Genomic DNA, 288,358 nt, shown 5'->3' on the forward strand with positions numbered 1-288,358 from the left:
TTCGTCGTGCCCAGACACCACGTGATGATCGGGTGTGATAAGCTCAACGTCCATCTACAACGGGTGCAAGCCAGTTTTGCACATGCAGAATACTCAGGTTAAACTTGACGAGCCTAGCATATGCAGATATGGCCTCGGAACACTGAGACCGAAAGGTCGAGCGTGAATCATATAGTAGATATGATCAACATAGTGATGTTCACCATTGAAAACTACTCCATCTCACGTGATGATCGGACATGGTTTAGTTGATTTGGATCACGTGATCACTTAGATGATTAGAGGGATGTCTATCTAAGTGGGGGTACTTAAGTAATATGATTAATTGAACTTTAATTTATCATGAACTTAGTCCTGATAGTATTTGCATAACTATGTTGTAGATCAATAGCTCGCGTTGTTGCTCCCTGTTTATATTTTGATATGTTCCTAGAGAAAACTAAGTTGAAAAATGTTAGTAGCAATGATGCGGACTTGGTCCGTGATCTGAGGATTAACCTCATTGCTGCACAGAAGTATCATGTCCTTGATGCACCGCTAGGAAACAGAACTATTGCATGAGCAAATGCAGACATTATGAACGTTTGGCAAAGCTCGGTATGATGACTACTTGATAGTTTAAGTGCACCATGTTTTATGGCTTAGAACCGGGACTTCAAAAATGTTTTGAACACCACGGAGCATATAAGATGTTCCAAGAGTTGAAATTGGTATTTCATACTCATGCCCGTGTCGAGAGGTATGAGACCTCTGACAGTACTTGCCTACAATATGGAGGAGAATAGCTCAACCAGTGAGCATGTGCTCAGATTGTCTGGGTACTACAATTGCTTGAATCAAGTGGGAGTTAATCTTCCAGATAAGATAGTAATTGACAGAATTCTCTAGTCACTATCACCAAGTTACTAGAACTTCGTGATGAACTATAATATGCAAGGGATGACAAAAGTAATTCCCGAGCTCTTCGCGATGCTGAAATCGATGAAGGTAGAAATCAAGAAAGAGCATCAAGTGTTGATGGTTAACAAGAACACTAGTTTCAAGTAAAGGGACAAAGGGAAGAAAAGGGAACTTCAAGAAGAACGACAAGCAAGTTGCTGCTCAAGTGAAAAAGCCCAAGTCTGGACCTAAGTTTGAAACTGAGTGCTTCTACTGCAAAGGGACTGGTCACTGGAAGCAGAACTACCCCAAGTATTTGGTGGATAAGAAGGATGGCAAAGTGAACAAAGCTATATTTGATATACATGTTATTGATGTGTACTTTACTAGTGTTTATAGCAACCCCTCAGTATTTGATCCTAGTTCAGTTGCTAAAAGTAGTAACTTGAAACGGGAGTTGCAGAATGAACAGAAACTAGTTAAGGGTGAAGTGACGATGTGTGTTGGAAATAGTTCCAAGATTGATATGATCATCATCGCACACTCCCTATACTTTCGAGATTAGTGTTGAACCTAAATAAGTGTTATTTGGTGTTTGCATTGAGCATGAATATGATTTGATCATGTTTATTGCAATACGATTATTCATTTAAAGTCAGAGAATAATTGGTGTTCTGTTTACATGAATAAAACCTTCAATGGTCATACACCCAATGAAAATAGTTTGTTGGATCTCGATCGTAGTGATACACGTATTCATAATATTGAAGCCAAAAGATGCAAAGTTAATAATGATAGTGCAACTTATTTGTGGCACTGCCGTTTAGGTCATATTGGTGTAAAGCGCATGAAGAAACTCCATGCTGATGGGCTTTTGGAATCACTTGATTATGAATCACTTGATGCTTGCGAACCATGCCTCATGGGCAAGATGACTAAGACTCCGTTCTTCGGAACAATGGAGCGAGCAACTGACTTATTGGAAATAATACATATTGATGTATGCCATCCGATGAGTGTTGAAGTTCACGGCGGGTATCGTTATTTTCTCACTTTCACAGATGATTTGAGCAGATATGGGTATATCTACTTGATGAAACATAAGTCTGAAACATTTGAAAATTTCAAAGAATTTCAGAGTGAAGTACAGAGTCATCGTAACAAGAAAAATATAATTTGTACAATCTGATCGCAGAGACAAATATTTGAGTTACAAGTTTGGCCTTCAATTAAAACAATGTGGAATAGTTTCACAAACTCATGCCACCTGGAACACCACAGCATAATGGTGTGTCCGAATGTCATAACCGTACTTTATTGGATATAGTGCAATCTATGATGTTTCTTACCGATTTACCACTATCGTTTTGGGGTTATGCATTAGAGACAGCTGCATTCACGTTAAAAAGGGCACCATCTAAATCCGTTGAGATGACACCATATGAACTGTGGTTTGGCAAGAAACCAAAGTTGTCATTTCTTAAAGTTTGGGGTTGCAATGCTTATGTGAAAAAGTTTCATCCTGATAAGCTCAAACCCAAATCGGAGAAATGTGTCTTCATAGGATACCCAAAGGAGACAGTTGGGTACACCTTCTATCACAGATCCGAAGGCAAGATATTCGTTGCTAAGAATGGATCCTTTCTAGAGAAGGAGTTTCTCTTAAAAGAAGTGAGTGGGGGAAAGTAGAACTTGATGAGGTAACTGTACCTGCTCCCTTATTGGAAAGTAGTTCATCACAGAAATCTGTTCCTGTGACTCCTACACCAATTAGTGAGGAAGCTAATGATGATGATCATGTAACTTCAGATCAAGTTACTGCTGAACCTCGTAGGTCAACCAGAGTGAGATCCGCACCAGAGTGGTACGGTAATCCTGTTCTGGAGGTCATGTTACTTGACCATGACGAACCTACGAACTATGAGGAAGCGATGATGAGCCCAGATTCTGCGAAATGGCTTGAGGCCATGAAATCTGAGATGGGATCCATGTATGAGAACAAAGTGTGGGCTTTGGTTGACTTGCCCGATGATCGGCAAGCTATAGAAAATAAATGGATCTTCAAGAGGAAGACAGACGCTGATAATAGTGTACTATCTACAAAGCTAGACTTGTCGAAAAAGGTTTTTGACAAAGTTCAAGGTGTTGACTATGATGAGATTTTCTCACTCGTAGCGATGCTTAAGTCTGTCCGAATCATGTTAGCAAATTGCCACATTTTATGAAATCTGGCAAATGGATGTCAAAACTACATTCCTTAATGGATTTCTTAAAGAAGAGTTGTATATGATGCAACCAGAAGGTTTTGTCGATCCTAAAGGTGCTAACAAAATGTGCAAGCTCCAACGATCCATCTATGGACTGGTGCAAGCATCTCGGAGTTGGGATATACGCTTTGATGAGTTGATCAAAGCATATAGTTTTATACAAACTTGTGGTGAAGCCTGTATTTACAAGAAAGTGAGTGGGAGCACTACAGCCTTTCTGATAAGTAATGTGAATGACATATTGCCGATCGGAAATGATGTCGAATTTTCTGGAAAGCATAAAGGAGTATTTGAAAGGAGTTCTTGAAAGAAAGACCTCGGTGAAGCTGCTTACATATTGAGCATCAAGATCTATAGAGATAGATCAAGACGCTTGATAAGATTTTCAATGAGTATGTACCTTAACAAGATTTTTAATTAGTTCAAGATAGAACAGTCAAAGAAGGAGTTCCTGCCTGTGTTGCAAAGGTGTGAAGTTGAGTAAAAACTCAAAACCCCACCACAACAGAAAATTGAAAGAGAATGAAAAGTCATTCCCTATGCCTCAGTCATAGGTTCTATAAAGTATGCTATTCTGTGTACCAGACCTATTGTGTACCTCACCAAGAGTTTGGCAAGAGGGTACAATAGTGATCTAGGAGTAGATCACTGGACAGCGGTCAAAATTATCCTTAGTGGAATAAGGAAATATTTCTCGGTTATGGAGGTGATAAAGAGTTCGTCGTAAAGAGTTACGTCGATACAAGCTTTGACACCAATCTGGATGACTCTAAGTCTCGATCTAGATACATATTGAAAGTGGGAGCTATTAGCTAGAGTAGCTCCGTGCAGAGCATTGTAGACATAGAAATTTGCAAAATACTTACGGATCTGAATGTGGCAGACCCGTTGACTAAACTTCTCTCACAAGCAAAACATGATCACACCTTAGTACTCTTTCGGTGTTAATCACATAGCGATGTGAACTAGATTATTGACTCTAGTAAACCCTTTGGGTGTTGGTCACATGACGATGTGAACTATGGGTGTTAATCACATGGTGACGTGAATTATTGGTGTTAAATCACATGGTGATGTGAACTAGATCATTGACTCCAGTGCAAGTGGGAGACTGAAGGAAATATGCCCTAGAGGCAATAATAAAGTTATTATTTATTTCCTTATTTCATGATAAATGTTTATTATTCATGCTAGAACTGTATTAACCGGAAACATAATACATGTGTGAATACATAGACAAACATAGTGTCACTAGTATGCCTCTACTTGACTAGCTCGTTGATCAAAGATGGTTGAGTTTCCTAGCCATAGACATGAGTTGTCATTTGATTAACGGGATCACATCATTAGGAGAATGATGTGATTGACTTCCAAATAATCGATTACTAGTATGCCGGATATTGCCAGGAGGCCCTTCCCCCCCATTCTGTTAGCTTAGCACTTGATCGTTTAGTATTCTGCTATTGCTTTCTTCATGACTTATACATGTTCCTATGACTATGAGATTATGCAACTCCCGTTTACCAGAGGAACACTTTGTGTGTACCAAACGTCACAACGTAACTGGGTGATTATAAAGGTGCTCTACAGGTGTCTCCGAAGGTACTTGTTGGGTTGGCGTATTTCGAGATTAGGATTTGTCACTCCGATTGTTGGAGAGGTATCTCTGGGCCCACTCGGTAATGCACATCACTGTAAGCCTTGAAAGCATTGTAACTAATGAGTTAGTTGTGGGATGATGTATTACGGAACGAGTAAAGAGACTTGCCGGCAACGAGATTGAACTAGGTATTGATATACCGACGATCAAATCTCGGGCAAGTAACATACCGATGACAAAGGGAACAACGTATGTTGTTATACGGTCTGACCGATAAAGATCTTCGTAGAATATGTAGGAGCCAATATGGGCATCCAGGTTCCGCTATTGGTTATTGACCAGAGAGGTGTCTCGGTCATGTCTACATAGTTCTCAAACCCATAGGGTCCGCAAGCTTAACGTTCGTTGACGATATAGTACTATGAGTTATGTTTGTTGGTGACCGAATGTTGTTCGGAGTTTCGTATGAGATCAAAGATATGACGAAGAACTCCGGAATGGTCCGGAAGTAAAGATTGATATGTGGATAGTAGTGTTTGATCGCTGGAAGGGTTCCGGAATCCATCGGAAGGGGTTCCGGATGTTTCCCGAAATGTTTGGGCACGAGAACACTTTATCCGGGCCAAAGGGGAAAGCCCACAAGGTTTTTGGAAAGCGCAAAAGGAAGTTTTGCGGAGTCCAGGGGCCAGACGCCAGGGTCCCTGGCGTCTGGGTCCAGAAGCCGGGAACCCTGGCGTCTGGCCCTGGAGTCCGAGAAGGACTCTTGCCTTTCGGGTGAAACCGACTTTGTGGAGGCTTTAACTCCAAGTTTCGACCCCAAGGCTCAACATATAAATGGAGGGGTAGGGCTAGCACCCAAGACACATCAAGAAACACCAAGCCGTGTGTGTGCAACCCCGTCCCCTCTAGTTTATCCTCCATCATAGTTTTCGTAGTGCTTAGGCGAAGCCCTGCGGAGATTGTTCTTCACCAACACCGTCACCACGCCATCGTGCTGCCGGAACTCATCTACTACTTCGCCTGTCTTGCTGGATCAAGAAGGCGAGGACGTCATCGAGCTGAACATGTGCAGAACTTGGAGGTGCCGTGCGTTCGGTACTTGGATCGATCGGATCATGAAGACGTACGACTACGTCAACCGCGTTGATAAACGCTTCCGCTTACGATCTACGAGGGTACGTAGACTACACTCTCCCCTCTCGTTGCTATGCATCACCATGATCTTGCGTGTGCGTAGGATTTTTTTTGAAATTACTACGTTCCCCAACAACTAAGTGGGTGTGCATCCAAGTTGATTGCTCACGAAGACCTAGGGCATTTGAGGAAGCCCATTGTTGGAATATACAAGCCAAGTTCTATAATGAAAAAATCCCACTAGTATATGAAAGTGACAAAACAAGAGACTCTCCCTCATAAAGATAATGGTGCTACTTTGAAGCACAAGTGTGGAAAAAGGATAGTAGCATTGTTCCTTTTTATTTCTCTTATTTTTCTTTTTCTTTTTTTGGGCCTTTATTTTTTATTTTTCCTTTCTCTTTTTTTATTTGGGACAATGCTCTATTAATGATGATCATCACACTTCTATTTATTTACAACTCGATGATTACAACTCGATACTAGAACAAAATATGACTCTATATGAATGCCTCCGGCGGTGTCCCGGGATGGGCAATGAATCAAGAGTGACATGTATGAAATAATAAGCATGGTGGCTTTGCCACAAATACGATGTCAACTACATGATCATGCAAGGCAGTATGACAATGATGAAGCACGTCATAATAAACAGAACGGTGGAAAGTTGCATGGCAATATATCTCGGAATGGCTATGGAAATGCCATAATAGGTAGGTATGGTGGCTGTTTTGAGGAGGATATATGGAGGTTTATGTGTGAAAGAGCGTATCATATCACGGGGTTTGGATGCACCGACGAAGTTTGCACCAACTCTCAAGGTGAGAAAGGGCAATGCACGGTACCGAAGAGGCTAGCAATGATGGAAGGTTGAGAGTGCGTATAATCCATGGACTCAACATTAGTCATAAAGAACTCACATACTTATTGCAAAAATCTACAAGTCATCAAAAACCAAGCACTACGCGCATGCTCCTAGGGGGATAGATTGGTAGGAAAAGACCATCGCTCGTCCCCGACCGCCACTCATAAGGATGACAATCGAAGAACACCTCATGTTTTAAATTTGTTACACAACGTTTACCATACGTGCATGCTACGGGACTTGCAAACTTCAACACAAGTATTTATCAAATTCACAACTACTCAACTAGCACAACTTTAATATCACTATCTCCATATCTCAAAACAATCATCAAGTATCAAACTTCTCTTAGTATTCAACGCACTTATATGAAAGTTTTTATTATATCCATCTTGGATGCCTATCATATTAGGACTAATTTTATAGCCAAAGCAAATGACCAGGCTGTTCTAAAAGACTTCTCAAAATAATATAAGTGAAGCATGAGAGATCAATAATTTCTATAAAATAAAACCACCACCGTGCTCTAAAAGATATAAGTGAAGTACTAGAGCAAAATTGTTTAGCTCAAAAGATATAAGTGAAGCACAAAGAGTATTCTAATAAATTTTGAATAATGTGTGTCTCTCCCAAAAGGTGTGTACAGCAAGGATGATTGTGATGAACTAAAAAGCAAAGACTCAAATCATACAAGATGCTCCAAGCAAAACACATATCATGTGGTGAATAAAAATATAGCTCCAACTAAAGTTACCGATGGACGAAGACAAAAGAGGGGATGCCTTCCGGGGCATCCCCAAGCTTAGGATTTTTGGTTGTCCTTGGATTTTACCTTGGGGTGCCTTGGGCACCCCAATCTTAGGCTCTTGCTACTCCTTGTTACATAATCCATCATATCTTTACCCAAAACTTGAAAACTTCACAACACAAAACTCAACAGAAAATCTCATGAGCTCCGTTAGTGAAAGAAAACAAAACACCACTTCAAGGTACTGTAATGAACTCATTCTTTATTTATATTGGTGTTAAACCTACTATATTCCAACTTCTCTATGGTTCATAACCTCCGATACTAGCCATAGATTCATCAAAATAAGCAAACAACACACGAAAAATAGAATTTGTCAAAAACAGAACAGTCTGTAGTAATCTGTATCTAACGCAAACTTCTGTAACTCAGAAAAATCTACAAAAATTGGATGACCTAGATAATTTGTTTATTGATCTACTGCAGTTGGAATCATTATTTTATCACGTGACAAACACATCTAAATCTAACATACTTCCTATGCATAGGCATTTTATAAGCAAACAAATTATCAAGTCAAGCAAAAACTACCATACGCAAGGAAGAAGAAAGAAACAATAGCAATCTCAACATAACGAGAGGTAATTTTGTAACATGAAAATTTTCCTCTCTCATAATAATTACATGTAGGATCATAATCAAATTCAACAATATAGCTATCATATAAAATATTTTCAGCACGATCCACATGCATGCGAAGTTGACACTCTTCCAAAATAGTGGGATTAACATTAACTAAAGTCATGACCTCTCCAAACCCACTTTTATCAAAAATTCATAAGATTGAACATTCTCCAAATATGTGGAATCTAAAGTTGACACTCTTCCAAAACCACTTTCAATATTGTTACAAACATTATTATCAATCTCATATTCATCATGGGGCTTAAAGAAATTTTCAAGATCATAAGAAGAATCACCCCAATCATGATCATTGCAACAAGTGGTAGACATAGCAAAACTAGCATCCCCAAGCTTAGGGTTTTGCGTATTATTAGCACAATTGACATCAAGAGAATTTATAGTAACATCATTTCAATCATGCTTGTCATCGAAGGAACTATCATTTATGGGTGCAATAGCAACGATCTCATGTTTAACATAAGGAACTATAGCAAATTCATCTTCATAAATATTAGCATCATGGCCACAAGAATAGCAAGCATCATGTTCATCAAGGGATATTTCAATCAAATCATCGGAATCATAATTATCTATAGATTCATGCATATCATTATTTTCTTCAGTAGCAACGGTCATTCTTTCAATAAATTCTTTGACATAGACATTATGAGCATAGTTTTCATAGCAATATTTAAGTATGTCAAAATTTTCAGATTCGTAGAGAGTAGTATCATACTTTTCAATCAAAGAAGCAACTTCATAAGCACCCTTAAAAGCAACAAATTTTTCAATTTGTTCACTATCGTAGTAACTATAAACACCCTTTGCATAAGAAGATAAGATTTCATTATTATTAAACTCACATAGGTAGGGGAGATGTTGTTTAGGGTTCTTAGAGCAACAAGTGAAATCATAAATTTCACAAAGATTCCAAGCATAACACAACAATCTGTTTATTTGATCCCATAAGAGTCTCCCTTTTTCAGGAAAACGGTGACGCACAAAATGAGCATGCTCTAAAGATTTCCCATCAACTAGGCTAGTTGGGGTTTTAACACGAGCGCATAAGGATCGAAGATGATCCAAGTAGAACACTTTAAGTGGATCCATATCAATAGATTTTTAGCAAGCAAATAGAAGGCACATGGAAACACAAAAAAAAAGACATACGGGAAGAAGGCAAAGAAAAGGCAAAGGTGAAGTGGGGGAGAGGAAAACGAGAGGCAAATGGCAAATAATGTAATGCGAGGGATAAGAGTTTGTGATGGGTACTTGGTATGTCTTGACTTGTACGTAGACTCCCCGGCAACGGCGCCAGAAATCCTTCTTGCTACCTCTTGAGCATGCGTTGGTTTTCCCTTGAAGAGGAAAGGGTGATGCAGCAAAGTAGCGTAAGTATTTCCCTCAGTTTTTGAGAACCAACGTATCAATCCAGTAGGAGGCCACACGCAAGTCCCTCGTACCTACACAAACAAATAAGAACCTTGCAACCAACGCAATAAAGGGGTTGTCAATCCCTTCACGGCCACTTGCAAAAGTGAGATCTGATAGAGATGATAAGATAATATTTTTGGCATTTTTATGATAAAGATTAAAATTAAAGATTGCAAAATAAACGGCGACAGAAATAGCTAGTTGACGGAAGATTAATATGATGGAAAATAGACCCGGGGGTCATAGGTTTCACTAGTGGCTTCTCTCAAGATAGCATAAGTATGATGGGTGAACAAATTATTGTCGAGCAATTGATAGAAAAGTGCATAATTATGAGAATATCTAGGCATGATCATGTATATAGGCATCACGTCCGCGACAAGTAGACCGACTCCTGCCTGCATCTACTACTATTACTCCACACATCGACCGCTATCCAGCATGCATCTAGAGTATTAAGTTCATAAGAACAGAGTAACAAATTAGGCAAGATGACATGATGTAGAGGGATAAAATCAAGCAATATGATATAAACCCCATCTTTTTATCCTCGATGGCAACAATACAATACGTGTCGTTTCCCCTGCTGTCACTGGGATCGAGCAACGCAAGATTGAACCCAAAGCTAAGCACTTCTCCCATTGCAAGAACGATCAATCTAGTAGGCCAAACCAAACTGATAATTCGAAGAGACTTGCAAAGGTAACCAATCATACATAAAAGAATTCAGAGAAGATTCAAATATTGTTCATAGATAATCTTGATCATAAACCCACAATTCATCGGATCTCGACAAACACACCGCAAAAAGAGTTACATCGAATAGATCTCCAAGAAGATCGAGGAGAACTTTGTATTGAGATCCAAAGATAGAGAAGAAGCCATCTAGCTAATAACTATGGACCCGAAGGTCTGTGGTAAACTACTCACACATCATCGGAGAGGCTATGGTGTTGATGTAGAGCCCTCCGTGATCGATTCCCCCTCCGGCGGAGCGCCGGAAAAGGCCCCAAGATGGGATCTCACGGGTACAGAAGGTTGGGGTGGTGGAAATAGGGTTTCGTGGTGCTCCTAGATGGTTTCGGGGTACATGGGTATATATAGGAGGAAGAAGTAGGTCGGTGGAGCCACGAGGGGCCCACGAGGGTGGGGGGCATGCCCAGGGGGGCAGGCGCACCTCCTTCCATTTGGACTCCGTTTGGTATTCCTTTTCTGCGAAACACTGAAATAGGCAAAAAAACAGCAATTTGCACTGGGCCTTGGGTTAGTAGGTTAGTCCCAAAAATAATATAGAAGTGTATAATAAAGCCCATTAAACATCCAAAACAGAATATATAATAGCATGGAGCAATCAAAAATTATAGATACGTTGGAGACGTAACATGGCGTAACTGAGTGCCGAAGCTATCTGATGTAATTCGATTATGAAATCTTGTTTGCTTTGATACAGATATGTAATATCTGGCGTGTTTTATAAGAAATATCAGTTTGATTAGTACATGGATTATCAATAATAGGCTAATTACCGTGCTTATTGGGGTTTTCTATTGCAAACGGTTACTCAGACAGCACCGTGGGCGATGAACTCAAACAACCCGCATGTGCTCTAGAAAGTAGGAGTGTCCGATCAACTAACAATCACACACGGCTTCCGGCAGCGAACTGTTTGCGTTAGGCCACCTTGCACAAATGTTTCCGCACAAAGAACTGTGTGTGATATACATACCTACGGAAATGTTTTTCTAGGATCCACCGTGTGGGATGTACATACCTACGGAAGTGATTTTCTGGGATTCACCATCTGGGATGTACATACCTATGGAAATGATTTTCTGGGATTCACCGTGTGGGATGTACAGACACACGGAAATGATTTTCTCGGATTACCGTGTGGGATGTACATACCTACGGAAATGATTGGGTTTCGATGCATCGCCCGATCACACACGGCCCAGCCTGGGTCCCAGGAGGGCCTATCCCCGACGATTTCTGGGTCGTGTGGGAAGGACTCCCATGTCGCCCACACTCACTTGCCGACGGTTCCAAATGCCGTCGCGGAAAGGGGTTACAAACCGTTTGTTAGCACATCGCTGTACCACTGTGAGTAAGATTCACTACTGCAGGATGCTGTTGACGCGACACTATGATCAGAGACCCTTCAAGAAACTGTTTGCGATGCCATAATCACAAACGGTGATGTATGAAAACCGTCAGAAATGTGTAAAGCATTTGCGATGACGGATGCATCAAACACGGTTCAGGTTTAAGTTGCGTGTGCGATGAAGGGCATACGGTTCAGTTCAATGAACTGTTTGCGATGAGGCAACACAAAAGAAACGGGCAGCCAGATGGAGGTGTGTGCGATACACAGCATACGGTTCACTCAGATGAACTGTTTGTGATTAGGCGACACAAAAGAAACGGACAGCCTGATCAAGGTGTGTGCGATGTACAGCATACGGTTCACTCGGATGAACTGTTTGTGATTAGGCAAGAGAACAGAAATGGTTCAATATAACAAGATGTGTGTGATACGCGGCAAACATGTCTATAATCAGAAATGTGTGCGAAGACTGATAATAACGCAGACGATTGCTTCTAATAAGACGTATGTGATATGCTCTGTCTACACAACATCTATTGGCCACTGTGGGACGGGTGGTCATCCGGATACGCCATAAGGATGCGAAGAGGCATTCCTATCAGCAAGGACTAGCTGTTCCACCAGTAGCTCATGTAAGGAAATTATCAAGTTAAGTGTGCTCAGGCTAGAGCAGCCATCGGATGGGTGACTGGATGGGAAGTTGTGTCGATGTTAAATTAGGTGATGGGATGGGTCATTTCGGTCAAATGACCGAAATGCCCCATTCTGTCAGCTAATTTAACCTCGAGGTCCTTGTTTTTATTTTATTTTTATGTTTTAACACATGTTAAAGAAGGTCTACCGCATTACTTTTTGACAATGTGCGATACGTGGCATACAGTTGATCCATCCGACCTATTTGTGATGGAATAGGCCGTGTGTGTTGTGGGCAAATGCTTGCTAGTATTCAACCATTTGGGAATGATGAATTCATCACCGACGGGTTCCCTAGTGTGGTCCGTGTTCATCTGGTTATCATCTACTTCTTGTGCTAGCTCGATGCTAAGTTTCCATTAATTGATGGTGTTTTATGAACACGCCACAATTTCCCGCCATTTCCTCACCTGTTTCCCGCCACCCTGCTATATTGTGCATAGGGGGCGCACGACGCACGAAGGCGGCAAGCGCAGCCTGTAGCACATCCACCTTTTCCAAGGATGCCAACCCACCAAAGCGCCGCCTCTGCCATTAACCTCGTCGACGAGGAGAACGAGCAGGCGCCACGGCCCGTCGAGCCGAGGCGCTCCCCGGCAACGCGATGGACGACGCTGTAATGCGCGTCATCGCCAGGGTTGAGCAGACCTTTGGCGCATGGCGCTTGAGCGCCGTGGATCAAGATAGGCATGTCAGCGCCGACAGGCTGCAGCTCGCCGCACAACATGATCGATGGCGCACCGCAGAGCAAGCTAGGCGCGTCTGCACCGATAGGCTGCGGCTCGCCGCACGGCGAGACCGTTGGAGCGCCGTAGAGCGAGAGCCGCGGCGCACCGCATAGCAAGAGCGGATCCATCGGCGCTTGCCTACTATCGACACATCGTCGCAGCTGGGTACATGTCCCGTCAGTACCCCCATTCTTCGCCAGGAGTGGGCTGAGGCCCTCAGCGCCGTACTTGCACCAGATGCCGGCCACGCCGTACTTGCACCGGACGCCCGCCGTGCAGTTCGCATGGGTGCCGCCATTCGCCTTGTCCGCGGCCCGCTGGATGCCAATGCGCTGGTCCGTAGGCTGGACCGCCTCCTTGGCCCAGGTGTCCATCTAGGCGCAGTAGAGGAATATGGCCGTCGCATCCTCGAGCTGGTGATCTCCGATGAAATAGCCAACTTGGAGCTCGAGATCACGCTCCAGATGTACCGCGAGCGTGTCGACCGCTTGGACGAACGCCTGCACGAGTTCAGGCAGAGCCAAGAGCTACCCTAGGCAAGGGCTGCTGGTCATGGTCTCATGGACGCGTTTTATTTTGAAAAGTTGTTTCGACGTGGATAGCTTTGTATTCACAACAATCATAGTATTGCTCTGTTTATTGCTCTGTTTCAATGTGTGTAGTCTGTTTTCCATTCTTATATGTTCTGTTTCAATGTGTGCATATACGCTTTCCATTCTGTATATGTGGATGATAACAACTAGATTCAAATTAGTTTACAAAAACAGATAGAAAATGGAATTCATAATATATATATATATTAATTGTTCATTAGATCATCACAGAATATATATATATATATATATATATATATATATATATAATATCATCACATATACGTGATGATACTTAACTACTAGGTACAATGCATAAAATTGAAAACGAACAATACTAAAACTAATAATCCCTCCTGGGGCCAGTATTCCGGCAGCCCCTCGCCAGCAGCTCCCTGGTGCGCGGCGTCTTCCCAGTGCGGAGGCAGTACTCCGACTCCTCCGCCTCGCAGCGCTTGACGTACCGATCTGCCTATTGCTGGCGGACGCGTGGTCGATCTTGCCATTTAGTTGGGCGCCCATCGGAGCTCCTCGTCGGTGGCACGCTAGTGCTTATCGGCCCACCTCCACGCAGCGATGAGGCGCCCATCGCCTATGACCTTCCTCGCGAAGTACCCGTCTTCGTACACCTCCTCGGCACGACGACGCGCCTGCCCCCAAAGCTCCACCGCCTCCTTTGTCCATGCGGCATCACGGGCTTCACAGGCCGCCTGGTACCTGGCTTCCTCCTCCGCCATCTCCTTCTTGAACGCCATTTGCCTTGCTTTCTCAGCTGGCGGCAGCAACTTCCACAGACAAAGATTGTACTGGCCCCAAAACCAATCCAAAGTTGGGGGCTCCAGCGCAACCTCGTCGGGCGGCGCGTAGGGGTCCTCGTCGCTGCTAATCGAGTGAGCGTCCTCGGGGGGCGGCGACTCCTCGTCGGCGCGTGGGCAGACCAGCGGCGCCATGGCAGAGATTTGAGAGAGAGAGAGGGCGAGCGAGGGAAGGATGTGCATGAGAATGCAGGCGGGATGATGTGAGCAAGGTAGTATTTATTGGCGGCCGGAATCTAGATCGACGGGGACAGTACGCACGCCGGTCGCCGGAATTTACGAGTACTGTAGTTTGAATTACACACAATTCCCGAAGCAAATCCGTGTGTGAACATAATAGCTGACGGTTTCCAATACAAAACCATGTCTGATTAATGACCCCCGCCAATCACCTACCAAACCTCGAGCCGCGAGATAGAGTGCCAATCGTGTGGGGGCCGGTTGATCTTCACATTTTCTTTTTTGAACACGAGATATTTACATCGTATGATGATTTTTTAACTCGCACACAAGTACACAAAAATATAATTTTTCAAACCGTTTTGGTTAGACGTTGCATGTAGATGTAGTTCAAATTTGAATTACGGTCATTAAATGGTTAGAAAATCTCTTAAATGTCTTTAAAAGGTCAAATGACCCCTGAAAATTTCCAAATTTTCACATGATAGTTGTATTAGTGCACGTTAAACGTAGCTAAAAATTTGAAGGCCGTAAGAGGAAGCTATCTCCCGTTCATCAGCAAATATGCATTGTTCCCTCTCGGAACCACGAACCTTCTAGTGAGTTGCTCCGGTTTGTGAGGGGTGTGTGTCCAAACTTTTGTCAAACAGGCCAATTTTTTCACCACATCATCTTGGTGGCATGACATTAAATCAAGCAAGGTTTCATGTTTTTCTGATTATTTTTTAATTTTCTGGAATTAAAATGGCATGGCATGCACTCGATGCATGTGCCCATGCCTTGACACCAATATGTTTGAAAATTCATTCGAATTTACTGCACATGGAATTAACTCGCACACAAGTACACAAAAATATGATTTTTCAAACCATTTTGGTTAGGCATTGCATGTAGATGTAGTTCAAATTTGAATTACGGTCATTAGATGGTTAGAAAATCACTTAAATATATTTAGAAGGTCAAATGACCCGTGAAATTTACCAAATTTTCACATGAGAGTTGTATTGGTGCACGTTAAACGTAGGAAAAAATTTAAAGGCCGTAAGAGGAAGCTATCTCCCATTCGTCATCAAACATGCATTGTTCCCTCTCGGAACCACGAACCTTCTAGCGAGTTGCTCCGGTTTCTGAGGGGCATGTGTCCAAACGTTCACCAAACATGCCAATTTCTTTACCACATCATCTTGGTGGCATGACATTACATCAACCAAGGTTTCATGTGTTGATCATTTTTCTATTTTTTTAATTAAAATGCCATGTCACTCCATGCATACGTATGCATGTGTCCATGTCGTGAGACCAATATGTTTGAAAATTCCTTCTAATTTACTGCAGATGGAATTAACTCGCACACAAGTACACATATATGATTTTTCAAACCGTTTTGGTTAGGCGTTGCATGTAGATGTAGTTCAAATTTAAATTACGGTCATTAAATGGTTAGAAAATCACTTAAATGTGTTTGAAAGGTCAAATGACCCCTAGAATTTTCCAAAATTTCACATTACAGTTGTAGTAGTGCACGTTAGTCATTGAAAAAAGTTCAAGGCCGTAAGAGGAAGCTATCTCCCGTTCGTCATCAAACATGCATTGTTCCCTCTCGGAACCACGAACCTTCTAGCGAGTTGCTTTGGTTTGTGAGGGGTGTGTGCCCCAACTTTCGTCAAATATGCCAATTTCTTTACCACATCATCTTGGTGGCATGACATTAAATCAAGCAAGGTTTCATGTTTTTCTGATCATTTTTTAATTTTTTGGGATTAAAATGCCATGGCATGCACTCCATGCATGTGCCCATGCCTTGACACCAATATGTTTGAAAATTCCTTCGAATTTATTGCACATGGAATTAACTCGCACACAAGTACACAAAAATATGATTTTTCAAACCGTTATGGTTAGGCATTGCATGTAGATGTAGTTCAAATTTGAATTATGGTCATTAAATGGTTAGAAAATCACTTAAATGTCTTTAAAAGGTCAAATGACACCTGAAATTTACCAATTTTTCACATGACAGTTGTATTAGTGCACGTTAAACGTAGATAAAAATTTGAAGGGCGTAAGAGGAAGCTATCTCCCGTTCATCATCAAACATGGATTGTTCCCTCTCGGAACCACGAACCTTCTAGCGAGTTGCTCCGGTTTGTGAGGGGTGCGTGTCCAAACGTTTGTCAAACATGCCAATTTCTTTACCACATCATCTTGGTGGCATGACATTACATCAACCAAGGTTTCATGTGTTTCTCATCATTTTTCTATTTTTTGAATTAAAATGCCATGTCACTCCATGCATACGTATGCATGTGTCCATGTCGTGAGACCAATATGTTTGAAAATTCCTTCTAATTTACTGCACATGGAATTAACTCACACACAAGTACACATATATGATCTTTCAAAACGTTTTGGTTAGGCGTTGCATGTAGATGTAGTTCAAATTTGAATTACGGTCATTAAATGATTAGAAAATCACTTAAATGTCTTTAAAAGGTCAAATGACCCCTAGAATTTTCCAAAATTTCACATTACAGTCGTAGTAGTGCACGTTAGACGTAGAAACAATTTGAAGGCCGTAAGAGGAAGCTATCTCCCGTTCGTCATCTAACATGCATTGTTCCCTCTCGGAACCACGAACCTTCTAGCGAGTTGCTCTGGTTTGTGAGGGGTGTGTGTCCAAACTTTCGTCAAACATGCCAATTTCTTTACCACATCATCTTGGTGGCATGACATTACATCAACCAAGGTTTCATGTGTTTCTGATTTTTTTGGAATTAAAATGCCATGCCACTCCATGCATACGTATTCATGCATATGTGTCCATGTCGTGATACAAATATGTTTGAAAATTCCTTCTAGTTTACTGCACATGGAATTAACTCGCACACAAGTACACAAATATGATTTTTCAAATCGTTTCGGTTACGCGTTGCATGTAGATGTAGTTCAAATTTGAATTATGGTCATTAAATGGCTAGAAAATCACTTAAATGTCTTTAAAAGGTCAAATGACCCCTAGAATTTTCAAAAATTTCACATTACAGTTGTGGTAGTGCATGTTAGACGTAGAAAAAAATTGAAGGCCGTAAGAGGACGCTATCTCCCGTTCGTCATCAAACATGCATTGTTCCCTCTCGGAACCACGAGCCTTCTAGTGAGTTGCTCCGGTTTGTGAGGTGTGTGTGTCCAAACTTTGGTCAAACATGCCAATTTTTTTACCACATCATCTTGGTGGCATGACATTACATCAACCAAGGTTTCATGTGTTTCTATTTTTTTTTTAATTTTTTGGAATTAAAATGCCATGTCACTCCATGCTTAATTGTGTCATAGCCGTTAGACCAATATGTTTGAAAATTCCTTCCAATTTACTGCACATGGAATTAAATCGCACACAAGTACACAAAATATGAGTTTTCAAACCGTTTTGGTTAGATGTTGCATGTACATGTAGTTCAAATTTCAATTACAGTCATTAAATGGCTAGAAAAGCACTTAAATGTCTTAGAAGGTCAAATGACCCCTGAAATTTTCCAAAATTTGACATGAAAGTTGTATTAGTACTACAAAATTTCTGGTTCATTTAAATCACCATCCGTTGGCACTTTATTCAAAATCCGTCTTTCATAGCTAATAAAAAATATCTACAACATCACACACAATTGTTTTCTAGGAACCGTTTGCGATGAAAATATATGGGTCTATTTAAGTCTCCCTCCTTAAGCTTTGCCGAATCCACGAATCCCGATCCCCATTCTCGCACCCCCTTCTTGCAAAGATGACACCGTGGAAACGCTTCGTGAAGGCCCGTACGATGGCCGCGTCCCCCCGAGCGCCGCCGCCTGCGCCGAGAGCGCGGCCGCCTACGCCGAGAGTGCCACCGCATCCGCATTGAGCGCGGCCGCTTCTGCCGAGAGGGCATCTGCGGCAGCCGACAGGGCAGCTGCAGCAGCCGAGACGGCTGCAACTGCTGCTGCGACGACGGCTAAACGCCGAGAGCGCTCGAGCTGCCCTCCGTGCCGCTGATGTCGCCCTGGCCCGGGTCAAGGCCATCCATGCCAAGATCTAGGATGCACACGCCAAGATATTCCAGGCCACCTCGGACTCCAGCATGCAACCCACGTCTGAAAAGGCGGCGGTAGCCATGGAGCACCTGCTTCCTCATGAGGTCGCCGAGCGGGAGCTGGAGATGCAGGAGGCAGCGGAGATCGAGGAGCGCCGGGAGGAGGAGTTACTGAGGGAGTCCTGGATTAGGGGGTCCTCGCACAGCCGGACTATATCCTTTGGCCGGACTGTTGGACTATGAAGATACAAGATTGAAGACTTCGACCCGTGTCCGGATGGGACTCTCCTTGGCGTGGAAGGCAAGCTTGGCAATACGGATATGTAGATCTCCTCCCTTGTAACCGACTCTGTGTAACCCTAGCCCCCTCCGGTGTCTATATAAACCGGAGGGTTTAGTCCATAGGACAACAACAATCATACCATAGGCTAGCTTCTAGGGTTTAGCCTCTACGATCTCGTGGTAGATCAACTCTTGTAATACTCATATCATGAAGATCAATCAAGCAGGAAATAGGGTATTACCTCCATCGAGAGGGCCCGAACCTAGGTAAACATCGTGTCCCCCGCCTCCTGTTACCATCCGCCTTAGACGCACAGTTCGGGACCCCGTACCCGAGATCCGCCGGTTTTGACACCGACATTGGTGCTTTCATTGAGAGTTCCACTGTGCCGTCACCGCAAGGCTAGATGGCTCCTTCGATCATCGACAACGATGCGATCCAAGGTGAGGTTTTCCTCCCCGGACAGATCCTCGTATTTGGCGGCTTCGTACTGCGGGCCAACTCGCTTGGCCATCTGGAACAGATCGAGAGCTACACCCCTGGCCATCAGGTCAGGTTTGGAAACTTGAACTATACTGCCGACATCCGCAGAGACTTGATCTTTGACGGATTCGAGCCCATGTCAGGTGCGCCGCACAATCACAACGAGCATGACTTAGCTCTGCCGCCGGACAGTGTTCGGGAGATCACACCTGCAACTACTCCGACCCTCAATCCGGAACAAATTGCGCCATCTGAGGACGGGTGGATGGACCCCGCCACGGAGGCCGCACACTTAGTGGCGATAGAGCCGAATACTGACTTCACCTCCTATGAGACCCGTGTTGCCGAACCGTTGGATTCGTCCTCGGCCATGGGCTCCGAGCCGCCTGCGTCCATGCCTATCAAATCCGATTGGGCATCGATCATGGAGTTTACCTCCGCGGATATCTTTCAGCACTCGCCCTTTGGCAACGTGCTAAACTCATTGAGGTCTCTCTCCCTGACAGGAGACCCTTGGCCGAACTATGTCTGGCTAGAATGGGATGCGGACGACGAAGAAATTCTCTCCCCACCCACCACCCACTTAGTAGCCACTGTCGATGATTTAACCGACATGCTCGACTTCGGCTCCGAAGACATCAACGGTATGGACGACGATGCAGGAGACGAACAAGAACCGCCGCCCACAAGGCGCTGGACTGCCACCTCATCGTATGACATATACATGGTGGACACCCCCAAAGAAGGCGATGGCGATAAGACAACGGAGGATAATCCCTCCAAGAAGCAATCCAAGCACCGACGTCAGCGGCGCCGCTCTAAGTCCCGCCATAGCAAAAGTAGCGATACCGGCACAAGAGACAATAATGCTCCGGATAGTGCCGAAGACGACGACAATCCCCTCCAGCCAGACCTCGAGCGGGAGGATGAACAAGCTAGCCCTCCGGAACAGGCAGCAAACGGAGAATCAGAGGATGACAATTACATGCCTCTCTCCGAAAACGAGGTGAGCCTCGGCGACGAAGAATTTATCGTGCCCGAGGATCCCGTCGAGCAGGAGCGCTTCAAGCGTCGGCTTATAGCCACAGCAAACAGCCTGAAGAAAAAGCAACAACAGCTTCGAGCTGATCAAGATCCGCTAGCGGATAGATGGACTGAAGTCCTGGCTGCCGAGGAATACGAACTCGAGCGACCAACCAAGAGTTACCCAAAGCGCAGGTTGCTACCCCAACTCGAGGAGGAAGCATTGAAACCTACATCACCAGCGTATGATGTGGCTGATCGGCCACCTCGTGGCTGAGACAGAGAGGCATATCAGCCCGAAGTCCAGCCCGCACCCCGCCGCCATTCAAACAAAAATACCAAGGCCTGGGGCAACACGCGGGACCTGCAAGACGTATTGGAAAACAAAGCAAAACATGCAAGATCGATCTACGGATCACGGGGGCGCACCCCAACGCGGGACGATGACCGTCACGCCGGATATACTAAAAGAAAATTCGGCCGGGCCGAATACAGCAGACAAGACTCGTATGAACTGCGTCGTGATATAGCCCGGCACAGAGGCGCCGCACACCCCCTATGCTTCACTGATGAAGTAATGGATCACAAATTCCCAGAGGGTTTCAAACCCGTAAACATTGAATCATATGATGGTACAACAGACCCCGCGGTATGGATCGAGGATTTCCTCCTCCACATCCACATGGCTCGCGGTGATGATGTACATGCCATCAAGTACCTCCCACTAAAACTCAAAGGACCAGCTCGGCATTGGCTGAATATCTTGCCAGCAGACTCCATTGGCAGTTGGGAGGATTTGGAAGATGCATTCCTTGACAACTTCCAGGGCACTTATGTGCGACCACCGGATGCTGATGACTTGAGCCATATAACTCAGCAGCCAGGGGAATCGGCCAGGAAATTCTGGACCCGGTTCCTAACTAAGAAAAACCAAATTGTCGACTATCCGGATGCAGAGGCCTTAGCGTCATTTAAGCATAACATCCGTGACGAGTGGCTCGCCCGGCACCTCGGCCAGGAGAAGCCGAAGTCTATGGCAGCCCTCACGACACTCATGACCCGCTTTTGCACGGGCGAGGATAGCTGGCTGGCTTGCAGCAACAACACATCAAGAAGTCATGGCAATTGAGATGCAAAAGATGGTAACGGCAGACCACGTCGCAACAGACACAAGCGCCGCAACAACAGTGACAACGCCGAAGACACGACAGTCAATGCCGGATTCAGTGGCTCTAAATCCGGTCAGCGGAAGAAGCCGTTCAAAAGAAGCAACCCGGGGCCGTCCAGTTTGGACCGCATACTCGATCGCTCGTGTCAAATTCGCGGCACCCCCGATAAGCCAGCCAATCACACCAATAGAGAATTCTGGGTGTTCAAGCAGGCCGACAAGTTGAATACCGAAAACAAGGACAAGGGGCTGCATAGCGACGATGAGGAGTCCCGGCCGCCGAACACAGGAGGACAGAAGAAATTTCCTCCCCAAGTGAAAACGGTGAACATGATATACGCAACCCATATTCCCAAGAGGGAACGGAAGCGTGCACTAAGGGACGTCTATGCGATGGAGCCAGTCGCCCCAAAGTTCAACCCATGGTCTTCTTGTCCAATCACTTTCGATCGTAGGGACCACCCCACTAGTATCCGTCATGGCGGTTCTGCCGCATTGGTCCTTGATCCCATCATTGATGGATTTCACCTCACCCAAGTCCTTATGGGCGGCGGCAACAGCCTGAACCTGCTTTATCAGGATACAGTGCGCAAAATGGGTATAGACCCCTTGAGGATCAAACCCACTAAAACCACCTTTAAAGGTGTCATCCAAGGTGTAGAGGCCCGTTGCACGGGCTCAATCACACTGGAAGTGGTCTTCGGATCTCCGGACAACTTCCGAAGCAAGGAGTTAATCTTCGATATCGTTCCGTTCCGCAGTGGCTATCACGCACTGCTCGGACGAACCGCATTTGCCAGATTCAATGCGGTGCCGCATTATGCATACCTCAAGCTCAAAATGCCAGGACCTCGTGGGGTTATAACAGTCAATGGAAACACAGAACGCTCGCTCCGCACGGAGGAGCACACTGCGGCCCTCGCAGCAGAAGCACAAAGCAACCTTTTAAGGGAAACCGCCAATTCGGCGATAAAGCCCCCGGACACCTTCAAGCGAGTCCGGAGTAACCTGCAACAGGATCGCCTGGCACGTTCAGAGCTCGCCTAGCAATTCGGCCTCCATCCTAGTCCCAGTCAAGCGACGAAATCTGTGCCGCGCGTACATAATTACGCACTAAAAATACCATGGACATAGGCGGGGGCACGGCCAGGACACGTCCCACAATGCGGCTCAACCGCCCCAGGGGCTGTATACCTTTATCATTTTCTCTCTTTCAGGACCTTACTCTCTGGAAGCCCTTTTCGGCAGTCTCATTGCTGGACGCATTACAGGAAGGAAATACCAAGGAGGCAAGAAGCTAAGACGTACAAGGGAATCCCCAGGTGGTCTCTGATAACGATCGAAATACCTGTTTTAAATACCCATACGCAGCTTGCCCTTGGATAGGACATGTCAAATAGTCTTATTTTTTGCTTATTGCACTACTTGTATCTGTACGCTTCAACGTATTATTTAATAACAATGCATAGCATTAGTCTATTATTGCATTACCTCTTTTTTTCCTTGTCTGCTTATTTATGACAAATCACACCCGTACATTCTGGTACGACCAGTACGCCAGGGGCTTTAGTATACCTCATAAATACGGCGTGAGAAGTCCGAACACTTTCGACAGTGCGACACCCCGAACTTATAGCACTATGTGCATCAGCTCCAAATCATGTCTTGGGTCAATAGTTGGGTTTGCCCAGCTCCCATGTTTTGGTACCTTACATTCCGCAATATCGGCTAAGGTAGCACTGGGAGAACTACTGCGATTGTGTCCCGGTTCTTTCGGACGAGCACCTCAGTAGAGAAAGCCGAAAACTGACTATCATGATAAGGAGAGAGCTGGTCGCTGTTCGAGAGGTCTCAAGTCCTTAAAGACTTTTTCTGCTTCGGGTAAGGAGTCAGTCTTGCCCAACTTAGGCGTATATAGCGCCCCAAATTCGGCCTTCCGAATACTAGGGGCTTCGCCAAAATTTAAAATTGTAGACTTCTATGGCTAAGTGAGAGTGATAAAGCCTTATAGTCCGATTGCCTGGTTCGTTGTGCTGAACACCTCCTTCGAAGGACCCAAAATTGGGATAAAGAGTGCTCAGGTTTATCCCGAACACCTCAGTACTAGTTACATGGGGGCATAAGCCGATGACTGGCCAACTCTCAGTTTTTATAAACGGCCGCACATAAGGTAATATTTTAAATTCACAAGCGTTGCATAGCGCAAATGAACTCGTTTCACATTACAGGATCACATGAGTACATTTATTCAAATATTACATCCTTAGCACATTCCTCTGCCACAAGGCGAGCACCTTCAGGACACTTTCATAATACTTTTCGGGGTGGCGATGCTCCTTGGCCTCCGGCGGCCCCTCCTTCACCAGCTTTTCGGCGTCCAGCTTCGCCCGGGCAAAAGCCCTGCGCGCACCCTCGATGCAGACGGACCGCTTTATGACTTCAAACCGTGGGCAGGCATTCGCAAGCCGCCTCACCAGACCGAAGTAGCTACTAGGCAGGGGCTCGCCAGGCCACATCCGGACTATAAGACCCCTCATGGCCTGTTCGGCCGCCTTGTGAAGCTCGACCAGTTGCTTCAACTGGTCGCTCAAGGGCATTGGGTGTTCGGTCCTAGTATGCTGAGACCAGAACAACTTCTCCGTCGAGCTCCCCTCCTCGGCCCGGTAGAACTCCACGGCATCTGACACACTGCGGGTAGATCTGCGAACGCTCCTGGAGAGCTCCAAACTCGGGTAAGTAAAAAGAAAGTTTCCTTCACATGCTTGCTTTGCATAATGAATGCCTTACCCGCCGCTATCTTCTTAACCGCCTCAATTTCCTAGAGGGCCTTTTGGGCTTCGGCCTTGGCATGTTGTGCGCTTTCGAGGGCCTTCGCAAGCTCGGACCCTTGCGTCTTAGAGTCACGCTCCAAGGACTCGTGCTTCTTGACGAGAGCCTGGAGCTCTTGCTGCACCTCGCCTACTCGGGCCTCTTGTTTCTCTCGCTCGATGAGCTCCTTGGCCGCTTTGTCTTCGGCCTCGGATAGCGCCTTCTGTAGGGCCGCCACTTCGGTCGTGGCCCCTATCAAAATTCATGACGATCCTATTATTCCAAAACCAAGTTTTTCTTTATTAATATACAGACGGGGTATCACTTACCTTTGTTCTCTTCGAGCTGCCTCTTGGTAAGGCCGAGGTCTTCCTTGGACCGCTCAAGGTCCCGCTTCAGTGTGGCGACCTCCGGAGTACGTGCGGCAGCGGCCAGCAGTGAAGCCTGCATATGCACATAGACATATTCCGATAGACTCCTGCGGTTATTATTTGATCCTCTATTCGGACTTCTTCGCGAACGCCAAATAGAGCATCAGGGGCTACTGTCAATGCGGTAACATTCTCTTATAATCTGGTTACTTACCTCAAAGCTTGTTAGGAGGCTGGCACAGGCTTCAGTCAGTCCGCTCTTGGCGGACTGAACCTTCTTGACCACCGCACTCATAATGGTGCGGTGCTCTTCGTCAATGGAAGCGCCGCGAAGCACTTCCAGCAAGTTGTCTGATGCCTCTGGATGAACAGAGGCCATCGGCATAGACGGCTTGCCCCCTTAGCGAGGGGTTGCCTGACAGAATCCGGAACCACTGGAGGTTCCGGCGCCGTATTCGGCTTGGGGCTAGACTTGCTGCCCCCGGCGTTAGGGCCCAGAGGAGTCTTGCCCCTCGTGCGCCCAGCGCCTGGAATGTCGCCTTGAAGCGCCTCTGGAACTGTCTCCCCTTGGTTTAGTCCCCTTTGAGACAACACCTCGGCGTTGTCCGTAGGGCGGGGGGAGGAGGCGGCCGGGAGTGAATCGCTGTTCATATCCGACGGGCCCAAAGAATCATCCGACGAAGATACATCGATGTGGGCTCGGGATGGGCTGCATAATCATGTGCGGCATGATAAGAAGCAATACAATAAGATGTACCAAGAATTATTATGGTATCCGGATACTCACGACTTCGCCAGGGGCTTGTCCCTGGGTAACCACTCCTCATCGCTGAAAGTGGCCGTCGTGGAGCAGTCCGGGAGGAGGGACCTTCCCTTCTTGGACCCTTCGCCCCCCCTGATGGGGCGGCCTTCCTTTTCTTGTCCCCCTGGCTGGGGGGGAGAACTTTCCTCTTCTTCCTCCTCGTTTTCGTGGGAGGAGTGCGCCTCGGTGTTTTCGGACGATGATTCCGATATAACCTTGCGCCGGAGACCCTTCCTGGTCCCCGTGGCCTTCTTCTTGGCCTTCTTCGCCGGCACCTCAAAAGGCGCCGGAACCAGCATCTCCGTTAGGAGAGCATCTGCTGGATCTTCGGGCAGGGGGGCTGGACAATCGATCTGCTCCTCTGTCGTGACCCTGTCCTGTTAAATGGCGTGGAGGCTTAGATCCTACGCATGGTTAAACTGGGGAAAATGAACATCTTATGAGATATAAAAGACTTACCAGATTGGCAGGGCGCTTCGCGTTGAGTCCGCGGTCCTCGGTAAGGGGAGGAGGTACCTCGGTGCCCTTGAACAGCACCTTCCAGACGTCCTTGTGCATCATGTCGAAGAGCTCTCGCAGCGTCTGGTGCTCGGCCGAGTCGAACTCCCACAAATTGAATGCCCGTCTTTGACACGGGAGGATCCGGCGGAAGAGCATGACTTGGACCACGTTGACGAGCTTGATTTTCTTGCTCATCATGTTTTGACGCAGGTCTGTAGTCCGGTCAGCTCTACCGAGGAACCCCAGGATAGGCCCTTCTCTTTCCAGGAGGTGAGCCGCATGGGGATTTCGGATCGAAATTCGGGGGCCGCCAACCAGTTGGTGTCGCGGCTCGGTGATGTAGAACCACCCCGATTGCCATCCCTTTATGGTCTCCACATAGGAGCCTTCGAGCCAGGTGACGTTGGGCATTTTTCCCACCATGGCGCCTCCGCACTCCGCTTGTTGGCCGACCACCACCTTCGATTTAACGTTGAAGGTCTTCAGCCACAGGCCGAAGTGGGGCTTGATGCGGAGGAAGGCCTCGCACACGACGATAAACGCCGAGATGTTGAGGATGAAATTGGGGGCCAGATTGTGAAAATCTAGCCCGTAGTAGAACATGAGCCCGCGGACAGACGGGTGGAGGGGAAATCCCAGTCCGCGGATGAAGTGGGTAGGAAAAACCACCCTCTCATGGGGCGCTGGAGTAGGGACGATCTGCCCCGCATCTGGCAACCGGTGTGCGATATCCGCGGCCAGATATCCGGCTCCCCGTAGCTTTGTGATGTCCTCCTCCGTAACGGAGGAGACCATCCACTTGCCTCCCGCTCCGGACATGCTTGGAGTGGTTTGAGGAGAAAATGCGAACTTGGGTGCTGGAGCTCGAGTGCGCAAGAATGGATGAGCAAGGAGGAAGAGGGCATGGGTGAAAAAGAGGAATCCTTGTCCCTTTATAAGGGCGGAAGAAACTATACGCCTCCCCACCTCCCTGGTAAACTCGCTTATTCCCCAAGCACCGTAATTGATGGCGCGGTTGGGTTACCCACACCCGTATTGGTGAGAATCCCGTGATAAGGAGACACGATCTCTGCTTCGACAAGACGTGCCAAGAAAACCGCCTCGCAATATGTGCAGTGGCTGGTTGAGAAAAACGGTTCGAATAATGACCGGGCCGTAGTATGATGTCATGCTGCAGAATGTGTCAGCATATTAGATTTGTGGAAATATTATTCTCTCTACGGTGGTATTGGAATTTGTTTTGCAGAGCCGGACACTATCCTTGTGTTCAAAATCTTCTATGAAGTATTCGGAGGAGGAACCCGCCTTGCAATGCCGAAGACAATCTGCGCGCCGGACTCATCGTCATTGAAGCCTGGTTCAGGGGCTGCTGAGGGAGTCCTGGATTAGGGGGTCCTCGGACAGATGGACTATATCCTTTGGCCGGACTATTGGACTATGAATATACAAGATTGAAGACTTCGACCCATGTCTGGATGGGACTCTCCTTGGCGTGGAAGGCAAGCTTGGCAATACGGATATGTAGATCTCCTCCCTTGTAACCGACTCTATGTAACCCAAGCCCCCTCCGGTGTCTATATAAACCGGAGGGTTTAGTCCGTAGGACAACAACAATCATACCATAGGCTAGCTTCTAGGGTTTAGCCTCTACGATCTCGTGGTAGATCAACTCTTGTAATACTCATATCATCAAGATCAATCAAGGAAGAAGTAGGGTATTACCTCCATCGAGAGGGCCCAAACCTGGGTAAACATCGTGTCCCCCGCCTCCTGTTACCATCCGCCTTAGACGCACAGTTCGGGACCCCCTACCCGAGATCCGCCGGTTTTGACACCGACAGTTGTGCATGGCCGAGGTCGAGGTAGGGAAGAGTCTGTCCGTCGAGGAATCGGCGGTGGAGTACCAACGCGAGCTCTGGCACAACCACTACTACGAGTACTACAACCTTGAGGGCGGCGCTGAGGACGAGGACGAGGACGCGGTCGACTTCAGCAAGGGGGACGCGGAGTCCACCAACGGCGGCATGTCGCCAGGACAAGTCATCGACGTCTCATCTCATACCAGCGATGCATAGGCCGGCGCGGCGTGGATTTTTATTATGCGTACTTAGGCTTTGTTTTTAATGCTGGTCTTTTGTTAGAGCAATGTTTAGGTCAACTGGCTCTGTGTAATTACTAAAATTGCTCGATTCAGTAAGTGTGGTCTGTCTGCTGTACGCTCTTTTGTGTGCCCAAATTAGCAAGCGATGTTAAATTATGCAATGACGTACCCAGGGAAATTTCCACCAAAATTTGAATTATCAAACTCATCCCATGCGCGTAAAGCAGAAGAATTGTTTGCGATGCACACAATCGTTCAAAGTGAATGGTCCGGCGGCACCGCGCGCGTTCAAAGTGAATGTGCCCATGCCTTGAGACCAAAATTTGAATTATCAAACTCATCCCATGCGCGTAAAGAAGAAGAATCGTTTGCGATGCACACAATCGTTCAAAGTGAATGTCCGGCGGCACCGCGCGCAAAGTTTCCCTCCACATTTCCAAAATTTTGGCCTACCGCCAAAATATCTACCCCCGCCCCCCTTCCCCCCTTCCTCACCCCCTTTTCTCCCCGACCACAAGTCACATTTCCCCTGTTTCCTCCTTCCTTCCTTCCTTGCTAAGCTATAGCCGCTTCCTCGCTCTCGCCGTCTCGCATCCTACCGCCGGGGTCGCCATGGTCTTCTTCAAAGACATCTCCAGCGGTTCCTCCTCCGGCGACTACTCCTTCACCACCCAGGTATGCCTCTCTTCTCTCTCTCGGGCTATGACTTGGAATGAAGGATTTTTACCCGGAGGTCGATTTGAGTCATTTCTTCCTCTTGTAGCTCCCTAAGACCATCAGTGGCAACGAATGGAGCGGGGTGGCTGAAGATCTATCTGCTCGTTGTCACCATCAATCTCCATGCGTGAAGCTACTTGCGTTTGATTCTGTGGACACCGGGAGGAAGTTTCTGGCATGAGCAGAGAAGGTTAGACCCTCTTCCGTTGTTACAAATCATTAGTTAGATGTGGTTCAGACACTGTCACGGTCCCAACCAATTCATACCACACCTTCAACCAAACGCATCCTAAGACAGTGTCACAGTTTGTACCTAGTATCTTAAATTGTTGCCATCTCATCAGCGGTGCCATTAGAAAATTATTTGGCACTGCTTTAGCAGTTTGTGCAGCCAACTTTGGTCCACACATCCGAGCAGCCAAGCAGTAAAATACTAAATCTTTATGGCACGAAGGAACTGGGCATCGGAGCAACTACGTGTTCCGGAGTCTGGGTCCCTGGTTTTTTTTCCGCTGCATCGGCTCGCCAGTTCAGGGCACCGGTGCGAGATGTAGCAACAGTTGTCTTTACACCAGTTTTGTGGCATACATAGTGGACGGCCTTAGTGATATTAGTTCTATGTTACTAAATTTGTGCATGTACACACGTGTTAGTATCAATTTGCTGTCATCCAAACACCGTCGCTATGCTGTTGCAGTTATATTTACCTTCCTCATAAAATGTTCAATTTGTTATTTATTGTACATGAGTAAGAACTTGTAGCGTCGTTGTAGTTAATTATAGCTTCTGATGTTCCAGAATTTGGTTGTTGTCTCAGTACCAATTATTTCATTTGCACATTGATCTTTTTGAGAAGATATGTCATAATTAACATGTTTCTTCAGTTTTTCAAAATAAGCATTGGTGATTTTCCATGTTGCTATAAACCCATTTCCCCTGCAATTGTTACTGATCTAGTTTTAAATATTATAGGATGAACGGAAGTGTTCTTACTTGGAGTGGGTTGATCAAGAAGTCCCACAGCCTTTGAAGATGTGCCTAACGAAGCTCTGCAGCATGTATGAGGAAGTGAACACAGCCAGGCTTAGAGAAAGTTGAAGGTGGAGAATGAGTCTCACAGCCCTAGAATTTGGTTGCAGATAGTTGCATAAGCATTCATGACATCATGTTAATTTCAAATGAATTTGAAATGGGGGATGTTCAAACCCTAGCATCAAATGAAATTCAAATAGGTTCAACCTAAAAATATTTTCAATGATCCCAAAATACCCTTAAAAAATGTTCATGATTTAGGGGAAAAGGTGTAAACCTTATCCTGTGATGATGCATATTTTCATTGGAATTTTAGGTCTTTGAATTTACTGACTACTTATTTGAATTGGAGTTGTAAAATTCTATAAGTAATATTATAGCTCCAATAATTCTGGAAAAGATGGTGGGTCTCTGTAATAATCCATTTTGCATACTCAAAGTTTTTCCATAATTTATAAGAAATGATTTGGTGTTAAACTAAATCAAAACAGAGGCAAACAATTAGAAAACAGAACAAAAGTAGAAACTAGAGAGAGAGAAACTCACCTGGGCCTTACCTGGCGGCCCAGCAAGTCGGCCCAGCCGACTGGACCCTGCCAGTCGTCCCCTCCTCTCGCCAGGAGGACAGGAGCACGCACCCGACGCACGTCGGCACAAGCCGCGGCCACCTGCTCCTTGCCTGCCTGCCTGGCTCCTCCTCGACACGTCTGGACGACGCCACGCGACCCCAGAGCCATCCGGCTCTCCCTCTCTCTCCCCTGAACGCTCTCCCCGTCCTCTGTTCTCCTCACCGAACGCGCCCGCCGCCGCCGACGAGCACCACCGGGGCCATCGCCTCTCCCTCATCCCCTCGAGCAGCCCAGAAGCACCACCGCGTCTTCCTCGTCCTCTCCATCGAGTCACGCGGCGCCAGAAGCTCTGCTTCATCTCCAACACCGCCGTTTTCCTCCTCGGTCGTCCGAGATCGCCGCCGCCCGTACGTCGCCATCCGGCCTTCCCCGAGCCCGGTTTGACGCCTGCTGCAACCGCTGTGAGCTGCTCCTCCTCCTCCCCTCTCCGTTCTCGCCCTCGCACACCGCAGCCGCATCCCCGCTCGCACCCGAACTCCGGCCGCCGCCTTTGAGCTCGCCGCCGTCGATTTAGGTTGCCCCCGGCGAAGCTGATTGCACCACTAGCTGCACGCAGACGCCAGCTCGCCGTAGCTCCAAACCGTGCCGCAAAACACCGCCTGTAGTGCCGTCCCGAGCAACTCCGGCGTGCCACCGCCATGCTTTTGGTCGCCGGCGTCAACTGCTGACGTGGCGCCGGATTAGTTAGCACTAATGACCCCGCTAAATGGTACCTCTTGAGCACGGCGTTGGTTTTCCCTTGAAGAGGAAAGGGTGATGCAGCAAAGTAGCGTAAGTATTACCCTCAGTTTTTGAGAACCAAGGTATAAATTCAGTAGGAGGCCACGCACGAGTCCCTCGCACCTACACAAACAAATAAATCCTCGCAACCAACGCAATAAAGGGGTTGTCAATCCCTTCACAGTCACTTACGAGAGTGAGATCTGATAGATATGATAAGATAATATTTTTGGTATTTTTATGATAAAGATGCAAAGTAAAGAAAGCAAAATAAAGATGACGCTAGAAATAACTTGTTGACGGGAGATTAATATGATGGAAAATAGACCCGGGGGCCATAGGTTTCACTAGTGGCTTCTCTCAAGAGCATAAGTATTACGGTGGGTGAACAAATTACTGTTGAGCAATTGACAGAATTGAGCATAGTTATGAGAATATCTAGGTATGATCATGTATATAGGCATCACGTCCGAGACAAGTAGACCGACTCCTGCCTGCATCTACTACTAGTACTCCACACATCGACCGCTATCCAGCATGCATCTAGAGTATTAAGTTCATAAGAACAGAGTAACGCTTTAAGTAAGATGACATGATGTAGAAGGATAAACTCATGCAATATGATATAAACCCCATATTGTTATCCTCGATGGCAATAATACAATACGTGCCTTGCTGCCCCTACTTTCACTGGGAAAGGACACCGCAAGATTGAACCCAAAGCTAAGCACTTCTCCCATTGCAAGAAAGATCAATCTAGTAGGCCAAACCAAACTGATAATTCGAAGAGACTTGCAAAGATAACCAATCATACATAAAAGAATTCAGAGAAGATTCAAATATTGTTCATAGATAAACTTGATCATAAACCCACAATTCATCGGTCTCAACAAACACACCGCAAAAGAAGAATACATCGAATAGACCTCCACAAGAGAGGGGGAGAACATTTTATTGAGATCCAAAAAGAGAGAAGAAGCCATCTAGCTAATAACTATGGACCCGAAGGTCTGAGGCAAACTACTCATACATCATCGGAGAGGCTATGGTGTTGATGTAGAAGCCCTCCGTGATCGATGCCCCCTCCGGCGGAGCTCCGGAAAAGGCCCCAAGATGGGCTCACGAGTACAGAAGGTTGCGGTGGTGGAATTAGGTTTTTGGCTCCGTATCTGGTAGTTTGGGGTACGTAGGTATATATAGGAGGAAGAAGCACGTCGGTGGAGCAACGTGGGACCCACGAGGGTGGAGGGCGTTCCCAGGGGGTAGGCGCCCCCCCTACCTCGTGCCCTCCTGGTTGATGTCTTGACGTAGGGTCCAAGTCCTCTGGATCACGTTCGTTCCGAAAATCACGTTCCCGAAGGTTTCATTCCGTTTGGACTCCGTTTGATTTTCTTTTTCTGCGAAACTCTGAAATAGGCAAAAAACAGCAATTCTGGGCTGGGCCTCCGGTTAATAGGTTAGTCCCGAAAATAATATAAAAGTCTATAATAAAGCCCATTAATGTCCAAAACAGAATATAATATAGCATGGAACAATCAAAAATTATAGATACGTTGGAGACGTATCAAGCATCCCCAAGCTTAATTCCTGCTCATCCTCGAGTAGGTAAATGATAAAAACAGAATTTTTGATGTGGAATGCTACTTGGCATAATTTCGATGTAATTCTCCTAATTGTGGTATGAATATTTAGATCCGAAAGATTCCAGATAAAGGTTTAATATTGACATAAAAGTAATAATACTTCAAGCATGCTAACTAAGCAATTATGTCCTCTCAAAATAACATGGCCACAGAAAGTTCATCCCTACAAAATCATATAGTTTAGTCATGCTCAATTTTCGTCACACAAGAATGCTCTCATCATGCACACTCCCGATGACAAGCCAAGCAGTTGTTTCATACTTTAGTAATCTCAAACTTTTTTCAACCTTCACGCAATACATGAGTGTGAGCCATGGATATAGCACTATGGGTGGAATAGAATATAATGATGGGGGTTATGTGGAGAAGACAAAAAAGGAGAAAGTCTCACATCAAGGCGGCTAATCAATGAGCTATGGAGGTGCCCATCGATTGATGTTAATGCAAGGAGTAGGGATTGCCATGCAACGGATGCACAAGAGCTATAAATGCATGAAAGCTCAACAAAAGAAACTAAGTGGGTGTGCATCCAACTTGCTTGCTCACGAAGACCTAGGGCATTTGAGGAAGCCCATTGTTGGAATATACAAGCCAAGTTCTATAACAAAAAATTCCCACTAGTATATGAAAGTGACAAAACAAGAGACTCTCTATCATGAAGATCATGGTGCTACTTTGAAGCACAAGTGTGGAAAAAAGGATAGTAGCATTGTCCCTTTTTATTCTCTTTTTTGGGCCTTTTTTATTTGGCCTTTCTCTTTTTTTATTGGGACAATGCTCAATGAATGATGATCATCACACCTCTATTTATTTACAACTCAATGATTACAACTCGATACTAGAACAAAGTATGACTCTATATGAATGCCTCCGGCGGTATACCGGGATAGCAATGAATCAAGAGTGACATGTATGAAAAATTATGAACGGTGGCTTTGCCACAAATACGATGTCAACTACATGATCATGCAAAGCAATATGACAATGATGAGCGTGTCATAATAAACGGAACGGTGGAAAGTTGCATGGCAATATATCTCGGAATGGCTATGGAAATGCCATAATAGGTAGGTATGGTGGCTGTTTTGAGGAGGATATAAGGAGGTTTATGTGTGAAAGAGCGTATCATATCAAGAGGTTTGGATGCACGCGCGAAGTTTGCACCAACTCTCAATGTGAGAAAGGGCAATGCACGGTACCGAAGAGGCTAGCAATGATGGAAGGGTAAGAGTGCGTATAATCCATGGACTCAACATTAGTCATAAAGACTCACATACTTATTGCAAAAATCTACAAGTCATCAAAAACCAAGCACTACGCGCATGCTCCTAGGGGGATAGATTGGTAGGAAAAGACCATCGCTCGTCCCCGACCGCCACTCATAAGGAGGACCATCAAAGAACACCTCATGTTTCAAATTTGTTACATAACGTTTACCATACGTGCATGCTACGGGACTTGCAAACTTCAACACAAGTATTTCTCAAATTCACAACTACTCAACTAGCACAACTTTAATATCACTACCTCCATATCTCAAAACTATCATCAAGCATCAAACTTCTCTTAGCATTCAGCAAACTCATAAGAAAGTTTTTTACTAGTCTTGAATTCCTAACATATTAGGATTAATTTCCCAATTTAAGCAAATTACCATGCTGTTTAAGACTCTCAAAATAATATAAGTGAAGCATGAGAGAATAATAGTTTCTATAAAACAAAACCACTGCCGTGCTCTAAAAGGTATAAGTGAAACACTAGAGCAAAAACTATATAGCTCAAAAGATATAAGTGAAGCACATAGAGTATTCTAATAAATTCCGAATCATGTGTGTCTCTCTCAAAAGGTGTGTACAGCAAAGATGATTGTGGTAAAATAAAAAGCAAAGACTCAAATCATACAAGACGCTCCAAGCAAAACACATATCATGTGGTGAATAAAAATATAGCTTCAAGTAAAGTTACCGATGGAAGTAGACGAAAGAGGGGATGCCTTCCGGGGCATCCCCAAGCTTTGGATTTTTGGTGTACTTAGATTATCTTGGGGTGCCATGGGCATCCCCAAGCTTAGGCTCTTGCCACTCCTTGTTCCATAATCCATCAAATCTTTTACCCAAAACTTGAAAACTTCACAACACAAAATTTAACAGAAAATCGCATGAGCTCCGTTAGCGAAAGAAAACAAAACACCACTTCAAGGTACTGTAATGAACTCATTCTTTATTTATATTGGTGTTAAACCTAATGTATTCCAACTTCTCTATGGTTTATAAACTATTTTACTAGCCATGGATTCATCAAAATAAGCAAACAACACACGAAAAACAGAATCTGTCAAAAACAGAACAGTCTGAAGTAATCTGTAACTAACGAAAACTTCTGGAACTCTAAAAATTCAGCCAAAATAGGACGACTTAGACAATTTGTTTATTGATCAGCAGAAATTGGAATAAATATTTTATCACGTTCTGATGATTTTTAACAATTAGTTTCGTGAACAGAAAGTTTCTGAAATTTTCAGCAAGATCAAATAACTATCATCCAAGAAGATCCTATAGGTTAAACTTGGCACAAACACTAATTAAAACATAAAAACAAATCTAACCAGAGGATATATCAAATATTTCTTCCTAAACAGAAGCAAAAAGTAAAAAACTAAAAATAAAATTGGGTTGCCTCCCAACAAGCATTATCGTTTAACGCCCCTAGCTAGGCATAATAGCAAGGATATATCTAGGTATTGTCATCTTTGGCTTTCAATTTTTTAGCGGAATCAAGCTCGAATCCGGGAGGTTCTTTACGTTTCCCTTCATATTCGGAAATTTTTAGATCTAAAGAATCCAACCGCTTATTGCAAAGGGAAATCAACATATTCATGCGGTGAATATTTCCGCTAATGCTCTTAAGAGGTTCAAGAGACTTTTGTAAGATCTTAGTTACTTCGCAATTTTTTTCAAAAACTTGTGTCTCTTCCTGGGTATGTTGTGGCCCCTTTTTTGTTGAGGTAGTTTTCCCACTACACCCTCTATGATTTCATGCACAACACTGGGATCAATTTCAATAAAATTTCCTTTGGCAACACAATCCAAGAGTTGTCTATGGGACATATTTAGTCCAACGTAAAAACTGCGAAGCAAAATTCTAAAACTCACCTCTAAGGTGCAATTACGATAAGATTCCATCATCCTATGCCAAGCATCTCTGAAATTTTCTCCTTGTCTTTGTTTAAAGTGAAGAACTTCAAATTCAGGGGACAGAGGAGCAGAAAGGGGACTAGCCATAATGACAAGCAAACGAAAAAAGAGGCAAACGAAAAAGAGAGGGCGAATAAAACGGCAAGGGTGAACTGGGGGAGAGGAAAATGAGAGGCAAATGGCAAATAATGTAATGCGGGAGATAAGGGTTTGTGATGGGTACTTGGTATGTTGACTTTTGCATAGACTCCCCGGCAACGGCGCCAGAAATCCTTCTTGCCACCTCTTGAGCACTGCATTGGTTTTCCCTTGAAGAGGAAAGGGTGATGCAGCAAAGTAGCATAAGTATTTCCCTCAGTTCTAGAGAACCAAGGTATCAGTCCAGTAGGAGGCCATGCACGAGTCCCTCGCACCTACACAAACAAATAAATCCTCGCAACCGACGCAATAAAGGGGTTGTCAACCCCTTCACGGTCACTTACGAGAGTGAGATCTGATAGATATGATAAGATATTATTTTTGGTATTTTTATGATAAAGATGAAAAGTAAAGAAAGAAAAATAAAGACGACGCTAGAAATAACTTGTTGACGGGAGATTAATATGATGGAAAATAGACCCGGGGGCCATAGGTTTCACTAGTGGCTTCTCTCAAGAGCATAAGTATTACGGTGGGTGAACAAATTACTGTTGAGCAATTGACAGAATTGAGCATAGTTAGGAGAATATCTAGGTATGATCACGTATATAGGCATCACGTCCGAGACAAGTAGACCGACTCCTGCCTGCATCTACTACTATTACTCCACACATCGACCGCTATCCAGCATGCATCTAGAGTATTAAGTTCATAAGAACAGAGTAACGCTTTAAGTAAGATGACATGATGTAGAGGGATAAACTCATGCAATATGATATAAACCCCATCTTGTTATCCTCGATGGCAACAATACAATACGTGCCTTGCTGCCCCTACTGTCACTGGGAAAGGACACCGCAAGATTGAACCCAAAGCTAAGCACTTCTCCCATTGCAAGAAAGATCAATCTAGTACGCCAAACCAAACTGATAATTCGAAGAGACTTGCAAAGATAACCAATCATACATAAAAGAATTCAGAGAAGATTCAAATATTGTTCATAGATAAACTTGATCATAAACCCACAATTCATCGGTCTCAACAAACACACCGCAAAAGAAGATTACATCGAATAGATCTCCACAAGAGAGGGGGAGAACATTGTATTGAGATCCAAAAAGAGAGAAGAAGCCATCTAGCTAATAACTATGGACCCGAAGGTCTGAGGTAAACTACTCACACATCATCGGAGAGGCTATGGTGTTGATGTAGAAGCCCTCCGTGATCGATGCCCCCTCCGATGGAGCTCCGAAAAAGGCCCCAAGATGGGATCTCACGGTACAGAAGGTTGCGGCGGTGGAATTAGGTTTTTGGCTCCGTATCTGGTAGTTTGAGGATACGTAGGTATATATAGGAGGAAGAAGTACGTTGGTGGAGCAACATGGGGCCCACGAGGGTGGAGGGCACGCCCAGGGGGGTAGGCGCGCCCCCTACCTCATGCCCTCCTGGTTGATGTCTTGACGTAGGGTCCAAGTCCTCTGGATCACGTTCATTCCGAAAATCACATTACCGAAGGTTTCATTCCGTTTGGACTCCGTTTGAAATTCTTTTTCTGCGAAACTCTGAAATAGGCAAAAACAGCAATTCTGGGCTGGGCCTACGGTTAATAGGTTAGTCCCAAAAATAATATAAAAGTGTATAATAAAGCCCATTAATGTCCAAAACAGAATATAATATAGCATGGAACAATAAAAAATTATGATACGTTGGAGACGTATCAATGCCCACAACCATTTTGCACGCAGTATAACATGGAGCTCAGTAGCATGCGGCCGCACGCGCGAACAAGGTCACTATGGTTGCCATGCGTGTCGACCGCCAGATCTTGGAGGAGCACCTCGTCTTCGAGGCCACCGTCGACACCGCCACACGGTTGTCTACTTTAAAATACAGTTCGTGATGTTTTCTCGAGGCCACCGCCAGTGCCTTCTAGTGATTTGTCCTCTGTAATGTTAATATGTAATCTGATGTTCAGTTAACAGTTTGGTCCTCTGAAATGTAATGTTCAGTTAACACTTCGGTCCAACAATTGCTACATTTCGTAGTACTGTTCTCAAGCATTCTTTGTTTTTTTAACTGTCTTATCTTCTAGTACATGTTTCTATTCTGCAATGTCGTGCTCATTTAACTGTTTTGGTTCATTTGGTCTACTGTCCATTTAACTGTTTGATTCAGTTCTGCAATTTGATTTTCATTTGCTGTGGGTACAATTTTGTATTGTCATGCATGTGACACCAATCGAATTTGGCTGTACTCAATACATATTCTACTGATAGTATGGCAACTCTCAGTTAACCTGATCAAGATCTTCCTTATGTGTGTTGCAGGGAAACAATGGGAGACACTACGGTTTACCATCGAGGTTTGTTCAAGCAGGGTCCTTTGGCTAATACCACATTATTGTGCAGTTGCAGGAATCATTCTAATATTTAGGTTTCTTACAATTTGGTCTTGCACATGTAGGTCCTGCTGTCAGAGGCTTAGACCCACTGTTTGACCCATTTTGCATATGGGGAAATGAGATGTCCATGAATATCAGTCAAGTCAAGAAACTCAGAAAGATTGTTAGGATGAAGAAACTTGCGATGAATAACAGCAAGATCTTTGTTTACACAATGAAGAAGACATCAGTCAACTATAGGATGGTACCAACTCTTTTACCTTGTTTTTACCCCTTGCGCCATTTCAAAATTTACAACAACAATTTATGCATAGCTTTGTTTTCAGTACTTTTCAAAGCAGTTCACCGATGATTACCTCTCAAACCACCTGCATGGTCAAGAGGCGAGGAAGGTATTCATTCAACACCCACGTTAATATTGAAGTCTTGCTGAAGAGGACGAACGTTGGGTGGGCAATTATCCATCGCCACTGGCCTAAAGTTGCAAGGACATTCAACATCAGTGAAGGCTTAATATATGCCTTCCGCTTCTGCAATTTCCCAGATGAGATTCATCTGTCTATTTACCGTGTATGATGCTACTTACCAAAGGTTCTTGATGCTGCATGTGAAACTTGGTGCTGTTGTGTAATGGCGTGCTACCTCTTGAGCAAGCATTGGTTTTCCCTTGAAGAGGAAAGGGTGATGCAGCAAAGTAGTCTAATTATTTCCCTCAGTTTTTGAGAACCAAGGTATCAATCCAGTAGGAGGCCACACGCAAGTCCCTCGTACCTACACGAACCAAAAAGAACCTTGCAACCAACGCGATAAAGGGGTTGTCAATCCCTTCACGGCCACTTGCAAAAGTGAGATCTGATAGAGATGATAAGATAATATTTTTGGTATTTTTATGATAAAGATTAAAAGTAAAGATTGCAAAATAAACGGTGACAAAAATAGCTTGTTGACGGAAGATTAATATGATGGAAAATAGACCCGGGGGCCATAGGTTTCACTAGTGGCTTCTCTCAAGATAGCATAAGCATTATGGTGGGTGAACAAATTACTGTCGAGCAATTGATAGAAAAGGGCATAATTATGAGAATATCTAGGCATGATCATGTATATAGGCATCACGTCCATGACAAGTAGACCGACTCTTGTGCTTCCATGAGCCATAGTAGTCCGCTACAGCCCGGTTCACCGGAGTCCTGCTAGCCCAACACTACTGCTCCGGAACACTTGACTGGCCGGCATGTGATTCACTTCGTTCCTGTGTCTGTCCCTTCGGGGAAATGTCACGCGGTGACATCCGGAGTCCTGCCTAGCCTGCTACAGCCCGATTCACCGGAGTCCTGTTAGCCCAGTGCTACAGCCTGGATTCGCACGCTGCTGACCGACATGCTCGATGTTGACTCATGTATGCCTGTCCCCGTAAGTTAGTGCCACTTTGGGTTCACGACTAGTCATGTCGGCCCGGGTTCTCTGTCATATGGATGCTAGCGACACCATCATATACATGAGCCAAAAGGCGCAAACGGCCCCGAGCCACGGTAAGGCAACACCCATGGGAATACCGTGCGTGAGGCCGCAAAGTGATATGAGGTGTTACCGGCTAGATCGATGTGACTTGGAATCGGGGTCCTGACAATGAGCTCAGATTAAAAAAAGACTTTGCTAAGATGGTGTTGGCGAAGGAGGAGGCACTTTCCCAGTTGCCCTGTGCAAAACGGGTTCTTACTGAACTAAAAGCAGAGGTGGATAAGACGAGTCTGGATGATCTTGATTAGGAAAATGAATATATTGTTCTTATGAAGTTGAACTAGCTATATGTTGTATTGTGCTGTTTTCATGTAGCTACCGTACTGTGATGTTATAATATATTTATGTGCCTGATATGAAATTGGCAAACAGCTGTTCGATATGAAATGTGAATTTGCGTAATACTGGAATTATTAATTGTAAACTAATAAACCTACTAAATGTGTCATGGACCTTTGCAAATGGTTCTAGCAGTAAAAGCGGTTGCGATGGATAGCCCAATGCCACACAGCTTTCTTCATCAAATCGTGTGTGATATAGTTGATAAAAGCAAACAGTTAACCAAGAACAGAGTAATGCATTTGGAAAGATGACATGATGTAGAGGGATAAACTCAAGCAATATGATATAAAAACCATCTTTTTATCCTTGATGGCAACAATACAACACGTATCGTTTCCCTTGCTGTCACTGGGATCGAGCAACACAAGATTGAACCCAAAGCTAAGCACTTCTCCCATTGCAAGAAAGATCAATCTAGTAGGCCAAACCAAACTGATAATTGGAAGAGACTTGCAAATATAACCAATCATACATAAAAGAATTCAGAGAAGATTCAAATATTGTTCATAGATAATCTTGATCATAAACCCACAATTCATCGGATCTCGACAAACACAACGCAAAAAGAGTTACATCGAATAGATCTCCAAGAAGATCGAGGAGAACTTTGTATTGAGATCCAAAAAGAGAGAAGAAGCCATCTAGCTAATAACTATGGACCCGAAGGTCTGTGGTAAACTACTCACACATCATCGGAGAGGCTAAGGTGTTGATGTAGAGCCCTCCGTGATCGATTCCCCCTCCGGCGAAGCGCCAAAAAAGGCCCCAAGATGGGATCTCATGGGTACAGAAGGTTGCGGCGGTGGAAATAGGGTTTCGTGGTGCTCCTCGATGGTTTCGGGGTACATGAGTATATATAGGAGGAAGAAGTAGGTCGGTGGAGCCACGAGGGGCCCATGAGGGTGGGGGCCATGCCCAGGGGGGTAGGCGCGCCTCCCTGCCTCGTGGCCTCCTCGTTGATTTCTTGACGTCCACTCCAAGTCCTCTGGATCACGTCTGTTCCAAAAATCATGCTCCCGAAGGTTTCATTCCGTTTGGACTCCGGTTGGTATTCCTTTTCTGCGAAACACTGAAATAGGCAAAAAAACAACAATTTGCACTGGGCCTTGGGTTAGTAGGTTAGTCCCAAAAATAATATAAAAGTGTATAATAAAGCCCATTAAACATCCAAAATAGAATATATAAAAGCATGGAGCAATAAAAAATTATAGATACGTTGGAGACGTATCAAGCATCCCCAAGCTTAATTCCTACTCGTCCTCGAGTAGGTAAATGATAAAAACAGAATTTTTGATGTGGAATGCTACTTAGCATATTCTTCAATGTAATTTTCTTTATTGTGGCATGAATGTTCAGATCCGAAAGATTCAAGATAAAAGTTTAATATTGACATAAAAATAATAATACTTCAAGCATACTAACTAAGCAATCATGTCTTCTCAAAATAACATGGCCATAGAAAGTTCATCCCTACAAAATCATATAGTTTGGTCATGCTCCATTTTCGTCACACAAGATGCTCTCATCTTGCACAACCCCGATGACAAGCCAAGCAATTGTTTCATACTTTAGTAATCTCAAACTTTTTTCAACTTTCACGCAATACATGAGCGTGAGCCATGGATATAGCACTATGGGTGGAATAGAATATAATGATGGGGGTTGTGTGGAGAAGACAAAAAAAGGAGAAAGTCTCACATTGACGCGGCTAATCAATGGGCCAGGGAGATGCCCATCAATTGATGTCAATGCAATGAGTAGGATTGCCATGCAACGGATGCACTAGAGCTATAAATGTATGAAAGCTCAACAAAAGAAACTAAGTGGGTGCATCCAACTTGCTTGCTCACGAAGACCTAGGGCATTTGAGGAAGCCCATTGTTGGAATATACAAGCCAAGTTCTATAATGAAAAATTCCCACTAGTATATGAAAGTGATATCATAGGAGACTCTCCCTCATAAAGATCATGGTGCTACTTTGAAGCACAAGTGTGGAAAAAGGATAGTAGCATTGTCCCTTTTTTTCTTTCTTTTTTTCTTTTTTGGGCCTTTCTTTTTTTATTTTGCCTTTCTATTTTTTTATTTGGGACAATGCTCTATTAATGATGATCATCACACTTCTATTTATTTACAACTCGATACTAGAACAAAATATGACTCTATATGAATGCCTCCGGCGGTGTACTGGGATGGGCAATGAATCAAGAGTGACATGTATGAAATAATAAGCATGGTGGCTTTGCCACAAATACGATGTCAACTACATGATCATGCAAGGCAGTATGACAATGATGAAGCGCGTCATAATAAACGGAACGGTGGAAAGTTGGATGGCAATATATCTCGGAATGGCTATGGAAATGCTATAATAGGTAGGTATGGTGGCTGTTTTGAGGAAAATATAAGGAGGTTTATGTGTGATAGAGCGTATCGTATCACGGGGTTTGGATGCACACGCGAAGTTTGCACCAACTCTCAAGGTGAGAAAGGGCAATGCACGGTACCGAAGAGGCTAGCAATGATGGAAGGTTGAGAGTGCGTATAATCCATGGACTCAACATTAGTCATAAAGAACTCACATACTTATTGCAAAAATCTACAAGCCATCAAAAACCAAGCACTACGCGCATGCTCCTAGGGGGATAGATTGGTAGGAAAAGACCATCGCTCGTCCCCGACCGCCACTCATAAGGATGACAATCAAAGAACACCTCATGTTTTAAATTTGTTACACAACGTTTACCATACGTGCATGCTACGGGACTTGCAAACTTCAACACAAGTATTTATCAAATTCACAACTACTCAACTAGCACAACTTTAATATCACTATCTCCATATCTCAAAACAATCATCAAGTATCAAACTTCTCTTAGTATTCAACGCACTTATATGAAAGTTTTTATTATATCCATCTTGGATGCCCATCATATTAGGACTAATTTTATAGCCAAAGCAAATGACTAGGCTGTTCTAAAAGACTTCTCAAAATAATATAAGTGAAGCATGAGAGATCAATAATTTCTATAAAATAAAACCACCACCGTGCTCTAAAAGATATAAGTTAAGTACTAGAGCAAAATTGTTTAGCTCAAAAGATATAAGTGAAGCACAAAGAGTATTCTAATAAATTTTGAATAATGTGTGTCTCTCCCAAAAGGTGTGTACAGCAAGGATGATTGTGATGAACTAAAAAGCAAAGACTCAAATCATACAAGACGCTCCAAGCAAAACACATATCATGTGGTGAATAAAAATATAGCTCCAAGTAAAGTTACCGATGGACGAAGACAAAAGAGGGGATGCCTTACGGGGCATCCCCAATCTTAGGCATTTTGGTTGTCCTTGGATTTTACCTTGGGGTGGCTTGGGAATCCCCAATCTTAGGCTCTTGCTACTCCTTGTTCGATAATCCATCAAATCTTTACCCAAAACTTGAAAACTTCACAACACAAAACTCAACAGAAAATCTCATGAGCTCCGTTAGCGAAACAAAACAAAACACCACTTCAAGGTACTGTAATGAACTCATTCTTTATTTATATTGGTGTTGAACCTAATGTATTCCAACTTCTATATGGTTCATAACCTCCGATACTAGCCATAGATTCATCAAAATAAGCAAACAACACACGAAAAACAGAATCTGTCAAAAACAGAATAGTCTGTAGTAATATGTATCTAACGCAAACTTCTGTAACTCAGAAAAATCTACCAAAATAGGACGGCCTAGATAATTTGTTTATTGATCTACTTCAATTGGAATCATTATTTTATCACGTTCTGGTTATTTTTAACAATTGTTTCGTGAGCAGAAAGTTTCTGACTTTTTCAGCAAGATCAAATAACTATCATCCAAGAAGATCCTATAGGTTTTACTTGGCACAAACACTAATTAAAACATAAAAACACATCTAACCATAGGCTAGATCAAATATTTATTGAATAACAGCAAGTAAAAATATTGGGTTGTCTCCCAACAAGCGCTTTTCTTTAAAGCCTTTTAGCTAGGCATTGATAATTTTAATGATGCTCACATGAAAGACAAGAATTGAAGCGCAAAGAGATCATCATAAAATACGTGACAAACACATCTAAGTCTAACATACTTCCTATGCATATGCATTTTATAAGCAAACAAATTATCAAGGCAAGCAAAAACTACCATACGCAAGGAAGAAGAAAGAAACAATATCAATCTCAACATAACGAGAGGTAATTTTGTAACATGAAAATTTCTACAACCATATTTTCCTCTCTCATTATAATTACATGTAGGATCATAATAAAATTCAACAATATAGCTATCATATAAAATATTTTCAGCATGATCCACATGCATGCGAAGTTGACACTCTTCCAAAATAGTGGGATTAACATTAACTAAAGTCATGACCTCTCCAAACCCACTTTTATAAAAAATTTCATAAGATTGAACATTCTCCAAATATGTGGGATCTAAAGTTGAGACTCTTCCAAACCCACTTTCAATATTGTTCAAACATTATTATCAATCTCATATTCAGCATGGGGCTTAAAGAAATTTTCAAGATCATAAGAAGAATCACCCCAATCATGATCATTGCAACAAGTGGTAGACATACCGAAACTAGCATCCCCAAGCTTAGGGTTTTGCGTATTATTAGCACAATTGACATCAAGAGAATTTATAGTAACATCATTGCAATCATGCTTGTCATTGAAGGAACTATCATGTATGGGTGCAATAGCAACGATCTCATGTTTAACATAAGGAACTATAGCAAATTCATCTTCATAAATATTGGCATCATGGCCACAAGAATAGCAAGCATCATGTTCATCAAGGGATATTTCAATCAAATCATCGGAATCATAATTATCTATAGGTTCATGCATATCATTATTTTCTTCAGAAGCAACGGTCATTCTTTCAATAAATTCTTTGACATAGACATTATGAGCATAGTTTTCATAGCAATATTTAAGTATGTCAAAATTTTCAGATTCGTAGAGAGTAGTATCATACTTTTCAATCAAGGAAGCAACTTCATAAGCACCCTTAAAAGCAACAAATTCTTCAATTTGTTCACTATCGTAGTAACTATAAACACCCTTTGCATAAGAAGATAAGATTTCATTATCATTAAACTCACATAGGTAGGGGAGATGTTTTTTAGGGTTCTTAGAGCAACAAGTAAAATCATAAATTTCACAAAGATTCCAAGCATAATACAGCAATCTGTTTATTTGATCCCATAATAGTCTCCCTTTTCCAGGAAAACGGTGACGCACAAAATGAGCATGCTCTAAAGATTTCCCATCAACTAGGCTACTTGGGGTTTTAGCAGGAGCGCATAAGGATCAAAGATGATCCAAGTAGAACACTTTAAGTGGATCCATATCAATAGATTTTTAGCAAGCAAAGATGCAAGAAAATAGAAGGCACATGGAAACACAAACAAAAAGACATACAAGAAGAAGGCAAAGAAAAGGCAAAGGTGAAGTGGGGGAGAGGAAAACGAGAGGCAAATGGCAAATAATGTAATGCGAGGGATAAGAGTCTGTGATGGGTACTTGGTATGTCTTGACTTGTGCGTAGACTCCCCGGCAACGGCGCCAGAAATCCTTCTTGCTACCTCTTAAGCATGCGTTGGTTTTCCCTTGAAGAGGAAAGGGTGATGCAGCAAAGTAGCGTAAGTATTTCCCTCAGTTTTTGAGAACCAAGGTATCAATCCAGTAGGAGGCCACACGCAAGTCCCTCGTAACTACACAAACAAAAAAGAACCTTGCAACCAACGCGATAAAGGGGTTGTTAATCCCTTCACGGCCACTTGCAAAAGTGAGATCTGATAGAGATGATAAGATAATATTTTTGGTATTTTTATGATAAAGATTAAAAGTAAAGATTGCAAACTAAACGGCAACAGAAATAGCTAGTTGACGGAAGATTAATATGATGGAAAATAGACCCGGGGCTCATAGGTTTCACTAGTGGCTTCTCTCAAGATAGCATAAGCATTATGGTGGGTGAACAAATTACTGTCGAGCAATTGATAGAAAAGTGCATAATTATGAGAATATCTAGGCATGATCATGTATATAGGCATCACGTCCGTGACAAGTAGACCGACTCCTGCCTCCATCTACTACTATTACTCCACCCATCGACCGCTATCCAGCATGCATCTAGAGTATTAAGTTCATAAGAACAGAGTAACGCATTAGGCAAGATGACATGATGTAGAGGGATAAACTCAAGCAATATGATATAAACCCCATCTTTTTATCCTCGATGGCAATAATACAATACGTGTTGTTGCCCCTGCTGTCACTGGGATCGAGCAACGCAAGATTGAACCCAAAGCTAAGCACTTCTCCCATTGCAAGAAAGATCAATCTAGTAGGCCAAACCAAACTGATAATTTGAAGAGACTTGCAAAGATAACCAATCATACATAAAAGAATTCAAAGAATATTCAAATATTGTTCATAGATAATCTTGATCATAAACCCACAATTCATCGGATCTCGACAAACACACCGCAAAAAGAGTTACATCGAATAGATCTCCAAGAAGATAGAGGAGAACTTTGTATTGAGATGCAAAGAGAGAGAAGAAGCCATCTAGCTAATAACTATGGACCCGAAGGTTTGTGGTAAACTACTCACACATCATCGAAGAGACTATGGTGTTGATGTAGAGCCCTTCGTGATCGATTCCCCCTCCGGCGGAGCGCCGGAAAATGCCCCAAGATGGGATCTCACGGGTAGAAGGTTGCGGTGGTGGAAATAGGGTTTCGTGGTGCTCCTCAATGGTTTCGGGGTACATGGGTATATATAGGAGGAAGAAGTAGGTCGGTGGAGCCACGAGGGGCCCACGAGGGTGGGGGCGTGCCCGGGGGGGAAGGCGCACCTCCCTGCCTCGTGGCCTCCTCATTGATTTCTTGACGTCCACTCCAAGTCCTCTGGATTACGTTTGTTCCAAAAATCACGCTCCCGAAGGTTTCATTCCGTTTGGACTCCGTTTGGTATTCCTTTTCTGCGAAACACCGAATAGGAAAAAAACAGCAATTTGCACTGGGCCTTGGGTTAGTAGGTTAGTCCCAAAAATAATATAAAAGTGTATAATAAAGCCCATTAAACATCCAAAACAGAATATATAATAGCATGGAGCAATCAAAAATTATAGATACGTTGGAGACATATCATGGCGTAACTGAGTGCCGAAGCTATTTGATGTAATTCGATTATGAAATCCTGGTTGCTTTTATACGGATATGAAATATCTGGCGTGTTTTATAAGAAATATCAGTTTGATTAGTACATGGATTATCAATAATAGGCTAATTACCCTGCTTATTGGGGTTTTCTATTGCAAACGGTTACTCAGACAGCACCGTGGGCGATGAACTCAAACAACCCGCATGTGCTCTAGAAAGTAGGAGTGTTCGATCAACTAACAATCACACACGACTTCCGGTAGCGAACTGTTTGCGTTAGGCCACCTTGCACAAATGTTTCCGCACAAAGAACTTTGTGTGATATACATACCTACGGAAATGTTTTTCTAGGATCCACCGTGTGGGATGTACATACCTACGGAAATGATTTTTTGGGATTCACCGTCTAGGATGTACATACCTATGGAAATGATTTTCTGGGATTCACCGTGTGGGATGTACAGACACACGGAAATGATTTTCTCGGATTACCGTGTGGGATGTACATACCTACGGAAATGATTGGGTTTCGATGCATCGCCCGATCACACACGACCCAGCCTGGGTCCCAGGAGGGCCTTTCCCCGACGATTTCTGGGTCGTGTGGGAAGGACTCCCATGTCGCCCACACTCACTTGCCGACGGTTCCAAATGCCGTCGCGGAAAGGGGTTACAAACCGTTTGTTTAGCACATCGCTGTACCACTGTGAGTAAGATTCACTACTGCAGGATGCTGTTGACGCGACACTACGATCAGAGACCCTTCGAGAAACTGTGTGCGATGCCATAATCACAAACGGTGCTATATGAAAACCGTCAGAAATGTGTAAAGCGTTTGCGATGACGGATGCATCAAACACGGTTCAGGTTTAAGTTGCGTGTGCGATGAAGGGCATACGGTTCAGTTCAATGAACTGTTTGCGATGAGGCAACACAAAAGAAACGGGCAGCCAGATGGAGGCGTGTGCGATACACAGCATACGGTTCACTTGGATGAACTGTTTGTGATTAGGCGACACAAAAGAAAGGGACAACCTGATCAAGGTGTGTGCGATGTACAACATACGGTTCACTCGGATGAACTGTTTGTGATTAGGCACGAGAACAGAAACGGTTCAATATAACAAGATGTGTGTGATACGCGGCAAACATGTCTGTAATCAGAAATGTGTGCGAAGACTGAAAATAACGCACACGATTGCTTCTAATAAGACATATGTGATATGCTCTGTCTACACAACATCTATTGGCCATTGTGGGACGGGCGGTCATCCGGATACGCCATAAGGATGCGAAGAGGCATTCCTATCATCAAGGACTAGCTGTTCCACCAGTAGCTCATGTAAGAAAATTATCAAGTTAAGTGTGCTCAGGCTGGAGCAGCCATCGGATGGGTGACTGGATGGGAAGTTGTGTCGATGTTAAATTAGGTGATGGGATGGGTCATTTCAGTCAAATGACCGAAATGCCCCATTCCGTCAACTAATTTAACCTCGAGGTCCTTGTTTTTTATTTTTTTATTTTTTAACACATGTTAAAGAAGGTCTACCGCATTACTTTTTGACAATGTGCGATACGTGGCATACAGTTGATCCATCCGACCTATTTGTGATGGAATAGGCCGTGTGTGTTGTGGGCAGACGCTTGCTAGTATTCAACCGTTTGGGATTGATGAATTCATCACCGACGGGTTCCCTAGTATGGTCCGTGTTCATCTAATTATCATCTACTTCTTGTGCTAGCTTGATGCTAAGTTTCCATTAATTGATTGCGTTTTATGAACACGCCACAATTTCCCGCCATTTCCTCACCCGTTTCTCGCCACCCTGCTATATTGCGCATAGGGGGTGCACGACGCATGGAGGCGACAAGCGCAGCCTATAGCACATCCACCTTTTCCAAGCATGCCAACCCACCAAAGCGCCGCCTCTGCCATCAACCTCGTCGACAAGGAAAACAAGCAGGCGCCACGGCCCGTCGAGGCCGAGGCGCTCCCCGGCAATGCGATGGACGACGCTGTAATGCGCGTCATCGCCAGGGTGGAGCAGACCTTTGGCGCATGGCGCTTGAGCGCCGTGGATCAAGATAGGCATGTCAGCGCCGACAAGCTGCAGCTCGCCGCACAACATGATCGATGGCGACCGCAGAGCAAGCTAGGCGCGTCCGTGCCGATAGGCTGTGGCTCGCCGCACGGCGAGACCGTTGGAGCGCCGCACAGCAAGAGCGGATCCATCGGCGCTTGCTTGCTGTTGACACAGCGTCGCAGCTGGGTACACGTCCGGTCAGTACCCCGATTCCTTGCCAGGAGTGGGTAGAGGCCCTTAGTGCCGTACTGGTCCGTAGGCTTGACCGCCTCCTTGGCCCAGGTGTCCACCTAGGCGCAGTAGAGGAATATGGCCGTCGCATCCTCGAGCTGGTGATCTCCGATGAAACAGCCAACTTGGAGCTCGAGATCACGCTCCAGATGTACCGCGAGCGTGTCGACCGCTTGGACGAACGCCTGCACGAGTTCAGGCAGAGCCAAGAGCTACCCTAGGCAAGGGCTGCTGGTCATGGTCTCATGGACGCGTTTTATTTTGAAAAGTTGTTTCGACGTGGATAGCTTTGTATTCACAACAATCATAGTATTACTCTGTTATTGCTCTGTTTCAATGTGTGTACTCTGTTTTCCATTCTTATATGTTCTGTTTCAATGTGTGTATATACGATTTCCATTCTGTATATGTGGATGATAACAGCTAGATTCAAATTAGTATACAAAAATAGATAGAAAATGGAATTCATAATATATATATATATATTAATTGTTCATTAGATCATCACAGAATATCTATATATATATATAAAATATCATCACATATACGTGATGATACTTAACTACTAGGTACAATGCATAAAACTGAAAACGAACAATACTAAAACTAATAATCCCTCCTGGGACCAGTATTCCGGCAGCCCCTCGCCAGCAGCTCCCTGGTGCGCGGCATCTTCCCAGTGCGGAGGCAGTACTCCGACTCCTCCGTCTCGTAGTGCTTGACGTACCGATCTGCCTCTTGCTGGCGGATGCGCGGCAGATCTTGCCATTTCGTTGGGCGCCCATCGGAGCTCCTCGTCGGTGGCACGCTGGAGCTTATCGGCCCACCTCCACGCAGCGATGAGGCGCCCAATGCCTATGACCTTCCTCGCGAAGTACCCGTCTTCGTACACGTCCTCGGCACGACGACGCGCCCGCCCCCAAAGCTCCGCCGCCTCCTTTTTCCAGGCGGCATCACGGGCTTCACAGGCCACCTGGTACCTTGCTTCCTCCTCTGCCATCTCCTTCTTGAACGCCATTTGACTTGCTTTCTCAGACGGCCGCAGCAACTTCCACAGACAAAGATTGTACTGGCCCCAAAACCAATCCAAAGTTGGGGGCTCCAGCGCAACCTCGTCAGGCGGCGTGTAGGGGTCCTCGTCGCTGCTAATCGAGTGAGCGTCCTCGGGGGGCGGCGACTCCTCGTCGGCGCGTGGGCAGACCGGCGGCACCATGGCAGAGATTTGAGAGAGAGAGAGGGCGAGCGAGGGGAGGATGTGGATGAGAATGCAGGCGGGACGATGTGAGCAAGGTAGTATTTATTGGCGGCCGGAATCTAGATCGACGGGGACAGTACACACGCCGGTCGCCGGAATTTACGAGTACTGTAGTTTGAATTACACACAATTCCTAAAGCAAATCTGTGTGTGAACATAATAGCTGACGGTTTCCAATACAGAACCGTGTCTGATTAATGACCCCCGCCAATCACCTACCAAACCTCGAGCCACGAGATAGAGTGCCAATCGTGTGGGGGCTGGTTGTCTTGCCAGATCTTTACATTTTCTTTTTTGAACACCAGATATTTACATCGTCTGATGATTTTTTAGCTCGCACACAAGTACCCAAAAATATAATTTTTCAAACCGTTTTGGTTAGTCGTTGCATGTAGATGTAGTTCAAATTTGAATCACGGTCATTAAATGGTTAGAAAATCACTTAAATGTTTTTGAAAGGTCAAATGACCCCTGAAAATTTCCTAATTTTCACATGATAGTTGTATTAGTGCACATTAAACGTAGGAAATTTTTTGAAGGCCGTAAGAGGAAGCTATCTCCCGTCCGTCAGCAAACATGCATTGTTCCCTCTCGGAACCACGAACCTTCTAGTGAGTTGCTCCGGTTTGTGAGGGGTGTGTGTCCAAACTTTCGTCAAACAGGCCAACTTTTTCACCACATCATCTTGGTGGCATGACATTAAATCAAGCAACGTTTCATGTGTTTCTGATCATTTTTTAATTTTTTGGAATTAAAATGCCATGGCATGCACTCCATGCATGTGCCCATGCCTTGACACCAATATGTTTAAAAATTCATTCGAATTTACTGCACATGGAATTAACTCGCACACAAGTACACGAAAATATGATTTTTCAAACCGTTTTGGTTAGGCGTTGCATGTAGATGTAGTTCAAATTTGAATTACGGTCATTAAATGGTTAGAAAATTACTTAAATGTCTTTAGAAGGTCAAATGACCCCTGAAATTTACCAAATTTTCACATGAGAGTTGTATTAGTGCACGTTAAACGTAGGAAAAAATTTGAAGGCCGTAAGAGGAAGCTATCTCCCGTTCGTCATCAAACATGCATTGTTCCCTCTCAGAACCACGAACCTTCTAGCGAGTTGCTCCGGTTTCTGAGGGGCGTGTGTCCAAACTTTTGCCAAACATGCCAATTTCTTTACCACATCATCTTGGTGGCATGACATTACATCAACCAAGGTTTCATGTGTTGATCATTTTTCTATTTTTTTTGAATTAAAATGCCATGTCACTCCATGCATACGTATGCATGTGTCCATGTCGTGAGACCAATATGTTTGAAAATTCCTTCTAATTTATTGCACATGGAATTAACTCGCACACAAGTACACATATATGATTTTTCAAAACGTTTTGGTTAGGCGTTGCATGTAGATGTAGTTCAAATTTGAATTACGGTCATAAAATGATTAGAAAATCACTTAAATGTCTTTAAAAGGTCAAATGACCCCTAGAATTTTCCAAAGTTTCACAGTACAGTTGTAGTAGTGCATGTTAGACGTAGAAAAAATTTGAAGGCCGTAAGAGGAAGCTATCTCACGTTCGTCATCAAACATGCATTGTTCTCTCTCGGAAACATGAACCTTCTAGCGAGTTGCTCCGGTTTGTGAGGGGTGTGTGTCCAAACTTTCGTCAAACATGCCAATTTCTTTACCACATCATCTTGGTGGCATGACATTACATCAACCAAGGTTTCATGTGTTTCTGATTTTTTTTGGAATTAAAATGCCATGCCACTCCATGCATACGTATTCATGCATATGTGTCCATGTCGCGATACAAATATGTTTGAAAATTCCTTCTAGTTTACTGCACATGGAATTAACTCGCACACAAGTACACAAATATGATTTTTCAAACCGTTTCGGTTACGCGTTGCATGTAGATGTAGTTCAAATTTGAATTACGGTCATTAAATGGCTAGAAAATCACTTAAATGTCTTTAAAAGGTCAAATGACCCCTATAATTTTCAAAAAATTCACATTACAGTTGTGGTAGTGCATGTTAGACGTAGAAAAAAATTTGAAGGCCGTAAGAGGACGCTATCTCCCGTTCGTCATCAAACATGCATTGTTCCGTCTCGGAACCACGAGCCTTCTAGTGAGTTGCTCCGGTTTGTGAGGGGTGTGTGTCCAAACTTTGGTCAAACATGCCAATTTTTTTGCCACATCATCTTGGTGGCATGACATTACATCAACCAAGTTTTCATGTGTTTCTAATTTTTTTTTAATTTTTTGGAATTAAAATGCCATGTCACTCCATGCTTAATTGTGTCATACCGTTAGACCAATATGTTTGAAAATTCCTTCCAATTTACTGCACATGGAATTAAATCGCACACAAGTACACGAAATATGAGTTTTCAAACCGTTATGGTTAGATGTTGCATGTACATGTAGTTCAAATTTCAACTACGGTCATTAAATGGCTAGAAAATCACTTAAATGTCTTAGAAGGTCAAATGACCCCTGAAATTTTCCAAAAATTGACATGAAAGTTGTATTAGTACTACAAAATTTCTCGTACATTTAAAACACCATCCGTTGGCACTTTATTCCAAATTCGTCTTTCATAGCTAATAAAAAATATCTACAACACCACACACAATTGTTTTCTAGGAACCGTTTGCGATGAAAATATCTGAGTCTATTTAAGTCTACCTCCTTAAGCTTCGCCGAATCCACGAATCCCGATCCCCATTTCCGCACCCCCTTCTTGCAAAGATGACGCCGTGGAAACACTTTGTGAAGGCCCATACGATGGCCACGTCCCCCCCCCGAGCGCTGCCGCCTGCGCCGAGGGCGCAGCCGTCTACGCCGAGAGTGCCGCCGCATCCGCATTGAGCGCGGCCGCTTCCGCCGAGAGGGCGTCTGCGGCAGCCGACAGGGCAGCTGCAGCAGCCGAGACGGCTGCAACTGCTGCCGCGACGGCGGCTGCCAACGCCGAGAGCGCTCGAGCTGCCGTCCGTGCCGCTGATATCGCCCTGGCCCGGGTCGAGGCCATCCACGCCAAGATCGAGGATGCACACGCCAAGATATTCCAGGCCACCTCGGACTCCAGCATGCAACCCACGTTTGAAAAGGCGGTGGTGGCCATGGAGCACCTGCTTCCTCATGAGGTCGCCGAGCGGGAGCTGGAGATGCAGGAGACAACGGAGATCGAGGAGCGCCGGGAGGAGGAGTTGCGCATGGCCGAGGTCGAGGTAGAGAAGAGTCTGTCCGTCGAGGAATTGGCGGTGGAGTACCAACGCGAGCTCTAGCACATCCACTACTACGAGTACTACAACCTTGAGGGCGGCGCCGAGGACGAGGACGAGGACGCGGTCGACTTCAGCAAGGGGGACGCGGAGTCCACCAACGGCGCCATGTCGCCAGGACAAGTCATCGACGTCTCATCTCACACCGGCGATGCATAGGCCAGCACGGCGGCGGATTTTTAATTATGTGTACTTAGGCTTTGTTTTTAATGCTGGTCTTTTGTTAGAGCAATGTTTAGGTCAACTGGCTCTGTGTAATTACTAAAATTGCTCGATTCAGTAAGTGTGGTCTGTCTGCTGTACGCTCTTTTGTGTGCCCAAATTAGCAAGCGATGTTAAATTATGCAATGACGTACCCGGGGAAATTTCCACCAAAATTTGAATTATCAAACTCATCCCATGCGCGTAAAGCAGAAGAATTGTTTGCGATGCACACAATCGTTCAAAGTGAATGGTCCGGCGGCACCGCGCGCGTTCAAAGTGAATGTGCCCATGCCTTGAGACCAAAATTTGAATTATCAATGAGACCAAAATTTGAATTATCAAACTCATCCCATGCGCGTAAAGAAGAAGAATCGTTTGCGATGCACACAATCGTTCAAAGTGAATGGTCCGGCGGCACCGCGCGCAAAGTTTCCCTCCACATTTCCAAAATTTTGGCCTACCGCCAAAATATCTACCCCCGCCCCCCTTCCCCCCTTCCTCACCCCCTTTTCTCCCCGACCACAAGTCACATTTCCCCTGTTTCCTCCTTCCTTCCTTCCTTGCTAAGCTATAGCCGCTTCCTCGCTCTCGCCGTCTCGCATCCTACCGCCGGGGTCGCCATGGTCTTCTTCAAAGACATCTCCAGTGGTTCCTCCTCCGGCGACTACTCCTTCACCACCCAGGTATGCCTCTCTTCTCTCTCTCGGGCTATGACTTGGAATGAAGGATTTTTACCCGGAGGTCGATTTGAGTCATTTCTTCCTCTTGTAGCTCCCTAAGACCATCAGTGGCAACGAATGGAGCGGGGTGGCTGAAGATCTATCTGCTCGTTGTCACCATCAATCTCCATGCGTGAAGCTACTTGCGTTTGATTCTGTGGACACCGGGAGGAAGTTTCTGGCATGAGCAGAGAAGGTTAGACCCTCTTCCGTTGTTACGAATCATTAGTTAGATGTGGTTCAGACACTGTCACGGTCCCAACCAATTCATACCACACCTTCAACCAAACGCATCCTAAGACAGTGTCACAATTTGTACCTAGTATCTTAAATTGTTGCCATCTCATCAGCGGTGCCATTAGAAAATTATTTGGCACTGCTTTAGCAGTTTGTGCAGCCAACTTTGGTCCACACATCCGAGCAGCCAAGCAGTAAAATACTAAATCTTTATGGCACGAAGGAACTGGGCATCGGAGCAACTACGTGTTCCGGAGTCTGGGTCCCTGGTTTTTTTTCCGCTGCATCGGCTCGCCAGTTCAGGGCACCGGTGCGAGATGTAGCAACAGTTGTCTTTACACCAGTTTTGTGGCATACATAGTGGACGGCCTTAGTGATATTAGTTCTATGTTACTAAATTTGTGCATGTACACACGTGTTAGTATCAATTTGCTGTCATCCAAACACCGTCGCTATGCTGTTGCAGTTATATTTACCTTCCTCATAAAATGTTCAATTTGTTATTTATTGTACATGAGTAAGAACTTGTAGCGTCGTTGTAGTTAATTATAGCTTCTGATGTTCCAGAATTTGGTTGTTGTCTCAGTACCAATTATTTCATTTGCACATTGATCTTTTTGAGAAGATATGTCATAATTAACATGTTTCTTCAGTTTTTCAAAATAAGCATTGGTGATTTTCCATGTTGCTATAAACCCATTTCCCCTGCAATTGTTACTGATCTAGTTTTAAATATTATAGGATGAACGGAAGTGTTCTTACTTGGAGTGGGTTGATCAAGAAGTCCCACAGCCTTTGAAGATGTGCCTAACGAAGCTCTGCAGCATGTATGAGGAAGTGAACACAGCCAGGCTTAGAGAAAGTTGAAGGTGGAGAATGAGTCTCACAGCCCTAGAATTTGGTTGCAGATAGTTGCATAAGCATTCATGACATCATGTTAATTTCAAATGAATTTGAAATGGGGGATGTTCAAACCCTAGCATCAAATGAAATTCAAATAGGTTCAACCTAAAAATATTTTCAATGATCCCAAAATGCCCTTAAAAATGTTCATGATTTAGGGAAAAAGGTGTAAACCTTATCCTGTGATGATGCATATTTTCATTGGCATTTTAGGTCTTTGAATTAACTGACTACTTATTTGAATTGGAGTTGTAAAATTCTATAAGTAATATTATAGCTCCAATAATTCTGGAAAAGATGGTGGGTCTCTGTAATAATCCATTTTGCATACTCAAAGTTTTTCCAGAATTTAGAAGAAATGGTTTGCTGTTGAACTAAATCAAAACAGAGGCAAACAATTAGAAAACAGAACAAAGGTAGAAATTAGAGAGAGAGAGAGAGAAACTCACCTGTGCCTTACCTGGTGGCCCAGCCCAGCCGACTGGCCCCTGCCAGTTGTCCCCCTCCTCTCGCCAGGAGGACAGGGGCACGCGCCCGACGCACGCCGGCACACGCCGTGGCCACCTCCTCCCTCCCTGCCTGCCTGGCTCCTCCTCGACGCGTGTCGACGATGCCACGCGACCCCCAGAGCCGTCCGGCTCTCCCTCTCTCTCCCCCGAACGCTCTCCCCCTCCTCTGTTCTCCTCACAGAACGCGCCTGCCACCGCCGATGAGCACCACCGCAGCCATCGCCTCTCCCTCGTCCCCTCGAGCAGCCCAGAAGCACCGCCGCGTCTTCCTCGTCCTCTCCATCGAGTCGCGCGGCGCCAAAAGCTCTGCTTCATCTCCAACGCCGTCGTTTTCCTCCTCGGTCGTCCGAGATTGCCGCCGCCCGTACGTCACCGTCCGGCCTTCCCCGAGCCCGGTTCGATGCCTGCTGCAACCGCTGTGAGCTGGTGCTCCTCCTCCCCCTCTCCGTTCTTGACCTCGCACACCGCTGCCGCATCCCCGCTCGCACCCGAACTTCGGCCGCCGCCTTTGAGCTCGCCGCTGTCGATTTAGGTCGCCCCCGGCGAAGCTGATTGCACCACTAGCTGCGCGCAGACGCCAGCTCGCCGTAGCTCCAAACCGCGCCGCAAAACACTGCCTGTAGTGCCGTCCCGAGCAACTCCGGCGTGCCAACGCCGTGCTTTTGGTCGCCGGCGTCAACTGCTGACGTGGCGCCGAATTAGTTAGCACTAATGACCCAGCTAAATGCTACCTCTTGTGCACTGCGTTGGTTTTCCCTTAAAGTGGAAAGGGTGATGCAGCAAAGTAGCGTAAGTATTTCCTCCAGTTTTTGAGAACCAAGGTATCAATCCAGTAGGAGGCCAGGCACGAGTCCCTCGCACCTACACAAACAAATAAATCCTCACAACCAACGCAATAAAGGGGTTGTCAATCCCTTCATGGTCACTTACGAGAGTCAGATCTGATAGATATGGTAAGATAATATTTTTGGTATTTTTATGATAAAGATGCAAAGTAAAGAAAGCAAAATAAAGACGACGCTAGAAATAACTTGTTGATGGGAGATTAATATGATGGAAAATAGACCCCGGGGGCATAGGTTTCACTAATGGCTTCTCTCAAGAGCATAAGTATTACGGTGGGTGAACAAATTACTGTTGAGCAATTGACAGAATTGAGCATAGTTATGAGAATATGTAGGTATGATCGTGTATATAGGCATCACGTCCGAGACAAGTAGACCGACTCCTGCCTGCATCTACTGCTATTACTCCACACATCGACCGCTATCCAGCATGCATCTGGAGTATTAAGTTCATAAGAACAGAGTAACGCTTTAAGTAAGATGGCATGATGTAGAGGGATAAACTCATGCAATATGATATAAACCCCATCTTGTTATCCTCGATGGCAACAATACAATACGTGCCTTGCTGCCCCTACTGTCACTGGGAAAGGACACCGCAAGATTGAACCCAAAGCTAAGCAGTTCTCCCATTGCAAGAAAGATCAATCAGTAGGCCAAACCAAACTGATAATTCGAAGAGACTTGCAAAGCTAACCAATCATACATAAAAGAATTCAGAGAAGATTCAAATATTGTTCATAGATAAACTTGATCATAAACCCACAATTCATCGGTCTCAACAAACACACCGCAACAGAAGATTACATCGAATAGAGCTCCACAAGAGAGGGGGAGAACATTGTATTGAGATCCAGAAAGAGAGAAGAAGCCATCTAGCTAATAACTATGGACCCGAAGGTCTAAGGTAAACTACTCACACATCATCGGAGAGGCTATGGTGTTGATGTAGAAGCCCTCCGTGATCGATGCCCCCTCCGGCGGAGCTCCGGAAAGGGCCCCAAGATGGGACCTCACGAGTACAGAAGGTTGCGCGGTGGAATTATGTTTTTGGCTCCGTATCTGGTAGTTTGGGGGTACGTAGGTATATATAGGAGGAAGAAGTACGTTGGTGGAGCAACATGGGGCCCATGAGGGTGGAGGGCGCGCCCAGGGGGGTAGGCGCGCCCCCCTACCTCGTGCCCTCCTTGTTGATGTCCTGACGTAGGGTCCAAGTCCTCTGGATCACGTTCGTTCCGAAAATCATGTTCCCGAAGGTATCATTCCGTTTGGACTCCGTTTGATATTCTTTTTCTGTGAAACTCTGAAATAGGCAAAAAAAACAGCAATTCTGGGCTGGGCCTCCGGTTAATAGGTTAGTCCCAAAAATAATATAAAAGTGTATAATAAAGCCCATTAATGTCCAAAACAGAATATAATATAGCATGGAACAATCAAAAATTATAGATACGTTGGAGACGTATCAAGCATCCCCAAGCTTAATTCCTGCTCGTCCTCGAGTAGGTTAATGATAAAAACAGAATTTTTGATGTGGAATGCTACTTGGCATAATTTCAATGTAATTCTCCTAATTGTGGTATGAATATTCAGATCCGTAAGATTCAAGATAAAGGTTTAATATTGACATAAAAGTAATAATACTTCAAGCATGCTAACTAAGCAATTATGTCCTCTCAAAATAACATGGCCACAGAAAGTTCATCCCTACAAAATCATATAGTTTATTCATGCTCCATTTTCGTCACACAAGAATTCTCTCATCATGCACAACCCCTATGACAAGCCAAGCAATTGTTTCATACTTTAGTAATCTCAAACTTTTTTCAACCTTCACGCAATACATGAGCGTGAGCCATGGATATAGCACTATGGGTCGAATAGAATATAATGATGGGGGTTATGTGGAGAAGACAAAAAAGGAGAAAGTCTCACATAAACACGGCTAATCAATGAGCTATGGAGATGCCCATCGATTGATGTTAATGCAAGGTGTAGGGACTGCCATGCAACGGATGCACTAGAGCTATAAATGCATGAAAGCTCAACAAAAGAAACTAAGTGGATGTGCATTCAACTTGCTTGCTCATGAAGACCTAGGGCATTTGAGGAAGCCCATTGTTGAATATACAAGCCAAGTTCTATAACGAAAAATTCACACTAGTATATGAAAGTGACAAAACAAGAGACTCTCTATCATGAAGATCATGGTGCTACTTTGAAGCACAAGTGTGGAAAAAAGGATAGTAGCATTGTCCCTTTTTATTCTCTTTTTTTGGGCCTTCTTTTTTTATTTGGCCTTTCTCTTTTTTTTATTGGGACAATGCTCTATGAATGATGATCATCACATCTCTATTTATTTACAACTCAATGATTACATCTCGATACTAGAACAAAGTATGACTCTATATGAATGCCTCCGGCGGTATACCGGGATAGCAATGAATCAAGAGTGACATGTATGCAAAATTATGAATGGTGGCTTTGCCACAAATACGATGTCAACTACATGATCATGCAAAGCAATATGACAATGCTGAGCGTGTCATAATAAACGGAACGGTGGAAAGTTGCATGGCAATATATCTCGGAATGGCTATGGAAATGCCATAATAGGTAGGTATGGTGGCTGTTTTGAGGAGGATATAAGGAGGTTTATGTGTGAAAGAGCGTATCATATCACGGGGTTTGGATGCACCGGCGAAGTTTGCACCAACTCTCAATGTGACAAAGGGCAATGCACGGTACCGAAGAGGCTAGCAATGATGGAAGGGTAAGAGTGCGTATAATCCATGGCCTCAACATTAGTCATAAAGAACTCACATACTTATTGCAAAAATCTACAAGTCATCAAAAACCAAGCACTACACGCATGCTCCTAGGGGGATAGATTGGTAGGAAAAGACCATCGCTCGTCCCCGACCGCCACTCATAAGGAGGACAATCAAAGAACACCTCATGTTTCAAATTTGTTACATAACGTTTACCATACGTGCATTCTATGGAACTTGCAAACTTCAACACAAGTATTTCTCAAATTCACAACTACTCAACTAGCACAACTTTAATATCACTACCTCCATATCTCAAAACAACCATCAAGCATAAAACTTCTCTTAGCATTCAGCACACTCATAAGAAAGTTTTTTTTACTAGTCTTGAATACCTAACATATTAGGATTAATTTCCCAATTTAAGCAAATTACCATGCTGTTTAAGACTCTCAAAATAATATAAGTGAAGCATGAGAGAATAATATTTTCTATAAAACAAAACCACCGCCGTGCTCTAAAAGATATAAGTGAAGCACTAGAGCAAAAACTATATAGCTCAAAATATATAAGTGAAGCGCATAGAGTATTCTAATAAATTCCGAATCATGTGTGTCTCTCTCAAAAGGCGTGTACAGCAAAGATGATTGTGGTAAACTAAAAAGAAAAGACTCAAATCATACAAGACGCTCCAAGCAAAACACATATCATGTGGTGAATAAAAATATAGCTCCAAGTAAAGTTACTGATGGAAGTAGACGAAAGAGGGGATTCCTTCCGGGGCATCTCCAAGCTTTGGATTTTTGGTGTCCTTAGAATTTCTTGGGGTGCCATGGGCATCCCCAAGCTTATGTGCTTTCCACTCCTTGTTCCATAATCCATCAAATCTTTTACCCAAAACTTGAAAACTTCACAAGACAAAACTTAACAGAAAATCTCATGAGCTCCGTTAGCGAAAGAAAACAAAACACCACTTCAAGGTACTGTAATGAACCCATTCTTTATTTATATTGGTGTTATATCTACTGTATTCCAACTTCTCTATGGTTTATAAACTATTTTACTAGCCATAGATTCATCAAAATAAGCAAACAACACACGAAAAACAGAATCTGTCAAAAACTGAACAGTCTGAAGTAATCTGTAACTAACGAAAACTTCTGGAACTCCAAAAATTCAGCAAAAATAGGACGACCTAGAAAATTTGTTTATTGATCAGAAGCAATTGGAATCAATATTTTATCACGTTCGGATGATTTTTAACAATTATTTTTGTGAACAGAAAGTTTCTGAAATTTTCAGCAAGATCAAATAACTATCATCCAAGAAGATCCTGTAGGTTAAACTTGGCACAAACACTAATTAAAACATAAAAACAAATCTAACCAGAGGCTAGATCAAATATTTAGTCCAAAACAGAAGCAAAAAGCAAAAAACTAAAAATAAAATTGGGGTGCCTCCCAACAAGCGCTATGGTTTAACGCCCCTAGCTAGGCATAATAGCAAGGATAGATCTAGGTATTGTCATCTTTGGCTTTCAATTTTTTAGCGGAATCAAGCTCGAATCCGGGAGGTTCTTTACATTTCCCTTCATATTCGGAAATTTTTAGATCTAAAGAATCCAACCGCTTATTGCAATGGGAAATGAACATATTCATGCGGTGAATATTTCCGCTAATGCTCTTAAGAGGTTCAAGAGACTTTTGTAAGATCTTAGTTACGTCGCAAATTTTTTCAAAAACTTGTGTCTCTTCCTGGGTATGTTGTGGCCCTTTTTTTTGTTGAGGTTGTGTTCCCACTACCCCCTCTATGATTTCATGCGCAACACTGGAATCAATTTCAATAAAATTTCCTTTGGCAACACAATCCAAGAGTTGTCTATGGGACATATTTAGTCCAACGTAAAAACTGCGAAGCAAAATTCTAAAACTCACCTCTAAGGTGCAATTACGGTAAGATTCCATCATCCTATGCCAAGCATCTTTTAAATTTTCTCCTTGTCTTTGTTTAAAGTGAAGAACTTCAAACTCAGGGGACAAAGGAGCAGAAAGGGGACTAGCCATAACGACAAGCAAACGAAAAAAGAGGCAAACGAAAAAGAGAGGGCGAATAAAACGGCAAAGGGTGAAGTGGGGGAGAGGAAAACAAGAGGCAAATGGCAAATAATGTAATGCGGGAGATAAGGGTTTGTGATGGGTACTTGGTATGTTGACTGTTGCGTAGACTCCCCGGCAACGGCGCCAGAAATCCTTCTTGCTACCTCTTGAGCACTGCGTTGGTTTTCCCTTGAAGAGGAAAGGCTGATGCAGCAAAGTAGCGTAAGTATTTCCCTCAGTTTTTGAGAACCAAGGTATCAATCCAGTAGGAGGTCACGCACGAGTCCCTCGCACCTACACAAACAAATAAATCCTTGCAACCAACACAATAAAGGGGTTGTCAATCCCTTCACGGTCACTTACGAGAGTGAGATCTGATGGATATGATAAGATAATATTTTTGGTATTTTTATGATAAAGATGAAAAGTAAAGAAAGCAAAATAAAGACGACGCTAGAAATAACGTGTTGACGGGAGATTAATATGATGGAAAATAGACCCGGGGGCCATAGGTTTCACTAGTGGCTTCTCTCAAGAGCATAAGTATTACGGTGGGTGAACAAATTACTGTTGAGCAATTGACAGAATTGAGCATAGTTATGAGAATATCTAGGTATGATCATGTATATAGGCATGACGTCCGAGACAAGTAGTCCGACTCCTGCCTGCATCTACTACTATTACTCCACACATCGACCACTATCCAGCATGCATCTAGAGTATTAAGTTCATAAGAAAAGAGTAACGCTTTAATTATGATGACATGATGTAGAGGGATAAACTCATGCAATATGATATAAACTCCATCTTGTTATCCTCGATGGCAACAATACAATACGTGCCTTGCTGCCCCTACTGTCACTGGGAAAGGACACCGCAAGATTGAACCCAAAGCTAAGCACTTCTCCCATTGCAAGAAAGATCAATTTAGTAGGACAAACCGAACTGATAATTCGAAGAGACATGCAAAGATAACCAATCATACATAAAAGAATTCAGAGAAGATTCAAATATTGTTCATAGATAAACTTGATCATAAACCCACAATTCATCGGTCTCAACAAACACACCGCAAAAGAAGATTACATCGAATAGATCTCCACAAGAGAGGGGGAGAACATTGTATTGAGATCCAAAAAGAGAGAAGAAGCCATCTAGCTAATAACTATGGACCCGAAGGTCTGAGGTAAACTACTCACACATCATCGGAGAGGCTATGGCGTTGATGTAGAAGCCCTCCATGATCGATGCCCCCTCCGGCGGAGCTCCGGAAAAGGCCCCAAGATGGGATCTCACGGGTACAGAAGGTTGCGGCGGTGGAATTAGGTTTTTGGCTCCGTATCTGGTAGTTTGGGGGTACGTAGGTATATATAGGTGGAAGAAGTACGTCGGTGGAGCAACATGGGGCCCACGAGGGTGGAGGGCGCGCCCAGGGGGTAGGCGTGCCCCCCTACCTTGTGCCCTCCTGGTTGATGTCTTGACGTAGGGTCCAAGTCCTCTGGATCACGTTCGTTCCGAAAATCACGTTCCCGAAGGTTTCATTCCGTTTGGACTCCTTTTGATATTCTCTTTCTGCGAAACTCTGAAATTGGCAAAAAAACAGCACTTCTGGGCTGGGCCTCCGGTTAATAGGTTAGTCCCAAAAATAATATAAAAGTGTATAATAAAGCCCATTAATGTCCAAAACAGAATATAATATAGCATGGAACAATAAAAAATTATAGATACGTTGGAGACGTATCACTAAACACCCCTAGTGCCACTGACATGTGGGCCCTGTGCCTGTTTAGCTTAATTTAATTTTCTGTTTAGGTTAGTTCTTAACCCGGTGGGACCCACGTGTCACCTTTGACCTTGCTGACGTGGCCGTTGACATGGTCCCACGTGTCAGCCTCTGTAACTGGCACTGGGTCACCGACCAGTGGACCCCACTGGTCAGGTTTGACCTGGACGACGCCTATTGACCTGCTGAGGTCAGGATGACGCAATGCTGACGCAGTAATAGGTTTTCCTGGAATTATTCTTATTCAGGAAATTCAGAAAAATGCCCAAAACTTCTAAAAATCATAGAAATTCAACCGTAACTCCAAATGAAATAATTTATATATGAAAAATTATCAGAAAAATGCAATCTATCCATATGTATCATTTTCATGCATGTCAAACTGAGTTATACCTGCTGTATAGGTGAAAACATGATAATGGCATTTTAAATGCTAAATATGGAGTTTGCATATGAACCCTTAGCTCATATGGACTTCATTTAAACTGTTGCTAGATGCATTAGTGTAAATCTTAACATTCTTGACATGTCATGATCATGCATCATATTGTTGCATTGCATTGATTGTGTTCCCTCTTGTTTGCCGGTGTTTGTCCCCTCTCGATAGACGTGCTTCTGACGATGAGTTCGATAACACCGATGAAGAGCTATAATATCTTCAGAAGTGCCAGGCAAGCAAAACCCCCTTGTTCATTCCGATACAATCCCACTCTCTCGCTCCTGCTCTCTTTTACTGCATTAGGACAACAACGATTCATCTGTTACTTGCTGCGGTAGTTGAACCCCTTTTCCTGTGCATGACCTGTCATTGCCACATTAAATAGATGAAACCCACTAGCATGAGTAGGAGTTGTTTGAGCCCTGATGTGCCTACTCATTCATGTTTGTTTGTCATGCCTGCTACTTCTTAGAGTTGAGTCAGGTCCGATTCATCGGGGATGAATTGGAATATGGTGAACATGTCCTACTGTTGAGAGCTAAGTGTGTGAACATGATTTGGTAAAGGTAGCGGTGAGAGGCCATGTAGGAGTACATGGTGGGTTGTCTCATTGAAACCGTCCTCAGGAACTGAGTTCTGTGTTTGTGATCCATGAACAGCTACTACCACACACTGGGATCCTTAATTGACTCTCTCGACTTCTTAACCACCCTTGTCCTCTGTCCAGGAGTTGCAAGTAGTTTCTAGTGTTTGTAGTATGCTGGAGGCCGTGCGCAGCACTGACCCGAGGGGTGGGCTGTGATGCGGTAGGCACGTGGCCGGGTATGCCGGGCGCCCGTTTGGTGTCGCAGAACCCTGTACACATCGTTCGGGGCCGTATGTGGAAAGCTCGGCCGGACGCCCTGCGGATGAAACCTGAATAGGCGATAAACCTGGACTAGATACTTGAGTGTTTAGGTAGGCCGTGGCCGACACCCTCGCCAGGCTTCCGCTTGAAGGTTGCCGAGATACATGACATGTACATGGCGGTAAGTGGTGAGAGCGTGTGTGAAGAAGTACACCCCTGCAGGGTTAACATCATCTATTCGAATAGCCGTGTCCGCGGTAAAGGACTTCTGGGTTGCCTGTACAGTTCATAGACAAGTGAAAGTGGATACTCTAAAACTCGCAAGATAAGCGTGAGTGCTATGGATGGCCTTCTCGTGGCGAGATGGGAGCGGATCCATAGCGGTGTATTGATATGGTGAATATGTGGACTCATGTGCGCCACCTCAAAAGAGTTACTTGCAGTCATAGTTTAGGATAGCCACTGAGTCAAAGCTGGCTTGCTGCAGTCAAACTCCACCACCCCCTTTGTTGATACTGATGCATATGTAGCTAGTTCTGATGTAAGTCTTGCTGGGTACATTTGTACTCACGTTTGCCTATTTTATGTTTTGCAGAGAGACTCAGTCTCGCTAGTAGTTCCGTGTGGACTTCGACGTTTAGCTTGATACCTCAGCTATGATCTTGTTCCCTCGGCAGGATCTGGTAGATAGTCAGGCTTCTCCGCTTTTTCATTTGTAGTTGTCTGTACCTAGACACGTTAAGCTTCCGCATGTGCTTGTTGCTTGTATGCTCTGTATGTTGGGTCATGAGACCAATGTTTGTAATACTTGGCTCCTCAGAGCCTAATGAATAAATACTTTGAGTCGTAGAGTTTTGTTGTGATGCCATGTTGTATTTACACATATCGAGCATATTGTGTGTATGATTGAAATGCTTGGTATGTGTGGGATCCGACAACCTAGTTGTTTATCCTTGGTAGCCTCTCTTATGGGGAAATGTAGTCTTGTGCTTCCATGAGCCATAGTAGTCCGCTACAGCCCGGTTCACCGGATTCCTGCTAGCCCAACACTACTGCTCCGGAACACTTGACTGGCCGGCATGTGATTCACTTCGTTCCTGTGTCTGTCCCTTCGGGGAAATGTCACGCGGTGACATCCGGAGTCCTGCCTAGCCTGCTACAGCCCGATTCATCGGAGTCCTGTTAGCCCAGTGCTACAGCCTGGATTCGCACGCTGCTGACCGACATGCTCGATGTTGACTCATGTATGCCTGTCCCCGTAAGTTAGTGCCACTTTGGGTTCACGACTAGTCATGTCGGCCCGGGTTCTCTGTCATATGGATGCTAGCGACACCATCATATACATGAGCCAAAAGGCGCAAACGGTCCCGAGCCACGGTAAGGCAACACCCATGGGAATACCGTGCGTGAGGCCGCAAAGTGATATGAGGTGTTACCGGCTAGATCGATGTGACTTGGAATCGGGGTCCTGACAATGAGCTCAGATTAAAAAAAAAGACTTTGCTAAGATGGTGTTGGCGAAGGAGGAGGCAGTTTCCCAGTTGCCCTGTGCAAAACGGGTTCTTACTGAACTAAAAGCAGAGGTGGATAAGACGAGTCTGGATGATCTTGATTAGGAAAATGAATATATTGTTCTTATGAAGTTGAACTAGCTATATGTTGTATTGTGCTGTTTTCATGTAGCTACCGTACTGTGATGTTATAATATATTTATGTGCCTGATATGAAATTGGCAAACAGCTGTTCGATATGAAATGTGAATTTGCGTAATACTGGAATTATTAATTGTAAACTAATAAACCTGCTAAATGTGTCATGGACCTTTGCAAACGGTTCTAGCAGTAAAAGCGGTTGCGATGGATAGCCCAATGCCACACAGCTTTCTTCATCAAATCGTGTGTGATATAGTTGATAAAAGCAAACAGTTAACCAAGGAAGACCGTGTGTGATAGTTACACCTTTCACACACGAGCCTACACATAAAACTATGTGGGATTTATGTTCGAACGGAAACGTTTTCCCTGGATTGACTGTGTGGGATGTACATAAGAACGAAAATGTATTCCTTGGATTGACTGTGTGTGATATACATACGAACGGAAATGTTTTCTGGGATTCACCGTGTGGGATGTACATACCTACGGAAATGATTTTCTCGGATTACCGTGTGTGATGTACATACCTATGGAAATGATTTCTAGGATTCACTGTGTGGGATGTACATACCTACGGAAATGATTTCTGGGATTCACCGTGTGGGATGTACATACCTACGGAAATGATTGGGTTTCGATGCCTCGCCCGATCGCACACGGCCCCAGCCTGGGTCCTAGGAGGGCCTATCCCCGACGATTTCTGGGTCGTGTGGGAAGGACACCCTATCGCACACACTCACTTGGTGACGGTTCCAAATGCCGTCGCGGAAAGGGGTAAAAAACCGTTTGTTTAGGACCGACGCGCACCAGTGATTGATGATTTGTCTAGAAGTGTTGATAGAATTTCTCATGATGTGGAAAATCTCAAGATGAAAATTTTTGTGCCTAAGGTTGATGAATCAATTAAAGCTCTTTATGTTTTTATGGATGAAAGTAAGAAAAGAACCGCTATGCTTAGAGCTAAAAGAGAACTTTTAGAAAAAGCGTTTTCTAGTGATTACTTTCACAAAAGTGATGAAGATCTTAAAATGATTGGTGTTTCTTCTATTGATTCCTTGTTTAGTAAATTTAACATTGATGAAAAAGGGACTGGAGAAGAGTCAACTTTAGCTAGAAGGCGTCCCGATAATTCGGAGGGTGGAAATCTTGTTGAGAAAATTGATAAAAGTGGGTTTGAAGAGGTCAAAACTTTAGCTAGTGATGTGCCCACTCTTTTGGATTACAAAGAATTTAATTATGATAGTTGCTCTTTGATTGATTGTATTTCTTTGTTGCAATCCATGATAAATTCACCCCATTCTTATGAACAAAATAAATCTTTTACTAAACATATTGTTGATGCTACGATGAAAGCTTTTGAAGAAAAATTGGAATTAGAAGTGTCAATTCCTAGAAAATTGCATGACGAGTGGGAACCTACTATCAAAGTCAAGATTAAAAATTATGAATGTTTTGCTTTGTGTGACTTGGGCGCTAGTGTTTCTACAATTCCTAAATCTTTATGTGATGTGCTTATCCTTACCGATCTTGAAGAATGTTCTTTAAATTTGCACTTGGCGGATTCTACTATTAAAAGGCCTATGTGAAGAATTAATGATTTTCTTATTCTTGCAAATAGGAATTATGTGCCCATAGATTTTATTGTTCTTGATACTGATTGCCATCCGTCTTGTCCAATTATTCTTGGTAGACCGTTTTTACGCACTATCGGTGCCGTGATTGATATGAAAGAAGGCAATATTAAGTTCCCATTTCCTTTGAGTAAGGGTATGGAACACTTTCCTAGAACAAGAATTAGGCCACCATATGAATCAATCATGAGGGCATCTTATGGATCTCGAATCAAAGATGACAAAACTTAGATCCTTGCTTTAAGCCTAGGTAAGGGCGTAAAACTATAGCGCTTGTTGGGAGGCAACCCAATGAATAAAATTTATTTTTGCTTTTTGCTTTCTATTCATGAGTGTTAGCACAATTATGCTACTGTTATGATTGTGTTTTTTGTGTTTTTATTAGTGTTTGTGCCAAGTAGAACCGATAGGATCTTCTTGGGTGATAGTTGTTTGATCTTGCTGAAAAACAAAAACTTTTGCACTCACGAAAAAAATTATCATTTTTACCAGAGCGTGATAAAATGCCAATTATTTTTGCAGAACATTAATATACAAATTACCCAGGTTGTCCTAGTTTTTGAGAATTTTTGGAGTTCCAAAAGTTTTCAAAATAGTCAGATTGCAACAGACTGTTCTGTTTTGACAAATTCTGTTTTCTTTGCGTTGTGTGCTTATTTTGATGGCTCTATGGTTTTCTTTGATGATTTTTTGCCATAGAAAAGTTGTAATACAGTAGATATAATGCAAAAAAAAAGGAATTGGTTTGGTACACTACTTATAGTAGTGATTTGCTTTCTTTTACTAACGGATCTCACGAAGGTTTTGTTGAGTTTTGTGTGATTGAAGTTTTCAAGTTTTGGGTTATCTTACGATGGATGAAGGAATAAGGAGTAGAAGAGCCTAAGCTTGGGGATGCCCCGGTATCCCGAGATATTATCCAAAAATGAGCAACCAACTAAGCTTGGGGATGCCCCCGAGTGGCATCCCCTCTTTCTTCTAATGACCATCGGTATTTTACTCGAAGCTATATTTTTATTCGTCACATACTATGTGTTTTGCTTGTAGCATCTTGTATGATATGAGTCTTTGCTTGTTTTATTTTTTGTTTTAAGTCTTGATCTGGACACACCTTTTTGAGAGAGCCAAAATTATGTCATGACTTGTTATAATTGCTCTCTATTCTTCACTTAAATTTTTTATGAGCTATGGACTTGCTCTAGTGCTTCACTTATATCTTTTTGAGTATGATGTGATTTAGTGTTTTTGAAGAAATGCTCTCTTGATTCACTTAGATTTATTTGAGGGTTAGTAAAATTTTCAAGAAATTCTCTCTTGCTTCACTTAAATTATTTTGAGAGAAAGAAAGAAAAAATATGCTCATGATCTTCACTTATATTTGTTTGAGTTTATGAAAAACAACACATGAAAATTAGTTCCAAAGTGATAAATATCCAAGAAGGATATAATAAAAACTTCCATGAAGATCATTGGACAAAATAAACTTGATTTTAGTAATAGTTTTGAGATATGATGATGTGATATGTAAGTTATGTTGATGAGTAATTATGCTTTAGTAGGAATATTGGTGTTAAGGTTTGTGATTCCCAATGCAAGCACGAAAGTCAATAGTCATGCAATGAAATTATATCCTACTTGTGGTGTATTATTCGTTGTTATTTATGCTTAATGCTTGCTTATGAGATTATCCGTTTCTTGGTTGGTCACTTCTCAATCTTTTGCTAGCCTTCATTTTGCACGAAGTATGATCTCTACTTGTGCATCCAAAAACCTTTGTACCCACATGAGTCCACCATATCTACCTATATGCGGTATTCTTTTGCCGTTCTAAGCAAATTTGCATGTGCCATATCTAATTTTCAAAATAAACTTCTCTTTTGTGTGTTTGTTTCGCTCGCGGAGCGGTAAGGGCTGGCTAATATTTTCCAAGCTAGCACTACAAAAAAAATACACTTCCGTGATGATACGTGTTTGTCACAGTAGGTCACGTTTTCTGTCATGCATGTACATCAATGACGATTTTATGACAGAATCAAGATAGTCATACATGTGCTGTCGTAGAAGTGTTCCATGACATTACCAAAATTATCATAACGGAAGTGTCCACTTCCATGACGATAAATCGCGCGTCACAGAAGTGCTTTCGTCAAGGGTGATCGACACGTGGCATCCACCGTAACGGGTCGCCATTAAGCTATCCGGTCCGGTTTTGGATCTGATAACCCGTTAACAGCCCGGACCAATTGGAAATTTCCACGTGTAAAATTCTGATTGGCCGGAGGAAACACGTGTCTGCTCGTCAGTGGGTCAGATAGGCGCCTATGATATGTCGACACGTGCGATGGCCCACCACTAGCCCATTTAGCTTACAAAGGCCGACCCGTTTGACTTGGTCGAAAGTTAGCGGGCTAGCCCATGAAAAGCTTGTTAAGGGTCTCTTTGCAAATAGCCCATTTTACGGCCCGGTAACTCATAGCCCGTTAGGGCCTACCCAAAATCGGCCCAACAACATCATGTGGGCCGTCGAATATAACACCAACCCATTTCACTTTCGACCCATGTATGGCCCACGACGTCTTTCGGCCCATATGAGGCCTCGTATCTTTAGGCCCTTTAGAGGCCCACGGTGACTCTAGCCCATAATGAACAATAAATTTCATTGTACCCGTTAACGGCCCATGATTCACATGGGCCGTTTCCAGCCTGTGTTAGCTTTCGGCCTACTGACGGCCCATACGTTCTTGGGCTCCTTTCCGGCCCTCGATTACTTCCGACCCGTTACTAGCCTGGTCCCCTAATGGGCCAAATTCGGCCCGTGGCAAGAGTCGGCTCATTTCTGGCCTGTTAACCCGTTGCATCGTTTCCAGACCGTCCTATATTCTGGCCCATTAACGACCCGTTATGCCTGTGACAGATTTAAGCCTTTGTTGTCCTCTGGCCTGTTAACGGCCCGTTACCGTGCTGAGCCGATACCAATTACGCCCGTTTAAGGCCCATGTAGACCCATTTATCCGACGGCCCGAGGCCCACCAATTCTACTGCCCTGTTGGAGGCCCATTTATCAACGGCCCGTAGGAGGCCCATGGATCCTATGGCCCGTAGCAGGGTCAAGGTTACCATGGTCCGTATATGGCCCATGGTTGTTGCGGCCACTAGCAAACCAGGGAAAAAGAAGACTAGGAAATAAATAAGCCCGAAACTAGCGCTAGGCTATTAAGGCGGTTGCACAGATCACATCCACTGGGCATTAAAGATCGCCACCAGTGCAAATATAGGGACACCCTACACTATACACAAATGGCTTGCTGTTTTCTTCAGCCGGTGGCTGCACGTTAAGAACAAATGTTTTATCGCAACAAAAAAAATTACAACTATAAAACAAAAGGAAGGTTGGCATAAAAGTTAACAGTCAGGCAGATAAATGCACCATCAGAAGTTCAGAAGCTTAGTTCAGTTGACCTAACTGTTATGTTTTTCATGCTGTATTGTCCGATGGAGCACCATAACCTTCGCCTTCATTTCTCCTAGACTCCTGAACAACATAGCAAATGTCTAATAGCCTGGTTTCAAAACCATGCATATCTTGACGACATCGAACAATGTTTGTCCTTGTTTCACAAAGGGTCTCTGTTAGGGAATGGACTGGTGTCTGGAGCGCAGATATAACATTGTTTTGAGCTTGCATATCTTGATCATGAGGCAGTTTGGATGAGATTGCCTTAACAACCAACCCAGTATTATGCAGGAATGTGCTTTTGGCACTGTTAGTGGACAAGTACTGACCCACTGCAACAAGAGCTGACATTGCGGTTATAGTTGCCTCGCCACCTTCAAAAGGTGGCGGTTCCACCATTTTTTCCATAGCTTGGTGAAAAGTTGAGTTTTTACATTAGTAGTACCAGAACAGAAGATATTAAGGAGGCAGCAAAACCAAACAAAATAGCTTTGGTCTATATACAGAACTTATTCTGGTGAACCTATGTAAAATTTAATTGTATTTTACTGCAAAGTACATAATAAAACTAGGTTCCAAACATATGACCATGTACCATGGCTAATGTATTGTCTATTTCTTCACATTGTATTGATAGCTAAGGATAAGGAGACAAAGTTTATAATACGGTAAGCATAGTATGACATCATTCATATCACAAAAAGATCGAGAACAGACAAATAGGTAATTTTAACGTTGTGTGGGCAAGTCCAGCACGGAACTAGATTACAGGTCAAGATCAAAGGAACATCACTCCTCTCTTTTAAACCTTGTAAGGTGTAATGATATGCTAAGACAATTGTGTATAAAATGGAAAAGAGTAATAGAGATTGGCTGCAAACCATGCATTTCAAGGCACAAGTCAGAGTAAGTAGTAGTTAAAAGGCATGAGGATTAAGGACTTACAACAGCGGCTTTGACTGGTGTAGTCATGCCCTTCGTCTTGCTGGTGTGACAGTCCTTGAAGATTTCCACAGCATTATGTTCAGGTACTTTTTGGTCCTTGCGGGCTTTCCTCTCCATTTGGAACAAGTCAATATAGATCTGATAATATGGCACAACGAAAGAGTGAAACAATAGCTAATTACAAGAGCCTCGCAGTGTGCAATATAGCTACGAGATCCTGTCGTCTGTTGGAATTTCACTTTCGTAGGGTTGGCCTTGTTCTTTGAACAGTTCACCTACAATAAGATAGATTTGTGTGGCACATGTGTAAATAGGACTTCAACATGTGATCTGATCACATATATATATATAATGTACCTGATACTTCGGATCAGACTAGTGTTTAACGAGGCCTCTCCAGTCTTCATCCGATATATTTTCCACTGGAGATGTTTCGGCAAGTTCACTATTAGCCTTGCCTTCAAAGTGAGTTTTCCTCAAGTTATACTGATACTGTCGCAGAGCAGACTTGAAAACATGGGTGCAAGCTTGTCTAGTTGCATCATCTTGGCTATCCAACTTGAACCTCATCTGTTGAAAATTATGGGAGTCTCATTATCAGCAACCTAGAAAGTATGGGACAGAGCAAGACGATATTACTAGTTTCCATACTAACCATACTTACAGATAAATGGTCGAGGAAGGTGTTGAACTAGGTTTCGTCTTTGTCATTCCTGTACTAAATCCATGTTGGGAGGATACGTACATGACACCTAACGGCAACCGCTGCCTCTGAACTAACTTGGCTGACTCTGTAGCATCACGTGGCCTTTTTAAACCTGCCTCAAAACGGATCTCCATTCTTCCTCCTCTAGATTTAGTTAACCTGTCGAGCATTATCCCTGATGTTTGTTTCCTCTTTCACCTAGGTGCTAGTCCAACAACAAACATAGGAAGTGTTAGTGTACATCAAACTGCGAGACTACATATAAAGAAGCATGCAACTGTAACTTGACTTCAGCAACTACCTTCTTGTTGTTGAAGCTCACAAAGTTCATCTGATCTTGCCAACTCATCTTGTGTCAAGAGTGCTTCAGAAGTAGTGTCAGGTGGCAAGGGAGCTTGGGAACATGCTGCTAGCTGAGTTGACCAACGAGTAAATTGTGCAGCTGGTGGTACTGTGGAAGGTGTTGCAAAACTAGGGTTGTCTCCGCTTGTTTGGTGGTAGCTATTTGTTTCGGTTTGGCTTGTTCTGTAGCTCGTGTAGCACGGGATACCCTATTTGTACAATTTTCCACTGGACTTTGACCTTCTATTGCACCATCAGTATCGGCAGAATCTGTAGGATTCTTCTGCTTCCCTTTCCCTGTCATTCTGTGTTGCTTCCTCTTTCTCTCTGCCATGTTAAGTCAAACCGACAAGAAAAATGAATAACAATTTAGTTCTTCAGAATAAATTGATGCGTGATACAGACGAACTGAACTTTGATGTTAGACAACCACATGATAGGAGGATGTAATATGTACGAAAAACAGGACGACATGAGATAACCAGAACTATGATGTGTAAACTAAGCATAAGACATTTCACTAAATTAGAAGCAATGCAATGGAAGGTAGACACCATATGAAAGATGCTACAAATATCGCTCTGCCAAGTTAACAGTGTCTCATCATAAATGGCGTTTAAACAAATGTGAAGCAGTACAAGAAATAAATCATATGCAAGATGCAAACAACATCACACTACCAAGTTAAAGGTCTCTCGTCATTAGTGCCATTGCATATTCACAGCTTTGCATATTCACAACTTATGATGTGTAAACTAAGGAGAAGGCATTTCAACAAATTAGAAGCAATGAAAGCTAGACACCATATGAAAGATGCAACGAATATCACTCTACCAAGTTAAAACTGTCTCGTCATGAGTGCCATTTCAACAGATTAGAAGTAGTACAAGCTAGAAAAGAATGCGAGATGTAACCTATATCACACTCCCAAGTCAAACGTGTCTTATGATAAGTGATTGTTGCAGGTTAGACAACATTAGTACTTTGATGTAAGAACGTGGTGTGATAGACAGATATTGTATGTTCCAGAAACAGGAACACGTGTCTTATTCACAAGTATAATGTGTAAAGGAAGCAGATGGAATTCAACAAAATTAGAAGCAATACAAGCTAGACATCATACATGACATGCAACCACATATAACAGTGCCAAGTTAGAGGGAGCACATGTGATGGTGAACTAGGGGAGACGTGCTCATCATCAACACAACTATGTTGAGTGTCTATGCATGTGTTGTCTGGCAAATCATCTTGGGGGGATGGAGGAGTAGAATCTGTAGAGGCCCTTAGTTTGGAAGGAGCACCTTTATCCGCTGCCTTGCTAACTTCCTTCCGCTTTATTGATTTTGAATTGTCAAGTAAAACCGACAAGAAAAAGCAATAAAATTCACTCTTCAAAACTCATTCGTGCATGATACTGACAATCACTACTTTGATGTAAGGCAAACACATGATACCAGGATGGAATAATACGAAAAACAGGACGACATGGCATATTCACAACTATTTGCGTAAACTAAGCAGAAACCATTTCAACAAATAAGAAGCAATGCAAGCTAGACACCACATGAAAGATGCAACCAATATGACTCTGCCAAGTTAAAAGCGTCCCATCATAAATGGCATTTCAACAAATTAGAAGCAGTGCATGCTATAAATCATATGAATGATGCAACTAATATCACACTGCATATACTAAAGGTGTCTCATCATATTGATTGATGCGGGATACAAAAAAAACAATAGTTTTATGTAAGGACATGCTTAATAGACAGATGTACTATGTACTAAAAACAAGAAGGCATGTCACATTAACAGGCATAATGTATAAACTAAGCAGAATAGCACATGCAATTTAATCAGATTGGAAGAATTACAATCTAGACACCATATGCAACATGCAAGCACATATCATGCTGCCAAGTTAGAGCAAGCACCTGCGATGCTAGTGTAGGGGAAATGCGGTAATCAACTATAGAGCTACATCCACTATCTTCATCTAGCCTTGCTGTTTCTTGAGAATCATGTGGGGAGGCTGACGCTGCATTCTTTAAATGAGGATCTTTTCTCACAGTAGTCCACTGGCCTGACTACCTCATCATAAGTGATTGATGAGGGATACACAAGAACATTAGTTTGATGTAAGAACATGGTTAATAGATAGATGTACTAGTATGTACCTAAAACAGGAAGGCATGTCATATTCAAAGGTATAGTGTGTAAGCTAAGCAGATGCAATTTAACCAAATTGGAAGAGATACAAGCTAGACATCCGGCTGGAGTGGTGAGCATGATTATCTAGTACCTGAGAGCCTGGTGGGAGGTGGGCTGATTCGCCACCATCGTGGCTTTTTAGTTGGCTTCCAGGTGATGCCTGTCTGTGCTGGGCTTGTCACTGGCTCGGCTAGTGCCCTGACTAGCTATTTGACTTCTGGTTCTCCCGGGATGGTGGTTCATGTAAAAAATATCTTCCTTATATTAATAAAGACCGACTTCGGCCTTTCGAATACAAGCTAGACACCATATGCAACATGCAACCACATATGACACCGCGAAGTTAAAGCAAGCACCTGGGATGGTGGTTCATTGCGAGTGAGGTCATCAACTCCAGAGCTACGTTTACCGTCTCCATCTGCTGACACTGCACCCTTTATAAGGCTGAAACGTGTCTAGCCTAGCCGCATACCACGCTAGAGCAACTTCTCTCTTTTCTTTTCTGCTTCTGTGAAGGCAGCAGAGTCTGAAATACCCTTGCATAAGAACACAATAGTGAGAGTATGGGTGAAGTGTGTGCAGAACTAGTGCACTGTAAAAGTAGAAGATAGCAGGTGGCTGAAAAATAAATGACAGGAGACTTATGATAGCTCTACAAAATTGCATGGCAAACAAAATTAGATTCTGCTCCGTATGATTTTGTAATATATGAGCACAGGGATGGCTAGGAAATGCAGGTACTCCTCCAGCACACCACCGCATGTGGTCCTATCAAGATAACAGTCGACTGAAAATAAATAGGTCAGTCGATTTTTTATGAACCGTCCGATCTATAAGGAACGGGTAGATGGCCTTCGTCTACCTCCCGCCAGTCACTGTTGACGATCTTTCTCGAACCGCCAGCAACCACCGGCCCAGACCCCTGCCTCCGCCGCCCCGCCCTCCCCTCGACCTCACACCACCGTCGTGCTTGGCAGTGCCCCTAGGCCATCCCTTTAATACCGGCCGACCTCCAGATTGGGCGCCAACAGCTCTAGGCCCCACACGCCCCTAAGATAAACACCGAGGCGCTGCTTCCCTGGCGTAATAGGCGGACTAGCGCCTGTTACGCTGGGGGATGCTTCCGTTAATTGGGAATCAACTGACCAGGAATTGAAATCCAGGGGGGCGACGGACCTCTAGCTAAGGTGAAATAGTATATGAGGAGAAACCTTATGCATCGCGAGTTACTAGGAACATCTAGTATCATGAAGAAGCGGTCAACTAGTGTCTTCTGTGGGATGAATACCGTGCAAGCAGACACGTAAGATTTGCACGAAAAAGGGAAGAGGAGTACCATTTCCGGTTGCTAGTATGGTCTCCTCCATATGTCGCGGCGATCTTCTTCTTTTTGCCGAGGGAACTGATGTTTTGGAGGAGGGTGCAGCCTTGGACGAACCCATGGACAAATTGTTGACTGTGTTGCCGTGGCCGTATGTCGGCGGAGGGGAAGCAAATCCAAGGTGGCGAAGGACGGCATAGCAGGAACAACTCTGGCGCGGTGGACGGTGGCGAAGTTGGAGCGGCAGCGGTGAGGCGCAGACGGTGTGGTTGACCTGGCTCGGGTACGGACGGCTCGGCCTCGGCTTCAACTACTAGCCGTGGAGGGCGTTGCGGTTGAGGTTGCGGTGGACGACGATTTCGGGGTATTGACGACCCACAAGTGTAGGGGATCTATCGTAGTCCTTTCGATAAGTAAGAGTGTCGAACCCAATGAGGAGCAGAAGGAAATGACAAGCAGTTTTTGGTAAGGTATTTTCTGCAAGCACTGAAATTATCCGTAACAGATAGTTTTGTGATAAGGTAATTTGTAACGGGTAACAAGTAATAAAAGTAAATAACGTGCAGCAAGATGGCCCAATCCTTTTTGTAGCAAAGGACAAGCCTGGACAAACTCTTATATGAAGGAAAACGCTCCCGAGGACACATGGGAATTATTGTCAAGCTAGTTTTCATCACGCTCATATGATTCGCGTTCGTTACTATGATAATTTGATATGTGGGTGGACCGATGCTTGGGTGCTGCCCTTCCTTGGACAAGCATCCCCCTTATGATTAACCCCTATTGCAAGCATCCGCAACTACAAAAGAAGTATTAAGGTAAACCTAACCATAGCATGAAACATATGGATCGAAATCAGCCCCTTACGAAGCAACGCATAAACTAGGGTTTAAGCTTCTGTCACTCTAGCAACCCATCATCTACTTATTACTTCCCAATGCCTTCCTCTAGGCCCAAACAATGGTGAAGTGTCATGTAGTCGACGTTCACATAACACCACTAGAGGAAAGACAACATACATCTCATCAAAATATCGAACGAATACCAAATTCACATGACTACTTATAGCAAGACTTCTCCCATGTCCTCAAGAACAAACATAACTACTCACAAATCATATTCATGTTCATAATCAGAGGGATATTAATATACATAAAGGATCTTAGCATATAATCTCCCACCGAATAAACCAACTAGCATCAACTACAAGGAGTAATCAACACTACTAGCAACCCACAGGTACCAATCTGAGGTTTTTGGACAAAGATTGGATACAAGAGATGAACTAGGGTTTTAGATGAGTTGGTGCTGGTGAAGATGTTGATGGAGATTGATCCCCTCCCGCTGAGAGGATCGACGGTGATGATTTCCCCCTCCCGGAGGGATGTTTCCCCGGCAGAAAAGCTCCGTCGGAGCCCTAGATTGGTTCCGCCAAGGTTCCGCCTCATGGCGGCGGTGTTTCATCCCGAAAGCTTCCTCCTGATTTTTTTCCAGGGTGAAAGACTTCATATAGCAGAAGATGGGCACCGGAGGCCTGCCAGGGGGCCCACGAGGCAGGGGGGCGCGCCCAGGGGGGTAGGGCGCGCCCCCCACCCTCGTGGATGGTGGGTGGCCCCCTCTGGTTGATTCTTTCGCCATTATTTTTTATTAATTCCAAAAACTGCCTCCATGAAGTTTCAGGACTTTTGGAGCTATGCAGAATAGGTCTATAATATTTGCTCCTTTTCCAGCCCAGAATTCCAGCTGCCGACATTCTCCCTCTTCATGTAAACCTTGTAAAATAAGAGAGAATAGGCATAAGTATTGTGACATAACGTGTAATAACAGCCCATAATGCAATAAATATCGATATAAAAGCATGATGCAAAATGGACGTATCAACTCCCCCAAGCTGAGACCTCGCTTGTCCTCAAGCAGAAGCCGATAACGAAAAATATGTCCACATGTTTAGAGATAGAGGTGTCGATAAAATAAAATACGGACATGAGGGCATCATGATCATTCTTATAAAAGCAACATATATATATATATATATATTGTCATATGATTTCTTATGCTAAAGTAACAATTTATTCATAATGTCAAGTATGAATCAGAAACTTCATTGAAAGCTAACAAACTATGATCTCGGTCATTGAAGCAATTGCAATTTATCATAACATCGGAAAGAGTCAATATAAGAGCTTTTCAGCAAGTCCACATACTCAACTATCATTTAGTCTTTCACAATTGCTAACACTCACGCAATACTTATGGGTATGGAGTTTTAGTCGGAGACAGAGAAACATAGGGGCTTATAGTGTTGCCTCCCAACCTTTTACCTCAAGGGTAATGTCAACAATAATAGTTCATGATAACTTACATCTAATTGGGTATATATATCAGGATCTTTCCAACACACTGTGCTTGCCAAAGGATAAAGTGTAAAAAGGAAAGGTGAAGATCACCATGACTCTTGTATAAGGTAAAAGACAAGAATAAAAGATAGGCCCTTCGCAGAGGGAAGCAGAGGTTGTCATGTGCTTTTATGGTTTGATGCACAAAATCTTAATGCGAAAGAACGTCACTTTATATTGCCACTTGTGATATGGACCTTTATCATGCAGTCCGTTGCTTTTATTTCTTCCACATCACAAGATCATCTAAAGCTTATTTTCTCCACATTAATAAATCATACATATTTAGGGAGCAATTTTTATTGCATGCAACAATGACAATTACTTGAAGGATGTTGCTCAATCCATAGGTAGGTATGGTGGACACTCATGGCAAAACTGGGTTTAAGGATATTCGGAAGCACAAGTAGTATCTCTACTTGGTGCAGAGAATTTGACTAGCATGAGGGGGAAAGGCAAGCTCAACATGTTGGATGATCCATGACAATATACTTTATTTCAGATACAAGAAAACATAACCCATTACGTTGTCTTCCTTGTCCAACATCAACTCTTTAGCATGTCATATGTTAATGAGTGCTCACAATCATAAAAGATGTCCAAGATAGTATATTTATATGTGAAAACCTCTCTTTCTTTATTACTTCCTATTAATTGCAACGATGACCAAAACTATATTTGTCAACTCTCAACAACTTTTATTCATCATACTATTTATATGTGAAGTCATTACTCTCCATAAGATCAATATGATCTCTTTATTTATTTTTATTCTTTCTCTTTTCTTTTATTTTTATTCTCTCAAGATCATAGGAAGATAACCAAGCCCTTGACTCAAAACTAATCTTTATTATATATAGCTCACGGACTCGATTACATAGAAGGATCATAAAGCAAAAATCAAAACTAAATCATACTAAAACTTTATTCTACTAGATTAGGATATTACTAAAAGGATCGAACTAAGAAAGACGGTAAAGATAGGAGTGTGATGGTGATACGAAACCGAGGCACCTCCCCCAAGCTTGGCAGTTGCCGAGGGGAGTGCCCATACCCATGTAATTATGTCTCCTTCTTCGGAGGTGGTGATGATGGAGTTGTTGACGATGACAATTGTGCCTTCAGCTTCTTCATACTGTAATTGAGAAGAGCAATTTCCTCCTTTAAATCATCGACCTCCGATTCCAGCTTCAAGATATTGTCACATAAATCTCCTTTGCTTTCTGCCGAAAACGAGAAGGAATAGATCGGTTGTTAGACAGTTTAGCCCTCTTAGGAAGACTAGACTTCTTGAACTTCATGTGCATATCCCTAGGTTTAGGTAGAGGGACATCCTCCTCCTCCGAACTTGAATCATTGATCCTCATCAAATGAGCATCCTCCTCATCATCCGTAGTTCAACCACAAGGAGATAGATCCCCATAGGTGTTTGGGTCAGCAATGAGATGTGAGACATAGCTCTCTTCGTCGGAATCCTGAGATGACATCTTGCTCCAAACTTGCTACAGAAACAACTCGAAACAAAAACAGAGGATATTTGTGTGGTACGGTGGTCAAAACCTTCGGGAGATTATATAATGAATGTTTACCGACCAAAAGAAGTATCGTGCAAGAAAACGGAGTCCGGAGGGCACACGAGGTGCCCACGAGGCAGGGGCGCGCCCAGGGGGTAGGGCGCGCCCTCCACCCTCGTGGACGCCTCGTGTCCTTCCCGGACTACTTCTTAAATATTCCAAAACGGAGAAAAATTGCCATTAGAACTGTTTTGGGGTCGGTTTACTTACCGTACCATATACATATTCCTTTTCGGAGTCTGAAACGTGGAAGGTGTCCTTTATGTATTCCTCCGAGGTTACGGTTTCAATAACATTAGTTTCAACATTTATAGGATTACCTGAGATATAATGTTTGATTCTTTGACCGTTCACCACTTTCAGATTTGTGCCTTCGAAGTTGTTGATTTTTATGGCACCAGAACGATAGACCTCCTCGATAACGTAAGGCCCTTCCCACTTAGAGAGAAGTTTACCTGCAAAAAATCTTAAACGAGAGTTGAATAGCAACACCATAGTCACCTACATTAAACTCACACTTTTGTATCCTTTTGTCATGCCATCTTTTAACTTTTTCTTTAAACAGTTTGGCATTTTCATAGGCTTGAGTTCTCCATTCATCAAGCGAGCTAATGTCAAATAGCCTCTTCTCACCGGCAAGTTTGAAATCATAATTGAGCTCTTTAATGGCCCAATATGCCTTATGTTCTAGTTCGAGAGGTAAGTGACATGCTTTTTCATAAACTATTTTATACGGAGACATACCCATAGGACTTTTATATGCAGTTCTATAGGCCGATAAAGCATCATCAAGTTTCTTGGACCAATTCTTTCTAGATCTATTAACAGTCTTTTGCAAAATTAATTTGAGCTCTCTATTACTCAGTTCTACTTGACCACTAGACTGTGGGTGATATGGAGATGCAATTCTATGATTAACATCATACTTAGAAAGCATATTACGAAAAGCACCATGAATAAAATGTGAACCACCATCAGTCATTAAGTATCTAGGGACTCCAAACCTCGGAAAAATAACTTCTTTAAGCATCGTAATAGAGGTGTTATGATTAGCTCCAAAGGTCGGGCAGCGTGAGGAAGAAGACGAGGTGAAGAGATACGGGGGGAAATGGAAAGACCCCCTGGCCCTATTTATAAAGGCAAAGGATAAAAGGCAGGCGCGAGAATCGAGGAGCCCGAAAAATGGGGTGTGTGACAGCTTTGTTGCCTCGATCGTCGGAGGCCCATTAATGAAGGTGGGTTATACACAGTTTTAAATAACAGATGATGTCAAGGCGGTTTACCATGGTCCTAGAAGATGATGTCACGGTGGTTTACAAGATTACGTGAAGATGTTGAAGAAGAAATTTTCTTAAGTATCGAGGATTGACATGAACCAGTTCAAATCAATCTGGGGCCTAATGTTGGGGATATTACCACTGGGCGTAAACCGGCCAGGAGAGGCCGGGTTAACCCCATGGTAGTTCACTATATCTGAAGCTCATGAAGACAGATGGTGACGCTTTATGAAGGCCCAGGGCCCAAAGCCGGTTTAAGGCCTGTAGACATAGGCCAACATTGATATGTAAACTTGTGTTGTAAGATAGAAAGAAGCGGAGACCGAGCCGGACACGTGTATGAGCCGGCCTCGGGATTCTGTAAACCGACAGGCATCAACCCATGTATATAAGGGGACGACCCGACGGCGGTTCAAGGACAAACAGACAACAACTCGAGACTCAGGCAAAGCGTATTCGCTCCCTGGTCATCGAAACCCCAGCAATTCCATCACAACTAGACGTAGGCTTTTACCTTCATCGTAAGGGGCCGAACTAGTATAAAACTCTTTTGCGTCCCTTGTCCGCTTTAACCCCTTTAAGTTAACCCGTAGCGATGGCTCCACGACTAAGTCCTTTCTCTAGGACATCTACCGTGACAAAACCACGACACTGTGGGTGATATGGAGATGCAATTCTATGATTAACGTCATACTTAGCAAGCATATTACGAAAAGCACCATGCATAAAATGTGAACCACCATCAGTCATTAAGTATCTAGGGACTCCAAACCTCGAAAAATAACTTCTTTAAGCATCGTAATAGAGGTGTTATGATTAGCACTACTAGTTGGAATAGCTTCTACCCACTTAGTAACGTAATCCACATCAACTAAGATATGTGTATACCCATTAGAGGAAGGAAACGGTCCCATATAATCAAAGCCCCAAACATCAAATGGTTGAATAACAAGTGAATAGTTCATAGGCATTTCTTGACGTCTACTAATATTACCAATTCTTTGACATTCATCACAAGACAAGACAAACTTACGGGCATCTTTGAAGAGAGTAGGCCAATAAAAACCGGATTGCAATACCTTATGTGCAGTTCTATCTCAAGCGTGGTGTCCTCAAAAAGCCTCGGAGTGACACTTGCGTAGGATCTGTTCCTATTCATGCTCAGGTACACAACGTCTAATAACACCATCTACTCCTTCTTTATAAAGGTGTGGGTCATCCCAAAAGTAATGTCTTAAATCATAGAAAAACTTTTTCTTTTGCTGATATGTGAAACTAGGTGGTATAAATTTAGCAACAATGTAATTAGCATAATCAGCATACCATGGAGCAGCACGAGAAGCATTTATGACAGCTAATTGTTCATCAGGGAAGCTATCATCAATAGGTAGTGGGTCATCAAGAACATTCTCTAACCTAGACAAATTGTCTGCAACGGGGTTCTCAGCTCCCTTTCTATCAATAATATGCTAATCAAATTCTTGCAGCAAGAGAACCCATCTAATAAGTCTAGGTTTAGCATCTTTCTTTTCCATAAGATATTTAATAGCAGCATGATCAGTGTGAACAATTACTTTAGAATAAACAACATAGGGTCTGAACTTATCACAAGCAAATACAACTGCTAAAAATTCTTTTTCAGCAGTAGCATAATTTCTCTGGGCATTGTCTAGAGTTTTACTGGCATATTGAATAACATTTAATTTCTTATCAACTCTTTGTCCTAGAACAGCACCTACAGCATAATCACTAGCATCACACATAATTTCAAAGGGTAAATTCCAGTCAGGTGGCTGAACAATAGGTGCAGAAATCAAGGCTTTCTTAAGTATTTCAAATGCTTCTATACAATCATCATCAAAGATAAAAGGAACATCTTTTTGTAAGAGATTAGTCAGAGGCCTAGAAATTTTTGAGAAGTCTTTAATGAACCTCCTATAAAAACCGGCATGACCAAGGAAACTTCTTATACCTTAAATGTCCTTAGGACAGACATCTTTTCAATAACATCAACTTTAGCTTTATCAACTTCAATACCTCTTTCAGAAATTTTATGCCCCAAGACAATACCTTCATTAACCATAAAGTGGCACTTTTCCCAATTCAAGACAAGATTAGTTTCTTCCAATCTCTGCAAAAATCAATCAAGGTTGCTCAAGCAATCATCAAAAGAATTTCCATATATGGAGAAATCATCCATGAAAACCTCAACAATATTTTCACAAAAATCAGAGAATATAGCCATCATGCATCTTAGAAAGGTAGCAAGTGCATTGCATAAACCAAAAGGCATACGTCTATAAGCATAGGTACCGAAAGGGAAAGTAAAAGTGGTCTTTTCTTGATCCTCTTTTGACACAGGTATTTGAGAGAAACCAGAGTAACCATCTAGAAAGCAAAAATGTTTGTGTTTGGATAATCTTTCTAACATTTGATCAATAAAAGGTAAAGGGTAATGATCCTTTTTAGTAGCTTTATTTAGTTTGCGGAAATCAATTACCATTCTATAACCTGTAATGACTCTTTGTGGGATCAATTCATCTTTATCATTAGGGACAACAGTAATGCCTCCCTTCTTAGGGACACAATGGACAGGACTTACCCACTGACTACCAGCAACGGGGTAAATTATACCTGCCTCTAGAAGCTTTAGTATTTCTTTTCTTACCACTTCTTTCATCTTAGGATTTAACCGTCGTTGATGATCAACAACCGGTTTAGCGTCTTTCTCCAATTTTATTTTATGCTGGCATAGAGTGGGACTAATGCCCTTAAGATCATCAAGAGTATATCCAATAGCAGCACGGTGCTTCTTCAGAGTTTTCAATAATCTCTTTTCTTCATGCTCTGAAAGGTTAGCACTATTAATAATAGGATATATCTTTTCTCATCAAGATAAGCATATTTAAGAGTATCAGGTAATGGTTTAAGCTCAAACACAGGATCACCCTTGGGTGGAGGAGGATCCCCTAGGATTTCATCAGGCAAGTTGTGTTTCAAAATAGGTCCCTGTTTAAAGTATACTTCATCTATTTCCCTTCTTTCATTCATAAACATATCATTTTCATGGTCGAGCAAATATTGTTCTAAAGGATCATTAGGAGGCATGGCAATAGAAGCAAGACCAATAATTTCATCTTTACTAGGCAATTCTTTATCATGGGGTTGTCTACGAAATTTAGAAAAATTAAACTCATGAGACATATCCCCCAAACCAATAGTAACAACATCCTTTTTGCAGTCTATCCTAGCATTAACAGTATTCAAGAAGGGTCTACCAAATATAATGGGACAAAAGTTATCTTGTGGGGAACCAAGAACAAGAAAATCAGCAGGATATTTAACTTTCCCACATAAGACTTCAACATCTCTAACAATCCCAACTGGTGAAATAGTATCTCTATTGGCAAGTTTAATTGTAACATCAATCTCTTCTATCTCAGCAGGTGCAATATCATGCATAATTTCTTTGTGTAAGGAATGAGGTATTGCACTTGCACTAGCACCCATATCACACAAGACATGATAGCAATGATCTCCTATTTTAACATAAACAACAAGCATGCCTACAACAGGTCTATGTTTATTTTTAGTATCAGGTCTAGAGATTCTAGCAGCTTCATCACAGAAGTAAATAACATGTCCATCAATATTATCGGCCAAGAGATCTTTAACCATAGCAATACAAGGTTCAACTTTAATTTGCTTAGGGGGTGTAGGTGTTCTAGTGTTACTCTTACGAACCACAATTGAAGCTTTAGCATGATCCTTTATTCTAACAGGGAAAGGTGGTTTCTCAATATAAGCAGTAGGACAACATGATCAACATTATAAGTGATAGTCTTTTCTTCAACTTTAATAGGTGCAACTACTTTTACTTCAATGGGAGGATTATATTTAAACCACTTCTCTTTAGGGAGATCAACATGAGTAGCAAAGGATTCACAGAAAGAAGCTACTATCTCAGAGTCAAGTCCATATTTAGTGCTAAATTCACGGAAAACATAGGTATCCATAAAAGATTTAACACAATCAAACATAGGTGTTATACCTAACTCCTTACCTTCGTCGAGATCCCAATCTTCAGAGTTGCGTTTAATTCTTTCCAATAAATCCCATTTGAATTCAATAGTCTTCATCATAAAAGAGCTACTGAAAGAACATGCGGTGCCCCCATGTTTGGTTTTGGTAATTGATGACAATCTCTATGGACTAATGGTTGCCTTGAGTTATATTTGAAGGATTTGTCCATAGGCTTTTCTTGAAGTCCATGTGTTGGTTTCAAGGAGTTTATGTGGTGACCAAGGTGTTATTAAGGAATTATCCAAAGATTGGTCATTTGAGAGTAGAGCTTATTGCAAGCATGTCTTGAAGAAGAAGATTGTGTGATCATTCATGTTTACCTTCAAGACATCATCCAAATGAAGAGAGTTGGAAAGAGTCAAGGTTGATCAAGACTAAATCAAGAGTGAATCAAGTTGATCAACACACAAAGCGCACAAGATGTACCGAGAGGGATCAAGCGATCCCATGGTGTGGTAAGCATTGTCAATTACGCTTTGTGTACTAACCCATGATCTCCGTGAGAGTTCTTTGTGGGGTTAGGTTGCGGTGTGCAAGTTCAAGTGAAGCATCATGAAGAGATCAAATGCTTGAAGCTTGCCGTCCATTGTGGCGACAATGGACTTGTGAAGATGTTGCGGTGTGCAAGTTCAAGTGAAGCATCATGACGAGATCAAATGCTTGAAGCTTGCCGTCCAATGTGGCGACAATGGACTGGTGAAGATGTGCGGAAGAGTGGCTCACCCATAGTGGAGTATGGGGGAGCAATCAACTAGTCTTCATCGAACCAACACAACCAAGAAAGGTGGTCCAACTTGAGGGAGTCAAGATCGTCATCATCTAGCTCAAGTGGACCATGTGCAAGGCAAAGGTTTGCTCTTGATAGGTTTTCTATTTTACCGGTCTCATGATGGTAGTTGGGAGACCGGGTTATAGGATCGATTGCCGTACTATCAAGGGGGGCTCTCGATGAGTAGCTTGATCGTATCGTTCATAGAGAGCTCAAACCATTGCATCCTTGCATCATCTTTGTTGGTTCTTGTTTGGTTCTTCTCTTTGTGAGTTTTGGAGCTTATGGTCATCTTGATGACAAGCTCGAGTTCATCGAAAACGGAGTTCACTCGCATCTTCTATGATGTTTTCGATGTTGGAGGTTATGCCGGTTCTTCTCGGTTGGAGGTTTCACTCCTCTATTTTTTGGCATACCTCCCCTGCCTCTTCTTACTATAACATGTCGCTGTTTTGATGCTACTCGTCTTTCTCAATCCAACAAGCTTGAGTTTGCTCAATTCGGAGCTCATATGCAGAAGTTATGGCAGTTTTGGTTTCCTAACGGTAGTACCGCGGCCAGAGCGGCAGTACCGCTTAACACCCCAAGCGGTAGTACCGCTGTCCAAAGCGGTAGTACCGCCTATGGCCATAAGCGGTAGTACGGCTATGGTTCCGCGCTGGTACCGCCTCGATTTTGGGTCTTGCATTTTTCGTGTCGAGTTTTGCAGTAGTTGCACGGCAGTAAGGCACGGCAGTTCCGCCTATAAGCGGTAGTACCGCCCCGATGGGCGGTAGTACCGCCTGTAAGCGGTAGTACCGCTCCGGTCGGGCGGTAGTACCGCTACTACATTTTTGGTCCCGTGTTCTGCTCCTCCAGCGGTAGTACCGCTGGGGTGCGCGGTAGTACCGCTTATAAGCGGTACTACCGCCCCAAGGTTCATGTTTGGTTGCTCCTTTTCCCTGCTTCTTCCGCCAGAGCGGTAGTACCGCTCTTGGAGCGGTAGTACCGCTCATGGAGCGGTAGTACCGCTCGTGTGCGGGCTGAGCACATAACGGTTGGATTTTTCCCCTTCTATAAAAGGGGGTCTTCTTCCTCAATGAACCTTATCTCTTGAGCTCGTGTTCTTCCCCCATTGTTGACCTTCTTCGAGCTTGCTAACTCTCAATCCCTCCATGGATTCTTGCTAGTTTTTGAGGGAAAAGAGTGAGGAGATCTAGATCCACATTTCCACCAATCACTTTCTCCTCTATGTGAGGGGAACCCCTTGGATCTAGATCTTGGAGTTCTTGGTGTTCTCCTTCTTGTTCTTCCTCTCATTTTCCTCCCTAGCATTAGTTGCTTCGGTGGGATTTGAGAGAGAAGGACTTGGGCACTCCGTGTGCCCTTGCCATTGCATTTGGTGCATCGGTTTGAGTTCTCCACGGTGATACATGGAAGTTACAAGTTGAGAAGCTTATTACTCTTGGGTGCTTGGTGCCCTTGAGCTTGTTCCTCTTGGGTGCTTGGGCGCCCTAGACGGTTGGTGGTGTTCGGAGCTCAATCATTGTGGTGTAAAGCTCCGGGCAAGCGTCGGGGTCTCCAATTAGGTTGTGGAGATCGCCCCGAGCAATTTGACGGGTACCGGTGACCGCCCCCAAGGGTTGCCAAAGTGTACGGGTTCGGTGACCGCCCCCAAGGGTTGCCATTTGTACGGGTTCGGTGACCGCCCTCAAGGGTCCCTTAGTGGAATCACGGCATCTTGCATTGTGCGAGGGCGTGAGGAGATTACGGTGGCCCTAGTGGCTTCTTGGGCAGCATTGTGCCTCCACACCGCTCCAAACGGAGATTAGCATCCGCAAGGGTGTGAACTTCGGGATACATCGTCGTCTCCGCGTGTCTCGGTTATCTCTTACCCGAACCCTTTACTTATGCACTTTACTTTGTGATAGCCATATTGTTTCTTGTCATATATCTTGCTATCACTTAGTTGTTTATCTTGCTTAGCATAAGTCGTTGGTGCACATAGGTGAGCCTAGTTGTTGTAGGTTTTGTGCTTGTCAAATTAACCGCTAGGTTTATTCCGCATTTGTTCAAGCCTAAACCGTAATTATTTTAAAACGCCTATTCACACCCCCCTCTAGGCGACATCCACGATCTTTCAGCTACTACAAGAAGTATCGAGCATGGAGCGATTATTGAGAGAAAGCCGAGCATAAAAATTTTGAATAATAATTTCTCTTGAGAGCTTATGATTGGGGCATGAATATAACATTGACTTAAGCCTCCCCCAAGCTTGAGTGATGCTTTCTCCTTCGTGAGGCCAAAAATTATATATATAATTACGATCACGATGAACAAGATGCATAGGATAAAACTTCTGATGAAATTCCAATTTCAATCGGTTGTAGTTCCATGATCCCATATCATCACATAGCCTATACCATGTCAATGCCTTTCCCTTCAAAGATAAAGGGAAGACCTTCTTCTTGATAACATCCTCGGGCATACCTGCAAGCTTAAATAATCCACAAACTTCATCCACATAGATTAGGTGCAAATTAGGATGTAATGTTCCATCACCTGTGAAAGGATTAGCTAGCAGTTTCTCTATCATACCCGAAGGAATTTCAAAGTAAACATTTTCAGTAGGTTCAGTAGGTTGAGGAGCAACTCTTTTCTGTACTGGTCGGGGTGAAGATACCCCGAACAAGCCCCTCAAAGGATTACTTTCCATAGTAACAAGTGACAATAAATTTCAGCACACTATATAATTTTTTCCTTACCAAATTCCACTTACCAAAGGCGCTTCACTCCCCGGCAACAGCGCCAGAAAAGAGTCTTGATGACCCACAAGTGTAGGGGATCTATCGTAGTCCTTTTGATAAGTAAGAGTGTCGAACCCAACAAGGAGCAGAAGGAAATGACAAGCAGTTTTCAGTAAGGTCTTTTCTGCAAGCACTGAAAATATCGGTAACAGATAGTTTTGTGATAAGGTAATTTGTAACGGGTAACAAGTAATAAAAGTAAATAAGGTCCAGCAAGATGGCCCAATCCTTTTTGTAGCAAAGGACAATCTTGGAAAAACTCTTATATGAAGGAAAACGCTCCCGAGGACACATGGGAATTATCGCCAAGCTAGTTTTCATCACGCTCATATGATTCGCGTTCGTTACTTTGATAATTTGATATGTGGGTGGACCGGTGCTTGGGTGCTGCCCTTCCTTGGACAAGCATCCCACTTATGATTAACCCCTATTGCAAGCATCCGCAACTACAAACGAAGTATTAAGGTAAACCTAACCATAGCATGAAACATATGGATCCAAGTCAGCCCCTTACGAAGCAACGCATAAACTAGGGTTTAAGCTTCTGTCACTCTAGCAACCCATCATCTACTTATTACTTCCCAATGCCTTCCTCTAGGCCCAAACAATGGTGAAGTGTCATGTAGTCGACGTTCACATAACACCACTAGAGGAAAGACAACATACATCTCATCAAAATATCGAACGAATAACAAATTCACATGACTACTTATAGCAAGACTTCTCCCATGTCCTCAGGAACAAACATAACTACTCACAAATCATATTCATGTTCATAATCAGAGGGATATTAATATGCATAAAGGATCTGAACATATAATATTACACCGAATAAACCAACTAGCATCAACTACAAGGAGTAATCAACACTACTAGCAACACACAGGTACCAATCTGAGGTTTTGGGAAAAAGATTGGATACAAGAGATGAACTAGGGTTTTAGATGAGATGGTGCTGGTGAAGATGTTGATGGAGATTGATACCCTCCCGCTGAGAGGATCGATGGCGATGATTTCCCCCTCCCGAAGGGATGTTTCCCCGGCAGAACAGCTCCCCGGAGCCCTAGATTGGTTCCGCCAAGGTTCCGCCTCATGGCGGCGGTGTTTCGTCCCAAAAGCTTCCTCCTGATTTTTTTCTAGGGTGAAAGACTTCATATAGCAGAAGATGGGCACCGGAGGCCTGCCAGGGGGCCCACGAGGCAGGGGGGCGCGCCCAGGGGGTAGGGTGCGCCCCCTCCCTCGTGGATGGTGGGTGGCCCCCCTCTGGTTGATTCTTTCGCCACTATTTTTTATTAATTCCAAAAATTGCCTCCATGAAGTTTCAGGACTTTTGGAGCTGTGCAGAATAGGTCTCTAATATTTGCTCCTTTTCCAGCCCAGAATTCCAGCTGCCGGCATTCTCACTCTTCATGTAAACCTTGTAAAATAAGAGAGAATAGGCATAGGTATTGTGACATAATGTGTAATAATAGCTCATAATTCAATAAATATCGATATAAAAGCATGATGCAAAATGGACGTATCAGGTATTGGCTCCGGTGTGATGGAGGAGGGCAGCGGTTGATGGGTGGGATGGGGTGGCGGACGGAGGACGCCGGGGTTTCGCGGCTGGTGGAGAGGTAGTTTTGGCGCCCACGGAGTATGAATGGGTAATCGAACGGGAGGGGGGCGGGGGGAGCTAAGGGAGAACCATGTTTCGGTCTGGGACGCGCTTGTTTTTGGCTTTTTTGAACAGATGGAGCGTGCTTGTTTGAAATTTGGGGAAAGTACAAACTTTGCCCCCTCTTAAATTTTGGACCTACTGCGGGTCGGGGGTAGGATGGTAATCCCAGGTGTCCCAAACAGTGGGCGGGAGCGATTTCGGCCACGCGCATGTGTGCTTAGGCGGCCATTGTGTATGAATGTTTTCCGGAGGCGGTTGCGTGGCGTCTAGATGAAGCTACAAACCTACCCTGGTTTAGACCTTTGGACGTCGGGCCGGCAGGTTTCACGGGTCGGAGTTAGAAAATTAATTTCCTTCTACTACCAAACATTGGTCTCACGCGGTATCGGGCGAGTAGAGGCTCTTTTGGCGCTTCGTTCAAAATTTTGAAACAGAAGCATTCACGTTTAGAGTACTCTTGAACTTTGAGGATTGACCTAAATAGACAGCATTAAATTTGACCTTGTATGTTTGAAAACCTCATTAAATTATCCGCTTCTTTTTGAAATTTTGACACTTGAAAATCCTATAACTACGATTATTTTGGAATGGAGGAGCTAAATTTGAATCTATTCTGTACACGACTATATATGCTATTATGTACAAAATCAGAGCAAAGATTGGTGCCCCCATAATTTAGGTATGATTTACAAATGCCATGATATCGAATTCAAATAACTGAATGGACTTCATGTTGAATTCGATTTTTTAAACCACCTTAAGTTGAATTCAAATGTATGCTAGTTCATTGCTAGCTACTTATAATGTTCATTGTGTAACTTTCGTATGTATAATGTGCTTTACACACACAACATGGACTATACTCACGTTTATATTCGATTGCTAATGCGATGCATTGTTTGGAGTTCAAAATACTAACTATGTGGATCAATTATGTCGAATAATAACATAGACATGCTCAAATTGATAGAATCTAGATGTCTGATGGATCAACAACCGTTCCTTACGCGAATTGCAAATATCATGATCCCATCCTAATATTTGGATACAATTTATATCTTTAATCAATGTGTACATCAGTCTTTTACATGTAGTTTCACTCTCCATCGGTGGTCTCTGACACATGCTCACACACTCTCTCCCGAGGTGTCTTTCTCGCAGACATGCTCTCGATATAACCCTCCCTCCCTCTCGTAACCATTTACGGTTGTTTTCACTAACCTTTATCACAAGGACTCTTCCTCTCACAAGCATACACACGCATAATCCCCATCGACCCTTTCTATATACATAGACCTGCCTACGTGTGTCCTGTACGCACATTATCTTTAGGCCTGTCTCTCACGCATTGTCTCACACCTCTCTTCCTAATCGACGAGTATGATTCTAGCAGAGCATTCTGTAGGATGCCCCTTAAAGTTAGGTTGGATGAATAGTAATATCAGAGATAAGGGGTTACCTTAGTCCGAGAACCTAGGGTTAAAAATCCTAGCCGGCTTTGTCAGTGGACACAGAGTCCTTCACAATTCTGCTATCTTTGTCTTGTACGACTAGTCATCCATGGGTCTCCCTAAATGCGTCACGGGCCGACCAATGTGGCGCAGGACGGAACTGAACCAAGGGCCTCACCTTGACCCACCAGACCTCACGCGGTGACACACCCTCTGCCCCCAGGTCTCGTTATCTTCTCACACCCACACATACCAACACAGACACCACAAAAAAAATTCTCCTCGTGCCTCTATCCCCTCCCCCTTGCATATACACACTCAAGGGAATCTCTCACCGTGACATCATATTCGTCTCTCTCTCTAGACCTCTCTCATTTCTCGTGCTATCTCTCCCACGCCCCCTCCCCCTGCCGGCCCCTCTATCCATGACTCTCTCGAATACGTAATACACACACATACCTCTCTAGGCCCTGCCAAATGCATCAACTACACATTCACACATGTTACATCACGTACCCCATTGATCTAAAAAGCCCTCTCTTCACGTTTATTTCGCATACAACATTCCTTTTGAATAAAGTGTGGCCAAAAAATTATTTTAGAATTTCTACATATATACAACATTACAAAGTTATATGGAGGAGTATGAACATTAATTTGCATTGCATGGTGCCCACAATGATATTTATTCCGCACTGTGAATTTTATATTTTTATACTATATATAAAGTTAGTCATAATAAATAGAAACGGAGAGCATCTCTCTCTCCATCGCATACACCCCTTCTACGCCCCTTTCACGTACGCACACAAATTATCTCCAGGTCCTCTAAAAGTAAGCCCCCAGCACATTCACGCATGTTTCATCTTTCTCTCGCGATATATACAGTGACGATCATTGTATTTGAAGTGAAAGCACGATACGTACATTGGACTTCAGAATCCACTCATTACGGTCACCATTTATGTTTTGTGGTTATTATACAGTCACGGGCTCACCGTACAGCTCTGTATTTGCTTAAGACACGACTAGTTGACCAGTTAACTGCTCCACATGGCACCTCTAGTGTTGCATCACATTATCTCACTACCATTGGGCCCACCTGTCGGCTTGTATCTACTCTACATCTACACTCTTATAAAAAGCAGAGTTGGTGATGATGGTGTGCCTGCCATCCTGCAATATAGGTCGTCTAATTTATATCTGACGGATAGGAAGGAAACTATGACAATTTTGCAAAAAGGTACCCACACACCTCTCCACATTTTCAAATAAGGCCTTCCCTCGTTCATCCGTTTCTCTCACAAGATAAACTAGTCATACAAATGCATCTTGATGTTACATGCAACGCACGGGCATCTTGCTAGTAAGAATGAAAACAAACAACAACAAAATATTGGACGGTGGTTCGAAGTCATGACCGCGGGCACATCGGACAAGGTGGCCTTGTATTGGTATGCTGAGCCGTCTGTTTTAACACACAGGAGTTGGTGTGGTGATTATACACACACACACACGCATGCACACGAACTGCATGCACGCAACACTCACACGAACACATGTAGCCACGCACGCACGCACGCAACACTCACACGCACACATGCAGCCACGCACGCACGCAACACTCACACGCACACACGCACGCATGCATGCACACACCACACGACCAACACACACTCTCATGCTCAAGTGCTCAACCTACACGTGCATGCACACACATCAGGCCCTGACAAACACATTCGCAACTAGGTGATTCCCGCGCACGGGTTGGAGTCTTGTCGCGCCTGCGTAAATTTGTGTATCTGACCTTTTTCCTATGCGAACTGACAGGTGGGACCCACAAGGAACATGGTCAATTTAACTAGTCAACATGATGCCACGCAGACTATTTGGCCGGTCAACAGAGTGCAATCCGATGCTGAACAGTGAGCAAGTGACCGTATAATCACCGCAAAATGTATATAGTGACCGTAATGAGCGTATTCTGAAGTTCGGTGACCGTATTACGCTTTTCTCTCTGTAGGTCCTCCAAAACTACATCTCTATGCATTCTCACATGTTACATCTAACAACTATGCAATACAACACTACTACTACACTCTAACACAATAAATCATATGTGTTTTTTGTTTTACTAGATATCATATTGTTACTTAATTATTCAGTTTGCATACATTAAAATTTCCTTTGAAATGTATGTCCAGTATCATCTACCGCGCGGGAAAAATCCCGCCCTTTCCTGTTTAATCGGGTTTGTATCAATGGATCGTGCGAAACGGCAAAACTATAGTACTATACAGTACAAGTGACAGTTCACAGGGCCGCCGTGTCGTGTACTCCTCCGTCGTAAGAGTGGAGCGCTCGCTTTCATAAATGTTCTAGTCCCTTTCGCCGACATGTGGGACATCAAGCAACCGAGTCCATGTGCCATACCGAAATACAGTGCAGAGCAGCAGGGGTGAAGCACCCCAGTCATGGCGCCGGCGTAGTAATGAGCAATGAGGCGTCAAATCACAAAGCTGCACCTTTCCCGCAGTTAATTTGGAGGGACGAAGTAATAATAATGCTAAAAAATAAGTTGGAGGGACGAAGCAACCACTACAAAAAAAAGACACATCCGTGACATTTTGGGCCGAATGAAAAAAAAATTCGGTCATACTTATGACACTTCTATGACGATAATTGTGACAAAACCTGGTATCATCATAGATGTGGTGGGGTCCTACTTCTATGACAAAAAATGGGCTTTTCGTCCTAGGCGGGCCGGAGATGCAACTGCATGACATTCTTTGGGCCGTCCATGACGGAAAAAACCGTGGTAGAAGCGAGGGCGAGGAAAATATCGGGGAGTTCCCGGTTACGGTGGGTGGTCGGGGCCGAGTGATGCGCGTTTCTCTCGTACGTACGCGCGTGTGTGCGAGGTGTTGGGCTCTATCTGAACCCGAGCGAGGCGTTGGGCTCTAACTGAACCCAAGCGATTGCACTGCAGGCTACGCGTTACTGAACCCGAGCGATCGATCGATCCCTTGCTGTTAACTGAACCCGAGTGATTCCTTCGCTACTGCTGCTAACTGAAGCCGATCGAACACTGCTGCCTCCTTCCCTGGATGAACAGTGAGTGTTGTTGAGGGGGTTTGGATGAACAGTTCCCGGTGGGGGGTTGGATGAACAGGACCCCATGGTAGTAGAGGCCGTTGCCGCTGGATGAACAGTACCCCGATCGATCGAGCCGGTGGATGAATAGGACCCCGTGGAGGGCTGGATGAACAGGACCCCGTCGAGGGCTGGTTGAACAGTAGCCGGTGGAGGGCTGGTTGAACAGTAGCCGGTGGGGGCCTGGACGAACAGTAGCCCATGGAGGGGTGGTTGAACATGACCCCGTGGAGAGGGCTGGTTGAACAGTAGCCGGTGGAGGAGCGCGCGGTGGAGGCTGGATGAATAGGAGCCCATGGATGAACAGTCGCAGGTGGAGGCTGGTGGAGGTCGACGGTGGATGAACAGTAGCCCGTGGAGGCTGGAGGAGGTTGACGGTGGAGATGAACAATATCCAGTGGATTCCCGTTTCGCGGTACGCCACACCCCTCCCGATGAACAGGACCCCCGTTTCGACTGTAGCGCTCCAACACAAGTCTGTTTCCTCCGTTTTGGGGTACACCACACCCCTCCCGATCAATAGGACCCCGTTTCGACCGTAGGAGGTCCAACAGAAGTCCGCTTCCTCTGTTTTGCGGTACGCCAGACCCCTCCCGATGAACAAGATCCCGTTTCCACCGTGGCCGGTCGAACACAAGGCCGTTTCCTCCGTTCTGCAGTACGCCAGGCCTTGTTTCCATCGCCTGTTCCGTCCAAGCCGGTTGGCTCCCAATGAACACGACGACGCATTCCGTTCCGACCCAGCCGGTTGCCTCCCCATGAACACGACGACGGCGCAGCTTCGCCGTTCCGACCCAGCCATGTACACGAGCCCTGGCCGTACGTATGCACAAGTAGGCGTTCGAGACCCCGCCCGTATGTACGTACGTGGCCATATTTTCTTTCTTGCACCCTGGCTACTGTACGTACGTGTACATGCTACGTGCGCGCCTCTACTACGACACGTCCCCTTCCTTACACGGCCACAGTTCATCGCTGCAGCCTGCAGACAGACCGATCGTATGTACGTACACATTCGCGACTGGAATGACAACACTACGTACGCTTCGACCAGGTGGGTCCCGACTGTCAGGCACTTCCTTCCGTGCAAAGATGTAGCTGGTGGGTCCCAGCTGTCAGGGGCGAATATTTGTTTTTGCCCGTAATATGGACGCACTTCCTTGCGTTCGAAGATATAGCTGGTGGGTCCCAGCAGTCAGGGGGGAAACGTTTTTTTTCGCGAAATACGGTGGCCCGTCTGGTGGGTCCCTGCTGTCAGGTGGAGGAATAATTATTTTGCGCGTAATAAGGAGGCACTTCCTTGCTGCGGCCGTGGACCCAGCTGTCAGCCTCTCAACATACTGTACTCTTCCGATGGAAGTCGTTCATTGACCACATTGACCACGTCGCGCCGAGAGCACCAAGGTGGTGGACGACGGCGAGGCCTAGGAAGGGAACAATGCGGAGCCGGGGAAGACGCGGTAGTGGATGCCCATGCGGAAGAGTACGAGGGTTCACTGGTTCGGCTGCGGTGTGAGGCTGCCGTCGCCGCAGGGCCTGTCCAGCCGTGGGAGTAGTAGGGGGCGGTGAGGCCTCCGCAGCAACACAACCGGCCACGGGAGGCAAGAGCACGTGGTAGTTTGGACGGCTGGAGCAAGAAAATCAGAGGTTGAAGAAGGACGACTGTTGGATGTTAACAATCCAACGGTCACTGGTGATAGAATCGTTTGTTGACTAAGTTGACAAAGCCCTCCGTTCGAGTCAACTTAGTAGGCCCACAAGTCAGCCTCCCACTATGGTGGGTCCCAGCTAGCAGGGGGAGTATTCATTTTTTTGTGCGTAATAAGGAGGCACTTCCTTGCGTGCGAAGATATAGTTGGTGGGTCCGAGCTGTCAGCAGGAGTATTCATTCTTTTTGGCGTAATAAGGAGGTACTTGCTTGCGTGCGGCCATGGACCATGTGGGTCCCAACTGTCAGCCTCTCCATGTACGTCCCTCTTCCAATGTTGTCGTTTGTTGACAACGTTGACCACGCCGTGCCGAGAACACGAACGCGATGGACGACGATGAGACCCAGGAAGGGAATGACCCGGAGGCGGCGAAGCCACAACAATGGAGGGATGTGGGTGAGTAGAGGGATGGCCTGGCCAGCGGTGGGAGTAGTAGGGGGCGGTGAGGCCTACGCGGCAGCACAGCTGGCCACTGGAGGCGGGAGCAGGCGGTCCCACCGGTGCTGGATTTGGCGGCTGGAGCAAGAAGATCAGAGATTGAAGAAACACGACAGCCGTTGGATTGACATCCAACGGTTATGTCTACTAGAGTCGTTTGGTGTCGTATATAATAAGTAAAAAAATCTTGCATACGCGTCAACTTAATAGGCCCACAAGTCAGACCATTCCCTATTTTTTAATAATTTATATATAGCTCATTGCAACTTCTTATGCAATTTATTGCAGTCCGTTTTTTTGTTGGCCAGGGCAAGGGTTAAAAATTTAAATGAAATTCTGCATTTTTCTGTGGGTTCCAAAGTATTTTTAGTACCGAAATGTCGAGCCAGACTTAAAGTACTTTGAATATATATTTGATTTAGGTTAAAGCCCAGTGAAATTGGAATCTAAAAATGTGAAAAAATTCAGAAATTATAAAGTAATTGCCAATTTGTCATCTGTTTTTTATATTTATAGCCCATTTCGTATTACTTTCAAGATTTGTAGGCGTCTTGAAAGAGTTGCAGCTCATAAGGGCATAGAAAAATAAGTAGGCCTAGATTGGGTATTCTTCAGAAAAAATAAACTGGGCTCATTTTCACAAACAAAAAATAGCTGGGCTGGTCATGTGGTGAACATAAAATATAAGCCTGGGCTAGACGAGCCACAGCCCAGTTGAAACCCTGCTCCGTCTCAACAATAACAAAAACAACACTGCTCGAGTAGCTACGTCCCAGGTGTCAGCCGATCTTGTGTTGTTCTCTTGTCTATTGACTATATACGCTGACAATGTCGTGGGTCCCAGATGTCAGGAAACCACTAGAAGGAAGAATTTTCTTTTTCCATACGCTGACAATGGAGTATATATATAAAAATGAGGAACTTCCTTGCGTCTGGCCATGGACATGGTGGGCCCCTACTGTCATCCTCTCCACGTACAGTCCTCTGCCGATTCCTCTTGTTTTTTGACCATGTTGACAACGCGAGAGGGCGGCGCCGCGGCAAGCGCAGCAAAGCGTGTTGAGGACGACGGCGAGGCCACGGAGGTCAGCGTTAATGATTTAGGAGACGGTGGGGCGGTGATGCGTGCGCTGAGGCGCAGCCAGCCGTGGGAGGTGGAAGCAGGCGGCCCCGCCGGCGCTGGTTTGGTTTTGGCGGCTGGAGGAAGACATGACTGAAGAAACACGACACACTATAAAAGCAGCAGGAGTACTTAACAACCTTAACTGAAACCAGCAGGGGCACTTAACAACCATAGCTGAAAGCAGTATGAGTACTTATACAGGTTCAATCGTACAAAGCACGCCTCGAACAGTGCTACTTTGCCTACAGTTAACCAAAGGGTGAGGCCGCCAAGCCCCAGGACAAGGCCCAGGCGCCACCCCGCCCATCCACAACCTTCTGAAAGCGGCTTCATCTCGCAATGTGGTCAATAAAAAGGATATTCGCTTTAGAGCCATGGAAAAGCAGGAACATAATCTTCTATCCTATTCTCCAAGATGGATGGGCCTTCATTATTTGAGACCACCCATGAATAAGTATCTTTTCACCTCCAAGGGGAATGGAGTAGGTCGACATAAACATCATGTTGTGACCAAGCGCAAGTCTGACCCGACCATGGTCAGGCATCTGTATAGGAACAATAGACCTGGGCAGTTCCTGTTTCAAGAAGATCACAGCTATAAAACTGTGCATAAACAAGAGTTTATGAACAACATATATATATATATATATATATATATATATATATATATATATATATATATATATATATATATATATATCAGAAAACAGCTCGTACCATAAGTTTCTCAACACAGTTGGACCCGTTCAACGAGTGCAACAGTGGCACACATATCTAGGGGCGGAGCTAACGGGGGACGAACAGGGGCCAGCCCCCCCCCCCAATGTTTGCATTGTACGTTAGTACTTAGGCTTAAGTTAATGAGATTTACCGATCTAGGCATAATTCGGCCCCTCCTATACTGGGCGCTCAAGGCCTGTAGCGAGCCCAGCTATGTAAAGAAGCAAAAAGAGTTGAATTTTTGAAGCCCAACAACTCAGCCTACCTTGCCCAGCTACGTAAACTACTAGTTCGCCAACCCAATTTACTGAAAACAACCAGCCGCCTAGAGCAGTTCACCCAGGACGCACGAGTCGCAGCCGCCTAGGGCAGTTCGCCGGTTCGCGAAAGGCAGGCGGCGCCGTACCTTGCAAGTGGGCGGTCGCAGCCGATCACCACCGATGGTGGAAGCTGTCACGTTGCGCCCGATGACGATGACGATGCGCAAGAAATTTGTGGTGAGTCGCTCTTTCATTAGCTCCTTTGATGTGACAATGCCGATCCGCATTAGGATTGGTTGCATCAATTTCTTGATTTAGATGGAATTAGTTAGATGCAAAACAATCTGTTGTTTTATCCTCGCAAATAGATACTGGAAATTAGACATAGCACACTGGTTTTGTCATCTGGATTTAATTTTGCCATCGATTGTGCTTCGGTTTATGAATTGTTGCTATGAGGAAAAACAATATAAGTATATATTCTTAGGGGGGAGGGTGGTTGGTTGGTTCGAGCAAACTATGAGATGCATATTGAAGTATCAAAATCAGTCAATAGATTTACTATGTTTTTTCCTTGTTGTTGATTCTGCCTCGGCCCCCCTATGCTCAAATCCTGGCTCCGCCCGTGCACATATCCCACGTGGCCTTCCACCATTGAAACTCCCCACAAGGACCTCAAGACGATCAATAAAGTGTAGGAACTTGTGGATGTCGTCCAAGTGAACTTCAGTGCCATGAGTAACAGCCGAGTTCTTATAGAATAACAAACGAGTAGCCTGCTTAACTCTAAAAAAACCTACACGTGCCACAAATTATAAGAAAATATTAGTTAGAAGTAGCATCTTCGTGAGAGATTCGTTGCTACTTCTAAAGTTAAATTGTGATTAGTTAGACAGAATAGGTGGATTAAGAAGTAATCGAGGCAAGAAGCAAGAACCAGATACAAAGCTAACATGGATGAACAATTGGAACGACGTCGGGGTGGAAGATCGCAGTGAAGATGAGACCAGGTTCTGCTATTTCCATCAACATTCGTGCGCCAACTTTTAGTCTGTAACACTTGAGAAAGTTTATCCAAGTTCGGCCATAAAAAAAGCAGCGATCTTCTTGGTTCATGAACCCAACTCGAAACTTATATCCATGGCTTGTCTTCACTGTGACCATTAAACTGGTGTATTCAGTTATGGCAAGGCCCAGCATCTTGAGTACATGTGTTCTGGCAGAGCAAGGAATGCACTGGAGGAAAAATAATATGAGAACACAATGTATTCCCTATATCCAAATCTAGAAATAATTTCCTCCTTCACGTCAGTGTTGACCATGGTACTAGTACCTTTTATCCAAATATAGCAATCCAAATTTCCAAATTAGTCGACAGCATGTTCAAAAAACCCCACCCTCCCAGATAGAAAAGAGGATTCTAGGAACATACTGTGCGCGTTTTAAAATCCTGTGTTAGGATGAGAAGGAACAAGTGTGGCGTCTCGCCGAGGGCGCAGAAACCTGTAGGGTCCTCGCACTTTGGGCACTGCAAATGAAACACACTAGATTCAGTAGGAAGAAAAATGCATCAACGGCGGCGGCTGCCATCCTAGGAGTACCCGCGACCAAGGGACTTGGATTTATCAGGGATGGATGAAGAATTCGTACCAGGTTCTCCATGAGAAAACCCTATGCAATCGCCGAGCGGGGGTTTTCTCTGAACAAGCAGACGAGGGAGAAGGGGATTCAGGCCGAGTGAAATATTGCCGCTTCGTCCGTCCACCTTAGTGCTAAAGCTGTAAAGGTGGGGTTTTTGTGATTTGATGGCTCATTGGGCATTACTGCGGCGCTACGACCGGGGTGTGTCTACCGTGCAGTTGTGCACTCTAATTTGGTGCATATGGCACATGGACCCCGTTGCCGGATGCGCCACATATCAGCGAAAGGAAGTAGAAACACAATAGTAACTAGTTACACATAAATATATTTTTGATAGAGAGATACTCCCTCTGTAAAGAAATATAAAGATCTTTTATATCACAACTTTATACATAAGAAAGATCAAGGGGAATATATATAACATATATAATTATAAAAAACAGAGTTTTTTTAACACGGTATAGATGAGTTGGTGATGATGGCGTGCCTGCCATCCTGCAATATAGGCCGTCCGATTTATATCTGACGGATAGGAAGGAAACTATGGCAATTTTGCAAAAAGGTACCCACACACCTCTCCACATTTGCAAATAAGGCCTTCCCTCGTTCATCCTTTTCTCTCACAAGATAAAATACTCATACAAATGCATCTTGATGTTACGTGCAACGCACGGGCATTATGGGGGTTCAGCTGAGAAATACTTAGACAGGCTCACGGTTCTGGACTTTGGGCCACAGGCCAGTGGGCCTGCATGTTTGGGGGCCCATGTGTTCTACCTCAGCGCTTTTCATATTGCAAGCGGTCGGTATGGCGCTGGTTTTAGATGCTTTCGCAAGGCGAATACACAAAATTGAATAAAGCACAACAGCTGTTGGAATGAAATCAAACGACAGTTCCTAACAAGCAATTAGAGTTGCAATTCTATCAACGATACTGTCGTACTACTTATACACACATGACACTTGTTTCACCATGCCAGAGTATTACATCAAAATCTCTCGGAGGATAGATCAGTTCGGCAGTTGCGTGCTGCTACTGAAGAATTTCAAAGTTGATTTGGACCAGCTCTCCTTGCCGAGAAAGTTCGATTTTGACATCATCCCCTATCGCAAGATATGATTTAGATTTGAACCTTGACCATACTTTAGCATCAATCATCATGTGACCATCCTTTGTACTTACGGTATATTGAGCAGGTTCATTCACATGAAGGCCGCGCATGGTAAGAGAAACTTGGCCACAGTCGCCTGGATTGTTGAACGACTCCCTCGTTGCTCTAGGAATTCTCTGTTTGCAAACAAGAAGACATACACAAATAGTTAGATCAACACAGTGAATCATGTCAAACAACATGGAAAGAAAAAAGAACGAAGCACCTGGGCGGCCAGTGCTTACCAAGAAGGTGGACATGTCGGTTTTTGTAAGGGCTTTGGTATATGAAGTGCGAACTGCATCCCAGTCTGTTGCCGGTGCAACTGCTGGTTCCGTTGCCGCTGCACGGGCCGGAGCAGATGCAAGTGCAAGTGTTGGTGCAGGTGCCGAAGCCGTTGCTGGTGGCCGTGCCGGTGCGACTGGTAGTGCCGCTGCTGCTGCCGGAGATGTTGCTCCTTGTAGAGCTGGTGCTGGTGTCGGAGCAGGTGCCGGTGTCAATGCCCGATCCTTCGGTAGACCAGCCTGATCCGCTGATGCGGTCGGTGCCCAATTGTAACAGCCTGGATTTTTGCCCTTTTTTCCTTTGATTTTCTTGGATTTCTGATTTGATTTGCTTTTCCATGGCTATGTGGTTCTGAAACTTGGGAAGATCACGTCTTCCTAGGTTTTATAGAGGCTTGTCACCCTCATCATCATCCCAAGATCATGTCATTTCCATCCTTGACCTAATCCCAATATTCTTTTGCTGGGAATATTCCTTTTCTGATAAAGGAATAACCCTTTAAACCCTAGGTTGTGAAGCAACCTATATTTATATCACTCCCAAAATTCCCAAATAATTCTCATAAATTGTTTGGGTCATATCTTCCTCAAATATGGCAAAATATTTCATTGCCATCTTCAAAAATAATCCTCCAATAATTCTTTTCCTATTCTGCCCTAAATGGCACTTTGCAAAGGAAGTGCTAATTATATTTGCTTGATTGACCCCAAACTTCTTGGGCACCTTTTCCTGTCCATATCATTTGCCCATGCCAAAATTCAACTCAATTTGCCTAGTAAATAGTTTTCAGTAATTTTCCAAAGTTTCTGTCCAGGAAGGAACTTTGTGAAGGAGTTATATTCTAGGCATATCCAAATGAGTTGAAAATTTTCAAGGTCCTTTATATGATCAAATAATGACTCTCCACAAAATTTGAGCTCATGTAACTCATCTATGTGAGCCCAGCTCCAAATCTTAGTTTCTGGTCAGATTTTCAGTTTGTGAAGCAACTGTATTTAATATTGCTTCATTTAAGCTGAAACTTTTCCAGGGCATTCTTCAATCCAGATAAACTTCCTCCACCAAAATTTGGCTCAATCCATTACACCATTTACCCTGTGCAATTTTTCCAAGTTTCTGTCCAGAATGAAGCTTTGTGAAGCAAGTGCCACTTTGGTATTTTCAAATGGCATGAAACTTATACATAAGCTTAATATCATCAAATAACCCACCTCCACAAAATTTCAGCCCAATCCAAGCTAGTATGTGAGTGCTACATCAAGGTTTGCATTTCTGACCAGATTGGCACTTTGTACTGCAAGTACCCTCTAAACCTATCCTCTTAGGATGATTTTTGGTAATTCGCATCACCTTAGTGATTAATAATGCTGTGCCAAATCTCAGAGCCTAACTCCACGCCTGTAAACCACAGCGAGTTACAAGCACCTTCCTATTGATTTACTTTGGAGCTAAGTGCAAATCTCTTCTTTGCCCCTGGACTTATTTATTTCCTCATTTTGACTACGGGCACGACGGTATATCTACTGGACATGGTCTGTCCGGCCAAAACGAGGTGTTTGCTCCAGTGCGCGTGGTGATCACACTGATGTCATGCCTAATTGCGTGCTCTGGCTTGTTCTTGCCCCTGTGCTCGTCTCCTCCCTCCTCGTCTCGACCTCAGACCTTGTCCATGAGCTTCCCCGTGATCTTATGCGTCGCCCTAAGTCTCTGCTTCGTCGTGGTTCGCCTTAAATGCGTCGCAAACGCCATGCCCGTGCCATGCCCAGGCTCTGTCCACCATTAGAGCACTGCACAAGCTCGCTAGCGTTGCTCTAGAGCCCTCCCCTCGGCTATATATGCGTGCCCCGAGCCCTCCGGCAGCTCATACACTCCTCATTTGCCTCCCTAGCCCACCGGAGTCCTCGGCCCCCTCTTCTTTTCGCCGGAGATCGCCATGGCCGCCTCGGTTCCTCCTCGGTTCCGGCGAACCTAGCTCCTCTCCTCTCCTCTAGAGCTGTCCACTAGCTTCCCCGCATCCTCTCGCGTCGCCCCACCCACTCGTTAATCACCGGAGAGCCCCTTGGCCGCGTGCCCCGAGTCCGGCCACCGCCTCCGCCGTTCGGCCTCCAGCTCGTCCGGCCGTCCCGAGCCTCCTCGTGCTTCCCCGACTCCACGAACGTCTTCCCCTCGTCCCACTGAGCCGCCCCACCCCCTTTCCCCGACGCCGGAGTGTCCACATCACCGGCGAACCTCGTCGCCCGAGCTCTCTGTACTCCTCCTCGTCGCCGCGACCTCCCCTCCTCCCCACTCCTCCCCGGCGGTCGTTTTCCTTCTGAACGGGTGCGACGTTCGTCCCCGAGCCTACCGGTGCCCTAACCTCGGCCGGAGGTGGCCGGAGGCGGCGGGGCCAGCGCTGGCAGCGCCCTGCCCGGCCTCCTCTGCTCTCTGTCATGAGCGAGCACGGGGGAAGGAAGAAGACGAGCACCTGGCCCCCACTGCTGCGTGGGACCCGCCTGTAAGTGGCCCAAGGCCCAGGCCCACGTGGATAAGTGGAAGCGCCTTCTGGTGAGTGCGCTTTCCTTTTTGTAGGCGTATTTCAGTCAGTACGCTTTCAGTTCCTGAAAGCGTATTACCTCCTTCTGTTATCCGAAGTGCGGTTTCCAGTTCGGAAAGCGTATTTCTGATTTTGCGCCTCTGCCTTATCCACTCAGGGACCTGTTTGCTGAAGAAATATTCACAGATTGGTCCTTCTTCTTCTACAGCTCATAACTCCGCAACCGTAACTCCGATTGAGGTGAAACCACCGCTCACTTCTTTGTCTTGTCGAGCTCTATCCTTTGGTAACATTTTAACTAAGTGTTCACAATGTGAAAATGACCATTATGCCCTTCCCTCTAATCAGCCCCCTCCGAGAGAGAACCGTCCGGCGTTTCGTTCCGCGGCTTCACCGCACTTCTTCCCGAAGTCTCCATCACCCCCAGGCAAGCCACAATACCCACTTGCATGATAGTCATGCAGTAGCCATGGTTTTCAACTTGAAAATTTATTAAATCTTTGCTTGTTTAAAATATGGTTACCGTTGTTTCGATACTGCTTCCGGGTTAGTGCTTACTTTCTTGCTATGTTGTTATGCACCTGGTTATCATGCCCTGCTATTTGCTAGTATTCCTTCCATATGCTTATGCTTGCTAGTAGTACATGTTGATGTTGGTGATGGTCTTCGGTGCATGACTGCTGTCTGTCCCGAGTACCGTTGTTATGCATGTCCCATTGCATCCAGTTGGTTAAATGCTTGAATGATGGCATTGTTGATGTGTTCTTGCATGATATTTATTGTTGATGCTAGTGGTCATGCTATGTTTCTGAGAAGTATGTACTTGTGATGTTCATGCTAGTCAGTATGCCATGCTCAGTTGGATATGATTCATTGTTGATATGGTTAATAGTTATGTTGCACCTCCATGCTTATGTTGATATCATGTTCATGCATTGTAATTTGCATCATATTATTTTATCATGGCTCAGCATATTTGCATTCAAGTTTAACCTGATTAAATTGAACTTGAACAACTGTTGGCTGAGTCATGGTGCCACCATATCCAGCTGACCAGTGCAACCACGCTTGCCTTTATGGGAAGGTCCTAACTGGGTATATTGTCCTGCCTCTCGCCGGTGCCTCCAACGAGGGAAGGTTATGGGCGTGCGGTACCCTGGCCCGATAAGCAGACATAACCTTGTGTGCTCGTTGTTGTTATATCCGGATTGTCCCCGTTTGGGACCGTTTTGCCACGATGGTGGCCGTTTTGCCACGACGGTGGCCGTTGGTGCCTTTGGTAGGCACGGGGCCACCCATGACCTAGCCCAGAGGGGAGTTGGTCGGAGTGGCCGGGAGAGTGTCATGGCAATAGGACGGTTTTGTCGGAACGCCGTTGGTCCACCCGAATGGGAGTGCGAGGCCATGGGTTTCGTGGTGTGGGTACAGTGTGCTAACCTTTGCAGAGTGTGTATTAAATCTATCGATAGTCGTGCCCGCGGATAAGGGTCCAGTTCGTGTCGGTCACACTATGGGTCAACGGTAATAATAATAATGTGCTTAATAACAACCCGGTTCGATGATGAGATAAGTTGGTTATGTGATCCGTGAATGATCATCGTTTGGTTACGAGGTAACCCGTTGAGCCCAGAGTGGTTCCGTATGTGATCCGTGAATGATCACTGTTTGGTTACGAGGTAACCCGTTGAGCCCAGAGTGGTTCCGTTTGTGATTCGTGAATGATCACCTTGGTATCGAGGATACCGAGTTGTTGGATATTCGTGATGTTGTGCGAGAATCATGGGTAAAGATCAAGCTCCTTGTGATCATTTAATGATTACTACGGTATTGTTTATACCAAGCTTGATTTGATCCCGAGATGATCGTGTGATGTCCGAGGTTTGTAAGTGATGCATGTGATGGTTACGAGGTAACCCGAGCAGAATAAGTGGTGCATATAGTGTCATCATGTTGCATGTTAGTATTGTCAGATCTATATGTTCATGCCATGCTCATATTGTTCTACCTGTATCATGTTCATGTTGTTCATGCCATGTTATTCTGATGATCTCATGATAATTACTGCTTAACATGTAATTGCCATGCTGTTGTTCGTCTTGAATGCTTTTGGTTTATTGTGAGCTTGCAAGTACATTCAATGTACTAACCTGGCATGTCATGCCAGTTTGCAGGTCGTGCCTGGATTTCTTGCTTGTTTGGTGTGGTTCCTGTGTTCGCGAGCTAGGATAAATGTACCAGCCAGAGTCCCTGCGGATTAGAGTCCATCATCGCCGTTCGTTGTTCCGCTGCTAGTAGTTGTTCTGCTGTCTCAACTTGTTATGCCGCTTGCATAGAGCAACTGAGGATGGCGTAGTGTCGCCGTGCCGATGTTATATCAGAGACCTTGTATTCATATTTGTGTAATAATAGAAAGCTGGTTTGTTCTATGCTAAGCAGTGTCGTATTCCAGAAGACTTCACCTCGATCTCTGGGCTGGAATACAGGGCGTTTCGGTTTCTCTGAGCCAGGGTGCCAGAACAATCCTCAGCTGGATCAGACTGAGCTGTTGCCGCTGTCGGAGTAAATGGCCACGGGTAGCCTAACCGACTACCCCTGGCTCTTCAGAAAATTTATCAGGCCTTTGGGCCTTCAAGCACTCCAAGCATTTGGGCCGCCTTCCCCGGCCGGCTACCACTAAAGCCGACTCCCGGAAGGCGACCCAGCCTCACCGACTCCTCCCCAGGACGACTACGGGGTGGCCGACTCCAAGAAGCCGACCAGGAAGGACGCCGACTCCTAGGAGCCGGCCAAGACCACAACCACTCCCACATAACGGCGACCTGACGGGGTATGGCCACAGTGTGGCCCATGACCCCCGAAGCCCGAGGCGGTCATGGCTACAGGAGGCCGTACGGGAGGGACGTCTCCCGTGCGGCTCGGCACTGTAGCCACGCAAGCCTCGACGTCATCCACAACCCACTCCTGTACGGCCCAAGGACTGCGGGCCCCTTCAGCCAGAGAGAGGCGTGAAGGCGGCCCGGCTTTTCCTAGTCGGCCAAGAGTATAGCCGGCCTCCAGAAGCCGGCTACTCCCTTCCTCGAAGCAGGAGCCCCATTAAGAAGACAAGACGAGGTGAGGCTACAGTGATAGCCCCCGAGGCGGCCCACTGTAGCCACGCTCACCTCGACAAAGCCCTCATCATCAGAGGCGCGGCTACAGTAAGCAGCCGCCGACAAAACCCTAGGCGGTGGGACCGGCCTGTCGACCAAGTAGCCGGCAGCCGGCGGGACCCAGCAGCCGGCGGAGAAGCCGGCGAGCGTAGACACTGACGGCCGGGACCAGATCCCAGTCGGATTACCATTGTACCCCCAGGGGGTAGGCCTATATAAACCCCCCGGAGCACCCATGCAAAGGGTTCGCTTCTGGGTTGGCCTCTGAGCATAGTTGGCTTCTAGGTTAACACCCACGCATAGCACACACACCATAGATAGAGAGAAGCAAGAGCTAGCCTTGTTCTTCTTCTCCCTTGAACTCAACAGCTCTAGGAGCGATTGTAGCTACTCCTTATCGATCTAGTGATCGTGCGGAGACCCCGCAGAGCAGGACTAGGGGTGTTATCTCCTCGGAGAGCCCCGAACCTGGGTAAGATTCGCCGGCGTGCATGTCTTCGCCTCATCCCGTTTCCAGGCACCGGCGACGTTTTATTGGCTCCCACAATGATAAGCCATCCCTTGGCATATGTCGCACCAACCACCCGACATTTGGCGCCCACCGTGGGGCCAGGTGCACCGTCGTCCGGAGACCTGTTCTGGACGGGAACCCTCTTCCTTCCCCACGAGCGCAGCCAGCCCGCTGCGCCCGATGGTGTTTGCCCCGACGCGCTGCAAGGCGTCGACGACGCCTGCGCAGCGAGCCGCCTCGCCGATCTGCTCGGTGAGACTCGCATCTCCGACGAGCCTGCGTCCGACGCAGGCACCGACTACCCTGAGAGCCGCCTCGTCAGCCTCCTCGACCAACTTCACGTCTCCAGCGAGCCTGCTGCGGACATGGAGTCGGTCGGCTCCACCGACCCGATACTCATCGACTCCGACACCGCGTCGCTCGACGCCTACCCCTCCGACGTGGTGGTCTTCGACGACCCCCTCCCTCGAGCTGACAGCGGCAGTAGCGCTGTCACCGAAGTGCTGGTCATCAGCCACGTCTCCAACTCGGGCGAGAACGCCCGCGACGCTCAGCAAGCGGCGATGCACGACCTCTCCGTCCCCATCCCGGCCGACGCCGACGCCGAGACCCTGGAGGCACGCCGCCTTGCCCTCATCGCGGAGAGCAAGAAGATAGCCTCGATGAGACGCCTCACCGAGGCCCACCAGCGTGAAGTCGACCGCGCTGCCTTCGGGACGCCGCCGCCTAGCGGCCCGAGCCGAGCCGGCTTCGTCCAGAAGCGCGGCGCAGCCGTTGCCAGCATGCTGGGCGCAGATCGCCCTGTCTACGCCACCCCGCTCGAGAATCTGCGAGCCGCTCAGGCGGCTGCAGAGGAGCTCAATGGGCTGGGAGCCGATGAGCTCCCCTACATGACAAGACGGATCCAGCAGCTGATCGACGCGGCTGCAGAACGGCACGAAGCCGGCGCCCGAGCTGATAGCCATCCCCCGCACCGGGAGCACGCCGCGACGTCCCGCTCGCCGACTGCGAGCGGTGCGCGCCAGAAGAAAGACAAGGAGCCGGCTGCCAGCCGCAGCCGGACTCGCATTACCATCGAGCGCGACGCGGATGGCCGCCCTCGAGCTGTAGAGCACCAGGGAAACCTGCCTCCTCCCCCGCCTCGAAGAGAAAGACGCCTCACTCCACCGCCTGTCACGCATCCGACTCTTGGCGACCGACATGGCCGCCGAGAAGGAGTCGGCGAGAACGACGCCCGCCACAGGATCGACCGCCTGGCTCGATCCTTGGCGTTAGAAGAAGAAGACGATGTCGGCCCGCCATGCTTTGGCCCCCGCATCCGCGACGAGCCCTTTCCCAAAGGGTTCTCGCTCCCCAGAGACACGCCCAAGTACAACGGCTCGGTGAAGCCGGAAGATTGGCTCATCGACTACTCCACAGCCGTCAGCATCGCCAACGGCAATCGGCGCGTCGCCATGAAGTACGTCCCCTTGATGCTGCAAGGCACGGCGCGCACGTGGCTCAACAGCCTCAAGCCCTACAGCATCAGCAGCTGGCTGGACTTCACCGAAGTTTTCGTCCGCAACTTCACCAGCACCTACAAGCGGCCTCCCAAACCTCGCCAGCTCTCCCTCTGTGTCCAGGGGCCCAACGAGTCGACCCGCGACTACCTCACGCGATGGGCCGAGCTCCGCAACTCCTGCGAGGGAGTGCACGAGGTCCAGGCCATCGAGTATTTCACCGCCGGGTGCCGAGAGGGCACCCTCCTCAAGCACCGACTCCTCTGCGACGAGCCGGCTACCCTCGATGAGTTGCTGATCACCGCTGACAAGTATGCCACTGCCGACTCCTCCATGAAGACCGAGCTCCGAGTGGACGCCTTGGGGAAAGTAGTTGCTCCGGCTCCCAAGACGCCGGCTGGCGACCCTAACCGGCGCCCCTACCAGAACGACCACAAGCGCAAGGGCCCCATGCCGACTTCCTCCAGTCGGCAGGTGGCCACCATCGAAGACGAGCAGCCCGAAGAGCGGCCCGCTCCCAAGAAGAAGGGTGGCCGGCCGCCTTGGCAGCCGTCTTTCTCCTACGAACAAGCACTCGATGCTCCCTGCAAGTTCCACAGCGGCGCGAAGCCGTCCAACCATACAACACGGAAATGCCACTGGCTCACCCGCATCACCAAGGGCGAAGGAATGGTGCCGCCTCCGCCTCCCGGCCCGCCGCCTCCAGCTCCCCAGCAGCCGGCGGCCCGGCCGGCAGTCGGCGCCATCCAAGAAGAGTTCCCCGAAGCGCACGACGCCTACGTCGTCTTCACAAGTCAAGTCGACGACAAGCGCAGCCGACACCGGCAGCACCAAGAAGTAAACGCAGTCGCCTCTAGCACCGCCGAGTTCATGCACTGGTCGGAAAAGCCCATCAGCTGGAGCCAGGCCGACCACCCAGAGGTGATGCCTTCGCCTGGCTCCTATGCTATGGTCTTGGACGTCACCCTTGCGACGGAGAGGCGAGCTGCCAGATTTTCCCGCGTCCTGATAGACGGCGGAAGCAGTATCAACATACTGTACCGCGATACCATGGACAAGCTGAACATCAAAGCAAAGCAGCTCATGCCGAGCCGCACCGTCTTCCATGGTATCGTACCCGGCCTATCTTGCTCTCCAATCGGCAAGATCAAAATGGATGTCCTCTTCGGAGACAAAGATCACTTTCGCCGGGAAGCAATATGGTTCGAGGTGGTGGATTTGGAGAGCCCCTATCATGCACTACTTGGCCGACCTGCTTTGGCCAAGTTCATGGCTGTGCCCCACTATGCCTACCTGAAGATGAAGATGCCTAGCTCGAAGGGGATCATCACGGTAGCCGGCGACTACAAGAAGTCCACCGAGTGTGCCATGGCCAGCAGCCGGCTGGCCGAGTCTCTCGTGGTGGCCGAAGAGAAGAAGATGTTGGAACGGGTTGTGGTCATGGCCGGCAAGCAGCCGGCCTTGTCCCCCAACCCCAAGGACTGTGATGCGCAGGGCTCCTTCCAGCCTGCCAAAGAGACGAAGAAGATACCTCTAGACCCGGAGCACCCGGAGAGGTTCGCCGTGATTGGGGCGAACTTGGACAGTAAATAGGAAGGCAAGCTCGCCGACTTCCTCCGTGAGAATCGAGACATCTTTGCATGGTCCCCAAAGGACATGTCGGGTGTCCCGAAGGATTTCGCCGAGCACAAATTACATGTCCGAGCTGATGCGAAGCCGGTCAAGCAACCCCTCTGCCGACTATCAGAAGAGAAGCGAAGAATCGTGGGAGAAGAGATAGCCCGGCTCCTTGCAGCCGGCTTCATCATGGAAGTGTTCTTTCCAGAATGGCTTGCCAATCCAGTTCTGGTTTTGAAGAAGAATAACAAGTGGCGCATGTGTATAGACTACACAAGTTTGAACAAGGCCTGCCCAAAGGATCCGTTTGCTTTGCCACGGATTGACCAAGTGATAGACTCCACAGCCGGATGCGAGCTGTTAAGTTTTTTGGATGCATACTCAGGGTATCATCAGATCAAGTTGGACCCGGCTGACCGCCTGAAGACTGCCTTCATGACACCCTTTGGAGCTTTCTGCTACCTGACAATGACATTCGGCTTGAGAAACGCCGGTGCCACTTTTCAGCGTTGCATGCAGAAATGTCTCTTGAAACAACTCGGCAGAAATGCCCACGTCTACGTAGACGACATTGTGGTGAAGACAGAGAAGCACGGTACCTTGCTGGAAGACCTGAAGGAAACATTTGCCAACTTGCGCCGATTCCAGATCAAGCTCAACCCCGAGAAGTGCATGTTCGGAGTGCCAGCCGGCCAGCTGCTAGGCTTCCTGGTCTCCGAACGCGGCATTGAGTGCAACCCTGTCAAGATCAAAGCCATCGAGAGGATGGAGATTCCCACCAAGCTGCGAGATGTGCAGAAGTTCACTGGCTGCTTAGCCTCCCTGAACCGTTTTATCAGCCGACTAGGAGAGAAGGCCCTCCCCCTGTACCGACTCATGAAGAAGTCCACTCACTTTGAGTGGAATGATCAAGCCGACCAAGCCTTCCATGAGTTGAAGAAAATGTTGACCACTCCGCCTGTCCTGGCTGCGCCGACTGAGAAGGAGCCCATGCTCCTCTACATTGCCGCGACAAGCCGAGTCGTCAGCACTGTTGTTGTGGTCCAGCGCCCGGAGGAAGGCCGAGCCCAGCTGGTCCAGAGGCCGGTCTACTATCTCAGCAAAGTACTGTCCAGCTCAAAGCAAAACTACCCACACTACCAGAAGATGTGCTATGGGGTGTACTTCGCTGCCAAGAAATTGAAGCCCTACTTCCAAGAGCACCCCATCACGGTCGTGTGCACTGCCCCGCTCGCCGAGATCATAGGCAGCCGGGATGCATCCGGCCGGGTGGCCAAATGGGCCATTGCCTTGGCGCCCTACACGATCTTCTACCAACCCCGCACCGCCATCAAGTCGCAAGCATTGGCCGACTTCCTCGTCGACTGGGCCGAGACCCAGTACTTACCGCCGGCTCCCGACTCTACCCATTGGCGGATGCACTTTGACGGGTCCAAGATGCGCACCGGCTTGGGAGCCGGCATCGTCCTCACCTCTCCCAAAGGCGACAAGCTCAAGTACACGCTGCAGATCCACTTCGCCGCCTCCAACAACGTGGCCGAGTACGAGGCGCTCGTACATGGGCTCCGGCTAGCCAAAGAACTCGGCATACGCCGGATCCTGTGCTACGGCGACTCAGACTTGGTGGTCCAGCAATCATCTGGCGACTGGGACGCCAAGGACGCAAACATGGCAAGCTACCATTTCCTCGTCCAGCAGATGAGCGGATACTTCGAAGGGTGCGAGTTCCTTCACGTGCCAAGGGCCGACAACGACCAAGCAGATGCCCTAGCATGGATCGGCTCCACCCGACAAGCCATACCGACTGGCGTCTCCCTCCAGCGCCTCCTCAAGCCATCCATCAAGCCGTCTCCAGAGTCGGATTCCATCTTCGTACCGCCTGCGCCAGAAACAGCCGGATCCGGCTCAAGAAATCCCGCAGGCGGCACGGGGACTTCGATGACCGCCCCGGGGACTGACGTAGTCGCACCCGGCCCAGGGACTTCAGAACCCGGCCCGGGGACTGCAGCAGTCGGCCCGGGGACTGCAACGACACAAGAAGCGGTGGTCGACTCCAATGCAACACCCAACCCACCCACCCGAGTCATGGTGGCCACATTAACAGCAGAAGAAGTCACAGCTCCCTCATGGGCCCAGCCCATCCTCAAGTTCCTAGTCAGCAGAGAGCTGCCGGCTGATGAGATCGCAGCAAGACTAGTGCAACGATGAGCCGCAGCATACACAATAATCAACAGGGAGCTTGTGAAGCGCAGCGTCACTGGAGTCTTCCAGCGTTGCGTCGAGCCAGAAAAAGGAGTGGCAATCCTCAAAGACATCCACCAAGGCGAATGCGGCCATCACGCCGCCTCAAGATCCCTCGTGGCCAAGGCTTTCCGCCATGGTTTCTTCTGGCCGACTGCCTTGGAGGATGCTAAAGAAATAGTCAAGAGCTGCAGAGGATGTCAAGTCTTCAGTTCCAAACAACACCTGCCGGCTTCTGCCCTCAAGACCATTCCCCTCACCTGGCCTTTTACCGTCTGGGGACTGGACATGGTGGGCCCTTTCAAGACAGCCCGCGGTGGCTTGACACATCTACTCGTTGCCATGGACAAGTTCACAAAGTGGATTGAAGCCAAGCCAATTAAGAAGCTGAACGGGCCGACTGCCGTGACATTCATCACCGACATCACTACTCGGTACGGCGTGCCGCACAGCATCATCACCGACAACGGCACAAACTTCGCCAAAGGCGCACTGGCACGTTTCTGCGCGACACAGGGCATCCGACTGGACTTAGCGTCCGTTGCCCACCCGCAGTCAAACGGCCAGGTCGAGCGAGCAAACGGACTTATCCTCTCCGGCATCAAGCCCCGACTGGTTGTACCACTGGAGCGATCGGCCGGCTGCTGGCTCGAAGAGCTGCCGGCTGTCCTCTGGAGTCTGCGCACTACACCCAACAAGTCAACCGGCTTCACTCCATTCTTCCTTGTGTACGGTGCCGAGGCTGTCATCCCAACAGACATCGAGTTCGACTCGCCTCGGATCACCATGTACACGGAGGAGGAAGCCAAAGAAGCAAGAGAAGACGGCGTCGACCTACTGGAAGAAGGCCGGCTATTAGCCCTCAGCCGGTCCGCCATCTACCAGCAAGGCCTGCGCCGCTACTACAACCGCAAGGTCAAGCCAAGATCCTTCCAAGAGGGCGACCTTGTGCTCCGGCTGATCCAGCGAACAGCCGGCCAGCACAAGCTCTCGCCCCTTGGGAAGGCCCCTTCGTCGTCAGCAAGGCACTCGGCAACGACTCCTACTACTTGATCGACGCGCAAAAGCCAAGAGCACGCAAGAGAGACGACTCCGGCAAGGAGTCGGAGCGACCATGGAACGCAAACCTCCTAAGACGATTTTACAGCTGAAAAGCAGTATGTATCACGCTACCCCTTTTGTATTAAGTTACAAACCAACAGGCCCCCCGAACAGTACTCGGGGACTGCCTTTTATTTATCTATGAATGACGAGTGTCATATCCATGAATGTATTATTACATTTTGAATTCTTGTCCGGCACCGGGTCCGACTAGTCGGCCCAGGGACTGGCCGCCTTGAGCTATATTCTAAGTTCTTCCCGAAGTCAGCAAAGTAGTGCGCCGGCTCCCAAGTCCTCTCTTGTTGAAAGTCGCAGCTCAAAGAACTGACTGTCCGACTAGCAAGAGAGAAGACAGAAAGGACGCCCACACGAAAAACGGCTAAGGAACAACTAACCTATATAGCAAAAAGACGGCCTCCATATATGCCTACCGGCTGTCACAGCAGCCGGCTGGCCGGCTTCCTAAAAAACTTAGCTTAAGTCCGGGAGAGCTAAAAGTACTTCCCCCTCCCCAATCGGCCAGGCACTCCCCGGCTACAGATTGCAGAGCAACTGTTTGACTAGGGAGGCGGCAACCAAGGGAGGGCGGCAAAGGAAAAAAGCAGAAGGACAAAAAGCGAAAGTACAAGGAAAGACCGATTGCATAACTTATATACATAAAGCCGCCCACAGGCCGGCAACAAACTTAAGTTTGAATACACCCAGTGGGTGGAATTGTGCAGACTTAACCAAACATTGTTCAAAAGTAACAAGACAGGAAAACAAAAGAAAGAAGACTAAGGCGCGACTTGGAGGCCGAGCTGGTCGGTGAAGGCAGCTCGCCGGCTGAAGGAGTGGCCGCCTAGCTGGTCCCGGCTTGACCACCTCCCGCGGCAGGAGACGCACTCGCACGCGACGTAGTGCTGGAGGCGCGGTCAGGCTGGCCGGCTACTCCACCAGCTGGCTCGGCGTCTTCACCTTCCTCCTCCTCCTCTTCGCCCTCGTCGCTGGAGTCGATCTCCTCCGCCGAGTCCTCGCCGTACGCCGGGTCCAGCCCGAACCAATCTTCCGGCTGGGCGACTCCATTGTCGTCCACCTCGGGGGCGAAGACGTTGGTGTCGGTGTAGTCGGCGATCGCCGAAGCCCGCCGAATGATGGCCGGCCGCGCCGGCTCCAGCTCCGTGTCGGCTTGCTGCCGCCAGGTCGACAGCTGGTCCAGGTTCAAGCCGGGATACCAGGCCTTGACGAACTCCAGCGCCCGCCTGGCGCCGGAGTGAGCCGCTGACGCCTTCCAAGCCTCGAAGCGGCCGACTGCCACCTCCAGCCAGTCGGCGGTCTGACTGGGGGTGCGAGGGACCACTTGGCCGGGCCAGAGGGCGGCCAAGACCTGCGATCCCGCGCGCTGAAGCCGGCGGAGCAGCCTGTGAGCCGGCTGGATGCGAGCCTGGATCGCTAGGAGCTGTTCCTCCAGCGAGCGGCCGGCGGTTGGCGAGATCTCGAAGCCGGCTTGCCTCTTCGCCTGGCGACGGGCTTCGATGGCCTGGTTGGCGGTAGTGGAATAGCCGGGGAAGTACTCTGCGCGAAGAAGAGAAGGAAAGAAAAACACCAAAATCAGAAAAACAAGCCGAAGTGGCAGATGGCAAGAAAGGATGAAGGGGTAGACGACTTACCGTCAACCAGGTCCTCAATCTGGCCATAGCCGGAGACCAGAGTCTGCCTGGCCTCTGCCCAGCCGGCTGCCTCCATCTCGAACTCGGCCTGGAGGGTGGCTTCGCGATCCTGCGCAGCCTTCAGCGCAGCCTTGTGGCCTTCCTCCTGGTCGGCCAGCTTCTTGACCAGGCGGTCGCGCTCCTGCACCAAGGCGGCGAGCTCCGCGTCCTTGGCACGAAGAGCAGTCTGGGACTCCCCCAGCTGTGCCCTCAGACTGGCGTTGGCCGCTGCAGAGATAGAAGAAGAAGAAGAACAATAAGGAATGATCAAGGAAGATCCGAGCCGACTGCTCAGCAGTCGGCCCGAATCTCGGGGACTACACCCAGTGGGTGCGCTAACGCGCCCCCACATGAGATAAAGATCAAGTCACATACCTCGGCTTTCAGTGAGATCGGTGGTCTTCTGAGTCAGCTCCCGAGCCTGGGAGTTGAAGGCGGCCGCTCGGAGGTTGTTGTAGTCCTGCAAGACGGACAGAAGACCGAAGTGAGAACAAAAGCAGCAAAAACAAAATCTCCAAGAAGTTCCAAGCCGCCTGCTCAGCAGCCGACTCAGAACTCGGGGACTACACCCAGTGGGTGCGCTGATGCGCCCCCACGAGAGAAATCAAGATCAAGAAAGAACAAGATGAGAATACTAACCCGGATGGCTGCCCGCGTGGCGAGGAATTTGTCGGTGAACTGCCTCAGCGCCGCGGCTTGGCTTTGCAGCCGGGTCCGGACGTCTTGTGCAGCGACGTTCACCACGGCTGTCCCTCCGCCCGGCGTCCACCCCGAGGTAGCGCTGGCCGCCTCCGCGTCTCGGGCCGACGAGCTGGAGCCCACGGCCGGCTGCGGCTCCGACGCAGCCTTCTGCGGTTCAGACGCGGCCTTCCCTACACGCCGGCTTGGCGGAACCCGGACCGCCACCTCAGCCCCCGCGGCCGGCTCGCCCTCCGCCGACTGTGCGGGCGCAGGCTCAGGCTGGCGGCCTTGGGTCGCCCTAGTCGGAGGAGTCGGCCCCGGCGCCTCCCCCAAGATGACGACGTCGTCGCCGCTTCCTCCCAGCCCCGGCTGGGAACCGCTGGCTCCCCCTGGCGAGGGATCCACGTCCCCGGGCGCCATGGTGCGCAGGGGGGTGACCATCAAAGCCTCCCCTGCCGCCGCTTCGGCCTCGGCCTCTGCCTGGGCCTTGGCTGCGGCCTCGGCGAGCGCCTTCGCCGCCTCCTCCTCCCGAGCTGCCTGGGCGGCGGCTGCCCCCCGTGCCTCCGCCTCCCGCGCTTCCTGCTCCTCCCGCGCCTCCCGCGCGTTCCTTTCCGTCGCCTCCAGGAGGGCGGCGCGGGGATCTACGCGGCGGGTGGTGCTCCCAGAGCCCCCTGGCGACTCGACGACGGAGCCGGCAGCCGCCCGCTCAAGTGATAGCGGAGCTCTGACCATTGAAAAAGAAGGACAGTACATAGAAAGAGAGAACTTACGCCGACACAGTCTGCGGCGGCTTCACCACTTTGCGGAAGCGAGCCGCCTTAGCGGCCGCCTCTTCCCGCCTGGTGGCCGCCGCCCCACCCCTGGGCTTCTTCGTCCGGCTACCGAACATGCCCTGGGTGGCGCGACGTTTCTGGCCTCTACCCCGAGCAGGCTGCGCGCCGGAGGAGCCCGCGCCGTGTCCAGATGCCGGCTGGCGATGCGGGACGGCTTCGGCTTCGTCCTCGTCCGGCCAGTCGGCGAAGGTAGCGGTGAACCCGGAGCCGCTTGCTTCGCCGCCGGCTTGGCTGCCGGCCGGCTCGGCGGCATCCTCCATATGGACCGCCCCCAGGTCGGGGTCCTCCTGGTCGTGTTCGGTCCGGTCGGGGACGAAGCGGCGCTCCACGTCTGCTCCGCCGGCCGGCCGAAGCAGAGGACTCTGTCAAAAGAGCAAGCCGGCTGGGTTAGAGTCGGCCCAGAGGAACTCGGTGACAAAGCGGAGAGAGAGAAAGAGAAAAAGAGACGAGGGGAGCGTACCGTAGGCGGAGGATTGGCGCGGCTGTATGGCTCCTTGCCGAATTGCCAGTCTTTGGAAAGCTGGCAGTTGGCGAGGTAATTCACCATGTCGGCGGCGTCGGGCTGCGGCATCTCCTTGGTACACATCCGGCTCGGATCGAGCTGGCCGCTCATGTGACAGATCAGATGAGGCCGGCTCTGGAGCGGAAGGACCCGACGCGTGACGAACGCGGCCAGGAGGTCGGGCCCCGTCAGGCCCTCTGACTGGACCATCACCCGCAGGCGGGCGATGGCGGCGTTTCCTCCCTGTGACAGCGTCACCGCCCGGAAGGACCACTGGGGAAGCCTGCCCGCCGGTGGGCCGGCTACGTAGGCCGGCAGGTTGAGGTAGTCGCCCCGGGGAGCGATGCTCCGCACGTAGAAGTATGACTTCTGCCACTTCTTCACCGATTGGATCAGCGTGATGATGGGGAAGGGGTTGTCGGCGCCTGATCTCCGTGACGCGATGAAGGCGCCGGTCTGAGCCGGCACGCCCCGCACGCGCGTGCCCAGCTTCGACCGGAAGAACTCCCCCCAGAGCTCGAGGGTGGGGAGGACGCCAAGATAGCCCTCGCACAGGGTGACGAAGGCCGACAGCAGCACCACCGCGTTGGGGGTGAGGTGGTGCGGCTGGAGCTGATAGAATTCCAGCCAGGAGCGGAAGAAGGCGCTCACTGGCAGGCCGAAGCCGTGCAGGAAGTGCGAGCGGAAGACCACCCGCTCGCCCTCCCGCGGTGCCGGCCTGACTTCCTTCTCCGGCGCGAGGCGGACCTCCACTTTGTCCGCGCTGGGCAGACGCCGGGTGTCGCGGAGGAAGTCGATGTGGTCGTTATGGATGATGGAGCCATCCCAATCCCCGCCAAGCTGCTCTACGTGGGGAGGCATAGCGGAAGCTAGCACGGCGGCGGAGGAGCGTGCGGAGGAAGAGCGCGGCGGCGAGGCGCTGTCGCGAGAACGAGCAAGGCAAGAAGACGGTGGAAGTAGGAGGAGCGTGCGAGGGCCTGCCGCCCTCCACCTCCCCCTACTTATAGCCTCACGCGACCGAAGAGGCCGGACGTGGGGGGGGAGACGTGGGATTAACGGCGCCCACTCCCCCCACGTCTCGCGTTTATTACGCATAAGTGCGAGCCGAAACTGCCGCACGGAACGTGCGGGCGGTTTCGGGATACAAAGGATCCGCGCCTGGGCCGGGGCACGGACGTGGCGGGCCCCCTCTCTGCGGCGACGTCCCGTCACGCGCGTGGGCTGGCAAGCTTTCCGGCCACGTGGCACGCCAACGGCCCGAGGCCGGCCCGCGGCCCGGTGCACGTACCTGCGGGTTCCCGCCCCCCAACTCCAGAAGAATTCGACTAAGGCGGCGCGCCTGACCAAGGCCGGCTCCCAGCTGCCGGCTCGTCACGATAGGAAGCTGATCGAGCTTCTTGAACCCCACTCCACCTCGAAGCCCAATCAGCTTCGGGGACTACTGTCGGAGTAAATGGCCACGGGTAGCCTAACCGACTACCCCTGGCTCTTCAGAAAATTTATCAGGCCTTTGGGCCTTCAAGCACTCCAAGCATTTGGGCCGCCTTCCCCGGCCGGCTACCACTAAAGCCGACTCCCGGAAGGCGACCCAGCCTCACCGACTCCTCCCCAGGACGACTACGGGGTGGCCGACTCCAAGAAGCCGACCAGGAAGGACGCCGACTCCTAGGAGCCGGCCAAGACCACAACCACTCCCACATAACGGCGACCTGACGGGGTATGGCCACAGTGTGGCCCATGACCCCCGAAGCCCGAGGCGGTCATGGCTACAGGAGGCCGTACGGGAGGGACGTCTCCCGTGCGGCTCGGCACTGTAGCCACGCAAGCCTCGACGTCATCCACAACCCACTCCTGTATGGCCCAAGGACTGCGGGCCCCTTCAGCCAGAGAGAGGCGTGAAGGCGGCCCGGCTTTTCCTAGTCGGCCAAGAGTATAGCCGGCCTCCAGAAGCCGGCTACTCCCTTCCTCGAAGCAGGAGCCCCATTAAGAAGACAAGACGAGGTGAGGCTACAGTGATAGCCCCCGAGGCGGCCCACTGTAGCCACGCTCACCTCGACAAAGCCCTCATCATCAGAGGCGCGGCTACAGTAAGCAGCCGCCGACAAAACCCTAGGCGGTGGGACCGGCCTGTCGACCAAGTAGCCGGCAGCCGGCGGGACCCAGCAGCCGGCGGGACCCAGAAGCCGGCGGAGAAGCCGGCGAGCGTAGACACTGACGGCCGGGACCAGATCCCAGTCGGATTGCCATTGTACCCCCGGGGGTAGGCCTATATAAACCCCCCGGAGCACCCATGCAAAGGGTTCGCTTCTGGGTTGGCCTCTGAGCATAGTTGGCTTCTAGGTTAACACCCACGCATAGCACACACACCATAGATAGAGAGAAGCAAGAGCTAGCCTTGTTCTTCTTCTCCCTTGAACTCAACAGCTCTAGGAGCGATTGTAGCTACTCTTTATCGATCTAGTGATCGTGCGGAGACCCCGCAGAGCAGGACTAGGGGTGTTATCTCCTCGGAGAGCCCCGAACCTGGGTAAGATTCGCCGGCGTGCATGTCTTCGCCTCATCCCGTTTCCAGGCACCGGCGACGTTTTATTGGCTCCCACAATGATAAGCCATCCCTTGGCATATGTCGCACCAACCACCCGACAGCCGCTGTCAGTGCAAGAGCAACTGCCGGTGCTCGATCCGTTGCTGAAGGTGGTACCGATGTGCGAGACAGCGGCGATCATGTCTGATCTTCTATGATCAGCTTTCTAACTTGACTAGGCTCCATGACCATGATCCAGTCTTTTTCTTCATTTCTTTTAAACGCGAGAAGGACTAATTGTGGCGTGTTTGTTAAACCAAACTGCAGTTCATCATAGGGATTCAGCTTGTACTCTGACAACAGACTGATCCAATTTTTTCCAGTAATATAAGTGATGGACAGTGCCTTCGTTACTGACACGACATAATAAGTGAAACCTGCAAAAATATCCATTGTAGAGCAAACCAAACGGTTTATTCTGTGATGAATGTCACATGGGAAAACCTGCATCGTAAAATTGCAGCAAAAGAAAGAAAACAATACATTAAATCAATAAGATTTAGATAGTAAATCAATAAGATTTACTTGATGTGACACGAGTGAATCCTTACCAGGAAATCACTATGTTGAAGTACTAAACAGAAGATTGGTCGTCCAACTACGCGTGGCATGAAGGACCCCCGCCTACTCCCACAAGCAGGACAGTCCAAAGGCCATGACAAATCGTATGGACCGAACATCCATGGGATTGGAAATCCTGGTGGGTGCGATAAACCCTGCAATGCATACAGATATTGGAGTGTAACCATAATTGATAAACCATCCTCACAAAAAAGATGATCTGGATACTTCAAAATATATAGACTAAATTGAGTGGGCAGACATTAACATAGACTGTTCTCAGGACTCACCACACACCAAAAGCGGTAGTACTAAACAATACAGGGTTCACAAACACAAATCAAGTACTGAACAATAGTACTTACTACAGACAAGCAAAGTTGCACTAATTAAACTCTGCAAACTATTTCTTGCCACCGACCTACGGGATGAACCCCGCATAACTGACTAGTCTATGGACTTCGTGAGAGATGTCTACCGGCACCATCACCATCTCCTCAACCTTGGAGAACCTAACAGAGTGGTCTTTCCACTCATAAACATGACGATGAAGACATGCCGCATCAGATTTGTCGGGAAGCTTTACAAGAACCACACCCTTCATAATCGAAGGCACATCCAGGAAATTGTTGTGGTCAAGTACAGCCTCGAGAACACGCCTGACAATAATGCTACAGGAAAACACTAGTTCAAGACAGATGGCAACAAGGACACAACAGCTGGATAGTTTAGCAGTAGAACTCATCCTCGGGTCTTCCAGTTCACACGGCATGACTTTGAGAACTTCATCTCCACTGCGGACCTGGTTCTAATTCAAACAGAAACCAAATATTTTATTACTACCTCCGTTCAGAAATATAAGATGATTTTCGATATTTTACTCCATATATGACTACATATACGCACAGAAATGAGTTAACAAAGACACTAGAACATGTCTTCAAAGGCATGAGAGCAGAGGGATTACTTGCAATATCCATAACACAAGTTACTGAGGCAAATATAACCTCTTCAAAGGTAGCATTGATGTTCATAAAGTAGTTGAAAGTAATCTATAAGAAATCAGTGTCAACCTCTCGCATGTTTTGGTCAAAAGAGGAATTTAGAACCGCCATTTGGCAGACAAAAATCACATGCAAGATCACCCAGAAAGTGGTACTACTAGTACTAGTACTGCATGTTAGATGAAAAAACACGACCAAGATTGAGAAAAAGATCGTCAAGAAGAGATATTACCTGGACTTGCTTAATGAGGGATCCCGCAGAGGGGGGCTTGGATAGGGCAATGGCTTTGAGCTTGTCTGCGGTAGTCTCGGCGGGGTGCTTGCACGTCTTCGTACCATGAGCCTCGACGGTTTTTGCCAGAGCCATAGACATCACTTCGGCCAGTGCTCCAGCGTCCATCAAGAAACTGTGAAATAGAAAAAAAGAAAAGAAACGATAATCACAAATCCAAAAGAAGAACAGAGAGGGAGTTATAGGATCAGTCTCGGGGTTGCAAGACCGGGCCTTGGCCAGAATCAACACACATTGATGCGCTCACCTTTCCTTCTTTGGGAGAGAAGAACAATGGCAGAAGCAGGTCGGGGTTTTCTTGAAGAAATGAGGAACAAGATGAGGGAGAAGTGAGGGTTGGGTAGAGAGGAAGCTGAGAGAGAAGAATGAAATGATGGTTGCTTCGTCCGTCCAACTTACTGCTGGAAAGGAGGGGGTTTTGTGATTTGACGGCTCACTGGGCATTACTGCGATGCTTCGATCGGGGAAGTCTACCATGCAGTTGGGCACTCTACTACGGAGTAATTTAGTGCATGGCTGGTGGACCCTGATGATGGATGTCCCACACGTCGGTGAAAGTGAGTAGCAAAGTTCCCGACGATCGTCGAGGAGGATCCGCATGGTAGAGCGAGTCCACTGTTTTTTCTGAAGAAAAAATGATTACAACAAGCGTTTCCACTCTTATGACGGAGGAGTGCGAAACACGGTAGCCACTTGAACATACATAGTGCTCCTACTAGGCATGTGCAGTGGTTCATACGTCCGTACTACATAATCTTGTTGCTAGTGTAGTAAGATATGACGATAACAAATGATGTTGTGCACATGCCAACTATATGAACAGTAATGTAACATAGTACCGCTTTTTCAGCTGTCCGGTCGAGAATGAACGGTGAGATCAATGTTAACAGAACTAGGCCTATAGCGCACAGAGAGTATGGTGCTACAGTACTCCACGAAACATGAACCATATGAAGCACGGCGACTCAGTGTTAGGCAGGGTGTATGAAGGGTGCACGGGATGGGAGCAAAAGTTCCCTTCTCGACCCACTTTTGGGTGTTTGGCAGAGTGCAAGAAGGGTGCATGAGTCCACACTAGTAGGTTAACACAAATACACGAAGAGGGAACAACTATATTGAGATGAGAATGCAACCAAACACATCCACACGCTTTGTGCTACAGTGACTGATCTGCACCGTCTGATTTTGATCCAACGGTCATGTTGTGCCGAGACATGGACATGCCCATGCAGAGGATGCCTAAACACCACTGAAGTCCCTCTGCTTCTCAAGGTGCACAACGTTGGTGATGCAGGGTGCAACGGCCCGCAGAGCCCGCTCCCGGTCGACGGGAGCCAGCTCGTCAAAGACGGCGTCCAATGTCACGAATGGATTCCGGTGACGGAGCCCTGAGAGGATTCGCCTGGCAACGGCGACGGCAGCCCGCAACCCCTCCTTGTCCAGCTCCGCCCCCACCATCGCGCGGAGACGGCTCAGCTCCTCGGAGATATAGGTGAAGAAGGAGACCAGGTCAGGAAGCCGCAGCTCGTTGAAGTCGACGGGGTGGTCGAACGGGTTTAGCCCGACGGCCGGCATGGTCGCGCTGGCACGACAGTAGGCATTGTGCAGCCGCAACACGTGCGTGGCAACTTGGTGCACCAAGTGGCTGAGGCGATCCTGGACCTCGTCACGATCGGCCCGCTCGTGCTCCAGCCGCCTCCGCTGACGGCCTATCGTATCTCCCGCTTTTTGCAGCAACGCCGCCGACGCCTCGAGCATCTTTGTGGTGGCCGCTTGCCGCTTTTGAAGCTCCGTGAACTCCTGCATATAACGGAGGAGCATGGCACTCCTCTCCTCCTTGAGCTCACGGAGCTCCACGTCCTTGGCCCTAAGCTCCGCATCCTTGGTCTCGAGCTCCTGTGTCAGGCGCCTCACCTCAGACTCCGTGATCTGCTGCACCGCCATGGCACCAGGTAGAAGCAATGGGGAGAGGAAGCAAAGGGGTGAAACGGCTGAAAGGCAATGCAATCTACGGGAAGGCGGGGGGAGCCAGCCGAGGAGCGGGGAATCCTTAGGTTTTCACCATGGAAAAACACTAGTCGACGACTTCTCACATCAGGGAGCAGTGGGTTTTACAGGCGGAGTCATCGTGACTAATTACTGCCGCGCCTGCTCCCGTCAATCAAAAAGTTAAAAATTCTGCCGCGCCTGCTCTTGTCAATCAGAAAATTAAAAATCCTGTCGCGCCTGCCGCACCCAAAGACTAGAGCAACGCCGCGGTGGATATTTAAATTTACCTGCCGGCAAGGAGATAAAAAAAGGGTGAAAAAACAAATGTGGCGGGGGCCTAGCTAATCGGTCACACTAGCCCAAGTAGCTAGCCACCGTGCTTCACTAATGTACTCGGCGGGAAAGGTGGCCTTTCGTGATTTGACGACTCATTTACTTGCTTCGGTGCTACTACCGAGGAGGACCCAGAAAATGCGCGGTAGGGCGTCCCACGTCTCGGCAAGGAAGAATATATGCGTGCACCACCCGGGAGGACCCCGAAACTGCGCGGTAGGGTGTGCCACGTCTCGGCACGGAGGAAAAATGTGCGTGTAAAAATATACTGTATCAGACGTAGTAGTACCTATGGTTTGACCTCGGGACCAAGCCAGTCGGTCGTAAATACCCCACTAGCCACACAGCTTCATCATGTTAACGTGGCACGGAGGATAGGTGTGGTTAGCTCCTTCTCGACCAGCCACAACGTCTCTTGTTCTAGGCGATTCTTCTATTTTCCAAGCTTTTTTATTTATAATAACACCACGGCAAGCTAGCTCCGCTCTTCGTGTGTGCCCGTGCGTCTAAAGGTTAGACGATGGAGAGGAGAGAGAGATCGCAGACCTGGGACCCACCAGTAAGTGAGTCAACGGTCATGCACGTGTTGACGAGGCACTCCCTCTACTCTACTCAACGTAATACTGTATAAAATCAAGTTATGGGACAAAGCCAACAACTGTTGTTGTTTCAGGCTATCGACTTACGCTTTGTAGTCCAGGTTGCCAGTTCAAATCTCGTCTTTCAGATTTGTTAGTTTTAGGTCCAAATTTGATCAATGACAAGTGGGACCCCCGTGTGTTGTTCCGATATTTCAGTGTAGGATGGTTTTTTTGGACAAACACTTTGCGCGGGTAGACAAGTAACGGCACAAGTTACACGTATTTTGCAAGTTTACGAACAAAAATGACAACGACATAGAATATCACATCCACCCCGCAGCTTAGATGCTATGGTGATATGAGTTTTTACATCGTTGGAAGTGAGATCCAATGGCTTGGGAGTAGTCTTTGTAATTATGCGCAATTCCCCAACTCTCCAAAGGTTTTTTGCAAATAAAACATTCAGGCCTCGTGTGTGCCGCTGCATCTTGGATCCAACAGCTTCCCGTTGCTCATATTAGGTGCTCCCCGTAGCTTAATTAGCCGCTACGGTGATACGAGCATCTAGGTCGTATGATCTGTGATCAGATGGCACATGCGTAGTACTACTTTCTGCGCAATTCCCAAACTCTCTCAGTCGTATATTGCAAAAACATTCAAACCTCCTACTGTGGGCCGTTAGATCTCCGTGAACTCGTATCACCATAGAATCTACGGTGCGGGAGCACCTCATATTCTCCCGTGCGAGAAAACATCAGGTGCTCTCGCAGCTTGGATGCTACGGTGATACGAGCTTCGAGGTCGTTTGATCTGAGATCCAATGGCATCTGAGCAGTCTTTGTGCTTGTAAGCAGTGGCCGAACTCTTTGGGGGCTTTTCTGCAAAAAAACATTCAAACCACCGAGGAGTTGTTGGGTCACAAATCCAACGGCTCCGAAGAGCTTGTATCACCAAAGCATCTAAGGTGTGGCAGCACATGATATTCTTACATACAGGAGAATATGATGTCCTCCTTCATCTTAGATGCTACGGTGATACGAGATTCGAGGTCGTTGGATATGGGATCCAAGGGCATCTGAGTAGTTTTTGTACAAATTGTGTGCAATTCTCAAACTCATTAAGGTTTCCTGTAAAAATATTAAGACATCATGTGAGCTGCTATATCTCAGATCTACAAGCTCCAAGCAACTCGTATCAGCATATAGCATCTAAGGTGTGGGGGCACATGATATTATCTCAGGGAGGAGGGGGTGGGGTGCACAACCAATCGGTGTTTGGGAGCTAGGGTGGGGACAAATCTAATCTAAACAATCCTAAACAGAGCTTCACAAATTTGTCTAAGGTCGAGGGTGAAAGGATCGATATAGTTGACTAGAGGGGGGGGGGTGAATAGGAAACTAACAATTTTTAACTTTTCTTTACCAAATTAAACTTTGCATCAAAATAGGTTGTCTAGATGTGCAACTAAGTGAACAACCTATATGATGCAATGACAACAAGCACGCAAGCAAGTAAGAGATATAACCCGAGTAAACTTGCGAAAGTAAAGGAACGAGATAACCAAGAGTGGAGCCGGTGAAGACGAGGATGTGTTACCGAAGTTCCTTCCTTTTGAAGGGAAGTACGTCTCCGTTGGAGCGGTGTGGAGGCACAATGCTCCCCAAGAAGCCACTAGGGCCACCGTATTCTCCTCACGCCCTCACATAATGCGAGATGCCGTGATTCCACTATTGGTGGCCTTGAAGGCGGCGACCGGACCTTTACAAACAAGGTTGGGGCAATCTCCACAACTTAATTGGAGGCTCCCAACGACACCACAAAGCTTCACCACAATGGACTATGGCTCCGCAGTGACCTCCACCGTCTAGGGTGCTCAAACACCCAAGAGTAACAAGATCCGCTAGGGATAAGTGGGGGGAATCAAATTTCTCTTGGTGGAAGTGTAGATCGTGGCCTTCTCAACCAATCCCGAGCAAATCAACAAGTTTGATTGGCTAGGGAGAGAGATCGGGCGAAAATGGAGCTTGGAGCAACAATGGAGCTTTTTGGGGGAAGAGGTGAGTCAACTTTGGGGAAGAAGACCCCTTTATATAGTGGGGGGAACAAACCAACCGTTACCCCACTTCTGCCCCGCAGAGAGCGGTACTACCGCTGTGCCAGCGGTACTACCGTTTGCCACAATAAGCGGTACTACCGCTCCTCATGGCGGTACTACCGCTTGGCCCACAGAGGTACTACCGCGGTGGGAGGGCGGTACTACCGCATACGAGCGGTACTACGGCCCCCCACAGCCGCGGCCAGTACCGTAAAACCCGACACGAAAAAAGAGCCCTCGAATTGAGGCGGTACTAGCACGAGACCACCGCGGTACTACGGCTGGGGGCTACTAGCCGTACTACTGCTCTGGAGTGGTACTACCGCGCCTAGAGCGGCACTACCGCTTGTGGCACCCAAGCGGTACTACCGCTCCGTCCCGCGGTACTACCGCTGGGACCAGAGAGAGCACACAGTTGGGGGCTACCAGCGGTACTACTGCTCTGGGCGGTACTACCGCTCCAGAGCGGTACTACCGCTTGTAGCACACAAGCGGTGCTACCGCTCTGGCCCGCGGTACTACCGCTGGGACCAGAGAGGGCACACTGAGAAGAGAAACGAGCCCATCATCGAAACGGAAAGGCTCGGAGGGAGGGGCAAAGGAAGTGTACGTGATGATTCCGCCCTAGCCTTTCCAAAACGGACCCCCTCTTGATAGTACGGTGATCCCTATGAAACTAGTCCACCAAACTAATCCGAAAGGACTACACCGTCTTCGCTTCAAGCTCCGAGGGGAGGGAATCGTCTCGTGCCAAAAGGATGAATCTCTGAAAAACACTCAATGCACACGATTAGTCCGCAAAAGCATTGTCATCAATCACCAAAAAACTTAGGGATAAATATGCCCTTACAATCTCCCCCTTTTTGGTGGATTGATGACAATACGGGATTTGCACAACTGGGAAAAGACAAAGTACATAAGCAAACCCCAAATCTCTAAAATATAGACGGGCTCCCCCTAGATGTGTGCCAACAAGATAAGTGCTTTGGACTGCACGACACACATACTAGGATCAACACTCCCCCTGTATTTTAGAGACCAACAACCTAAGCGAGATACAAGATAGCATGATATATAACATAATGAAGCATATAACTCATGGGATATCAAATGACTAGAGACAAAGATAAAGATATGATAAGGATAGGGTAGCATATGTCTCACACCATATGACATGAACTAAAGTCTCACAAAACACAAAACCAAGCAAAGCACAAGGTAGCACACAACGAAAGCAGAAAGGCAAAGGCACACTCGCAACACAATGACGCAAATCCCTAAACTCTCTCCCCCTTTGGCATCGAGACACCAAAAGGGGCAAAGAGCTAACCTACGGCTCCAGGTGAGAGCATGCTGAGGATCTCGAACATCAGGACTCTGCGTGATCATCTGCACTGCCGTCCTCGCCCGGAAACTGCTCGGCATCTGAATCAGTCCACGGACAGTGCTGCTGGATCCACTCCTCCTCAGTAATCTGACCCTCAGAGCCGCTGGTGACGGTCGCACCCATCTGACGCATAAGCTCCTTATGACGTCCCCTTGCCTTCTTCTCAGCCACATGAGTCAAGTACTGACCGTGAGACTCCATGCAGAACAGCTTCTTCATCTTGCGTTTGAGCTTATTTGCCCAAGAGGGCTCTGCCGCAGAAGGCTCTGTCCCAGGAGGCACATAATCCTCATCATCATCACCGGCATCAGCCTCGTCCTCGGTCTCCATGGCAGCAGTAGAAGATGGAGCTCCAGATCTACCCCAATTATCCCTCTTCCTCAAACGCTTGATCTCATGAGAGACCAACTCTCCAGTTTCCAGCTGCTCCTCAGGATAGGTATGCCAGGCCCTCTCAATAAGCAACATAATGAACGGACCATAAATTGGGCACTTGCGCTCAGAAACTGCCGCCAGAAGCTCAGACCACATGACATGAGAGATGTCCAGGGACTCACCGGTGTTTTCTTCCTTCTCACGCTGGCAGAAGAGAAGCATGTCCACAAGATAAGAGTGTACCATGTCCAGATTCCCAATACGAGGGAAGAGAGTCTCGCGGAAGATACGGTGAAGGATGTCCAGATAGGCAGACAACTCATAGGTTTCCTTCCTGGTCTCCGGGTTGACCTTCTGAGTACAGTAGGGCCAGAGGGCTTGCTTGTGAGTGGAGGTAATATTTTGGTGAGGACGAAAACCGACTGGAGTCTCGAGCCCTTAATCTTCCACCTCAAGCAGCCCCATGAAGGCCTGCCACTTGACAGCTAGCACCTTCCCATTAGTCATCCAAGTCAGAGTCCTGTCTGCATCAGTTCCTAGGTGAACAGTGGCAAAGAACTATGCCAACAAATCTGCATCAAAGTCCTTGTTGAACTGCATGATCCTGAGAATGTTCAACTGAGAGTACATCTGAAGGGCATCACCAAAGTACTCAGGGTCCTTCTCCATAACCTCCGTGTTGATGGAATGAACATTGACAAAGAGGTTCTTCTTAGCCTTGATCACATCAAAGTATGTGGCATACTGAAACCGGTTCCAGAACGGGCGATTGACAAGGTTGGGTTCTTGGTCTTCCTCATAGGGGTTGCGCCGATGCCTGTCCCAGAATTCCTTGCTAGACATCTTAGTCACTTTCTTGCCACTTGGCTTCGGTCGGCTGGCAATCTTCTTCTTGCGAGGAGGATTAGCAATTGAGGAAGCACCCCCTGTCGGCGGTGGAGCACTGGAAGAACCACCTGCAGTTTCAGATGAGCGGTACCGCTTTGACGTTGAACGCCCGGGGTTGACACGGCGGACTTGCTGCTCAGGATGTTCATCACCTGGAACCAAACACACGGACACAAGAAACAACCAGAAGGAACGATCAAAACCAAATAAACACAACACAAATGGATCAACATGTGGTAGGAAACGATGGAACTGGGTATCCGGCGGTAGTACCGTGCCTGTACTGCGGCAGTACCGCACAAGCGGTAGTACCGTGCCCTCCCAGCGGTAGTACCGCTCCGGCGGTAGTACCGCGCAATATGGGCAGTAGTACCGCCCGAGACGGGGCACGGAGGATCCCTACTGCCGTGGTCAGATCCGGCACTACCGGGGATGCCAAATTCAAACATAAACCTACCAAACATCAATCCAAAGAGTCTAGTTGCCTTCTCCAACCTACTCAAGCCTAGATTTGGCCAAAAATCTAGAGATGCAACTACTACTGCCCCTAAAACACGAGATCTGAAAACTAGACAAGAAGAGAAAAGGAACGGGGGCAATACCGGCATCCATGGCAAGAGGACGAGGTGGGGATCGACTCCACCGAAGGGAATGGAGAGGGACGGTCCGGAGACGGAGGGCCGCCGGAGCCCTCCCGTGGTGAGATGGCGCTGGAGATAGAGGAAGAGGAACCAGGGGACGAAGCAAATGGGTATGGGGTGGAGGAAACCACCCCTGCCCACGACTTAACCCCCTGGCCCCGCCCCTCAACGGTAGTACCGTGGTGATGGGCGGTAGTACCGCTTAGCCACATAAGCGGTAGTACCGCTCCGTGGAGCGGTAGTACCGCTCCACCGGTAGTACCGCGCCTTCACAACGGTAGTACCGCCCAGCGCAACTCAAACCAGACTCAACACATATGGTGCAAATCGAAAGACGGGAAACAACGGCAAGAAGACCAACAAGAGCACTAGGAAGAGAACAAGAATCACACGCCTCTATGCGAGAGGGCGGTGGCCGAGGCCACCTATGTTTGAGTCACTTGGTATGGCACCGCGAAGAATTATCCTTGGGCCCATGACCAAAGCTCGTCTTTGAAGCACAAGTACCATCAAAAATGGCTAATGTGAAAGAGTGAGATCAGTTTATGCATTGTGGGGGGAGGGAAAGTTCATTGAGAGAACAACACTCCCCCTACGTCCATGCCTACACCTAGACAAGAATGCACAATGAATGTGAGGGGTGTGCAAAGGTTCAAACCACATTGCTCGAATCAATGATATTTAGCTCATGCCTTAACTCGCGAAATCTTGCTTCATCCAATGGCTTCGTGAAAATATCTGCAAGGTTATCATGAGTGTTGACATAGTTGAGCTCGATCTCCCCTCGCCTAATATGATCCCGGATGAAGTGATACTGAATCTCAATATGCTTTGTCTTGAAGTGTTGCACCGGGTTGAGAGAAATCTTGATAGCACTTTCATTGTCACACCAAAGAGGCACTTTGTCACAAATGACACCGTAATCCTTTAAAGTTTGCCTCATCCATAACAGTTGTGCACAACAACTTCCGGCCGCCACATACTCCGCTTCGGTGGACGAGAGAGACACACAACTTTGCTTCTTAGAAGACCAACTTACCAAAGAGCAACCAAGAAATTGGCACCCTCCGGAAGTGGACTTCCTATCCACTTTGTCTCCCGCCCAATCGGAGTCTGAATAACCTACAAGCTTGAAGATTGCTCCTCTTGGGTACCATAGGCCAAAGTTTGGGGTATGAGCCAAATATCGAAAGATTCGCTTGACCGCCACAAAGTGGCTTTCCTTAGGTGCGGCTTGAAACCGTGCACATATTCCCACACTCAACATGATATCCGGTCTAGATGCACAAAGGTAAAGCAAGGATCCAATCATGGAGCGATATACCTTTTGATCCACCGCTTTACCATTGGGATCAATGTCAAGCTGGCACTTGGTGGGCATTGGAGTGGAAGCCGGCTTGACCTCACTTAGCTTGAATCTCTTTAGCATGTCTTGAGTGTATTTGGCTTGGTTGATGAAGGTTCCTTCTCTTCTTTGTTTGATTTAGAATCCGAGAAAGAACTTCAACTCTCCCATCATAGACATCTTGAACTTTGAGGTCATGAGAGCGGAAAATTCTTCATTGAAGGCTTTGTTAGGGGAACCAAAAATAATATCATCAACATATAGTTGGCACACAAACAACTACCCTTTGACCTTCTTAGTAAAAAGAGTGGGGTCGATTTTCCCGATTTCGAATCCACGATCTTGTAACAACTCCGTAAGATGCTCATACCACGCACGTGGGGCTTGTTTAAGGCCATAGAGCGCCTTGTGGAGTTGATACACATGATCGGGGAAATAGGGATCTTCGAACTCGGGGGGTTGTTTGACATATACCAACTCATTTATGGGACCATTAAGAAAAGCACTCTTCACATCCATTTGTTGCAATGTGAAATTATGATGAGAAGCATAAGCAATCAACAAACGAATAGATTCAAGGCGAGCGACGGGGGCAAAGGTTTCACCGTAGTCGATACCCTCGACTTGGGAGTAGCCTTGTGCCACCAGACGAGCCTTGTTGCGAACAATGATTCCATGAGCGTCTTGCTTGTTCTTGAATATCCACTTGGTTCCAATGACATTATGATTTCCGGTTGGCCTTGGCACTAACTTCCACACTTGGTTATGTTCGAAGTTGTTGAGTTCTTCATGCATGGCGTTGAGCCAATCCGGGTCCTCGAGCGCTTCATAAACCTTTTGGGGTTCGACACAAGAAACAAATGCATGATGTTCACAATAGTTTGCTAATTGTCTACGAGTGCTTACCCCCTTTCTTAGGCTTCCAACCACATTCTCCATGAGATGACCTTTGGTGGTGAGCTTGGAAGCGATCTTAGCGGCACGACGCTCCAATTCCTCCTCGAAAGTGAAGTGAGGAGGGGTTACTTGATCATCTTGAGTGTCGTCTTGAGCTTGTGCTTGATCTTGAACTTGCTCGAGGGGAGGAACTTGACCTTGGGCATCATTTGGTGGATCACCACCATCTTGAGTTTGATCTTGCCCTTGATCTTGTTCATGAGGTTGAGGGCCTTCACTTTGTTCTTCGGAAGCGTGTGGATCTTGAGTTGGTGATGGCTCCACTTGAGTGGAACATTGTCCTTCTCCTTCGGCCACAAGGGGTTCCTCAATGGGCAGGATATATCCAACACCCATTCTTCTTATGGCTTGGGGAGGAATTTCATCACCTACATCACAAGTACCACTTTGCTCCACTTGGGAGCCGTTATTCTCATCAAAATCCACGTTACATGTCTCCTCAATAAGTCCCGTGGACTTATTGAGGACACGGTAAGCATGGGAGTTTGTAGCATAACCAACAAATATGCCCTCATGAGCTCTAGTCTCAAATTTAGACAAACGAACACCTTTCTTGAGAATGAAACACTTACACCCGAACACCCGAAAGTACTTGAGGTTGGGCTTGTTACCGGTGAGTATCTCATATGGAGTCTTGTTCAAGCCTTTGCGGAGATAGAGCCGATTTGAAGCATGACACGCGGTGTTGATGGCTTCGGCCCAGAAGTTGTATGGAGACTTGAACTCCGCCATCATGGTCCTTGCCGCATCCATCAACATCCGGTTCTTCCTCTCCGCAACACCATTTTGTTGAGGGGTGTAAGGTGCGGAATATTGATGCTTGATCCCCTCATCACTAAGAAACTCATCCAGGGTGTAGTTCTTGAACTCGGTGCCGTTGTCACTTCTTATAGTCAAGATCTTTGCATTGTGTTGACGTTGGGCTTCATTTGCAAAGTCAATGACTGTTTGTTGGGTCTCACTCTTCCTCTTGAAAAAATACACCCAAGTGTATCTAGAATAGTCATCCACAATTACCAAGCAATATTTTCTACCCCCAAGACTATCAAAGGATGGAGGCCCAAAGAGATCCAAATGAAGGAGCTCCAAGGGCCTCTTCGAGTAAATGAGAGTTGTGGGGGGGGGGGGTGAGCCTTCTCATGAAGCTTTCCTTCGATACAAGCACTGCAAGCACGATCTTTAGCAAAACTAACGTTCGTCAGTCCACGGACATGGTCCCCCTTGAGAAGACTTTGCAAAGATCTCATATTGACATGGGCTAAACGGCGATGCCAAATCCATCCCACGTCAACTTTAGCCATTAGGCATGTCGCGGTCTTAGTGGGTCGCTCCGAAAAGTTAATCACATAGAGACCATTCTCGACATGCCCAACAAAGGCTACTTTAAGAGTCTTGCTCCACAAGAGGGCCACGGTATCAATATCAAAGAAAGTGGCAAAGCCCATGATAGCAAGTTGACGAACGGAAAGTAAATTGTATGCAAGGGACTCAACTACATGACCTTCTCGATCGTGAGATCATGAGAAATGACAACTTTGCCGAGTTCCAATACCTTAGAAGACGAGGCATCACCCCACTCGACGTTGGTGGGCATAGATGGAATCTTGTGCACGTCCACCACCAAGTCCTTGCTTCCGGTCATATGATTTGTAGCTCCACTATCGAGCAACCATGATCCCCCACCGGAAGCAAACACCTACAAGATATCAATGCTTGGTTTTAGGTACCCATTTTGTAATGGGTCCTTTGATGTTAGTAACAAGGGTCATAGGAACCCAAATGGACCATTCAATATACTCATGAGAGAACCAACAAATTTGGCATAAACATGCCCATCACTTGCACGACATAACACATAAGAAGGATTAAAGTCACCGGCTTTGTTGGATGGGGTGGAGTTGCCCTTCTTGACACCGTCACCCTTCGCATTGTTCTTCTTCTCCTTGGAAGTACCCTCTCCCTCTTTCACAAAAGTTTGCTTGAGAGGGGGAGGTCATTTGGTCTTGTCATTCTTCTTCTTGTTCTTGGGCTTGGGAGCGAACCCAATCCCCTCCTTGGCTAGAACTTCCTTTTGGTTTCTCAAAAGGTCGTTGAGGTTCTTCTCACCTTGTATGCATGACACAAGGCCTTTCTCAAGTTGCTCCTTCAACTTAGCATTCTCCTAAACAAGATGCACATGCTCACAACAAGGGTTAGTAGCATTTGCATTATCAATTAACACCATATGAGGAAAGGTGGCTTTCTCCTTCGTTAGCATTACTTGGAGTTGATCATGAGACTCCTTGAGGCTAGCATGAGCACCCTTCAAGACCTTGTGAGCCTTGTCGAGAATGTCAAACTCCTCTTTATGTCTAGCAAGATCAACCCCAAGTTTTGCCTTCTCGGAGTTTAGCACACGAGACACAACAAGAGCATGATCAAGATCTTTCTTTAACTTAGCATGATCATCGTTGTATGACTCCTCAAGAGCCAAACGAAGACCACGCTCTTCGTCAAGAGCATTGGAAAGATCCGAAATCTCATCGGCATAGTCACGACTATGCCCCTCCATCTTAGAGATGGTATCTTCGTGAGCCTCGATCATGTCATTGGCTTCACCAAGTTGTTCCAAGAGAGCAACGAAGTGCTTCTTGGATTTACCCTTTAGTTTACCCATAAAGATCTCAAACTCATTTTCCTCCACATTTGTCCTCTCATGTTCATCAATGCTATCCGTCGAAGAAGGATGACTAATGATGGTAGTTTTGATGTTGGAGGTTACCTTATTTGTGGCTTTAGCCATGAGGCACTTGGCGGTGATGTTCTCATTGGGTGAGTCGAAGAGAGACACCCGTGGAGTCTCCGCAATGGCAAGGGAGGCCATGGCAACCGACTCACCATCTTCATCATCGTCATCATCCTCATTGTACTCTTCTTGTACCACCAACGCCTTGGGAGGAGTCTTCTTGGTGAAGTTCCTCTTGTTGGGGAACGACTTGGCCTTGTCTTTTCTAATGAGCTTGCCACCATTGTCTTCCCTCTTCTCGTAAGGGCACTCCGCAACAAAGTGGCTCACATTGCCACAATTGAAGCAAGTCCTCATCCGTTGCTTGCCCTTTGCGCCACTTGAATTGCTCTTGTTGAAGTTTGGCCTTGTGTTCTTCTTGCTCCAAAATTGCCTTGAAGCAAGAGCCATGTGTTCATGATAGGCATACTTCGTATCTTCGAGGTTGCCCTCCTCTTCTTCCTCTTCATCCTCTTCCTCCATACTAACCTTGGCCTTTAAAGCAAGGTTGGGCTTCTTTACTCTTTGAGAGCGAAGAACCGCATTGTCGGCGGTCTTGTCCAAGATGCTCATAGCAACAAATTCATCCAACACTTCACTTGATGATAAGGTGTGGAAGTCCGGCCTTTGACGAATTACGGAGGACATGGCTTTGTGGTAGGGCATCATTGCCTTGAGGAACTTGCACTTGATCCAATTGTCATCCGTGTCCTTACTTCCATGATCTCGGAGAGAGACCGCGAGTTTGGTTACTCTCCGAAAAAGCTCACGAGGTTCTTCATCTTCTTTCATTGCAAACTCGTCGGCTTCATCTTGCACCACTTCATAGTTGAGCGTTGAATGCTTGCGCTTCCCCGGTAGAGGGAAAAAACTTGGAGCCAAGCATCTTTGGCCACGGTGTAAGGCCGGAGATGAGGAAGATCTTCGGGTGGGATTGCTTCTTGGATGATGAAGAGAGCATTCTCATTGAATTGATGATCCACAACTTCTCTAGGAGTGAAGTTACTTCGGTCATGCGGATAAAAACCCTCTTCAATGATTCTCCAAAGGTTAGTGTTCACATGATTTAAATGACGCTTAAAACGATAGACCCAATAATCAAAATCTACATTCTTCTCAATCTTAGGGGCCGGGCCGGCATGATTCAAATGAGTGGAAGGGAGCGGTCCACCATAGACAGGTGGAGGTTCCACATGGGCAAAGATGTCGGTCCCATTTTTATCACTAGAACAAGGAGCCTTCTCGCTAGAAGCTTCCCCCTTGTCGGAGGTAGCATCCGTCACCTTGTTAGCGGGATCACCCACTTTCAACGGTGCGGTGGTAAGTTTAAGCCCTTCTAAGAATTTATTCAACATGCTTTCGACCTTGGTCGTCATGGAGGTTTTCAATGTGTCCAACGCCACATTGAATTCCTCACGAGAGACCGCGGTTCCCCATCTCCCGTAGACGAGACTGGATTCTCGCCGGAGTGCTCCTCCGCACCGTCTACGACGTCAACCATACTCTTTGGACGGTAAAGTCCTTAATAAAGAGACGAGGCTCTGATACCAATTGAAAGGATCGATATAGTTGACTAGAGGGGGGGGTGAATAGGCAACTAACAATTTTTAGCTTTTCTTTACCAAATTAAACTTAGCATCAAAATAGGTTGTCTAGATGTGCAACTAAGTGAACAACCTATATGATGCAATGACAACAAGCACGCAAGCAAGTAAGAGATATAACCCGAGTAAACTTGCGAAAGTAAAGGAACGAGATAACCAAGAGTGGAGCCGGTGAAGACGAGGATGTGTTACCGAAGTTCCTTCCTTTTGAAGGGAAGTACGTCTCCGTTGGAGCGATGTGGAGGCACAATGCTCCCCAAGAAGCCACTAGGGCCACCGTATTCTCCTCACGCCCTCACACAATGCGAGATGCCATGATTCCACTATTGGTGCCCTTGAAGGCGGCGACCGGACCTTTACAAACAAGGTTGGGGCAATCTCCACAACTTAATTGGAGGCTCCCAACGACACCACAAAGCTTCACCACAATGGACTATGGCTCCGCGGTGACCTCAACCGTCTAGGGTGCTCAAACACCCAAGAGTAACAAGATCCGCTAGGGATAAGTGGGGGAATCAAATTTCTCTTGGTGGAAGTGTAGATCGTGGCCTTCTCAACCGATCCCGAGCAAATCAACAAGTTTGATTGGCTAGGGAGAGAGATCGGGCGAAAATGGAGCTTGGAGCAACAATGGAGCTTTTTGGGGGAAGAGGTGAGTCAACTTTGGGGAAGAAGACCCCTTTATATAGTGGGGGGAACAAACCAACCGTTACCCCACTTCTGCCCCGCAGAGAGCGGTACTACCGCTGTGCCAGCGGTACTACAGTTTGCCACAATAAGCGGTACTACCGCTCCTCATCGTGGTACTACCGCTTGGCCCACAACAGTACTACCGCGGTGGGAGGGCGGTACTACCGCATACGAGCGGTACTACGGCCCCCCACAGCCGCGGCCAGTACCGTAAAACCCGACACGAAAAAAGAGCCCTCGAATCGAGGCGGTACTAGCACGAGACCACCGCGATACTATGGCTGGGGGCTACTAGCGGTACTACTGCTCTGGAGCGGTACTACCGCGCCCAAAGCGGCACTACCGCTTGTGGCACCCAAGCGGTACTACCGCTCCGTCCCGCGGTACTACCGCTGGGACCAGAGAGAGCACACAGTTGGGGGCTACCAGCGGTACTACTGCTCTGGGCGGTACTACCGCTCCAGAGCGGTACTACCGCTTGTAGCACACAAGCGGTACTACCGCTCCGGCCCGCGGTACTACCGCTGGGACCAGAGAGGGCACACTGAGAAGAGAAACGAGCCCATCATCGAAACGGAAAGGCTCGGAGGGAGGGGCAAAGGAAGTGTACGTGATGATTCCGCCCTAGCCTTTCCAAAACGGACCCCCTCTTGATAGTACGGTGATCCCTATGAAACTAGTCCACCAAACTAATCCGAAAGGACTACACCGTCTTCGCTTCAAGCTCCGAGGGGAGGGAATCGTCTCGTGCCAAAAGGATGAATCTCTGAAAAACACTCAATGCACACGATTAGTCCGCAAAAGCATTGTCATCAATCACCAAAACATCTTAGGGATAAATATGCCCTTACAGAGGGGTTAACCCCCGACAATCTACATAGCTCCGCCTAAACACAACATTTGCAATATTCATGTTTCAGTTTCCTATTCATTTTAAATATTGAATTGAGGACCATGCATGTCTTACATTTTACTCCCTTCGTTCCTAAATACTAGTCTTTTTAGAGATTTCAAATGGACTGGCACATACGGATGTATATAGACATATTTTAGAGTGTAGATTCACTCATTTTTCCCCGTATGTTGTCACTTGTTGAAATCTCTAAAAGACTAATATTTAGGAATAGAAGGAGTATTTTTGAATTCGTGTCATACATGCATGGTTTGGAAAAATAGATGCACTATACTTATTGGATTGTTGTTGTGTTCGTGTGTGTGTGTGTGTGTGTGGGGGTCATATGCTTGATACATACAAAGTTTTCTCACCACCATATTGTTCATCTTTTAAATTTGAATTTGCAATGAAAAACTTACTAGGGATACCATGAAATGTAAAATCCACGTTGAGATCACTATATCACAAACTCACTCTAATTCAAGAACTCATCATAAATCAATTACCACGTCGAGATTACTATTTGCAAGGAAAATACGGGCATTGTAATACACATAGATTCGTTCGGCAATTTAAAAGATTCCTTTCGTATTCTTGAATGGTACCCAACGGCGTACCAGCCAGACCTTGGCTCGTGTTGATCCTAAAAAAAAACGGGCTCGTGTCCTTCTGGTGGCATGCGTGGTACACACATTAGCCAACTGCAACCAGTCGAGGCTCCGCGTTTCGAGTCAAAATATCTGGCGGCCAGAATTCCAGCCCTAGGAAATTCCCCTCATGTCCCCGGTCCATAATGACTACCGATGAACAATGATGATTTAGTAACTAGACAACGTTACCTACCGTGCCGAGCACGGTTCAATTCCCTCGGTCGCCGCTCCCCAAGGTCACCCGTCAACTGCATTGCCTAGTAGTAGTAGTAGTAGTACTACTACTACTACTACTACTACTACACCAGGATGAGCACATAATTGAGCCCGTTTGTTCGTGCCTAGTACTTAAGTTAATATATTAGGGACCCCTAAATAAAGAGTTAATATATCAGGCAATGCACTGGTATGGACGGATTATCCTTTTACTCTCCATATATAACTTGTCTGAAGTCTAACTAAGCAAACTGTTTGACCAAATCCTTTCTTAAGAAATACAACAGGACAGATGTATCGCTTGAAAATTTATTGCATGATGCAGGTTATGATATTGTTTCGTAATTTTTAGTAAATCCAAAAGTGTCCAAAAATTCATGAAACTGAGCATGGTCACGTGATATGGCACAAATATTCCTTTGTATTTTTTTCTTCAATTTGAGACAAGCTGCTTATGACAAGTTGCACAAATGAAGAGCCAAGGTATTTTGGAAGAAAGACCCGTCACGTTAAGGCGAACGCTTTCACTATTGAAACCGTGGGCATTAAGGTGCCGCCACGAGTCCCGCTTCTCATCGGCAGGTGCCTTCCGAGCAAGCATGTGAGTCAACGGGAGGCGTGCGAGCAGATCGCTGCGCCGGCTGACAGGGAGGCGTGCGAGCAGACCGCTGCGCAGGCTCACCGGGAGGTGAGCCCTTTGACCAGGCTCCGCCGCCCACCTTCGTCCCAACTGCTCCCACTTTTAATGTCACCGGCGCTGCAGTTTAAAATCAACCCCGCACTACCCAGTATCGCTACAATCTTCTCTCTTCCTCTCCGATTCTCCTGTCGCCTACCTCCAACCAGCCTGACCTAAACATACGCCATGCTGCATCACGATGGTCTGCCCTTAGTCTTCCAGTTTCCTGAGGAAGACACCTAGACGGAATCTCAAGAACATAAGGCGCTTTGGGATGAGCTTGAACCGGCCTTGCGGGAAGACGCCGCGTCTGACCCCGCTCCTGTTCTGGCTCCCGTCGCCCCGACTGCGCCAGCGCCCATTCCCGTGGCATTGATGGGCTGGGAGCCGCACATTGTCGCCGAGCTTGACGCCACGGGATTCCACGAGGTCCCCGCCGACTTTCACGCGCCCGTGCACCTGCCAGCGCATGCGCCTGCGTGTGCACTGATGCGCACGCCCATGCCGGTCCCCGTGCACCTGCCAGCGCATGCGCCTGCGCGTGCACTGACGTGCGCGCCCGTGCCGGTGCCCATGCACATGAGTGTCCCTGCCGCGCCATTGCCAGCACCTGTCCCCGCGCGGGTGCCAGTGCCCCCCTCAGCGGCATGGATGGCGGCCGTCGACTGCTTCCTTGCACCAATGCCAGTCGCCTCCTCCCGCCAGTTGACTCGCTCCTGGAGACCAAAGTCCAGAACATTGTGGCCTTCCTTGAAGCTAGGGCCAACGTCCAGGAGTACGCCAACAACGGCGCAAGACGCCGCCATCGCCGTCGCTGTCGGTCAGTGGCCCGACGACACACAGAGCACGACAGAGGAGCCGCTTCCCACCGTAAGACGTTCCCGCCGCCAACGCGTAATCTAAATTTGCCATGAAAAACGTTCGGATTGCCATGCTTAAAATCCGAACGTTTATCATTTCCGTTTATTTTAGATCGATCGTTGTATGAATGTAAAGTCGGAGTCAGACTGAATGAAATCTATGGTTCGATCGATTGAATGTTCTACTAGAGTCGTATCAAATTAAATATAAAACATCATCAAGCCACATGAATTCCTTCTCATCCAACAACCTAGAATGCTTCAATGTCGAGCACTCAACACGTTTATCGTGCAGTTAATTTCATGCCAAAAATAGTGATAATCACATAATAACACGCAAATAATATCCTACTTAATATCCGCATGCACTTAATATACTTCCAAATTAACGTGCATTGCACGTACACATTTCTAGTACTACTAGTACGTGAAACTGGTGCCGTAACTTGTGAACGCGTCCAGATATGGTCAACGGCAATATCGCCCGCGAGTTCTTCGTGTTTGCCCGTGTGTCTAAACGCAGAAGGGGAGGAGAGAGAGAGAGAGAGCACACATGGAACCCACCAGTAAGTGAAGGCGAATAGTACGTGCTAACGAGCCGGTCCCACTAATGTACTAAAAATAATATTACATATTATCCATTAAATAGGCTGTGGTAATATAAAAACATTATATGAACAAATGAGGGTACAACAAACATTGTTGTTCTACGTATGTTTCCTATTGACGTGCGGCTTGAAGGCCCTGGTCGCATGTTTGCTCCTCGTCCTTTACTTTTTTAATTTGTATATGGGTCCAAATTTTTTTCATGACAGGTGGGCCCCTTGGTGTGTAGTTTGTGGCACTTTAATTTGTGGGTCGAAATTTGTTCCATTCGAAGTGGACTATCGATGTGTAGTTTTGAAGCTTATTTGTAATAATCAGAGTTTTTTGCAATAATACCATGGTGCGACGTTGAAGGTGAGAAAGGACGTGCGAGAGAGCAATGATCGAGCCAGAGGGAAATCAATTGGGGGAGGTGCGGGGGTTGCAACGGTGTTTGGAGTAGTTGTGGGCCGAATCCTACGAAAATATAATCTACCACCTGCATAAATGTCTACAGAAATTAATCCAAGGTTCACTAGTAGAAAAAGGGCCTATTGTCCCGGTTCGTAAGGCCCATTTGTCCCGGTTCCTGAACCGGGACTAAAGGGTCATTACTAAAGCCCTAGGCCTTTAACCCTCAAAAAAAGCCCTAGGCCTTTAGTCCCGGTTCTTACACGAACCGGGACAGATGGGCCTCCATGTGGCCGGTGCTGCTAGCCCAGGCAGGAGGGCCTTTGGTCCCGGTTGGTGGCACCAACCGGGACCAAAAGGCATCCACGCGTCAGCTGTTCAGGGGCTATGGTTTTTGTTTTTTTTCTGAAAGGGGGGAGGATTTGGGGGTTTTGTATGGTTAATTAAGGTGTTTCATACATTGTGTTAGGTAGCTAATTAATTAATAGAGAGAAGTGTCCTCTCATATCTCTGTGCTTGGTCGACGGTACGTACTATACGTATAGAGAGGCCCTCGACACACTAGCTAGTAAGCAAATGAAGGAAATCATTAAGTACAGAAGTCCGTCATGCATACCGAGAGAAGTGATCGACCTCTCCTTCTCCGAGAGATTGGTCGAACAACAAGTTTTCGTATTATCTATCCGACGCTACTGGCTACATACATATACAATATGTAAGATCTCTAACAATCCCCTAGCATCTGAACTCAAGTTCCACATGGTATTCTCCGGCTTTGTTGATGACGTGGTCAAGAAAGAATCCCGCCAATTCCTCTTGAATTTCTTTCATGCGATCTTCTAGTAGGAGTTCATTCTGCATCTGCCACGTCTAATTTGAAGAAGGGGGTTAATACATATATATGAATGAAACTCAACAGAAATGATGGTGTAATAAAATGAAATTGTGAATATTATTACTTACGCACTTCATATTGTCTTTTAGAGTAGCCCCGCTTATCTTTGCAAGTCGCGTTGTAGATGAACTCGCACACGTAGTACCCACAGTAATCATTCCCTTGTTCCTGCCACAAGCACTTTACGAGAAATAGAGGTCAATCAAACTGATAATGAAGCATTATAAATGGCATTGATGAAAGTAGCTAGAATCAACGGGAGATGCGCGGAACTAGCTAGCTAGTAGTACTTACTTTCGGGTATGTATATCGCAGCTCCTTCGGTAGTCCCGGAGCTTCTGCGGTGAACTTTTTCCAAACCCTGCAAGACAAAGAAAGTAATTATTACTTGAGATATCAGGAAATGAACAAAAAGTTGCCGATATAGTGCGATAATGATCGATTGAACTTACTTGTTGAGAATTTTAGTCATGTCCGCATAGGTCTCGGGATCTTTTCGTCTCGAGTCTAAGACGACTACTAGTCCCTGCTCAAGCTTAATCTCCAGGAGAATATAGTGGAAGCTGCGCACACGTGCATAACTCATCAATTACATTACTATAACCTCGCTCGAGTAATAAGGGAAACCGAATATGCACAAGACAGTAACACTCACTTGAAGTTGTAAGGAAAGAGTATTTTATCTTTGTTCTGATTTATTATCAATGATTTGAGCAAGTTGGCCTCGGCTTCTTTGGCGCTCTTTTTAACCGTAAATTCATCTATGAGATTTGTGTTAATGAACCCAATATCATACATTTCTGCTTTTCTGCACTCGACGATCTTCAATCTGCATAATATAGTGAGGATAATTATAAATACATGCAATGAAAGAGCTGAGCTATATGTAGAGACTTAATGACAAAAGTAGTACTTACAGACAGTAGCAAGTGACTGTTAATTTATCGAGGGCCTTTTGATTGTAAAACTGGAAGAACTCCTCAAATGGAATAGACAACAGATCAATTCCAACGAGGTCGTGCTCCTCTTTAACTCTCAGCGTCAAAGTATTCGTCCCCCCAGACTCTCTGCAGGTTTTCATGTACCAATCATGCAATCTTCGCATCATCGTTGTTAGAGATTTTTCATCTTTGACGAGAGGCTTCCCGTAATGGTATCTGTGTTCGTCCACCTCAAAGAAATCATAATGTACATCGTCGGGCAGGTAATCTCCATGATTGGTATAACCGGGCACCATCCTCGGATCATTAGCAACGATATCACTAGACACCTTCAGCGGGGGGGGGGGGGCACGATTGGTTCACTTGTTCGCCGAGCTGGGCATTTCTTTCCCAGCTCGTCGTTCTGCTAACCTTCGACAACTGATAGTACTTCCCGACTGCTCCGCTTCGAGATATACCTTTTCAGTAACGCGCTCATAGTTGGTTTTCTGTCACATCCCTAGTTTTGGTTTGCTCTGGGCTAGCTAGTCATGTGTGCATCATGTTTAAATTTCAATGAATTTGAAATGGGGACATGTGAGAGCCTCAGAAATCATTTCTGAAAATGACCAAGATAAAAATTGCTTCAAATAAGATCAAGAAAATGTTCATGTTTCTCTCTGAAAATATTGGCCAGAGGTAAAATTCAAACCAATATTTTTAGGAGCTCATAATATTTATTTTGGGCATTTGAAGCTAAGGCAATAACTATTTGCGTTGGATTTATATTTGCTATATATTGAATATGTGTCCAATAATTCTGCGAAATTGTGAGGGGCTTTGGAATAATCCTTTTAGTCCCTGCAAAATTATCAGAAGAAAGCAAAATGGTTTAGTGCTTAAAACTAAATCAAAACAAATAGCAGAAAAGGAAAACAGAAAACAGAAATGAAAAAAGAGTCTTACCTGGTGGCCACTGCAGCGGCCCAGCCCACCACCGCAGCGCCAATCGTCCTCCTCCTTGCACCAGAAGGACGAGGGCGTGTGCCCGCGGTGCGCCAGCATGCGCACGGCCACCGACGGCCACCTCCTGCTTGCCGCTTAGCCCTGGCCCTCTCTGGACGGCGCCACGCACCCCCCGGACCCCTCTCACTCTCCCGTGCCCCTCTTCCTCCTCTGCTCTCCCCCTCGCACGCATCCGAGCGACGCCGTCGCCGCCGCTCGCCACAACCACAGCCACCGCGCACGCCTCGCCTCTCCGTTGCTTCCAGCCGCTCCGACGATGTCCGTATCCTCTCCACACCGAAGAAATCCAGCCGAGGAGCACCGGGTCGTCGTCTTCGAGCTCGTCACCGCCGCATCTGCTCGCCGGACTTCACCGGTCGATTCGCCGTATCCGACGCATCCCCGAGCGCGCTGAGCCTCCCTACGACACCACTGTGAGCCCCGCCGCCGTTCCCACCTATATTTGCGCTTGATTTCTTCCCCCAGTCGCCATGACAGCCGGAGCCGTGAGCACACCGTCGCCGAAAATGTCACAACCGTCGTTCTAACTTATGTTCGCCACGTCTGAGCACGTGGTCGATCTTCTTCTGGCCCGTAGCTTCCGCCTATGCTCTCCTTTCGCTCGGAAGCGAGCTGTAGCCCCGCGCCGCACCTAGCCGAACTCCGGCTGCCCCGGAAGCGGACACCGCTGATGATTTAGGTCGCCCCCGGTGGCACCACTAGCCCAGCCGACGCGGACGAGGTCCAGCTCTCCAACGGTGCCGTCCGCGCGGCGAATGGCGCCCGGAGCCGTGTTTGCGAGCACCTCCACCGTCGCGGGACCTCGCCGGCGTGTTAACTCCGGCTAAACGCCAATTAGGACTAACCCAATGACCCCCCTGGGTCACAGACAGGTGGGCTCAGGGCCCTGTTAACTTTAGTTAAGTTTTTTTAAACCTAATCAACCCCGCTGATACTGACATGTGGGGCCAGCCCCTGCTAATTACCTAGTATAGGTTTAACTAAAATAGGATTAGCCCCGAGTCACTAACAGGCGGGTCCCCCAGGCCAGGTTTGACCTGGACCGGCCCTGTTGACCTGCTGACATCATAATGATGCAGTGCTGACGCAATAAGCTATTTTCTGGGTTTAATTTAATCCAGGAAATTCCAGAAAATGTCCTACACTTCAAAAATTCATAGTAATTAAACCGTAACTCCAAATGAAATAATTTATATATGAAAAATGATCAGAAAAATCCAATCTTTCCATATGTACCATTTTCATGCATGTTGGAACAACTTAAAGTTGCTGAATTGGTTAAATCAATTAAATGCATTTAAATAACCACATGTGGAGTTTGAATTTGAACCTAGGGTTCAAACCAACTTCATTTAACTTGTTGCTAGTTGCATTTAGCTCAATCTACATCATATTTCCATGTCACATTCATTCATCATATTGTTGCATTGCATTGATTGTGTTTTCTCTTTGTTGCCGGTAATTGTCCCCTCTCAATAGACGTTGCTTCGATGATGTGATCGATGACACCGATGAAGAGCTATACTATCTTCGGAAGTGTCAGGCAAGCAGAACCCCCTTGTTCATTCTGATACAATCCCACTCTCTCGCTCCTACTCTCTATTACTGCATTAGGACAACAACGATTCAACTGTTACATGCTGCGGTAGTTGAACCCCTTTCCTCTGCATGACCTGTCATTGCCACAGTAAATTGATGAAACCCACTAGCATGAGTAGGAGTTGTTTGAGCCTTGATGTGCCTACTCATTCATGCTTGTTTGTCATGCCTGCTATTTCTTAGAGTTGTGTCAGGTCTGATTCACCGGGGATGAATTGGAAAGTTGTGAACATGTCCTACTGTTGAGAGCTAGGTGTGTGAACACGATTTGGTAAAGGTAGCGGTGAGAGGCCATGTAGGAGTACATGGTGGGTTGTCTCATTGAAACCATCCTCAGGAACTGAGTTTTGTGTTTGTGATCCATGAACAGTTACTACCACACATTGGGTTCCGGTAACTCGACCCCTCTCGGCTTATTAATCGCCTCGATCTCTGTCCAGGATTTGCAACTAGTTTCTGGTGTTTGTAGGTAGTGTTAGTAGTCTACCAAGTGGCACCCGGTACAGGTGGGCTTGGGACAGACTAGGCACCGTGGCCGGGTATACCAAGCGTCGCCCGTTTGGTGGGCTTGGGAACCCTGTACACATCGTTTGGGGCCGTGAGCGACACCCCGTCCGGATCTCCTTGCGGATGGAACCCGAATAGGCGATCAACCTGGACTAGAGACTTGTGTGGTTAGTCAGGTCATGGCTGACTCCCTCGCCAGGCTTCCGCTTGAAGGTTGCCGAGATACACGACGTGTACATGGTGGTAAGTGGCGAGAGAGTGTGTGAAGAAGTACACCCCTGCAGGGTTAACATCATCTATTCGAATAGCCGCGTCCGCGGTAAAGGACTTCTGGGTTGCCTGTACTGTTCATAGACAAGTGAAAGTGGATACTCTAAAATGCGCAAGATAAGCGTGAGTGCTATGGATGGCCTTCTCGTAGGGGGACGGGAGCGGATCCATAGTGGTGTATTGGTATGGTGAATATGTGGACTCGTGTGCGCCACCTCAAAAGAGCTACCAGCAGTCGTAGTTCAAGATAGCCACTGAGTCAAAGCTGGCTTGCTGCAGTGAAACTCCACCAGCTCCTTTGTTGATAATGATGCGTATGTAGTTAGTTCTGATGTAAGTCTTGCTGGGTACATTTGTACTCACGTTTTCTTAATTTATGTTTTTGCAGAGAGACTTCAGTCTCGCTAGTAGTTCCGTGTGGACTTCGACGTTTAGCTTGTTACCTGAGCTACGATCTTGTGCCCTCGGCATGATCTGGTAGATAGTCAGGCTTCTCAGCCTTTTTCATTTGTAGATGTCTGTACACAGACATGTTAAGCTTCCGCATGTGCTTTGACTTGTATGCTCTGAATGTTGGGTCATGAGACCCATGTTTGTAATATCTCACTCCTCGGACCCTATTGAATAAATACTTGAGTCGTAGAGTTATGTTGTGATGCCATGTTGTATTTACACATATCGAGCATATTGTGTGTCTGATTGAAATGCTTGGTATGTGTGGGATCCGACAACCTAGTTGTTTATCCTTGGTAGTCTCTCTTATGGGGAAATGTAGTATTGTGCTTCCATGAGCCATAGTAGTCCGCTACAGCCCAGTTCACCGGAGTCCTGCTAGCCCAGCACTACTGCTCCGGAACACTTGACTGGCCGGCATGTGATTCACTTCGTTCCTGTGTCTGTCCCTTCGAGGAAATGTCACGCGGTGACATCCGGAGTCCTGCCTAGCCTGCTACAGCCCGGTTCACCGGAGTCCTGTTAGCCCAGTGCTACAGCCTGGATTCGCATGCTGCTGACCGACATGCTCGATGTTGATTCATGTATGCCTGTCCCCGTAAGTTAGTGCCACTTTGGGTTCACGACTAGTCATGTGGGCCCGGGTTCTCTGTCATATGGATGCTAGCGACACTATCATATACGTGAGCCAAAAGGCGCAAACGGTCCCGGGCCATGGTAAGGCGACACCCGTGGGAATACCGTGCGTGAGGCCACAAAGTGATATGAGGTGTTACTGGCTAGATCGATGTGACTTGGAATCGGGGTCCTGACATTTTCGGCGGAGACTTTGGTGGTTTCCTCAGGGCATCCAAAGTGCACTTCGCTTTCACCGGATCTACCTTCTCCTCCGGAGGTGGATGTTTCTTTGCTTTCACCCCTTCAAAGAAGTTCGTCACTTCGGCTCGCACGATCATCGCGTTTTCCTCCTAGCTCCTCTCGTATGGTAACTTCTCTGGAGTCTTCAGAGAAGGACCGAATCTGTATTTCCTCTCGCCTCTGGGTGTACTGCTAGACGCCGGAGCAGACGGAGCGGCCGCGGCTGTCTTCTTTCCTTTCATACGAGGCGGAGGAGAAGGACTACGACGCACCAGAGCAGCCGGAGTGGCGGCGGGTCTCTTACGCCGTTGCTGACGAGGTGGAGGAGGAGGTTGGCTGCTCGGGTGCGCCGGCGCAGGCGGAGAAGGAGGCGAAGTGCTGCCACGCTCCGGAGAAGGAGGCTGAGTGCCCTGATCACTCGCCGGAGGAGGAGGCGGAGTGCCCTAACTCACCGGAGGAGGAGGAGGAGGCGGAGGCGTCCAGTTCGGAAGGTTGATGAGCTCCTTCCGCCATAGGCATGGAGTCTTCAGAGAAGAACCCAGCCGAGTCTCCCCATCACCCATAGGGTGGTCAAGCTCGAGGTCCTCAAATCCGTCCGTTATTTCATCCACCATCACCCTAGCATATCCTTCTGGAATTGGCCAGCAGTGATAGGTTGTGCCAGGTTCAGAAGGTAAAACAGAGCCAACAGCCGCCTTGACTTTCAATTTCATCCATTGCATCATAAGGTGGCAATGTTGAGACTCCGTGATAGCATCCACGGGGTAGCTAGCAGGAGCCGTGAAGACAGGCTCCAGCTGAAGCTGCTCGGTGGAAGCCACGCTGCTTCTCCGCTGAGATGGCGGGGTAGCTTTGGGTGAAGCTTCGGCAGGTCGTTTGCTGCGATTTGCTTCTCGTTCCTCTATTGCTTGTACCCTTGCATGCAGCGCCTGCAGTTGGGTATGCTCCACTTTCTTCCTCCTCTCCTGCCATTTGTAACCGCCTGCGTCCGGAAACCCAGCCTTCCACGGAATGGAGCCTGGCATGCCTCGTGTCCGTCCAAGATGCTCAGGATTCCCGAGGGCCATTGTGAGCTCGTCATTCTCTCTGTCTGGAATGAACGTCCCTTGCTACGCTACATCGACATACTCCTAAAGCCTCATGACGGGTATTCTCAGTTGCTCGTCCGTCCAAACGCACTTCCCTGATATAGCGTCCAAGGTTCCGCCAACCCCAAAGAACCAAGTCTGGCAACGGTCTGTCCAGTTCAATGTCTCTGGTTCGACCCCTTTATCAATCAGGTCATTCTCAGCCTTGGCCCACAACGACCGGGCTTTGAGGTAGCCACCTGACCCCGTGCGATGGTGATGCTTCTTCTTCGCTGCATTCCTCTTGTTTGTCACTGACATCTTCTTACTCTTTTCCGATGTCTTGTGGGCCACAAATGCAGGCCAGTGCTCTTTGATCTTCTCATACCGGCGATGAATTCTGGTGTCTCTTCTTTGTCGACAAATTTTTTCAGCTCATTCTTCCACCTCCTGAATAGTTTTGCCATCTTCATAAGAGCATAAGACTTGATCAATTGCTCTTTAACTGGCTTCTTCAGACCCTCCTCTGGCGGTAGGGTGAAATTTTCCTTAAGCGCGGTCCAAAGATCATCTTTCTGCATATCGTCGACATAAGACACCTTAGGGTCTTCTTTAGCCGGCTTTAACCATTTGTGGTTGCTGATCGGGATATTGTCCCTAACAAGAACCCCGCATTGAGCAGCAAATGCTTCCTTTGTCGGGATGGGTTCAATCAGCATGCCATCGCGCGCGATTTCTATGATCTCAAACCTTTCATCCGAGCGCAACTTTTTCTTCGGGCCTCGTCTCTTTACCGAAGTTGTGCTCGATCCGGAGGGCTAGAAAAAAGAAGAAAGACGAGAGTTCATTAATATGTGTACATACCAAAAACAATTAATGCATCAATTAGCTATAGTCAGCACATGCTTAACTAATATATATACCTGGCCGGACTCCGTTCGGTCACCGGAGCCGTCATCACGGTGTCCTTCTTGCACAAGAATTGGGTCACCGGAGCCATCATGATCAGGTCCCTCCTCCTACATTGTCCGATCACCGTATCCTGCTTCTTCACCCTGTCCTTCCAGACCATCGCCGCTGTCGTTGAGATACGACAACACATCAGCTCCGGCTGCGATTATGTCCCCCAACACCTGTTCTGCTTCCTCGTCTCGTCCGTGCTCCATTGTTTATGCAAATATTACAACATGGCAATTATTATACAAACATGACAGCAGGTGGATATATTAGTGGCAAACGTAGAACAAGCTAGCTAATCACAACAAGGAATCATATTAGTGGCCTCGACACTTGATCTCTAGGGTTGGGGTGGCCTCGGCAACGCTTATAGGGTTCGGGGTGGCCTCGACAGCGCTTCAAGGGTTTGGAGTGGCCTCGACGACAACGCTCTTTTAACTTGGTAAATTTGGGTGGCCTCGAGAGAGTTTGTCGGGTAGGGGCGTGGCGGGAGGGGGTAGGAGACCGACATAATTTTTTCTAGGGTTTGGGTGTCCTCGAGAGTTTTGGTCGAGCGAGAGGGCCGGGGGGGGGGGTGCTCCCGTTGTATAAGTTATCACGGTCGAGTGGGGGTATATATATCGACCGTCCCTCATGTCGAAGTTATCCGGGAGGGGGTTATATCGACAACGACGACATACATACATGGGAAAATAATGTTATCGGGGAGGGGGTATATCGACCCCCCTCGTGTTGAAGTTATCGAGAGGGCGTTATATCGACAACGACGACATACATACATGGGAAAATAATGTTATCGGGGAGGGGGTATGTAATGGAACTTTTCTAAAAATGTAACTTTTGCATATATATATATATTTTTTCTAAAAATATGCATATATAAAACTTTTTCTTCTTCCTTCTTCCTTCTCTTCCTTCTTCCTAAATATATAAAACTTTTCTAAAAATGAAACTAACCTAAAATGTACTAAATCAGAGAACATATATAGATAAAACTTTTCTAAAAATCTAACTTTTGCATATATGAACATATATACATAGAGAACATACATACATATATACATTTTTATAAAAAAGCAAAAAACAAATCATCATATATATGAACAAAAAATCTAAAAAAACAGGACATATAATCATATATACACACATACATATACTCACACATATACATATAATCTAAAAAAACATCATATATGTGGGAAAAAAACAGGGAGGAAGGGGGCGGCGCCGGCCTGACCAAGGAGAGGTGCGGTGTGGTCGGGGCAGGGGCAGAGGCACGGCGTCGGGGTAGAGGGCGGCGACGGCGGCGTGGTCGGGGCAGAGGCGACGACGGCGTGGTTGATCGAGGCAGGGCGAGGGCGTGCGGCGTGGTCGGGGCAAGGGCGACAGCAGCATGGTCGGGGCGGGGCGACGGCGGCGTGGTCGGGGCGGGCCGATGGCGGCGTGGTCGGGGCAGGGGCGGCGACGACATCGACGGGGCGAGCTCGGGCAGCCTGGCGGCGTCGTCGGGGCGGGGCAACTGTAGAGATGAGTGTGAAAAACGCAAAGTGTTTTCTTATATACCCAGGGCATTGGTACCGGTTCGTGGCACCAACCGGGACCAATGCCCCCTTTAGTCCCGGTTGGTGCCACCAACCGGGACCAAATGTCTCTTTTCAGCAGCCTAAAGGGCGGGAAGCGGTGTCCTTTGGTCCCGATTGGTGCCACCAACCGGGAATAAAGGGGGGGCATTGGTTCCGGTTGGTGCCACGAACCGGTACCAATGCGGTCCTTTAGTCTCGGTTGGTGCCACTAACCGGGACCATAGGCCTTGCACAGCGGCGTGGTGGTGGGAGTTTAGTCCCACCTCGCTAGTTGAGAGGGGCGCGCAGTGGTTTATAAGCCCCACTGCTGCACCCCTCTTGAGCTCCTCTCCATTGCAGGCTTACGGGCCTAATTGTGAGTGTTATGCTAGATGGGCCTACTGGGCCTTCTGCGGGCCTGAATCCTGGCCCATTGATGGGTTTCCAGTCGTATTCAGGCCGTGGTGGCCGAGTAGGTGGCAATTTTTTTATTTTTTCCCAGTTTTTTTGTTTTGTTTCTACTTACAACAAAATACTTATTTATTTTATTTTGTTTCTAATTACTTATTTATTTATTTTATGATAATTCTTTTTGCTATTAAAGTTTCTAACAAAAAAAGTTCTTTATGAAAATTCTTTTTGCTTTCAATAATTTTGAACAGAAAATACTTTGACAATTTTAGTTGCATCAATTTTATATAATTTTAGTTTCAATAATAATAGAGGTTGCTTATAATGTTTTGAACAGAAAATACTTTGATAATTTTAGTTTCATAAATTTCATTTTTGAACTTATTGGAAGTCCATAGTTTTTCTGTGTTCAAAATGCAGCATTCAAAGCCACATCATCAATTATCAACCCTTTCTGACTTCATTTGTTATTTTTCATGCATTTACTGATTATTTTGAGCTATATGACCCTGAAATGGAAAAGCATTTCAAATGAACTCTGAAAAGGTTGAAAGTTGGCATGGTATCATCATTTCACCCACATAGCATGTGCAAGAAAGTAGAGAGGGTTACGGCAAAAACTGGATGCACTTCGTGTACAAAACGGACAATCTCTTTCGAAGTATCAGGGTTTCATACGGAAACTCGTCTGTTACAAAGGGATTTCATTTTTTTGAACTTATTTGAAGTCCATAGTTTTTCTGTGTTCAATATGCACCATCCAAAGCCACATCATTGATTTTCAACCCTTTCTGACTTCATTTGTTATTTTTCATGCATTTACTGATTATTTTGAGCTATATGACCCTGAAATTGAAAAGCATTTCAAATGAACTCTGAAAAAGTTGAAAGTTGGCATGGTTTCATCATTTCACCCACATAGCATGTGCAAGAAAGTAGAGAGGGTTACGACAAAAACTGGATGCACTTCGTGTACAAAACGGACAACCTCTTTCGAAGTATCAGGGTTTCATACAGAAACTCGTCTGTTACAAAGGGATTTCATTTTTTTGAACTTATTTGAAGTCCATAGTTTTTCTGTGTTCAAAATGCACCATTCAAAGCCACATCATCATTTTTCAACCCTTTCTGACTTCATTTGTTATTTTTCATGCATTTACTGATTATTTTGAGCTATATGACCCTGAAATTGAAAGGCATTTCAAATGAACTCTGAAAAGGTTGAAAGTTGGCATGGTATCATCATTTCACCCACATAGCATGTGCAAGAAAGTAGAGAGGGTTACGACAAAAACTGGATGCACTTCGTGTACAAAATGGACAATCTCTTTTGAAGTATTAGGGTTTTATACGGAAACTCGTCTGTTAAAAAGAGATTTCATTTTTTGAACTTATTAGAAGTCCATAGTTTTCTCTGTTCAAAATGCACCATTCAAAGCCACATAATCGATTTTCAACCCTTTCTGACTTCATTTGTTATTTTCATGCATTTACTGATTATTTTGAGCTATATAACACTGAAATTGAAAAGCATTTCAAGTGAACTCTGAAAAGGTTGAAAGTTGGCATGGTATCATCATTTCACCCACATAGCATGTGCAAGAAAGTAGAGAGGGTTACGGCAAAAACTGGATGCACTTCGTGTACAAAACGGACAATCTCATTTGAAGTATCAGGGTTTCATACGGAAACTCGTCTGTTACAAAGGGATTTCATTTTTTTGAACTTATTTGAAGTCCATAGTTTTCCTGTGTGCAAAATGCACCATTCGAAGCCACATCATCATTTTTCAACCCTTTCTGATTTCATTTGTTATTTTTCATGCATTTACTTATTATTTTGAGCTATATGACCCTAAAATTGAAAAGCATTTCAAATGAACTCTGAAAAGGTTGAAAGTTGGCATGGTATCATCATTTCATCCACATAGCATGTGCAAGAAAGTAGAGAGGGTTATGGCAAAAACTGGATGCACTTCGTGTACAAAACGGACATTCTCTTTCGAAGTATCAGGGTTTCATACGGAAACTCGTCTGTTACAAAGGGATTTCATTTTTTTTGAACTTATTTGAAGTCCATAGTTTCTCTGCGTTCAAAATGCACCATTCAAAGCCACATCATCGATTTTCAACCCTTTCTGACTTCATTTGTTACTTTTCATGCATTTACTGATTATTTTGAGCTGTGTGACCCTGAAATTGAAAAGCATTTCAAATGAACTCTGAAAAGGTTGAAAGTTGGCATGGTATCATCATTTCACCCACATAGCATGTGCAAGAAAGTAGAGAGGGTTACGGCAAAAATGGATGCACTTCGTGTACAAACGGACAATCTCTTTCGAAGTATGAGGGTTTCATACGGAAACTCGTCTGTTACAAAGGGATTTCATTTTTTTGAACTTATTTGAAGTGCATAGTTTTTCTGTGTTCAAAATGCACCATTCAAAGCCACATCATCATTTTTTAACCCTTTCCGACTTCATTTGTTATTTTTCATGCATTTACTGATTATTTTGAGCTATATGTCCCTGAAATTGAAAAGCATTTCAAATGAACTCTGAAAAGGTTGAAAGTTGGCATGGTATCATCATTTCACCCACATAGCATGTGCAAGAAAGTAGAGAGGGTTACGGCAAAAACTGGATGCACTTCGTGTACAAAACGGACAATCTCTTTCGAAGTATCAGGGTTTCATACGGAAACTCGTCTGTTACAAAGGGATTTCATTTTTTTGAACTTATTTGAAGTCCATAGTTTTTCTATGTTCAAAATGCACCATTCAAAGCCACATCATCATTTTTTAACCCTTCCTGAATTCATTTGTTATTTTTCATGCATTTACTGATTATTTTGAGCTATAAGACCCTGAAATTGAAGGCAACATATAGCTCTCATGAATAGATAAGTGACCAAATTAATAGAAGTTCATCATCACATTAAAACCAAAGTACATACATAGGCAACTCATTTGTCCCGTCGTGGCTAGAACCGAGACTAAAGCCAAGCCTTCTGTCCCGGGTCAAGCCAAGAACCGGGACCAATGGTTGTGGGCCAGGAGCGAGGCCCATTGGTCCCGGTTCGTGCCTCGAATCGGGACAAATGGGTCCATACGAACTGGGACCAATGCCCACGAGGCCCCGGCCGTCCCCCTGGGCTCATGAACCGGGACGAATGCCCCCATGGGTCACGGTTTGTGACTGAACCAGGACTAATGGGCTAGCCAGGCCCGAACCAAAGCCCTGTTTTCTACTAGTGGTTGGAGTCCCCCTCGCAATGTAAATAGCTCTGGCTTTGCGAGGGATGGAGAGGTAGCTTCAATGTGTGGAAGATACGACATTAGAAAGCAAGGTCAATCGAGAGACATATAGATAGAGAGACAAAGTGAGTGTGGTCCGACATTCATTGAAAAGATATATATGCTCTGGAGAGATATTGTCCGATTGGTCTTTTGGGAAGGATGAGGGCTGTAAGATAGAGCACGAGAGATGATCCAGTCACAGACATGTAGATATATTTTGTGCGTGGGAGGAAGCAAGGTCAATCGATTACATATATAAAGGGAGCGAGATTGAGCGAGTGTGGGTCGTTGTGCGATCGAAAGAGTGATACGGGTTGGAGAGAGTGACCTAGATAGACAATGTGTGTGAGAGAGTATATAATATGAATATGTCGAATTGGGCTCAAACATGGAGACATATCATTTGTGTCCGAGAAAGAGCGAGGTCAATCGAGACATACAAAGAGAAACAGAGAGAGAGAGATTGAGCGAGCGTGGCCCGCCATGAGGTCGAAAGAGTGGGGTAGCTTGGATGGAATGACCTAGATAGACAATCTGTGTGAGAGAGTATAAAGTGTGTCGATCAAGGCCCGAACAGGGAGATATATCATTTGTGTGTGAAAGAAAACGAGGTTAATCGAGACTCAGATAAAGAGAGCGATATTGAGCGAGTGTGGCCCGCCGTGCGAAGAAAGAGTGAGACGGTCTCGAGGGAGTGACTTAGATAGACAACGTGCGTGTGTGCGCATGAGAGGTTGGGGGCTAGATAGGCAATGCATGTATGTAGCGAGAGAGGGTGGGAGGGAGGGAGGGAGAGAGAGAGAGCTCGGCATGGGGTGCAATGGCGGGTGTGTGAGGTAAATACATTTGGTAACAGAGTGGAAAAAGGGGGTTGTATAGTTGAGAGAGCTAGAGATCGAAACATGGAGAGAAGGAATGAACGTGTGTCGGAAACCGATAGCTTCCTAAGGTGGTTAGGAGAGGAAGATTGACCGATACAGGAAGTATGTAGCGTGTGTGTTGAGGGGGGGGGGCTAAAAACAACATTTTAATGTAGATAGTACTAGACTTAATATCGATGTTACAATTCGGTGTACATTGTAAGATTTGAACTGAGGACCATGCATATGGGTAATTATTTCGAATTCATGCCATAATAGGTTTGGAAAAGTTGACATTGACTCGATTGTTGTGCTATTTTTGTAGGTCATATGTTTGAATCCATCCAAAAGTTTTCTCACTACCATGTTGTTCATCATATACATATGAATTTGTATTAAAAAAGTAGCATGGCTACAGTGAAATGCGAAATCCACGTTAGAATTGGAGATCGCTATGTGACACACACTCTAATTCAAATAACTAATTATGTGACACACACTCTAATCCACGTTAGCGTCGACACCGTTTCATTTTTTTCAAATAACTCCTCACTAATTAATTTATAGTATCTCGTTTCGAATGACTATTTATTTGCAAGGAAAACACGGGCATGGTAATGCATACAGATTCGTTTGCAAATGAAAGAAGATTTGTTTGCATTCTCAAATCTCCTCTCAAATGTAGGCGCACCGGCAGACCAGGGTCGTGTTGTGGTGGTCGCGTGTGTCATACGGACGCTTAGCACCCAGCCACCCACCCCCCTCCCCCCCAAAAAAAGGACGACGACAAAATGAGTTCGCGCTTCCATGTTTTGGATTGAAATATCCGGCGGCCCCAATTCCAGCCCTGCAAAATCTCCCTTCTCCACCCTCCCCTTCCGCGCCCAGATTGCTCAAATCCCCAATTCGCCGCCAACCCAAACAAAGTTCGAATCGCCCCTCGTCTCGTCTCTTTCCCCACCTCTATGCCGGACGACAACGACGAAGACGACAGTCGCGCTTCACCACCGCACCGGAGCTACCTCATCAACGCCCTCGTCCACCGCACCGGGTGGTCCTTCGACAACGTCGGCCGCCGCATCCGACATGCCTCACAGACACCGACTTCCACCGCATCAGGTGCGCTTCACCGACGCCGTCTCCCACCTCACCGGGGCTGCTTCACCGAGCACATCGTCGCACCTCCGCCCCCCCGAGGCCGTTGGGGCTTCACCAATGGTCTCGTCCACCGCATCGTAGCACTCCGTTGCCACACAAGATCTGCATCCTTGCGCGGCGAGCCAACGCCAGCGCATCACCCTCAATGGCTCTGAAGTGACCCGCACTCTAGCTAGGCGAGCATGCCCAAACGCCGGTCCGAACTAGGTATCCACACATCACTCCCTTGTGCATTGTTCCGACGATGTTTGGATATCCTTTCACTGCTCTCTTAGCTTACATGCCTATGCAACTTTGAGTTTAACTCTTATTTCTTCTGGAGATATCATCTGAAACAAGCAAAACCATTTTTTAGCGAAGCATGATGGCGCTACGGGATCTGGTACACATCCTGCACACCCGTATAACCTTGTAAGTATCTGTCCTCCGGTACAACAGCAAGGTCGATTCCTCTTATTTGATCAACCATTCGCCGTGTCAAAAATGCAGAGGGGGATGCAAGGAGCACAAGGCATGCACATCCAAGCAAGTGGTAACATGGACTTGTACATGGAACATCCCAAGCGCAAGTAGAGCTGCATTGAGCCTGTACAACGAGCTGGCATAAGTCCCTGCATTGCATTTAATTCGTACTGGCATGCGTGTATGATTTGTGTGCAGTGGCGGATCCACGAATTCAAGTTACCAGGGACAAACATTGAACTTAAAAAATACGAAGGCACTTGCACTCTGGAAATCAACATAACTTGAGAAATGTGAAGCTACATGCACTTTGAAAACCAGCTAATGATCCAAAGTAGTTTAGATTATAAAACACTAAATGATGCAAGCACCAAAAACACAAAATGCAACATGGTGTACAAGGACTACTAACATGGTCTGTACCTGCTTGAATTATTCGTTATCTGGATGAAAATATCGAAGTGTAATTGCACCTATAACCAGTGCGCAAACTGCATATCAATATATCTATCCTGCACAACTATGCCAATAGTTTCAAACAACAGATTAGAAAAGTATATGTGCTACATTGTCATGATACAGGGACTTTCTGGTAGATGGCCTCGACGTTTCCTCAAGCAATGAAAATGTACTATAATTTGCTTATCATCAATGCCTGCAAATCTCTATGTCTCTCTCAACATAGCAGATCATCATTAGACACTAAATCCTTCAATGGGAGGTTGCAAAATGCTTGCATTAGATCCCTCATTTGACACTATATGTTCATCACCAGGAGCATGTAAAATGTTTGCATCAAATCCTTCATTAGCAGTCTGTTCATTAGACACTTCAGGCTCAAGAACAACATGAGCTTATATGTTTGCACCGGAAACTTGATTAGATACATCAGATTCAGTCAGTTCAGTATTGATTGGGGGAGTTATAAAATAAGCAGAAATTGGTTTCATTTTCTCATAGATTCCCTACATACAAGCAGTTTTACAACACTGTCAACTTTAACTATTGGCCAGAAATTGAACAGTTGAATTAGATATAATCAGGGATGTGATGTACCTGCTCGTTGCGCTTGCTACTCTTGCAAGCTGGGACTAGCCGTTTGCGCAAGCTCGATGCCATGCCCGTGCTACCGCCACTGCCTCTCACGCAGGCTACACCCAGGGTTGGATCTTCATCTTCTTGTCCTTCCGTTAGATTGAAGTCCGGCGACCACCCTCCAACGAGGGCGCGAGGAAGTGCTGTGTCGGTCTGTCCAGCGGCGGCTAGGTTAGGAGCGAACCGGACTGGAGGCCGGAGCGAACGAATTGGGATTTTTCCCACTGTCGATCGATATGGGAGGCACTCGTTTGGGCCACGAGCCTGCTATAGGGCCTGCCTTGCACTTACGTTATTGGCCCATCCAAATTGAAACATTTTTCTTCATTTTTTACATTGCCTGCTTGTGCGTTGGGCCGAACAAAACTAGCCTGGGCCAACCTGGATGACTCAAACTAGGTGCACACTTTCCAGCCACCCGAGGCGGCCGCCCATACTGGCCCCTATGCTGGCGTCGCCCCTTTTTGTGTGTATGATTGGGGTAGTGAAAAATATTCCAATGGCGCTTTTGATTTACCCATAGAATGGTTGAATTGCTTGTTTCTATGAACTGAGTTCGCCAATAATGTGAAGGATGCCAGTCTTTTCATCCTATTGTAGATTGCTTAGATCTCGATATGCCAAATGTAATCGCATGAAATATACAGTAAAAGCAAGTGTGATGTGTGTGGCTACAACTAGTCTAACTACACATCCTCATATAACATATCAAGGACGCACCATCTTACCAGATTAACCATTCGATTTACCAATGCAGTGTGGGAAGAAAGAAGTATTGGGACTGCGTATCTAAGAAATTGATTCCATGGACTCCTTCGTAGAACCTTGTAAGCGAAAAAGAAGTTGCAGTGTGCCTGTACAAAGAGCTAGCGTAAGTTCATTTATCTGCTTCTCAGAATTTTAGTTAGCCACTTATTGCAAAATTGTTCAATTATGTTGCTTGGCTTAATTTAGTTTGCTACTGATTACATAATGCCATAGCCTATTAATCCTATTATAGATTGTGCCTATCTATGTGTTTGATACTTACTGTTAAGAATTACCTGTTTGCCTAAACTTAAATAGCTACTTAGGCACGTAGATAGCTGGTCATATGTACTTCTAGGGTGCAGCAGAATTCACGTCTAATTTACGTTCTGATACCTTGTTTGTTTAAATGGTTTGCTATTACCACTTGTAGCACTAGTAATGTTTGCATGTTCATAGATAGACAACTGTCAGGTTTATATGAGGGACACCGTCTTTTTAACTTATATATGTGTTGGAATCATTTTGCTTACATCAAAGAAATTTACAGATGTCTGTGTTGCTGGTAAACGGTACCGACTTGTTACTTTAATACGTTGCCAAGAACTTGTTAGTTTTACTAGTTCATGTGTAATTAAATACGTTGCCAAAAATGGTTAGTTTTACTAGTTTGATGTTAGTTTCTTATGGCTCTTGTAAAACTTTATTTATTGATTGCTAACATTCAAGTTTGCAGGATCCAACTGAAACTCCGTTGGCACAATAGGTATGTTTTCAGAAACTTCCTTGTTTACTTGGTTTGCTGCTGTAACTTGTTGCTGTAATCATCTTTCCAACTTCAAGTTTTCAGGATCGAATTGGAAGTCCAATTGCACAGCAAGTACATTTTCAAAAATATATTTGTGTAACAGGTTTGCTGCTGTAAATTGTTTCTCTAATAAAGTTACTGACTACTCAACTTTTCAGGATCCAAGAGAAACTCCAATGCCACAACAGGTTCCTTTTGCAAAACTTGTTTGTTTCACTGCTTTGCTGCTGCAACCGGTTGCTCTAATCACGTTACTGGCTACTCAACTTTTCAGGATCGAAGAGAAACTCCAATGCCACAACAGGTACCTTTTGCAAAACTTGTTTGTTTAACTGCTTTGCTGCTGCAACAACCGGTTACAATGATGTTAATAACTACTTTTCAGCATCCAATTGAAACTCTTTAATTCCTTGTTTGTTTAACTGGTTTGCTGTTATAACTCCCAATTGAGACGTTTTGCCAACTTCAACTTTTCGGAATCCAGTCGGAACTTTAATGGCAAAATAGGTTAGCCCAAGATCAAAGAGCGAGGTCCCCATGGACGTTGTATCATCCCACAGCAGTGGCACCGGCCCAATCGTGCATCATGAATTGCCAACTGCTGATGCTCTAGAGGCTAAACTAGTGGTAGAAAGAGGTTCTGCTTCTGCACTTAGAGATGAAGTTGACATATGAGGAAGCAAATAGAACAATCACAAGCAGTACTCAAGACAACCATTAAATATTTGGTGGATTTCAAAATGAAGCAAGCTGAGACTGACCGCATTGTTAAGGTCCTGAAGGAAAAAAGGAAATTAAATTCCCACTTGGTAAATCATAGGTGAAATGTTCTTTCCATCGTTGAATAACCTTTGTGTTGTTTGTTCATGTAATCAATCAAACCATTTGTTTTAGAGATCATGTTATAATTGTTTTTTGTTTTTTGGTTTGTAATTTTATTTGAGCACAAGTCTGTATTAATTGATAAGACTCAGAGACATTTCATTTTGATTGCTGTGCCAGACCTACAAATATGCCAATCGGGCTGAATGTGCATTCAACAATAATAGCAGTATAGATAGACCATAAGTGGCACGCATCGGAAAGGGCCAGGATGCTGTAGTAGCTTCGCTAAAAAAAGGATGTTGTTCTAGCAAAAAATTACAGCGGCCTGGCTTATGTATGTTAGTTGATATTATTGATCCATATACTCTATAAGTGTTTATATGTCTGTTAGTTATGTACATTCTTGGTTGATTGACTCGGTATTTGAATCTTGATACATCGCTTGTGTGCATATCTAAATGGGAGTACACATTATGTTGTGTGTGACATTTGAGTTGGACATAAAGTGTTCCAAATATTCGAATTCACCTTAAACTGGATTCTAGCTTCTGAATTTGAGTATCGGCATTTGTAATTCATATTTATATATGAAAGTGGAATACATCTTTGTCGTGCTTTTGAAGATATATAAAAACACATAGAATGATTTATAAATATTTGTACAGGAATACAAAATGGATTCGAATTTAGTTGCCAGGGTAAACGTGGATGCTTATTGTCCCAAAATTCGAAAGAAGCGGCAAAATTTCCACTCCCACATCGGCTGCCCGCAGCAAAGTGTTTGGGAGATGGAAATTACTGTCTACCCATTACACGGACAATCCATCGGCCCGATTTCCACTGCTTTCAATAGGGGTAGGTTAGTAACTTCAATTAGACGTGACAGGACCGCCTCTGAGCACATTCTGATACGGTGGGCGCCAAACATGGGCGGCAAAACACATTTGATTCAAGCTTGTCCGAAAGACCTCTGTTTCTCCCTCCATTTCCCCACTCATACACGGTGGGCAGGAAAACAAACTCGACTCGGCCGAAACCGATGTAGGCAAATATTTTCAATAGGGGCAGGTTTGTAACTTCACTCAGACGTGACACAACCGCCCTACCTGTCAGCCCCGTTCATACACCGTGGGCGCCAAAACACCCTCTCCTCACCCGAAATCACTCTGGGCAAATATTGGCGAGATGCGAGATTACCGTCCTATCCCCAACCGACGAGAAGTCCGAATTTTAAACGGGGGCTAAGTTCGTAACTTTCCCATATTTGAGACAGGCGCGTCCCAAAAACATGGTTCCCCGTACCTCTCCCTCCATTTTCCTGTTCATACATCGTCCGTGCTAGAACACCATCCCCACACCAGCCACCTCCGTCCGCCACCCCATCCATCGTCGCTGTCCTCCGCCCCATCCATCGCCACCGTCCTCCACCATGCTAGAGCGCCTACCAAGACCGCGTCGTCCACTACTAGAGATGGACGTTTCTCATCAACGACGACGGACCAAGAGCCTTGCATCGCGTCCTCTCGCTTCATCGATGCTGTCGTCCTCTTTGTCGGGGCTACTCACACGACCTTCTCTTCCACCGTAACGGGACTTATCCCCCGATGCACCCGTCTACCATCGCAGATCTGCTTCAACGCCACCGACATCCATCGCACCCCCGATGCCTACACGGTGCCGCAAGAGAGGTGGTACTTCATATCTCCTCAACTTTTTGATCTCAACCAGAAAATAGATCGTAACTTGGTTACTCTACTTTCTTTTCAGCTCTTAGAATTTAGTTCTTAGTTCGAAGCAAACAATGGATGCTAAATATCATTTCTCCGGTTTGTAGCTTTAAATCTGCCATGGCACAGTCATAATACGGTTTAATTGATCATGCTTAGGGTTTAATTGATCATGTTGGTTCCGTGGTGGTTTCTTTAATAGAAATCGGAGGGGAAACCCTCTTATGCTAAAAAAATGCTTAGGGTTTCCCCCTTTTATGATCACTATACGATAGAATATGTGCTTCGTGTCATAATAGCACTGCTCCACCCATCAAGCTAAAGAAGCTTAGTTGTTCAAATACGAATATGATATTATTAAAACAGACTCGTTTAATTGGTCAGCTAAATTTTTCTAATTTAGTTTTGAAAATGCATGTTCGCCGCTCGGGTGTGTATCTCTACAGGGTGCCCACGGTGGGCCGGCCCACCCTGGGATTTTGGGTCGTCCCAGGCCCTGATTCCCCTCTATTCTGCTGCGTGCTTCCGATCTCTACTCGCCCCCAGCCGACTGCCTCGCCGGCGACTTGCCGTCCCCGGACGGCATGACTCTAGGAGGAGACGCCGGACTAGCAGGAGGTCAGGAGCCGCTCGCCATACAGTGTCACCACTGCCCGGGCGTGCCGCCGTGCCTACCTTCCCAGTCCGTTCAGGGCTAAGGCATGCAGCACCCACTAAGCCAACCCGATTTACCTGAGATACGTCCTCAACACTCAGCACTTCAGCAGCCACTCCCTATCACCCATTTTCTAATTGATTCATTACTCATTAGGCAGGACTGTCATTAGTGTTTGTTGTCTGCTGGGTGCTACCTACACTTAATGGTTCAGATGTATTTCAGTAATCTTTAGTACCTGTAAAGTTCACAGGGTTTCAAAATTCCGGCCCTAGGAATAGACACTAGTCATTTTGGATTGTTGGTCGTAGTGACATTGACCCAGATTACTACTGCAGGCCAGGTTTGTTGACAATTTTACTTATCTTTCTTACTCATTCGATATGATATCCAATTATTCACGTCGATTAGTTGCAAACAGTAAGTGCTAGACAAACTTCTTGATTCAGATTTTGGATGGTCTCTTACTGCAGTTACAATTCTGCATACTTGTCCTAGTGAGCTCACAAGTAAATGATTGATTCACTACATCCATGCCTGCCTTCTCATATTTGTTGTCAATATTCTTTTAGGGTGGACCACCCTGTTTCAAAATACTGGAACCGTAGACATGAGTTAATAGTATTTCTCTGTGTGATCTCTTCCATCATGTGTGGGCAACGAACACTGCATTGTATAGAAAGAAAGTGTCATTTCCAGCTTCTACATAGGGTATGATCTTTTACATGGAATACAATCTGCCTACTTGCTTTGTGTCGCACTACCAACACTCCACCCTTGAAGCTAAACATTATGCCACTCATAATTCCTTGGTTTATTTGTTCAAATACGAATTTGATATGATTCTAATGTCTTACTTCAGTTTTGAAATGTGTGTCTGCCTGTTATAGAGACATAAGGGGTTTGTATTTCTGTGTGTGGTCTGGTTAGCACGGTTGGGGGGTGAACTTTGCATATGCAGGGGTTTATAGGGAGACACCCTTCGAGTTGAATCCGCAATGCATTCCATAGATAATCTGACTACTTTTTATGTTTTCATGAATCTCAGATTCTAAACAGCATCATAATGATTATGAGCTTGCGCGCATGAAAAGAATAAAGCAGAACAATGCCGTGGCTATCAAACTTGGCATTAAGGGACTAAAATCAAGTCTGGTTGCAATGCAATGGAAACGCTCTCCACCTACAGATTCATGCTCAGAAAATGATCCTAACAGTGATTCTGAGCTAGAGGGAGACCTAAGTCAATGTAGCTCCCTAGTGGAGGAGTCAAGACCACCCCATCAGCCCTGAATTTGTTACACCAGTTATTCAACCTCCCAATGGTAATCATTCAGCCAGTGTGACTCCTAAATCGTACATTCAGAAAGTTAGGGTAAGCCGTCCATCGCAGTTCCTTCTGCCTCCATATTGTGGCCTCACAGCATCTGCACTCGAAGAGGTTATTTACGCAGAAGTTATCAAGCACACCACTGATTCAGTTGACTCCTGGATAAAACAGTAATGGCATTTACTATTTTCCTTTTCTCTAGTATTTTGACCTCTCACTGCAAAACATTGGCTTATATACTATTTTTTCTTTGTTTGCTTTCCAGTATTAGGGTTACTGACATCGATGGGCGGTGGGTCACATTGGAGGAGCTTGCTAATAGTGTAATAGAAGGTGGTCATGTTTCGAATAATATCACAGAGCTCCACATCCGAACTCTTTCTGATTCTGTACCCCCAGGGAAGATCATCTTTCCATGGTTGCTGTCAGTATATCTTCTCATATGTGATTTCACGAGCAAATTCCTAATCAAACATTGCCGTCGTGATGTAAACTACATACTTAGTCACCAAAATTAGGTACATTTTTTGATGTAAACTACATACTTTTCTGCTTTTAAATCCTAGAAGCTGTTTTTTAATTGGTATAACAGGCAATTGTAGGCTGTTAATTTGGTTTTGTCACACATCGTACCACTAAATAATTTTAGCTGGTACCTAGTTATGTTACTTTTATGTGATAACTTTCATGTATGCCTACTGGTAACATATGTTGTTAGTGTTCTGATAACTTGCCTTTTTAACTGTAAATGCATTGGTAACTTCTTTTGTTCATGTGTTCACATTTTTTTAACAGCTTCTGTTTCCAACACTGCAAAAGTTGGGACCTCTACCAAAGGACGGGCATTGGTATGTCTTGTGCCTTAATCTCAAGGCAAAACGATTTGAAGTTCTTGATTCTCTTCGTCCACAAGATAGCCCTTCGCTCAACACACATGCGATGAAGCTTATGAATGGTATTAAAAAAGCCTGGTTGATTGCGTACAAGGACCCTATTTTATTCACCCATCAAGGTGCTTGCTCTAACTTTCCACGGTTATATTGGTCGCACATATCTTGCAACTGATGCTTTGCATTGCTTCTACTTTGTTGCACTGCCATTAGCTTAGTTTACACATCGTGTATGTGAATACGCCCTGCCTATCCATTTTTAGTACATATTCCATCTGTCATCATACCATATTTATCCATTCAAATGTTGTTCTTGTGTATCAGACGTTCAAAAGGAAGAGGGCGATTGCTGATCGCGGAGGAGCACAAGCAAAGTATTTGGAAAACGTAGTGACACATGATAAATCAAATAGACCATTAGGTGTAGTTGCAATATCACCTGACCCGCAAAACACCCCAACTCTAGTAGACTCTAGCCCTACTACATTGGTCATTTCTGATGCCCCAACTCAGCAGACCCCAACTGCAGCAAACAGTATGATGATGCCAGTTGACATGGCACCAGCTCTACGACGCAAAAACCCCATTCCAGCAAAGAGTACACCAAATCCAGTTGCCAAATCCCTTTTCGAACTAGAGAGAGCCCCAATTGCAGCAAATAGGACCCCTGTTCCATTTCTTCCCAGTTTAGAAGACGAAGCTTATATTGTTGTCAGGAACTTTGTGTGCATCTTTCCTTCATGGAAAGATTATACTGCAGACACAGAACAATTTCCAGTCTTCCTCCGCAACTTATGTGTAAGTAATGTACTAATGTTATTCATGGTAATTACTGCATATGTTTCTGCTGACAAAAGACACAAGATTTCATTCTTTTAAATAGGCGAGGACCAAACTGGATTGTCAAGACGAGCAAGGGTTGGTTGCGCTTTTCAAGCACTCGTTGATGAAGTATCGTTCCTACATGAGGCAAGCGCACTTCGATGGCTAGCCTCTAAACAACATTTCTATAAAGTCTCTGGTGTTACATTTATCCGACAGTGACTGGAATAATCTTGTTACACATTGGTCTCGTCTGCAGCATAAGGTACTGTCGATGATATCACATCACAATTTGAACTACATTTCTGCATTTGCCTTAACGTCTCACTTGTACAAAAACTGTTAGCAGAAGAACATTCATTCTCAAGGGACCACAGAATCTCGCAAATATACTACACACTGCATTGCTCTTGTGAGTACCTCTTGCCCTGTACGACCATACTTACTTTCATAGCTGTTTGATTATGTAGCATCAGTGCACATGTTAGCCTCGCTATCGTCCATTTGGTGGACATTATAAGATCCGTATGGACACTTACATAAATTTTGAATCAACCCAATGCTTTTGAAGAGGTTTAGCTCTGCAGTCCTCTTGTAAGGACTGAACGTCGTCTATCACTGTACTTACATTAACAGCTACTCCCTCCGTCCCATAATATAAGAACGTTTTGTACAGTACACCAGTGTTCAAAACACTCTTGTATTATGGGAAGAGGGATTGGTTCATTGTGTAGCATTCTGCATCTTATCTCCCTCGCCCACCATTTACTAAAAGATATCAGATCTATATTTAATCTTACCAAAAAGTTGAATACACAGACAATGCCAGTGCAGAAGTGTAGCCCATTGGTCTTGTAAGTACATTTCGTCCTGTAACGCTTGTACTTCCAGGGATTGGTAGTTGATTATGTAGCATGAATCTGCATCTTATGTTCATTATCCTCTATCCCTTCCAGTATTGTCATATCTATAATTACTCTCCACAAAATGTAGAGTACAAGCAATGCTTATGAAGAAGATTCTGTGCTGAAATTCTTGAGTTATCCTTCCCTTGACATGGAGAAGGGCATTATAAAGCCGGTGCTAACTGTTAATTTAAGTCAGTCCTTCTAAAGCCTTTATCCTCAATTGCTGTTTAATTTGCTCATACTCCCTATCGTTTACTGCTGTTTAGTTTGATGTTTCTATCAAAATGCATGTTCGCAAGAACCGTAAGTTCCAAGTTTTACTTGTTAAACCAAATTCTTTATTCATACCATGCACATTACTCAATAGTCCCTATATGTATGCTTGTTTTTGTGGATCTATAATCCAGTGTGTGGTGAAGCAGCCCACGTTTGCACCTTGTCATCTCCTGTTTTATCTTACTGATGTGGTTGATGATATGAACAACATGCCATGCACATTAACCAAAATAGATACAATGATTGTCTTTGCCCTTCATTTACGCTTGTTATGTTGACATGGTAATCCAGTAGTGTGGTGAAGCTCCCCACGTTATGAATAAAGCCAGATTATGCTATTGATATTTTGAACTTACTCTTTATTTTCTAATTTGAAATTGGATGGAATTGACAACACAATTATCATCTTTGTTTATACACGTGGAAAACCTGCCATCTCTCTGCTTGTTTCAGGGTGATATGCCTGATGGCATGCACAAGTCTGATGAAGGCTATGAGACAAACCTAACATATATTGCAGCAAAGAAGGCAAAACATCTTGAAGATAGCGAGACAACCCCAAAGTCTTGTCTTGATGCAGTGTTCAAGTTACTTGAGACTAGCAGTCAGACGAGCTCACAGAATTCGCTGTCTGAATCAGTTCGACTTCTTCAGTCCCAAGTTCTAGCAGAAAGGCATTCTGCAACTCAACTTTGACTTGAAGTCCTATCTCTAAGAAAGATTGCGGAGAACACCAATGAGAACCTCATTGCTAAACAGCTACACCTGGAAGCTATGACCGACATGCTAGGCCAGTCTCACAGCCTTGCTCAGCAGCTTGCGCAGCAGTTCTCACGCAAGGCTAACCTTTCTTGAACTGTCTTGGAAGTGGTCTCGGTTCAGTATTATTTTGTTACGCTGCAATGGTGCCCAGTTTTTGTAATCTGCTTCTTTGTTGCGCTTTATGATCACTGGTGGCGAACTTCAATGCCCAGTGGAGGTAATATACCATAAATCCTTTATTGTATAGTGTAGGTTTATTCTAAGTTACTACTCCATAATTTCTTTATTGTATAGAGTAGGTTTGTTCATAATTCCTACTAGTTACTGCCATCATTCGCTATCTGAAAAAAAATCTGATGTAGTCGACCGGGCCGAAACATTCGCCTCTAATAGGCCTGGTTTTTAGCGGGCCACAATTCGGCCGGCCTGCATCTTTCTTGGGCCCGAATGGCCATTGGGGCCTTCACACTTTGCGCCAGGCCCACTACTTACTCCGGCCTATATTCGGCCCAAATTTTAGTTGGGCCTTTTGTGGACCCAGCGCTTAGATTGGCCCAGGTAGCATTGGGCCATTAATAGGCTGAATATTCTACTGGCCTGTTATGGCCCAGAAGAAACCATGGGCCTTTAGTAGGCCGAAATGCATGTTGGGCCTCAATTTTCACTAGTCATCGACGGGCCTTCAGCAGGCTGAAATGTAGACCGGGCCTTTTTTGGCCCAGTTATATGGCGGGCCGTTACCAGGCTAAAACATATCTCGGGCCTTAGTTGGCCCACTGATATCATGGGCGTTTAACAGGCCGAAAGCTTAGTACAGGCATCAACGGGCCGAATTATACGACATGCCTTTAACAGGCCCAAAGTCACGCTGGGCTGAAATGTTGCCACCTTTATCACGGGCCGTTAGTGGGCCGGATGTCGCGTCGGACCATATATGGCCCATGGGCAGCACGGGTCATTCCCAGGCCGAAAGACACACCGGGCTGAAATGGGCCCATCTCTACATCGAGTCTCTAATAGGCCGAAAGTAACTGGGCTGTAATTGGGCCCAAATATTCAGTGAACAATTAACGGGCCAGATCTGGTTTCGGGCCGTAAATGGGCCTTTATTAAACAGGCCGTTATTGGGCTGGCCCACTAGTACCCGAGTAAGTACTATGGGCCTTTGACTAGGCCGGCCTTTTTAACCTATATGGGCCTCTGTTGGGTCGTGCCACGTGCCGACGTATCATAGGCGCCTCCTATCCAATGAGTGGATGACATCTGTCCGAGCGTTGAGCCGACACGTGTTTCCTTCGGCCAATGATAATTTTACACATGGAAAATTGGTCCGGGCTGTTAACGGGTTATCGGATCCAAAACTGGACCCAATAGCTTAACGGGTTATCGGATGCCATGTGTCGGTCACCCTTGACGAAAGCACTTCTATGACGCACGATTTATCGTCATGGAAGTGGACACTTCTGTGATGATAATTTTGGTAATGTCATGGAACACTTCTACGACAGCACAGGTATGACTATCTTGATTCTGTCATAAAATTGTCATGGATGTACATGCATGACAGAAAACGCGACCTACTGTGAGAAACACGTTCATTATGGAAGTGTATTTTTTTGTAGTGAACCATCATTTCACTCGTTGCTGAATCCGCTTCTCCCTCATCTTCTTCAAGTCAACCACGTGTTGCTTCTGCCGTTGTTCTGCCTCATGTGGGACACGGATCGGCTTGGTAAAGCACTGACACGTGGGACCGCATGTTAGCAAACCGCCAGGCCAACGTCCTCTAAAAATAAGAACCCCCCGCCATCCGCGCGGCAAAATCACCTCCTTTTTACTAATCTTGATTCTATAATTTTTTAGATCAATATAATTGAGATTTGTATAGATAGCACACAGGAGCAAAACCAAGTGGTACGGTTAAAGGGCATCCACAGTGTGTAGCCAAATGTGAAAATAGCTTTTGGCATCGATGGGAACCATTGTGGACGGTGCTGCCAAAGCCAAAAAGATGGAACCGAAGCTCCCTAATTGATTGATTGAAGGAATAGAAAAATGCAACGTCTCTCCTCTTTCTCCCGTGCTTGGACGCGTGTACAGTATAGAGCACAGAGTCTACTCCCCTGTTCCTTCTATCACAAATCACAAAGCAGTGAGGCGTCAAATCACAAAGCACGGACGAAGCAACCGTCATTTAACTCTCCGCTGACTCCGCTTCTCCATCGTCTTCTTCGAGAAACCACCTCACCGCATTAAGTTGGACGGACGACGCTATTGTGTACTAGTAGTACTAGTACATTTACGCGTCCTTGGTTCGACGGACTTCCTGGATGCAAATAAGGTGGTTGTCTCGGCTTGCAGGCGGCACTTGCGAATGACTTACCGTGGTCTCCCTCAATGGTGTTCTTCGTCGAACGCACTTCGCCAAACCACAACATTCAAGATATCGTCGACGTCACCGCAATGGGGAAGGAAGTCAAATAGTTACTACCTCCATTTTTTTGTAGACAAGGCCAGTATATCAAAATTACAATTTGCAAAAGGCCACTAACACTAATCGAGGCAAAATTGATGGGGTTTGCCTCGTACTAGCAACCAAGGACATTAATATACCCTTGCATGCATGCGGAAGTGAGAATGTTGGTTTGCATGGCGCTGCATTAATCAAGCGATGAGGAGTGAGATTATTAGCTCTTTGGGCTTTGGAGAAAAAATACGCATTAATTGACATGTCAAACGAGGATTTGTATCGATTAATCCCGTGAAGGAAAACCCCGCCTTTTTTTAAACACTAGTACTCCTAGTACGTACGTACTTATCCTGTTTGGGTCTAGGCCTTGCATTGCCATACTTCGCCACACATTTTTGCCAAGCTTGCCTAAAGTTTTCAAAATGAAAAGGGGGTACACTTGCGCACGGCTATCGCAGTCGCACCGCACCCTCACACGGTCGCTCCTGCACGCCGCGGTCGCACCGCACCCTCACACAGTCGCTCCTGCACGCCGCAAACCCAACCAAGGGAACGCACCCTCACTAACACGTGCTACCGCATATGAACAAACCAAACTCAGCCATCCTACCATTGACACATAATTTTCGTTCATACAGTATGTTTATCCAACCGCATGTTGGGGAGGATCTGTACGACCCGTGCGGTGGTCTGTTGGGGAAGAAGAAGAGGTGAGGAAGAAGGGTTAGGAGATGTAGGATATTCATCCCACCGCCTAAAATGGTAGACTGACCCAAATGATGAAATTCAGGCGAGTTGCATAAAAATATATGTTTTTACACAGCAAAAGATCCCTAAAAGCAACAACATAAAGAAAAACTATCACTGCTCGCGGAACGAGACGACCTCGTCATCTTTGGCTGCCGGCGCGAACCAGCCGTAGCTGCCGACGTGTGTCTCCGCACCGTAGCTACCGACGTCCTCGGCCTCCAGCTACTTGTTCACGCGGAGCGTGCGGGCGCTCTGCACGGACGAGAGCACCGCCTAGTTCAAGTCGAGGACGTTCGGTTCCGCCTGCAGGAGGGCCTCGATGGCAGCGGCATCCGCGTGCTCCGCGTCGAGTTGAGCCTCCGCCGCCCGGTTCAAGTCCCGGATGTCCGATTCCGCCTGCAGGAGGGCCTCGATGGCAGCGGCATCCGCGCGCTCTGCGTTGAGTTGAGCCTCCGCCACCTGTTTCAAGTCAAGGACGTCCGGTTCCGCCTGCAGGAGGGCCTCGATGGCAGCGGCATGCGCGCGCTCTGCGTCGAGTTGAGCCTTTACCTCCCAGTCCTCCTTTAGTATCGCTAGGTTGAACCGCTGGTCCGCCTGCACCATGGGGGACTCGGACACCGGCATGAAGTCGACGTCCATCGTCTCATACCCATCGGGGGCCTTCTGCGCCGCGACCTGCGCCATGAACATTGGATCGGCTTCCTCCTCCTCGTAGCTTGGCTCCAGAGAACTTGGGGATTGGCCCTCCCCAAAGCGAGCTTGGGAACAGAGGTCTGTGGCGCTGACCGCCACCGCGATTTCTGCGCGGCACTCCGGCGTCAACATCTTGTAGTACGTGATGTTGCGGCGCACCATGGCTTTCCGGTGAACTAGGGGACACTTGATGGAGGCTAGGGGATCGAAAGGTGGGGGAATGGGCTGGAGAGGAGGTGTGGTTTTGGGGCAATGGCTGGCGTAGGCCGAGCAGCGAAGGTTCTGGTGTGAATAGTGGTTTCGGTGACAACCGGTCAATCGGTTTTGACTGTACATCTCTCTTGTCGTGTTCGCGTTGAACCCCGGCATGCTGGACCCTCCACGTCGCTCACCGAATGGAACGCGCTTCATCTTGCATTCTCGTTCACTTGTGGGACCACAGTTGAGAGCAAACCGACGTCCCTCCCCCGCCTGCGTCATTTATACTACCACTCCCTCCGTTTTATGCGGAGTAAATAAAAACGGAGGGAGTATACTACGGATGAGGATCCCCTGACGTGGCCGAACCCATTGAGTAACTGACATGCGGGGCCTAGCAAGGATGGGGTCCGCTAGTAAGTGACCGAAAGGGAGGATAAGGCAGGGATACCTACGTCAGAGGATCCACTTCCACTACTACTCCCTCCTTCCATCTACAAGGCCTAATGCGTTTTTCGAGGCTAACTCTGACCAAATGTTAGAGTAATAATATATGACATGCAACTTACACAAAGCATACGGTCAAATTCGTATGTGAAAGGAGCTTCCAATGATATAATTTTCGCATTATACATCTCATGTACTATTAATCTTGTCAATAGTCAAAGGCGGTTTTGAAAAACGCATTAGAGCATGGTTAATAATATAGCCATCCGATGGCTATAAGGAACTGCCAAGTCATCTATAGCCATCATCTATATGCACTCATACAGTAGTGTGGGCTATAAGGTTGGCTATTTCCTGGAAAAAAATATAAGGTTGGCTATTGTATTAGTACTTTTTCCATCTCCTCTCTATCTCTTCCTTCATATTTACTGTATTTAACTAGGAATGCATATATAGCTAGGCTCTTGCATGAGAGCTCAATCCCCTTACTTTTTCACATCTCTCTCCTCCACATAGGCCCTATATAAATGGAAGGAGGGAGTACTATGAGCACTGCATACTCTACTACAATGTTGTCAGTACTCCACTAGTACTATTGGACAGGGATCTTAAAAAAAGTTACTATTGGACTGGCTATACATGGTGAAATCCTAGTAGGAAGAGCATGCGTGAGAACAAGCACATTCACATGGTTGAAAACAAATTGGAAACCATCTCTGTTTGAATACAAATCTAGGACTACATACGAATCTAACAATATTGATTGGGCGCTGTTGAATGTTCATACTTTTTTCTGTAAGTTTGATCAAAGTAGAGATACTTTGACTACACATAAAACTTATATGTAAACTAGAAAGGATTGGAGGGTGTATATTGTACGTTCAAAAGTGAAATGAACATTGAATACCATTTATATATGATTTGTGGATGCTATGATCACCGGTTCAAAATTTTGAATCCGCCTTAGGTAACACACATGCACCCACTCGTTCTCTCTCGATTTCATCTCGGGGTCCGGGGATCGATTGAAAGAGGACTAGGGTGGGTACAATACATTCGTTTCGCTTATGAACATACAATATACTCTCTCTGATCCCCACAGACCCCCCCCCCCCCCGCCGGTCATTTCTATCATAGAAACAGACCAAACCTTTATCTCCTTGCACAACACGCAATTGATCTCAACATCAATCGATCTCGTCAACATGTGTCGGGGCATGAACCGAATGGGATGTCAAAACTAAGACTAGAAGCGACATGTAGTCGAGGCAAAGTGAAACTTTAAACGAACCATTTGTTTGTATGCATGTCGGCCAAATTACAACATTGGAAATACAAGCATGGTCTAGGCCCACATGCGAATGATACTCGGTGGAATGTTCAAATGAGGCATGCGGGAGTGACACGCTCATCGTCACTTTACACGGTCGGTTTCAGTGTGCCGAGGGTGGCGTTAGCGCTATGGAATGATCAGCAGATCAATACCCAGCTCGTCGAGGATGCACGGGGCGCTGAAGTGTGCATGCGCCGCGATGCATCTGCGAAGTGGTGTAGCGCGGCCAATTGCATCCCCAGGACCTGAGACTATGCCGGGTCGTCTTGCTTTTTCAATGACATGTGGGGTCGCATGTGAGCAAAGGGCATCTCCAACGTTGCCACGACCGCAGCTGACTACCCTGGCACACCAAAAACCCTCATCCCTCGCGCCATCACGCGGTGCATTCCTAGCCGGCGCCAGCTGTCCGCATTCATGCCGTCCGTCCATATGCCGTTGTTAAAAGGCTCGGTGCCCGAGGAACCAACTCTGGCGACTTAATGACGCACTCGGACGCTTGGCCTCACCGGAATGTGCTACTTAAAGCGGCAACGCCCAGCTAACCTCCACACCATAGCGCATCGTCCTGCTACCTGGCACCACATCCGCCATGACCGCGAGCGCGAACGCTCTGCGGGAGAGCTTGTCTTCGGGGATGAAGCTTGAGGTCGCCGCCCTCGCTCAAGTTGCCGCTCACGACGCAATAGCGGCGTAGCCGGACGCGGACGGGACCGCGCAAGCGGTGGCCATGTTGGCGGCCGACGACGGGAGCACCGTCAGCCACGCGTCCTACTTGCCGCCGTCCAACTTCCGGCACCGCCGAGGTCGGGGACTCCTCCGAGGATGAGTAGGGCATGGTGTGCCAACTGGCCGGTCCGTCTCCCGTGTTCTACTCTTCCTCGCCGGAGACCGCACCTTCACTTCACAGGTCTTGAACCCCGCCCCCGTACATGGAGATCGCAGATGGAGGACGTCGGTCACCGCCGTAGAATAGGTTTAGGGTCGGGTTTCTTTTATTTTTCTGTCGTATAAAAGTTAGAAATGTAATGAAAATCTGCCGTGTTTGCACTAATCTCGGCTGGTGTATATGAACTTTCACAATAATATAGTATATTGTAGGAGTACTAGCAAGATGCCCGTGCGTTGCACAGAACATCAAGATCTTGTGGGAGAAAAGGATGAACGAGGGAAGGCCTTATTTGCAAATGTGGAGAGGAGTGCGGGTAAATTGTCATAGTTTCCTTCCTATCTGTTAGATATAGATCGGACAACCTATATTGCAGGATGGCAGGCACGCCATCATCACCAACTCTGCTTTTTATTGAACCGAGACAAAGCTAACATGCGAAGTAAATCAACACATAGGGTATATATACAAAATTTATCTTAGCCACTCCAATAGTACGTCCACTACACTGTAACACCCCGGATGTAACTTTCCATATTTGTAACTCCAACTCTTTCCATTTTCGGCTATGTGTTATGATATTCCCTTCGTGGTCGGGTTTTGTTTTTCGTTTTGCATTTTGTTCATGTCATGCATCTCATATCATGTCATCATGTGCATTGCATTTGCATATGTGTTCGTCTCTTGCATCCGAGCATTTTCCCCGTTGTCCGTTTTGCAATCCGGCACTCCCACCTCCTCCGGCGCACCCCTTTTCGTTTCTTTTCATGAGCGGGTGTTGAACGTTCTCGGAATGGACCAAGGCTTGTCAAGTGGCCTTGGTATACCACCGGTCAAGTTTCGTTCCATTTGGAGGTCGTTTGGTGCTCCAACGGTTAACCGGGTAACCGCAAAGTCCTTTTGTGTGTTGCAGCAAAACCCCCTCCAAACAGCCCAAAACCCCCTCTAAGTCACTTCCATGCTCTAGGTCGTTCGATCACGATCGTGTGGGCGAAAACCACACTCCGTTTGGAGTCTCCTAGCTCCCTCTACCTATATATACACCACCCCTCCCGAAATATTTCGCAGATCAAACCCTAAAAATCGCCCTCTCCGCGGCCGGACGCGTCCGCCGCCGCCGGACGAACCAGCGCCGCCGCGCCCGGCCAATCAGGGGCTGCCACGTGGTCCCCGGCCACCGTGCGCGCCGCCGGCCCGCCTGGCCCGCAGCCGGCCCCCGCGGCCCGAACCGGCTCCGCCCGCACCCCGCCTCCTTCCTCCCACGCCGCCGAAGCCATCCGGCGCCTTTGCCTCCCACCGGCGCCGCCGCCGCCGCGCCCGCGTTTCCGCCGGCAAGCCGTCGCCCGCTCCGCGCGGCGCCCCGCCGCGCTGCCGTCCTCCTCCGCGCCGCCCTCGCCGCCGTCGACCCCGCCTTCGCCTCCCTCCGCCGCCGCACGCCGCCCCTCCGTCCCCGTCCTCAACTCCGGCGGCCCGAGCTCGAACTCCACCGGCCCGATCCAGATATGAGAATCCCGAACGTTGACTTTCTTCTCCTCTCCCGAAAAATCCCGTGTCCTGAGAATTATACAATACATGCTCATGTTCTTCGCATCATAACTCTCTGCATAAAGCTCCGTTTCGTGCGTGTAATATATCGAAATGTTCATCTCTAGATGCTATTCATTTTGTTCAATTACGCCATGTTCATTTGAGTCCATTTTGATGCCCAAATCTCTGGTGCAAGAGTGCTAGTTGCTGTTATCTGCTGTTACTTATCAGAACTTGAGGATTTGTTATTTTTGTTGCATTTAATCTGTGCTTCTTATGGGCATGAGCTCTACATGTGTTTTGATGTATGCCATGCCATCTATACAGAGGTGTATGCCATGTATTTGTGTGATCTCTGTGGTGACTAGCACAAGCATGCAAACTAGGCTTCGTGATGTTTCTGATTTCAGGGACTTGGTAATTTCACTGTCTGTGACTGCTGTTATTTTGTTGCTATGTATCCATGTGTCTACAGAGAGACACATGCTTATTTTGGAGATGTTCAGTAAGGGTGTTTTGTAGATATTGTTGTAATTGATCCATTAATTCCTTTGTTTGCAATGTTTGAGTACCATAGCATGACTCAATCTTGCTCTACTTTTGCTATAAAATATTTCTGGCAGATTGTTTACGTGTTATTCAATTTTGCCAAGCTTGTTGTAGTTGATCCACACATGCTATGTACTTGCTCTTGCCATGGATAGCTTCATAAACATGCCATCTTGCTGTAGGTATGATTGTTTTGTCATGCATTGCTTTGTGATGAGTGCATCAAGCTCACAAAGATGCCCTCATAATGTCTGTTTCTGCCGTGCTCTGTTTTCTGCCAAGTCTGAAACCTGTTAACGAAACTTGCTATGTTTAGATGGTTGCCATCATATCTTCCGGTCCTTTTTGGCTCATGGTCAGTAAGGGACTTTTGTTCTTTGCATTCATTAGTTTCATTCCATGCCTTGTTTTGCTATGTTAAGTTCCTGCAGCATGTTGATTTCATGCTCTGAACATTGCTACCTGGTGCTGTTTCAGCCATGTCCAGTAATTTCTCCAAGTCTGTGAACCTGATATCTTTTGCACTTTTGCCATGCTTGTTTGAGCCTGTTATGTTGTGATCTAGCCGTAGCTCAGTGTTCATCTTTTGTCAAGCGTCTCCTGTAGATTACTGCCATATGCTTTGTTGCTATGTTGGAGTGTTGTAGCATTGTTACTTGTTGCAGTCTAAGTGCTATCATGCTGTTAATCACAGATTCGTGTCATCCTTATTTTGCTTGCCATTTGCAAACCGTGCATCCGTTTCCGGTGATCTTTATATCGATTTCAACCGAAATCATCTCATCTTTCCAGTGGCATGCTTGGTTTGCCAAGTTACTGCCTTGTTCATCATTTTCCTTCCGGAGCACGCATATGCATCGCATATCATATCTTGCATATCATTCATGTATTGCATCATGTTGTTTGAGCATTTCCCGTGATTGATTGTGGTTCCGTTGCTTGTGTTCTTCTTTTGGGTAGAGATGGGAGACGAGTTCGTGAATGAGGAACCTGTTGAGTACGCTTACGAGGATCAAGCTTTCGACAACTCTGAGAACCTTGCAGGCAAGATGACCATACCCTCGAAATCACTTCTATCTTTGCTTTGCTAGTTGTTCGTTCTATTGCCATGCTTCGCTACCTACCACTTGCTATATCATGCCTCCCATATTGCCATGTCAAGCCTCTAACCATCCTTCCTAGCAAACCGTTGTTTGGCTAAGTTACCGCTTTTGCTCAGCCCTTCTTATAGCGTTGCTAGTTGCAGGTGAAGTTGAAGTTGGTTCCATGTTGGAACATGGATATTTTGGAATATCACAATATCTCTTATTTAATTAATGCATCTATATATTTGGTAAAGGGTGGAAGGCTCGGCCTTATGCCTGGTGTTTTGTTCCAGTCTTGCCGCCCTAGTTTCCGTCATACCGGTATTATGTTCCTTGAGTTTGCGTTCCTTACGCGGTTGGGTGATTTATGGGACCCCCTTGACAGTTCGCCTTGAATAAAACTCCTCCAGCAAGGCCCAACCTTGGTTTTACCATTTGCCACCTAAGCCTTTTCCCTTGGGTTTTCGCGAGCCCGAGGGTCATCTTTATTTAAACCCCCGGGCCAGTGTTCCTCTGAGTGCTGGTCCAAACTAGAGCACCGTGCGGGACCGTCCCTTGGCAACTTGGGTTATGTTGGTACCTGTACGCTTCGCTTATCCGGTGTGCCCTAAGAACGAGATATGTGCAGCTCCTATCGGGATTTGTCGGCACATTCGGGTGGCTTTGCTGGTTTTGTTTTACCATTGTCGAAATGTCTTGTAAACCGGGATTCCGAGACTGATCGGGTCTTTCCGGGAGAAGGTTTATCCTTCGTTGACCGTGAGAGCTTATGATGGGCTAAGTTGGGACACCCCTGCAGGGTATTATCTTTCGAAAGCCGTGCCCGCGGTTATGAGGCAGATGGGAATTTGTTAATGTCCGTTGTAGAGAACTTGTCACTTGACTTAATTAAAATACATCAACCGTGTGTGTAGCCGTGATGGTCTCTTCTCGGCGGAGTCCGGGAAGTGAACACGGTTTGAGTTATGCATGAACGTAAGTAGTTTCAGGATCACTTCTTTATCATTTTTAGCTTCGCGACCGTTGCGTTGCTTCTCTTCTCGCTCTCACTTGCGTATGTTAGCCACCATATATGCTTAGTGCTTGCTGCAGCTCCACCTCATTACACTATCCTTTCCTATAAGCTTAAATAGTCTTGATCTCGCGGGTGTGAGATTGCTGAGTCCTCGTGACTCACAGATTCTACCAAAACAGTTGCAGGTGCTGACGATGCCAGTGCAGATGACGCAATCGACCTCAAGTGGGAGTTCGATGAGGAACGTGGTCGTTACTATGTTTCTTTTCCTGATGATCAGTAGTGGAGCCCAGTTGGGACGATCGGGGATCTAGCATTTGGGGTTATCTTATTTTCATTTGGGATTTGACCGTAGTCGGTCTATGTGTGTATTTTGGATGATGTATGAATTATATTTATGTATTGTGTGAAGTGGCGATTGTAAGCCAACTCTCGTTATCCCATTCTTGTTCATTACATGGGATTGTGTGAAGATGACCCTTCTTGCGACAAAACAACAATGTGGTTATGCCTCTAAGTCGTGCCTCGACACGTGGGAGATATAGCCGCATCGTGGGCGTTACATACACATTCACGCATTTCACATCTTTCTACATCTACGGGAACCTATGATAGGGTTAACGTAAATTGCCTCTCTCTCTCCTCCCCGATTTTCATGGTGGTGGGCCCCGCCCTCCCCCCAATCTACAATCAACAGCTCACACGTTTCACATTACATTAATTACGTAACTGGGATTACGTAGGTGTAGCATTACTCATCCTAAAATACCCAACTAAGCCAACCTCCCAGCATATCGCGCGGGAAAAGACCCAGCCGCACCGTTTTAGTCAGGATTACCGGATTACTAGTAGTAGTATTGATGGATCACACGAAGCACCTAGTTTAAAAGGGAAAAAGGCGGTACACTCATAGCACCCCTGTCGCGGTCGCATTGCACCCCACACACGTTCGGTCCTACACACGGCTCACGCAAACAGAACGCGCTTCGGCTTGGCTCTTCACTGACACGTGGGACTGCACTTGGAGAAACCGACCATGCGCCAAACTCCCCCCGCCCATCGCGTGCCCCCCCCCCCCCGAAATTCCCCCCAAATCCCAAATTCGACCGCCCTTCGGTCAACTAGCCAATAATATTCCCCAAACCCCCCCCCCCCCGCCCCCCTCCACTCCATTCCGTCCGCCAAAGCCACCCTCCCTGCCGCGCCGATATGTCAGTGCCACAGTTCGTTGAGGGGACGCCGACGATCCTCTCGCTCCCACAGTAAGCTCTCGTAGACTGCCGTCCTCTAGCCGCGCCGCCACCGCTGGCGACGTTCTTGTGGAGGCGCACGACGATCAGCGCCGCCACCGCTGGCGACGTTCTTGTGGAGGCGCACGACGGTCAGCGCCGCCACCGCTGGCGACGTTCATGGGGAGACGCACAGCAGTCAGCTTCTCCCATGGTACGCGCATTCTAGACTGAGGCCCCGTGCATGTCAGTGTAGTGCTGAATGTTAGCTGATAGACGTTGTTAATCTCACTGTTTGCCGAAGTAGTTTACAGTCAATATGCTCTTCTTAAGAAGCTTCCTTGTCCCGTTCTACACTCAATCTGCTTAGCTGAGATGGCATGCCAAGCCCAATTAGTTGCTAAAATATCCTGCCATATATTTATTGTGACGTAGATTGCCATGGTCTAGTAGCCAATCTGTTAGGTGAAATAGTTGTACACCGTTTTATACTCGATCTTTGTTGCTGCGATGGCCTTTGATAGTTTGATGGCTGTGTGTTCGGGCCTCATTGACTGCTGAAACAGCTTGCCATGATTTAGCACTCAAATCTGTTTACTGAATTAGCTTTACATATATTTCGTTACTTAGATCTGCTCGTCCAAATATCTTGCCATGGCTTTAGACATCGACCTAGGTATTTTTTCTGGACTTCATAAAAAAGCATATATGTTTTTCCTGTAATATCTAGTAGAAGAACTAATTTGTATGTCTAACAGATGGACAAGACTTGGATACCTTCTGCTCGAAGATCCTCCGTTGCATATGTCGAGGGGGCTGAAAACTTCATGAACTTTATCAGAGCTGAGTACGGTGGTCAAAAATTAGATGTGCTCTTCCCATGTAGCAGTTGTATGAATTCAGTTACAAGACCCCAGTCAACTGTGCAAAATCATCTACACTTGTATGGGATGTCGGTCACATATACTAGGTGGGTTCATCATGGTGAAGCTGTGAACGTCAATGTTACTGACTACGTGGAAGCAGCAGATCACCATCTTGATCTGCCTGATGCTCGGGCGGAAGAGGAGGAGGAGGTGGTGGTGGCGGAGCCAGTGAGTTTGACCAACATTGAAACAATGCTACGAAATGCTCGTGCATTTCGTGAACTTTCACCTGCAGAAGAAAAACGGTGGGCCCGCATGTTGGAACAATGCAACGTGGCTGTCACCCCAGGAAATAAGCTATCAGTATTCTCAGCTATGGTCACCTTTCTTCAGGTGAAGACATCTGAGCGGATGACCAACAAATCATTCGATGCGATGTTGGCTGTTTTCCGCAAATCTTTCCCAGATGTGTCTGAGCTGCCACACACCTACAGTAAAATGAAGAATTTCCTTCGTGCAGTTGGAATTGGATATGATATGATCCATGTTTGTAAGAATAATTGTGTTCTGTTCCGGAAGGATTATGCCAACTTAAGTGAATGCCCGAAATGCAAATCATCAAGATGGAAAGATGGCGATGCTGTGAAGAGGATTCCTCATAATGTTCTGAGACATTTTCTAATTATACCAAGATTGCAGAGGTTGTTTCATGATGCTGAAACAAGAGAGGATGTACTGTGGCATTCTAGGAACCAGGAGTACCGAGATCAGAATGTAATGAGCCATCCATCTCATGGTAGTGAGTGGCAAAGCTTCAATCAGAAACACAAAAAGTTTACTGCTGACCTGAGAAACATTAGACTTGGCTTAGCTTCAGATGGATTTAACCCATTTGGCCACCAGAGCGCCACATATAGCATGTGGCCAGTGCTTGATATCCCTTACAACATGCCTCCAAATGTCTGCACCAAAGAATCAAACTATATGATGACCTTGCTCATCCCAGGTCCAAAAAGTCCTAGAAAGGATTTTGATTTATTCATGGAGCCTCTTGTGGAGGAACTTCAACAGATATGGAGGGGTGTTTGTCGGATGTGGGGTTCCGGCAAAACCCTAAGGTTCGAACTCTGGGGTGCGCGCGAAGTCTTTCCCTCCTGCCGATCCACGCTCTAGCTCTCTAAGATCTTGCAGACGAACTTGACGAACTCGCAACACACAGAAGACACACAATTTATACTGGTTCGGGCCACCGTTGTGGTGTAATACCCTACTCCAGTGTGGTGGTGGTGGATTGCCTCTTGGGCTGATGATGAATAGTACAAGGGGAAGAACAACCTCCTGAGGTTGAGGTGTTCTTGTGCTTGCCCAACTTGTGTGAGTCAGGACTCGGTGCCTCTACTTGAAGGAAATATGCCCTAGAGGCAATAATAAAGTATTATATATTTCCTTATATCATGATAAATGTTTATTATTCATGCTAGAATTGTATTAACCGGAAAGATAATACTTGTGTGAATACATAGACAAAGAGAGTGTCACTAGTATGCCTCTACTTGACTAGCTCGTTAATCAAAGATGGTTATGTTTCCTAGCCATAGACATGAGTTGTCATTTGATTAACGGGATCACCTCATTAGGAGAATGACGTGATTGACTTGACCCATTCCGTTAGCTTAGCACCCGATCGTTTAGTATGTTGCTATTGCTTTCTTCATGACTTATACATGTTCTTATGACTATGAGATTATGCAACTCCCGTTTACCGGAGGAACACTTTGTGTGCTACCAAACGTCACAACTTAACTGGGTGATTATAAAGGTGCTCTACAGGTGTCTCCAAAGGTACTTGTTGGGTTGGCGTATTTCGAGATTAGGATTTGTCACTCCGATTGTCGGAGAGGTATCTCTGGGCCCACTCGGTAATGCACATCACTATAAGCCTTGCAAGCATTGTGACTAATGAGTTAGTTGCGGGATGATGTATTACGGAACGAGTAAAGAGACTTGCCAGTAACGAGATTGAACTAGGTATCGAGATACCGACGATCGAATCTCGGGCAAGTAACATACCGATGACAAAGGGAACAACGTATGTTGTTATGCGGTCTGACCGATAAAGATCTTCGTAGAATATGTGGGAGCCAATATGGGCATCCAGGTCCCGCTATTGGTTATTGACCGGAGAGGTGTCTCGTTCATGTCTACATAGTTCTTGAACCCGAAGGGTCCGCACGCTTAACGTTACGATGACAGTTTTATTGAGTTTTGATGTACTGAAGGAGTTCGGAGTCCCGGCTGAGATCGGGGACATGACGAGGAGTCTCGAAATGGCCGAGACGTAAAGATCGATATATCTGACGACTATATTCGGACTTCGGAAAGGTTCCGAGTGATTCGGGTATTTTTCGGAGTACCGGAGAGTTACGGGAATTCGTATTGGGCCTTAATGGGCCATACGGGAAAGGAGAGAAAGGCCTCAAAAGGTGGCCGCGCCCCTCCCCATGATCTGGTCCGAATTGGACTAGGGAAGGGGGGCGCCCCCTTCCATCTTTCTCCTTCCCCCTTCCCTTCTCCTACTCCCACAAGGAAAGGAGGAGTCCTACTCCCGGTGGGAGTAGGACTCCCCCCTTTGGCGCGCCTCTTCCCTTGGCCGGCTGCCTCCTCCTTGCTCCTTTACATACGGGGGCAGGGGGGCACCCCATAGACACAACAATTGATCCTTGAGATCTCTTAGCCGTGTGCGGTGCCCCCCTCCACCAAATTACACCTCGATAATGCCGTTGCGGAGCTTAGGCGAAGCCCTGCATCGGTGGAACATCATCATCGTCACCACTTCGTCGTGCTGACGAAACTCTCCCTCAACACTCGGCTGGATCGGAGTTCGAGGGACGTCATCGAGCTGAACGTGTGTAGAACTCAGAGGTGCCGTGCGTTCGGTACTTGATCGGTCGGATCGTGAAGACGTACGACTACATCAACCGCGTTGTGATAACGCTTCCGCTGTCGGTCTATGAGGGTACGTGGATAACACTCTACCCTCTCGTTGCTATGCATTACCATGATCTTGCGTGTGCGTAGGAATTTTTTTGAAATTACTACGTTACCCAACAGTGGCATCCGAGCCTGGTTTTATGCGTTGATGCTATGCACGAGTAGAACACAAGTGAGTTGTGGGCGATATAAGTCATACTGCTTACCAGCATGTCATACTTTGGTTCAGCGGTATTGTGAGATGAAGCGGCCTGTACCGACATTACGCGTACGCTTACGCGAGACTAGTTTCACCGTTCGGAGCACTCGTTGCTTAAAGGTGACTGGCGGGTGTCTGTCTCTCTCACTTTAGTTGAACCGAGTGTGTCTACGGCCGGTCCTTGCGAAGGTTAAAACAGCACCAACTTGACAAACTATCGTTGTGGTTTTGATGCGTAGGTAAGAACGGTTCTTGCTAAGCCCGTAGCAGCCACGTAAAACATGCAACAACAAAGTAGAGGACGTCTAACTTGTTTTTGCAGGGCATGTTGTGATGTGATATGGTCAAGACATGATGTGATATAATGTGTTGTATGAGATGATCATGTTTTGTAACCGAGTTATCGGCAACTGGCAGGAGCCATATAGTTGTCGCTTTATTGTATGAGATGCAATCGCCATGTAATAGTTTTACTTTATCACTAAGCGGTAGCGATAGTCGTAAAAGCAATAAGTTGCCGAGACGACAACGATACTACGATGGAGATCAAGGTGTCGTGCCGGTGACGATGGTGATCATGATGGTGCTTCGGAGATGGAGATCACGAGCATGGTGCTTCGGGGATGGAGATCACAAGCACAAGATGATGATGGCCATATCATATCACTTATATTGATTGCATGTGATGTTAATCCTTTATGCATCTTATCTTGCTTTGATTGACGGTAGCATTATAAGATGATCCCTCACTAAAATTTCAAGATAAAAGTGTTCTCCCTGAGTATGCACCGTTGCGAAAGTTCTTCGTGCTGAGACACCACGTGATGATCGGGTGTGATAAGCTCTACGTTCAAATACAACGGGTGCAAAACAGTTGCACACGCGGAATACTCAGGTTAAACTTGACGAGCCTAGCATATGTACAGATATGGCCTCGGAACACAGAGACCGAAAGGTCGAGCGTGAATCATATAGTAGATATGATCAACATAGTGATGTTCACCATTGAAACTACTCCATCTCACGTGATGATCGGACATGGTTTAGTTGATTTGGATCACATAATCACTTAGATGATTAGAGGGATATCTATCTAAGTGGGAGTTCTTAAGTAATATGATTAATTGAACTTAAATTTATCATGAACTTAGTCCTGATAGTATTTTGCAAATTATGTTGTAGATCAATAGCTCGCGTTGTTGCTTCCCTGTGTTTATTTTTGATATGTTCCTAGAGAAAAATTATGTTGAAAGATGTTAGTAGCAAAGATGCGGATTGGATCCGTGATCTGAGGATTATCCTCATTGCTGCATAGAAAAATTATGTCCTTGATGCACCGCTAGGTGACAGACCTATTGCAGGAGCAGATGCAGACGTTATGAACGTTTGGCTAGCTCAATATGATGACTACTTGATAGTTTAGTGCACCATGCTTAACAGCTTAGAATCGGGACTTCAAAGACGTTTTGAACGTCATGGACCATATGAGATGTTCCAGGAGTTGAAGTTAATATTTCAAGCAAATACCCGAGTTGAGAGATATGAAGTCTCCAACAAGTTCTATAGCTAAAAGATGGAGGAGAATCGCTCAACTAGTGAGCATGTGCTCAGATTGTCTGGGTACTACAATCGCTTGAATCAAGTGGGAGTTAATCTTCCAGATAAAATAGTGATTGACAGAATTCTCTAGTCACCATCACCAAGTTAGTAGAACTTCGTGATGAACTATAGTATGTAAGGGATGACAAAAGTAATTCCCGAGCTCTTCGCGATGCTGAAATCGACGAAGGTAGAAATCAAGAGAGAGCATCAAGTGTTGATGGTTAACAAGACCACTAGTTTCAAGAAAAGGGCAAAGGGATGGAAGGGGAACTTCAAGAAGAACGGCAAGCAAGTTGCTGCTCAAGTGAAGAAGCCTAAGTCTGGTCCTAGGCCTGAGACTAAGTGCTTCTACTGCAAAGGGACTGGTCACTGGAAGCGGAACTACCCCAACTATTTGGTGGATAAGAAGGATGGCAAAGTGAACAAAGGTATATTGGATATACATGTTATTGATGTGTACTTTACTAGTGTATATAGCAACCCCTCGGTATTTGATACTGGTTCAGTTGCTAAGAGTAGTAACTCGAAACGGGAGTTGCAGAATAAACAGAGACTAGTAAAAGGAGAGGTGACGATGTGTGTTGGAAGTAGTTCCAAGATTGATATGATCATCATCGCACACTCCCTATACTTTCGGGATTAGTGTTGAAACTAAATAAGTGTTATTTGGTGTTTGCGTTGAGCATGAATATGATTTGATCATGTTTATTGCAATACGGTTATTCATTTAAGTTAGAGAACAATTGTTGTTCTGTTTACATGAATAAAAACCTTCTATGGTCATACACACCAACGAAAATGGTTTGTTGGATCTCGATCGTAGTGATACACATGTTCATAATAATGAAGCCAAAAGATGCAAAGTTAATAATGATAGTGCAACTTATTTGTGGCACTGCCGTTTAGGTCATATTGGTGTAAAGCGCATGAAGAAACTCCATACTGATGGGATTTTGGAATCACTTGATTATGAATCACTTGATGCTTGCTTACCGTGCCTCATGGGCAAGATGACTAAAAACGCCCTTCTCCGGAACTATGGAGAGAGCAACAGATTTGTTGGAAATCATACATACAGATGTATGTGGTCCGATGAATATTGAGGCTCGTAGCAGGTATCATTATTTTCTGACCTTCACAGATGATTTGAGCAGATATGGGTATATCTACTTGATGAAACATAAGTCTGAAGCATTTGAAAAGTTCAAAGAATTTCAGAGTGAAGTAGAAAATCATCGTGACGAGAAAATAAGTTTTCTGTGATTTGATCGCGGAGACAAATATTTGAGTTACGAGTTTGGTCTTCAATTAAAACAATGTGGAATAGTTTCACAAATTCATGCCACCTGGAACACCAGAGTGTAATGGTGTGTCCGAACATCGTAACCGTACTTTATTAGATATGGTGCGATATATGATGTCTCTTACCGATCTACCACTATCGTTTTGGGGTTATGCATTAGAGACAGCTACATTCACGTTAAATAGGGCACCATCAAAATCCGTTGAGACGACGCCTTATGAACTATGGTTTGGCAAGAAACCAAAGTTGTCGTTTCTTGAAATTTACGGTTGCAATGCTTATGTGAAAAAGTTTCATCTTGATAAGCTCAAACCCAAATCGGAGAAATGTGTCTTCATAGGATACCCAAAGGAGACAGTTGGGTACACCTTCTATCACAGATCCGAAGGCAAGACCTTTGTTGCTTAGTATGGATCCTTTCTAGAGAAGGAGTTTTTCTCGAAAGAAGTGAGTGGGAGGAAAGTAGAACTTGATGAGGTAATTGTACCTGCTCCCTTATTGCAAAGTAGTTCATCACAGAAACCAGTTTCTGTGACGCCTATACCAATTAGTGAGGAAGTTAATGATGATGATCATGAAACTTCAGATCAAGTTATTACTGAACCTCGTAGGTCAACCAGAGTAAGATCCGCACCAGAGTGGTACGGTAATCCTGTTCTGGAGGTTATGTTACTAGACCATGACGAACCTACGAACTATGAAGAAGCGATGGTGAGCCCAGATTCCGCGAAATGGCTTGAGGCCATGAAATCTGAGATAAGATCCATATATGAGAACAAAGTATGGACTTTGATTGACTTGCCCAATGATCGGCGAGCCATTGAGATTAAATGGATCTTCAAGAGGAAGACGGACGCTGATAGTAGTGTCACTATCTACACAGCTAGAATTGTCGCAAAAGGTTTTCGACAAGTTCAAGGTGTTGACTACGATGAGAGAGTTTCTCACTCGTATCTATGCTTAAAGTCTGTCTGAATCATATTAGCAATTGCCGCATTTTATGAAATCTGGCAAATGGATAAACAAAACTACATTCCTTAATGGATTTATTAAAGAAGAGTTGTATATGATGCAACCAGGAGGTTTTGTCAATCCTAAAAGTGCTAACAAAATATGCAAGCTCCAGCGATCCATCTATGGACTGGTGCAAGCATCTTGGAGTTGGAATATACGCCTTGATAAGTTGATCAAAGGATATAGTTTTATACAGACTTGCGGTGAAGCCTGTATTTACAAGAAAGTGAGTGGGAGCACTACAACATTTCTGATAAGTATATGTGAATGACATATTGTTGATCAGAAATAATGTAGAATTATTCTGCAAAGCATAAAGGAGTGTTTGAAAGGAGTTTTTCAAAGATAGACCTCGGTGAAGCTGCTTACATATTGAGCATCAAGATCTATAGAGATAGATGAAGACGCTTGATAAGTTTTTCAATGAGTACATACCTTAACAAGATTTTGTAGTAGTTCAAAATGGAACAGTCAAAGAAAGAGTTCTTGCCTGTGTTACAAGGTGTGAAATTGAGTAAGACTCAAAGCCCGACCACGGCAGAAGATAGAAAGAGAGTGAAAGTCATTCCCTATGCCTCGGCCATAGGTTCTATAAAGTATGCCATGCTGTGTACCAGATCTATTGTATACCCTACACTGATTTTGGCAAGGGAGTACAATAGTGATCTAGGAATAGATCACTGGACAGCGGTCAAAATTATCCTTAGTGGAATAAGGATATGTTTCTCGATTATGGAAGTGACAAAAGGTTCGTCGTAAAGGGTTACGTCGATGCAAGTTCTGACACTAAATCTAGATGACTCTAAGTCTCGGTCTAGATACATATTGAAAGTGGGAGCAATTAGCTAAGAGTAGCTCCGTGCAGAGCATTGTAAACATAGAAATTTGCAAAATACTTACGGATCTGAATGTGACAGACCCGTTGACTAAAATTATCTCACAATCAAAACATGATCACACCTTAGTACTCTTTGTGTGTTAATCACATAGCGATGTGAACTAGATTATTGACTCTAGTAAACCCTTTGAGTGTTGGTCACATAGAGATGTGAACTATGGGTGTTAATCACATGGTGATGTGAGTTATTAATGTTAAATCACATGGCGATGTGAAGTAGATTATTGACTCTACTGCAAGTGGGAGACTGAAGGAAATATGCCCTAGAGGCAATAATAAAATATTATATATTTCCTTATATCATGATAAATGTTTATTATTCATGCTAGAATTGTATTAACCGGAAACATAATACATGTGTGAATACATAGACAAACAGAGTGTCACTAGTATGCCTCTACTTGACTAGCTCGTTAATCAAAGATGGTTATGTTTCCTAGCCATAGACATGAGTTGTCATTTGATTAACGGGATCACCTCATTAGGAGAATGACGTGATTGACTTGACCCATTCCGTTAGCTTAGCACCCGATCGTTTAGTATGTTGCTATTGCTTTCTTCATGACTTATACATGTTCCTATGACTATGAGATTATGCAACTCCCGTTTACCGGAGGAACACTTTGTGTGCTACCAAACGTCACAACTTAACTGGGTGATTATAAAGGTGCTCTACAGGTGTCTCCAAAGGTACTTGTTGGGTTGGCGTATTTCGAGATTAGGATTTGTCACTCCGATTGTCGGAGAGGTATCTCTGGGCCCACTCGGTAATGCACATCACTATAAGCCTTGCAAGCATTGTGACTAATGAGTTAGTTGCGGGATGATGTATTACGGAACGAGTAAAGAGACTTGCCAGTAACGAGATTGAACTAGGTATCGAGATACCGACGATCGAATCTCGGGCAAGTAACATACCGATGACAAAGGGAACAACGTATGTTGTTATGCGGTCTGACCGATAAAGATCTTCGTAGAATATGTGGGAGCCAATATGGGCATCCAGGTCCCGCTATTGGTTATTGACCGGAGAGGTGTCTCGGTCATGTCTACATAGTTCTCGAACCCGAAGGGGCCGCACGCTTAACATTACGATGACAGTTTTATTGAGTTTTGATGTACCGAAGGAGTTCGGAGTCCCGGCTGAGATCGGGGACATGACGAGGAGTCTCGAAATGGCCGAGACGTAAAGATCAATATATTGGACGACTATATTCGGACTTCGGAAAGGTTCCGAGTGATTCGGGTAATTTTCGGAGTACCGGAGAGTTACGGGAATTCGTATTGGGCCTTAATGGGCCATACGGGAAAGGAGAGAAAGGCCTCAAAAGGTGGCCGCGCCCCTCCCCATGATCTGGTCCGAATTGGACTAGGGAAGGGGGGCACCCCCTTCCTTCTTTCTCCTTCCCCCTTCCCTTCTCCTACTCCCACAAGGAAAGGAGGAGTCCTACTCCCGGTGGGAGTAGGACTCCCCCCTTTGGCGCGCCTCTTCCCTTGGCCGGCTGCCTCCTCCTTGCTCCTTTATATACGGGGGCAGGGGGGCACCCCATAGACACAACAATTGATCCTTGAGATCTCTTAGCCGTGTGCGGTGCCCCCTGCACCAAATTACACCTCGATAATACCGTTGCGGAGCTTAGGTGAAGCCCTGCGTCGGTGGAACATCATCATCGTCACCACGCTGTCGTGCTGACGAAACTCTCCCTCAACACTCGGCTGGATCGGAGTTCGAGGAACGTCATCGAGCTGGACGTGTGTAGAACTCGGAGGTGCCGTGCGTTCGGTACTTGATCGGTCGGATCGTGAAGACGTACGACTGCATCAACCGCGTTGTGATAACGCTTCCGCTGTCGGTCTATGAGGGTACGTGGACAACACTCTCCCCTCTCGTTGCTATGCATCACCATGATCTTGCGTGTGCGTAGGAATTTTTTTGAAATTACTACGTTACCCAACAGTGGCATCCGAGCCTGGTTTTATGCGTTGATGCTATGCACGAGTAGAACACAAGTGAGTTGTGGGCGATATAAGTCATACTGCTTACCAGCATGTCATACTTTGGTTCAGCGGTATTGTGAGATGAAGCGGCCCGGACCGACATTACGCGTACGCTTACGCGAGACTGGTTTCACCGTTCGGAGCACTCGTTGCTTAAAGGTGACTAGCGGGTGTCTGTCTCTCTCACTTTAGTTGAACCGAGTGTGGCTACGCCCGGTCCTTGCGAAGGTTAAAACAACACCAACTTGACAAACTATTGTTGTGGTTTTGATGCGTAGGTAAGAACGGTTCTTGCTAAGCCCGTAGCAGCCACGTAAAACATGCAACAACAAAGTAGAGGACGTCTAACTTGTTTTTGCAGGGCATGTTGTGATGTGATATGGTCAAGACATGATGTGATATAATGTGTTGTATGAGATGATCATGTTTTGTAACCGAGTTATCGGCAACTGGTAGGAGCCATATAGTTGTCGCTTTATTGTATGAGATGCAACCGCCATATAATAGTTTTACTTTATCACTAAGCGGTAGCGATAGTCGTAAAAGCAATAAGTTGGCGAGACGACAACGATACTACGATGGAGATCAAGGTGTCGTGCCGGTGACGATGGTGATCATGATGGTGCTTCGGAGATGGAGATCACGAGCATGGTGCTTTGGGGATGGAGATCACAAGCACAAGATGATGATGGCCATATCATATCACTTATATTGATTGCATGTGATGTTAATCCTTTATGCATCTTATCTTGCTTTGATTGACGGTAGCATTATAAGATGATCCCTCACTAAAATTTCAAGATAAAAGTGTTCTCCCTGAGTATGCACCGTTGCGAAAGTTCTTCGTGCTGAGACACCACGTGATGATCGGGTTGTGATAAGCTCTACGTTCAAATACAACGGGTGCAAAACAGTTGCACACGCGGAATACTCAGGTTAAACTTGACGAGCCTAGCATATGTACAGATATGGCCTCGGAACACAGAGACCGAAAGGTCGAGCGTGAATCATATAGTAGATATGATCAACATAGTGATGTTCACCATTGAAACTACTCCATCTCACGTGATGATCGGACATGGTTTAGTTGATTTGGATCACGTAATCACTTAGATGATTAGAGGGATATCTATCTTAGTGGGAGTTCTTAAGTAATATGATTAATTGAACTTAAATTTATCATGAACTTAGTCCTGATAGTATTTTGCAAATTATGTTGTAGATCAATAGCTCGCGTTGTTGCTTCCCTGTGTTTATTTTTGATATGTTCCTAGAGAAAAATTATGTTGAAAGATGTTAGTAGCAAAGATGCGGATTGGATCCGTGATCTGAGGATTATCCTCATTGCTGCACAGAAAAATTATGTCCTTGATGCACCGCTAGGTGACAGACCTATTGCAGGAGCAGATGCAGACGTTATGAATGTTTGACTAGCTCAATATGATGACTACTTGATAGTTTAGTGCACCATGCTTAACAGCTTAGAATCGGGACTTCAAAGACGTTTTGAACGTCATGGACCATATGAGATGTTCCAGGAGTTGAAGTTAATATTTCAAGCAAATACCCGAGTTGAGAGATATGAAGTCTCCAACAAGTTCTATAATTAAAAGATGGAGGAGAATCGCTCAACTAGTGAGCATGTGCTCAGATTGTCTGGGTACTACAATCGCTTGAATCAAGTGGGAGTTAATCTTCCAGATAAAATAGTGATTGACAGAATTCTCTAGTCACCATCACCAAGTTAGTAGAACTTCGTGATGAACTATAGTATGTAAGGGATGACAAAAGTAATTCCCGAGCTCTTCGCGATGCTGAAATCGACGAAGGTTGAAATCAAGAAAGAGCATCAAGTGTTGATGGTTAACAAGACCACTAGTTTCAAGAAAAGGGCAAAGGGATGGAAGGGGAACTTCAAGAAGAACGGCAAGCAAGTTGCTGCTCAAGTGAAGAAGCCTAAGTCTGGTCCTAAGCCTGAGACTAAGTGCTTCTACTGCAAAGGGACTGGTCACTGGAAGCGGAACTACCCCAACTATTTGGTGGATAAGAAGGATGGCAAAGTGAACAAAGGTATATTGGATATACATGTTATTGATGTGTACTTTACTAGTGTTTATAGCAACCCCTCGGTATTTGATACTGGTTCAGTTGCTAAGAGTAGTAACTCGAAACGGGAGTTGCAGAATAAATAGAGACTAGTAAAAGGAGAGGTGACGATGTGTGTTGGAAGTAGTTCCAAGATTGATATGATCATCATCGCACACTCCCTATACTTTCGGGATTAGTGTTGAAACTAAATAAGTGTTATTTGGTGTTTGCGTTGAGCATGAATATGATTTGATCATGTTTATTGCAATACGGTTATTCATTTAAGTTAGAGAACAATTGTTGTTCTGTTTACATGAATAAAAACCTTCTATGGTCATACACACCAACGAAAATGGTTTGTTGGATCTCGATCGTAGTGATACACATGTTCATAATAATGAAGCCAAAAGATGCAAAGTTAATAATGATAGTGCAACTTATTTGTGGCACTGCCGTTTAGGTCATATTGGTGTAAAGCGCATGAAGAAACTCCATACTGATGGGATTTTGGAATCACTTGATTATGAATCACTTGATGCTTGCGTACCGTGCCTCATGGGCAAGATGACTAAAAACGCCCTTCTCCGGAACTATGGAGAGAGCAACAGATTTGTTGGAAATCATACATACAGATGTATGTGGTCCGATGAATATTGAGGCTCGTAGCAGGTATCATTATTTTCTGACCTTCACAGATGATTTGAGCAGATATGGGTATATCTACTTGATGAAACATAAGTCTGAAGCATTTGAAAAGTTCAAAGAATTTCAGAGTGAAGTAGAAAATCATCGTGACGAGAAAATAAGGTTTCTATGATTTGATCGCGGAGACAAATATTTGAGTTACGAGTTTGGTCTTCAATTAAAACAATGTGGAATAGTTTCACAAATTCATGCCACCTGGAACACCACAGTGTAATGGTGTGTCCGAACATCGTAACCGTACTTTATTAGATATGGTGCGATATATGATGTCTCTTACCGATCTACCACTATCGTTTTGGGGTTATGCATTAGAGACAGCTCCATTCACGTTAAATAGGGCACTATCAAAATCCGTTGAGACGACGCCTTATGAACTATGGTTTGGCAAGAAACCAAAGTTGTCGTTTCTTGAAATTTAGGGTTGCAATGCTTATGTGAAAAAGTTTCATCTTGATAAGCTCAAACCCAAATCGGAGAAATGTGTCTTCATAGGATACCCAAAGGAGACAGTTGGGTACACCTTCTATCACAGATCCGAAGGCAAGACCTTTGTTGCTTAGTATGGATCCTTTCTAGAGAAGGAGTTTTTCTCGAAAGAAGTGAGTGGGAGGAATGTAGAACTTGATGAGGTAATTGTACCTGCTCCCTTATTGCAAAGTAGTTCATCACAGAAACCAGTTTCTGTGACGCCTATACCAATTAGTGAGGAAGTTAATGATGATGATCATGAAACTTCAGATCAAGTTATTACTGAACCTCGTAGGTCAACCAGAGTAAGATCCGCACCAGAGTGGTACGGTAATCCTGTTCTGGAGGTTATGTTACTAGACCATGACGAACCTACGAACTATGAAGAAGCGATGGTGAGCCCAGATTCCGCGAAATGGCTTGAGGCCATGAAATCTGAGATAAGATCCATATATGAGAACAAAGTATGGACTTTGATTGACTTGCCCAATGATCGGCGAGCCATTGAGATTAAATGGATCTTCAAGAGGAAGACGAACGTTGATAGTAGTGTCATTATCTACACAGCTAGAATTGTCGCAAAAGGTTTTCGACAAGTTCAAGGTGTTGACTACGATGAGAGAGTTTCTCACTCGTATCTATGCTTAAAGTCTGTCTGAATCATATTAGCAATTGCCGCATTTTATGAAATCTGGCAAATGGATAAACAAAACTACATTCCTTAATGGATTTATTAAAGAAGAGTTGTATATGATGCAACCAGGAGGTTTTGTCAATCCTAAAAGTGCTAACAAAATATGCAAGCTCCAGCGATCCATCTATGGACTGGTGCAAGCATCTCGGAGTTGGAATATACGCCTTGATAAGTTGATCAAAGGATATAGTTTTATACAGACTTGCGGTGAAGCCTGTATTTACAAGAAAGTGAGTGGGAGCACTACAACATTTCTGATAAGTATATGTGAATGACATATTGTTGATCAGAAATAATGTAGAATTATTCTGCAAAGCATAAAGGAGTGTTTGAAAGGAGTTTTTCAAAGATAGACCTCGGTGAAGCTGCTTACATATTGAGCATCAAGATCTATAGAGATAGATGAAGACGCTTGATAAGTTTTTCAATGAGTACATACCTTAACAAGATTTTGTAGTAGTTCAAAATGGAACAGTCAAAGAAAGAGTTCTTGCCTGTGTTACAAGGTGTGAAATTGAGTAAGACTCAAAGCCCGACCACGGCAGAAGATAGAAAGAGAATGAAAGTCATTCCCTATGCCTCGGCCATAGGTTCTATAAAGTATGCCATGCTGTGTACCAGATCTATTGTATACCCTACACTGATTTTGGCAAGGGAGTACAATAGTGATCTAGGAATAGATCACTGGACAGCGGTCAAAATTATCCTTAGTGGAATAAGGATATGTTTCTCGATTATGGAAGTGACAAAAGGTTCGTCGTAAAGGGTTACGTCGATGCAAGTTCTGACACTAAATCTAGATGACTCTAAGTCTCGGTCTAGATACATATTGAAAGTGGGAGCAATTAGCTAAGAGTAGCTCCGTGCAGAGCATTGTAAACATAGAAATTTGCAAAATACTTACGGATCTGAATGTGACAGACCCGTTGACTAAAATTATCTCACAATCAAAACATGATCACACCTTAGTACTCTTTGTGTGTTAATCACATAGCGATGTGAACTAGATTATTGACTCTAGTAAACCCTTTGAGTGTTGGTCACATAGAGATGTGAACTATGGGTGTTAATCACATGGTGATGTGAATTATTAATGTTAAATCACATGGCGATGTGAACTAGATTATTGACTCTACTGCAAGTGGGAGACTGAAGGAAATATGCCCTAGAGGCAATAATAAAGTATTATATATTTCCTTATATCATGATAAATGTTTATTATTCATGCTAGAATTGTATTAACCGGAAACATAATACATGTGTGAATACATAGACAAACAGAGTGTCACTAGTATGCCTCTACTTGACTAGCTCGTTAATCAAAGATGGTTACGTTTCCTAGCCATAGACATGAGTTGTAATTTTATTAACGGGATCACCTCATTAAGAGAATGACGTGATTGACTTGAACCATTCCGTTAGCTTAGCACCCGATCGTTTAGTATGTTGGTATTGCTTTCTTCATGACTTATACATGTTCCTATGACTATGAGATTATGCAACTCCCGTTTACCGGAGGAACACTTTGTGTGTTACCAAACGTCACAACTTAACTGGGTGATTATAAAGGTGCTCTACAGGTGTCTCCAAAGGTACTTGTTGGGTTGGCGTATTTCGAGATTAGGATTTGTCACTCCGATTGTCGGAGAGGTATCTCTGGGCCCACTCGGTAATGCACATCACTATAAGCCTTGCAAGCATTGTGACTAATGAGTTAGTTGCGGGATGATGTATTACGGAACGAGTAAAGAGACTTGCCAGTAACGAGATTGAACTAGGTATCGAGATACCGACGATCGAATCTCGGGCAAGTAACATACCGATGACAAAGGGAACAACGTATGTTGTTATGCGGTCTGACCGATAAAGATCTTCGTAGAATATGTGGGAGCCAATATGGGCATCCAGGTCCCGCTATTGGTTATTGACCGGAGAGGTGTCTCGGTCATGTCTACATAGTTCTCGAACCCGAAGGGTCCGCACGCTTAACGTTACGATGACAGTTTTATTGAGTTTTGATGTACCGAAGGAGTTTGGAGTCCCGGATGAGCTCGGGGACATGACGAGGAGTCTCGAAATTGCCAAGACGTAAAGATCGATATATTGGACGACTATATTCGGACTTCGGAAAGGTTCCGAGTGATTCGGGTATTTTTCGAAGTACTGGAGAGTTACGGGAATTCGTATTGGGCCTTAATGGGCCATACGGGAAAGGAGAGAAAGGCCTCAAAAGGTGGCCGCGCCCCTCCCCATGATCTGGTCCGAATTGGACTAGGGAAGGGGGGCGCCCCCTTCCTTCTTTCTCCTTCCCCCTTCCCTTCTCCTAGTCCCACAAGGAAAGGAGGAGTCCTACTCCTGGTGGGAGTAGGACTCACCCCTTTGGCGCGCCTCTTCCCTTGGCCGGCTGCCTCCTCCTTGCTCCTTTATATACGGGGGCAGGGGGGCACCCCATAGACACAACAATTGATCCTTGAGATCTCTTAGCCGTGTGCGGTGCCCCCCTCCACCAAATTACACCTCGATAATACCGTTGCGGAGCTTAGGCGAAGCCCTGCGTCGGTGGAACATCATCATTGTCACCACGCCGTCGTGCTGACGAAACTCTCCCTCAACACTCGGCTGGATCGGAGTTCGAGGGACGTCATCGAGCTGGACGTGTGTAGAACTCGGAGGTGCCGTGCGTTCGGCACTTGATCGGTCGGATCGTGAAGACGTACGACTACATCAACCGCGTTGTGATAACGCTTCCGCTGTCGGTCTACGAGGGTACGTGGACAACACTCTCCCCTCTCGTTGCTATGCATCACCATGATCTTGCGTGTGCGTAGGAATTTTTTTGAAATTACTACGTTACCCAACACTACTGTGGTAGCTAGCTCTACTTATATAGGCCCTGGTCCTCTTCCCAAATATTGAGTGGGAAGGGAGCCAACAACGGCGGGCGAATTTGAAGGGGACAGCTCGTACAAGCTATCCTGACAATGGTGGTCTTCACGTGCGAAAAGCTCTGGTGGTGTTGCCGTCTTGGGCTCCACGATGACCTCCGCCCTGCCGTCCTGCTGGTCTTGGTCTCATTGCACCGATATGGCAACCTTTGCCTGATGCCTCGGTACTCCTCGCATGCGCTTGCCTCCTTAGCACCAAAGGGGAAACAAGGACGCTGCGCGCGCTGGCGCCCGCCTGGTGCCGATCGTCATGGCTCATGTCACGAAAGCCTCGTGAGGTTTGCCCCGCCTTGATATCTCCGCTCCTTGTGAGCCTGCCTGGCTAGGCCACTCCTGAGGAGGTCTTGCATCGTCCGCCTCGCGAGGGTCTTGGATGCTTTGCTGATGAAGATGGGCCGTACGGGCCTGCTAGCTTAGCCATGCCGTGGGCCGCAGGCAGGCAAGTCTGGGGACCCCCGTTCCTAGAACGCCGACTGTAGCCCCTGGGCCCAAGGTGCGCTTGGGCTTGGCTTCGTGGCGAAGCCAAGGGTCAAGTACGGAGCACTGCGGGCCCCAAAAGCATGCGGCCTCGGTTGACGCGTGGCGGTTGATTGGACGTGGGCGTCTCCGCTTCCCCACGAAGGCTTTGAATCCGCCTGGCTATGCGCCCCCCGCAACTTACCCAGTTTGACCTCCGTCGTCTGCGCCTCGCTTCCCCAATCTCCCTGCTTCCTCGAGACTCTGTTTCTCTTCTCCACTCTGACCTGCCCAGCGCCCGCTTCGCTGCCATGTCGCCGAAACAAGCAGATAAGGGAAAGAAGCCCTTGTCTCTAAGCACTCCTCCGGTCGTTGAGCCGGCGCTAGGTCAATCTCGAGTGCTCAACGACAAGGCCATGGACAAGGTGCGTCCGATGCTTGCTTCCAGCTTCAACGAGTGTGGAGAGATGGTGGCTTGGCCTGCGTCTCGCACTCGCATGGCGCGGGCGGCCACTGAAATCCCAATCTTCATAGATGCCCTCTAGGCTGGCCTGATTCCTCCCTTCTCCGCCATCTTCAACACGGTGCTCGAGCATTATCAGATCCACATGCTGCATCTTGACCCTCAATCAGTGACTCTTCTCGCCGTCTTCGCCTTCGTGTGCAAAGCCATGGTGGGCGTCGCCCCTTCTGTGGCCCTCTTCCGCCATTTCTTCTCATTGCATCTGATCGACCCTCAGCAAAGCTCGGGGTGCGTGAGCTTCCAGGCCGTGGCCGCGACGGCGGGCGCGGGGATTTACTTCGAGCTTCCTGCATCCACGAGCGAGTTCCGCACACGATGGGTGTTTGTTGACGCCGGCGTGTTCAGCCCCCTGCTCCAAGCTCCGGCGGGGCCTTCCGTTCCAAACTCCGGCTGGGGCCAACAGAAGCTCACGAGCCCCAACTCGCTCCCGTCTGGTTCAGGTTGGGGAAGGTGAAGGAGCGAGGCGTGACCGCGCCTATGGTGGTGAAGGAATTCGTCAAACACCGGGTTACTCCGCTTCAGCGCCGCTCCTGCCCGATGTGGACCTTGCTCAAGAGTCAGGACCACATGAGGTTTCAGGAGTCTGGGCTCCCTCTCGAGACGCGACAAATAGTGCTCAAGGTCCTGACGGGCGTCCACTACTAGGAAAAGGGCTATAGCTCATATGGACATTAATGTCGCACCATGTATGTGGTGCGCCACTGCGCACCACACACACGGTGCGCCATTACTAACAATTTTTTTCCAAAACTATTAATGGAGCACCAAGGCACAGTGCGCCATTACTAGTTTTAAATAGTAATGGCGCACCGCACACTTTGTGCACCACTACTAACAATTTTTTTTACTTTTTTTTAAAAACTAGTAATGGGGCACCAGGGTACAGTGGGCCATTAATAGTTCAAACTAGTAATGGCGCACTATCCATGGTGCGCCATTACTATCTGAGCCTTACAAAAAATTCACCAAATGCACCCCCCCCCCCGTGGACCGCCTTTTCAGTTTCAAAAAAATAAAAGAAAATGATAGAAATGTCAAAAAAATAAAAGAAAATAAGATTCCCATGTGATATGTGGTCTAGTTGCTAGCAAAATTTACAAACATGAATTTTTGACTTTTTTGCAAAATCTCTCGAGAATTTGTAAAGTGGGCATAACTTTTGCATACGAACTCTGATGAAAAAGTTTTTTATATGAAAAATCATCTACTCGAAAAGTTACATCCGAATTGAACCGGGGAAACCCTGTTCAGAATCCCAAAAAACCTAATAGAAAAAAGTTACGGGGCTTTTAAGATCGGGAGAGGCAAAAAATTTCAAAAAAAATCAAACTCAGTAATGGCGCACCTGCCCATGGTGCGCCATTACTATCTTCCCGCCTTCAAAATTCAAACTATATCAAAAAAATAAAAATAAAAGTTAGTAATGGCGCACCTGCCCACGGTGCGCCATTACTATCTTCCCGCCTTCAAAATTCAAAATAAATTAAAAAAATAGTAATGGCGCACCTGCCCACGGTGCGCCATTACTATGCTGTATATATGGCTGGGCGGGGTCCTCTCCTCCTTACCTCTTCATTGTTCTCCTCCACTCCACCTCTCCTCCACTCCATCTCCCCTCCTCTCCTCCACTCCATCTCCCCTCCTCTCCTCCACCATACTCCCCTCCTCCTCTCCGGCGACCTCCTCCTCCTCTCCGGCGACCTCCTCCTCCCTCCTCTCCTCCCCTCCCCTCATGGTTTCTCCTCCCTCCTCTCCGGTGAGCTCCTCCTCCCTCCTCTCCGGTGATCTCCTCCTCCCTCCTCTCCGATGAGCTCCTCCTCCCTCCTCCCCTCCCCTCCCCTCACGGTTTCTCCTCCCTCCTCTGCGGTGAACTCCTCTCCGGCGACCTCCTCCTCCTCTCCGGCGATGTAGGCGAGCTCCTCTCTGGTGACCTCCTCCTCCTCCTCTCCGGTGACCTCGGCCGTCCTCTCTGGCGAACTCCTCTCCGGCAAAAGAATGTACAAGATCCAAAAACTAGAACAAGATTCGAAAAAAAAATCATGCAAAAAAACAAGCAAAAAAAAAGCAAAAAAAGGGCAAAAAAATCGTGATCCAGATCCAAATTCAAAATTAAAAAATAGCAATGGCGCACGGTGGGGGTTAGACGGTGCGCCACTACTATTTTCCCGCCCTCAAAATTCAGAAAAAATCAAAAAAATTCAAAAAAAAAGTTACCAGTGGCGCACCTGTAGCAATAGTAATGGCGCACTACAAGGTGCGCCACTGTTACCTGCAATACTAATGGCGCACCAGAGGTGCGCCATTAGTATTTGTTACTAGTGCCATGGTAATAGTGGTGCACCTGTAGTGCGCCATTAATGGCCAAAACAGGTGCGCCACTAATTAGCCTTTTCCTAGTAGTGGTCCCTTTGCCGGCCGAACAGCCTGGGAAGAATTGCCTGCTGTATCGCTGCAAGAACAAGAATGAATTTGTAGAGAGCATGCCCCCCTTCGATGAATGGGGGCTGCGACCGCTCGGCCTGGTGGGGCCCCGCGAGAATCCTACTGTCGTGGTTCCCCTCCTCGTCGCCGGTGTCGAGCTCGCCCCAAGTGAGGGTGCAGGGGGGCGAGCTCCGACGGAGGTGGGTGGCCCAAGTGCCGAGGAGCACATGCCGTGTGGTGATCCTGGGGCATCGTCTTCGGGAGTTCGTGATTCCTGTCATGAGGCATCAGTCGCTGAGGAGACGCGGCGTGTGGCTCTTGAGGCCAAGGCTCCAGGAGCCTCGGGAGGTTGTGGTGAGACGGCGCCCGGCTGTTCCCCGCAACCGGGCGCCCCTGAAGCTGTCCTTCCCAACTCTTCTTCGGCCCCGCTACGCACTGGCCGTCACGTCCAGTGCTTCAGTCGGCTTTGCGTGGACTTCAAGGAGCTCCGCAAGAGGAAAGGATCTCCGAGCAGCAACAGCATCTTTGGGCCACTGAAACGAAGGAAGTACATCGGCATCGACGTGTAAGTATCTTACTGTCATGGCTTCTTGCGTTCAGTCTTCTTATCCTGATGTCAATCCTTAAGGACTCCTTCCGTTGAGGCTGTTGGATCTCCTAAGAAGCGGCCTCCCCCATCCTCGACTCCCCCATCGACCTCAAGCGTTCCTGGTCTGCCTGCCGCCCCTGGAGCAGGGTCGGTTGAGGGAGCGTTTCTGCCTTCGTGGCGCACTGAGCCTGCGACTTTGTCGCCCCTCCCCCACAGTCTGGTGTGGAGCTTGGCGGGCGTGCCCAAGACCCCTCCTTTGGTCATGGAGAGTAGCTGGTTGACTTCGGTCTTGGGTTCCTCTTCAAGCAGCGAGCCCCGATTGGCTTGGGCTCCTCGCGAGGACTGGTTGACGTCAGGTGCAGCGCCAACCCCCAGCCCCTTGCCGAGAGGTGGTGTGCCGCTTGGTGCCCCGCCCGCAGCCCCCGAGGCGGAGGACGAGGTGGACTGAGCGTTCGAGCTCGAGCGCGGGCGGACCGTAGTTCGTCACGAGCTCGTCCAGGAGGCAATGGGTGCAATGAGCCGACTTGGTGAAGAGCTCGCGGGTGTCGACTCGCGCCTTGAGGCTGAAGGTCTCCGATTGGCGGAGGAACGGCGCAAGCTGAGGGTGGCTATCAACCTCAGCCGCTACCAGGGCGATCTTGACGATGCGAAGGCTGAGGCGTCTCTTAAGGTTTCCCGCGAGGCTTGCTCCTGAGCTTTGGAGGAGGCTCATGAGGCCGACCGCCGTCGCGAGGCCGTGGAGAAGCGCGTGTGGGAGCTCCACGCCTGGAGCGCGTCCCTAGAGCAGTAGGTGGAGGCACGCAGAGCCGCCCTTGTGTCGCTAAGGGGGACGCCTGCCGAGGAGGAAGAGGTCCCGAAGCGCGAGGAGGCGTTGGCGCTGGAGGCCGTGGAGCGCAACCTCGAGCTTGAACAATTGGAGACGAGTGAGCATCAATTCACCCAAGCAGAAGATGCCGTCGGGGTTCGCGAGGCCAGGTTCTAGGAGGAGGTGGATCGCCGGGTGCCCGAGGTTCGCGCAGAACTAGAGGGAAGGTATGACTTGAAGTTGAAGCTCGCAGGTACGGAGGGTGCGGGCAGGGCTGCTGCCCTCAGGCCCAGGTTGGACGAGGCTGAGAGGCGTGCGGAGGCCACGGCTGCCGTCCTAGTCATGGCGCAGGCGGACTTGGCCTCCGCACGCGCCGAGCTGCTTTCTCTCCGGAAGTGGGTCGATGACGCCGAGGCCGTCGCACGGCAAAACAGGGAGGAAGTTCTCCAACATCGGACGCTGGAGCGTGAGCATGCTCCTATGCTTCAAGATCTCCGTAACAGGGCCAACACCGCCCTGGGCTACATCAGCGACGAGAATGCTCCGGCCCCTCACTTGAACGACTATGCCAGCCACCTTACCTTCTTCATCGAGGTGGTGACGCGCCTGGAGCCTGACAGAGCTCGCCAGATTGTGGAGGAGAGGGGTCGTGGCCTGCTTGAGCGCGCTTTCTCCCGTGTCTTCAGCCACCTAGGGAACACCTTCCCCGACTTCGACTTCGACGCCGCCATTGCCCCCGCACCGCAGGCCGTCCGGCACAAACTGGCGCGGTGGGTGGAGGACAACGTGGACGCGCTGGTCAGAGCCTTTGCCACTAACGACGACGCGGTGGTGGTCGCCGCAGACGAAGGCGACGTGGTTGATGACGGCGACGGAGGCGTCGCCGAAGGCGACGATGGTACCGGCGAAGATGACGACGACGCGAGTGAAGCGTCCGAGGGCGATGTGGCGAGTGACATATCTAGTTGATCCCATGTCCCCCTATCGTTTTACCCTATAGGCAAAAACTCGGGCGTGGCCCTCGGAAAACTGGTAAGAGCATTTTGAGAGGGGGAGCCCCTCATGTAAGCAGGTTGCAGCCTTTACTTTCCTATGTGGTATTGAATATGTGCCCTCGTGGACTCATGAGTCCGGGGGCGAGTTCTCCGTCGGGGTTTACCTTAGTCAGCGGTAGCCTCGAGCTGGGTCATGAGGCTACGAGTTTCTGAGAATCCTGCGGAGCTTGTCGACCTGTCAGAAGGGGCCCCGCAAGAGGGAAGCGCCAGTTGCAGCGTTAGCACGCGCTCGGCACGCGTGTGCTTTGCGCAGCCCCGCTCGCGAGGGGCTCGTGAGGGGAAGGCGACGGACATGAGTCCCAGACTGAATGAAATCCAGAAAGCAAGAAACTGTTCGAACGAGAAGAGGCACCCCCCGCGCACATCGACAAAAAACTCAGCTTCAACTTAAATCCAGATCCAGAAAGCAAAGCTACAGAAAGAGAGATCCAAAGCAAATGGCCGCGTCTGGCACCTAGTCTAGTCTTCTGGTCTTCAAGTCTTCTCACCAGCGCGGAGCTAAGTGCTGCCACTAGGCGTGGGAGGGAGCCCGAGGTCCTGAGGCCGGCACCCCTGAGACTCCGGGGCGTGTACAGCCCCAACTCATTACAACGTGAGAGTGTCACGGGCGGCGAGCTTCACAGGCACTGGGCCGTCTATACAGGTACCGGCCTTGCTTCATATCGCCAGGCGAGGGCCCCGCCTTGTGCTACCCTTGACCTCCCTTGAGCCGACCGGCTACCAGGACGACACAAAAGAGGGAAAGGGGACGCCAGCGGCGCCCTCGGCGACCACGGGTCCTCTACCGGGGAAGGGTTGTCGAGGCCTCCCCGGCAGAGGGCCTACCTCCGGACGTCACTCGGCTTCGCGCTGCATGGGGAGGGGGCCTGCTCCTGTCTCCCCCTGCGCAACCCCCAGCGTGTTTCCCCCGGCAGAAAGGATGCTGCTGTGCCGGGGTCGTCGACCGACGCCGTGACCTGATTCACTTGTGGCCCACGGTTAGCGTAAGCTTGCTCCTGAGAGATTAGTGGTACCCGGTAGTTGTCGTTGCCGGCGTGCTCATGGTAGTTCCCCGGCGGCTCCTGGAAGGCTTCGACTCCTAGCGCCCCTTCTTCCCAATCCTCTCCAACGCACGAGCCGGGGTCGTCCTCCGGTGTGTACTCCTGGTCCATCATGCGGGGCACGTAGGCTTCCGGGGCTGTTACCCCGAACACCTCGCCGTGGTGCCCCACACTCCATGTTGCCCGGCCCAGCATGGCGTCCTGAGGATAGTAACATGGCATATCGCTAGGACCATGGGGGGCGACGCTTGTGCCTGTGCTTATCGCGGGCGGTATGGGGGTGGCGGAGCCCCCGGCGCCGCCGGCCGCGCTGGTGTTGACGAAGCCCCCATGCACACCAGACAGCGCGTAGTTGCGGCGGGGCCCGCCATGAGGCCCCGTATCGGCTTGAGAAGGGAGCCGATAACAGAAGGCGGAGCTCCCGAGGCCGCCGCGTCCAGCAGCTCGGCAACGCGTTCTAGCAGCGTGTCCCGGCCGCTCTCCATCAGCTGGCACCGCAGCAGCTCGCTTGCCACGGTGAGTGCCGCCTGCATGTTTGCCTGCTCCTGCCGCGAGTGCGGCGCCGTCGCCGTGGCATGGCTTGCTGCCCTAGCAGCAGCTCGTACCTGTCGTGGAGTGGGGGTGGACGACGCCTGACGACGCCGCCCATGCACCGCAGCGTTGGACGGCGCCTGCACCGCCTGGAGCGCGGGGTCGAGGCCTTCATGAGCAGGCGTCGTCGCCCGGGCCGGCCAGGCTGCCCAGCGGTCGGAGTCAGCTCTTGGGTCGCCGGTCATCTTGACCGTGGAGCGTCGGCAAGTGGATTGTAGAGGAAGAAGGTCCGGTGCACCCCTACATGGCGTGCCAAATGTCGGATGTGGGGTTCCAGCAAAACCCTAAGGTTCGAACTCTAGGGTGCGCGCGAAGTCTTTCCCTCCTACCGATCCACGCCCTAGCTCTCTAAGATCTTGCAGACGAACTTGACTAACTCGCAACACACAGAAGACACAAGATTTGTACTGGTTCGGGCCACCATTGTGGTGTAATACCCTACTCCAGTGTGGTGGTGGTGGATTGCCTCTTGGGCTGATGGTGAATAGTACAAGGGAAGAACAGCCTCCTGAGGTTGAGGTGTTCTTGTGCTTGCCCAACTTGTGTGAGTCAGGACTCGGTGCCTCTACTGTGGTAGCTAGCTCTACTTATATAGGCACTAGTCCTCTTCCCAAATATTGAGCGGGAAGGGAGCCAACAACGGCGGGCGAATTTGAAGGGGGACAGCTAGTACAAGCTATCCTGACAAAAGTGGTCTTCGCCTGCGAAAAGCTCTGGTGGTGACACCGTCTTAGGCTCCACGATGACCTCCGCCTTGCCATCCCGCTGGTCTTGGTCTCGTTGCACCGATATGGCAACCTTTGCCTGATGCCTCGGTACTCCTCGCATGTGCTTGCCTCCTTAGCACCAAAGGGGAAACAAGGACGCTGCGCACGCTGGGGCCCGCCTGGTGCCGATCGTCATGGCTCACGTCACGAAAGCCTCGTGAGGTTTGCCCCGCCTTGATATCTCCGCTCCTCGTGAGCCAGCCTGGCTAGGACACTCCTGAGGAGGTATTGCGTCATCCGCCTCGCGAGGGTCTTGGATGCTTTGCTGATGAAGATGGGCCGTACGGGCCTGCTAGCTTAGTCACGCCGTGGGCCGCAGGCAGGCAAGTCTAGGGACCCCCGTTCCCAGAACGCCGACAAGGTTCTCACTCAAGACCTATATAGCAGCCCACCAGCTGATTTCTTTCTGCGTGATGTTATAATTTGGTGCATCCATGATTATCTGGCTTTGGGCACTATGTCAGGGCGAATGACACATGGTTATAATGCATGTGTTCGCTGTGACAGGAATCCGCTGTTATACGCAATACTTAGCAAGGTTTGTTACATTGGACACTGCTGTTTCCTTGCCAAGGACAAGCCGCGTCCTACAAAATACCGAAGACATGTGTTCAATGCAAAGCATAAAAACCGTGATGCACCAAACAGGCTCAGCGCCGATGAGTTGCAAGTGGAATTAGAGAAGGTCAGGCATATTACACCAGGAAACCATCCTGGTAATGGTAGCGGGAAAAGGAAGCGTGGCAGGGCAGAAGAGAGATTATTGTTTACCCGCAGGTCCACTTTATGGGACATGGAGTATTGGAAAGATTTGGATCTGCGGCATAATCTTGATGTGATGCACATCGAGAAAAATATATGTGACATCATTATTGGCACACTTCTTAATATTGAAGGCAAGACGAAAGATACCTTAAAATCTAGGATTGATTTGACACACCTAGGTATCAGAAAGGATTTCCAGGTGGAAGATGAAGGTAAACCACGAGATATGGCACCAGCTGTGTACGTCTTGGACAAGGTAAAAAGAAAAGAATTCTGCGAGGTCCTGTCACGTGTGAGAGTCCCACATGGATTTTCTTCCAACCCTGAAAGGAGAGTCAGTGCAGATGGAAACAAGGTACATGGGTGGAAAACTCATGACTGCCACGTCCTACTTCAAAGGGTTTTACCTGTTATCCTTAGAGGATTGGGCCGCCCTGACTTATACAAAGCAATTGCAGAGTTGGGACAATTCTTCAGGGAACTCTGCAGTAGAAATATCAGGATAGATGCTTTGGAGTGTCTTAGAGACGAGATACCAACTATCCTATGTGACCTTGAGAAGATATATCCTCCAGCCTTCTTTGATGTGATGGTGCATTTGGCTATTCATCTACCTGATGAGGCACTACTTAGAGGTCTAGTACAGTATGGATGGATGTACCCTATTGAAAGGCGGCTAGGCACTTTCAAGGGCTATGTTAGGAACAGAGTTAGACCCGAGGGTACCATTGCAGAGGCCTACATTGCTACAGAAGCGTTGACATTCTGCTCAAAATACATTGAAACAACTGATCAGCTTAGCAAAGAGGTGGGTGAAGACAATCCTGGGCTCAATGTTTTTGATTATTCTGTTCGAGTTACAGGGAAGAGTCGACAAGAGGACAAACCTAAAGATTTGGACAAAATGGTTTGGTATGTATTGAATAACTGTCGTGAGATACTACCTTATATCAAGTAAGTGCTAAGTACTGCAGCTTATACATCGTAATCTACTAAACTTGCAGCACATTCTTATATATTTAGATGTTTGACGCGATCACTATGTTGAGCAGCATCTACAAAAAGGAGTTACTGCTGCAAAATCCAAGAAACATTGACAAACTGGTTATGGCAGGATTTGCGAAATGGTTCAAGAGCCATGTAAGCTTTTGAATTGCACTATCAGTTTTTTTATATACTGAGTACATAAGATGATCAACTTGTCTATTTTCTAAACATAGGTTAAGAAGATGCGGGAGGATGGGCAGGCAGTTGATGATGCCCTTTACACACTAGCAATGGGTCCTGATATTCGGGTAAGACATTATGAATCTTGCGTTGTTGGAGATGTGCGCTACAACACCCTTGCACGCGACGAAGGCAGGAAGACACAAAACAGTGCCATCATGAGCACGGATTCGTACGGCAGAGAGACAACTGAAATGTATGCTAACATAATAGACATTGTTTAGTTGTAGTATATCTCCAGTTTCGAGGATCATCGGTGTGTGGTTCTGTTGTGCTGTCGTTGGTATAACCTGTTTTCCATGATCGCAAAACCCAGAGTCGATGATTATTTCAAATCCATCAATGTCAAGGCGGCGTACCAGACCAACGAGCCTTTTATTTTGGCAAATCAAGCAACACATATATTTTTCTTGGAAGACACATTTACACGTAGCGATGACTGGAGAGTATTGCAAAGGTTTGAGCAGAGGAATTCGTTTAATGAAGTTGCACAACAAGATGATGCTTACACTGCTCCTGATGTACAAGATTCCACAGATGTTTGTAATATCTTTGAGAACCATCACGTCAATGACACCGGCGAAAAGATTGCATGTTGTGCTGTGGACATACAAGAGTTGATCAAGAAGAAGCCAACGTTCGAGGACATTGAGGATGAAGAAGAAGATGACACTATGGGGAATTACGATTCCGACTGATACACATGGCGAAGATGTTGACGCTGCTGCTACGGATGATGATTAGATTGCTTTTGTCGTATTTGCCTGTCAAAAGACGTTTTTTATCTACTATGTGAAATTGTGTTTGCTATGACAACTGAAACCTGATGAACGTGTTGTTTAGTATTTTTCTGTGAGAACATCACTTGTTATGTATGTTGATTTGTGTTTGGTGATTGGATGACGACTAAAACATGATGACATTGGTTTTTAGTTGTACTCATATTTGGCTGTGAAACTTGAATTTGATGACTTAGTTTGCTGTTGGACTGCAATTTGCTCGATAATGGGAACAAAGCTGACCGACAGGGCCTCTGCTAATTTATTTATTTATTACCAAAAGGGCCTCTGCTATTTATTTATTTATGAGCAAAATGGGATACCCCCCGATTTCCGTTAATAGAAATCATTAGATGTTCACAACACTACGCCCAGCCTGCTACACAAGTTTCTTTCATTATAGTTTCAGCAAAGTGCTCATGTCATAGCCATTGAATACATCACGAGTGTTACATACACTGCAAATAAAGAGACAATCGTCCTATAGAGCACATCGATTTTGCCCATTATCTTCACAAGCTCTTTCATCTCCTCATTGCTATCAAGGCCGTTCAGCAGCTGTTGCTTGGCCATGATCAGAGGAACTGCATCTTTAACCTTCTGCTCTGCATCTTCCTCTTCTACCGTTCCTTCAGTTACTTGTCCAACACCCCAACCTGCGGGTATTGGGATTCCTCGGCTAACCAAATAATCAACGTAATTGCATTCCCCCACATCAGCAACTTCCCAGAAATACAAATCACACGAATCTTCCCTTTTCTGCATGAATCAAATTGGAAGATCATCAGCCAAACTATTAAAAAATCAGCAACTGAAAGCAACAGAACAACACTTAAACATATTATTACCCTATGATTTTGGGCATTTGTAGAAGACTCGGCCAGGGTTGAGGATTGTGGTTGAGACGCGACGGATGACTCTGCGTGATTTGCAGCAGTGGCACCACACCAACGGCAGCGGGTTGCGATGAGCAACCGGCTGCGGTGCGTGTGCTGTGGGCGTGTGATGAGACCCACAGGCGATGGTACAGATGGCGACTTGGTGCATATCTGGTTGTTGCCTGCTGAAGAGCAGGTGGATGAGCAGCCCAGACATGGTTGCTGCGGCCAGAGCTTCTGATGCTAGGCAGAGTAATTAGAGAAGAGGAGAAGTGAATGTTGGATATGTCATTTTCATTACTTGCAGAGTAGCATAGCACCATATATAGTCATAGTCTAGGTTTGGATTCGAACCAGCTACAGGAGCACGTCTCTCTTTTTTCTAAAAAGCAATGTCTCTTTACTGGTACACTAGCTTGTTCTGTCCGCCTTCTCAAGTCTTTGATTTTCTTTCTTTTTTTTGAGAGGAAGGAAGGAGGACAAAATTGAGAGTTCCTGGGACTCGAACCCAAGTCCTCTCGGTTGGAAACCAAGGGTGCTAGTCACTTATGTGGCGAACGTTCCCTGGGAGGAGGAGGACTGCATTTTCCTCGTAGTTTTAGTTGCGACGCAAGATCGAACGGTCGCAGTTTCGGGAATGTTATCAGGCGAACGAGCCCAGTTTTTCTTTTCTTCCTATATATAAAAAAGTATGCTAGTTGGTGTTGGCTTAGTCAACAAACAATTGTGCCAACCTTGACCGTTGGATTGACATTCAACGTCAGTCGTGTTTCTTTAGTCTCTTCTTCCTTCAGCCGCCAAAGCCAAACCAGCGCCGGCGGGACCACCTGCTCCCGCCTCCCTCGGCTGGCTGTGCTGCCGCGCATGCACCGTGGCCACATCGCACCGTAAAACTCTGCGCATCTTCCCCGACTCCTGTTCATTCCCGTCTGAGGCCTCATCATCGTCCTCCGCCTTGTTTCGCTCGCTGCGGTGCCGCCCTCCGGTGTTGTCAACATGGTCAACAACCGAGAGGAATAAGGAGATGACTGTAGATGGTGAGGATGACAGTAGGGACCCAGCAGCACGCGCAGTAATTTTCTTTTTTCGGGATGGATAAGGGTATCAACTGGGTTGTGCGGGAGCTGTGGCCCATCTAGCCCAGGCTTTTATTTCATATGTTTAGCACATGACCAGCCCAGTTTGTTTTTTTCCTTTCTGAAAATGGCTAGCCCAGCTATTTTGTTTTTTGCAGAATAACCAACATAGGCCTACTTGCTTTTCTATGCCCTGCTGGGCCGGAAATCTTTCAAAGACGAGGAGGGATGCATTTTGCCCAGAAAATGGGCTATAAGTAATAAGAAATGGGCTATAAGTAATAATAAATGGGCTATAAAATGAAAAAAATACAGCAAACAGGCAATTAGTTCCAAAATACTTTTTTCTTTCGGATTTTGATATTTTAAATTTCATTTTTTTGTGCGAGTAAAATTTCATTGGATTTAAATTAAGGTATGTTTAGTTTTTAAATTAATTTGAATCTGGCTAGAAATTTTGGGCTGTATGCTGTTTGGGACAGATTTGGAGGCTGACTTGTGGGTCTACTAGGTTGACGTGTACGAAAGGCTTTATCAACTTAATCCACAAACGATTCTAGCAGCAGTGACCGTTGGATGTTAATCCAACGGCCGTGCTGCTTCTTCAATATCTGATCTTCTTGCTCCAGCCGCCCAAACCAGCGCCGGTGGGACTGCCTGCTCCCGCCTCCCGTGGACGGCTGTGCTGCCACACAGGCCGCACCGCCCCACCCTACTCCATTGCTGGCCAGGCAATTCCTCTACTCACCCACACCTCCTGTTATTTTCCGACGACGACAGCCGGACTAGTAAACCCTCGTACTCCCCACCGCGTGGGCAACCACTGTCGAGTCTTCCCCGGTTCAGTGTCGTTCCCTTCCTAGGCCTCACCGTCGTCCACCGCCCTGGTGCTCTCGGCGCGGCGTGGTCAATGAACGACATCCATCGGACATGGACTGTACGTGGAGAGGCTGACAGCTGGATCCACGGCCGCACACAAGGAAATGCCTCCTTATTACGTGCAAAATAATGATTCCTCCATGTGACATCTGGGGCCCACCGGAAGGGCCTCTGTATTTCGCGAAAAAAACGTCCCCCCCGCTGACAGGTCGGACCCACCAGCTATATCTTCGCATGCAAGGAAGTGCCTCCTTATTACGCACAAAAAAAATGAATACTCCCCCTGCTAGCTGGGACCCACCATAGTGGGAGGCTGACTTGTGGGCCTACTAAGATGACGGGGATGGAGGGCTTTGCCAACTTAGTCAATATTAACGATTCTAGCTCCAGTGACCATATGATGTCCATCCAACGGCCATAGTGCTTCTTCAACCTCTGGTCTTCTTGCTCCAGCCGCCCAAACAAGCGTCGTCCGTGCGGCCTGCTCCTGCCTCCCATGTCCGGATGTGCTGCCACCGCTGGCCATGTCATCCCTCTATACTCACCCACACCTCCTGTTATTCTCCGGCGACAGCAGCCTCACACCGCAGCCGAAGCAGTCAACCCACGTACTCCCCTCCGCGTGGGCATCCACTGCCGCGTCTTCCCCGGCTCCGCGTCGTCCCCTTCCTAGGCCTCGCCGTGGTCCACCGCCCTGGTGCTCTCGGCGAGGCGTGGTCAATATGGTTAAGGAACGACTTCCATCGGAAGAGTACTGTACGTGGAGAGGCTGGCAGCTGGGTCCATGGCTGCAACAAGGAAGTGCCTCCTTATTACGCGGAAAATAATGATTCCTCAACCTAACAGCAAGGACCCAACGGACATGCCACCGTATTTCACGAAAAAAATGTTTCCCCCTGATTGCTGGGACCCACCAGCTACATGTTCGCACGCAAGGAAGTGCGTCCATATTACGGGGGAAAAAATGATTCGTCCCCCTGACTGCTGGGACCCACCAGCTACAGCTTCGCACGCAAGGATGTGCCTGACAGTCGGGACCCACCTGGTTGAAGCGTATGTAGCATTGTCATTCTGGTCGCGAACGTGTATGTACATACGATCAGTCTGTCTGCAGGCTGCAGCGATGAACCGTGGCCGTGTAAGGAAGGGCACGTGTCGTAGTAGAGGCGCGCATGTAGCATGTACACGTACGTACAACGGCCAGTGTGCAAGAAAGTAAATACGGCCACGTACGTACATACAAGTGGGGTCTCGAATGCCTACTAGCGCATATGTACGGCCAGGGCTCGTGTACATGGCTGGGTCAGAACGGAGAAACTGCGTCGTCGTCGTGTTCATGGGGAGCCAACCGGCTGGGTCGAAACGGAATGCGTTGTCATGTTCATCGGGAGCCAACCGGCTTGGATGGAAACACCGATGGAAACGAGGCCTGGCGTAACGCAGAACGGAGGAAACGGCCTTGTGTTCAACCGGCCACGGTCGAAACGGGATCCTATTCATCGGGAGGGGTCTGGCGTACCGCAAAACAGAGGAAACGGACTTCTCTTGGTCCTCCTACGGTCGAAACGGGGTCTTGTTGATCGGGAGGGGTGTGGCATACCGCAAAACAGAGGAAACGGACTTGTGTTGGAGTGCTACGGTCGAAACCGGAGTCCTGTTCATCGGGAGGGGTGTGGCGTACCGCAAAACGGGACTCCATGGGATACTGTTCATCTCCACTGTCGACCTTTTCCAGCCTTCAAGGGCTACTGTTCATCCACCGTCGACCTCCTCCAGCCTCCACCTGCGACTATTCATCCACGGGCTCATGTTCAACCATCCTTCACCGCGTGCTCCTCCACCGGCTACTGTTCAACCAACCCTCTCCACGGGCTACTGTTCATCCAGCCCTCGACCGGCTACTGTTCAACCAGCCCTCCACGGGGTCGTCCTGTTCATCCACCCCTCCATGGGGTCCTGTTCATCCACCCCTCCACCGGCTCGATCGATCGGGGTCCTGTTCATCCAGCGGCAACACCACGGGTTTCTATTCATCCAACCCCCACCGGGAACTGTTCATCCAAACCCCCCAACAACGCTCACTGTTCTTCAAGAGGCAGAAGGTTCGATCGGCTTCAGTTAGCAGCAGTAGCGAAGGAATCGCTCGATCGGGTTCAGTTAACAGCCATCGATCGATCGCTCGGGTTCAGTAACGCGTAGCCTGCAGTGTAATCGCTCGGGTTCAGTAGGCGAACGCCTCGCTCGGGTTTAGTTAGAGCCCAACGCCTCACACCCACGCGCATACGTGTACGAGAGAAACGCGCATCGCTCGGCCCTCGACCACCCGCCGTAACCGGGAACTCCCCGATATTTTCCTCGCCCTTGGTTCTACCATGGTTTTTTCCGTCATGGACGGCTCAAAGAATGTCATGCAGCTGCGTCTCTGGCCCGCCCAGGACGAAAAGCCCATTTTCTGTCATGATTTTTTTGTCATAGAAGTAGGAGCCCACGACATCTATGATGATACCGGGTTTTGTCACAATTATCATCATAGAAGTGTCATAAGCATGACAGAAAAAAATTCTTTCGGCCCAAAATGTTAGGGATGTGTCTTTTTTTGTAGTGTAGATGTGTTATTCTCATGATGAGTGTTTATTCACTTGTCATTGCATGAGAGTAAGGCAAAGGTATTAGGGATGCCCGGTCCCGAAATGAAAAATGAATTTAGTTTATGTTGTCAAATAATAAATTCCTTGGAAAGTGTTGGCATGGAGGGCAACCGTGGATACGACTAGCCATGAAAAGCGGAAGTATGGTGGAAAAAGGAATAACCTTTATTTTCCGTTTGTGAACCGCCTATGATATATCTAGCATGGAAAGTGTTGGGAACTCTAAGTCGTTTTCGTTGGTGGGATGGATACACCTCCCAAAATGTTTTTATCTCTAAGTTTTTCGCTTTGAGCTCTGGCACCTCTACAAATCCCTACTTCCCTCTGCAAAGGGCCTTTCGTTTACTTTATGCAATTTTATTTTGAATTTGAGTCTCCATCTTCTCTTATAAGAGCACCAACTAGGAGGCAATATGATCGTACTTAAGTATTGGGTGCAACTAATGTGCGAGTGTGTTTCATGAATGGATCAATGGTTGAGCATGATGGGCTAGCGATAACTTATTTTAGCGTTGATATTTTGAAAGACATGGTTGCTTGTTGATATGCTTGAGTATTTAAATTATCATTTCAAAACTAGACTATTGCTTTGAATCACATAAAAGTCCAAATGTCCATGCTATAAAGAAAAGAATATGACATGACATGTTAGGCAGCATTCCACATCAAAAATTCTGCTTTTATCACTTACCTACTCGAGGACGAGTAGGAGTTAGTTAAGCTTGGGGATGCTGATATGTATCCAACGTATCTATAATTTTTTATTGTTCCATGCTGTTAGATTATCAATCTTGGATGTTTTATAATCATTTTATAGTCATTTTATATCAGTTTTTGGTACTAACCTATTGACATAGTGCCAACTGCCAGTTGCTGCTTTCTGCATGTTTTTTACATTGCAGGAAATCAATATCAGACGGAGTCCAAACGCAACGAAACTTCACAGAGATTTTTTTTGGACTAGAAGGAACATAATGGGCCCTAGCTGCGCTTGGGGGTGCTCCGAGGAGAGCACAACCCACGATAGCGCGCCCTGGTGGATTGTGCCCACCTTGGGTGCCCCCGGAATGCCTCTTTGCTCTATAAATACCCCAATATTCCCAAAACCCTAGGGGAGTCAACGAAATATTCATCCAGCCGCCGTAGAGTCCAGAACGACCGGATCCAATCTAGACACCATCTCGGATGGGGTTCACCACCTCCATTGGTGCCTCTCCGATGATGCATGAGTAGTTCTTTGTATACCTTCAGGTCCATAGTTAGTAGCTAGATGGCTTCATCTCTCTCTCTGAATTCTCAATACAATGGTCTCTTGGAGATCCATATGATGTATCTCTTTTGCGGTGCGTTTGTTGGGATCGATAAACTTTGAGTTTATGATCAGATCTATCTTTTTATATCCATGAAAGTTATTTGAGTTTCTTTGATCTCTTATATGCATGATTGCTTATAGCCTCGTATTTCTTCTCCAATATTTTGGTTTTGTTTGGCCAACTTGATCTATTTATCTTGCAATGGGAAGAGGTGCTTTGTAGTGGGTTCGATCTTACGGTGCTTGATCCCATTGACAGAAGGGGAACCGACACATATGTATTGTTGGTACTAAGGATAAAATGATGCGGTCTATCTCTACATAGATAGATCTTGTCTACATCATGTCATCATTCTTAGTGCATTACTCCCTTTTTCCATGAACTTAATACACTAGATGCATGCTGGATAGCGGTCGATGTGTGGAGTAATAGTAGTAGATGCAGGCAGGAGTCGGTCTACTAATCTTGGACGTGATGCCTATATAATGATCATTGCCTGGATATCGTCATGAGTATTTGAAGTTCTATCAATTGCCCAACAGTAAGTTGTTCACCCACCGTTTGCTATTTTTCTCGAGAGAAGCCGCTAGTGAAACCAACGGCCCCCGGATCTCTTTCTCATATATTTTCCTTTGCGATCTACTTTTTCCTTGCATTTATTTTCAGATCTATTAAACCAAAAACACAAAAATACCTTGCTGCAATTTATTCTTATTTATTTTATTTGGCGTTCGATCTATCAATTTACTACAATTTTATCTCGCGTCCGTTTGCCTATCTTGAGGCGCCGTACCCGGAAGGATTAACAACCCCTTTAACACGTCGGGTTGCGATGATTTGTTATCTGTGTACAGGGGTTGTTTACATTGTGTTGCCTGGTTCTCCTTCTGGTTCGATAACCTTGGTTTCATATCTGAGGGAAATACCTACCGCCGCTGTGCTGCATCATCCCTTCCTCTTTGGGAAATACCGACGTAGCTTCAAGCGACATCAATGTACAATAGTGGCTCACTGTATGGAGTAACATTAGCAATTCTAGTGGACCAATCCAGGAGGAAGAAGAAGAAATTACAAGAGAAGATGACAGGAAAAGGGAAAAGGGTGACCCATATAAGACAATAATACCTAATTAATCTCTAAGGCCCATTTAGGTGCATGGCTAGTGGAGTGAGAGTGAAACCCCTTAGCTGCTCGACCACATGCCATTGGGATCTTGGGAAGAGGAGCTGTACACGCGCGCTCCTCCCCCTCCTCCGCCTCGCCTCGTCATGACGCTTGCACGTGCGCACCGCGGGTTGCGGGAATGAGCCGAGCCGAAACTTATTTTGCCACTATCCAAGACGTTGGGCTGTTCGCGGACTAGGTCGTGGGCCTGAGCCCAGGTCCATCTACGCTTTTTGACTCATGGCTTCGCCGCTACACTGAAACTGGAAAAGTTTACCGAGACGCATTTTAAGCGTTGGCAGACGAGGACCACCTTGTGACTCACATCAATGAACGTGTTCTAGGTTGGTGGTGTGTCTCCCACGGTAATGATTGCTCCTGAATAGGAGAATGCGTTTAGAGAGGCAACCACCATCTTTGTGGGAGCTGTTCTTACTATGATCGGAGACAAGCTCGTAGACGTGTATCTCCATATGCGTGTTCCAAAAAACTCGTGGGATGCACTCAAAGCTAAGTTTAGTGCAACCGATACTGGAAGCGAGATGTATGCCATGGAGCAGTTCCATGATCACAGGATGGTTGATAACCGTGTGTATTGGACCAGGCTCATGAGATACAGTGCATCGCTAAGGAGCTAGAGCTCCTGAAGTGTGAGTTACCGGACAAGTTTGTCGTGGTTGCATTATTGCAAAACTCCCTCCTAGATGGAGGAACTTTGCTACTTCTCTCAAGAACTTGAGACATGAATTCTCTAGTGAGGATGTCATTGTTCATCTAAATTTGTGCAGAACTCAAGAGCAAAAGACTCACATGTGAAAGGGGCCGAGGGTTCTTCTAGCGCCACTGTGGTGCATAAGAATTTCCACAAGTTCAAGGGAACGAACTCTGTCCAGTAGAATACTACCTTCAAGAAGAAGGGTAAGAATAAAGACAAAAAGAGAGATGGATGCTTTACTTGTGGTTTAGAGGAACACTGGGCAAACAACTGCCCAAACAAGTACAAGAAGCCAGGACAAGACTCCCAGTCTGTCAATGTCACTCTTGGCAATAATGATGGGGCATATGGTAATCTATTTTCCGTAATTCAGTTTGTCAGTCCACCGATTGGTGGGTTGATACTGGGGCCAATATTCATGTTTATGTTGATGTGTCTTTGTTTTCTTCTTACCAGGTTGCACGAGATTGTTCCGTCCTGATGGGGAATGGTTCGCATGCTTCTGTTCATGGTGTTGGCATGATAGATCTGAAGTTTACTTAGGGAAAGATCATGCAACTGAAGAACGTGCAGCATGTCCCCGCCATCAAGAAGAATCTCATTAGTGGCTCCCTTCTATGTAAAGAAGGGTTTAAGTTAGTATTTGAGTCCAATAAAGTAGTCATATCTCGATATGGACTGCTCGTTGGAAAAGGATATGACTGTGGTGGTTTGTTCCGCCTTTCCCTAGAGAATTTCTGTAATAAAGTTGTGAACCAAATTCATTCTAATGTGAACAATTCTAACGTCTGATAAGTATTCGTCGTATCTACTTTTCCTAAAGCTTTTCCTCTTGTTTTGGACTCTAATTTGCATGATTTGAATGAAACTAACCCGGACTGACGTTGTTTTCAGCAGAACTACCATGGTGTTGTTTTTGTGCAGAAATAAAAGTTCTCGGATTGGAATGAAACTTTTCGGAGAATTATTTCAGAATAAAAGAAAAATACTGGAGCCAGGAACCACCGAACGGGGGCCCCTAGGTGAGCACAACGCACCAGGACGCGCCCCCCTCCAGGCTAAAATCTAATGTACACGACATGAAGGTCGGTGCGATCATGGAATCTAAAGATGCTACATTATTTGAGGATATTTTTCCCATGAGAGATATGCAAAGCACTTCTAGACTAGAATCTGATGAGACTCCTGAACCTGCCATTCTGATGGAATATTATGAACACAAAAGTGATGAAACTTCCACAGAGGATGACGAGGAAGCTCCTGTTAGGAGCAAGAGACAGAGGACTGCGAAGTCTTTTGGTGATGATTCCGTCGTGTACCTCATGGATGACGACACTCCCAGTTCCATTTCAGAAGCTTATGCATCTCCGGATGCTGACTAATGGAAGGATGCAATCCGTAGCAAGATGGATTCCATCTTGGCTAATGGGACATGGGAGATCACTGGTCATCCTTATGGTTGCCAACCATTGGGATGTAAGTGGGTATTCAAAAGGAATTTTAGGCCCGATGGTACTGTTGAGAGGTACAAGGCTAGGCTTGTGACCAAGGGTTATACCCAGAAGGAAGAAGAAGAAGATTTCTTCGATACTTACTCACATGTGGCTAGACTGACAACCATTCGAGTGTTACTCGCATTAGCTACCTCACACGGTCTTCTCGTTCATCAATTGGATGTCAAGACGGCTTTCCTTAACGAAGAGCTAGACGAGGAAATTTACATGCAATAGCCAGATGGCTTTGTAGCAGGAAAGAAAGGTGTGCAAGCTAGTGAAATATTTGTATGGCCCGAAACAAGCGCGTAATCAATGGCATGATAAGTTTAATACAACTTTGACATCTGTTGGCTTTGTTATTAACGAAGCTAAAAAATGTTTATACTATCGCTAGGTGGGGGTGAAGGAGTTATATTGTGTCTGTATGTCGATGACATATTGATATTTGGCACCCACCTCCAAGTCATTGAGGAGGTCAAGACTTTTCTATCTCATAACTTTGAGATGAAAGACCTGGGCGTGGCGGATGTTATCTTGAACATCAAACTACTGAGAGATACTGAGGGTGGAATTACACTTTTGTAATCCCACTATGTTGAGAAGATTTTGAGCCGTTTGGAAATTCAGACTGCAAACCTTCTGCAACACCATATAATCCTAGCATGCAGATTCAAAAGTTCTAAGACATGGCTGTAGATCAATTGAGATATTCTCAAGTGGTTGGACTCATGTACCTAGCTTGTCTTGCTCGTCCTGACATCTCATTTGTTGTGTGCAAATTGAGCCGGTTTGTTTCCAATCCAGGAGATGTGCATTGGCATGCTGTTGAGCGAGTGATGCATTATTTGCAAGGTACTGTGAACTACGGAATTCACTATTCTGGGTACCCTATGGTACTTGATGGGTATAGTGATTCAAATTAGATATCTGATGCTGATGAGATGAAAACCACAAGTGTATATGTCTTCACACTTGGTGGTGGTGCTGTTTCTTGGAAGTCTTGCAAGCAAACGATCTTAACGAGATCGACTATGGAAGCAGAACTCATAGCATTAGACACATCATGCGTCGAAGCAGAATTACTTCGGGAGCTTTTGATGGATTTTGCTAGTGGTTGATAAACCTGTCCCAGATGTCTTTATAACTGTGACAATCAGATAGTAATTGCCAAGTCTAAGAGTTCAAAGGACAACACGAAATCCACAAAGCACATAAGAAGAAGATTAAAATCTGTCAGAAAATCAAGAAACTCCAGAGTGATAGTGTTGGATTATATCCAGACTGCTAAAAATTTGGCCGACCCTTTTACGAAAGGGCTATTACAGATTGTGATAGAAAATGCATCGAGGGAGATGGGCATGAGACCCACGTAACTTTCCATGGGGGTAATCCAACCTATGTGATCGGAGGTCCCATGACAATCCAGCGGTCAACTAAGGAGAGTATCCTTAATTATCCCACTCCGTTGGAGATGCAATAGTACTCTCATAATCTGTAAGGCAGGATGACTTTTGTCTTAATGTGTTCCAAAGCTTATGTAAGCAAGATGCTATCCTACAGAACATTCTTTGGAGGAACACACCCATGTGAGCCCGACTGCTGGTCACAGTCTATGAGAATGGGTAATGTGATGCCCCCGATTCAATTGTACTAATCATACACGCAAATGTGTACGATCAAGATCAGGAACTCACGGGAAGATATCACAACACAACTCTAGACACAAATCAAAATAAAACAAGCTTTATATTACAAGCCAGGGGCCTCGAGGGCTCGAATACATAGCTCGATACACAAGAGAGTCAGCGGAAGCAACAATATCTGAGTACATACATTAGTTAAACAAGACTGCCTTAAGAAGGCAAACACAAAAGGAACAACGGTCGAAGAGGCAAGGCCTCCTGCCTGGGACCTCCTAACTACTCCTGGTCGTCGGCAGGCTCCACGTAGTAGTAGGCGACTGGGGTGGCATCTGGCTCCTGGGATCCACCATCTGGTTGCAACAACCGGAAATAAGAAAGAAGGGGGGGGGGAACGGGGGGAGCAAAGCAACCGTGAGTACTCATCCAAAGTATTCACAAGCATCAGATCTATACTAAGTATGCATTGGTATCAAATGAAAGGGTTGTATTTGTGGACTGAACTGCAGAATGCTAGAATAGAGGGGAAGGCCTAGCCTATCGAAGATTGGCATCTTCAAGCAGCTCCAATTGTCTTGCAGCATTCAGAAGAGTACAAAATAGCATTTTAATTAACAAACATGTTGTAGTACTAATGCCCTGAGATCCTTCCTCGACTCCCTGCGAGAAAGCAATCCCGGAGCCACATATCCATCACATATATCAAGTATCCATTTCTAGTTGTAACAGATCAGGATACAAGTCTGAAGGTCCGTTACCGTGGACACGGTATTCGAATAGATAACTTCCCTGTAGGGGTGCACCACATTACCCAACACACTTGATTACTCTGGCCAGACACACTTTTCTGAGTCAATGCCTGGCCTCAGAAGATCAACACGTCGCATCCCTACCTAGGCTCAGTAGAGAGGTCCCCATCGGTCTACATCCTAAGCACTCCACGGTCCTGGGCCCATCGGTCGTTGCACTCCGGGTCGTTGTGTGCAGGCTGGATACCAGCGCCACCTCGGACGGTCAGCACGATCCGACCGAGCCACAATGTTGAACTGGACGTCTGACAAAGCTTCGGCTGATACTGCAACGTCGAGGCCCATATCTATTCTCGCATGGTGGTTAGTGCGTAAAGGCCAAAGGCCAACTCAGAACAAATACCCAAACCTATTCGTGCATTATTAAAAGAAGTGACGGCTCTCGGGACAAGTCTAGAGCTATCACCCCTCCTGGGTGATAACGCTAAACTGCCAGCCGCCACCGTAACATCTTGTGGGTGCTCTTCGGGCCAGCCCGACTTTCACAAAGGTCTCAAGTAAAGTCAAGGTAACCGTGTGTCCAAACATCAATGGGGAAACCCGAGGAATCACCCTCAACGGATTCCACTCGATGTAATCATCAAGGTGAACTTAGAGGAATCACCCTCGATAGGTTCACACCTGAAGTGTTGCACGATAGAGTCGTATCAGGAGTGGTGAAGGAGGAATCACCCTCAATGACCACGATCGAATAGCTACCCTATAGAGTTATCATCAGGAGTGCGTTACGAGGTATCACCCTCGGCACTCGATATATAGTAGCTCTGCGGAGTCATACAACTAAAGGGGGGTGAGGTGTTGTGTAGGTCTCTGGTCGTCGATCATGTTGATCGAGTCGTCGGTTAGCAAGCTCTAGGAAGCTCATGAGAAGATAAGAAGTATGACTAATAAGCTCCACCCATGTGGTTTAGCCTTCGGCAACCACGTATCAGCTAACAATAGGTGAAACTTCTACACGCCAAACTGACAACTCAAGGCATAGTCCATTGTTCATTTGTGAAGAAGTCTAATCCTTTTGCTCTAGGTGGAAGTTCAACTTAACAGTCTCCACTGGAAATTCTGGTATATCAAACATTGTTTGGAACAATTGAAAAACTTATGTGCCTCGAGACCTTGTGGGGGATTGTTGGAATATAGATGGGCTTAGGCCCATATAAGACAATAATCCCTGGTTAATTTCTAAGGCCCATTTAGGTGCATGGCAAGTGGTGGGCAGTTTAGTACCATACTGCTAGTGGAGAGAGACCCCTTTATAAGGGCCGCTCTACTACATGCCATTGGGAGCGTGGGAAGAGGAGCTATTGAAAGGATCGAGAAGAGGTGTCTAGAGGGGGTGATTATACCCTCAACAAAGAAAAGTAGCAGTTTTTAATTTCTTCATGTTAAGGTGGAGTTTTAGCACAAGTTTAAACATTCACAATACATTTCAAGCAAGCATGGCAAGAGTATATGTGCAGCGGAAAGTAAAGCATGCAAGTTGAAAGAATGTAAAGGGATGGCATTGGAGTATGCAAACGCAATTGGAGACACGAAGATTTTTTCCGTGGTTCCGATAGGTGGTGCTATCGTACATCCACGTTGATGGAGACTTCAACCCACGAAGGGTAATAGCTGCGTGAGTCCACGGAGGGCTCCACCCACGAAGGGTCCACAAAGAAGCAACCTTGTCTATCCCACCATGGCCATCGCCCACGAAGGACTTGCCTCAGTAGGGTAGATCTTCACGAAGTAGGCGATCTCCTTGCCCATACAAACTCCTTGGTTCAACTCCACAATCTTGACGGAGGCTCCCAAGTGACACCTAATCAATCTAGGAGACACCACTCTCCAAAAGGTAATAGATGGTGTGTTGATGATGAACTCCTTGCTCTTGTGCTTCAAATGATAGTCTCCCCAACACTCAACTCTCTCTCACAGATTTTGATTTGGTGGAAAGATGATTTGGGTGGGAAGCAACTTGGGGAAGGCTAGAGATCAAGATTCTTGTGGTTGTTATGGAATATCTTGGTCTCAACACATGATTAGGTGGTTCTTTCTCAGAAAATGTATGCTGGAAGTGTAGGCACGTTCTGATGGCTCTCTCCACGAATGAAGAGTGGGTGGAGGGGTATATATAGCCTCCACACAAAATCTAGCCGTTACACACAATTTACCAAACTCGGTGGGACCGAATCATGAAACTCGGTTAGAACGATTTAGTTCAAAATGTGAATGTTAGGCTTTTCGGTGGGACCAATATGATCAACTCGGTAGGACCGATGTGCTAGGGTTAGGGTAAAACCTCAACTTGGTTTGACCGATTACACAAACTTGGTGGGACCGATTTTGGTAATAAGCTAAACAGAGAGTTGGTCAGGCAAACTCGGTGGGACCGATTGCTTATCTCGGTGGGACCAAAATAATTGCAACAAGCAAGAGAGAGTTTGCAAGCCCATCTCGGTGAGACCGAGATCCCATCGGTGAGACCGAACTGATTAGGGTTTCTAGTAGTGGCTATGTCTGTTGGATTTCGGGTTCCGGCAAAACCCTCAAGGTTTGAACACTGGGGTGCGCACGAAGATCTCTCCCTTCCCTAGCTCACCCACTCACCATGATCCCAAGTCTCAACACGTCGAATTCGAAGAACAAGGGGCACAAGAGTTTATACTGGTTCAGGCCACCGATGTGGTGTAGTACCCTACTCCAGTGTGGTGTGGTCGATTGCCTCTTGGGATGAGGATGAACAAGTACAAGGGAAGAACAGCCTCCTGAGGAGAGGTGTTCTCGTGCTTCAGTGAGCTTGTGTGTGTGAGGATGGAATGGATTTGATCCAAGATGAGTTGCCCCCTACTGTGGTGGCTAGTCCTATTTATAGAGGCCCTGGTCCTCTTCCCAAATTTTAGGCGGGAAGGGATCCCACAACGGCCAAGTTGAAGGGGGACAACTAGTATAAGTTATCCTGACTAAAGGTGGTCTTCGCCTGCCAAAGGCTCTGGTGGTGACGCCGTCCTGGGCTCCACGGTGACCTCCATCATGTCGTCCTGCTGGTCTTGGTCTTGTTGCACCGATATGGAAACCTTTGCCTGATGCCTCGGGACTCCTCGCCTGCACTTGCCTCTTTAGCACCAAAGAGGAAAAGAGTACACTGCGCGCGCTGGCGCCCGCCTAGGATTGGTCGTCATGGCGTGCGTCACAGGAACCTCGTGAGGTGCCCCTTGCCTTGATCTCTCCGCCCCTCGCGAGCCAGCCTGGCGAGGCCGCCCCCGAGGAGGTCTTGCGTCGTCCGCCTCGTGAGGCTTGGCCCCTCGCAAGGGTCTTGAGCGTTTGCTGATGAAGATGGGCCGTACAGGGCCGCTGGTGGAGCCACACGGTGGGCTGCAGGCAGGCAAGTCTGGGGACCCCCGTTCCCATGACACCGACAGTAGCCCCCGGGCCCAAGGCGCGCTCGGACTTAGCTTCGAGGCGAAGCCAAGAGGCAAGTGCGGAGTACCGCGGGCCCCAACAGCCTGCGGTCTTGGTTGACACGTGGCGATTGATGGGACATGGGCGTCTATGCTTCCCCACGCTGCCTCGGCAACTGCCCGACTGACAAAAGGCTGGCGCAGGCTGCATTTGCCTTCATTGCTTTCCATCATCTTGCTCCAGATCCCCTTTCTTGCTCTTCGCTTCCAGAGACTCCAGATCTGCCCAGATCCTCCTTCAAGCCTGCCGCCAATGGCACCCAAAAAAGCTCGGGCCGCTCCTCCGCCATCCTGGTACGAGCGTGCGCTCGATGCGCCGAGCGTTTAGGAGAAGAACATTGCCGCCGTGCTCCTGATGACGGCGGAGGGTGATGAGAAGAGGAAGACTGTGCTCCGGGATGGCTCCGCCGAGCCGGAGGCCTCAGGCAGCACCTTCTACCCCTTCTTCATGAGCAGCATTGTCGCCGGGTTGGTTCCCCCTTCTCCGACTTCTTCTACTCCGTCCTCAACCATTACAAGATTCACGCCCTCCATCTTCATCCCAACTCCATCCTCCTCCCGTCGAACTTCGCCTTTTACTACGAGGCGTACGTTGGAGTGATGCCATCCGTGGCACAATTGCGCCACTTCTTCTTCCTCCAGATCAAGGAGGGCAACAACTCGGGCTGCATCAACTTCGTCACGGCCAACAAGACCAATGCGATCTCGAAGGCCGGCAAGAAGGCCGAGGGCTTCAGGAGCAAGTGGGTCCTGATGGATGCCAAGTGCTCCCACCCCCGGCTGGTGCTGCCGACGGAGATGCCCGTGTCCCATGACAGGTGGTCTTGTGCGAAGCTCACCGACCCTCGGGTGGCGCAGGTGTTGGAGAGGATGACCGCCGACCTGAAGCCCATTGAACCAAGGGCGGCGAAGCTGACGGGGGCCATGATCGTTAAAGAGTTCATGGCACAGCGCGTGGCTCCCCTCCAGGCATGCCCGCGCCCCTTGTGGAAGCATGGAGATGAAGGGGACGACCTCTACCTGCGTCTGGAGGCCCTTTCTAACGAGGAGTTGCGCTCGGCCCTCTGCTCCTTGGTTCGGGACGACCAAGGGTACCCGCTGGACTCCTTCGTTCCCTTGTTCCGCCGCCCAGATTGGGCGAAGGCTGCCGCCGCCATGCCCATCTTCAACGGGCGTCGGCTTGTGCCGCCTGCGCCCTCGAATGTCCTGGTGACGACAACTCTAGTGGATGTGTCTTCCGACGAGTCTCGCGAGGAGGAAGAGGAGGAGGAGGAGCGCGACTTGGAAGCGACCCGTGAAGGGGCGGGGGAGACCTCCCCTTTGCGCAAGGCCGACATCCACCGCACCCTGCCTGATGATGATGACGAGGCCGATGTCCCCCTGGAGAGGGAGGAGCTGCCCGTGGCAGGGGGCTCACGAGGTCCAAGGTCAGTCCCCGGAGGAGGCCATCGGCCGAGGTTCCGACGAGGGGCGGGTCGGCGCTGATCTCCGAGAAGACGCCCCTGCTCTGATGCTGCCTGGAGCTGCTTCCGGCCCATCTGCTGCCCCCTCTTCCGCTCTTGGAGCCCGCGCGCCCGCGCCTCAGGCTGTGAAGCTCTCAGGTTTCAAGCTTAAGAAGTGGAGAGACTACACCGCGGTGGACCAGAGAGTGTTCTCATCCTGCCTTGTTCTTGCTTCTGCTACTAATTCTTGACACTTCTCCGTAGTGCAATTAGGCCGATGCCCGCGGCAAAGAAGAGGAAGGAGGAAGCGGTGGTACTACTCGGGACCAAATTGCCTATGGCGGCTGCACCCCCTCTATGGGGAAGGGCAGTGATGGCGCTCACGCTTCTCCGTCCCGATCGTCCTCGCGAGGCTTGGGGAGTGTCCTCAGGAGGAGGCAGCCCCCGTAGCCCCGCTGGCTCCGGAGGTGCCAACGTCCGGCTCGGTTGCTGGGGCCCCTAAAGCTCAGGAGCTCCCAGCCTCCCAGGCCATGGTGACGACGTTGCCTCCTCCTTCCGCCGCACTGCTAACCCCGGATCCTTCCGCGTCCCCTGACATCCTCGAGCACGCTCTCTCTGCACTGACCCTGCTGCGGGAGGATCTTCAAGGCACCGACCATCGCCTGGTGGCCGGACACTTGGAGCTGATCTCTGGCTGGCTTCACTCCGATGTGTCCGTCCAAGCGGTGCTGAGCCAGGCTGCGGCAGCCTCCGAGAACAAGAAGCAGTGGCGCTGAAGGATGCCGGGGCCACCCAGGATCGCTGTCGGTCGCTGGAGGCAGAGCTAGAGACCATGCACAATGAGCGTGCGGCTGAAGCTCGAGGCCGCAAGGCAGAGGAGGAGAAGATGAAGGCCCGAGAGGATGTCGTTAGGGGTCGCGACGCCGAGCTAGAGCAGTTGGCGAAGGCACAAGCCACAGAGCGCAGCCGGCTGGAGAAGCTGGAGCAGAAGATGAAGGCAGAGAAGGCCGAGCTGGAAGCCAAGGCGAAGGTCCTGGCTGAGGACCGCGTGGCCTTCAAGTCTCTTGAGGAGAAGTCCCGCGTGGCACTGCGGGCACTCTATAAGAAGGGCTTGGAGGAGCCGCTGGCGACAGACGACGAGGGCCCCACCCAGCTGCTTCCTCATCTGGTCGCGACGCTTGAGGATGTCACGGGTGGGATCGCCCCCTTGGTGGAGGGGGAAGCCCGCGCGCTCTCCTTGGCCGCGCTGACGCGCGTCTTCAGCCACCTCCATCTTCGTGATCCTAACGCCAACCTTGATGAGCTGCTGGAGCCTGTGGATGACGAGCACTGCGCAGCTGCTGCCGAAGCCGTGAAGGGCCAGGTGGAGGCCTTCCTGAAGAAGTTCCGCGCCTTCGACCCTGCGCCCTCAACTGGTGGTGCTGCTGAACCTGCAACTCCGGCGGGCGGCATAGGTGAGGGCAACATCACCGTCAAAGGGGCACCTCTTGCAAGCGACGGCGGCATCCAGGGATGATGGGATGACTTGCTGGCGACTCCTTTTCCTGCTTTTCCTCTGCAACACATACCATGCCTCGTGGAGGCATTAAACTTATGTTTGGTATTTGAAGAACAGTATGTCTTGTAATATTTCTTTGAGATTTTGCGATTTCCTTCCCATTTGCTTGGTGTTCTGCATCGGCAGGGCCCGACCCCGCGCATACCTCAGCCGCCGTTGGGTCGTCCGGATCACCAGGACGAGACCAAGGGGTGAGGGGCTACGTGGCCAGTTAGGCTCCTGAGTCGCTATGCTCAGGAGTCCCCCTTGACTCGCAAATAGCTTACAAAAAGGAGGTGCAGGAGTAGGCCTAGTGTTCTACGTCGGCAGGGCCCGACCCTGCGCATACCTCAGCCCCCGTTTGGTCGTCCAGATCACCAGGACGAGACCAAGGGGTGAGGGGCTACGTGGCAAGTTAGGCTCCTGATTCGCGATGCTCAGGAGTCCCCCTTGACGTCCAAACGACCTTCATACCTTGGCTCCACTCGGGATGGCGCATGACGAACAGGTCCGAGAGACCTGACAGGGCGGCATACGCTTGGGCGTGACCCGAGCGCAGCCCCCATGCCCAGCCCCCTCGCGCGGCTCTCCCGAGGGGAAAGCGTTGCGGTGAGGCTGGACACCGAGCCGGGGTGGCTCCCTGAGGATGGTATGGCCAGGGGGCCGCCCTCAGTTGTTTATCACCAACGCGGAGCATAGCGCTTCCGCACTTGCACGGGCATAGCCGCTCCTCAACCGTGTCGACTGCCAGCGCGGAGCATGGTGCTTCTGTTGGGGATCGTTGCAGAAATTTAAAATTTTCTACGCATCAACCAGATCAATCTATGAAGTCATCTAGCAACGAGAGAGAGAGAGGAGTGCATCTACATACCCTTGTAGATGGCGAGCGGAAGCGTTCAAGAGAACGGGGTTGATGGAGTCGTACTCGGCGTGATCCAAATCACCGATGATCCTAGCGCCGAACGGACGGCACCTCCGCGTTCAACACACGTCGTACGGAGCAGAGACGTCTCCTCCTTCTTTATCCAGCAAGGGGAAGGAGGAGTTGATGGAGATCCAGCAGCACGACGGCGTGGTGGTGGAAGCAGCGGGATTCCAGCAGGGCTTCGCCAAGCGCTACTAGAGGAGGAAGAGGTGTCACGGGAGGGAGCGGGAGGCGCCAGGGCTTAGGGTGCGGCTGCCCTCCCTCCCCTCCACTATATATAGGGGCTAGGGGGGCACATGCCCCCTTGGAGATCCCATCTAGATGGGGGGCGGCGGCCCCCGGGGCGGCGGCCCCTTGGGGGGCAATGGCCCCCTTAGGGTTTCCAACCAGGGGGCGCATGCCCCCTCGGGGGGCAACGCCCCCCTAGGGTTTCCAACCCTAGGCGCCTTGGGCCCTTGGGTGTGGCGCACCAGCCCACCAGGGGCTGGTTCCCATGCCACTTCAGCCCATGGGGCCCTCCGGGATAGGTGGCCCCACCCGGTGGACCCCCGGGACCCTTCCGGTGGTCCCGGTACAATACCGGTGACCCCCGAAACTCTCCCAGTGGCCGAAACTGGACTTCCTATATATAATTCTTTACCTCCGGACCATTCCGGAACTCCTCGTGACGTTCGGGATCTCATCCAGGACTCCGAACAACTTTCGGTTAACCGCATACTAATATCTCTACAACTCCAGCGTCACCGAACCTTAAGTGTGTAGACCCTACGGGTTCGGGAGACACGTAGACATGGCCGAGACATCTCTCCCACCAATAACCAACTGCGGGATCTGGATACCCATGTTGGCTCCCACATGTTCCACAATGATCTCATCGGATGAACCACGATGTCGAGGATTCAAGCAATCCCGTATACAATTCCCTTTGTCTATCGGTATGTTACTTGCCCGAGATTCGATCGTCGGTATCCCAATACCTCGTTCAATCTCATTACCGGCAAGCCACTTTACTCGTTCCGTAATGCATGATCCCGTGACTAACTACTTAGTCACAATGAGCTCATTATGATGATGCATTACCGAGTAGGCCCAGAGATACCTCTCCGTCATACGGAGTGACAAATCCCAGTCTCGATCCGTGCCAACCCAACAGACACTTTCGGAGATACCTGTAGTGCACCTTTATAGCCACCCAGTTACGTTGTGACGTTTGGTACACCCAAAGCTTTCCTACGGTATCCGAGAGTTGCACAATCTCATGGTCTAAGGAAATGATACTCGACATTAGAAAAGCTTTAGCAAACGAACTACACGATCTAGTGCTATGCTTAGGATTGGGTCTTGTCCATCACATCGTTCTCCTAATGATGTGATCCCATTATTAATGACATCCAATGTCCATGGTCAGGAAACCGTAACCATCTATTGATCAACGAGCTAGTCAACTAGAGGCTCACTAGGGACATGTTATGGTCTATGTGTTCACACATGTACTACGATTTCCGGATAACACAATTATAGCATGAACAATAGACAATTATCATGAACAAGGAAATATAATAATAACCATTTTATTAGTGGCTCTAGGGCATATTTCCAACAGTCTCCCACTTGCACTAGAGTCAATAATCTTGTTACATTGTGATGAGTCGTACACCCAAAGAGTTCTGGTGTTGATCATGTTTCGCCCGTGGAAGAGGTTTAGTCAACGGATCTGCGACATTCAAATCCGTATGCACTTTACAAATATCTATGTCTCCATTTTGAACATTTTCACGAATGGAGTTGAAGCGACGCTTGATGTGCCTGGTCTTCTTGTGAAACCTGGGATCCTTGGCAAGGGCAATAGCTCCAGTGTTGTCACGGAAGAGAGTCATCGGCCCGGATGCATTGGGAATAACTCCTAGGTCGGCAATGAACTCCTTCATCCAGATTGCTTCATGTGCTGCCTCCGAGGCTGCCATGTACTCTACTTCACATGTAGATCCCGCCACGACGCTTTGCTTGCAACTGCACCAGCTGACTGCCCCACCATTCAAAATATACATGTATCCAGTTTGTGACTTAGAGTCATCCAGATCTGTGTCGAAACTAGCATCGACGTAACCCTTGACGACGAGCTCTTCGTCACCTCCATAAACGAGAAACATATCCTTAGTCCTTTTCAGGTACTTCAGGATGTTCTTGACCGCTGTCCAGTGTTCCATGCGGGGATTACTTTGGTACCTTCCTACCAAACTTATGGCAAGGTTTACATCAGGTCTGGTACACAGCATGGCATACATAATAGACCCTGTGGCCGAGGCATAGGGGATGACACTCATCTTTTCTCTATCTTCTGCCGTGGTCGGGCATTGAGCCGTGCTCAATCTCACACCTTGCAATACAGGCAAGAACCCCTTCTTGGACTGATCCATATTGAACTTCTTCAATATCTTTTCAAGGTATGTGCTTTGTGAAAGACCTATGAGGCGTCTCGATCTATCTCTATAGATCTTGATGCCTAATATGTAAGCAGCTTCTCCAAGGTCCTTCATTGAAAAACACTTATTCAAGTACGCCTTTATGCTTTCCAAGAATTCTATATCATTTCCCATCAATAGTATGTCATCAACATATAATATGAGAAATGCTACGGTGCTCCCACTCACTTTCTTGTAAACACAGGCTTCTCCATAAGACTGTGTAAACCCAAACGCTTTGATCATCTGATCAAAGCGAATGTTCGAACTCCGAGATGCCTGCACCAGCCCATAGATTGAGCGCTGGAGCTTGCATACCTTGTCAGCATTCTTAGGATCGACAAAACCTTCCGGCTGCATTTTTCCAATCTTGCCTTCGGATCTGAGGTAGAAGGTATACCCAATGGTTTCCTTAGGGTATCCTATGAAGATGCATTTTTCCGACTTGGGTTCGAGCTTTTCAGGTTAAAGTTTCTTGACATAAGCATCGCATCCCCAAACTTTAAGAAACGACAGCTTAGGTTTCTTTCCAAGCCATAATTCATACGGTGTCATCTCAACGGATTTCGACGGAGCCCTATTTAAAGTGAATGCGACAGTCTCTAAAGCATAACCCCAGAATGATAGCGGTAGATCGGTAAGAGGCATCATAGATCGCACCATATCCAATAGAGTGCGATTACGACGTTCGGACACACCATTACGCTGAGGTGTTCCAGGCGGCGTGAGTTGTGAAACAATTCCACATTTCCTTAAGTGTGTGCCAAATTCGTGACTCAAATATTCCCCTCCACGATCTGATCGTAAGAACTTTATTTTCCTGTCACGTTGATTCTCAACCTTACTCTGAAGTTCCTTGAACTTTTCAAAGGTCTCAGACTTGTGTTTCATTAAGTAGACATACCCATATCTACTCAAGTCATAAGTGAGGGTGAGAACATAACGATAGCCACCGCGAGCCTCAACGCTCATTGGACCGCACACATCAGTATGTATGATTTCCAATAAGTTGGTTGCTCACTCCATTGTTTCGGAGAACGGAGTCTTGGTCATTTTGCCCATGAGGCATGGTTCGCACGTGTCAAATAATTCATAATCAAGAGACTCCAAAAGTCCATCTGCATGGAGTTTCTTCATGCGTTTGACACCAGTGTGACCAAGGCGGCACTGCCACAAGTATGTGGGACTATCATTATCAACCTTACATTTCTTGGCATTCACACTATGAATATGTGTAACATCACGTTCGAGATTCATTAAGAATAAACCATTAACCAGAGGGGCATGACCATAAAACACATCTCTCATATAAATAGAACAACCATTATTCTTTGATTTAAATGAGTGGCCATCTCGCATCAAACGAGATCCAGATACAATGTTCATGCTCAAAATCTGGCACTAAATAACAATTATTGAGGTTTAAAACTAATCCCATAGGTAAATGTAGAGGTAGCGTGCCGACGGCGATCGCATCGACCTTGGAACCATTCCCGACGCGCATAGTCACCTCGTCCTTCGCCAGTCTCCGCTTATTCCGCAGCTCCTGCTTTGAGTTACAAATATGAGCAACCACACCGGTATCAAATATCCAGGAGCTACTACGAGCGTTGGTTAGGTACACATCAATAACATGTATATCACATATACCTTTGGTATTGCTGGCCTTCTTATCCGCTATGTACTTGGGGCAGTTCCGCTTCCAGTGACCGTTTCCCTTGCAATAAAAGCACTCAGTCTCAGGATTGGGTCCATTCTTTGTCTTCTGCCTGGCAGCTTGCTTACCGGGCGCGGCAACTCCCTTGCTGTATTTTTTGAAGTTCTTCTTACCCTTGCCTTTCTTGAACTTAGTGGTTTTATTCACCATCAACACTTGATGTTCCTTTTTGATCTCCACCTCTGCTGATTTCAGCATTGAATATACCTCAGGAATGGTCTTTTCCATCCCCTGCATATTGAAGTTCATCACAAAGCTCTTGTAGCCAGGTGGAAGCGACTGAAGGATTCTGTCAACGACCGCGTCATCCGGGAGATTAACTCCCAGCTGAGACAAGTGGTGGTGCAACCCAGACATTTTGAGTATGTGTTCGCTGACGGAACTATTCTCCATCTTACAACTGTAGAACTTGTCGGAGACTTCATATCTCTCGACCCGGGCATGAGCTTGGAAAACCATTTTCAGCTCTTGGAACATCTCATATGCTCCGTGCTGCTCGAAACGCTTTTGGAGCCCCGGTTCTAAGCTGTAAAGCATGCCGCACTGAACCAGGGAGTAATCATCAACACGTGTTTGCCAGGCGTTCATAACGTCTTGGTTTGCAGGGACGGGTGCTTCACCTAGCGGTGCTTCAAGGACATATGCTTTCTTGGCAGCTATGAGGATGATCCTCAAGTTCCGGACCCAGTCCGTATAGTTGCTACCATCGTCTTTCAGCTTGGTTTTCTCTAGGAACGCGTTGAAGTTGAGGTTGACATTAGCATGGGCCATTTGATCTACAAGACATATTGTAAAGATTTTAGACTAAGTTCATGATAATTAAGTTCATCTAATCAAATTATTAATGAACTCCCACTCAGACAGACATCCCTCTAGTCATCTAAGTGATACATGATCCGAGTCAACTAGGCCGTGTCCGATCATCACGTGAGACGGACTAGTCATGATCGGTGAACATCTTCATGTTGATCGTATCTTCTATACGACTCATGTTCGACCTTTCGGTCTCTTGTGTTCCGAGGCCATGTCTGTACATGCTAGGCTTGTCAAGTCAACCTAAGTGTATTGCGTGTGTAAATCTGGCTTACACCCGTTGTATGCGAACGTTAGAACCTATCACACCCGATCATCGCGTGGTGCTTCGGAACAACGAACCTTCGCAACGGTGCACAGTTAGGGGGAACACTTTCTTGAAATTTTAGCGAGGGATCATCTTATTTATGCTACCGTCGTTCTAAGCAAATAAGATGTAAAACATGATAAACATCACATGCAATCAAATAGTGACATGATATGGCCAATATCATTTTGCTCCTTTTGATCTCCATCTTCGGGGCGCCATGTTCATCATTGTCACCGGCATGACACCATGATCTCCATCATCATGATCTCCATCTTCGTGTCTTCATGAAGTTGTCTCGCCAACTATTACTTCTACTACTATGGCTAACGGTTAGCAATAAAGTAAAGTAATTACATGACGTTTCAGTTGACACGCAGGTCATAAATAAATTAAGACAACTCCTATGGCTCCTGCCGATTGTCATACTCATCGACATGCAAGTCGTGATTCCTATTACAAGAACATGATCAATCTCATACATCACATATATCATTCATCACATTCTTCTGGCCATATCACATCACATGACACATGCTGCAAAAACAATTTAGACGTCCTCTAATTGTTGTTGCAAAAAATTTACGTGGATGCTATAGGTTTCTAGCAAGAACGTTTCTTACCTACGCCAAAACCACAATGTGATATGCCCATTTCTATTTACCCTTCATAAGGACCCTTCTCATCGAATCCGATCCGACTAAAGTGGGAGAGACAGACACCCGCTAGCCACCTTATGCAACTAGTGCATGTCAGTCGGTGGAACATGTCTCACGTAAGCGTACGTGTAAGGTCGGTTCGGGCTGCTTCATCCCACGATGCCGCCGAATCAAGATAAGACTAGTAACGGCAAGTAAATTGACAAGATCGACGCCCACAATAACTTGTGTTCTACTCGTGCATAGAAACTACGCATAGACCTAGCTCATGATGCCACTGTTGGGGATCGTTGCAGAAATTTAAAATTTTCTACGCATCACCAAGATAAATCTATGGAGTCATCTAGCAACGAGAGAGAGAGGAGTGCATCTACATACCCTTGTAGATGGCGAGCAGAAGCGTTCAAGAGAACGGGGTTGATGGAGTCGTACTCGTTGTGATCCAAATCACCGATAATCGTAGCGCCGAACGGACGGCACCTCCGCGTTCAACACACGTACGGAGCAAAGACGTCTCCTCCTTCTTGATCCAGCAAGGGGGAAGGAGAAGTTGATGGAGATCCAGCAGTACGACGGCATGGTGGTGGAAGCAGCGGGATTCCAGCAGGGCTTCACCAAGCGCTACTAGAGGAGGAAGAGGTGTCACGGGAGGGAGAGGGAGGCACCAGGGCTTAGGGTGCGGCTGCCCTCCCTCCCCTCCACTATATATAGGGGCTAGGGGGGCGCATGACCCCCTTGGAGATCCCATCTAGAGGGGGGCGGCCCCTCAGGGGGCAACGGCCCCCTTAGGGTTTCCAACCAGGGGGGCGCATGCCCCCTCGGGGGGGGGGGGCAACGGCCCCCTAGGGTTTCCAACCCTATGTGCCATGGGCCCTTGGGTGGGGCGAACCAGCCCACCAGGGGCTGGTTCCCACGCCACTTCAGCCCATGGGGCCCTCCGGGATAGGTGGCCCCACCCGGTGGACCCCCGGGACCCTTCCGGTGGTCCCGGTACAATACCGGTGACCCCCGAAACTCTCCCGGTGGCCGAAACTGGACTTCCTATGTATAAATCTTTGCCTCCGGACCATTCCGGAACTCCTCGTGACGTCCGGGATCTCATCCGGGACTCCGAACAACTTTCGGTTAACCGCATACTAATATCTCTACAACTCTAGCGTCACCGAACCTTAAGTGTGTAGACCCTACGGGTTCGGGAGCACGTAGACATGACCGAGACATCTCCCCGGCCAATAATCAACAGCGGGATCTGGATACCCATGTTGGCTCCCACATGTTCCACGATGATCTCATCGGATGAACCACGATGTCGAGGATTCAAGCAATCCTGTATACAATTCCCTTTGTCTATCGGTACGTTACTTGCCCAAGATTCGATCGTCGGTATCCCAATACCTCGTTCAATCTCATTACCGGCAAGTCACTTTACTCGTTCCGTAATGCATGATCCCGTGACTAACTACTTAGTCACAATGAGCTCATTATGATGATGCATTACCGAGTGGGCCTAGAGATACCTCTCCATCATACGGAGTGACAAATCCCAGTCTCGATCCGTGCCAACCCAACAGACACTTTCGGAGATACCTGTAGTGCACCTTTATAGCCACCCAGTTACGTTGTGACGTTTGGTACACCCAAAGCATTCCTATGGTATCCGGGAGTTGCACGATCTCATGGTCTAAGGAAATGATACTTGACATCAGAAATGCTTTAGCAAACGAACTACACGATCTAGTGCTATGCTTAGGATTGGGTCTTGTCCATCACATCATTCTCCTAATGATGTGACCCCGTTATCAATGACATCCAATGTCCATGGTCAGGAAACCGTAACCATCTATTGATCAACGAGCTAGTCAACTAGAGGCTCACTAGGGACATGTTATGGTCTATGTGTTCACACATGTATTACGATTTCCGGATAACACAATTATAGAATTAACAATAGACAATTATCATGAACAAGGAAATATAATAATAACCATTTTATTATTGCCTCTAGGGCATATTTCCAATAGCTTCCACTGGTGCGTGGGTGAGGGCTCCCTCTGAGTGGAGCCCCAGGGGCGTGCACAGCCCTGCCCCGACATGTGGCTTGCACGGCAGGGCTGGACAAGGTGTGTCTGGGCACTCGTGAGCCAGCGCGGGACTCACAAGGCCCTACCTCAAGGTGGGTTGCGCCTGGTCTTGATTCCTGATAGCTGCGATGGTCCTGCAAGATGGTTAGGCAACCTGCGCCGGGCGAATCTCCTGAGGCGATCACATGAGAAGGCCAGACACCAGCGGCCCCAGGAGGTGACGTGAGCGGGACCGGCCCGCCAGACAGAGCTCAGTCGTTGGGTTTATCGACGCTGCAGGGACGGGCCCGAGCACAGATGACGTGCATAGTCTTCTCATGAGAAGAATCCTGAAGAAAGACGACCGGCGCACGGCTCCCGTGGCGGCAAGGCACCGGGTCGCGCGCCCTAGCCTGCCCATCCATGATTAGCTCACGCGAGAACAAGGCACCAAGGGCCACGGGAGGTGACGTACATGGGACAGGCCCGCGAGCCAGAGCTCAGCCTCTTGGATTTAGCGACGCTACAGGGACGGACCCGAGCACAGACGCCGTGCCCATCGTCAATCATGAGGAGGTCGTGGGTGGGCTTGCAAGGGCGTACGACGCTCATGGTATTGAAGTACCGGGCAGGCGGGTGATAACCATAGATAACTCATTCGACGAAGCAAACTAGTTCATGTAGATGCAGGAACGATACATGCCACCGGGACGGACCCGAGCGGCCTGGGGATGAAGCAGCCCGAGGGGCGCCCCCAGTAGAGTAAGCTAAAGATGCAAAAGGATACATGCAGGGGCAGGCCCGTGTGACTTGGGAATGATGCAGCCCGAGGGGTGCTCCTAGCTGAATAAACTTGGAAAATGTCACCTGGTTTCGTTGTCGAAGGAGTGTTGGGGTAGTCGAAGACGCGTGATGAAGGAGCCGCTCCTCATGAGCTGCCAGGGTCCTGAGCCTCTGGAGGCTCTGCGGGCTCGGGCGGTTCCTTGAGGACCGTCTCCATCTCCACCAGGACTGCGTGATGCCTGGCCTCCTGAGCTACCAGGATGCTCCATAGGTGACGCTGGTGGGCGGCCGCCAAGTTCGGCAAGCCAAATGGCATGCAGACATAGCTGTGAGGTGGACCCTCATAGCGCCCGACACACGAAGGCCAGAAGCGCTCCTGAGACGCGGCTTTGTTGATCCCTGGAATGTCGATGCAGACGCGCAGCCCGCCATCCTCGTCAGGATGGGGAGCTGCGCCAGGTGGGCAGCGGTCGCCGTGCATGGTCCTTGCTTCTTGAAGCTCCTGGGTGGCCTTGGTGATGAACTCCTGAGCACTGGGCGCTCCACGCCCTGCGCCCTCTTGAGGGAAACGTGCGGCAAAGCACGCCTCCACATGGTGCCCGAGCGCCTCCCTCGTGACATTGGCTAGGTCCGAGGCCCTCCAGAAGAGAGCCCGCGGGCCTCGTCCGAGGAGGTCGCCGGGCACGCCTTCCTATGCGAGGGAGGGAGGCGCTGTCGGTGTCAAAACTGGCAGATCTCGGGTAAGGGGTCCCGAACTGTGCGTCTAGGATCGATGGTAACAGGAGATGGGGGACACGATGTTTACCCAGGTTCGGGCCTTCTCTATGGAGGTAATACCCTACTTCCTGCTTGATTGATCTTGATGAATATGAGTATTACAAGAGTTGATCTACCACGAGATCGTAATGGCTAAACCCTAGAAGCCTAGCCTATGTGTATATGGTCATGAATGTCCCCTTTCCGGACTAACCCCTCTGGTTTATATAGACACCAGGAGGATCTAGGGTTTACATGGAGTCGGTTACATAAGAAGGAATCTTCATAGTTGGTCACCAAGCTTGCCCTCCACGCCAAGTAGAGTCCAATCCGGACACGGTGCAGTCTTCGGCCTTCATGTCTTCACAGCCCATCAGTCCGGCCCAATGAATAACAGGTCGGACTCCCGAGGACCCCTTAGTCCAGGACTCCCTCAGTAGCCCGTGAACCTGGCTTCAATGACGAGGAGTCCGGCGCGCAGATTGTCTTCGGCATTGCAAGGCGGGTTCCCTTCCTCCGAACTCCATAGTAGTCTTTGGATGTAGTAGATATATCCGGACCTGTGTATATAATCACAGAAAATACAATATTCCACGAGTTTAATTTGTTGGTAACTATTTATGACATCGCATCACGCCTGCCCGGTTACTATTTCCAACCGTTGGCTGGCACGTCGCCCCACGTCTCGGGGCGCGGCTTTACTGGCACGTCTTGCCAAGGCAGAGATCATGTTCCCTTATTCACGGGATTTTCATTAATGCAAGCGTTGGTAACCCAACCATTCCCTGGGTACAATTCTCTAAGGATAGATAAGTTTCGAGACCCAGGTGGATACGCTTAGTATTTGGGGTCTTTATAGGGTCCCAGACTCATCTTCTTCCTTTGCGCTTGCTTCTTCCTCAACCCTAGCCACCCCAAGGTCCAACCCTTGTGTTCCCATCGCCACCAGCCCTAATCATGTCCGGATCCAGCCATCAAGGCCGGTGGGTGGCTTCTTCTGTTACAGAGGAGGATATTGCGAAGCTCCGCGTGGCTAGGTATCTGACCCCGGAAATCCTTCATCGGCTTCCTGCACAGGGGCAGGTCGTTCCTACCCCCAAATCCGGTGAGAGGGTAGTGTTTGTGTCCCACTTCCTCCATGGGTTAGGGTTTGCGCTCAACCCCTTCATCCGAGGGCTCATGTTCTACTATGGGCTAGACTTTCACGATCTGGCCCCGGACTCTATTCTCCTCATCTCGACATTTATCGTCACGTGTGAGGCCTTCCTCCGGACTCCTCCGCACTTTGGTTTATGGCTCAAGACCTTTGATGTGAGGCCGCAGGTGGCAGAGGAGGAGCAGGCAGAGTGTGGCAGCGTCACCATAGGCAAGCTTGCCAGCGCGGTTTGGTTTGAAGGATCTTTCGCCAAGTCTTCCGACCTATGGCAGTAGGGGTGGTTTTATATCAATGAGCCGTGGGGCTCCAAGTGGGCGGCTACGCCTGCGTTCCGACCAGGCCCTCCAATTCAGCTTGCTTCATGGATCAATAAGGGACTGGACTGGGGATCCGTCAAAGAAGTGCAGACTCTGCAAGGTCGCATCTGAAGCCTTACCGCGAAGGGCATTGGTCTTGTGAACGTCGTTCAAGTAATGCTAGTCCGCCAGACCCTGCCATGTCAACGGACTCTCTATATGTGGGAGTTTAATCCAGAAGGACGGCGGACTCTTCAGCATTTCCTCGGCACTACGCACGAGGGAATGTGGAAATTATATTTCGGGGAACGAGAGCAATGGCCGGACACCACCGAAGATGTTGGCCTCGACTGCAATCATCCGGACACCGTAGTAAGTATTCGATCTCCGCACACCCTTTATTCGAGTATCTCTTGGTAAGATATTGAACACTCCGTCCCTTCACAGGACTGGATAAAGAAAGCGCTGTTGATCTGGTGTCCGGCGCCCCTTCCCGAAGACTCTGCGAAAGCCCTTCTAACGAGGATGCTGACTCCGACACCGTACCAGGTGTCTGCGGAGGAGGGCGAGAACAGGGAGGCCGGAGGTGGTCTCTGCCCCAAGGATAAATCAGACGTTGTGTTTGGGGAAACCGAAACCCTCTTGCCCGAGGGCAAAGGTGCAGAGGAGGCCTTCCATGGCAAGAAAAGGGCCGCTTCTGAAGGTCAGGAGGGGAAACCTTCCAAGAAAGGGAAAACGCCATCGACGGGCGGCTTGGGCCGAGCAAGCGATGTTGACGTGGAGCTTTATGATGAGGATAAACCTCTGGCCAAACCGTAAGTGCAGCAGGGTACTTAAACCATACCTCTTTCCTTTCTTATTACTGAAGTAATCCTCCGACATACGTATGTCCTCGCATGTTAATGCCTGGGGTTTCCCAATCGTCCTCCTCCTCGGGAGACCTTCTTCCAGAGATGATGGAGAGTGACACGCCTTCTCCGGCCCCTCGCCCAACAGGGCGGATGATTCTGAGGTATCGTCCCGGGGGGCTCCTCCTGGTCGACAAGCAGCGTAGGAAATGAAGAGGGCATTACCTGAAGGTGGTGTCTCTGTCACTCAGGGTTCGGGAATCAAGCATGGCGGCCCCGCCCTATCCGGTTTAGAGCCGGAGACGATCCCGGGGGCGAGTGGGCGGATTCCTTCAAAGGAATACCGTACTCCGGCGGCGGCTTCCGAAGACCCAGAAGCGCCAGAAATGCTGACGGACATGCTGCAACAAGCGTCCGTTTCGGAGGAACACCGTGCCCTGATGGTTACGGTGTTCGAAAAGGTTCTATCCGCGAAGAGCGGGTTGAACGAGGCCTTCACGAGCCTCCTAAGGGGTTTTGAGGTTTGTGATGTAGTTTTGCCAATTGAATAATATTGACACAGTGCACCTGTTGTATATGTAGTAGCCCCTGAGACTTTGATTGCCTTCCGACGGAAGTGATTGGAGGATCGAAAAGATATGCTCAGTTGCTAACCTTGATTTAACTTGGAATACAGGCTACCTCCCCTCCTGCGGCTACCCGAAATACGGAAGTGGCCGAACTGGAGCGGAAGCTAGATATTGCGGAAGATGACATTGCATTGATCAACAGGCATCTTGACGACTCGCAAGGTATATATGTCGAGCATTCCTTACACCAATGTGCTTGTAATGTAGGCCTGATGCTGAAAAGGGTTTATATGAAATGTGCATGATTGCAGATGGTGCTGCCGCCGTTGAAGCTCTTCGGGCAGAGCTAGCCCGAGCCAAGGAGCAGGCCCGGCATAGTGATGTGGCTGCCGAGAAGGCATCGGCTGATCTAAGAGCCAAACAAGTAGCTCGGCGCCAAGGTGAGGAGAAAATATCCGCACTGGTGCTTGAATTGAAGAACACTGCCAGCCGATGTGAATTCGTTGAGAAGGAGAATAAAGCCAAAATGGCGGAGCTTGATAAGGCCGTACGAGAGGCGAGTGGACCTCGGTCTGAATCTAGGGCAGCTCATGAAGAGATTCGGCAGGCTAAGGAGATAGCAGCCGGTAAGCCCTTTTTGCTTTAGACCAAGTTTGGCGATCCGGACTATGCTCAGCTAAACCAGGTCTGGAGTTCTCCGGCTGAATTTTTGGACTTGCCGAAGAGTTCTTCCGATGCGGCGCAATTTTACCACGCACAAGAGGGTATGCAACAGAGAAGCTTTTCTGGTCACAATTCGGCGCGTCGAAGCGCCCTCTGTTGCTCAATGAACAGATGTCCCAGTGGGCCGAGCTTCATAGGATATCTGGCGACGCCATGAAGAACGTCATAATCCGGTTGTGGCCAAGTGAGCCTATTCCGAGTAGTTATTTTGGCCTGGTGCGGCGGCTTGTTGACGCGGTGCCACATATCGACGCTGTGAAGCGGTCGGCGTGCATTGAGGGTGCACGGATGGCCTTTGCCCGAGTCAAAACATTTTGGGCAAAGATGAAGGCCATTGATGTTGCGGCGAGGAGTCCACCCAAGGGCCAGGACAGTAATGAGCCAGAGCACTATTTTGAAGATGTCTTGGATGCCGCCCGCTTGATAGAGGGTCAATGCTCGAAAGATATAATGTTCGAGTGATTTATATAATGATGTAACAGACAACTTTATAGTTAATCTATTTATATTTTGCTCAAAAGCTTGAATTCCTCCTCTGTGGCCGTTTTAGTATAATCTAAAAGTTTTCCAGTCATCGGCTTCAGCCCCCTCGTAGGAAGTACGAGGGTGTTCGGAAAAGCATTTAATCACTCTTTATCCAACGTCTTGGTCCCTAAAGGAGGTGATAATGTTGTGAACCAGGCAATCGGACTATAGGGCGTTAACACTTTCACTTAGCCATAGGAGTTTTATGGTGGGGCTACGACATAGCCCCTGGTATGTATATGGCGCATAGTGCATTACATATGTTGATCTAAAAAAGATCCCTCGTGTGACACGGAGAATCACTAAAGATTCGAATAAGTCATCAAGTGGTTGACCAGCTCTCGCTGCATCATGACAGTCAGTTTTCGGCTTTCTCTACTGAGGTGCTCATCCGGTCTAGGCCAGGGCACAATCACAGTAGTTCTCCCTTTACTACCCTAGCGGATAGAGCGGAACGTAGGGTAGCAAGCACAGGAGCCGGGCAACCCAACTATTGACCAAAGACAATGATTCGGAGCTGATGCATATAAGGCCAAACTTGCGACGCCGAAGTACGCTATAGAGCTGTTCGGGCATTTACTGGCGGCTCGTTTGTTCCCATACCGGGCCCCTGGCAAGTTATGCCGAGGCGCGTCTTGTAAGGCAGCCGTTACGGCCGGACTCATTGTAGAAAGAGCATAAAAGATTAGTTCGGATAAAGTTTACTGGGAGCGGAGCAATATGCCAATGATAAATATATATAAAGAGTAAAAACCACAACCCAGCTATTTGACATGCTCGGGGTTGGGAACAGAGGAAAAGGGCATGGTACAGGCTCAAAATAAAGAGTGCGGTCTACAAAAGCTTATTTTGGACCTCCTGTCGCATGTCTGCGCCGCCCGTCCTCGGGGAGGGGAATCCTTAACGGGAGTGGCCCCGTAGGTGAGTGTGCAGATCCGAACTTCGAGAGAGTCCGATGTAGATGTTGTCCTCATGGTCTCCTGTTTTTAAGAAATGATACAGAAAAATAAGAAAGACGAATAAGAACGTTACGGGGATTCTTGCAGGGTTGTCCATATTGTGCTTCTGCCGATGCCCATATGGTATCTTGAGTGCATAGTGATGTACGCGTGGTGTGAACTTAGCCAGTACAGTAGGTGGGTGGCGGAAGCCGAACTGCTATTTCCGTTCTGGGAGTGGCCGAACTTCAGAGGGAAAGTGTTTCTGGCCCCTGGTGTTCGGCTAGCGAGCCGATCCATCGTCTCTATCACCTGGTGGCCTCCTCCCCTTGTGATCGGCGTTGAGCTTGCCTGCCTGCTTAGCTGGCCTATCAGGGTGACCCAATAGTTTCTATTGGTATGATTAGCTGGCCTATCAGGGTGACCGTGAATCTGACAAGGTCGGTCCAATATCCTGTCAAGGGTGGATGGTCCATCCTGGTTTGCCTTTAGTGGCTTCTTCCGTTGACCGGGCTTCGGATTGTGAAATACGGCGTTCACCGCTGTGTCGCATGTATTACTGCGACTGTTGTGTTTGGTTCGTCATGGCTTACCGTTGCCGTCTCGAATTTCAGAAGTGCCCGGGTCGCTGGCGTTGTTTCTTTTACGAGCAAGCCAGTTGTCTTCTCCCGCACAAAACCGAGTCATTAGAGCGGTAAGGGCTGTCATGGACTTGGGTCCTTCCTGGCCGAGGTGACGCGCTAGCCATTCATCCCGGACACCATGTTTGAAGGCTGCGAGGGCTTCTGCGTCTGGTCAGTCAACAATTTGGTTCTTTTTGACTAAGAACCTAGTCCAGAGCTCCCTGACTGACTCGCCGGGCTTCTGGACAATATGACTTAAGTCATCGGCATCTAGAGGTCGGACATATGTTCCTTGGAAGTTGTCTCGAAAGGCGTCTTCCAAGTCTTCCCAGCTACCAATAGAATTTTCTGGTAAACTGTTTAGCCAGTAGCGAGTTGGCCCCTTAAGCTTGAGAGGTATGTATTTAATGGCATGAAGGTCGTCTCCGCGAGCCATGTGAATATGGAGGAGGTAATCCTCAATCCATACCGCGGGATCTATTGTTCCATCGTATGATTCGATGTTAATGGGTTTGAACCCGTCTGGGAATTCGTGCTCCATTACCTCATCGGTGAAGCAGAGAGGGTGTGCGGCTCCTCTATGTTGGGCCACACTGTGAAGCACCTCCGGCGGACTCCGCTTACGGAGTTCAGACCTGGCGTGGTCGACTCTGTAGTGTCCGAATGGGTGACCATCATAGTCGGTCGGGGTGTATCTCCGTGATCTGTACATCGATCTTGTGCGCCCTGCTCTATACTCCGGGTCTTGGTTGATGTCGCGAGTGTTCCTTCGAGCTATTTTGCTCTTGATTTGACGGCCGGATGGGTTGGTATGTTGCTCTGTTTGGGCTGCTGCTTTGTCTGGACCGAACTGTGGCCGGCCCGCCGCATTGTTCGATGGTGGTGTGGGCTCCAGCGCCCTGCCATCGTATTAAGGGAGCCACCTACCCTTTGGGTGGCTTTTGTCTGGGCTACTAAGGTCGTATTCTTCGGCGGCCAAGACCTCGGTCCATCTATCATTGAGCAAATCTTGGCTTGCTTGAAGTTGCAGCTGCTTCTTTCTTAAGCTCCTTGCAGTGGCTATAAGCCGGCATTTGAAACGCTCCTGCTCGAGAGGTTCCTTAGGCACGATAAAATCCTCGCTGCCGAGATCTCCTCTTCCTTGTAGGGTGGGAGATAATTGCTGTCCTCCGAGTCTCCATATGTGGCCTGTTCATCAGGGCTGTCTTGCCCGCTTTCCTGTTCCTCCTGTTCGGATTCTACCTCAACAGGGTCTTCATTGTCCGGAGTGTTGTCTTTTCTGGTGCTAGCAGTGTTTTCTCTTGGGCGATGTGGCTTGGAGCGGCGCCGTGGGCGCTGGTGTTCGGACTATGTACCAGGAGGTTTATTCTCGACTGGATCCTTCTCATCATCGGGTGTGTCTATCATACACACATCATACCAGGAAGTGGCCATCCCGTGTCTAGCAGGTAGCGAGCTCTGGCCATGCCCCTCATTGTCGTCCATACCTGCGATGTCTTCAGAGCGAGGGTCAGGCGTGTTAGTTGGGTCTTCGACGGTGGCTATAAAGTGGGTGGCGGGTGGGAAGCAAAATTCTCCATCATCCGCCGTAAGTTCGAACTGAACATAGTTCGGCAACGAGCCATCTGCCAGGGATAGGTTTTCTAGTGAGTTTAGTAGGTCACCCATGGGCGAGTGTTGGAAGACATCTGCGGCGCTAAACTTGAAGATCGATAACGATCGAGTTCGGTATCCGTGGGCTCGCAGGGTTCGGAACTCGACGCCGGAGAAGAGTCCGGGGTTCCGTTGATGCAGATGTCGTACGTAGTGGAATCTGCGGGCGGCCCCAACGCCGCAGAATCGGTAGCCCCCGCGATGGGGTTAAGCTTCCCATCTTCGGGGGACTTGATCTGCTCCAGATCTAAGGCCAGAGTTGCTGCAGGAGTTCTCTCCTGGATGCGGCCCGATGACAGGTTAAAGCCATGTACATCGGGGTAGCGGGGAGTGATTGCCGCGGTCTCGAATCCGTCGAAGATCAAGTCTCCATGGATGTTCGCAACGTAGTTCAAGCTTCCGAATATGACCTAATGGCCAGGGGCGTAGCTATCGATCTGCTCCAGATGGCCAAGCGAGTTGGCCCGCAGTACGAAGCCGCCGAACACGAAGATCTGTTCGAGGAGAAAGGTTTCTCCCTGGACAGCATGATCATCGACGATTGAAGGGGCCATCAAACCTTTTGACGATGGCACAGTGGAACTCTCAATGAAAGCACCAATGCCAGTGTCAAAACCGGCGGATCTCGGGTAGGGGGTCCCGAGGTGTGCGTCTAGGATCAATGGTGACAAGAGACGGGGGACACGATGTTTACCCAGGTTTGGGCCCTCTCTACGGAGGTAATACCCTACTTCCTGCTTCATTGATCTTGATGAATATGAGTATTACAAGAGTTAATCAACCACGAGATCGTAATGGCTAAACCCTAGAAGCCTAGCCTATGTGTATATGGTCATGAATGTCCCCTTTCCGGACTAACCCCTCCGGTTTATGTAGACACCGGGAGGATCTAGGGTTTACATGGAGTCGGTTACATAAGAAGGAATCTTCATAATTGGTCGCCAAGCTTGCCCTCCATGCCAAGTAGAGTCCAATCCGGACACGGTGCGGTCTTCGGCCTTCATGTCTTCACAGCCCATCAGTCTGGCCCAATGAATAACAGGTCGGACGCCCGAGGACCCCTTAGTCCAGGACCCTCAGGCGCCCCAAGTGCGGGCGCTGATCCTGAGGCGACGCTGCTGGAGACGCCGCTCTCCCGAGGCCCTGTGCGGAGTAGTTGCTTCTTCTTCTTGGGGATGGCCTCAGGAGGGTACTGGACGCCCTCGCTGTCGGGGTCTTCGATTGCTGCGGCTTGGAAGGCGTGCTCGAGGGAGCGCACCGCATCTCTTTCTTCGCAGGGGACTGTGATGATTCCGTCGCTTCCTGGCATCTTGAGGACGTTGTAGCCATGGTGGGTCACTGCCATGAACTTGCACTGGTGCGTGTTGGTCCTAAACAAACGGTTTTTAACCCCTTTCCGCGACGGCATCTGGAGCCGTCGCCAAGTGAGTGTGGGCGATAGGGAGTCCTTCCCACACGACCCAGAAACCGTCGGGGATATGCCTTCCTGGCACACACGTTCGGCAAAATGAGGTCGTGTGCGACCGGCGAGCGCACAAATACGGAAATACGTATAGTATAGCTAAAAAATACAATTATACGGAGAAATTGTTTCCGGTCGCAAGTACATCCCACACAGTCAGTCCCCGCTATACGTTTCCGTTCGTATGTACATCCCACACAGTCGCTCCAAGGAAAATGTTTGCGCAAGGTGGCGTAACACAAACAGTTTTGAAGAGAATGTCGTGTGTGATTGTTCATTGATCCAACACGGTTTATTCCTAGAAACTATGTGCATTGCCTCAGGTCATCGCCCACGGTGGTTTCTCATTAACCGTTTGCAATAGGAAAACCCAATTAGCAAGCTAATTGGCCATTTAGTGGGCTAATTGCCCTATTATTAATAATCCATTTACTAATCTAATTGACATTCATATTAAGCACATAATATATTCCATTTCCATATTAAGGAAGCAGGATTTCATAATTGAAATACATCAGAGTACAACATGATATAGCTTCAGCACTCAGCTACCCCATTACACAACTGCACTAGCAGCAAGTTTCACATGCAACATATAGAACCTTTCGAAATTAGCATCTTAGACGGTACATAGAGAGATGCATCTCATCTGGAAAACTGCTAAAGCGGAAGGTGAATATTGAGCCTTCATTCATGTTGAAGGTCTTTGCAACTTTAGGCCGGTGCCTGTGGATGATTGACCGTCCATCCTTCGACCTCCTCAGGAACACTTCAATATTGAACCATGGGTGTTGTATGAAAGCTTTCCTCGCCTCCTGACCACAGAGATGGTTTGAGAGGTAATCATCAATGAAGCCTGAAAACAAGGATGTGCATAAATATCTTCTCTGTATTGGAAATGGGGTAAAGGAATACAAAAAGGCAAGGTATAATAGTTAGTACCATCTTGTAAACCTCAGTGCTTCCCATTGTTTCCCTGCAACACATATAAGGTTGTTAGTCATCAGGTTAAGTAAGGGTTCGCATGCTATCAGTAAAATATGTTGATGATAAATAAGCACATTGCAGATTCATCAGATTAATTCAAGCCACATGGAAAACCAAGCATGATTAAGAACTAGGAAATATAGCACTTGTATATGTTTCTCATGTATTAAGTGCAACCAAATTCGATTTATTCCTCACATGGTATATAATAACAGAATGCAGCCACAGCAATTGAACATCGCATTGCAGAATTGAACCAAGCAGTTAACTAAACACCACAACAAATGAACCAAACGTTAACTGAGCACCACATTGCACAATATAACATACTCCTAATAGAAGATCAGACATTTAACACAAACGAAGCATGCTTAACAACTTGGAAATATAGCTATTGTATATGTTTCTCATGTATTAAGTGCAGTCAAATTCGATTTATTCCTCACATGGTATACAATAACAGAATGCAGCCACAGCAATTGAACATCACATTGCAGAATTGAACCAAGCAGTTAACTAAACACCACAACAAATGAACCAAACGTTAACTGAGCACCACATTGCACAATATAACATACTCCTAATAGAAGATCAGACAGTTAACCAAACCAAGCATGCTTAACAACTTGGAAATATAGCAATTGTATTCGTTTCTCGTGTATTTAGTACAGCCGAATTCGATTTATTCCTCACATGGTATACAATAACAGAATGCAGCCACAACAATTGAACATCGCATTGCAGAATTGAACCAAGTAGTTAATTAAACACCACAACAAGTGAACCAAGCCACAACAAATGAACCAAGTAGTTAAGTAAACACCAATTGAACAATATAACATACTCCTAATAGAAGATCAGATAGTTAACCAAACCAAGCATGCTTAACAACTTGGAAATATTACACCCTGAAGAATTGAACATCACATTTCCAGGATTGAACCAAGCTGTTAATTGAACACCACATTGCACGACATATAGAACATATACACTATAGCAGAAGATTGCATGGTAAAAGTAGATAGCACAATTCACTAGAATTTGTTAAGGAAAGTCAGTAGCTAGCAAACTGAACTTGGGTCATTATAGTGAGCTAATAAGACAAGCTACTCCTCATTGTCGGAGATATCGATGATGATTGCCTCCTTGGACATGGAAGAGGGCGAGGCCTCCGCATCGTGGGTGCCCTCGTTGTAGTGGTGAGTTGCCTGAGCCGCTCCGGGCACCAACCTGCTGGCTCTCGAGATGAGGTAAGAACGTGCACGCTGAGAAAACACCTCGTAGTCTTCATCGAAGGCACCGACGGTGGCCTCGAGAAAACGCCACGAACTGTCGTTTAAAGCAGCCAACCGCGTCGCGGCGTCGGTGCCCGAGGCATCAATGGTGGCCTCGATGGCGAGGTGCTCCTCCAAGATCTGGGGGTCGGCACGAATGGCAGCCATCGCGACCTCATCCGTGCGTGCGGCCGCGATTTGCTTCTCCGCTGCCAAATGCTCCTTGAGGTCCTGGCTATATTGCGTGCACCATGGCTTAGGCCGGCGCTTATTTGGTGGAGGGGTCGGTGATTTGGGTGGAAGGTGTCACGCTCGCGCCGGCGGTCGGGGCATGTGGGATGTGGAAGGAGGAGGAGGATGGGGGTCAGGTGTGGATTACCTGCCTGGACAGGCAAGGCCGAGCAGCGTGATGGAGGGTCGCCGGCGAGGAGGCGGCGGCGCTGCAAGCAAGGAGTGAAGGTTTCAACTTGGAAAGGAAGGCGGAAAGAGGGGAAATGTGGCTTTTGGTAAGGGGGAAGGGGGTGGGGAGGTAGATATTTTTGTGGAAGCCGAAAATTTGGAATCGCTTCAGCCAAAAAACTGGCGCGCAAAGTGTCATCAGACACGGTCCCTTATTCAGACACGGTCCAAAGATATTTTGTGCTGCATCTCACACGGTTGGTTATAATAAACAGTGTGGGATCTACTTGATTTTTTGTCTTGATTTGAATTACATAATGGGGTCACAGCAGTCATGGACGGTGTTTGAATTGCTAGACCTTCTATCTACAGTGATCATAAAAGAATTGGAATTATTCAGGGTTCGTTTGGACATTTTTATGCATTAAGTGAGTTTTCAATGCATTTATGTGCATAATTCAAATTTGAACTACATGCACATGCTCCAGTGCATATAAATTCATTGAAAAATCAAATATTTGTCCTTGGGTGCATGCTTAGGTCCCATGCAAGAAATGGGAATGAATTTCAAACACCATGGCACCGTTGATTGCCGGCAAAACAGTGAGATGCCTGGTTTTAAAATTCTAGTAAATCCAAAACTCATCTGAAATTCATGAAACTTGGCATGCTATCATGGAGCGGCATCAACATACTGTGGTACAAATTTTGTCCATTTGGGGCAGGTTTGGGTATATGCTTCTCACAAACCGGAGCTTCTCACAACAACCATGATGGTTTTTGGTAGGGAACGTGCCACCTTTGGGGACGAAACTATATCCAGTGCCTCTTATTGCTTTCAAGTTTTTTTTCTCGTGTCAACATAGAACAACAGGAGTGTTGTGTGATTTTTTGTGATTTTTCGGGGTTCATTTGGACATTTTTATGCATTAACTGAGTTTTCAATGTATTTATGTGCATAATTCAAAGTTGAACTACATGCGCATGCTCCAGTGCATATAAATTCATTGAAAAATCAAATATTTGTCCTTGGGTGCATGGTTAGGTCCCATGCAAGAAATGGGAATGAATTTCAAACACCTTGGCACCGTTGATTGCCAGCAAAACAGTGAGATGCCTGGTTTTTAAATTCTAGTAAATCCAAAACTCATATGAAATTCATGAAACTTGGCATGCTATCATGGAGCGGCATCAACATACTGTGGTACAAATTTTGTCCATTTGGGGCAGGTTTGGGTATATGCTTCTCACAACAACCATGATGGTTTTCGGTAGGGAACGTGCCACCTTTGGGGATGAAACGATATCCATTGCCTCTTATTGCTTTCAAGTTTTTTTCTCGTGTCAACATAGAACAACAGGAGTGTTGTGCGATTTTTTGTGATTTTTCGGTGTTCGTTTGGACATTTTTATGCATTAACTGAGTTTTCAATGCATTTATGTGCATAATTCAAAGTTGAACTACATGCGCATGCTCCAGTGCATATAAATTCATTGAAAATCAAATCTTTGTCCTTGGTTCCATGCTTAGGTCCCACGCAAGTAATAGGAATGAATTTCAAACACCATCGCACCGTTGATTGCCGGCAAAACAGTGGGATGCCTGGTTTTTAAATTCTAGTAAATCCAAAACTCGTCTGAAATTCATGAAACTTGGCATGCTATCATGGAGCGGCATAAACCTGCCGTGGTACAAATTTTTTCCCATTTTAGGGCAGGTTTGGGTATATGCTTGCAAAAAACTGGAGCTTCTCACAACAAGCATGATGGTTTTCGGTAGGGAACGTCCCACGTTTGGGGACGAAACGATATCCATTGCCTCTTAATGCTTTCAAGTCTTTTTCTCATGTCAACATAGAACAACAGGAGTGTTGTGTGAATTTTTGGTGTTCCTTTGGCCATTTTTATGCATTAACTTAGTTTTCAATGCATTTATGTGCATAATTCAAATTTGAACTACATGCGGATGCTCCAGTGCATATAAATTCATTGAAAAATCAAATCTTTGTCCTTGGCTGCATGCTTAGGTCCCATGCAAGAAATGAGAATGAATTTCAAACACCATGGCACCGTTGATTGTCGGCAAAACAGTGAGATGCCTGGTTTTAAATTCTATTAAATCCAACAGAAATTCACGAGACTTGGCATGCTATCATGGAGCGGCATCAACATGCCGTGGTACAAATTTTATCCCATTTGGGGCAGGTTTGGGTATATGCTTCTCACAAACCAGAGCTTCTCACAACAAGCATGATGGTTTTCGGTAGGGAACGTCCCACCTTTGGGGACGAAACGATATCCATTGCCTCTTATTGCTTTCAAGTTTTTTTCTCGTGTCAACATAGAACAACAGGAGTGTTATGTGAATTTTTGTGATTTTTCGGGGTTCGTTTGGACATTTTTATACATTTACTAAGTTTTCAATGCATTTATGTGCATAATTCAAATTTGAACTACATGCGCATGCTCCAATGCTTATAAATTCATTGAAAAATCAAATCTTTGTCCTTGGGTGCATGCTTAGGTCCCATGCAAGAAATGGGAATGAATTTCAAACACCATGGCACCGTTGATTGCCGGCAAAACAGTGAGATGCCTGGTTTTTCAATTCTAGTAAATCCAAAACTCGTCTGAAATTAATGAAACATGGCATGCTATCAGGGAGCGGCATCAACATACTATGGTACAAATTTTGTCCATTTGGGGCAGGTTTGGGTAGATGCTTCACACAAACCGGAGCTTCTCACAACAAGCATGATGGTTTTCGGTAGGGAACGTCCCACCTTTGGGGACGAAATGATATCCATTGCCTCTTATTGCTTTCAAGTTTTTTTCACGTGTCAACATAGAACAACAGGAGTGTTGTGTGATTTTTTGTGATTTTTCAGGGTTCGTTTGGGCATTTTTATGCATTAACTGAGTTTTCAATGCGTTTATGTGCAAAATTCAAATTTGAACTACATCCGCATGCTCCAGTGCATATAAATTCATTAAAAAATCAAATCTTTGTCCTTGGGTGCATGCTTAAGTCCCATACAAGAAATGGGAATGAATTTCGAACACCATGGCACCGTTGATTGTCGGCAAAACAGTGAGGTGCCTGGTTTTTAAATTCTATTAAATCCAAAAGAAATTCATGAGACCTGGCATGCTTTCATGGAGCGGCATGAACATGCCGTGGTACAAATTTTGTCCCATTTGGGGCAGGTTTAGGTATATGCTTCTCACAAACCAGAGCTTCTCACAACAAGCATGATGGTTTTCGGTAGGGAACGTCCCACCTTTGGGGACGAAACGATATCCATTGCCTCTTATTGCTTTCAAGTTTTTTTCTCGTGTCAACATAGAACAACAGGAGTGTTATGTGAATTTTTGTGATTTTTCGGGGTTCGTTTGGACATTTTTATACATTTACTAAGTTTTCAATGCATTTATGTGCATAATTCAAATTTGAACTACATGCGGATGCTCCAATGCTTATAAATTCATTGAAAAATCAAATCTTTGTCCTTGGGTGCATGCTTAGGTCCCATGCGAGAAATGGGAATGAATTTCAAACACCATGGCACCGTTGACTGCCGGCAAAACAGTGAGATGCCTGGTTTTTCAATTCTAGTAAATCCAAAACTCGTCTGAAATTCATGAAACTTGGCATGCTTTCACGGAGCGGCATGAACATGCCGTGGTACAAATTTTGTCCCATTTGGGGCAGGTTTGGGTATATGCTTCTCACAAACCAGAGCTTCTCACAACAAGCATGATGGTTTTCGGTAGGGAACGTCCCACCTTTGGGGACGAAATGATATCCATTGCCTCTTATTGCTTTCAAGTTTTTTTCACGTGTCAACATAGAACAACAGGAGTGTTGTGTGATTTTTTGTGATTTTTCAGGGTTGGTTTGGGCATTTTTATGCATTAACTGAGTTTTCAGTGCGTTTATGTGCATAATTCAAATTTGAACTACATCCGCATGCTCCAGTGCATATAAATTCATTAAAAAATCAAATCTTTGTCCTTGGGTGCATGCTTAAGTCCCATACAAGAAATGGGAATGAATTTCAAACACCATGGCACCGTTGATTGTCGGCAAAACAGTGAGGTGCCTGGTTTTTAAATTCTATTAAATCCAAAAGAAATTCATGAGACTTGGCATGCTTTCATGGAGCGGCATGAACATGCCGTGGTACAAATTTTGTCCCATTTGGGGCAGGTTTAGGTATATGCTTCTCACAAACCAGAGCTTCTCACAACAAGCATGATGGTTTTCGGTAGGGAACGTCCCACCTTTGGGGACGAAACGATATCCATTGCCTCTTATTGCTTTCAAGTTTTTTTCTCGTGTCAACATAGAACAACAGGAGTGTTATGTGAATTTTTGTGATTTTTCGGGGTTCGTTTGGACATTTTTATACATTTACTAAGTTTTCAATGCATTTATGTGCATAATTCAAATTTGAACTACATGCGCATGCTCCAATGCTTATAAATTCATTGAAAAATCAAATCTTTGTCCTTGGGTGCATGCTTAGGTCCCATGCGAGAAATGGGAATGAATTTCAAACACCATGGCACCGTTGACTGCCGGCAAAACAGTGAGATGCCTGGTTTTTCAATTCTAGTAAATCCAAAACTCGTCTGAAATTCATGAAACTTGGCATGCTTTCACGGAGCGGCATGAACATGCCGTGGTACAGATTTTGTCCCATTTGGGGCAGGTTTGGGTATATGCTTCTCACAAACCAGAGCTTCTCACAACAAGCATGATGGTTTTCGGTAGGGAACGTCCCACCTTTGGGGACGAAATGATATCCATTGCCTCTTATTGCTTTCAAGTTTTTTTCACGTGTCAACATAGAACAACAGGAGTGTTGTGTGATTTTTTGTGATTTTTCAGGGTTCGTTTGGGCATTTTTATGCATTAACTGAGTTTTCAGTGCGTTTATGTGCATAATTCAAATTTGAACTACATCCGCATGCTCCAGTGCATATAAATTCATTAAAAAATCAAATCTTTGTCCTTGGGTGCATGCTTAAGTCCCATACAAGAAATGGGAATGAATTTCAAACACCATGGCACCGTTGATTGTCGGCAAAACAGTGAGGTGCCTGGTTTTTAAATTCTATTAAATCCAAAAGAAATTCATGAGACTTGGCATGCTTTCATGGAGCGGCATGAACATGCCGTGGTACAAATTTTGTCCCATTTGGGGCAGGTTTAGGTATATGCTTCTCACAAACCAGAGCTTCTCACAACAAGCATGATGGTTTTCGGTAGGGAACGTCCCACCTTTGGGGACGAAACGATATCCATTGCCTCTTATTGCTTTCAAGTTTTTTTCTCGTGTCAACATAGAACAACAGGAGTGTTATCTGAATTTTTGTGATTTTTCGGGGTTCGTTTGGACATTTTTATACATTTACTAAGTTTTCAATGCATTTATGTGCATAATTCAAATTTGAACTACATGCACATGCTTCAATGCTTATAAATTCATTGAAAAATCAAATCTTTGTCCTTGGGTGCATGCTTAGGTCCCATGCAAGAAATGGGAATGAATTTCCAACACCATGGCACCATTGATTGCCGGCAAAACAGGGAGATGCCTGGTTTTTCAATTCTAGTAAATCCAAAACTCGTCTGAAATTCATGAAACATGGCATGCTATCATGGAGCGGCATCAACATACTATGGTACAAATTTTTTTCCATTTGGGGCAGGTTTGGGTATATGCTTCACACAAACCGGAGCTTCTCATAACAAGCATGATTGTTTTCGGTAGGGAACGTACCACCTTTGGGGACGAAATGATATCCATTGCCTCTGATTGCTTTCAAGTTTTTTTCTCACGTCAACATAGAACAACAGGAGTGTTGTGTGATTTTTTCTGATTTTTCAGGGTTCGTTTAGACATTTTTATGCATTAACTGAGTTTTCAATGCATTTATGTGCATAATTCAAATATGAACTAAATGCGCATGCTCCAGTGCATATAAATTCATTGAAAAACAAAATCTATGTCCTTGGGTGCATGCTTAGGTCCCATGCAAGAAAATGAAATGAATTTCAAACACCAGCGCACCGTTGATTGCCGGCAAAACAGTGAGATGCCTGGTTTTTAAATTCTAGTAAATCCAAAACTCGTCTGAAATTCATGAAACTTGGCATGCTTTCACGGAGCGGCATGAACATGCCGTGGTACAAATTTTGTCCCATTTGGGGCAGGTTTGGGTATATGCTTCTCACAAACCAGAGCTTCTCACAACAAGCATGATGGTTTTCGGTAGGGAACGTCCCACCTTTGGGGACGAAATGATATCCATTGCCTCTTATTGCTTTCAAGTTTTTTTCACGTGTCAACATAGAACAACAGGAGTGTTGTGTGATTTTTTGTGATTTTTCAGGGTTCATTTGGGCATTTTTACGCATTAACTGAGTTTTCAATGCATTTATGTGCATAATTCAAATTTGAACTACATGCGCATGCTCCAGTGCATATAAATTCATTAAAAAATCAAATCTTTGTCCTTGGGTGCATGCTTAAGTCCCATACAAGAAATGGGAATGAATTTCAAACACCATGGCACCGTTGATTGTCGGCAAAACAGTGAGGTGCCTGGTTTTTAAATTCTATTAAATCCAAAAGAAATTCACGAGACTTGGCATGCTTTCATGGAGCGGCATGAACATGCCGTGGTACAAATTTTGTCCCATTTGGGGCAGGTTTGGGTATATGCTTCTCACAAACCAGAGCTTCTCACAACAAGCATGATGGTTTTCGGTAGGGAACGTCCCACCTTTGGGGACGAAACGATATCCATTGCCTCTTATTGCTTTCAAGTTTTTTTTTCTCGTGTCAACATAGAACAACAGGAGTGTTGTGTGAATTTTTGTGATTTTTCGGGGTTCGTTTGGACATTTTTATGCATTTACTAAGTTTTCAATGCATTTATGTGCATAATTCAAATTTGAACTACATGCGCATGCTCCAATGCATATAAATTCATTAAAAATCAAATCTTTGTCCTTGGGTGCATGCTTAGGTCCCATGCAAGAAATGGGAATGAATTTCAAACACCATGGCACCGTTGATTGCCAGCAAAACAGTGAGATGCCTGGTTTTTTAATTTTAGTAAATCCTAAACTCGTCTGAAATTCATGAAACTTGGCATGCTATCATGGAGCGGCATCAACATACTGTGGTACAAATTTTGTCCATTTGGGGCAGGTTTGGGTATATGCTTCTCACAAACCGGAGCTTCTCACAACAAGCATGATGGTTTTCGGTAGGGAACGTACCACCTTTGGGGACGAAACGATATCCATTGCCTCTTATTGCTTTCAAGTTTTTTTCTCACGTCAACACAGAACAACAGGAGTGTTGTGTGATTTTTTCTGATTTTTCAGGGTTCGTTTGGACATTTTTATGCATTAACTGAGTTTTCAATGCATTTATGTGCATAATTCAAATATGAACTAAATGCGCATGCTCCAGTGCATATAAATTCGTTGAAAATCAAAATCTATGTCCTTGGGTGCATGCTTAGGTCCCATGCAAGAAAATGAAATGAATTTCAAACACCAGCGCACCGTTGATTGCCGGCAAAACAGTGAGATGCCTGGTTTTTAAATTCTAGTAAATCCAAAACTCGTCTGAAATTCATGAAACTTGGCATGCTTTCATGGAGCGGCATGAACATGCCGTGGTACAAATTTTGTCCCATTTGGGGCAGGTTTGGGTATATGCTTCTCACATACCAGAGCTTCTCACAACAAGCATGATGGTTTTCGGTAGGGAACGTCCCACCTTTGGGGACGAAATGATATCCATTGCCTCTTATTGCTTTCAAGTTTTTTTTTCACGTGTCAACATAGAACAACAGGAGTGTTGTGTGATTTTTTGTGATTTTTCAGGGTTCGTTTGGGCATTTTTACGCATTAACTGAGTTTTCAATGCATTTATGTGCATAATTCAAATTTGAACTACATGCGCATGCTCCAGTGCATATAAATTCATTAAAAAATCAAATCTTTGTCCTTGGGTGCATGCTTAAGTCCCATACAAGAAATGGGAATGAATTTCGAACACCATGGCACCGTTGATTGTCGGCAAAACAGTGAGGTGCCTGGTTTTTAAATTCTATTAAATCCAAAAGAAATTCACGAGACTTGGCATGCTTTCATGGAGCGGCATGAACATGCCGTGGTACAAATTTTGTCCCATTTGGGGCAGGTTTGGGTATATGCTTCTCACAAACCAGAGCTTCTCACAACAAGCATGATGGTTTTCGGTAGGGAACGTCCCACCTTTGGGGACGAAACGATATCCATTGCCTCTTATTGCTTTCAAGTTTTTTTTCTCGTGTCAACATAGAACAACAGGAGTGTTGTGTGAATTTTTGTGATTTTTCGGGGTTCGTTTGGACATTTTTATGCGTTTACTGAGTTTTCAATGCATTTATGTGCATAATTCAAATTTGAACTACATGCGCATGCTCCAATGCATATAAATTCATTAACAATCAAATCTTTTTCCTTGGGTGCATGCTTAGGTCCCATGCAAGAAATGGGAATGAATTTCAAACACCATGGCACCGTTGATTGCCGGCAAAACAGTGAGATGCCTGGTTTTTTAATTCTAGTAAATCCTAAACTCGTCTGAAATTCATGAAACTTGGCATGCTATCATGGAGCGGCATCAACATACTGTGGTACAAATTTTGTCCATTTGGGGCAGGTTTGGGTATATGCTTCTCACAAACCGGAGCTTCTCACAACAAGCATGATGGTTTTCGGTAGGGAACGTACCACCTTTGGGGACGAAACGATATCCATTGCCTCTTATTGCTTTCAAGTTTTTTTCTCACGTCAACACAGAACAACAGGAGTGTTGTGTGATTTTTTCTGATTTTTCAGGGTTCGTTTGGACATTTTTATGCATTAACTGAGTTTTCAATGCATTTATGTGCATAATTCAAATATGAACTAAATGCGCATGCTCCAGTGCATATAAATTCGTTGAAAATCAAAATCTATGTCCTTGGGTGCATGCTTAGGTCCCATGCAAGAAAATGAAATGAATTTCAAACACCAGCGCACCGTTGATTGCCGGCAAAACAGTGAGATGCCTGGTTTTTAAATTCTAGTAAATCCAAAACTCGTTTGAAATTCATGAAACTTGGCATGCTTTCATGGAGCGGCATGAACATGCCGTGGTACAAATTTTGTCCCATTTGGGGCAGGTTTGGGTATATGCTTCTCACAAACCAGAGCTTCTCACAACAAGCATGATGGTTTTCGGTAGGGAACGTCCCACCTTTGGGGACGAAATGATATCCATTGCCTCTTATTGCTTTCAAGTTTTTTTTTCACGTGTCAACATAGAACAACAGGAGTGTTGTGTGATTTTTTGTTATTTTTCAGGGTTCGTTTGGGCATTTTTACGCATTAACTGAGTTTTCAATGCATTTATGTGCATAATTCAAATTTGAACTACATGCGCATGCTCCAGTGCATATAAATTCATTAAAAAAATCAAATCTTTGTCCTTGGGTGCATGCTTAAGTCCCATACAAGAAATGGGAATGAATTTCGAACACCATGGCACCGTTGATTGTCGGCAAAACAGTGAGGTGCCTGGTTTTTAAATTCTATTAAATCCAAAAGAAATTCACGAGACTTGGCATGCTTTCATGGAGCGGCATGAACATGCCGTGGTACAAATTTTGTCCCATTTGGGGCAGGTTTGGGTATATGCTTCTCACAAACCAGAGCTTCTCACAACAAGCATGATGGTTTTCGGTAGGGAACGTCCCACCTTTGGGGACGAAACGATATCCATTGCCTCTTATTGCTTTCAAGTTTTTTTTCTCGTGTCAACATAGAACAACAGGAGTGTTGTGTGAATTTTTGTGATTTTTCGGGGTTCGTTTGGACATTTTTATGCGTTTACTGAGTTTTCAATGCATTTATGTGCATAATTCAAATTTGAACTACATGCGCATGCTCCAATGCATATAAATTCATTAACAATCAAATCTTTTTCCTTGGGTGCATGCTTAGGTCCCATGCAAGAAATGGGAATGAATTTCAAACACCATGGCACCGTTGATTGCCGGCAAAACAGTGAGATGCCTGGTTTTTTAATTCTAGTAAATCCTAAACTCGTCTGAAATTCATGAAACTTGGCATGCTATCATGGAGCGGCATCAACATACTGTGGTACAAATTTTGTCCATTTGGGGCAGGTTTGGGTATATGCTTCTCACAAACCGGAGCTTCTCACAACAAGCATGATGGTTTTCGGTAGGGAACGTACCACCTTTGGGGACGAAACGATATCCATTGCCTCTTATTGCTTTCAAGTTTTTTTCTCACGTCAACATAGAACAACAGGAATGTTGTGTGATTTTTTCTGATTTTTCAGGGTTCGTTTGGACATTTTTATGCATTAACTGAGTTTTCAATGCATTTATGTGCATAATTCAAATATAAACTAAATGCGCATGCTCCAGTGCATATAAATTCGTTGAAAAATAAAATCTATGTCCTTGGGTGCATGCTTAGGTCCCATGCAAGAAAATGAAATGAATTTCAAACACCAGCGCACCGTTGATTGCCGGCAAAACAGTGAGATGCCTGGTTTTTAAATTCTAGTAAATCCAAAACTCGTCTGAAATTAATGAAACTTGGCATGCTTTCATGGAGCGGCATGAACATGCCGTGGTACAAATTTTGTCCCATTTGGGGCAGGTTTGGGTATATGCTTCTAACAAACCAGAGCTTCTCACAACAAGCATGATGGTTTATGGTAGGGAACGTCCCACCTTTGGGGACGAAACGATATCCATTGCCTCTTATTGCTTTCAAGTTTTTTTCACGTGTCAACATAGAACAACAGGAGTGTTGTGTGATTTTTCAGGGTTCGTTTGGGCATTTTTATGCATTAACTGAGTTTTCAATGCATTTATGTGCATAATTCAAATTTGAACTACATGCGCATGCTCCAGTGCATATAAATTCATTGAAAAATCACATCTTTGTCCTTGGGTGCATGCTTAGGTCCCATGCAAGAAATGGGAATGAATTTCAAACACCATGGCACCGTTGATTGTCGGCAAAACAGTGAGATGCCTGGTTTTTAAATTCTATTAAATCCAGAAGAAATTCACGAGACTTGGCATGCTATCATGGAGCAGCATCAACATGCCGTGGTACAAATTTTGTCCCATTTGGGGCAGGTTTGGGTATAAGCTTCTCAAAAACCAGAGCTTCTCACAACAAGCATGATGGTTTTCGGTAGGGAACGTCCCACCTTTGGGGACGAAACGATATCCATTGCCTCTTATTGCTTTCAAGTTTTTTTCTCGTGTCAACATAGAACAACAGGAGTGTTGTGTGAATTTTTGTGATTTTTCGGGGTTCGTTTAGACATTTTTATGCATTTACTGAGTTTTCAATGCATTTATGTGCATATTTCAAATTTGAACTACATGCGCATACTCCAATGCATATAAATTCATTGAAAAATCAAATCTTTTTCCTTGGGTGCATGCTTAGGTCCCATGCAAGAAATGGGAATGAATTTCAAACACCATGGCACCGTTGATTGCCGGCAAAACAGTGAGATGCCTGGTTTTTTAATTCTAGTAAATCCTAAACTCGTCTGAAATTCATGAAACTTGGCATGCTATCATGGAGCGGCATCAACATACTGTGGTACAAATTTTGTCCATTTGGGGCAGGTTTGGGTATATGCTTCTCACAAACCGGAGCTTCTCACAACAAGCATGATGGTTTTCGGTAGGGAACGTACCACCTTTGGGGACGAAACGATATCCATTGCCTCTTATTGCTTTCAAGTTTTTTTCTCACGTCAACATAGAACAACAGGAGTGTTGTGTGATTTTTTCTGATTTTTCAGGGTTCGTTTGGACATTTTTATGCATTAACTGAGTTTTTAATGCATTTATGTGCATAATTCAAATATGAACTAAATGCGCATGCTCCAGTGCATATAAATTCGTTGAAAAATAAAATCTATGTCCTTGGGTGCATGCTTAGGTCCCATGCAAGAAAATGAAATGAATTTCAAACACCAGCGCACCGTTGATTGCCGGCAAAACAGTGAGATGCCTGGTTTTTAAATTCTAGTAAATCCAAAACTCGTCTGAAATTCATGAAACTTGGCATGCTTTCATGGAGCGGCATGAACATGCCGTGGTACAAATTTTGTCCCATTTGGGGCAGGTTTGGGTATATGCTTCTGACAAACCAGAGCTTCTCACAACAAGCATGATGGTTTTCGGTAGGGAACGTCCCACCTTTGGGGACGAAACGATATCCATTGCCTCTTATTGCTTTCAAGTTTTTTTCACGTGTCAACATAGAACAACAGGAGTGTTGTGTGATTTTTCAGGGTTCGTTTGGGCATTTTTATGCATTAACTGAGTTTTCAATGCATTTATGTGCATAATTCAAATTTGAACTACATGCGCATGCTCCAGTGCATATAAATTCATTGAAAAATCACATCTTTGTCCTTGGGTGCATGCTTAGGTCCCATGCAAGAAATGGGAATGAATTTCAAACACCATGGCACCGTTGATTGTTGGCAAAACAGTGAGATGCCTGGTTTTTAAATTCTATTAAATCCAGAAGAAATTCACGAGACTTGGCGCTATCATGGAGCAGCATCAACATGCCGTGGTACAAATTTTGTCCCATTTGGGGCAGGTTTGGGTATAAGCTTGTCAAAAACCAGAGCTTCTCACAACAAGCATGATGGTTTTCGGTAGGGAACGTCCCACCTTTGGGGACGAAACGATATCCATTGCCTCTTATTGCTTTCAAGTTTTTTTCTCGTGTCAACATAGAACAACAGGAGTGTTGTGTGAATTTTTGTGATTTTTCGGGGTTCGTTTAGACATTTTTATGCATTTACTGAGTTTTCAATGCATTTATGTGCATATTTCAAATTTGAACTACATGCGCATACTCCAATGCATATAAATTCATTGAAAAATCAAATCTTTGTCCTTGGGTGCATGCTTAGGTCCCATGCAAGAAATGGGAATGAATTTCAAACACCATGGCACCGTTGATTGCCGGCAAAACAGTGAGATGCCTGGTTTTTTTATTCTAGTAAATCCTAAACTCGTCTGAAATTCATGAAACTTGGCATGCTATCATGTAGCGGCATCAACATACTGTGGTACAAATTTTGTCCATTTGGGGCAGGTTTGGGTATATGCTTCTCACAACAACCATGATGGTTTTCGGTAGGGAACGTGCCACCTTTGGGGACGAAACGATATCCATTGCCTCTCATTGCTTTCAAGTTTTTTTCTCGTGTCAACATAGAACAACAGGAGTGTTGTGTGATTTTTTGTGATTTTTCGGTGTTCGTTTGGACATTTTTATGCATTAACTGAGTTTTCAATGCATTTATGTGCATAATTCAAAGTTGAACTACATGCGCATGCTCCAGTGCATATAAATTCGTTGAAAATCAAATCTTTGTCCTTGGTTCCATGCTTAGGTCCCACGCAAGTAATAGGAATGAATTTCAAACACCATCGCACCGTTGATTGCAGGCAAAACAGTGAGATGCCTGGTTTTTAAATTCTAGTAAATCCAAAACTCGTCTGAAATTCATGAAACTTGGCATGCTATCATGGAGCGGCATAAACCTGCCGTGGTACAAATTGTTTCCCATTTTGGGGCAGGTTTGGGTATATGCTTGCCAAAAACTGGAGCTTCTCACAACAAGGATGATGGTTTTCGGTAGGGAACGTCCCACGTTTGGGGACGAAACGATATCCATTGCCTCTTAATGCTTTCAAGTCTTTTTCTCGTGTCAACATAGAACAACAGGAGTGTTGTGTGAATTTTTGGGGTTCCTTTGGCCATTTTTATGCATTAACTTAGTTTTCAATGCATTTATGTGCATAATTCAAATTTGAACTACATGCGGATGCTCCAGTGCATATAAATTCATTGAAAAATCAAATCTTTGTCCTTGGCTGCATGCTTAGGTCCCATGCAAGAAATGAGAATGAATTTCAAACACCATGGCACCGTTGATTGTCGGCAAAACAGTGAGATGCCTGGTTTTAAATTCTATTAAATCCAACAGAAATTCACGAGACTTGGCATGCTATCATGGAGCGGCATCAACATGCCGTGGTACAAATTTTATCCCATTTGGGGCAGGTTTGGGTATATGCTTCTCACAAACCAGAGCTTCTCACAACAAGCATGATGGTTTTCGGTAGGGAACGTCCCACCTTTGGGGACGAAACGATATCCATTGCCTCTTATTGCTTTCAAGTTTTTTTCTCGTGTCAACATAGAACAACAGGAGTGTTATGTGAATTTTTGTGATTTTTCGGGGTTCGTTTGGACATTTTTATACATTTACTAAGTTTTCAATGCATTTATGTGCATAATTCAAATTTGAACTACATGCGCATGCTCCAATGCTTATAAATTCATTGAAAAATCAAATCTTTGTCCTTGGGTGCATGCTTAGGTCCCATGCGAGAAATGGGAATGAATTTCAAACACCATGGCACCGTTGACTGCCGGCAAAACAGTGAGATGCCTGGTTTTTCAATTCTAGTAAATCCAAAACTCGTCTGAAATTCATGAAACTTGGCATGCTTTCACGGAGCGGCATGAACATGCCGTGGTACAGATTTTGTCCCATTTGGGGCAGGTTTAGGTATATGCTTCTCACAAACCAGAGCTTCTCACAACAAGCATGATGGTTTTCGGTAGGGAACGTCCCACCTTTGGGGACGAAACGATATCCATTGCCTCTTATTGCTTTCAAGTTTTTTTCTCGTGTCAACATAGAACAACAGGAGTGTTGTGTGAATTTTTGTGATTTTTCGGGGTTCGTTTGGACATTTTTATACATTTACTAAGTTTTCAATGCATTTATGTGCATAATTCAAATTTGAACTACATGCGCATGCTCCAATGCTTATAAATTCATTGAAAATCAAATCTTTGTCCTTGGGTGCATGCTTAGGTCCCATGCAAGAAATGGGAATGAATTTCAAACACCATGGCACCGTTGATTGCCGGCAAAACAGTGAGATGCCTGGTTTTTTAATTCTAGTAAATCCAAAACTCGTCTGAAATTCATGAAACATGGCATGCTATCATGGAGCGGCATCAACATACTATGGTACAAATTTTGTCCATTTGGGGCAGGTTTGGGTATATGCTTCACACAAACCGGAGCTTCTCACAACAAGCATTATGGTTTTCGGTAGGGAACGTACCACCTTTGGGGACGAAATGATATCCACTGCCTCTTATTGCTTTCAAGTTTTTTTCTCACGTCAACATAGAACAACAGGAGTGTTGTGTGATTTTTTCTGATTTTTCAGGGTTCGTTTGGACATTTTTATGCATTAACTGAGTTTTCAATGCATTTATGTGCATAATTCAAATATGAACTAAATGCGCATTGTCCTGTGCATATAAATTCGTTGAAAAATAAAATCTATGTCCTTGGGTGCATGTTTAGGTCCCATGCAAGAAAATGAAATGAATTTCAAACACCACCACACCGTTGATTGCCGGCAAAACAGTGAGATGCCTGGTTTTTAAATTCTAGTAAATCCAATACTCGTCTGAAATTCATGAAACTTGGCATGCTTTCATGGAGCGGCATGAACATGCCGTGGTACAAATTTTGTCCCATTTGGGGCAGGTTTGGGTATATGCTTCTCACAAACCAGAGCTTCTCACAACAAGCATGATGGTTTTCGGTAGGCAACATCCCACCTTTGGGGACGAAATGATATCCATTGCCTCTTATTGCTTTCAAGTTTTTTTTCACGTGTCAACATAGAACAACCGGAGTGTTGTGTGATTTTTTGTGATTTTTCAGGGTTCGTTTGGGCATTTTTATGCATTAACTGAGTTTTCAATGCATTTATGTGCATAATTCAATTTTGAACTACATGCGCATGCTCCAGTGCATATAAATTCATTAAAAAATCAAATCTTTGTCCTTGGGTGCATGCTTAAGTCCCATACAAGAAATGGGAATGAATTTCAAACACCATGGCACCGTTGATTGTCGGCAAAACAGTGAGGTGCCTGGTTTTTAAATTCTATTAAATCCAAAAGAAATTCACGAGACTTGGCATGCTTTCATGGAGCGGCATGAACATGCCGTGGTACAAATTTTGTCCCATTTGGGGCAGGTTTGGGTATATGCTTCTCACAAACCAGAGCTTCTCACAACAAGCATGATGGTTTTCCGTAGGGAACGTCCCACCTTTGGGGACGAAACGATATCCATTGCCTCTTATTGCTTTCAAGTTTTTTTTCTCGTGTCAACATAGAACAACAGGAGTGTTGTGTGAATTTTTGTGATTTTTCGGGGTTCGTTTGGACATTTTTATGCATTTACTAAGTTTTCAATGCATTTATGTGCATAATTCAAATTTGAACTACATGCGCATGCTCCAATGCATATAAATTCATTAAAAATCAAATCTTTGTCCTTGGGTGCATGCTTAGGTCCCATGCAAGAAATGGGAATGAATTTCAAACACCATGGCACCGTTGATTGCCGGCAAAACAGTGAGATGCCTGGTTTTTTAATTCTAGTAAATCCTAAACTCGTCTGAAATTCATAAAACTTGGCATGCTATCATGGAGCGGCATCAACTTACTGTGCCACAAATTTTGTCCATTTGCGGCAGGTTTGGGTATATGCTTCTCACAAACCGGAGCTTCTCACAACAAGCATGATGGTTTTCGGTCGGGAACGTGCCACCTTTGGGGATGAAACGATATCCATTGCCTCTTATTGCTTTCAAGTTTTTTTCTCAGGTCAACATAGGACAACAGGAGTGTTGTATTTTTTGTGATTTTTCGGGGTTCGTTTGGACATTTTTATGCATTAACTGAGTTTTCAATGCATTTATGTGCATAATTCAAATATGAACTAAATGCGCATGCTCCAGTCCATATAAATTCGTTGAAAAATAAAATCTATGTCCTTGGGTGCATGCTTAGGTCCCATGCAAGAAAATGGAATGAATTTCAAACACCCGCGCACCGTTGATTGCCGGCAAAACAGTGAGATGCCTGGTTTTTAAATTCTAGTAAATCCAAAACTCGTCTGAAATTCATGAAACTTGGTATGCTTTCATGGAGCGGCATGAACATGCCGTGGTACAAATTTTGTCCCATTTGGGGCAGGTTTGGGTATATGCTTCTCACAAACCGGAGTTTCTCACAACAAGCATGATGGTTTTCGGTAGGGAACGTCCCACCTTTGGGGACGAAACAATATCCATTGCCTCTTATTGCTTTCAAGTTTTTTTCTCGTGTCAACATAGAACAACAGGAGTGTTGTGTGAATTTTTGTGATTTTTCGGGGTTCGTTTGGACATTTTTATGCATTTACAAAGTTTTCAATGCATTTATGTGCATAATTCAAATTTGAAGTACATGCGCATGCTCCAATGCATATAAATTCATTGAAAAATCAAATCTTTGTCCTTGGGTGTATGCTTAGGTCCCATGCAAGAAATGGGAATGAATTTCAAACACCATGGCACCGTTGATTGCCGGATAAACAGTGAGATGCCTGGTTTTTTTATTCTAGTAAATCCTAAACTCGTCTGAAATTCATGAAACTTGGCATGCTATCATGGAGCGGCATCAACATACTGTGGTACAAATTTTGTCCATTTGGGGCAGGTTTGGGTATATGCTTCTCACAAACCGGAGCTTCTCACAACAAGCATCATGGTTTTCGGTAGGGAACGTACCACCTTTGGGGACGAAACGATATCCATTGCCTCTTATTGCTTTCAAGTTTTTTTCTCATGTCAACATAGAACAACAGGAGTGTTGTGTGATTTTTTGTGATTTTTCGGGGTTCGTTTGGACATTTTTATGCATTAACTGAGTTTTCAATGCATTTATGTGCATAATTCAAATATGAACTAAATGCGCATGCTCCAGTGCATATAAATTCGTTGAAAAATAAAATCTATGTCCTTCGGTGCATGCTTTGGTCCAATGCAAGAAAATGAAATGAATTTCAAACACCAGCGCACCGTTGATTGCCGGCAAAACAGTGAGATGCCTGGTTTTGAAATTGTAGTAAATCCAAAACTCGTCTGAAATTCATGAAACTTGGCATGCTTTCATGGAGCAGCATGAACATGCCATGGTACAAATTTTGTCTCATTTGGGGCAGGTTTGGGTCTATGCTTCTCACAAACAAGAGCTTCTCACAACAAGCATGATGGTTTTCGGTAGGGAACATCCCACCTTTGGGGACGAAACGATATCCATTGCCTCTTATTGCTTTCAAGTTTTTTTCTCGTGTCAACATAGAACAACAGGAGTGTTGTGTGATTTTTCAGGGTTCGTTTGGGCATTTTTATGCATTAACTGTGTTTTCAATGCATTTATGTGCATAATTCAAATATGAACTAAATGCACATGCTCCAGTGCATATAAATTCGTTGAAAAATTAATCTATGTCCTTGGGTGCATGCTTAGGTCCCATGCAAGAAAATGGAATGAATTTCAAACACCCGCGCACCGTTGATTGCCGGCAAAACAGTGAGATGCCTGGTTTATAAATTCTAGTAAATCCAAAACTCGTCTGAAATTCAAGAAACTTGGCATGCTTTCATGGAGCGGCATGAACATGCCGTGGTACAAATTTTGTCCCATTTGGGGCAGGTTTGGGTATATGCTTCTCACAAACCAGAGCTTCTCACAACAAGCATGATGGTTTTCGGTAGGGAACATGCCACCTTTGGGGACGAAACGATATCCATTGCCTCTTATTGCTTTCAAGTTTTTTTCTCGTGTCAACATAGAACAACAGGAGTGTTGTGTGATTTTTCAGGGTTCGTTTGGGCATTTTTATGCATTAACTGCGTTTTCAATGCATTTATGTGCATAATTCAAATATGAACTAAATGCACATGCTCCAGTGCATATAAATTCGTTGAAAAATAAAATCTATGTCCTTGGGTGCATGCTTAGGTCCCATGCAAAAAAATGGAATGAATTTCAAACACCCGCGCACCGTTGATTGCCAGCAAAACAGTGAGATGCCTGGTTCTTAAATTCTAGTAATTCAAAACTCGTCTGAAATTCATGAAACTTGGCATGCTTTCATGGAGCGGCATGAACATGCCGTGGTACAAATTTTGTCCCATTTGGGGCAGGTTTGGCTATATGCTTCTCACAAACCAGAGCTTCTCACAACAAGCAGGATGGTTTTCGGTAGGGAACGTCCCACCTTTGGGGACGAAACGATATCCATTGCCTCTTATTGCTTTCAAGTTTTTGTTTCTCGTGTCAACATAGAACAACAGGGGTGTTGTGTGAATTTTTGTGACTTTTCGGGGTTCGTTTGGACATTTTTATGCGTTTACTGAGTTTTCAATGCATTTATGTGCATAATTCAAATTTGAACTACATGCGCATGCTCCAATGCATATAAATTCATTGAAAAATCAAATCTTTGTCCTTGGGTGCATGCTTAGGTCCCATGTAAGAAATGGGAATGAATTTCAAACACCATGGCACCGTTGATTGCCGGCAAAACAGTGAGATGCCTGGTTTTTTAATTCTAGTAAATCCTAAACTCGTCCGAAATTCATGAAACTTGGCATGCTATCATGGAGCGGCATCAACTTACTGTGGCACAAATTTTGTCCATTTGGGGCAGGTTTGGGTATATGCTTCTCACAAACCGGAGCTTCTCACAACAAGCATGATGGTTTTTGGTAGGGAACATGCCACCTTTGGGGATGAAACGATATCCATTGCCTCTTATTGCTTTCAAGTTTTTTTCTCATGTCAACATAGAACAACAGGAGTGTTGTGTGATTTTTTGTGATTTTTCGGGGTTCGTTTGGACATTTTTATGCATTAACTGAGTTTTCAATGCATTTATGTGCATAATTCAAATATGAACTAAATGCGCATGCTCCAGTGCATATAACTTCGTTGAAAAATAAAATCTATGTCCTTGGGTGCATGCTTAGGTCCCATGCAAGAAAATGGAATGAATTTCAAACACCCGCGCACCGTTGATTGCCGGCAAAACAGTGAGATGCCTGGTTTTTAAATTCTAGTAAATCCAAAACTCGTCTGAAATTCATGAAACTTGGCATGCTTTCATGGAGCGGCATGAACATGCCGTGGTACAAATTTTGTCCCATTTGGGGCAGGTTTGGGTATATGCTTCTCACAAACCAGAGCTTCTCACAACAAGCATGATGGTTTTCGGTAGGGAACGTCCCACCTTTGGGGACGAAACGATATCCATTGCCTCTTATTGCTTTCAAGTTTTTTTCTCGTGTCAACATAGAACAACAGGAGTGTTGTGTGAATTTTTGTGATTTTTCGGGGTTCGTTTGGACATTTTTATGCATTTACTGAATTTTTAATGCATTTATGTGCATAATTCAAATTTGAACTACATGCGCATGCTCCAATGCATATAAATTCATTGAAAAATCAAATCTTTGTCCTTGGGTGCATGCTTAGGTCCCATGCAAGAAATGGGAATGAATTTCAAACACCATGGCACCGTTGATTGCCGGCAAAACAGTGAGATGCCTGGTTTTTTAATTCTAGTAAATCCTAAACTCGTCCGAAATTCATGAAACTTGGCATGCTATCATGGAGCGGCATCAACTTACTGTGGCACAAATTTTGTACATTTGGGGCAGGTTTGGGTATATGCTTCTCACAAACCGGAGCTTCTCACAACAAGCATGATGGTTTTTGGTAGGGAACATGCCACCTTTGGGGATGAAACGATATCCATTGCCTCTTATTGCTTTTAAGTTTTTTTCTCATGTCAACATAGAACAACAGGAGTGTTGTGTGATTTTTTGTGATTTTTCGGGGTTCGTTTGGACATTTTTATGCATTAACTGAGTTTTCAATGCATTTATGTGCATAATTCAAATATGAACTAAATGCGCATGCTCCAGTGCATATAAATTCGTTGAAAAATAAAATCTATGTCCTTGGGTGCATGCTTTGGTCCAATGCAAGAAAATGAAATGAATTTCAAACACGAGCGCACCGTTGATTGCCGGCAAAACAGTGAGATGCCTGGTTTTGAAATTGTAGTAAATCCAAAACTCGTCTGAAATTCATGAAACTTGGCACGCTTTCATGGAGCGGCATGAACATGCCATGGTACAAATTTTGTCTCATTTGGGGCAGGTTTGGGTCTATGCTTCTCACAAACAAGAGCTTCTCACAACAAGCATGATGGTTTTCGGTAGGGAACGTCCCACCTTTGGGGACGAAACGATATCCATTGCCTCTTATTGGTTTCAAGTTTTTTTCTCGTGTCAACATAGAACAACAGGAGTGTTGTGTGATTTTTCAGGGTTCGTTTGGGCATTTTTATGCATTAACTGAGTTTTCAATGCATTTATGTGCATAATTCAAATATGAACTAAATGCACATGCTCCAGTGCATATAAATTAGTTGAAAAATAAATCTATGTCCTTGGGTGCATGCTTAGGTCCCATGCAAGAAAATGGAATGAATTTCAAACACCCGCGCACCGTTGATTGCCGGCAAAACAGTGAGATGCCTGGTTTTTAAATTCTAGTAAATCCAAAACTCGTCTGAAATTCAAGAAACTTGGCATGCTTTCATGGAGCGGCATGAACATGCCGTGGTACAAATTTTGTCCCATTTGGGGCAGGTTTGGGTATATGCTTCTCACAAACCAGAGCTTCTCACAACAAGCATGATGGTTTTCGGTAGGGAACATCCCACCTTTGAGGACGAAGCGATATCCATTGGCTCTTATTGCTTTCAAGTTTTTTTCTCGTGTCAACATAGAACAACAGGAGTGTTGTGTGATTTTTCAGGGTTCGTTTGGGCATTTTTATGCATTAACTGAGTTTTCAATGCATTTATGTGCATAATTCAAATATGAACTAAATGCACATGCTCCAGTGCATATAAATTCATTGAAAAATAAAATCTATGTCCTTGGGTGCATGCTTAGGTCCCATGCAAGGAAATGGAATGAATTTCAAACACCCGCGCACCGTTGATTGCCGGCAAAACAGTGAGATGCCTGGTTTTTAAATTCTAGTAAATCCAAAACTCGTCTGAAATTCATGAAACTTGGCATGCTTTCATGGAGCGGCATGAACATGCCGTGGTACAAATTTTGTCCCATTTGGGGCAGGTTTGGGTATATGCTTCTCACAAACCAGAGCTTCTCACAACAAGCATGATGGTTTTCGGTAGGGAACGTCCCACCTTTGGGGACGAAACGATATCCATTGCCTCTTATTGCTTTCAAGTTTTTTTCTCGTGTCAACATAGAACAACAGGAGTGTTGTGTGAATTTTTGTGATTTTTCGGGGTTAGTTTGGACATTTTTATGCATTTACTGAATTTTCAATGCATTTATGTGCATAATTCAAATTTGAACTACATGCGCATGCTCCAATGCATATAAATTCATTGAAAAATCAAATCTTTGTCCTTGGGTGCATGCTTAGGTCCCATGCAAGAAATGGGAATGAATTTCAAACACCATGGCACCGTTGATTGCCGGCAAAACAGTGAGATGCCTGGTTTTTTAATTCTAGTAAATCCTAAACTCGTCCGAAATTCATGAAACTTGGCATGCTATCATGGAGCGGCATCAACTTACTGTGGCACAAATTTTGTACATTTGGGGCAGGTTTGGGTATATGCTTCTCACAAACCGGAGCTTCTCACAACAAGCATGATGGTTTTTGGTAGGGAACATGCCACCTTTGGGGATGAAACGATATCCATTGCCTCTTATTGCTTTTAAGTTTTTTTCTCATGTCAACATAGAACAACAGGAGTGTTGTGTGAATTTTTGTGATTTTTCGGGGTTCGTTTGGACATTTTTATGCATTAACTGAGTTTTCAATGCATTTATGTGCATAATTCAAATATGAACTAAATGCGCATGCTCCAGTGCATATAAATTCGTTGAAAAATAAAATCTATGTCCTTGGGTGCATGCTTTGGTCCAATGCAAGAAAATGAAATGAATTTCAAACACGAGCGCACCGTTGATTGCCGGCAAAACAGTGAGATGCCTGGTTTTGAAATTGTAGTAAATCCAAAACTCGTCTGAAATTCATGAAACTTGGCACGCTTTCATGGAGCGGCATGAACATGCCATGGTACAAATTTTGTCTCATTTGGGGCAGGTTTGGGTCTATGCTTCTCACAAACAAGAGCTTCTCACAACAAGCATGATGGTTTTCGGTAGGGAACGTCCCACCTTTGGGGACGAAACGATATCCATTGCCTCTTATTGGTTTCAAGTTTTTTTCTCGTGTCAACATAGAACAACAGGAGTGTTGTGTGATTTTTCAGGGTTCGTTTGGGCATTTTTATGCATTAACTGAGTTTTCAATGCATTTATGTGCATAATTCAAATATGAACTAAATGCACATGCTCCAGTGCATATAAATTAGTTGAAAAATAAATCTATGTCCTTGGGTGCATGCTTAGGTCCCATGCAAGAAAATGGAATGAATTTCAAACACCCGCGCACCGTTGATTGCCGGCAAAACAGTGAGATGCCTGGTTTTTAAATTCTAGTAAATCCAAAACTCGTCTGAAATTCAAGAAACTTGGCATGCTTTCATGGAGCGGCATGAACATGCCGTGGTACAAATTTTGTCCCATTTGGGGCAGGTTTGGGTATATGCTTCTCACAAACCAGAGCTTCTCACAACAAGCATGATGGTTTTCGGTAGGGAACATCCCACCTTTGAGGACGAAGCGATATCCATTGGCTCTTATTGCTTTCAAGTTTTTTTCTCGTGTCAACATAGAACAACAGGAGTGTTGTGTGATTTTTCAGGGTTCGTTTGGGCATTTTTATGCATTAACTGAGTTTTCAATGCATTTATGTGCATAATTCAAATATGAACTAAATGCACATGCTCCAGTGCATATAAATTCATTGAAAAATAAAATCTATGTCCTTGGGTGCATGCTTAGGTCCCATGCAAGGAAATGGAATGAATTTCAAACACCCGCGCACCGTTGATTGCCGGCAAAACAGTGAGATGCCTGGTTTTTAAATTCTAGTAAATCCAAAACTCGTCTGAAATTCATGAACTTGGCATGCTTTCATGGAGCGGCATGAACATGCCGTGGTACAAATTTTGTCCCATTTGGGGCAGGTTTGGGTATATGCTTCTCACAAACCAGAGCTTCTCACAACAAGCATGATGGTTTTCGGTAGGGAACGTCCCACCTTTGGGGACGAAACGATATCCATTGCCTCTTATTGCTTTCAAGTTTTTTCTCGTGTCAACATAGAACAATAGGAGTGTTGTGTGAATTTTTGTGATTTTTCGAGGTTCGTTTGGACATTTTTATGCATTTACTGAGTTTTCAATGCATTTATGTGCATAATTCAAATTTGAACTACATGCGCATGCTCCAATGCATATAAATTCATTGAAAAATCAAATCTTTGTCCTTGGGTGCATGCTTAGGTCCCATGCAAGAAATGGGAATGAATTTCAAACACCATGGCACCGTTGATTGCCGGCAAAACAGTGAGATGCCTGGTTTTTTAATTCTATTAAATCCTAAACTCGTCTGAAATTCATGAAACTTGGCATGCTATCATGGAGCGGCATCAACTTACTGTGGCACAAATTTTGTCCATTTGGGGCAGGTTTGGGTATATGCTTCTCACAAACCGGAGCTTCTCACAACAAGCATGATGGTTTTTGGTAGGGAACATGCCACCTTTGGGGATGAAACGATATCCATTGCCTCTTATTGCTTTCAAGTTTTTTTCTCATGTCAACATAGAACAACAGGAGTGTTGTGTGATTTTTTGTGATTTTTCGGGGTTCGTTTGGACATTTTTATGCATTAACTGAGTTTTCAATGCATTTATGTGCATAATTCAAATATGAACTAAATGCGCATGCTCCAGTGCATATAAATTCATTGAAAAATAAAATCTATGTCCTTGGGTGCATGCTTAGGTCCCATGCAAGAAAATGGAATGAATTTCAACACCCGCGCACCGTTGATTGCCGGCAAAACAGTGAGATGCCTGGTTTTTAAATTCTAGTAAATCCAAAACTCGTCTGAAATTCATGAAACTTGGCATGCTTTCATGGAGCGGCATGAACATGCCGTGGTACAAATTTTGTCCCATTTGGGGCAGGTTTTGGTATATGCTTCTCACAAACCAGAGCTTCTCACAACAAGCATGATGGTTTTCGGTAAGGAACGTCCCACCTTTGGGGACGAAACGATATCCATTGCCTCTTATTGCTTTCAAGTTTTTTTTCTCGTGTCAACATAGAATAACAGGAGTGTTGTGTGAATTTTTGTGATTTTTCGGGGTTCGTTTGGACATTTTTATGCATTACTAAGTTTTCAATGCATTTATGTGCATAATTCAAATTTGAACTACATGCGCATGCTCCAATGCATATAAATTCATTGAAAAGTCAAATCTTTGTCCTTGGGTGCATGCTTAGGTCCCATGCAAGAAATGGGAATGAATTTCAAACACCATGGCACCGTTGATTGCCGGCAAAACAGTGAGATGCCTGTTTTTTTATTCTAGTAAATCCTAAACTCGTCTGAAATTCGTGAAACTTGGCATGCTATCATGGAGCGGCATCAACATACTGTGGTACAAATTTTGTCCATTTGGGGCAGGTTTGGGTATATGCTTCTCACAAACCGGGGCTTCTCACAACAAGCATGATGGTTTTCGGTAGGGAACGTACCACCTTTGGGGACGAAACGATATCCATTGCCTCTTATTGCTTTCAAGTTTTTTTCTCATGTCAACATAGAACAACAGGAGTGTTGTGTGATTTTTCAGGGTTCGTTTGGACATTTTTATGCATTAACTGAGTTTTCAATGCATTTATGTGCATAATTCAAATATGAACTAAATGCGCATGCTCCAGTGCATATAAATTCATTGAAAAATAAAATCTATGTCCTTTGGTGCATGCTTAGGTCCCATGCAAGAAAATGAAATGAATTTCAAACACCAGCGCACCGTTGATTGCCGGAAAAACAGTGAGTTGCCTGGTTTTTAAATTCTAGTAAATCCAAAACTCGTCTGAAATTCATGAAACTTGGCATGCTTTCATGGAGCGGCATGAACATGCCGTGGTACAAATTTTGTCCCATTTGGGGCAAGTTTGGGTATATGCTTCTCACAAACCAGAGCTTCTCACAACAAGCATGATGGTTTTCGGTAGGGAACGTCCCACCTTTGGGGACGAAACGATATCCATTGCCTCTTATTGCTTTCAAGTTTTTTTCACGTGTCAACATAGAACAACAGGAGTGTTGTGTGATTTTTCAGGGTTCGTTTGGGCATTTTTATGCATTAACTAAGTTTTCAATGCATTTATGTGCATAATTCAAATTTGAACTACATGCGCATGCTCCAGTGCATATAAATTCATTGGAAAATCAAATCTTTGTCCTTGGGTGCATGCTTAGGTCCCATGCAAGAAATGGGAATGAATTTCAAACACCATGGCACCGTTGATTGTCGGCAAAACAGTGAGATGCCTGGTTTATAAATTCTATTAAATCCAAAAGAAATTCACGAGACTTGGCATGCTATCATGGAGCGGCATCAACATGCCGTGGTACAAATTTTGTCCCATTTGGGGCAGGTTTGGGTATATGCTTCTCACAAACTAGAGCTTCTCACAACAAGCATGATGGTTTTCGGTAGGGAACGTCCCACCTTTGGGGACGAAACGATATCCGTTGCCTCTTATTGCTTTCAAGTTTTTTTCTCGTGTCAACATAGAACAACAGGAGTGTTGTGTGAATTTTTGTGATTTTTCGGGGTTCGTTTGGACATTTTTATGCATTTACTGAGTTTTCAATGTATTTATGTGCTATTTCAAATTTGAACTACATGCGCATGCTCCAATGCATATAAATTCATTGAAAAATCAAATCTTTGTCCTTGGGTGCATGCTTAGGTCCCATGCAAGAAATGGGAATGAATTTCAAACACCATGGCACCGTTGATTGCCGGCAAAACAGTGAGATGCCTGGTTTTTTAATTCTATTAAATCCTAAACTCGTCTGAAATTCATGAAACTTGGCATGCTATCATGGAGCGGCATCAACTTACTGTGGCACAAATTTTGTCCATTTGGGGCAGGTTTGGGTATATGCTTCTCACAAACCGGAGCTTCTCACAACAAGCATGATGGTTTTTGGTAGGGAACATGCCACCTTTGGGGATGAAACGATATCCATTGCCTCTTATTGCTTTCAAGTTTTTTTCTCATGTCAACATAGAACAACAGGAGTGTTGTGTGATTTTTTGTGATTTTTCGGGGTTCGTTTGGACATTTTTATGCATTAACTGAGTTTTCAATGCATTTATGTGCATAATTCAAATATGAACTAAATGCGCATGCTCCAGTGCATATAAATTCATTGAAAAATAAAATCTATGTCCTTGGGTGCATGCTTAGGTCCCATGCAAGAAAATGGAATGAATTTCAACACCCGCGCACCGTTGATTGCCGGCAAAACAGTGAGATGCCTGGTTTTTAAATTCTAGTAAATCCAAAACTCGTCTGAAATTCATGAAACTTGGCATGCTTTCATGGAGCGGCATGAACATGCCGTGGTACAAATTTTGTCCCATTTGGGGCAGGTTTTGGTATATGCTTCTCACAAACCAGAGCTTCTCACAACAAGCATGATGGTTTTCGGTAAGGAACGTCCCACCTTTGGGGACGAAACGATATCCATTGCCTCTTATTGCTTTCAAGTTTTTTTTCTCGTGTCAACATAGAATAACAGGAGTGTTGTGTGAATTTTTGTGATTTTTCGGGGTTCGTTTGGACATTTTTATGCATTACTAAGTTTTCAATGCATTTATGTGCATAATTCAAATTTGAACTACATGCGCATGCTCCAATGCATATAAATTCATTGAAAAGTCAAATCTTTGTCCTTGGGTGCATGCTTAGGTCCCATGCAAGAAATGGGAATGAATTTCAAACACCATGGCACCGTTGATTGCCGGCAAAACAGTGAGATGCCTGTTTTTTTATTCTAGTAAATCCTAAACTCGTCTGAAATTCGTGAAACTTGGCATGCTATCATGGAGCGGCATCAACATACTGTGGTACAAATTTTGTCCATTTGGGGCAGGTTTGGGTATATGCTTCTCACAAACCGGGGCTTCTCACAACAAGCATGATGGTTTTCGGTAGGGAACGTACCACCTTTGGGGACGAAACGATATCCATTGCCTCTTATTGCTTTCAAGTTTTTTTCTCATGTCAACATAGAACAACAGGAGTGTTGTGTGATTTTTCAGGGTTCGTTTGGACATTTTTATGCATTAACTGAGTTTTCAATGCATTTATGTGCATAATTCAAATATGAACTAAATGCGCATGCTCCAGTGCATATAAATTCATTGAAAAATAAAATCTATGTCCTTTGGTGCATGCTTAGGTCCCATGCAAGAAAATGAAATGAATTTCAAACACCAGCGCACCGTTGATTGCCGGAAAAACAGTGAGTTGCCTGGTTTTTAAATTCTAGTAAATCCAAAACTCGTCTGAAATTCATGAAACTTGGCATGCTTTCATGGAGCGGCATGAACATGCCGTGGTACAAATTTTGTCCCATTTGGGGCAGGTTTGGGTATATGCTTCTCACAAACCAGAGCTTCTCACAACAAGCATGATGGTTTTCGGTAGGGAACGTCCCACCTTTGGGGACGAAACGATATCCATTGCCTCTTATTGCTTTCAAGTTTTTTTTCTCGTGTCAACATAGAATAACAGGAGTGTTGTGTGAATTTTTGTGATTTTTCGGGGTTCGTTTGGACATTTTTATGCATTACTAAGTTTTCAATGCATTTATGTGCATAATTCAAATTTGAACTACATGCGCATGCTCCAGTGCATATAAATTCATTGGAAAATCAAATCTTTGTCCTTGGGTGCATGCTTAGGTCCCATGCAAGAAATGGGAATGAATTTCAAACACCATGGCACCGTTGATTGTCGGCAAAACAGTGAGATGCCTGGTTTATAAATTCTATTAAATCCAAAAGAAATTCACGAGACTTGGCATGCTATCATGGAGCGGCATCAACATGCCGTGGTACAAATTTTGTCCCATTTGGGGCAGGTTTGGGTATATGCTTCTCACAAACTAGAGCTTCTCACAACAAGCATGATGGTTTTCGGTAGGGAACGTCCCACCTTTGGGGACGAAACGATATCCGTTGCCTCTTATTGCTTTCAAGTTTTTTTCTCGTGTCAACATAGAACAACAGGAGTGTTGTGTGAATTTTTGTGATTTTTCGGGGTTCGTTTGGACATTTTTATGCATTTACTGAGTTTTCAATGTATTTATGTGCTATTTCAAATTTGAACTACATGCGCATGCTCCAATGCATATAAATTCATTGAAAAATCAAATCTTTGTCCTTGGGTGCATGCTTAGGTCCCATGCAAGAAATGGGAATGAATTTCAAACACCATGGCACCGTTGATTGCCGGCAAAACAGTGAGATGCCTGGTTTTTTAATTCTATTAAATCCTAAACTCGTCTGAAATTCATGAAACTTGGCATGCTATCATGGAGCGGCATCAACTTACTGTGGCACAAATTTTGTCCATTTGGGGCAGGTTTGGGTATATGCTTCTCACAAACCGGAGCTTCTCACAACAAGCATGATGGTTTTTGGTAGGGAACATGCCACCTTTGGGGATGAAACGATATCCATTGCCTCTTATTGCTTTCAAGTTTTTTACTCATGTCAACATAGAACAACAGGAGTGTTGTGTGATTTTTTGTGATTTTTCGGGGTTCGTTTGGACATTTTTATGCATTAACTGAGTTTTCAATGCATTTATGTGCATAATTCAAATATGAACTAAATGCGCATGCTCCAGTGCATATAAATTCATTGAAAAATAAAATCTATGTCCTTGGGTGCATGCTTAGGTCCCATGCAAGAAAATGGAATGAATTTCAACACCCGCGCACCGTTGATTGCCGGCAAAACAGTGAGATGCCTGGTTTTTAAATTCTAGTAAATCCAAAACTCGTCTGAAATTCATGAAACTTGGCATGCTTTCATGGAGCGGCATGAACATGCCGTGGTACAAATTTTGTCCCATTTGGGGCAGGTTTTGGTATATGCTTCTCACAAACCAGAGCTTCTCACAACAAGCATGATGGTTTTCGGTAAGGAACGTCCCACCTTTGGGGACGAAACGATATCCATTGCCTCTTATTGCTTTCAAGTTTTTTTTCTCGTGTCAACATAGAATAACAGGAGTGTTGTGTGAATTTTTGTGATTTTTCGGGGTTCGTTTGGACATTTTTATGCATTACTAAGTTTTCAATGCATTTGTGTGCATAATTCAAATTTGAACTACATGCGCATGCTCCAATGCATATAAATTCATTGAAAAGTCAAATCTTTGTCCTTGGGTGCATGCTTAGGCCCCATGCAAGAAATGGGAATGAATTTCAAACACCATGGCACCGTTGATTGTCGGCAAAACAGTGAGATGCTTGGTTTATAAATTCTATTAAATCCAAAAGAAATTCACGAGACTTGGCATGCTATCATGGAGCGGCATCAACATGCCGTGGTACAAATTTTGTCCCATTTGGGGCAGGTTTGGGTATATGCTTCTCACAAACTAGAGCTTCTCACAACAAGCATGATGGTTTTCGGTAGGGAACGTCCCACCTTTGGGGACGAAACGATATCCGTTGCCTCTTATTGCTTTCAAGTTTTTTTCTCGTGTCAACATAGAACAACAGGAGTGTTGTGTGAATTTTTGTGATTTTTCGGGGTTCGTTTGGACATTTTTATGCATTTACTGAGTTTTCAATGTATTTATGTGCTATTTCAAATTTGAACTACATGCGCATGCTCCAATGCATATAAATTCATTGAAAAATCAAATCTTTGTCCTTGGGTGCATGCTTAGGTCCCATGCAAGAAATGGGAATGAATTTTTAACACCATGGCACCGTTGATTGCCGGCAAAACAGTGAGATCCCTGGTTTTTTTATTCTAGTAAATCCTAAACTCGTCTGAAATTCATGAAACTTGGCATGCTATCATGGAGCGGCATCAACATATTGTGGTACAAATTTTGTCCATTTGGGGCAGGTTTGGGTATATGCTTCTCACAAACCGGAGCTTCTCACAACAAGCATGATGGTTTTCGGTAGGGAACGTGCCACCTTTGGGGATGAAACGATATCCATTGCCTCTCATTGCTTTCAAGTTTTTTTCTCATGTCAACATAGAACAACAGGAGTGTTGTGTGATTTTTTGTGATTTTTCGGGGTTCGTTTAGACATTTTTAAGCATTAACTGAGTTTTCAATGCATTTATGTGCATAGTTGAAATATGAACTAAATGCGTATGCTCCAGTGCATATAAATTCGTTGAAAAATAAAATCTATGTCCTTGGGTGCATGCTTAGGTCCCATGCAAGAAAATGGAATGAATTTCAAACACAAGCGCACCGTTGATTGCCGGCAAAACAGTGAGATGCCTGGTTTTTAAATTCTAGTAAATCCAAAACTCGTCTGAAATTCATGAAACTTGGCATGCTTTCATGGAGCGGCATGAACATGCCGTGGTACAAATTTTGTCCCATTTGGGGCAGGTTTGGGTATATGCTTCTCACAAACCAGAGCTTCTCACAACAAGCATGATGGTTTTCGGTAGGGAACGTCCCACCTTTGGGGACGAAACGATATCCATTGCCTCTTATTGCTTTCAAGTTTTCTTCTCGTGTCAACATAGAACAACAGGAGTGTTGTGTGAATTTTTGTGATTTTTCGGGGTTCGTTTCGACATTTTTATGCATTTACTAAGTTTTCAATGCATTTATGTGCATAATTCAAATTTGAACTACATACGCATGCTCCAATGCATATAAATTCATTGAAAAATCAAATCTTTGTCCTTGGGTGCATGCTTAGGTCCCATGCCAGAAATGGGAATGAATTTCAAACACCATGGCACCGTTAATTGCCGGCAAAACAGTGAGATGCCTGGTTTTTCAATTCTAGTAAATCCAAAACTCGTCTGAAATTCATGAAACATGGCATGCTATCATGGAGCGGCATCAACATACTATGGTAGAAATTTTGTCCATTTGGGGCAGGTTTGGGTATATGCTTCACACAAACCGGAGCTTCTCACAACAAGCATGATGGTTTTGGGTAGGGAACGTACCACCTTTGGGGACGAAATGATATCCATTTCCTCTTATTGCTTTCAAGTTTTTTTTCTCACGTCAACATAGAACAACAGGAGTGTTGTGCGATTTTTTCTGATTTTTCAGGGTTCGTTTGGACATTTTTATGCATTAACTGAGTTTTCAATGAATTTATGTGCATAATTCAAATATGAACTAAATGCGCATGCTCCAGTGCATATAAATTCGTTGAAACATAAAATCTATGTCCTTGGGTGCATGCTTAGGTCCCATGCAAGAAAATGAAATGAATTTCAAACACCAGCACACCGTTGATTGCCGGCAAAACAGTGAGATGCCTGGTTTTTAAATTCTAGTAAATCCAAAACTCGTCTGAAATTCATGAAACTTGGCATGCTTTCATGGAGCGGCATGAACATGCCGTGGTACAAATTTTGTCCCATTGGGGGCAGATTTGGGTATATGCTTCTCACAAACCATAGCTTCTCACAACAAGCATGATGGTTTTCGGTAGGGAACGTCCCACCTTTGGGGACGAAATGATATCCATTGCCTCTTATTGCTTTCAAGTTTTTTTCACGTGTCAACATAGAACAACAGGAGTGTTGTGTGATTTTTTTTGATTTTTCAGGGTTCGTTTGGGCATTTTTATGCATTAACTGAGTTTTCAATGCATTCATGTGCATAATTCAAATTTGAACTACATGCGCATGCTCCAGTGCATATAAATTCATTAAAAAATCAAATCTTTGTCCTTGGGTGCATGCTTAAGTCCCATACAAGAAATGGGAATGAATTTCAAACACCATGGCACCGTTGATTGTCGGCAAAACAGTGAGGTGCCTGGTTTTTAAATTCTATTAAATCCAAAAGAAATTCACGAGACTTGGCATGCTTTCATGGAGCGGCATGAACATGTCGTGGTACAAATTTTGTCCCATTTGGGGCAGGTTTGGCTATATGCTTCTCACAAACCAGAGCTTCTCACAACAAGCATGATGGTTTTCGGTAGGGAACGTCCCACCTTTGGGGACGAAACGATATCCATTGCCTCTTATTGCTTTCAAGTTTTTTTTCTCGTGTCAACATAGAACAACAGGGGTGTTGTGTGAATTTTTGTGACTTTTCGGGGTTCGTTTGGACATTTTTATGCATTTACTAAGTTTTCAATGCATTTATGTGCATAATTCAAATTTGAACTACATGCGCATGCTCCAATGCATATAAATTCATTAAAAATCAAATCTTTGTCCTTGGGTGCATGCTTAGGTCCCATGCAAGAAATGGGAATGAATTTCAAACACCATGGCACCGTTGATTGCCGGCAAAACAGTGAGATGCCTTGTTTTTTAATTCTAGTAAATCCTAAACACGTCTGAAATTCATGA

This window comes from Aegilops tauschii, chromosome 2, assembly GCF_002575655.3.
Source record: "Aegilops tauschii subsp. strangulata cultivar AL8/78 chromosome 2, Aet v6.0, whole genome shotgun sequence".
Lineage (NCBI taxonomy): Eukaryota > Viridiplantae > Streptophyta > Magnoliopsida > Poales > Poaceae > Aegilops > Aegilops tauschii.